The sequence below is a fragment of the Rhyacophila brunnea genome, unplaced genomic scaffold, assembly GCF_057557595.1.
Source record: "Rhyacophila brunnea isolate RB1 unplaced genomic scaffold, BYU_Rbru_1.0 scaffold_4, whole genome shotgun sequence".
Taxonomy (NCBI): Eukaryota; Metazoa; Arthropoda; class Insecta; order Trichoptera; family Rhyacophilidae; genus Rhyacophila; species Rhyacophila brunnea.
This window is the reverse complement of record NW_028233068.1, coordinates 38074158-38362515: the sequence shown is the minus strand read 5'-3', so window position 1 is coordinate 38362515 and position 288358 is coordinate 38074158. Positions and strand designations below refer to the sequence as shown.

Sequence of the window (288358 nt, the reverse complement as noted above, 5' to 3'; positions counted from 1 at the left end):
AGGCTTAAAACATCACAGGTCGTGTTTTGTATCATTGCTTCTGCCCACTGTTTTTTGATTTAATAAATAAATCGAAATCAAATATAAAATTTAAACTTTCTTTCATTGCATTGGTTTAAAAGTACAAAAACTATTCGAATTCAACCAACTTACGTCATGATTTATTTTGGGAATTTTAATTTTGTTACTGTTGACATGTTCGGTCAATAATACATATACTGTCATTCATCGCAAATATTGGTTTGTTGCTATTAACTGATACCTATACATTTTTTGAGACAATAATTCCGTTAATATATTGTATCAGACTCTATGTTATTTTACTACCTTTTGCATCTTAAACATGGTTATCAGGTAAATTCAATACACGTGATTAAACCCATTGATTTTAAGATATGTTTTTCTTAGGATAAATTATTAAACATGTTTTTTTTGGTAAGTTCCAGGATTTTTTCGTTTCATTTTGCATATGAGGTATATTTTAGTTTTGGTTTAGATTATGTATATATGGGTTTTGTTTTTAAACAGAGTCCAGTGGGACTCTTTGGAGGAGGCCTTCACCCGAAGAAGGGTTCTTAAAAACCAAACAAACTAATTACATACCTCTGTCTAATTCATAAACATTATCTAATAGTATTGCATACAAAATAAAAAATCTTAATATATGTATTATACAAAAATAATAATAATTAATTTCATATAAACTAGAAAATAAGTAGATAATATAATCATATATAGATATATATATATATATATATATATTATATTCATAGGTTATATATATATATTCATTAGATATAGTCAATCTTTTACTTTTGTTTTTAAGAAATAAAAAGGCTTTTTTATTATTTATTTATACATGGGTTTTTGTATACATAATTTAATTTATAATGTCACTGCTTGTAATATCCACTCATAAATAAAAACTTATAAAATAATTTATATTATTATATATTAATGACGATAGTATATAATAATAAAATTATTATGGAACTATACAGGATTTTTTGTAAAAAAAGTCTTATTCAACACTTTTCCAATATGAAATCTTAAAAACTAATCGTAAAATAACTATCAAAATATAATTATTATGAAATATATCATAATATAATATAATCTCTAAAACTATAGTGTATACATACGTAACTAGAAGCAGGTTTGAAAATGCGTCTATTGTTTGTGTTGCGCGTCAGTTGAAGTACTGTCTTATGGTGGAGAGGGTTAATAGTAAAATTTAGAGACTCTTTCTTGAAACTGTTTGAATACAATCCATGTTTCTATCCGGCTGAATTTCTCTTGGGTATACTTGCATACTGTAGTCAAACATTGAAATAAGACGTCTATTTAACTACCTGTGTGTCGCTGATAAAATATCTTAGAAATCGGTCAGATGTTAAATGAAATTAATCGAAAAATGATATTTTATACGGTGGACTTTGAAGATTTTTTAAATTACTTAGCTCATTCAATATAACTACACGTAGTTTTATTTTTATTACTCAGTTTTTATTTAAATACTATTGGTGACACATTATATTTCATTTCTCATTTCATTTCATAAATAAATAATTTTATTTACGATTTGATTATACGAAACTTGGTACAAAAAAGATACCACATTATCACGGAGGTTTGTTAGTTTTGGCATGAAACAATGCATAGTCGGAGAGGTACCGAGCGCGAAAAAGATATGTAAGTTATATAAGTACAGTTGACTATAGCAATCGAAGCAATAATCACATAAGCCCTACCGAATTACTGCGCATGGGAACAAATCTCATCTGCGCATATGGCATTATTATAGCAGTCGCATACATGCAACAATAATTATTAACCGCTGCAGAGCTGATCACAACAATTATACAGTATCCCTAGCTCACTTCGGTATAACTTAGGTATGACAAATAATCGTACATGTCAATGCGGAAGTAAGAATGACGATAATAATCACGTTATTTGTGCAATTTCCACTTGATAATGGTCAAAAACGTGGGCCTCTTAAAAAATTAAGGAGTCGAAATTATCAATAACCACTTAATCTTAAGATGTATATAGCCCATCTAAACATGAAAGTGTAAATATAATAATATGTATAATACCACATTCTTGAAGTTAGGGCTTAATATTATGTATGTACTCACTGTGAATAAAAGGTATTTTTTCTATAAATAACCACTAATCTTGTATATAATATGGAATGTAGCAACAGTATGTAAATGTACAGTTAAATTTAATTATCCTCAGCTGAGTCTTCGTAGTTTTAAAAAAATATTTTTACATTTAAAGAAAGTCGTTTACAACAAGAGTTTACTGTCAAGCAAAGAATATTATTTCAGAACCATTTTATTGTTAAAAGAATTAGTTTCATTTTGAACTTGCAATAAACAATAAACCAACGACTTATCAGCACAATAAAAGCTTTGCGCTCCAAATAACTCAGCAATAAAATTAAAATATTCACATTTCAAAAAACAGTGGACTTTGCTAAGATAATAATATTTTATTGCTTCCAGAAGTCGAGAAGAAACCGTTATCTGGAATTTAATAAGTATCAATTTCAATATGGATTGTCGATTTTTATATCTGGCAATACTTGCGAATTTTTCTAAATTGATCAGGGTCTTTGATTATTTCAATAATCGATTTATGGCAAATATTACTGTTAAAATTTATAAAAATCAATTAATTTTCAATAATATAAAACTAGCGACTACATGACAAAACTATGGCTTATATTTATTTTACTTTATGCCTCTTGAAGTTCATCGTATTATTTTTATTGTATTTTTATTATCATACTGATTCTAAAGGATATTTTTAAATCATCATTATCAGTCGGGGTCGATTCACTGCTGGCTGAAAGCTTCCTATAGCGCTTTCCATCCTTCTCGGTCCCGAGTTTATTGCTGCCACGTACCCACATCCGCCAAATTTAGTGAGTTTATCGATTCAGCGGATTTTATGGTCGTTTAATACCCTTTTGTTACCACTGTATAACTGCATTTGTCCAGCGGTTATCAATTCATCGAGTGACATATCCCACATTAAAAATTCATCTATTTGGCGACCTCTATTACATCGCGTATTCTAGTCTCTTTCTCAATCCATTCGTTTCTTTTGTAGTATTTCCGCGTTATGTGCAATAAGCACCTTTTCGTGTCACTGAAGGGAGATACAAGTTAATGTATTTGTCACAATGGTTAAAAATATTCTATAATAATAAGAAAAGGCCATGTTTCTACTACAAGGTAGAAATGAGATGACTTTGTGTACATTTTACGTGTAATATAGCTTCCAAAATATAAAGAATAAAACTAAAAACCTTTGTAATGATCACATAGTTTCTGATTTTTTGATAGTCACACCACAACGGGTAGTGTTGTAAAAGTCTGCATATTTTTTGTGACCATCTTCAAAGGGCAGAATAGAAAGTAGGATCAATAAACTTGAATACGTTTGATGTTTTATTGGATGATGATAGCTTTCCTACATAAAGCGGCTTTACATTGAGCTTTTACGGCATGCCAACAAAGCGTTTTTGAAATCTGAATAAATGTATTTTTTTTTTATATTCAATGCTGAATACTCGTATAGGTACACAAGATTTAATAACGTGTTGATTCTATATTATTGAAAAAAATTGGGCGAGTGGGATTGAAACTTACACATTTTACTGTCCAAATTACAATAAAACACATTAATAAAGAAGTCAGAACATTTTCTTGGAGCTAAAAAGAAGTATTATTTATTAATTAAAGTAGCGTTAACGTAGTAGAACTCCATTGTAATGGCTTTAAAACAAAGTTATTTTTGTTAACTCTACAATAACGAGTCATTTACGTTAACAGCTATTTCGGTCTATAGGTATAATAGATACCCAATGATTCGAAAAACGTCTCCAATCTCGGAAGGTTGTGTTAGAGCGAGAGAGTAGATATGATATATTATACATAATATGTCAATATCATAATATAATATGTTTTTCTTCTCGTTCACAATAGTGGTGTAGTCTTGTTTATTCATTTAAGTATTTTTTTGTAATTTACGAAAATCGAAGAAACGAAACGTTATCAACCAAATTTTAAATCATTATTAAATTATAATCTAAATTAATTAAAAATAGTATGTACATTCATTTTCTTATATTATAGGAACAGGGAAAATTTAGAATAATATATTATTTATAATGGTAAAATAAATATTTTTCCGGTAGATAAAAATCTGTTAAAACCTAAAAAACGGCTTAAAAATATTTATTACAGTCTCAGGTAATTAACTCTAACATCACTGAACGCCTGACACGGCCGCTTGTCTATTTCAGGTATTTTTTTAAAACTCGGCGGCATTATTTTCAGGAACACTTTTATTGTTCAATTAAAAAAAAAAATTCAGGCATTTTTTTTTGAGCCAAACTTTAGCGAGAGTTTTCTAATTAAAAAGCACAATACTTTCGGGAATCGTATTTGCATTTTTGATTTTTCTGTCACGGTTTCTATTTTATTTTCAAGTTATAGATTAATTCTTTTTGAAAATTTAGATCTCTTAGAAGGCATGTCGTGAAATTAGCTGACAGCCGATAAAATATTAGTCGTTGTAAGTGGTAAAATTAAGGCTATACCTCAGCTGAGGCATGGTCTAAAAAGATCGTGACTAGGCGATGCGCGGATTGCGGGTCGCGGGTGCAAATGACGCAAGCCGAACGAAATATAATTTGTCACAAAAGTTCAACATGCGTCCTTTTTATGTTATGTGTATTATTATATTCGTAATAATAATAGTATATTCATTGACATGTTTACTTTTTCAAGTACATGCGGAACATTTTTTAGTCATCTTTACACGATTTAAGAATATATTCATCCGACACCATCACAAAATAAATTGACGTGCGAACAGGTCGACTATTCCTCTCCGAATGGCAACGCGGCCAAAATTTTGTTCCACATAGTGTTAAAAATTATTTGCCGTTTCACTTATGTACGCTTTTAATGTACATGCCATGTTTTCTCCAATTGAAAAGTTGATAGAATTTTAAATGTCTGTGATAAAAACCAAAAACGGAAAAGAAATCATTTAGGTGCTTTTTAAATTTTTCGAAATATTAATCTCATACCAAAATATATTATAATAAATAAAAACAAGATTTAATGAATCTACGCAGTACACATAGATTGGGCTCTATTTAAATTTATCTTATTGTAATTAAATTTATATGTGTGCATATTATTACATATATTAATATTGTACTGTAAACGTGTATGGATTTACTGTGTGTAAATACCATTGCGACAGTAATTATTGTTTACACATAAAATGGCGACTGTTGTGCCAATCTAATTTTTTATGTGTCAAAATTCATTTGTTGTTGTTTCGTGCATGTTTTGCGTTTTACCCAGGTTACAACTATCGCGTAGAAATTCAGAAGCCACTGTTTTTTTTTACCCGTGCATGCAGTCTTGCAACTTGCACGGCAATAAGTGTATACACTTTTCATTGTACTAATTCCTTTTTATTGTGGTAGTACGTATTGTTACGGTCGCAACAATGCGTACTACCAGCAGTAAATCTACGCATGTATTAACGAGATATTAAATTTTGATCACCGTTAAGAAATTAAAATGCTAGTTTTATGGTTTATTTTCCATTAGCATTTATTTAGTATATGAGATAAATGTAAAAATCACACATAAGGAATAAATGAATACGCATGCTAAATGTACTATGTTATTAGATAAAACCTTCCACGAATAGGTCTTAAGTATGGATCAAAATTGCGTGCAAAGATGATAAGCATTGGGAAATGAAGTAATATTGTTTGGGACATTTTGATTGTCCATCAATTATGGTAAAAAAATAAAATCGTAATAATTATAATATAATAATATGAGGTTGTCAACCTTTTTTCTGTGTATGTACAATGGTTTTAAGTATCCCTTCCCCGCTAATGTATACTGTAAAAGCATGAGAAAAATTCCAATTACTGACCAAACAGTGTAAATGTAGTTAATTTTTTTTGATTAGTTTCTAATCCAATTAGTTATCAAGTTATTTTACTAACTTTACGATGATCATCTTCTATCAACCACTATGTTAAGAATTTATTTAATAATAAAATTATTAATTATAATTACGAGAATACTTTCTCAGTTTAATATTGTTTAGAGGAAATCTGTTCAATGTATTCAAATGTTCTATAATAAATATGGTAAGCTGGTGGCCTCAGTTTATTTTACCCTTATTATCCTAACCTTGTAAAAATTCTTAGTCCAGGGTTTGCTGGAAACTCACGCATAAACTAAATAATAATTCGAGAGATTTATTCAATACAAAACCGAACAAAGATACTTGCGTTTCAGAATTTGCCATGTCATAATACGGCCGTTGTCATTTTAGCAAAGTAATTAATTAGGGCGACGTGTTTGCGGATCATCATAAATTACTGAAATTCAGTGCTGAAAAGTCACGTGGGCAAAATCGTGATTAATGTTTGCGCGTTGCCTATCACGTCGCGGCCATAGGTCCCCTACTGAATATAAGATTTGATTTACAGAGAGTGACTGATCACATGTAATGATGTTTATTTATTAAAAGCAGCCCATATCACCGACCTAAATTATTCTGATTTGCGTCTAGACTCTAGAATCTAGAATCTGCTAATTATACAAATACATCAATATTCGTAAAGTATACGCATATCATTTCAGTTTTAATGCTATTTCTTCGTTTGGATTCAATAATCATCACTGAAAACAGACAATGTAAGAAATCCTGGATTCGTTTAAGTCTCATAGTTAATTTGTGGAAAAGAGCTTAAGAGTGGGGCGATTGTTTGGGTCTCGTGTCAGTCGAAGTACATCGGTGTGGTTGCGAGAGTTCAGAAAAAAATTGGTAACTTCTAAGAACACATTGACTGCTAACTAGATAATTACTTTTTATTACCACATTTAAATAGCATGCTAATTATATAGAATGGCCACCTAATCGTTACGCGCTGACCGCGTCTTTAGGGTCAAATGTATTAAGGCTGTATGGATACTACCGTGGCTTCATCCAACTCACTTTCTATTAAGTGTGCTTATATAGATATCGTTGTTTAAAAATTAGAACATATCTTTATTTAGGTACGTTCCCTGACATGGTATAAGTTGAAACTCATCTTTGCAGATAAAAAAGTTTTAGAAGTTAAGATATATTCAGAATTAAATACAAATGTCGCAAATTTATATCATATTATTTAGTCGCAACTAATGACGCAACGAACAAGAAAAATGTTCTCATCTATGACGATGATGTATTTATAATGCGTATATAATATTGTATTAGATTGAAAACGTATCGTAATATTGATGTAACTTATTCGTAGATCATGGTCTTATCTACCGTTTCAATTAGTAAAAATACCTCTCTGCATTTACATTCATAATTTTCAAATCCGTATCCTAATAATATGAAGTATGTCTTTTTTAAAACTTGTTTTTATTTATTTATATTAATAACAATAAAATTATCAAAATATAATAATTAAAATAATAATAATAAACTAGTATGAGAATAATAAAGCAGTTTTATAGAAATTACTATATTTTTTAAGTTCTCTGGAAACAGAATAGGGTAAAAGTTATAAGTCTAAAATTCGTCTAATTTACTGTCAAGCTCTAGTTGTTAGTTTAGATAATAATTAATTACTGTATCAGTCATTCACGTTTGCTGAAAAGGGTTACACAAAATAAACATTATACAATGTGAGATATTTAAACTAGTATTAGAATGAGTGATGACATATAAAGAAGGTAGGTACTTAATTTAAATAAAAAAGCTCTCTAATACAGCACTTCATGAATATTATTAAACAGGTGCTTTAAACTACTGTCTAACCGAAGATTAATTATACAAAATTTATAACACCCGTAAACATATTTTGAAACTATAGTTTTTTAATTACCTTAATTAATTTACCTTGTAGATATAGTTAGAAACCTAACTGCTTAATATTTAGCATGTCTCAAAAATAGTCTCAACACGTGGTTACTGGTTATATATTGATATTGTGTAATAATATGAAATTTAAGCCATTTTAAATTTAATACATTTTCACGTTCCTACTAATATCACACATAACTCTGGGGTCTTTATATTATTACCTCGTCGTAGAAAAGATGTGATGTTTCTTGGTGCTGTATATCTTGCGGTTAATCTATTTGAAATATACAAAAATTAATTACCAGTGCTGAATTCTGATGCGGTTGTGGAAGTCATTTGCGCTATTTAAAAGTCAATAAATACATCAAATTTAATGAAAGATATGTTTCAAAATAATAGTGTGGTATATGTGTGGAAATATTATAAATTCAAAGGTAAACGTAATGGTTCTAGCTTTTATGGATGTCTGTAACCTATAGAGAGCGCATCCTCGGGTGGCAAATAGAGGAAAGCTATTCAGATACGAAGGGTGGAGAAACGACACTTCTGCGGTAGACCAGTAGACCTGATCTAACAACTTGTGAGGATGGACAGAAGGCTAACTGTCCACTCCCATAAAAATACAACCGGTTAAAAATCGGACACATGACAAACCCATCTAGGCACTCGAACAGAAAAAGGATTCAAAATACGATATTAGGATGTGCTTAGCTTTCACTAAGTAAGAGCAGCGTAAAGCTGGCAAAAAGCTTGTAAAATATAAGGTGTACGTCAAACATAAAATTTAGTTTATTGAGTTTTCTATAATGTCTTGAGAAGATTTTTTACTAATTCATTGTTTTAATATTTTACATAAGTATTTATTAAAAAAATATATAAAAGTGTATAACTTGATATCCTATTTATTTATATAAACTAAATGTTATTAATAATTAAGGCCATATAATGATATGTAATACATAATTAAATGGAATTATTTAAAAAAATCCATCAATAAAATTCATTTTTTTTTAATTGTAATACGAGTACTTACCTACTTATTTAAATAATAAAAAAATATATATCTTTTTTATGTTTTCAGATAAGTACATATTTATTAATTAATACAGTTTAAATTGTAAATAATCAAAAAAATGTCTCAAATTGTAAGCTTTGTATTTTTCCAATAGGTGCCTGTGGTAGGTAGAGGATTTGCCTTAAAGATATCCGTAGTTTGCGCGAGTGCCACCATTAAAACTGTTTCCGGTAGCAGATGATTGAGTAAAAATCACCCTAATGGTGGTGGTTGACCTATAAAAGGGAATGGCACAAGAAGAAGTAGAATGATTGAATCCTCGAAAATAAATCAACGTCGTAGATTAGGGCTCGCTTTTGCAGATTGCATCGATATCGACTTAACATAATATGAGATTGTGGCATTATTATTTTATTCCGGATTAGAACATATAGTTAGTACCGTATAATTAATTAATTGGGCATTCGGATAGTAAACAATATGTACGTGTGTACAATATAATAAATGGCCTAGCTGGCCCAAAAGCGATGCTCATCAATGGGTATTTAACTCTAGGGGTCAGAAACTACGTTTACCTCGAACAACAAATGGTATAGTTAACTATGATTCACAGCTGTCTTGATATTGCTTTTTAGTATTGAAAAAGGCATTTTAATAAATTATACCAATACTCTTGCCCATTGTGCCACTGTACAATGATTTACCTATATAAAATATGTCGAGATTTAGACAACTGAATAGTATCTTTAAAAGTGATATCAAATCAATCAACCAATGTGCGCTATCAGTGTTAGGTAATACCAAGGAACTCAGAAATAATGGGAACTGAAATACATAACAGGTAACTCGATAGCAGGTAACCGACTCGAGTAAGGAAGAATCCGGGTTAAACACACACGTGTCAAGAATACGTTTTACGTCGAATACTGTAAACGGTTTAATGTTAATTATATATTAATTTAGTGTTGGTGTATTACACACACTATTGCACGTGCATAATGCGTGCTTCATTTTCGTAGGACACTCACACATTCAAAACACTACATCAACATGCGGCGTATTGAATATAGCCTATCGGTATTCTATTTATTATCTGTTCTGTGGGTAATACGTATGTATATGAGGATATATATTGACCCATAATTTAAAACAAATTAAAACATTTAGCGCAATGTGGCACGAAAAGGCGCATGTTGGGCATAACGAAAAAAAACCACAAAATAAACCAATAGATAAAGAGGTAGAAAATAAGTGCAGTCATACGGTAAGTGGCACCAAAATGACAACAGGGTCATGCTAAAATCCGTTTGACCTAAGTTCGATGGGAGTATGGTTTGTACACGGAGCTGGAGACTGTAATCTACGGAAGTATTGGTGACCTTCATACAGCAATGGATTAATTCCAGCAAATGATGATAATATAGAATATAATATATTTTTATTCATATAGAAACCAAATTATGTTAATATTAGTAAAACTAAAACGAAGTCTTAATTAATATTCTACTAATAATTTATAATATGATATTATCAAATTATCGAAAGCACGTTGTCAATATTAATTATCTGGATAGTGTACATATATGCTTAGTACCAATAGGGATGCAAAATCCGATATAACCTCACCAACATTGGGTGGTAGCGATGGTGTACCCGGTACCGTGATAGATAATTTATGAAGCCATTTAGCAGATAATGATTGCTCGCATATTACAAAATCATACATTCATCCACTTGACTGGCTGTGTACAAAAATGTAAAATAGTTCTTAGCGGTTTCTATTGCCAGTGTTTTATAATAATGTTGTTTAGTAGAGCGCATGTATATGCTATTTTAGATGTAAATAATTACAAAATAAAAAGAACTTTTTATATGCCACGTTTTTAAATTTTCTATCGAATCATATAAACTTGACAGTTCTATGTATTAATAAATACTTTTTTTTGTAATTGATAGAAATACTGAATAAATATAGAATACTGAAATGTCATTTTGATATTTCATATTGATTTCCATAGTAACGTACGTATATATTAATAATTTAGTTGCTAGGACCCCCTTAGCAACCAATAATATTGTTTTACTTTTTACAATTTTTTTCCGAAATAATTTTCCATACAAAACAGAATTAACTGAAAATTAATTCAATTCTGCTTAAAAATGGCTAAAAGTATTAAAAGAATGCATTGTCGTCGTGTTATGATATATTCTAAAAGTTTCTAATGTCTAGCTAGTCGGGAAGTTAGTTAAAAATCTTCAATCGTCCAATACAAATCTTGGACAAACAAGAAAAAAATTGTACTGGACACACAAGAAAAAATCTGTACCGGACAAGAATACGAGCTAATAAAAACGTGGTAAAATACGGGTCGCCGACAATAATTAGGAAAGTCTAAATATCAACACGAAAATTCTCGGAGAATCACCCTGAAAAAAATAAATGTAATATATCACTTATACATAGGTATAGGAAAATATATACAATAATCTCAGATTGAATAGAGGTCTTTAACATGCTTATATAGTTACAAATAATCTATCTACACTATAACGCTATAATCTCTCAAAAAGAGCAATCAGTGAAGAATATCACGAAATAATTCTTACATAAGTCGGCTCGCACATCGGAACTCGTCTCGCCCAAAAACGTGTCGAATACGTCGATGTGACGTCATCGTTATTTAACGAAACAACATAACACGCGTTGCCAAATGGAGCTTCGCGGATTGATCGAATGAAACTGTTTCGTCTGAAAAAAACATCTGGCTGTTGCATTCGACATGTTGCATCCTTCTTGGGCTCCGAGTCGGATGGTTGAAGTCACAAAGAAACACCTATGAATTGAGGCGTCTAATACAAAAAAGCGATAAGTCTACATTTGGTCAAAATCGAGAAAAAATACGCACGTATTCTTTGTATAATTTTACACAATGTGTATTGATCTATAAATTCCAAAACGCGACATAACCCTACGAAAAAAAATATTTTAAGTCTCGATTTATTACAAAAAGCGCCAAGTCCGTGTTTCATATTATTTAAAGCTTGGTTGATTTCGCGCGTGTTTCGGTAACGGGCAAAATTTGCCCTAATTTTAATAAATTTTGGCTAATTCATGTAATAGTCAAGTCCGTTACCTTATTCATGAATTAGGTAAATTATCTGCCGAGTACGTGAATTTGCCAGGGTATGGGATTCTTAACTGTCAACATGACAGTAGAAAAAGTAAATTGAATACGGATGATTTTATTAGTTAAAATTGGACATAATATTATTATTGTTAGGTTTTGTAATTCTAAATTCAACTGAATGTCCATTTTGAGGTTAGCTAACAAGTGTCAACAAACTATCACAAACATACAATTGACCATTGCACAATTGATACCCATGCACGAATCAAATCGCGAAAATACCTTTTAATAAAAATTTTCCGTTATTATATTATAGTTCTAGATTTTTTTTGCGCATAGTAAATGGATATGAACATCATTGTAGTTATTGATTGGTATATTTTAAAATTATAACCAATGACATTTGACACATTTGGTTAGTTTGATTAGTTGCAAAAAACACCACGGAGCGCGACCATCTATTTTGACCATAGATCATATACGTAAATTTTGACCAATGCATGAGCATTTGACACATTTAGTTTAGTTGCAAAAACCACCACCGTAGCGCTACTATCTAATTTGTCCAATGCATAAACTAGGCAGAAAAATTACTGCCGAATTCACGCATTTGGCAGATATTTTGTCTAATTCATGAATAAGGCAACGGGCTTGCATTTTTCATGATTTAGGCAAAATTTTTCCCATTTCATGTAATAGTCAATTTCGCACATTCGGCGTAACATATATATATATTTTTAGAACATGTTTATCGATGAATTGATACGTAGGTACTTGCGGTCCAATTGATATGTACATATAAAATGTATCTGGTTACTTGTTCATGTATTGTGAGATTAAACGTTAGTGCCGAGAATGTAGATATTTTCTATCCTAGTTCAAGTGGATTCCAGTCAAGTCCGGTGATACATGCAAATACTTTGATAATTACAGTGAGTAAGTGCCGAGCACGTAATGGAGCCTATACAGGCATGTCGACGATGTTGCGCTGTACGATAGCATTAATCAAGATAAACCTACACTAAAACGAGACTGATCAGTATCCCTGTGGACATATACATTTTCAATAATGTGTTTAGTTCTTTCACCGCATTCCACGGCGTTCTTAAGCGAATTGGATCCGTTTTTGATTTTGTTTTTTATAATATTTGTATTATTAATTGAATTTCATTTCGAATTTTTATGTTTTCGTAACTTAAATAAAAAAATAGATACTGAAATACTAAATACATAATTTAAAAACACTTCTGAGATCACCATAACCACTAGAAAAAATCTTTTTGAAAAAAAAATACGACACCGAGCAGGTTGGAGCTGCGTCCAGTGACGTCCCGTGGGGGTAGGCAGATTGAGCGTCGCTTGGGAGCGGCAGTTATCCGAAGGGCGGCAAATCGAGGAGAATCTTATGAGATTTTATGTATAGAAGAATTTATGTATAGAAATAGCTACGCAAACTTAGTAATACTAAGTCCGGTCACTGGTTGTAAACAAAATGTATTAATTATTACTATTAAATTTTTAAAAGGACTTTATTTTTTGTCGGAAGTCTTGTTTACTTCCGTTGTCCTTGGACGTCACGTCCTTAGTGAACAGCAATGGCACGTGTAGATTTGCAAATAATATTTGAATTGTAGGTAGGAACATACTTTAAATTTTCTCCAAATATGTTTGCTAGTTACTCGTTCTAGAAGTTGTATTTTTAAATCTACCTATCTGAAATCGTCGATTCGCAATATTGTCTATTGAAGCAGAAATGACATTTAAATTAGATTAATTAGTGATATTGTTAATAATGTATCCATACAACACATTTCTTAGATATTGGAGTCATGAAAGGATGATAAAAAGTACTGTAAGTATAAAAAAATGTGGCGGCATTTTGGCACTGCCTAGGGGCGGCATTTTGTCAAGGGGCGTCACTGGCTGCGTCCCCCAGGATTTGCACCCATGTGCACTGACCACTAAGTTATACGTGCTCTATTTAATGACGACAAAGTTATCAAATGTCTTTTACTATACTCGCTGAAGCGCTTTCTAAATCGCGTTACTTATTAGCAATTGAATTTTGCATTTTACATCAAAGTATTAAATTACCTTAATTACTAACCGGTGTCAGGATCTTTCCATTTTTTGTGTTATAACGTAATAGCACTTACTTATAATTTAATAAATAAAATGTTTAATTATTCAACGACTAATTTACAAGATTCAAGAATGTAACATTCTTTTATTGAATAAAAATTTATAAATAAAAAAAAAGTTTTATGACATTGATATAATAATACTTATTTTTGCTTCAGATCAACAAACACATTCATGATGATATATTCGCTAACTATGGTGAGGTATATTTTTTGACAATTTCATTATTTCTATATATAATAATTCACAATCTCTTTCTTTAATTATTATTCTAACTTTTAATGGAATGAAAAATAAATTATCATTAATTAAATAATCTAGATTGCTGGCTTCATGCCCAACTCGTGAACTTTTGACTTCAAATAAAAAATTCATCATGTTAAAATTATCTTTTGTTCTAAAATATAAAGTAGTCACGTAGAAAATAAACTTCGTAGGTAATTAATACAGTCAAAAACATACTTTTGAATTTAGATTCTTCAAGACATAGTTGGGCTTACATTCTTTATTTGCTTTTCAGTGTTTTTTCGATAATGTAAATTTATGGTTTTGATCAAGGCCTGAACAAAAACGAACAATAAATTCGAGTGAGAAAGCAGAGTAAGATAGAATTTCTACGGTTGAATTAAATATGTTTTGTAAACGTCGCCGGTAAACATTGATTTGAATGACTACATACATTTAAAAACTGCGAGCACGTGTTGCTGAAATTTATTGTTTTTGTGTTAAAGATAATATTAGTGGTAATCATTTTTAGTTAAAATAATAGACAATATTATGTTTAACTATGTTGTGTTTAAATTTGGTGGCCGTACTGAAAAGCAACATGATGGTATAATGAACCATAGTTAAGTTAATAATAATAAAATTGAGGTTCTACTGTGGGTTATATGCATTGAACACGGCTTCATTTTTCTGAAAAATGCCCACTGTATTTATATTATTACTCTGAGAGGTTTTGATAATTTATAAAAACTATCTTAATAAATGGTTGATATTAATATTTTTTCTTAAATATCATGGATGCAATCTGTAATGATGTGCATTTGTGTAAATAAATAAATTAATAAAGTACAGTTTTTATACCTACTTGTTTTTTTAGCGTCCTTCTTTTTATAATTTATCTTAATATAAAGCTATTGCTTATAGTGTTTCCGTGAATACTCTATCCATCTCATGCACCTAGCGGATAGAATGAAGCTTGCAATTTGAGAAAAAATGATACTTAAGTGATTTCAAAGTGTTTTAATTGATAAATATCTACGTATCTAAAAATATTAAAAAGGAAAATATTTAAAAAAAAAAAAAAAATGTTAATAGGTTAAAAGATCCCAATTTATTATTTCGTAGTATTTTATGGTCACGTTTATTATTAAAATTTAGTATATTGTACGAGGGTGGGTCAATAATTCCTTAGAAAAAAGCATTAAAACAGTTTTTATTTTTGTATTTTTTTTTTATTTCTCAACATAATCTCCTTGGAGCTCAATACACTTGGTTAGACGTTTCTCAATTTTTTTTAAACCGTCAGAAAAATAAGTTTTCGGAAGGTCCTCAAAATAAGCATTTGTCCGACCGATGACTTCTTCATTTGAAAAAAAACGTTGTCCACTTAGCCATTTTTTTAAGTTTGGGAAAAGGAAAAAGTCACTGGGGGCTAAATCTGGCGAATACGGTGGGTGGTCGACCAATTCGAACTTCAATTCTTCAATTTTAGCCATTGATCGTAAACATGTGTGAACACGGGCATTGTCCTGATGAAAGAGGATTTTTTTCCTGTTTAAATGAGGCCGTTTTTCTTCAATTTCGTTTTTTAGCTGGTCCAATAAAAATGCATAATAATCCCCTGTTATTGTTTTTCCTTTTTCCAAATAGTCAACGAAAATAATTCCACGTGCATCCCAAAATACAGTAGCCATAACCTTACCAGCTGATTTTACGGTTTTCGCCTTCTTTGGACATGGTTCGCCTTTCGCAATCCACTGCTTTGACTGTTCTTTCGTCTCGGGAGTATAGTGGTGTATCCATGTTTTATCTACAGTCACAAAGCGACGAAAAAATTCATCCGGATTGCGTTGCATGAGCGACAACAGGGCTTTAGAGGCCACCACCATATTGCGTTTATTGTCGACTGTGAGCAAACGCGGCACCCATCTTGCAGAAATATTTTTCATGACCAATTTGTCATGTAAAATAGAAATGACGCTACCTTTTGAGATCCCTGTAACCTCAATTATCTCACTCAACTTTAATCTTCGGTCACTTAACACCATATCGTGGATTTTATTGATCATTTCTGGTGTAGTCACCTCTACAGGACGTCCTGAGCGTGGTTCATCCTTTGTTGATGTACGACCACGTTTAAATTCATTTAACCAGTTATAAATAGTTGCAAGTGAAGGAGCAGATATGCCGTGAACTAAATCCAACTCATTTTTTATTTCCTTTGCTGTTAACCCTTTTATATTAAAATGTTTAATAACAGCTCTAAACTCAATTTTCTCCATTTTCCATTTTTCCATTTTCCACAAGCAAATTTTTTTTTTAAATGTACGAGAAACACACAACAACCCGACCAATCTGATTGAAACTTCGCAGCATACTGAATCGGTAGTGCCGCTGCATGAAAACAAACCGCTTACAGTACTAGTCGCGCCACCTGTCGGCTTTTCTAAGGACTTATTGACCCACCCTCGTATTAAAAAGATGTTTGATTACTTAATAAATTAATTATTGTTTTAATGTTTCTTTTTAATATTTATTTTAAAAAACTTTTATAAACGGCCGATATAGCCGAGGTTCGATATTGTTATGACCATACCGAAATTAGTACCGAGTAGTATTATTGGCAGTTTATACAAATTTTATTATAATCTGTACTAGAAAAAATAATATGTCAGTGGGATTTGAACTCACGGTATACGCGTCATACATTTGCACTCCGGCTTTAGAATGACAATGATGTAATATATTATAATTTTTTTTTTTACATATACTTATTAACTATTTATTTGTTTATTACTACATTTATAATAATTAATACTAGTGAATATCATTTGATCTAATTTAATGCGAGGTAATCAGGCAAAAGGCATATATGAGTGTAGTAAAAAGTGCAAAAAGTTATAAAACGTATAGGTACTCTAATTGACATGCAAAGGACTAATGTCTTTCCATGATATGCGGTGAATACATTTACTGTACATAAATACGTTTTGCTATTCAAATATGAATGTATATAATGTAAAATTAACTAAAATAGTATCATGTTAGTAGAATAATTAAATAATAGTTTAGATAGTTTTCAGAGGTGAATGAATTAAAGGATACTTGGAGAATGGAAATAGCTTACGCTAGCATATAACATTAAAACTAAAGCTGCTTTTGGTGTTCATTTAAATATGCAACGGAATCGTTCTCTATTATCTTCTGTCCGACAAGTTGTAAGCGCAATGCGGATTAAATTCAGTCTCCAAAAAGTAGAGTGCCACAGCTAAATAATTTATCAAACCCGATTAAACACTCAAGTAACTTGATAACATATGTCTTGCCAAATATAGTGACATTAAACATACATAATTTTGAAAAACACTTTCTGAGAGAGTATATTATAACCAACAGAAAAAATCTTTTTTGAAAAAAATGATACATTCTTAAATCTTGTGAATTATTCGTTGAATAAAAGAAACAGTTAATTATAAATTATAAGCAAGTTCAAGTAAGTTGCATCATAAAAAGTATTGGAGAAATCCGCGACGTCGGTTAATAATCGAAGTTATAGGTATCTACTTTGATTTAAGAAACAAAAATCGATTGCCAAAGTAGTTTGATTTGGAAGAGCGCTGATGAGTAGGTATTAAAATTGACCAACAGTTAAAATTTGTCACAATTAGTATGTCACTCCGTAGCATATTGGTAAATGCGACGGATGGGGCGTAAGCCCGGGAGATACAGGGTTCAATTCCCCGTCGGGGTGGCTTACTTTTTTCAAAAAAGCTTTTTTCTGTTGGTTATAATATACTCTCTCAGAAAATGTTTTTCAAAATTATGTATGTTCAATAATTAGAATGATACATACTTAAATCTTGTGAATTATTCATTTAATAAAATAAATAGTTAATAATGACATTACATTATTGAAACGATTTTGCAACCTCAGTGAGTAGTAAGTTCTAATGTGCACGGCGTTGGTGATCCTATATAACTTAATATATGTAGAAATATGTACAAAAATTTGTTTACCAACGTTCTGTTATATCCCTCAGTGAAGATGGCATAGGAATCAGGTGGTTTGGGTGATGACGCCTGATGTGGTGTGACGGTGTTATCCTTCTTTCATCTCCTTACTAAAGACTGGACTTCTGTGCAATTCCTGAATAGTATTTACAGCTGTAATGTTTAAAGGCCATCGTCTTGAAGGTAATTGTCAGGTGATTTACCTTCAAGGATTTATTTTGTATAAATGGCGAGAAGATGATCCGGAAACAATAAGCTTTTTATTCAACGGAAATGCGAGTACAAATACAGCGGACATGATATACGCGTTACGGCGTTACAAAGAATTACAAATAATTACATGATAAAAAGAACTTTTTATATACCACGTTTTTAAATTTTCTGTTGAATCATAAAAACTTGACAATTCTATGTATTAATAAATACTTATTTTTGTACTTGATAGAAATACTGAATAAATATAGAATACTGAAATGTCATATTAACATTTCATATTGATTTCCATAGTAACGCGTGTATATATTAATAATTTAGTTGCTAGGATTGGACACAAAAGAAAAAATGTGTACTGGACAAACAAGAATACGAACTAATAAAAACGTGGTAATCGTAGACGAAAGGCACGAGGTGTGAATCCTTTTTCATACATTTTTGGTGAATGATGTCATTTTAATTAGTTTATTGACGTTTTGTGTGTGATATCCACCGTGGGTCCATAGTGCTATGATCGTCTGATGCTCCACACTTATGTTTATCAAGTTAGAGTATTTCTGTAGGTATTGCATCATATTACATGGCTATTGTTTATTAACCCTTATTAACTTGCAAAGTTTGGTTGGTATATCGTACTCTGAAACTTGGGAGGTCGTATAACAGTTCGATAGGCGATGGAACCAAACGAAGAAAATATTGATAGTGAATTTACCTCTATTCCTATTGAAAATGAGGTTAAATAATATTTCAGTTTGAACCATGCTCTTTCACTAGTTAAATAAATGTGAGTGCCAAAACAATCTTGAACACTCAGGTTTCGTGTTTTTCTTTAATTCAATTGAAAGAACCGTATCTCTTTTCTGATCGGGCTAATTCACTTTTGTTTCTAAATTTATCTAACTGCATGCTATTTTTAGCAATAAATAAATGCACCCGTGCAATAAAAACATTCACTAAGTTAGATAACGCTCACGGTATATAAGTTTAGTGTAATAACTCTCGTCTATCTGAATACAAAGTACAATGCAATACAACTTTAATTAGAATGGTTTCAAAAATATTCTGTATCTACACTAATAATTATCTGGTTATTTATTTGATAGTATTCAAATTTATTTATCGCAATTATATCGTACCTATATGTTTTTGTACTGTAATATAGTGATTTTCTAAAAGTACTTCTCACTATCAAAATCCTAGTTGTCTTATAGTAATATTATAATCAGAGTTGGATGCAAAATAAATAAAAAGCATAAGTTTTTATAAGTTTTATTGTTAAAAAGGTCTGCTTGGTTGTAACTTTAGTTAAAAGACAGGCTTAAGATTTTTTTAAATGACTTACTAGGGTAGATTTTATTAAATTGTTTATTATAATTATAACATTTTGGTAGGTACTGAGTGCACTCTCGTCCCTACAAGCATTTGAACCTAAACGAGAAATTTGGAAAAATCTGGTATCAGCTTACCTGTGTTTGGACTCTTGCAAGTCGGGTTGTGACACTTCAGACTGGGAACAGAAAAACAAAAAAGCATTCGCATCTAGCCTTTCACCCGGGCTAGTCATCTTATTTTAGCTCTCTAATTATTGGTATAATAATTATTATAACACGCTGTATCATATTATGTAATACTGTCAATAAACATGCGGTTCTTAACATACTTAGATCTATTTATTTGTGACCAGACCACCCGAATTATCTTTGACCATAGACTACCTGGAATTTTTACACTAAGGGCCTGTCTAGGTCTTAAAAATGCAGTTTTATCATTAAATTTACGTTTATTTTGAATGTATATGTAGTCTCATGACAAAACTAAGCCAAACATTTGGGTAAATAAATAAATACACAGAATTCATAAAAAAAACAATTGCTAAGTCTCATTCCAAGCGTAGCATAATATGAGCCTCCACACAGTGTAAGACCTTGTCCAGATGGCGGGTGTCCCATAGTGCTCTAAGCTCGAGTACAAAAATTGTGCTCCGCCTATATGTACGTTTAATTTGGCAGTGAAAATATAGGTGACGTAATTCATTTTTGAATGGGCATAAAAAACAAATGCAAGTGCGAGAAGAAAGACCAACAACTCAATTGTAACGCACAGTTTCTTTGAGGTTTTATGTTTCGCGATAACTTATTCTAATGATAGATAGTTATATTCTCGGCAGTATATAAACTAGATGACGTAATTAATTTCGGAATAGCTAAAAAGGTTGCGTTGTCGAGATTCTTGCGAGTGCTTGCGCTTGTCGCGCGACAGACGTCACGCCGTGAGTGCATATGGACGGCTCAATGAAGTCACATGTTGCTAGTGAACGCGCGACTTGTTACGCGAGAGTCAAATTGCGCCACTTGGACAAGGCCTATAAGGCCAACAGCATACGTTTATGTCACAGAATTAGTCACATGAAAAGTCAAAATGAAACCAGTAAAGCATCAATCCATACAATAGCCTGTTTAGGTTTGTGTATAGCTAAAACTGCTCCAGGTAAAGGTTATAGAACTCTCACATAGTATTTATGACTCTCACCACGTCATATGCAAAGTGAGGACATTTTCAAATCCCAATTATGTATAGGCACATCTGAAATACTCACATCAGATAAATACACTAACCTTAATCAATTCGTATAAGAATTCTATTAGAAATCGACTTATGAATTTAATCAATGCCAAAAAGTAAGTAAGTACCTATTTGATAAAAATAAACGATGCATATTTAAATGAAAATATTTGAAATATGAATTATATTTTAAATATCAGTCAATTAAAAATGGAAAAAACCTTTATTACGTGATCAGAATTTAATAGAGCGCCTTTAAATAAAAAAAAAATATCTCACAAAAAATTTAATACGACAACCGTTAAGGTGATTTTTCCTGCAATAAAAACATTATGTTGATAGACATGAAAAGAATTGTTGGGTTTTATATTTATAATTATTTAATTACGAATAGCTCAACGTGGCATGGAAATGTGCATGTTGGGCATAACGCGTAAATATCACAAAATAAAGGAACGAACGAAATAAGGAAGCAGAAAAGAGTATGCGATGTGACAGAGGTCGTTAAGCAGATAAAATTGCAATAGGCTGGACATGTCGCTCGGCGAGCGGACATACGCTAGACAAATGCTGTCATACAGTTACCCATAGGGACGCCCTTAAACCCGCTGGATAGAAGACGAGCTCATAAAGTTCAATGGGTGCAAAGAACTAGGGACCGATAAGAGTGGAAAGAGCTAGGTGAGGCCATCATCCAGCAGTGGATTGTTCCCGGCTGATGTTGATAATAAATTATTTAATAGATTTTACATTAGCAGCTAGCTTTGATAACAACTGTCAGCTAGAAGTAATGTCATAATTTTACAATATTAAAATCCAATTTATTTAATGACTGATATATTCATACAATCGACATGAATACCTGGTTTGATTAGTGATATATATTATGTGATATTGTATTATAAAAATCACAGTGGTTTGAAAAGTTACATACATCAATAAAAATAATTAATGCGCGCTGTTCGTAGCACGTAGATGACGTTAAAATATGGGGTCTAGGACGATTTGGCAATGGGACAACTGGACGCCACGGAATTCGAAAATAAATAGATGTTAGGTACTTATAGGTACTTTAAAAAATAAATTTAAAATTATTATTTATATTTAAATGATTATATTATGATTTAATGGTTGGTGAGAATGTAAATATGCAGACGTAAACAATGATTTAATCGTGCATATGTTTAAGTTCCAACAAAAAAAAGTTTTTTATTGTATATAAAGCCTTAGGCATTGTAATTCTCAATCCGCAATAAAGAATACATTATGTTAAGAGTAAAATGAATTGAAACTACTAAGTAGTAGATAGAAACTGATTAAAATATCTCGTCAACGTTCTGTATACGTGTCTACGACAGTACGGCGTCCAATTGTACGGAGTCCAGTCGTCCCATTCCCAAAATATGTGTAAGTAAAGTAAAAGTTAAAGTATAAATGTATACAATATAATAGCGAGTATCCAACAGAACAGTATGTATTCGTAATAATAATATGTACAGCTATATAAATCTATAACCAAAGGAAACCACTTCTTATAAGCTTATGGTCTTATAGGTGCGTAATATAATATTATTATCTCTTGTGTACATCGCGGATAGGTTTTAACCTCGTTTTAAGGCGTATGAACTTTTAATTTATACGCTTCAGCCGACGTACGGCGGAAGCCTAAAAAGCTTATGAGTAATTTTGAGGATAAGAGGGTTTAGAATAAAGTATTGTTCTCTTTATGGAAATATCACATAAATTTTGATAAAACAATATATTTTCGCAATGTTGTACTGATTTTTCTTAGCTTTTGCCTTAATAATGAAGATCATGATCTTCATAAGCAGGTATAATAAAATTCTGCACTCCGTAAATACAAACGTTAATTATATGTATATTACCAATGGCAAAAAATATTATGTCAAAGCTGCAACCAGTTTGACCACCGCCATCTTTATATTGATAAAACCTGAGCATAACTTTTTGCACAAGCAACGAGTGGTCCACTGCCATACTATTTATTGATAGGTACTTGCAAGCAGAGTTTGATATTCTATAATGATTGAAAAGTATAAATAAGTTATTAGTTATTGTCGTTTAGAATCGACCGTCACATTGAAAAACGTCCTAGTGTATTATCATATTATTATACACAAAAGAAGTTTACTAAATTTGATTGTCACTTTCAATTATTAATAAATAACCACTAAATCAGATGAATTCCAAGGTCTCCAAGATACGTTAAAATAATCTGAAAGAAATCTAACTAAGAATACTCCGACAAGTGAACACGACAGATGCGTCAGTGTGAGCACTCTATAGACAATGACAGGCAATGACAGATCATCCATAGACAACGGTAGGGGTGAAAAGTAGGACCAGTCGTGTAATGTATTGGCTTCCTTCTTCAGTGGGCAATGGTTTGACAGATCAAAAATATTTCAAAATCTACTAAAATTTGTCTGGACCAGAGGTCGTGGTCGGGAAATCTCGTCTCAAGAATTTTCGAGAAATAATCAGAAAAGAGCAATCTAGAATCTCGAGAAATTATCAATAGTATTCAATAGGCTAAGCTGCTAACCGCAAGCAAAAACTGAATGGAATTTCTCAAGGAAAATTGATTTCTGGATAAAAAATAATCTTTTTTAATACAATACAAAATGATGGTCGGAGACTCAGATGACCAAAACACGTTGGACTGTTGTAGTGCCGATGATGCTAAAGGTAAAGGATAATATTATTACAATCTATAGACAAAATTTCAAATATTAAAAATAATCCTTCGAAAAAAGTATGATTTGAAATTACGTGTCACTTTTAGATTGGAAGTAACATAATTTTATAGTAAGAAATCCATTTTATTTTATAAATTAGATCGAGTATTAGATTTATACATATATATATTCTAAAATATAATGGATATACCTACATGTATACTACTATTATATTATATAAGACGTAATTCGATATTTCCGGATCGTAATCCATCATGTCTTTAAAAAAAAATACCATTATCAAGTCGTCATTTCTTATGTATATCCATCAAAATAATAGAGATAAAAATAATCCACATTTTCCACCCCTATTCTTAGTGCGAGAAAAATGTCAAATTATTCGGTTTCTATACTGTTTAGATCTAAAATCCATTCCACCGTTATTCCGGGGGCCAATCTAAAGCTTAGATATCATTATTTAAAAGCTCTTGGTATGACTAAGCTTTGTTCGGAACAAAGGCGAATTTCCCACTGCATATTTTGACACTATAGGTATAGCCGATTCTTTAGAGCTTTGTTGTGATTTATATTAGAACATTGTGCACTGTATTGTTGTATCCCTGGAAAGTGTTTATTTATGACCCAAGTCTCACATTTTTATATTTTAACAAAGACTATTTCTAAAGACATAGTGGCTGTAATCAGAATAAAGTGTCCCAACTGAAAGTATATTTGTCTGCATGTATATTCTAGATGTTTATATGAGAGATTTTAAGTTTTTTTTTTTAAATTAACCTTTTATTGAATTCACATTTTATTAATATGGCGGCATGATGTGGAATGTAGATGACAACATTATATAAATGTACACCGGTATCGGCCGAGCGTCAAAACTTTCCAATGATTTTCCATCAGTTCGGTGGATGGCATTTAAACGATTGAAGCTAGATATCAAAGTGATATTGATAATTGAACTGCAGCACAAAAGAATTGAAGATCATGACATGGCTGCTCCAGATAAGTTTTTTTTATGAATTTAATATTAAGCGTTGTAACACTACAACAGGCCTAAACGTCCAATGACAGTAGTGTAGTTTTACAGTGGTGTATTTAGCAGTAGAAGTGAGACAATCATAAACATCCAGGCTTTGAGAAAATCACTACTCTGTGGAGGCCCATATGATCCTATTAGGATCGGACATGGTCGGAACAACAATTACTATGTAAGCAAATATCTTCACACATAAAATAATGACATTAAGAAGAGCTTCCTGTGTGCTTCAATGGAATTATCTTTAAAACTTGCAAAAGTATGCAAGTAAGTTTTTGATCAAAATACAATCACGTTATTTATAATAATGTACTTATGTAAATAGCGCAATAGTATTATTTTTTTATGATTTACCGAGGCTTTGACTGCGACTCGAATTATAATTCTCGACATTATAATGTCATATTATTTGGCTTTCAATATATTTAATCTGCGTGAGGTTGTTTCATATATTCATATTATTGGGTTTGTAAAGCTTAGTCAGTGGACTTTTACGTAATATTTACATCTTGCTTTATTGTACTATGTATATTTAACAACGTTTTTATTAGGTCGTATTCTCATTTGTCCGATAGTTGTTTATCCAGTACAAATCTTGCAATCGATGTTTAACTAACTTCCCGACTAACTAGACATTTGAAACTTTTAGAATATATCAGAACACGATGACAATGCATTATAGCCATCTTTAAGTAGAATTGAATTAATTTTCAGTTAATTCTGTTTTGTATGAAAAGTTATTTCGGAAGAAATCCGTAATCCAATTATTATTAACTATTATTTGTTGCTAGGGATCTGGGACCCTAGCAACTAAATTATTAATATATACGTGCGTTACTATGGAAATCAAAATGAAATTTCAGTATTATTTCTATCAAGTACAAATTTTTTTGATCGTTTAAGCTAGTCAAGTTTATATGATTCAACAGAAAATTTACAAACGTTGTATATAAAAAGTTCTTTTTATCTTGTTTTTATTTATAATTAATTTCTTAATGTTTTTACGATACCGTAATATATGAATTAAAATTTAAAAAAAAAAGATGAGTATAGATAGTATACCTACTATCCTATCAAAACCAATAACTCAGAACTTTTAATTGATTTCTACCAATAAAACTCCAGAATAACTATTTTATAGTTAATTGGTATTTAAAAATAATTCGTATGCAATGACAATATATTCCAAGTTGCGTATATTGCAGTTAGAACCGATGCTTTTAAGTTAATTTAGACTGTTTTATTTTGAAATTAAATATTTAATTTCATTTATTTCACTATTAAGAAAGATCGTAACATTTGGATTAGAGTATTAGACCATTCGTTTTTAAAGTTTTTCGGGGGTTTTAATGTATTTTTTAATGTTGGGATAAATGCCTTTCGTTTCCTTCGAAAAAGAAAGACCTTTGCTTCATGGAAAACTTAACGTGACTGCTAATTCGAAGGCATTAAGATAAAACTCTCTTTAAAGGGCGGCTTGAATGGTCATTAATCACTTTTACAAGTAACACTTGTATACATTAGTTCACTTTGTTGGCTCAAGTTGCATCTTGGTGAAACAATTCCGAATGGCCTAGATTTATTTATAAAGTGATAAGCTTGACACTATTTTTAATTCACAAATGATAAAATAAAATAGAGGGTACAAGTTAGTTATCTCTATACACTTCTAGATCAGGTATTGACAACTTTTCCTCATTAAGAGCTATGAAAATCATCAAGGGCACACTGGTATCTGCGGACGCTGCGTTAGCGATCTAGAAATAGATTGATATACCTAACAATTATAAATTCAGGTGGTAAAATGCAATAGTTATAAAATAATACATTATATTTTTTGTTTTATGTATTGCTATTTGTACTAAGAATTAAGAACATTAAATTGAAAACTGGCATTTCATCTTATACCTTTAATATTATAACATATTTATTATAACAGCCATAGCAAGGATTAAAATATACTGACCAAAAATAAATAATTAAATTATTCATATACACAATTCCTATAATATTATAGACATTGTATAAGTATCCATTACTTCCATGAATTGTGTGAAATAATTGATAAGAAAAAAAAACATTTCGATGGCGTTTTTATGCTTCGGGGTTGCGTGTAATTCAAGTCCATTACTTTATTTGTGGAAATCGTAGATACTATTCTATTAAAATATTTAATACACCTAAATGGCCCTAAGTATACCTATAATAGAGTTTTACCACGTAAACGCTAATTAATTTAATATGCCTTCTCTACATATTTTATCATATTTATGGTGTTAACTGTCCATTCTTGCTGAAAAGACATTGCATTAAATAAAATGTAATACAATATTATACTCAACTCATTCTATGTAATGTATTCACAATATAAGCCGGTTTTTATTAAAATATAGACAAAATGCATTTTCCTCATTGATTGCACACTTATAGCAAAAAAATATGTGTAATTGAGAATAATTTCGACATAGGCATCAATTCCAAAATTAACAATATTCAAATATTATAAATATTTACAGAAGTATTTTATTTTTTTAATTATATTTTTAATGACGTTAATACGTTGACGATAATTTTTAATATTGGTACACATGTACTTTTACCCCTGAATGGGAAATGAGGCGTTAAGCGAAGGCTTTACAACCAATCCACAGGGGAAGACGAGTGTTGAAATATTTCCACTAGATTAGAGACATGAAAATGTTTTTTATGTACTATATGTTTGTATGCAGAAAAAAACTTCTTTGATGGCATAACTCATATACTAATAATATTTTGTGTATTAAAAAAGTTATTGTACTTTGGTCATTCAATTATATATTATTGGACGTAATACTTTACTTACTTCATTCTATCACGATATCATGGTTGCACTACTTCCCTCGGTCCATCGCCACGTCTCGTGCTTACCGCCATTTAAGACCTAAGGTACGTATATCGCTTTTTTAGCACCCAGATAAAAGATTAATACGATATAAATACGAAAAACCAGTCGCCATAGACCAAGACTTTGAGGCCAGTTTAGGTGTCCTCAAATATTAGCCATATTAAATGGGTAAATCGTTTGCATGACTAACTTTAATATAGAAATATAAAATATAATATAAAATTTATATTATAATTATCCACATTCGTAATTCCTTATAGCCACACCCACAATGTAACCCACTTCCATTGTTTTTTGTTTCCTGTTAGTATCGCTGCATGATGAGGGAAGATCATAATATATATAAATAATAATAATCTATACAATAATAATATACGTAATAAATAATTTTGAATTAAGTGACTTAATATAAATAAAATGTAAAAAAAACTCATAATATTTATTATTTTTAAAATTGTAATATCAAAATGTTCAGTAAGGCATATTTCTAAATTTGGCAATATTTTTAAAAGTAAAAGCGAAAGTATGTACCTACTTGAAAAAAACTGAAGACGATATCTGAGTATACGGCCTTGATCGGGCACGGTCGAGTCTTCAAGTGCTATCTCTTCGTCTATGATATAATAACTCTAACGCAATTTATTATAAAAATATCTCTTAAATATCCGATAGGGAAAAGTTATACAAGGTGAAATTTATCAGATTGTTATAATAGTAAAAGAAATATGTAGGCCCAGGATTTACGAATATTCATACCTACCCCCACGTTACTTTAAATAAGAACAAAGCAATATTTTACAAATCAAATGAAAATCTGTGTGAACTAGACGGGTTGCAAAATATTTTGAAATCTCGACAAAACCGCCCGAACCAAAACCGCCAGGACATTACCGCCCAGACATTGGCTGCCAAAGCAATTTAGAAATGAGACAATTTTAAATAGTAGATATTCCAGGTATTCCATTAGAGAACTTAGGTATAATTTATGCAACTGCATCGAATTAAACACATATTATCGGCAATTTTTTGTTTTTAGTACATACTAAGTGATGATTTTGAGTTATTACTCTATTAACAGCTGCAATGGATTAAATCTCAAATTGCATTGATTATCGTAAGTATGTAAATTTATATCGATACGCAATAATTCTAAAAACCATGGAAGCACTTGTTTTATATATTTTTGTATTTTTTGCGGGCGGTTTTGTCGAAGCGGATTTGTCCGGGCGGTATTGAAAAGCACTGATACGGGCGGATTTGGTTTGGCGGCTATGTCTAGGCGGCAATGTGTTGACACTGATACAATGAGAAAAGACAGCCCTGTGATAGTGTATTTACAATAGGTTTATCATTGTTTTACTTTTTTGAAAGTCTGGATTAATATCGATCTAACCTAACCTAACGAATCGAAAAGACAAAAAATTACCCTTTTCACTATCTGTTTTCTTAGTCACCGTAATAAATATATTATTTTGAAAACTTCCTATTATACTATTTTAAAATTAATATTATCGACTAAAGGTACCTACATTTAATTAAAATTGATTTAAGTTTTATACCATTCCTTTTGAGAGATTTTTTGTGGCCTGGATTCCGCTTTTCGCTATCTTTAGATACTATGTGCACTCATCAATATTACAATATATATATTAATAGTAAGCTTAAGCTAACGTATCTACTATGATATTTCCAAGCATTTTAAATTTTGAACACTAGTAATTATACTTGATTCTTTACTTAGAAATAAGATTTTCACGTTATTGTATTAATATGTTATATAAATGAGAGTTAACTGTATTTGGTATCAGTGGATGTCTATTTATCAATGGTGAGTGCGCATAATACAATATGTAGATGATGAAGGAAATAATCAAGATTACAAAAAAATAAATGACTCGAATAATTACAATATATATAATTATTATCTTCGTTCAATACAATATCTATGATTTTTTACCAGTAATTATAATAAAAACCATTTTTAAAACTTGATAATGAAAATACTTCAGTATTGAATATACTAATATCAAACACATAATTTATAAGTAATAGTATCCTTGTATCAACTATAACACTTAGTTTATGATACTTATGATACGAGGAGTGGCAGAAAATTTGATATTATTTTGATTCAGGGATTGGTTATTGATAATAGGTACTTCATTTACGGTCGAGTTTGAGCAAACACATTCATTATGATACACGGCTATGGAATTTATTTTTTATCTTATTGGTGGGGCTCTATATTACAACCTGTTATTTGGGCTCGGAAAAACAATTCTGGGGAAGTTACGTTTGGAATAGAATATTGTTCGTGTTCGCAAGGGTGGAAGGCAACTGACCTTCTGAGATATACGAGTTAAGAAAAGCTTATGTTACTTACCTACCTTAAAATGCCACGTATTTCAAACAAAAATTAGACTAGTTCTGTCAATAAATAACGTTATCATTTCACACGTATTACCGATGCACTATTACTATAGTAACACTATATATTTATATTGCATAGATGCAGTAATACAATAATTCAATAAAAAATGCTTGATTCAAGTGGAGCAAAAAAGGATACACAGAAAAGTTTATAAAACGTTTACATTATTTGTTTCCCCGTTATAAGTTTAGTACGAAATAAAACAAAGTTTGTCTGAGGAAATGTCTTAAGGAAAGCGAAAGATATTTTTCTCGGCAACATTGTTACGCCTTATCAAATGCTATTCAATTACTTTTATTGCTTGTAGGTCTAACGGAAAACAATAATAGCATAGCAGAGTGCTATTAAAATTCCTTAGTCACGGTCGTAAATGAAAAATAACGAACATACTTCATTAAAAAAAACTGTCGCAATAACTAATAATATTCTAAAAATTTTAAATAAATTGAATATTATATATCCATGATTATTTTTATAATACCGTACCTATTTATTTCCATCGATTACAAAACGTATATTTTTATGTCACTGAAATTGGGGTGCGTCTTGTAATTGAAGATCCCCGAAGGTAATGGGAATCAGTTGGTACGCCGGCCACCCTCGATAGCATATAATACGATATAAGTTTTATGAAATGTTATGATTAACGATCCTGAGTCAAAAAATCGGAAATTGAATCTGAAAAAGTTTCAAACTGAGGTGGTTATATCACAAACTAAAGTAAATTGCTTTTTTATTATTATTGTATAACAGTCTTCTTCATAAAAAATTTTCTATGGATACATCATTTAGAATTATTTCAGAAATATACATATTAGAAAAAATCTTGTGACGGGTCTCGTATTCGCATCAATCCGATTCCGACCAATGTGTTAGTCCCAACTAGTACCTAACTTAGCCACCTGCACCCGGTTACATGTAAATTGTACGTAAAATATTTCACCGTGGCCCAGTTCGTCGTGAGCTTTCTTGTCGGAAAGAGATGACCGTATACTATACGCTCTCCAATTTTATTCGTTTCGATATGAACATTAATTCAATTTTCATAGCTGATTTTGGCAAAATTCATGAATTCAAGAATGAAAACCTAACTACCTAACAAATAATCCAATATATCGGCTATTTTCAAAATTTGTTTGCTGCTGGCTTCCGGTAAAGTGTAAACTGACAAGAACCGTGTTTTATTTAGACATGAATTTTATGTCAGTAGGGGAGAGGGGAGCGCCTTCGGCCAATTTTCACAAGACTATTTTTCACAGCCTGGGAATATAATATTTCCACAGAAAAATTAGTTTCTCTAGTAGTTTATACATTTACCTAACTAAGAAAATAGTTTAATTGTTAAGTAAAGTTCAACATAAAAATATATGCTCTCGAAAAAAAAAGAGAAACTTGCTGAAAGTGCCCCACAGCCGAGGCACTTTCAGCCATTTCATGTTTCAGGGGGGGGGGGGGGTAGATTCAGCCACTGTAAAATTGTAAGGTAAATTGAAAATGATTTGTGGAATATAATAAAATATAAAACAGGACATAATATGTATGATATTATTTTATATTAAAATTAGAAAAATCATACATAAATGTGCTTGATTGCATTGTTCATGCTATTCCATTTGTACAGGTTGCGGCAATTTCGCGACAACGTCATTGCGATTTATAGATGCGATATCTTCTTTTAATGGATATGATCCCTTACAGCGTAAAAACTTGATCACATAATCAGGATCCATTTTCTCAATCACTTTTCCCACATAGTAAACACTCGTAGACTTCGTCAAAAAGTTGATTATCAAATAATCGTCTTTTTCGATCACTTCATCGTCCAATATTCCCCTATCACATAAGAGTATATTGTCCTCTTCAGCATTCGCTAGACATAATGAATCGTCTGACTCAACTATCATGTCAGATTCAGAATCACTAGAGGAGGATGAATATGTAGGTCTTTTATTCTTTGGAGAAGTATTTGAAATGATGTTTTTCATGATGCATTTCTTTTTCTTCTAATTCTAACCATCTGAAACAACATTAAAGTAATGTTAACACCTTTTAGGGGCAGATTCACTTATGCTGATTGTACCCCGGGTGTTATTGCTGAATATGCCCCGGGTACTGTATTAAAAAAAAGTTGTCTACAGCGAAAGAGTGAAGTTAAATTTATGATATAAAAGTATTCGTTTTTAACACTCTGTTTAATCGAATAAGTAAAACAAAATATGAAACTCAAGTACAAAACATAAATCACAATATTAGCTGCAGTGAAAATCTTACCTTTGAATATGAAAAATACACTTTATTTTATTATATTTTTTCCAATGTAGAAAAAACTCCAGCAACAACCTCAGATGACAAACGTAGTAACATATTTTTTTCCCAATTAATATTCTACAGGGATAGGAAATAGCATGCATGGCTGAATGCGAACATATGCTGAAACCGCCTCCCTCTCCCTTAGGTACTATAGACCCAAAGAGGTTGGGCGGTCTTTAATATACGGCCATATATTTCCGATACAGCATTTCACGGTGAAGTGTGATACGGCGAACTTCATACGTATAAGTTTCCGGACACGCCTGCACCCTACCTAATTACTACAAAATTAAATAACGTTCATACGACTGAAGTGTTCCTCAAATTTCATTATTATTGTTGACCGGCTTTTGTGGTTCAAATCAAAGTATCAATAATGAGTACCTACTTAGATTTTTTACTGGAATTAAGATCTCTCCAAATCGTAGACATTTAATGAATAATTAATAAGAATATAATAGTCTTCATTGAACGAATATATTTCGGAAACAGACCTAAAAGATACATTGTATTTGTTGAACTGATTTAAAATATAATAGTAAATTTTTGTCAATATTAATTCAAAATATACATAGGTTTATAATCGATGCAAAATGGTGATAGTTAATAATATTTGGGACAAATATTACAACCAAGATGTATTTGATGATTTTGAGAACCCATTCCAAAGCATCAACATATCTGAAACCTAAGTCGCGGTTAAATGACATGGCCCAGAGTGCGCGGGTGATCGGTATTTCAAATTGGAGGAGGACAATCGAAGACGGATTGGAATAGGGTGATAACTGATATAAGCTCATATAATATCTGCAGAGAATTATGGCTCTGTTTTCAAGTGGACAGCATCCTTAACAATAAGTTAATAAAATTATTTGTTTCTGTTTGTTTTTTACATAAGTAACTTTTTGGTTTAATCATAAACGCCCTAGTGCACACTACCCACAGCTAAGGCCTTTAGAAGATCATCGTGAGAAGCTCCTAGCCAGCGTTTCCAGATAATTATTTTACCAAGTAGGAAGTAGGAATTTAGGAGTATAATGTTTATTTCTATAATAACAATAAATGACACAACAAAAACTACTATTTTTTTCTCGACACTCGCTACTTCGCTGAAGATTTTACTTCCTGAAGAGTTTCTTTCTGCTTCTTAATGTATCGATAAAATTCATCACGTGAGTATATTATCATGTTGAATTGAACAAGTAATTCCGATTTTATCAACTCAACATAACACATGTTTCTTGCATCTGACCATTTTTAATTCATCTGAGAAAATACCCGTTTGCTAGAGTAATTAGAAGTTGGTATGCTTAAAATAAATGAAATTAGTGTTTAAACACGTGTGAATGCATCCATCGCGTTTTTTTATTAACCAAAATATCTTATATGTATAATATATTGAATAATATGAATTTAGTTTTCCCGCGCGGGACAATCTATTTTTACTTAAAAAGCGAGATTTCTGGCAACGCTGCTTCCAGCATAAGTATAGAGAGTGTTTTTTTACGCTACAGTATTAATTCAAAAGAACGAGACATAACTGGTAGAGAGAGAAGACATATGAGTAACTTTTAGAAAACACTATATTACATAATATACTTAGTAGGTACTGACAATTAGTGTACTGTGCACCTTGCTCATAAACGAAGCATTTACGATTTCGTAATGGGGAGTTCAACACTTATCCAGGCCTTTCTTTAAAAGTATTCAAAGAGCGACAAAACGAAACATTTCTTAAAGCACTTATTATTGTTATGTTTTCACAAAACGGCCATCCTCGGACGTAATTTGTACAAGGAATATAGCAATTCAAGACTCATTTAGAAAATTCACTTTTCTGGGAATTCCTTGGCTCTGTGAAGCTTTGTAGTGTTTAAATGACTACTGTTTTTATGGACAATTTTAAACCCTTTTTAAACTGTGCAGCATATTGCTAAGTACGATTTTGGTATTCAATCTTAATGTAATAAATAATTAACGCTCTCACAGTTCGCAGCATTGTAAATAATTTTAATCTGAATACTTATGTCGTAAAAATTTACTAGTAAATAAAAGCTCTTAGGGACAAATGCATGGTCATAATTTAGTGCTTAAGTGGCATTAAGCAATGCTTAACCGTACTTATAAAACCGTACATTGCAATGTTCGGTATATTAGTAGTATTTTTATTAAAACGTTTTAGCCTTGTGTGTCGAGTTTATCGTGAATATTTTCACACAAAAATGATAAATATTGTTTAGAAAATATACACAAACAGTTTATGCAGGAGACATGATGTTTACAAGAACGCACGAGTTAGCTCGTCCATGGACCGATGCGACATACATGCTTTTAAGTTTTAGTTAACTCGGCTCTGGCAGTGATCAGGTTTTATTGCCAAGTGCTGTCCGTGATGTGAAACAATGATACGAATTTATTCAGGCACAATCTTTTTCGAACGTGAACTTTTATTGAAAACCAAATTAGATAACACCTACGTACTCATCGATTTATTTCGATACTGTCTTAAATACATAAATTAAATTCGTTATAATACATACTAAACTGTAATTAAACAATAATGTATTTATAAACTTTATAATAATATTATTACTGCATGGTGGGTGTCAATGTATTCCTTTGATACCAAAATACTGCAGAAGTGCTTTTAGAGTATAGTCGTGCATAAATTGAACCATACCTTAGGTTTTCGAATCCCAGGCTGCCAAAATACAATACTACCTACCACTCCATTTTGATAGGTTTGTACTAACTTATAATATGTAGTTACACTGAATAATAGTTAAGTAACAGTTTTTATACATTTACTAGCAGTATCACCCGGCGCTGCCCGGGAGTGGAATGGTTTGATATTTGAAAATAAAAATTGTAAATTTAATACGTAAAGTGCAAAGGATTGAATTTAAAAAAGTAAAAAATATAATATTAGAGATTATTATTTTTATTTAAATATCTTAAAAAGTAGTACATATTTAATTTATCATTTTAAGGCTTTCCTATATAGTATAAATATCCATCCATAATATAAATATCCAATCCATCATTCCAGGGCTTTTCGATAATATACAATATTTGTGGCTTTTCCATGTGTTGCCAAAATTTATATTGATTGTTACTACTCGCCACTATTGATGCCACTACATACAATTATTAGTGTAAACTGTTTTTGTTTCTTTTCTCTCATGTAAATTTGTATTGTAATAACTGTATGAGTAATTATTGTAATAACATATATTTACAGTGTACCTATGTTTAAACGTATAGTTAAATAAGACTCAACTGAGACCTCATAGCTTAATAAAAAAAATTGTCCGTGAGTCATTCCGATTTGATGTGGCAGCACTGCGCCGCCCGCGCCAGCCTGCTGGTTAGCAATTCTAATAACACAATTATTTGCATCTAACTTTGCCATTTGACCTCCGATCGAGCTGAAATAAACGTCCATATTTTTTTAAATGTACACATTCTAGCGACATTTTCAATGGAAAATTGGGGTTGCAGCATTAATTTCCGCGTTTCAAGGCCCTGTACGCGGCCGCCTTTTCCGCAAAAAACGTAAAACTGTCCCCGGGTTGCAACGGGTTGAATCTGAAATTCAACCACGCACTCCGGCTCGTCGGCCTCCGTCTACTGTCCAAATTATGTCGAAATCCGACTACGCGTGTGGATTTCTATAAAGAAACGTAAAGGACGGTACAAACATCCAAATATATTCTTCAAATTATAGTATAGATTTAAAAACATTTAATGCCATTATGAATGACTACGTTGAATTTTTCTACAATTATGATTTTGTAGACATATCAACAATATTATTATAATATATATTAAGCATTATATAAATACGTTACAGATTAAAACTGATACGTCATGCTACATTTTCTTAGTTTAGTTTTTTTTGTTTAATTGTACTTTTAATTCAAAAGCTTATTATCTCATTTTCAATTTACTGCACCAATCGCCAGCTAGATTTACATAAGTTTATTCCTTGGACAATCAATATTTTTGTGTAAGCCAAATCTAAATATTGATTTTACCAACAAGAGTTTTGTTAGTTTTATCATAATACAATATTCTACTAATATATGAATCTGTACATGATGGCGTCACATTTTTTGTTGTTGTTGATATAATCATCTTTAGCATGTATCCTTCATTTTAGAAGTGACCTTCTACGCCGTAGCTCGTAAGGTCTACGGCATAACTATTGTGTTGATGTATTGGCTTACGTGTCGGCTTATGATAGCGTGGGTCCCAGATTTGAATCCTGGTCTGGTAAATCCACATATTATGTTTTAATATTATGTATTTGGAGTCAGAGTATTGACTTTATGGGTTGAACAAGTGGCTAATATCCATTTCTCGTAAAAATAAAAATCTTCAAAGGATCGGATATGCTAAAAAAGTAATAACTTAAACTAGCAATTTTAGTAAAAAAAAAATGTTGCTTTCAATAAGTTATTTTAAAAGAAATAAAGTTATAGCGCGATTTTCTTTGAGATAGATGAAGCAATCGATTCACCAGAATATTTAAAAGTGGGCACGAAAAAGTTTAAATCAAGCAAATAATTAAATTTAAATCTTTAAAAAATGCGTATTTCTCACAGGTCAAATTTAGTATAAAATCCCTTCAACTATCAAAAGGGCTCATAAAAAACTATTCAAATAATTAGTACTTTGTACACAAAGAAAAAAACCACCAACGTTATATAACAATAACAATTGTTTAATAGTTAAAGGATATGATTTATTTTATTTTTTACCATGGGGGACTCAAAATCAGTCAGATCATCGAGCATGCACGTGTCTAAATCCAACACTGCATAGAAAATAGTAATAATTGTATTAAACTATGAAATATTTTATTGTTATCAAATCGAGTTTTAGTACTGTGACAATATACAGGTATTTTGTATTGTTTTTTATATAAGTATTAATATATTAGAAGTTTCAATATTCTAGAAAATCTATGTTAACGTTATCATGTAGACGCTAGTGTTATTTATTTTAGGGTGTATTCCCCAAAGACACTAATAAAGCAACTCTACGAAGCGTTAGGGACAGAGGAGAACTCTATTCGTGCATGTTAATTGTAGGTATCTCAGAATTTGGCACACTTGTTTATCAGCACTTCTATTCTACTAGAATTCACAATTATTTATTGTTACTTATGTATGTCATAATTACTACGTATCGTCGGAGAACCTGTAAACTGTGTAAATTTCATTTTATGCGAACAATGAAAATTTGATAATATACTTATCGGCATTACTGTATACCCAAATAAGTCAACAAGTAAGGATTTAATACATTATACTTGAATATAATAATGATTGTTTTTACGCTCTATAGAACTTGAAATTGTAAATATTTTATTCAATTTATTTTATTCTAAAGATCAATAATTGGCATTGAAATGTGTGAATGATTTCTGGCATATGGCCACTGCATCGTCTATCAGCGTTTATCAGCATACTACACTGAGCCTTACAGGAATTAATCCAGAGGTATAAAATTGCACGACCTTGGAGGCCAATTGACAGGTGCATTCTCTAAATCAACTTATCGCCAAATTTTCATATTAATAAGTCTACGATAGACAGAATTAACCGAAAATGAATTCAATTCTACTTAAAGACGGCCAAAAGTATCAAAAAATGCATTCCCGTCGTGTTCTGATATAATCTAAAAGTTTCAAATGTCTAGCTAGTCGGGAAATTAGTTAAAAATCTTGGATAAACAAGAAAAAATCTGTACGGGACAAACAAGAATACGAGCTAATAAAAACATGGTAATAATTAGTAATCCAAAGAAAATATGTAGATGAATACATATTCAACAATTTTATTATTATTTTGTTAACATTATTTATTTAGTTAACATTATTTTGAGTAACATTAGCGTTCTCCATATTTTGTACCATATTGATTTGTAGATTGAAGACAAGAAAATCCAAAACCGTATTGACTGATACCTTTGCAATAACGTGTTGGCGCCAAATGCTTCAGATTATTTGGACAGAGCGTATAACGAACCAATCAATCATTTATCGAAATCAGTTGAGAATATGTTGAAGAATAAAGAAAACCTTTTGGTTGCAGGCAGTCTTCAGGGAAAGCAAAGCAGAGAAATAGCGTCGGCGCACTGAAGTTACCAAGTGAGAGAGCTTACTAGCGGCAGTCTTCGTTCTGCGCTGAGACAAGCAGAAGATCGTGAGGGTTGGTAAGTCTTACTCGCTCAGTAGATGACTGTATTTTGAAGTAGTCAATTCTTAATTATAAATTTCGATTCAAATCTCGTACGGGTTATATTTACATTTTTTAGGAAGAATGGTTGTTAGTCATTTGCTTATACTATTCTAAACTAAATACAATAGGAAAACAAAACATTGTGTACCTACGTTTATCGGATTTTCTGTTTTGCCAATATTTTCAATTGCATCAAATACCTACCCACCATTTTTAATCAAATTGGAGATGCGTATAGTGTGATAAACGTGTTTATCTTGTTGTGCTATCCCTTATCAGAGGTTAGCCACCATCAGCTTGATTATCACTTTGTCGTCTGCTATTTAAACCAGTTCGATAGAGCTGCACTTATATAAGAATTTTTACCACGAATCAGATGAAGCATTCGTTTAATTGTATGGTTACACAGGAAAGATTTGAGCAAGTTAGCCTATACACCTATCAGTGCATTGATCCACCTCGAATCTAAATCGCCACTGTACACGCTTGATCATTCATTGGGTGAAAAGAAAAGGTATGTTGTTTTGACTTTGCATAATGTGACAAAGTTAATGTAGTTTTTTAGTTATCCATATTTTTTATTCTATTCATTGACGACATAAACATTACTTACCTTATAAGTATAAGGAATTTTGAGTATATATCAATTCAATAGTCACATTGTGAAGCTTTTATTAAGTATCCATGATACTTCCTTGCTAAGTGCGAATATTATGCATTAAAAATACATTGGTTCTACTTAATTGATTATGATAATAAATAAATTAATTAATTAATTCCAATCTGCCACTGTCTAAAGTTATTTTCAAAACCACGGTAGGGACTGAATCTAATTTGAATTTAAATTGGACGTTTTCTATAGACTCAATTACATTTACTATTTTGGTATAGTGGGAACAAAGTATAACTTAGTTGAAATAAACAGTAAATTGATTACCGTTCCAATCGCCACTCTTAACTATTTAACACAAGTATTCGAAGTACAATAAATTGAACACTTGTGTTAAATAAAGCTCCAAATGCCAGAAGGATGAAATAACAAAATTAGAACCCCTTTCTGCGATAGAATTAATGCACTACATATATACGAATTCAGATAATATCAAATATTGTTGGGACTAATTTGGGTACTTCAGGTAATAGGCGTTAGCAAGTAGATACTATACGGATTGTCAGATAAATTAAATTTATTAGGGGTATTTTCAGGTATATGTTTATAATATGTAACTATTCCAACTCCAAAACGCATTATTTTGGTATCCATTTTATAAGAAAAAACCTATCGGAAGAACTTGGGTGCCCTGAGAATTTTTACTAAAAATTTTCTCTGTCTACTTATGGAATTTTTTTATTCCGTTTTCTTCCGAGCTTAGTTAAATCTAAGAATTTCAAGGAATTAGAATTAGAGTGAATAAGGCAAATAATCTACTTCAAAGAAATTTTACCGAAGTGATGGGACTTAGCTGCTGTCATGTGAAGTGAGAACTCAGATTTTTTTAAAAATCTTTCTCTGTCGAGTTATAATATTATATTCAGTTTTTTTGGCCAGCATAGGTCTAAGAATTGCCTTCTTACAAAAATTCGTGTGAAGTGGGCAAGCTAAACGCGGAATTATTACATTGAATCAATTTTATTCTTCATTATCAAATAGAAAATCTCACAATACACCGCATTTGCTCCTCGTCGATCTACTCAGTTAGTATTATACTGATTGTAACAAATAAATACAATTAACTCACCACCATAAATAATCACTTATAATCTTTAAGAATATAATATGGGGTACTTAACTATATTCTGAAATATAGTATGTATGTATTTTAGCTTTGGTAGTAGGTTTAGGGACTCGAACCAACAACTAATTTTGAGGTCACTACAATATAAAATACAATTGTTACCATAATTATAACTCTTTTTTCGATGACGCCTTAATACAAACCTGTTTATATAGGTACCGAAGAAAAATATAAAAACCCTTTAATTAAAAAAAATATTATTGAAGATGACAGTGATGATTATAATATCATAATAGTATTACTGGTTTATTTTTTTGTATTCAAGTACATCTTATATTCTGTTTATTATGTTATGATGGCCCCATTAATGTTAGTCGCAGATTATGCTTTGGATTATATTATATATACCAACAATTTATGAGAAATGTGTACTTTTAAAGATTTTGATATAATTAATAATTGTAAGAATAGTCGGAACTGTTTCGAGGCCCCCTTTTAAATCTTCTGACGAATCGATTACATGCAAATAAAATGTAATTATAATATTATAGTACATGACTTTGAATTTCATTATGATATACAGAAATGGATAATAATATTTGTTTTCTACCAACGTAAATTAAGTATACGGGCTTATAAATACTTGAATGCTATCTTTAAAAAAAATGTTGATTCATATTTTTGAAGAAATATTCGAGATGAAAGTAATATAATTATTATTTCACAATCTTTTTAACTAACTTTATTTCAATATCTGAAACTGACAGATGGAATCTCTCAATGACAATGTTTGAATATAAAAACGTATTCGTTTTGTATGTGATACAAGCAGAAATAATTTCAAGCTGGTACAAATGATTTCAGAAGCTTTTAGTTGGACAGATCATTCATAAAGATAGTATGCCTGTCTCCCAGCAACTTTTCCATATGCAAATAATATTTATGCTCGCTTTTTGATCAAAATAACATACACTAAAATGTTTACGACTGCGGCATTCAAAATTTCCACAAACACACACATCACAATATCGGTATATTTTTATGGACAAGTGGCAATATGTTGACTTATAAAGCCATGGGTCCTCAGATTTGATTTTCGGAATTCGGAATTTTTGTGTCTCGCAAATTTATATTTTATTTTTCAATATTATATGTTTGAACGCAGAGTATTAACCTGATTGGTTGAACAAGTGGCCAACATCAATTTCAACGAAGAAACCTCTTCGCTAGGTGGCCAGAATCCACAGTGTATTGCAGAACCAATGTAAAAAAAATAGGTACGTAAATCGGTACAACGATTTTCTAGAATATATTATTCTATTAGTGAAGAACTCCTTGGAACCCATACAGACTACAAGTAACCACAAAAAACATGGCGATCCGTGGCTGCCTGGGGTGAAGTACAGCTGGTCCGCGACAGCATGTAAAAATCTATGTTATTTCTGCGTAAGTTGTAATATAATCGTATTATTTGTGTACGTCTCAGGCGCGCATGCCATGAAGGAGGGGTTCAGGTCTACCCCTCCCCCTCCCAGGAAAGAAAAAAATATAAGCTATTTAGATTAATGGAATATTACTTCTTTTTTTTCTCCATGAGGAGTTCATGACTGAAGATCGTGATCCGCTGTCAAACAGCCTTCTCAAAGGGTTCACACCTCACCTTTTACAAGGCCTCCTGTGTCAATGTTAGTAGATATCATGAACTGGGGCAACCATCTTAGGCATCTAATATATGTTTTAATATTTTGTCGTGGTTTATCTAAAACACAAGACAGGTCGGATGACATAAACGGACTGATCGTCAGACTACGCATATTTGATACTAATTTGTGGATACAATAACTTTTAGGGGAGCACCTATAGTTATAGCTGCAAACCAGGTAGTGCTAAGTATCTTATTACAGAGAATGTACCCGGAAAAGTGCGGGGGTTCACGGTTAAAGCGACGAGAAACTATTATGTAGTAGGCGGGAGTCAGTGGCACCTGCTAGATTTTATTATATTAACACCGTCTCAAAAATCAATAGTATAAAAATAATTATAATAGATGAATAAATAATGACATATTTCCTACAAAACCTACATATTGTTCAAAGATACTTTCAATACTTATTCTTGTGATATTTTTTGAAAGATAAATTTTTAATTTACGATCGTTATAAGATATTTTGACCCGTAAGAAATATAAGAACTATAGATAATTTTAATATAGAATATCAACGGGGAACTTCAATTAATGTTCTCTCGCTTTTTAGAAAAGTTCTCAAAATCATGCGATTCGCCTACGTCCTTTACGGACAGTACACCAGTAAGCCACGAGTGCTTTAAAAGTACTGATAGAGATAATGCGATGATCAAAACGAAGAAAAGAGATATCAAATTAATTATATCACTTAGAATTTTCATGACTCGAGGCGGTTGAAAATCGTTTTGCAGTACCAAAAAAGGCGCCAAAAACTTTGTCCAGTAATTTACACAAATTATCGCTTTGTTGGTTGGTCTTGCGGTCTAACTTTTAAGAAAATGTTTAATCTAAACATTTCTAAAATGGCTCATTAGAATTATTAATGTTTTACATTGGTGGTAAGTAATGATACCTCTTTAAATGATATGTTTTTACTAAACTGACCGACTGTATTACCAGTGAGTAATTAAATATTTTCGAAAGCGAACTACAAACAACATTTTAAGCCATGGTTCATTATAATTATTAATGTTTCACATTTGTATTACCTACGTAAAGATATTTCTTTATTATCTTTTTTTCGCAAAATTTGCAGACCGTAACTACGAAGTAGTTTCCAACATGAATATCAGACAATATTTATATAATTCTGGTAAAATTAACTAAAACTCCTTAGCTCGACAACCATATTAGTTTGAACAAGTAGGTATTGAAAACAAACCATTTTGAAAACTTATTTTAAATAAAAATCTAAAATTATAATTATTGATGAGAGTTTTTACCATTATATTGGGATTTTTAGGCAGTGGGAGTTTTTCATGAAACAAGAATGAGGTGTTTGCTTTTTCAGAAAGTCGTAACATTTTTAAAATATCGGTATTTTTCATTATATTATTGTATAATACTGGCAACATATTGTTATGTTGTGTTAGACAAATTTAATATGTACCTATCGGTCTAGCATCCGTCGATTGTTTCGTTTATAAGTTACAAATATTATAACGAGTTAAGTATTCATTCCCTTGATTCTGTAAAATAAGAGATTTAGACATTTATTACTTTGATTTGTATCACTATGTATTGCTATATTTTTTGAACCTAATGGTGGTTTATCGTACTTTCATAAAATTGCTTAAGGTGCATCCAAACCTTTTATGACTTCGGGAGTCTATATTAAATAAAAACTGTCTCTGGTTTTAGGGTTTAGTATATTATTATATAATATGTATACCGTAAACGAAGTTTATAATTCGTTACTTCTTTTTTATGTGTACCAAATGAACTGGGTGAGACTTAGGCAAAATGGTATATTTAAGAAAGTATGTTACTTATTAATTAATTAGTAATTCATTTTTACTGCCTAAAATGCTATTTCATAACGAAATTACATTTTTTTGGTGGGGCTTTATTGAAAAAATTATCGATGAAACCTATAAAGTTGTTATTTCATTTCACATTAATACAATATTGCAAATTGTCAAGTATGCACTTTTGGCGTATCAGACTTGTAGTAAAGACACAACTGTGAAAGATTGTAGTGAAATGTTTTAAGTTGTTTTAAAGTATTGGAGGTAACCGGGCAGTTGAAATTTCTTTGACTGAATTTAGATAAGTAATTGACTTGATAAATACTTATAGCTTTCAATCTTGCAATTATTCATAATTAAGAACTGTTTCTCATGTAAAATAACATACAAAGATTGCCTAAGGTCGTCCTATACAGTTGGTAACTATTTCTAACACTATTTTTTTACCAAAGCAAAATCAATCAAGCAACAATCAAGGTAAATAATACCTAATAATACCTAATAATTAATCAATGGCCAGACAATAGCCTAAAATCTTTTTCGTATTTTGAAAAACGTTATATGTATATGTAGGTATAATTAAATAAATAATTGTTTTTTCGAATTGTAATTAAAATTAAATTAATGCTCTTTTAGTTTTGTTCATCTGTCACTGACTTCAAAATAATGTTTAAAAATTGGAGCTACGCAGAAGACACGTACGTATTACGAGTTTGAATGTTTATAAAATTTAAAATTAGATTAGTTATGATTATTTATATGCGCTTATCAAATCAATTTTTGATAAAAACAATTTTTAGTCAGTTTCCATTTTTTTTAATAAGTTTAAACAGAAATAATATTAAATATACTTCAGATTAGCATCAGTATTTTCCTACAAAACATCTTTTCGTCGAGTACAACTGTGTTATTCCGAGCAGAATTATTTTATCTGAATGTTTTTTTACCGAAAAAGTTTCAACAAGGTTTTCTTTATCTCCATGACGTCATCATTATGCCTTTCGTATAAAAGTTTTTTTTAAAGAGAAAACCACGTTTACACAAATAATATTAACTTATAAAACAAATCGTCTTTATTTTCAGTTTGAGAAAACAATAAATAAAACAATTAGGTATATTGTAGTTTTTGATAAACGATTTAACCAAACAAAAATACATACTACACAATTATTTATGTATAAATATATGAAAAGCACAATAAATATTATCAATACAATGCTTATCTATGACAAAATTGAGTTTTTCCACTTTCCCGCATCGTTCTTGTCTGCTACATATTTTAACTCGTATCCGAAAATATGTACGTATGAAGTCAGCCGTATCACTGTTCACCGCGATCTATCGTATCGAGATCAATTTCATGTTTCAATAAAATTTAGATTAGGAGGGCGGTTTACACGAGGATTCAATCCAGACATTAACGTTTTATGACAGGAGTGATTGACCTGGTTCCGGTTTCATGCATTTACTCAACTAGTATTATCACGGTTCGGTTTAAATCACTCTCACGGTTACACTGTACTTATTTGGGATGAAGATGGTACTGAGTTGATGATAGACGCGACGTTCGATCCAATCATGGCTGATGTAGAAGCAATGAAGGTCAAAAGATAACTGATGGATGGGTTCCCTTGTACGCGCTGCGATTGACGTTTAAAACCAGTGCATATAATGGCGTTTCGATGGTCTACATATGGCAGGTTTTTACGAAAATACGGTTGAGTAGTGATTGCTTAAGGTTGTACCTCAGTTGACGCACGGTCTAAAAAGATCGTGGCTAGGCGATGCGCGGATTGCGGGTCGCGGGTGCAAATGACGCATGCCAAACGAAATATAATTTGTCATATAAATCCAACATACGTTCATTTAGTAACAATAATAATATATTCATTGACATGTTTTCTTTTTAAAGTAAATGGGTAACGTTTTTAGTCATCTTTACACTTTAAGAATTAATATGCCCGTCGCCATCACGAAACAAAGTGACGTGTTTCCAACTCGACGTTCTCTCTCAGAATGCGAGCGAGTCAAAAATTTCGTCGCGCGTATAGTTGAAAATTATTTGGCGTTTCACCGATGTATCACCTTAATAAAAGCGTGCCTGGCGCACAAAAGGATCATGATGGGAGGTAGGTTAAGAATTGATATAGAATTAGAGCCCCCATAATAATTGGCCTAAATAAGTGTGTTGATTAAAAATGTATTTATTTAATTCAATGTAAATATTTAAGGTAAATTGTGTCGTCAAGTTCATGCTTCTGTAAAATTATTACTTTTTTGCCATTGTGTTTGGCAAAGAAAATATACTCATAATTTAATAAATATTGACAATGGTCTGGCTTTATACAGTTTTTTTTAAAACTAATCAAACATGTTGTTTTAATGTGTTTTGGTTGATAATTAGTGCTAACAGCTAGAAAATATTTCCCATAATATGTATAACCTATAATTGACGAAGATCTGTATGTACTCTGGTTATGAGTTATGTTGGTATTTAATTGTTTTACTATTTACGAATTAAATATTTTATTTAAACTTTACTTTATCGTGTAATTTATATAAGTAGGTACTATAATAGGGTTTCAGCTTTTAATATAAATAAATAACGTTATAAGAACAGACCCTACATATTCTTACAATGATGACAATAATTTACCGTAAAAATATTATATTTTTCTATATAAGTTGGATTTGCGCCATTATCACGTAATAACATTTATTATACAGGGACATTGCACAAAAGAGAGATGATACCAACATGTTGGCTGGCAAAAAGGAAATAATTTCGCTCGAGGCTTTTATTCGGAAGCTGCAGTGGAGATGATGCTCGCGTAGTTTTTTAAGCTCTTTCTCTTTCAGAGCTTTGGCGGTAGGCAGTAGATACTTGCTTGTTCATGGCCGCGGAAGCTTTTTAAATACGTCGACCTCTTGTGGCAGGGACCCTTCATGCAGATTGCAGGGTCGGCAATGAATAATGCTTTAGAGTAAAGTTTACGGTGTACTTATGGGAACAATGGCATACTGTTGTTATTAATGTTGTAACTAAAAGTAATACACAATAGACAGAGAGACAAGATACTATTATATCATATAAAATAAAATATATAGTAGGTACTTATCGTGATTTGCTCGTTTTGTTTGCTGTTTTAACGAAAACATGAAAGATTTAACCCTTGAAAATCAATAGTTAATTAAACACTGCAATTAACTTTGTTGCTTGCGTTATTCTGGTAAACCTAGAATTATGATAACAATCAAAGACCTTTAATTGCACTAACCGACTCTCACGCCGATAATTTAAGTTAATCACTCCAAACCAAAACCCGCCCCGCACCACACTCGGTCTTAATCGAACGTATCATGGGACACTACAGTGGCGATGTGAGGCATCTATTTAATGTATGACTGGGAATGTCCTGGGAGCAGATGCCTATGATTGAGGTTGCTACGTTCTAAGTGAACTCTGACTGAGTTTAAAGATTTTTGATTTTTTTATTGAAAACTCTAATGCAAAGTGCCGGGGAGAAAAGAGCACATGGAAATTACAAAAGTAAAAATAATTTAAGGTATATGTAACAAATGAAAACGAAGCTAATCATACGGACAGCAAAACTTATGTGAACGCCGATAGTCTACCCCGATCGCCACCAATCGTGAAATGTTATTTTGGATTATTTCCTGGAGTCGTGGCCAAAATAGAATTATTTCTTTTTTTGCGTAGGACTCAGTCGGCGATCGGTGATAGTTGGGTAACGATTACTGATAATTATAATAGTATTCGAGCCAACTACCTATGTATTACCGATTATCAAATACTAGGTAATATACATATTATATAATTATTATGGTAATAGAAAAAAAATGTTGTTTCAAAAAGAAAGGAAGTTTCAGTGGAAAACAAAACAAAAAAAATAAAAATCACGGAACAAGTTTTAAAATAAGTCATAGTCATTGAAGGACTGACAAGACATCAGTCTACGTAAAAACCTCCGGTTTTGTCTGGTGTATGACCAACACTCCGGGAAAGGTATACATGCTACATGACTGCATGATGTAGTCCGTGGTTCGAGCCTTACCACACTCGCAAAGTGGGGACTTTTTCAATTTCCGCCTACACATAATATACTACACAATAACAAATAATAATCACCCCCTAGTTTTTTGTCTTCTCCTCTAGGTCCTATGTCCTCAATTTTTCCCTGCTTTCCACTGAATATAATCAGTTCGTCGATGCTGCGGGCTTTTGGTTGTCGTATAATATATTATTATTGTATGACTGCATTTGTCCAGCTGAAGATCGTGACCCAAACACTTTCGGCATCTGCAGAGGGTTATTATTATCATCCCCGAGTTTTGAACCCACCAGATACCATAAGTTTATCCAAGTTGTCATCTTTTCTGCGTATTATATTAGCCAAAATAGAGAGTACAATTTTAATAAAACATTTTTTAGTTTTTTTCGTTTCTTACAATTTATTTTTATATACTATTTGGTAAATATTATTTTTAAGACTTATTTTGTATTTTATATTAAATTCCATCTGTTAGATTATTTCATCTGCCTAGATAATGGAACAACGAATTTCAACCCTTTTAATAAAAAGTAGTGGAATCACTTTTAAATTATATAATTAAGTAAGTTTAAAAAGGCTTAGTTAGAAATGATATGATACCACTGTAGAATAGTGAATAGGTATGTGAAACAAAAATAGTCTGATTTGACTGTTTAGTACGTGCTTTAATTGTAAGAAAAATCTGAACGAATATATAAATATAAAATTATAGAGATTTTTTCAAAATTGTGAACCAAATGTAAGATAATTTGAATACGTGTATTAATTAAGGCTCTAAGTACCAAAAAGTAGTATTGCCTGTAGATACAAAATATCGAGTCATTGCAGTAAAATTTCATGAAGCAGACCTTTTGAAAAATGTGGTTTTACAGTGTGAAGCAATCACGGCAGCTTCTATAATTTTAGGTATTAGGAAGTTGCAAGTGTCAACACAACATCGTCAGCCATTTTATATTGAATGAAGTTGACCACTGTAGTGCTATTTACACCATTATAAATAAAACAGGCCAATGGACTTACAACGTCAACAGGTTTAAATATTTTGCTGTATTTTTTTGACTTGCTTGAGGCACTTAGACCATAGCTGAAGTTATTGGCGTTAGTATGTAGAACACTTTTCTATAAAAATGTCAGTTTTTTTGTTTTTGGTTTTTAGAGCCTTAATTAATACACGTATTCATTTAATAACAGTATTTATGTTTTTTCTAAGTTCATGTCTGCTCGTCAGTTTGAGCGTATGGAAACAACGTGGTACCCTCGAGAATCCTTATGATTCGCTAGAATTTTTGCAGCTTTCCATGAGATGACAGTTATTCATATATACGGATATACTGTGTGGGTGATTGATCCAAATTAAAACCTTCTTGAGAAATCCATACCACGTCGTCGCGTATTCGCCTTTGATTTGACAAGATAAATTGAATACGTGTATTAAATAAGGCTCTAAGTACCAAAAAGTAGCATTGCCTGTAGTTACAAAATACCGAGTCATTGCAGTAAAATTTCATGAAGCAGACCTTTTGAAAAATGTAGTTTTACAGTGTGAAGCAATAACGGCAGCTTCTATAATTTTAGGTATTAAGAACTCGCAAGTGTCAACACACCATCGTCAGCTATTTTATATTGAACGCCGTTGACCACTGCAGTGCTACTTACACCATTATAAATAAAACACGCCAACGGACTTACAACGTCGACAGGTTTAATTATTTTGCTGTATTTTTTTGACTTGCTTGAGGCACTTAGACTATAGTTGAAGTTATTGGCGTTGGTATGTAGAACATTTTTTTATAAAAATGTCAATTTTTATTATTTTGGTACTTAGCGCCTTAATTAATGCACGTATTCAATTGTTCTAAATTGACAGTAACTGCATTGTTATTTTCGTTTTCTTAAAAATAAGGACACCATAAACCACACCAAACTGTTAATTTTTGTGGATTTAAATATGTTTCAATAATAGCATGTGAGTAAGATAAGCTTCATCGCTGAAGATGATTTGTTCATGAAATAATATGACTGTTGCTCTAAAGCCCAATCAGCAAAATTTCGATGCACGATTATTTACTGTATTTTATTCGCTTTCAAATGTAAATCATTATTATGAATATTCCATGTAGTGAGTGCCATAAGAAAGTCCGAGATCTTGAGAACAACATGCAATTGATTGTTATGGATTTTCATTCATACTTTGATTTACAACATCGATATTTTCTGCAGTATCTTTACGTTTTTGACGATTTTCGATTCTTAACTTAAAATTAATTGGAATAGATTTTTTAAATTAAATTATGAATAATATGCTCTTTACGTTGATTATTTTGACCATAAATTTCATGTAATACCCAAAACGTAACTCGAAGATATTTATTATTATTGTAATAAATTTTAACAATAAAATATGTATACGCTGTGCAACTGTATATTTTTACATGATAATTTATCAAACAATACTGAACAGAAATGTCATTTTTTGTGGGAATTGGAAAAAAATGGCTGCAATGACGTTTTAAAAATCTACAGTACCTAATAATTTGATAAATCCCTTTACATCGGTAGATGATCAATCCATACCAGCTTATAACCCGTTTACACGTGCATGGATGTATTGTGCATAGTAAGAAAATGTATGGGGAAACATGTATTATCCTGCAGTGATTTATTGCTCGCAAGTAAGATTATTTTCGATCTGCGCCTGCGCAGTAGAGCGAACCGGTTTTGAGCACCGATTTTCAATTCGACCTGTCAGAAAATGACAACCTCGCGTCTCGCTTACCCTTGAAGAATGAGATTGGAGAGACAGTTAGCACTTTTACGTGTAAACAGTAATTGTCATGACAGTTTAAAATAAACACAATTGCCGACAGTAATTCCGCGCTATAATGTTATTTAGTTGGTAGATGACAACAAGTACCCCACGGAAAGCATACAGAACGTAAGTCTTGATTAAATAATCAGTGATAAGGATGATCAGTGATAAGGATTTCTCTAAACTCACACAAATGAAACGGATTTAATCGACAATAATTATATTATCTATCACTAGATAAGAGTTATTTATCACAGATACTCGACATTGACCGACCCAATTTTTTTCCAATCTAATCGTTAGTTTTAACCACTCCTCCTGTCGTCTAGAGAAGCTTACTTGTTTTTAACCGGCATATAGGCGGATAGATTACATCATGGCGAAGTGGGAGTTTAAAGTTTTGCGAAACTTTTTATACTCTAGAGTCGCTAGTCACGCTTGAGGTTTAGTGGAAGAACTATCGCTTGGAAGCTAATACCGGCAGCCACTGTAATCGAGGAGATAGGTTTGTTTACGATTGATTTTTTCGGTCTAAATTCTTCATTAAACTATGTTATTCAATATTTCAATCTCTAACAAAGAAGATAATTTAGGTAATTACTAAACTTAGGTAAAATAGAAGAGATCGTCTTTTTCTGTGGGAAACATGCTTAAAAAACAGACAAAAAAATATTTGCATGGTCATAACAATATGGAAAGAAATAACAACCACTAATTTTGTTAATTACGTTTTTACATACAAACTTTAAAAATACCTCAGAGAAATGTATAAAACCCAAAAAAAAAAACTTTTTGACAATAATATGCGGGATTCAATTCCGGGCCCCTGGGATTCGCGCCTATGTGCTCTGCCAACTAATATCGTCACAATTAGATAGGACACACATAGTTTAGCTGTAAGGGCACAAAGGCGCAAATCCCAGAGACCGCGGATTTCAATTCCTATTTTGTTTCGTATTTTTCTTTTTTAAGATTGTTTTGAGTGGTTATATATTTCTCACATATGTTTTCAAATCGTGTATACCCATTTTCTAAATTAAATTATTAAAAAAACGTTTCCATTTTAAGTATTTAAATGCTCCGCGTAGGACAGATATGATAAAATAAATATACCTACTTATTTAATCTTATAATGTGATTGTCAGTAATTAGTTAATTTATTCCCTAGGTGCTTATGTATTTGGATTTTTATAAATTATTCCTGATTTCAAAACGCCTCAAAGCTCGAGAAATTTTCTTCCGAGTATGATTAATAGATTGCACAGATGGTTGTAGAGGCTTCATTATGATATAATAAATTGTTAATTTTATATAACAGAAAATTTGCGGCGAGCGCAAAGTCAATATTGCTTATCCTTCTTAAATTTATTAATTAAACATTTAAATTCACGAATCATTGTGAAAAACGAAAGCGTGAAAGCAAACTAAGATATAACTTATTTTATAATACAAAATCCAGACTTGATTTTTTCTAGCTGAAATTCATTATTTTTTCGGGTGGATTAAAATATTATTTTAATACTCTGCCATCTTTAAAAATATAAAATTAACTAAATAATCTAATATTGGGCGTGTATTTAGATATAACATGCTTATATACAGTCACCTCAATACTACAACCAGATAACTTGATTTCCACTGTTTTTGACAAGCAATTGATTATGATTAGGTATAAACTCCATTCTCTACAAAATGATAACACTGGGTAGGTTAGTCAGAAGTTTACGTAAACTGTATTAATTTTGTGTTTGAAAATATTAGTAATTTTAAAACCATAAATAAAAAAAAATAGAGCAATTGAATATTATTTAATTGTTTCCAATCAGAAAAAGCACAATTTTCCATTTCTATTTTTAATAATAATTATAGCCTAGTGAAGTTTGAATTTCATTTTCCCAACACTGACAACAGCGTTACCTAGTTGTAGTATATTGAGGTGACGATATATAAAAGTGTAAATGAATACAATGGTGGAATAACGCCGTATTAATTTAAAAAATATATATATCGTCACCTTACTATTAAGACCTCCTAAATCCGATATTATGGACAAATTCAGTTTTTTCGACTAAATTTAAACAAACAAACATTTTAAATCACAAGAAAACCTCAGTTCTCTTACTAGTATGAATGCTGTCCATCTATCGAGATATTTTAAAAACTCGTCTTAAAGTTTCGTTTCGTTAAAGTCTCGTGGTTTCCAACATGGAATTAAAACCTCGTATATCATAACCAGTGATGGCAGACTCATCGAAAACAGACTTACGTGGTTTTAATAGTAAGGTGACGATATATAGTTTATTTAGTAGGTACTTCCAAATATAAGTTTAACATTAATTTTATTATAATGGCAGTATAGTAGAAATAGTACATAGTTAGATACGAATATTGGTGACAAAAAAATATCAAAACTATTCTTCCGATACAGATACCAGCGGATTTATTATATGCACAAGGCGACTATCGACCGCTAAAGTGATAGTATTTATTACATATTTGTATTGGGGTATTATAATTGTTACAATAAGTAAGCCGTCTCAACTAAACAGTCAAAACTGTCTATCTTGCTCTAAATTTTATCACATCCAAGAGAGGTACTGTTAAAATATAGCACTTATTACAACAATTACAAACATAAGTTTGATAATATTATTTATCACTTTATCACTTTAGTGGTCGATAAGTATAGAATAGACCCAATGGCATCTTTACTTTTTCTTTCAATATGGCGTCCCTATGATTATAATGTGACTTAATCAATTTTTTTAAAGAGTTGATTTAAGAAAGTAATGGATAATATAAAGAACACGTAAATTTAAAAATATTTTTTTTATGAAAGTATAATTAAATTGGTGCGATGGTATTTTATCACATCCACAGCTATCAAATCACAACTTCATTTAAAATTCCATGAAAGTTTTTTTCGCGTGTGATTTTCTTAGAATCATAAAATACCCCAACTCATGACATCTACTTTTAATTAAATGAAGCTGGAAAAAGTTTTTGAATAACATTAGACGTGCGCGTTATATGCTACTTACTCTAAGAAGTTTTCCAATAATTTCTCCGACAAAAAAATGTTCAATAACCATCCCCTCTGACTCACTAGATTTAAATAAAATTGTTATTAAATTTGATATGCTTTTTATTCCACGGTATGCCACTACTATTAATGATTTATATGCTTATCTTAAAAAAACATTTTTTCACAAATATATGTATACTTATATAAATTCAGACGTCTTCAATAAAAACAACACAACAACTGCGACTGCAAAATAGAAAACAAAACGAAATTCTCCTAATAGTCGATGAACCTGAAAGAGGTGAACAATTTTTTACATCTAGACTCGTTAGTAGAACATGACAATTCGATACCGCTGATTAAAACCCCAGGACGACTGGGCGATGGACAATTTGGTACCGCACATGAACACGTGAACCAGCAACTAGACAAATATAATATGTACTTATAATAAAGCGAGGTTTATGATTGTTGCTATTACTCATATTGATGGTATTTTTCGATATTCTAATATTACACTGGAATCCATAATAGTTAAAACAGCAAGAATATACCTACTGCAAATTGTGTAATAATTTTTTGATCGGCTAAATATGTACTATATTTCAATATATCGATCACAAAGATTGCAGTATATTCTAATTTACGTAACAATTTTGATTGTTGTTACTGAATAATTATTGTCTATGTAATGAGTGCACTGTTCTTGATAATTTAATCGTTATATTGAAGGTGTAAAATATAAGATATATATTTTCTGACTCAAATGTTATAAAATAGGCGATAGAATATTCTTTGCGTTGAAAACCAAATAGTCACGGACCGGCAAAAAGATCTTTAGATGGACTATTATCTGTACGGGTATAATAAACAATCAAGAAAATAATTCGAAGTCATTTTATTAGTACAGATCATAGGCAGAAGAAAAATAAAACACTTAGCTATTATACAAAATAAACATTATTTTTATATTATTTACACGAAGACTATTAAATTTAGGTTAAGAAAATATTGAATCATTCAACAATAAGTTTACAGGCATTGCATTAATAATTTAAACAAAACACGATAAGCTTCGGTTGTTAGAAGCCTAATTCTTGGTTTGTATATCTAGTTATAGAAGTGTTTATATTTTAAGACAAGCACCTTTGGAGTAAATACGTTTCGAAGGGGTGAAGTAAATTTTGTTTGGAGTGTAGATGGAGGAAGTTTTAAGGGGTTTTAGTATTATAACACATGAAGCCGATTACGCGACGTTTTTAATTTGGTTGAATTGGTAGCCGTAGTAAAATTAATATTCTGTCATTAGGCGCATTTAAATATGGCGCTATAAACGTTGATAATTTTCCACCTTGGCAGAAATGTTGATATTTTAGCTTATAAGTACGTATAATATACACGATTTTTGTAATCGTTGGCTTCATTTATTGACCTATTGTTCCCATCGGACCGTGAAAAATGGTAGGTACCCACAAACGCCGAATGGCATTATAAAGGATCTTTTAATAAGGACGCTATCTACTATCTCTATTTACTATCAACTTTACTGGCAACTTCGTATTATTAATTTTTGCATAATCTTTGTACTTCTCTCTTCCATGGGCAAACTTAATTCTAAATCATGTTAAGCTCAGTTAGAACATACTTAAGTGCGTGGCAACCTCAGTTTTGGGAAACTACTCCTGAGACATTCAAAGTCATAAAAAACAGGGGTGATGTTTCACATAGAAATATAAGGTATGGTTAAACAATATTTTGTATTTGAAAATGTGAATATTTATAGTAATTAATGACTTTTATTACTAGCGCACATTTAAACAATATATGGAACTGTTTGAGTGAATGAAAAATTGCGTTGAAATGCTTGCAGATTTTAAAAGCACTTGGTTATATTATTATAGCATTTGCAACAAACTAATCTGTGATGCATATATTTAGATATATATATATATATATATATAAGGGTTTCTTCACCGTGTTTGGGTAAATTCGTTTTGAAGAGGGAAACTAAATTAAGTTCGGATGATGATTTTGGTTATATCTGATTTTAACGCTTTTGACCTTTTTAAAGATTTTCTTTGATAGCATGCCTACCTATCAAAGTAAAAATTCGACAGATTCGAGTAAATATAGTGACATCAAAAACCAATACCTTAGTAAATATATTTTTCCAATTTCCGATATTTTCCTGCTTATAGATTACTGAATCAAAATCTTGGAATTGCTTACGAACAAGATAACATCTGTATCTCTTTAATTCAAAGGATAAATAATATTTACTGAAATACTGCTTTAATAATTAAATGTTAAATATTAACTCTTATAAATTATATATCGGTGTGAATTATTTTTTAATACAAACTTATAACCCTATTTAGATTAAAAAATGTTCTATTTATCCTTATATTATCTCTTAGCGGAGTTTCAATGAGTTTTCAGGATATCTGTACCATGCCATAATCATGGATGAAACAATGACTGCGGCAAAACAATTCGAAGTAGCCTTGACCTAGCACTTGAATTAAGAGTAACTCACCACAAATTCTACTACTATATAGATACATACATTAAAGAAACAGAGTTTTTGGACACATATGGTTGCTACATGCAATAATAATCATTTATACAATCAATGCGAATATATTGTGCATGCTACGGCTAGACAACTAATGTTTTGGAGACACACATACATTCATTTGAAGTGTATGATGATGCAGACGTAGATTACATATTCACCAAATTGAAAACGCTCACTATGCAACGAAAAGCACAACGGGCGGCATTGAATACACTCAGTCGGTCAAAAAGTTTAAAACTATGTATTTTTTTTTGTTGTGCAGTTGCACAGATAAAATTTGTTTATCGTAAAAAAAGTTTTTTATTATATTTCAGAAGAAGGATGTAATATCTAATACAAATTTAATACAAACTGAGAATGCAAGGTTTTCTGTATATTAGTGATTTTTTTAAATTCATATTATATACATACTCAAATTTGTTATTTATATATGGTAACTTCTTTTCCCCTTACAATTGTGATGTTTGTGACGCAATATACATGGTGGACTACGACACTTAAGAGAAAATAACAGGTAGCCCTTGTCCTGCAAAAGTCTACGTAGACCTGGTACATAGTCAAATTTTGAAGGTTTCGTAATATATTCGTGTTTAGTTTAATGCGTCAAGAGAATATTTTTATTAAGTGCTTATATAGACAAATAAAACATAGTATGTCGAGAAAAAACAGTATTATTATCCTTTTAAGCAAAATTCGTCACTAATTTTATAAAAAAGTTATAAAAACCCCACATATCGTTAAATTTATAACAGATGATACTTTATTTTACAAAATTGCTTTACCATGTTCAAATGGTACAGACAAAAATTTAAAATAAAACACAACGAGAAAAAATATTAAAAACTTATTAGACATAGGTACTTCGTTTAAAAAAAAACGGTTTTCTTTTTAATCACATTTTTCAATATACCTAACGAGTAATACCTTTTAAATATAAGTATAATATACCCAATAAAACATGTTTATATAAAACAAGTTTTGGTATCGATGGATATTATTATTAAATTTACTATAGGACTTTAAAATGTACATTTATTTTGAAAAGTATTTAGTAGCTATCCACAAAATGGTATAATATATATTTTATTTCCATTGAAATCAAACTACAAGTAGCGTGATAAGTGATAACACTTAAACATAGAGGTACTATTAAAAGAAATAATCGGAACATAATATTTTTAACATCTAAAACAATATGTTATCTACTGAGTATATCTACTACCGTATCTAAGTTTTGTATAGTAAGTAATAAGTTTATATTCCTGTATATTATAGTTACAAAAACTCTAGGTTAAAATCGTAGCTGAAAATAGTTTTATGGTTTATATTCAATAATAGCCCACCAGAAGAACCATTTATAAATTTAATAATATAATTATAAAACTCTTAACGAATTAAACGCATTAAAGCAAAAACTGTGCAAATTAACAAATTAATTAAGTAACTGGTGAACTAAGTAAAAAACAATTAAAAAATACACTTTACATTAACCTTATTCTATTAAGATGGAACTTAAACATATGAAATTGTAGCAAAAAAGGGTCACTTGGTCTACTAATTTTGACACATACGTCAAACAAGAACTTGTTTAAAAGATGTTGATAGGGAAAGTATAGAAGGTACAATCTCATATTATATACCATATCTCTGGTTTACAGCAAGGATATTGAAAAAAACGTTCTTATTTGAATATGACGACTCCTGTATTCTAATGCGTAAGGCATTGGCTTCACTGCAAGGGGTTCCAGATTCGATTCCCGATAATATCACAATACAAACCTTCACCTGCCTTATATTAATAACACATATTATCTAGCTTGTTTGTTTATATGATTTGTTCACTATTATAATTGGTTCCGTCGTCGTATATTGTAGTATTGATTTACAACAATCAATAAAATCTAAATATTATATACAATTGTTTACTAAAGTTAATGATGAAATTTGCTGCGCGAAATTTCGCATTGAAGATTAATATACAACAAGCCTCGCACGTAATATCCTATAAGATTTATTTGCCAGGGGGCGTAGTAAGATAAAAAACATATTGTATTTGTGCTGCAAGGCTAAAAGAAATATTTTATAGGCATGTAAAATGAATCATGACTATTTAGATAAAAATGCGGAAAATCGCAAATAAGAGTAAGTACATGAGTAAATAGCCGTGATAAAATAGGGAGCCATTTTCTTTACTTACTAATAACGCTGGAAACAAAAAGAATATATATGTTTTTATTTTTACCAATCCAAGCATACTAAAACCATTATGGAGTCCCTATCAAATTTAATATTCTAATAAAATCTAAATATCGATTGATTTCATCTACGTAAAGTCCAAACTATTTAAACAGAACAGAGTTTGGGGAAGTCGATGAAGAATGAATAGCGGAACTAAAGAAATTAGGAAGATCCGATTGACATTATTTATTTCATTCATAACAATAATTCGGTCTATTGTGGTATTCTCTTTTGTACCTACTATCTGTGTTCTCCCAGTACATTTTATTAAAGTTTGAATTAATCCTTAAAAATCAAGTAAACAATCTTTCCACGTCTAAAGCAGTGAAAGACGTCGCTGGAATATCATACCTACGTATTTATCTATTTTAACTTTTAAACGTGAATAGATAGCGTCTAAATGTCGCGACTGACATTACTGTTATCTTCTCGTCAGGATTAGACAGGTAAAATTTATCAAACGTAAGAAAACAAAAGGACAATAGTTTAGGCCATCCATTGTTTGTCGTTGTCGGATTTATATACACCAAATCCTTAATATATGGCTTTAGTCTAAGATAACGTATTTATTAAACACCACCATCACGATTTACTCAAAAAGAACATATTATTTGAATCAATTTGCTTATATTCTTTTTGAAACAAAATGAGAAATACTATTATCAAGTAATATTAACTAATAAGCACATAATATAAGCAAAAACTTTTTATCAATTTAATATCTCTTATAGGTATTATAAAATCATTATAAAGTTTCAAAAAGTAATTTTTGTTAGTGATACAATTAAATATGTCGATTACGTAACATTTTTAAACGCATTTAAATCTTTATTTTACGACTACCTACTAATTTTTGAAAAAAGTTTTTTGAGGTACATAAATCCTCATATTTTGTACCGTGTCAGGAAACATGTACGTATATAGTTCACCGTGGACTGTTGTATCAGAAACAGACGGCCGAATAACATTGAGATTAAACTCATGATTAAATAATATGTTTTAAAATACCACTGTAATACAAGGAAAAGACAGAAGAAGATAGGTAAGTAAATTAAATAATTACAAGATAAAAAGAACTTTTTAAAATTTTCTGTTGAATCATATAAACTTGACAATTCTATGTATTAATAATTTAGGACATATAAGGCAATTCTCGACAAATCATTTTTTTGCAATTTTGCAACAAACAATAATATAGAATACTGAAATGTCATTTTGATTTGCATAGTAACGCACGTATATATTAATAATTTAGTTGCTAGGACCACCCCCTTAGGAACCAATAATAGTAGATTGGATTACGGATTTCTTCCGAAATAATTTTTATACAAAACAGAATTAACTGAAAATGAATTCAATTCTACTTAAAGATGGCTAAAAGTATTAAAAGAATGCACTGGCATCGTGTTCTGATATATTCTAAAAGTTTCAAATGTCTAGCTAGTCGGAAAGTCAGTTAAAAATCGATTGCAAGATTTGTACTGGATAAACAACCACCGGACAAACAAGAATACGAGATAAGAAAAATGTGGTAAAATACAATCATATGGCTTATATGTATATCAAATTCTGAATGAATCAAAAGTATGTTAGCAAATATGTGTTCGAGAAAAATGTTCCATGAACAACGCGTCATTTTTTATCTCAATGCTATAGGGTCAGCTGTTTCCCTTACGACAGCTCACGGTGATTTGCATACATACAACTTGCATGTTACCGTATTGTACCGCTGTAGAAAATTTTCCTATTCAGATCGATTAATTATTTAACGAATAATTGAGTGGGTTTAAAAACAAAAACGGCAGTATCTATTTTCGTAAAATATTGGCAAGTCATTAAAAATGTCTTATATCTATGTTTTAATGTTGTACAAATGCTGTAGGTACTTAAAGTATCAGTAACACCACACGCTTCTTATATAATATATGATATCATGAACTCCAAGTAAAAAATAAATCATTTATAATGAGATAACCGTAATATTAAAAGAACGGCCAGTAAATTGGTGTATTTGAAAATTTTGAAGCATTAACGTTAATGGTTCTTAAGAAACAATTGAGTTGTTACGCCTAACTTGTGATTAACCCAGATTTGCTTTAAGCCGTATTTGTTGACTATAGAATGAACATACTTTACTTCGGTAGAGTGTATGTATTAATAGGCAACCTGTCTTCTTATAATATATCCCGTTTGGAAAACAAAATTGGTATAACAATCACGTATAAACTTTCCGTACTGTCATGTGGTATTGTGCTGTAAAGGTTCATAATTTTCTTATTCAACAAAGCCCCCTGAAGTTTCTTAGAGAAAGCTTTATCCTACATGCTATAAGGCATGATAATGTTATAATAAACACATGGCTTTTGACTGGAAATGTATTCGGGGAGGTGCTTAGCGCTTGAATGTAGTTTCCCTCTCGATAAACAATGGGATGTTTTCTCAAACAGCGATGCAAATAAATGGCATCGAGGCGTTTTATTATTAAATTTAAGGATACTTCTCTGTCACGAGGGTAATAATATATCCATGGAAAATCACCCCTCCATTACCATAAAAACGAATGTTTAGTAACAATTTAGTAGTAAAGCGATGCTCTAAAAAATATTACATAATTTTATACTGCAGTATGTGTCATGAAAGATTCATCATGCGTACAATTTTATTGATCGCCGATAAAAACAACGTTCAGTTTTAAGAACAAAATTTTTGTTTACTTTATGGTTGCTGCATTATTCAGAAATATCACGACAGTCGGACGCAAGGCCCGTCACGAGACTACGATAGTTAAAAATCAAAATTCACTAGTATAACTCCTTTAAGGCTTTACCTCAGTTGAGGCATGGTCTAAAAAGATCGTAGCTAGGCGATGCGCAGATTGTGCAAATGATGCGTGCCGAACGAAATATAATTTGTCATATAAATCCAACATGCGTCCATTTAATGTTCTGTTTATTGTTCTATTAGTAACAATAATAATATATTCATTGACATGTTTTCTTTTTCAAGTAAATGAATAACGTTTTTTAGTCATCTTTACACGATATAAGAATTAATACCCCCGTCGCCATCACGAAACAAATTGACGTGTTCACAGCTCAACGTTCGCTCTCTGATTGCCAGCGAGTGTAAAATTTCGTCGCGCCTATACTTGAAAATTATTTGCCGTTTCACTGAAGTACCGTATTAATATTGGTATATATTGAATATCATATAGGTACTTAGAACGAAGCAGTGGTTGATTAATAACTCGAATATCGTCGAAATAATAAAATATGTTATATTAGTATGTATCAATATTGCAGTGCCTACATCATATTTTTAGGAAAAGCTTATAAATTAATCAGCTCGAGCAATATAAGTGTCCACGCAATTCTCGTCCAGCTACACTGCAGAACGCATGTGAGTATTCAATATTATGCTTTGTATTTAGTTATTTTTTTCCAATTTGTCGGAAAAATTAATGAAAATATTTTTTTTTAGTGAAACATAAATATTGTTGTTTTTTATTTGTATCAATGAAAAAGTTAAAGCCCTGCCGTAAAGTAATTAATATTATTATTCTGTTTTCCTTATACAATTTGATATATTTTCACCGATGTCAAAATATGCAAAACTTAATTGAAAAGTATTTATTTACTTGCCAAAACTCTATTGAAATTCCTAGTAAACAAGCACTTCTTCCAGATATTTTAATCAAAAAGGTTTTATAGAAAAAACCTTCCTAAGCACTTAACTGCATCATTAAAGAATTTACTATTGACTGTTTTTTTTGTTTGATTTGGTTGTACTCAATAAAGAAATTTGGATAATAGAAAAGTTTTCTTTGGTGTAACGGACTAACTTTAGAGAACAAAAAACGTGATTGAATTTTAAATTAAATGGATTCCAGTACTAACTCCATTGTTTTCTTTTTACCCTGACCCAAAAAGTTAAATTAGGGCCGTGTTGAATATAAATATGTTATTTTTACATTTTTGATGATTGATGTTTGATTTCACATTACATGATATATTATAATGGTAAAAGTCTACAAGTCTTAATGATGGTGAGGAGATGAAGAATCAAAATTGTTTAGCCACGTCATGTAAAATAACAAATACATACTGTTTCAGCGAGGCTATTCTAACATATCACTTAACATCTAAAAAGAGCTACATGTGATAAATATATCACATTTATCACTTTACGTATTCAAGCGGTTAATTATAACAATAACTTAACCGTCTGAACTGTCAAAAAGTGCTATCTTTTAACAGCCCCTTGGCTGTATTAACGTTTAGAGCGGTTGAGTACATCAATTTTACATATTGAGAATTGGAATGAAAGATATATTTTGAAAAATAATTACGTCACGACCGGCGTCTTAATTCATAGTTCCCCGCGAGCTGTCAAATAACAAGTGGTTAATAGTAACATATTTGTTTTATTACATGCTACAATCGCAATGACATGATTAATCAAATTGTGGGTTATGTTGATATGTTTGATGTTTCAGTACAAAATTTTGGTGTTCGGGTGAATACGCCAGCACGAACATACCTGAATTTGACCGACATGTCTACCAGCCTAAATTTCCGCCGTATTAAGAATTTACCAATTATTGTAGATTCCGTGGTAGATGCCCGTAGCCGTCGATAACCACCCTGTGTATGGAATGCCTTCCGTGTTAATTTGGACCAATGATAATAACGAAAAAGTGCTTACTGTTAAGAATAGCTGCGCAGGAGAGGGAATATTGGTGTTTCGACCGAAGCACAAAGCACAAAAAAATAAAGCCGTAATAGACAAAGATTTAAATAATGTTAATGCCATTTTTTAAAAGATATCACATACAGACTAAGATACCTAGATGACATTATTAATATAAAATAGTACCTACAATAACTTTATTGTAGTAGGTAACGAAATATTATTTAGAATCGCTTTATCTTAATTTCACATAAAGTTACCTTTCTGTATCGTATTAGATTATAGATTCTATAAGATTTTTTTTTATCGGAAGTAAATCACATTTGGTACAAAACCATCAATTAAAATTATGGGATGAGTATAATAATTCAAAATATTATTATTTCAACAATTGAAAGGTACCATTGAGTATAATAAATCCTACGCAAAATACCGGTTTGCATAATTTGTCTAATAGCAAAATACGATAATAAAAATTTATAGATATTTTCGTTTATTTCATCACAAATAATAGTATTGTCCAAAAATGTTATATTTTTGTATATGCAGCTACCCACAAATACTAATGCCGATTTTTGTCGTTATGTTGAATGTTGAAGAATAAATTGAAAAGAGTTTTACCAAAAGTGAAACAAACACGTTTGATGTACCGATGCAAGTTGTTACTACCATGTTTACTTGCCTAGGTAGCCAGTTGACTCAAATATTGACCGATTAAAAGACGCAGAAATCAGAGCGCTGGGGCGGAGCTCGGAGCAAAAGCACGGAGCACTGGAGCAATGGGATTTTAACCGGAGCACCGAAAATTTGTAGTGCTTCACTGGTCCGGATGTTTTTTTTTATTATTAAATTTTCGTCCTAAAATCTAATGAAAATAGTATATTTTGATACTTTGCAACACTGGAATTATTTGAAATATAGTAACACTGTCGAGTGATAAATAACCTCACTTTTTCAGAAGAGGCAAATAATTAGAGACGATTTGCTGTCAGTAAATTTTGTTTAATAGAATTAATAATGAAAATGACGATTATTTTAAAACTACTATTTTTTTTATTTTTTCACATTTGTATATATATGTATACATACAAGAAATTTTTTACTCGGAGCGGAGCAGACCCTGGAGCGGAGCTGGAGCAAGTATTAAGACCCGGACTGGAGCTGGAGCGGAGCAACTCAAAAAATGGTTCGCTCCAATGCTCTGGTAGAAACGACCTCAACTTCATTCAATTAAACATACAAGTTAATCAACTTTGTTGAAATGTGATTCCCACTTATCAATTAACATTAAACATACCGTTGAACAACAAAAATTGCAGAGTTATAGAGATGATGCAATATTAATTTACATTCACTTTAGAATGATATAGGTATACACTGATTTAGTTTCATGTAATTACATAGATATATTAGGGTATTAATATGCATGTGGGTATTATTAATTAATTTGATAATTATTCAAGTTGAATGTGTCCATCTTTTTTTCTTGGAAACCGACACGAGAACAGCTTGTTTGTAAATTTAAATAAAATATAAAATATTGAATTTCGGACAATAACAATATAGGTAATAGATTAATATTCATGAAATCATGCGAAATCACCAATCAATAAATGGAAATGCAATATTTCTTGTAGGTAAGTAATTTTAATAACGATAAATTCATATTCTATCAGTACGTTATCCTAAAAAGAACATTAAATTTTAAATCTAATTCCCCAATTTTGAGTATTCAAAATCTCATAGTCTGTGGATTAAAAATTCTACCCGGGATTGCGATACATAATTTAGATATTGTATCTACGTTACTTTATAGATTCTGAAAACATTGTACGTTTAACATACTCAGTAGACTAGCCACTGTTACTCTTGATTATTGCATTTTTATAATATTCAAGTAGTTTTTTTGTATAATTTATTCTTTCATATCTAATTATTATTCTGCTATATATTACGTCTAGATATTACTTAAATTATATCCACGAGATTTAAATAAATTGAAATTTAAAATGAAACAAGTAGTCGATTACCCGATACTTAACTTCAATGACATGATATTGAGTAGGTACTTGATACTTAGGTCAACATCCTTAATGTACGACTATATGTGATAGGGGTAAGTATTTGACATTTGTGGAAATTGTTTCACTCAATAAATCATCAACCAAATATAATAACTTTCATAAATTCGGAGCAAACATTAGCATTCGTCGTGTATAATAAATGGTCTGGGATGTTTTGGGGATCAAAACATATCTACGAGTATGTACGTATTTAAATGATTGCTGCTTATCACGCAACATCGGAAATGATAATATAACAACGTCTAATGATAACATTGCGTATCTAATGTAAATTAAAGCAGAACGTTTGTTATAAACGTCATACCAAGAAAGCCAAAGTGTTGCATTTATTGTTGTTCTATCTATCACACCAAAGTAAAATAAATGAGGTTATTACTGATATTAGTTTCAAACCCAGTTAATTCGTTCTGAATTATGTATAATATTTTTTCTAAAAATAAACTATTATTATACTTTTATAAGAAATATTGAACATGTAAATATACGAAATACTAAGAAGCAAATAAATTCGTCAAATGGAATATTTTGCATATTTGCGTGGAATATTTCGACATCGAAATCATTTAATCAAAGTGAAACGAATCACATTTTTTGTATGTATAGTGGGTGTACTAAACTGGGTCATATCCATGAACTCAGGGATGCTCGAAGCAGTGAAGGACTTTATTAATAGGTTTAAATATAATCGAAAAGTTAGCAGTTTAACGTGTATTAATCAGTTATCTCTAACGAATTACTGGAATACCAATTAAAGTTATTAATATGTTGATATCTTATGAACTTAAATAACTAGATCGTAGTGTTACCACGCGAGAAATAAATAACATCAAATACGATTTAAGTTAATACGATATTTATATTGCATTCATCACCTTAATCCTACAACTAGATAACTCTGATTTGGTCATTGTTGGGAAAATAAAATTTAAAATTTACTTGATTAACATAAATCTAGGCTATAATTATTATTTAAAATTAAAATGGAAAATTGTGCTCGCCTAAACTAAAAATTGGGAACAATTAAATAATGTTCAATTTTATGAAAAAATATTGTAGATATATTATTTTATTTATTTAATACATTTATGGTTTTAAAGTTATTTAATATTTTCAAACAAAAAAATAATACAGTTACCATTAATTTCTGACTTACTGAGTTTTATTATTTTGTAGAGAAGGAAAATGTAGAATCATGTTAAATACCTAACTCAAAAACAGTGAAAATCAATAGTTATCTAGTTGTAGTATATCGAGGTGACGAATTGTTTTAAAATCCATCAACTGTTATTATTTTACAATTATTAAATTAAAGTTTTTCTATAAATAAATAAATATTTATAGTATTATAGCTATTTGCATTTCTAATTGTTAAATAATATATTTTCTATAGCCCAATGATCCTATTTACAGTTTTGGTACACTGACATTTTATTGAGTATTAATAAATAAAAGTTTACAGACGTCACGGACTTTGCAACTAGTATAATCAAATTGTCATTAAGAAACACTTTATTATAGATTCTTCATTAAATAATGTATGGTATGGTATAAGTGAAAGTGATATTTTGACAATCTTTTTATATGTTGAAAGATGATTTTATTTATGATAGTTATTTTATAAAGACATTCGTATTTAGTGAGACTCTCCATATCTCTTAAATTTACAAAAATGAAATAAGATAGTTTTACACTAAGGTATTATCATCGATCCGTATATAATAAATTTTATCGATTTTTATTATATATTAATATTTTCTATCAAAAATTCCCAAACTGTTAAAAAATTGAAACGGATCAGCGGAGGAGTATGGTAATCAAATGTCTTGTCCTTGGTCAGTCACGTTGTTATATGCGATGGATCTAAATATCTCAATAAGGGTTTATAAATAAAGGTTTATAAATAAACTCCAGTAGGCAGTCGTCCTCTGGGCCGTTTTAGGAAAACATGAGATGACAATATAAAAAGGAGTAGGGAGGCTGAGTACCAACTAAATAGAGAGAAAAAGATCGGGATAGAAATTTATGGGTGATGGTTATGCTGTCATGACATAATATGACCAGAATAGTCTGTAGCGCCAGCTTAAGTACGTAATTAATGCTACCACTTCTTTGTGCATGTTAAAGATTAATAAAAACTGAAAGTCGTGGGTTCGTAGTGGAATTCGAGATCTCAAGAATATTTATTTTCTCGAAAATTCGTGATCGGTTATTTACTTCAGAGATTCCCTCCAAAATCGGAAGCTTTTTATTTATTTTATTGCTTTTTTGAAATTTTTTTTTTTTTACCAGGGATAGCTGCTTTAAATAGTAAGTATTTATCGATTTATAGGTAATTCTCATTGATAATTTCTAGAGAAATGAAAATTCTCAAAATTTCTTTATTAATTAATTTCTCGAGACTGGCCTTTTCTGATTATTCTACGAGACGAGATTTCTCGATCACAACTTCTGTATGGTAGAAAGGTGTTAGATTGCTCGTAAAATGTTAAAAATACCTTAAAAAAGATAGGTACCTACCTAATGAAGTATAAATTGCTATGCTAACTAATAAAATGCATCGTATTTAATATTGTATTTCCTCAGTATTTGTCGTTTTATGGATTTTACAGTGGTAATAATTCCATTCATTTCTCTATGGGCATATATCATTCATAAAAAATTACTTGCCCGAGATATAAAAATATATGGTCACCGTACACACAGCTTACAAAAATACCTAAATGGAGCTAGTAATTGGAAGTGGTCCGGAAATGTCTTTCAGAAAATAGAAGTGACGGAAGCCTTGTATACCTAGCTATTCATTTCTAGAAATCGTTGCGTTCCCCGTTGAGTTATCTACGCAGACCATTATATTATGACTTTGATAAATTTTATCGCGTTTATTTCATTTTGATATTTTTAGGCTTGCGCCATGCCATTTCTACGCTGACCGTTTCAATACAAATATAGAAATTTACATAATTTGGAAAACCTCAGAAACATAAATTTAAAAAATATATTGGTAGCTACGGAGCAGAATAGAAATTGCTTATATTGGATTCCACTCAATATTTTTTTCGGAAATATTTTTCTAATATTATAAATATAAGTATATTTCTGAAATTATGTATTTCCAATATTCTTAGATATTGTGACTTATTTGCTGAATTAAACAAAGAACAAATAAATATTTAGAACATCAGTTCCGACAATGCAGCAATATAAATGTTATATAAATTCCATTTTCACTTCCTAGCATAGCATATTATTATGAGTTTCAGGAAAGTAAAGAGTATTTGAACTCTTTTTACGGAGAATATTAATTATTGTTGGGTAGTCTTGAGGTCCTTCGACTCGATCAAACTTAATATAAAATGAAAAAACATAACTTCAGACATCGTTTATATATTTCATGTTTGTGCAAAATAATCGTTCCGGTGATTAAGTAATCCACACTAATCCATTAACTCATTCGCTGCTGACTATATAATGATTTTTTAATTAGCATCTTTAAAATGCACGTTAATTACACAGGTCGACCGCCTGGTCATTACGCGCATGTGCGTCTTCAGCGTCCAAAGTATTAATAGTTCTTTTGATAATAGATAAATTTAATATAGACGAAAGAAGTTGAAAATATAAATTGCATTAGAGGGCGACAAACTGCTGAATTTTGATTATATTTAAAATTGTAAATTGTGAACGAAATTGCAAAGTGTTTTCATGATGATTTTTTTTAAGCCAACGTCCCTATTAATTAATTTATTAATGCCAACGATTCTTCCAAATAAATTGTAAGAGAATAAAAAATAAACCTTAACGCTTCAGCACTTTTTAATTGAAGTGAAAAATCCGATTAGAAATCACACCATTTTTAACTTAAGAACACACAATTCCACAGAATAAAACAAATTTGTGAGGTATTAGCAATCACCAAAAAGTAAAAGCGCTCTGCATTAAGTGCTTAATGGTTTCTTCTCTGTAATTAGAATTGTAGAAACAAATACAGGCGTGGACGAAAATCAATTACTTAATTACTCAACCCCCGTTTATTGAGGTGAAAATTTTAATTGGTGGCCAATAATCTCTTGGTACTTATGCCATTATATTGAGTTATAAAATAATATGTTTTTTGGCGTGAATTTCTTATGGAAGGTAAAATTCTCAATTCAAATAAAATTAAACTGCAACTAACCGTGCGGGCTATTTCATCCGCTAACAGATTTATAAACATAATAATAATAACTTTTATTAGATACACACCGCGGTGAGTATAAAAAATCACTATAAAAGTAACTGTGTATTCTCAATGTGATTTCACCCCATATAATGTTAGATACCACTGACGTATTATTTAGACAGTGCATCCCAAATTTTTCATACAAGGGCGCCCCGTCACCTGAAAAAAAATGCTTTCAAAAGCTTTATTTGGGATTAATTATTATTATTCATACATACACCTGTATTTATCATAAACAATGTAAAATATGAAAAAATACTATTCGTGAAGCTTACAAAGAGAATTTAATGAGAAGAATGTGGTTGCATATTTTTACATAACAAATCAATATTGGGTTCAACGTTAGAAACGGTAATTTTAGAGAATCTTCCAACGTCTCCGTTGAAATGCATAACCTGTGCTTATGTATACAATGAATAACGACGAAAATGCTGCAAACGGCATTATGGTTATCGATGCTGCTTTTGCAAAAGACGGATATTCTTGCCGTCGTTTTATACAAGATTCTGATTTTTCTTCTATTAAATTCCACTTTATTCATATTATCTAATCTAATATCGATCAGTTATTCGTGAGTTGTGAACGTAATATGATCATTTTAAGGATTTAGCAAACGACGTCTCATCCAATTGTAGTTTTGATCCTTATTCAAGCTTAGGAAATATTTTTTGAAACGTAATGTTTCGCCAATGTGTCAAGAATAACACTTTTAATTGAAATCGAAAGTAATATTTCATTTCATTTCAAATTATTGACCACGAGAAAGCTTTTGTCGGAAAGCTTAAATTAAAAAAACTTAAATCAAAATATTGCTTTAATTGCCGTGAACTAAAATATTTCATAAATTTATAAATAAATATTGGCAGTTCTATTGAAACATTTTGTGCCCCCCTCCCTTACAAAAGACCTACGGTCCCCCCTAGGAGCCTATTACTCATTAGTTTAGAAAGCACTGCTTTAGAATGATTCGATTGATCGAGTGATACATGTGGACTTTTTTCTTTTGCTCATTTCAGAATATTCCAGTAAACAAAAATGTTTTAAATATTCATGGTTTACTATTCAATCAAATAAAGCTACTTATACACTAAAATTATTTATCTCGTCAACCACAACTAAATAGAGTGTGCAACATTTAATAAGAATTGTAGCGGTGGCTATTTGTCTTTATATATGTGAGTATTGAGAGCATTTTAATTATCAGAATCGTCATGATTTTCCCGAAACCTATCGCAGTTTGGTATTTTTTATTTAAAAAGTTTTTTTTATTACAACGTTTTTCTTAGCCCGTATTCTTATTTGTCCGGTGGTTGTTTGTCCGGTACAAATCTTGCAATCGATTTTTAACTAACTTCCCGACTAGCTAGACATTTGAAACTTTTAGAATATATCAGAACACGATGTCAATGCATTTTTTTAATATTTTTAGCCATCTTTAAGTAGAATTGATTTTATTTTCAGTTAATTCTGTTTTGTATGAAAAGTTATTTCGGAAGAAATCCGTAAAAAGTAAAACTATTATCGGTTGCTAAGTGGGTCCTATCAACTAAATTATTAATACGAGTATTAATATATACGCGCGTTACTATGGAAATCAATATGACATTTCAGTATTATTTCTATCAAGTACAATTTTTTTTTGATCGTTTAATTTATTCAAGTCAAGTTTATATGATTCAACAGAAAATTTAAAAACGTTTTATATAAAAAGTTCTTTTTACCTTATAATTATTTTTCGTACCTCCATCGATTTTATCAAAAAAAAAAATTACCTACTATGCTTGTTTAAATTTGCTTTTACCATACCCATGGTATCACTGTATAATGATTTACTACCTTTCGAGACTAGCATCGGCGAGTAAATGCTCTTCTGGTTTTATCCATTCTTCAAAGATTCGGAGGATAATTTAGTTGTAGGTGGACATATATCTAATTTTGTTATTTTGTAAATAAAAGTTGATGATCGCACTGTGAGTGTAAAACCAAGGCATCTGCAAATTTTTCAATTTCGAAATTAAATGCAAAACAACTGCAAAAGTCGTGAACTTGATAATGTAAAGCTGAAGTAACTGAAAGGACATGCAATATAATGTAGATATAAACCAAATATTATGGTTTTTTTAGAAACTCTATTTCTCCTAACAAAACGAAGACTTCAAACCCTAATATTTCCAAAATATGTCTTTTGCAGATACATTGGTTTTACACTCACTGTGCGATATATTCGACATAAGTAGATTTCCCGAACACTTCAGATATATTACTAATAACTGGTAAGGGTTTGAGACGAAGAATGTAGATACGTGATAATCGTTTTAAATATTATGTCCGAATGTGGAGAGTCGAAAAATAAACTTCCTAGAAACTATTATAGGCAACCGACTGATGTACGACAAAAGTGTCTAGGTATATAGGTATCATATTGGCTTAGCTTAGATAGTTGGCTTTTTGTAAAACCTTTTCTTGTTTTTTTTTTTTAATCCTATATTGAACCCTGAGCCTTTCTTAGAATCTTACACCCTTTCATCTATACCACATAATGTAAAACATAGTATAACAAAAGGACGGTACGGAAATTGGTTTGTGAGGCTGCGAAGCTATTCGACAGTATCACATAAGATGGTTTTCAGTCAATACGTATCTTAATAACATATTATAATTAATTAACAATATATATATATTGGTCAAAATAATGAGTCCAATGAGTAACATGTCGTATGCGATTAAATCATGTTGCATATAAGTTATTTTACGGCTCAGTTAATATACAAAACATGTTTTTTCACAACATTTTGTTAGTATAATCTCATAACTTCGTGTGCTGTCAAACATATACATAGAGTCGGCCATTTAGTAAGGTACACGTCGGTTATCCTGGATACAGCGGCAAACACATTTTGAAAATAACCGATATACTGGATAGATTTGTTAGGATAACATAACCTAACCTAACCTAAAGTAACCCAAACTAATATAGAAACTAGTATAGAAGCCTGAGTAGTTTTGATTTTTTCCATGCGATCACTCCACAACGAAATTTGACTATCGACTAGGAGCGTGCCAGCTATCAAGGCAACGATTTATTTATGCAGGAAAAATCAGTCAGTTGCTTAGAATTATGTCGAAAGGAGAGGCGTATGACATGCTGCCTGCATGGCAGGAGCGATGGTATTCTTCCAAGGGCAGACAAACGCATTTTTAAAAAAAATATAAAGTGGCGTATGGAGATAACTAGATTGACTCCAGACCATTAGACTTATCGGAGATTAACCAGACAAAGGAAAAACCACCGGCCTGTCCTCTGTCAGCTGACAGAATAGAATCGCTGACTTGATTATGTGGCAAATTTCAGGATGCCGATCACATCCTCTTGTAGTGTCTCCTCATATCGGTTGAAAGGCAACAGCTTTGCATGTCAGTCCGACCTTCAGTTAGACCGGTCGGCCATTGCGACTTGATTATCTTATTTAATATTATAATGGTAATTTCTCAGCCTTTAAAAAGTTTTCGGAATTTTACGGCGAGCGAGGTCTTTTCTCATCGAGAATTAACCGTAATACTTTATATCGAAGTAGGAATCACGCACACTTTATTGCACGCCAAACAAGGTCTCCTGAGATACTTTCAGTTACGATTCCCGGTAAACTGACAATGCGTGAATGTAATTTAAAGCCTAGGTTTTTCTGTGATTGTAATACTGCTCTATTATATTACTGTTTTATTCCTATTAGCATATTGTAGTATTGAAAATAAAACAAATAGGAAAAGAAATAGTCTGCGTATCAGCGACTGTCACAGGTAGTTGCACACGTCCGACGTAGCAAAACGCAATATGTGTATATGAATTATACACAGTATGAAAAATGCAGTACGAACGCGCTAACTCTAACTGGCTATACAAGTCTCATAAAGAAAATACACGTGTCGCAATTTCCACGAGGCAGTGCATGAAGCTTGAATGATGATATCTACCTTTAGAACCATAACTTTCAGTTCCCTCATTATCACGCAATAACCTTTGGGTAGGTATACCTTTATGAATACAAATTACCTGGCGGCCTACCACACAGAGTTTAATGCGGTTGCGTACAAACAAGACTCAGAATGTTGTAATTCGTTTGTTTTCAGGGTAAAACACCCGACGCATATTTTATTGAATACCAAAGTGGTTTAAATAGATAAGAATGATTTTTAGAAGTGTATTGGTAAGAAAATGATAGACAAAAGTAAATCACTGGCACCCTATATATATAATAAATACATTTAATATATCATTAATGCTAGTGATGTTCTTGATCATGGCCTCCACATCCTGAAGCAGGCCCCCAGGCTAGGATCTTTGGCGGGCCCCCCTATCTATCGCTAAGGATAAAGGCAGTGTGAAGCTCTATGGTAGCGTTTTCCAAATAGTATACGTGGTAAAATTAATGTGTAGGTACCTACCTATGTTTTAATACATTCATTTAAATTATGTAGTTGTTGAGTATTGATACGCAATTAAAAATTGTATCGTACAACCACATAATTTAAAATAATAATATTATTGAAAGAAAATAGCGACTTTTTTTTACTAGTGAAGCAAATTTGTTATCTGTGTTTATCATATTTATCTGTCGTCTCGCCTCGCCGGGACCCTCCTGAGCCCGGGCCCCCAGACTAGGGTCCTGTCAGCCCCCCTCTTGTGGGGGCCATGTTCTTGATATTATTTTAGTTTCTCTATTACCTACTACAAAATATATTTTTACTATTACGACTAATATTGTCACATAAATTTACTCTAGTAGCTTTGTTTAATAATATTGTATTTAATGCATAATCATATATTATATTCTTCTTAACTTTACGAAGACTACTCCACTCTGCCCTGTCCTTTGTTCTCTCGCAAGGCTTTATGAAGGACACCAAGCTACCGACGACGTGGTTTTCCTGGACGTTTTTCGTCTATAATTAATACGTGACGTTCTTTGTAAATACTTAACGATCCGTAGTACGTGTTGCGTAACTGCCCATCGGATGCATTGGTTTTTGATAATCTGATAATGTTAGGCATCAGAGACTAGTTATAGTTTGAGGCATGTAGAGGTTCAAGATGATTTTAGGCTTACTTATGCAATAAACCGCCATTGAGTGATCCAAATTATAACTGTTAGTCGTCTCGCACATTTAAACTCGTCTCGTTTGCAACATATCGAATACGTCGATGTGACGTAATAGTTATTCATAAAATACACGTTATCTTATGGACCTTCGCACACTGCTGGAATAAAACATTTAAGTTTGAAAAAAAAATAGCGCTACTTGAAGTAAATCTCATGCATCTCGGGCTGCTACTCGAAGCCGACAGTGTTGCGGTTACGTATACACACACGCTACGAATTGGTTATTTCTGTTTAGACGTAGAAGCTCGCCAATCGCCGCATCCGCATTACGCGCGACTGTCGCTAGGCCTCTACGTTTGCGGTCTTCATATGCAACATCGGTGCGTTTTTCCTAGACAGTTTAATGTATGGCTGTGCGGCAGATGAGGCGAGTTAAGATGTGCGAGTTGGATTATGTTGATAAGATTTGTTTACATATTGATTGACAATTAATTGATGATTGTAAAACGTACAATAATAATTAAATACAGTAATAACGCTTTTACATGTGACTATTCTTATTATGCTTCCCCTTGAATAAATAAAATACACCATCACAGCCAGTATATTATACAATACAAAGTTAAAAATAAAATAAAACTAAGTAATACGCTTAACTGTCCAACAAAATAATAGCTGGCCTCTGACATATCAAGTAATGAGAGTGCGCAGATTGTGACCTATATTCTAACGAGATCAACAAATTCACTTCCAAATCGCTCACTTTGACTATTCATTTGGATTCAGATATATATATTTACGAATACCTATACATACTATTGTTGATAATCTCTCCTTGACAAAACAGACAGAAAATCGAATCTAAGATGAGAAATGTTTTTATTTTTTTATTTTGTTAACTGTCAATTCATGGTGGAACTACATTGTATGGTTGTTTAATTATTAATAAAACGCAATTTTTTTGTAGTACTTATTCCACTTTTAATCAATAAATTAGGACCGGTTTCGTCCACTTCAGAGGGACATTTTCAACTGAATGAGAAATGTTTATCTTTACATTATCAACCAAGAGTTAAAATACTAATAAAATATAATGGTATCCTTTTAAAAGTTTTCATATGTGGAGCGAATTTTTAATATCACATTTTTCCGGAATAAAAAACGAATACAACGTTAACAATTGTATTTTATTTTCGACATTGCAGATGTTTTTATTTCAAACACCTATTATAATTATGTAGTTATCATCTATCCTTTTCGTGCAGTAAAAATAATTTTAACGACCCTCGTTTACAGTTTTTCTTCACTTTTAATACGACTTATGTAAAATGTCTTTCATAAAATTGGCAAATATAGTATTCTATAACGTTGCGTTTGGACAGACTATTATGATATTTTAATGGTCAATAAAATATTGAAGCTATTTTATATAGTCGTTTAGTGAATATTTATGAACAGGCAAAAGGGGAGTGGTTATTTATTAACTGTTAAATTTAATATTTTAAACACCATTTCATAGTTCATACTCTATCATAATGTAAATATTTTTCTATTGTAGCTATTTATTAATGACAAATATGTACCTCATGTATAACCTCAAATTTGATACTATTCAGAGTAATAAGTAATAGTAATAATTTATAGTATTTTAACAGCTTACCCTTTTGCAGCAGTTGACAAAAATTTGAGACAGAAAAGCCAAATTTAAGTATCACGGCGATTAATAACAAACGAGCTTCTATAAATATACGAATTAATTATCGCGTTAGTTTAAAAAAACTCCAAAGTTTTTTTCAATTTTAAGTTTACATGTTTAATCACAATTTAATAGTTCTATTGTACCATTATTATAGCAGATATCAATACTGCCCTGCTAAGTAAATAGACAGTATTTTTGGTTATTGGGAGAAACCAAGTTTTAAGCTACCCTTTTTCTTATATTATGCAAAATTCTTGAATTGATCTGAAATAATCTCTAAATAATATACTGTAATCTATTTAGAGAGTACCCATGTCAAAATATTTCAATAATTTTACCAAAGAATAATATAAGAAAAAAGGTAGTTTAAAACTTGGGTTCTCATTTCACTAAAACCAAAAACACTGTATTTTTACTTGGGCAGGGCATGACCATATGACCAAAGCATTACTTTTTTTGGTCTTTCTGCATTTTTGTTAAACTTCTAAAAAAATTCACATAAGCGTATTAAGTAGGATCCTTATGCCAACATAGAACCACCTTACAATTGTAAGTTTATCTTTGACTTTAAAAAAATCTTTTTAATGTTTTCAGATACATATTTATTAATTAATACAGTGTTGAAATTGTAAATTATCAAAAAAAAATCTCAAATTGCAAGCTTCGTATTTTTCCGCTAGGTTCTCTGTTGACATATAATATGATCCCCCTTAAATGCGCTATACAGGCGGAGCACAATTTTTATACTCGAGCTTAAAGCGCGATGGAACACGCGCCGTCTGGACAAGGTCTTACACCATGGGGAGGCTCATATTATGCTAAGCTTGGAATGAGACTTAGTAATTGATTTTTTTATGAATTCTGTGAATTTATTTATTTACCTAAATGTTTGGCTTACTTTTGTCATGTGATAACATATTATATACATATAAAATAAACGTAAATTTGTTGATAAAACTGCATTGCTAAGACCTAGACAAGCCTTTAGTATAAAAATTCCAGGCAGTCTATGGTCAAAGATAATTCGGGTAGTCCGGTCACAAATAAATAGATCTAAGTATGTTAAGAACCGCATGTTCATTGGCAATCCCCCTTAATAAAACAATTTTTTTATGTAGTGATCGTCTATAAACATTTGTCAACTCTTAAAAATTTCGCAACGATAAAACTTACAATATTATCGTAATGTGATTCGTTCGTTGTACTTAATACAGAACTTGATTCTTCACAAATATTCTGTGAAGTTTTTTAAATTAACTTCTGTCTTGACTCCGAGATTATAGTACTATGCATGGCTTACGATTATGGAGTGATGCTGTGTATGTAGACTTAATATTTTTACCAAAAACCCACGTATGGCTCGCGTGTCTTAATATCTCCAGCCCTGCTCTACCGTAATGTGGATTTAATAAAATATAATGTCACCTTTAGCGTAATTTTAATAAAATTGCTTTTATTTTAAAACAAAAGGATTTAACATTATAATATAAGTGGATACGTTATTATAAATGGTACAATTTAATATTACAGTCAAAATAATAGTTAAAAATGTTTTTTAACATTGCGAAATATACCAAGTTTGATTTTTAAATGTAGATAATATGTTGTTACAATGCTTAATTTAATTTTCACATAATTGTTAATTGAGAGATATTATTAAAACACTGCATTTCCAACATGAACTGGTTAACATCATACAAGAAAAAATACATAACAGCTATAATCGTATTTTTTCAAATTCAAATTTGTTTATTAATTTTACATACGGTCAACATTACAAATTATAAATTTAAGATGTTCAAAACATGATATTTAAAAACAAATAAATAATATTAAAGCAATGTAAAAAATAAATAAATAGAACAATATGCATATTATGCAATATCACATAAGCAGTGTAAAAAGTAAGTAGGTAGGTACAAACATTATAAAAATTATAAAGGATGGAATCAGACCGAATGTGCTAAGTGGACCCTATTTTAAGAATTTATTAAATAACGCCCACCTATAAATACTCATCGTCACGTGGGTGGAAGATATCATCATCCGAAACGATTTGGTTGAACAGAGTTATTGCCCTCCCAATTGGCATCACCAATGGCAGGTTAGTTCTGCACCTTGGAAGAATAAACAACTGATGTTCCCGATTTCTAAAATAGTTATTAGTGACATATAAGTCAATACTACTAATAATGGCAGAGTTCTCATTTACACCATGTATAAGTCAAAAAAATACGTGGGTCATATATTGATATCTTCTAGCTTTTAAACTACTACATTATGTAAGCATACCTAAGAGAAAGCCAATTGAATATTGTAATAATATATTAGATGGGTTATCGCACAGGATTTTTTTTCATAAGGGTGCCTCCAAACCTTATCAGCGCCATAGATCTCCGCCTATCTAATACCACTACTGTTTGAGAGTAGATTTTATGGAAATAATAATAACAAATTTTTTTGGTATATTTTTCTGTGTAAAATAGCCGAAAATAAATAATTAAATAGATAAGTGGGTATTTAATGAATTTGCAGACAATTTCAAATTAAAAATGAAAAAGGATGGCATTCTAAGTCTGCTTAGGGACATTACTGATATCCTGTGTCAGACGTTAGCATCAAATTTTGGAATTACAGTTATAAATATAATATGATAATTTTTGGTGCAGGATAAATGAGGTTTTCCATGATTCTGTCTATATTGCGGTTAATCTATCTGATTGCACGACGCTCAGAATGAGTGAGAAAATAAATATTATATAATATGGTACATTGGTCAAAAATGTTATATTCTCTCGGAATGTATATTGAGCAATGACATTAATATAGACGAAGCATCTGGAAAAAAAATGACACTCACTTTTTTGTCGGGTCTGCCGAATGGCATAATCTGTTCTAACGTCATTACAATAAAGGTGATATTGCTATAAATTCTCGATGCTTTTTGTTGGGTCTGCCGAATGGTTTGGTTCGAACAGGTTCGCTCAAACGAACATTGATACTAGAAACACTGTTCTAACGCCATTACAATAAAGGTGATATTGCTATAAATTTCCGATGCGTGATATCGCATAATGGATATTGCACGTGCGAATGTCGCTATGAGTAAATTTACTTGCTACCTACTGTACTGAGTGCGTCGTCCATTAATAATGTCATTGATATTGAGTCATTAAATTAAATAGACCTAAATACTCAGTTGAATGGCGAAACACCGATAACACACAATTTATAAAATGTACATAATATTATGAAAAAATATATTTTTCAATATTTACAGCGATCGAAGAAATTGTGTCAGGAAGAATAATTGTGTTCAAACATCTTGGGCGAAGAATCTTTTTTTTATATTTAGGACTAGGTTAATAGTATTAATAAAATCTTCACTTGTTAATAAAACCAATTAGAATAGATAAGAAAAAGCTTTTTACTTAAAGTAAAGAAAACAAAAGTTTTTGTAAGCATTGAATGATTCAGCATTTCACGAAAAGTTATATCCATTCGTGTTTAGTAGGTACTAACATCACAAAAAACTGAAAGTGTTATAGTCAATTCACAATTTATTTCTGAATAAATCATTAATAAGCCGCTTTCTGTATACAGGTCAATAAATGGCTGTATTGTTTGCTTATAGATTTGCTACTTGTGTTTGAAAGTTCCATCAATTACCTATTTCCTTTGCTTTCACCATAAGTAGGTACCTTGCGGACGGAAGCGGAACTGTTTTCCATTGATCCGTTGATTAGTTTTATTATTTGATCGAAGAAAGTCTTCCCAGAAAACTAATTATATGGGCTTTGTACTACTTTTTGACGGCATTAATTGAAATGTGAAGCTTTTATTTATAAGCATGACAGGTGAGGTAAAATAAATGAACAAAAATAAGTGTTTACTCTGGTTATGGTTTTTTTCGTTCAGTAAATACTTATACGAGTATCTACAAATAAAATTACATTCGATAGTAAATATTTTTTCTCTCTAAGCATTTAGAGACATTATGGCTTTTACGTATGTCATTGATTGATTGACGCTTTGATTTGAGTGTTATTTATTTGTTGACGACAGCCGAATAGTGAAACCAACTACTTTACAAATAATATCTTTTAATTACTTACTACATTTATTTTCATGTACGTATAATATACGGTGGCCGCGCGGCTTAAGCGTTGGACTATAAAGCCGTAGGTCCCAGGTTCGAATCCCGGGTCTGGCAAGTACACATATTGTTTTTCGATTTGTGTGTGTCAGGGTTGTAATAGGTTGAGCAAGTGGCTGACATCCATTTCTCGTAAAAAACAAAAATGTGTCAATACAAACCTTCACTTTGTGGAGGCCCATATGATCCTATCAGGATCGGTCAAAAATAAATAATAATATCTATACAAGTTAAAAGGTATATTTTCACATGTATTACTTAACTCTATAAAAATATTAACTTCACAGGAATGTGAGTGTACTAAAAATATAATCGACTTTAAGTTCTATCTTCTTCTTATAAAAAACTCTATTCCCGATGTATTGTTATTCGTTTTTATTACATTAAAATCGCTAAAAATAAATTGTATTATGTCAAATGTTGTACTCGTGAAATATTTGCACTACAATTTCTAACAGCTTGCAAATATATTGATGACTTAGGTACGTACTATTATAATCCAGAGCAAAAAATGCTATTACATTGGTTTTTAAAACTCATTGCCGACAAAAATCGACTTACGTAAGTAGTTTTTGCCGAAACGTGCGAAATTGTGATTTCTAATTTAAAACTACTTTTTTCTATGTTTTCTTGCTAAGCCTGAAAGTAGGTATTTTTATAACCCATAGTATAGTTAGTTATTGAGGAGAAAATTGTGTGAAACTAAAATAGTGTATAAAAGTATTTTTAATTTCAGGTTATTATTAAAGGTACCGAAAATATAGCGCAATATTTAATATTGTTCGATATTAACAAAAATATTCTTAATCGTTTGGTAATGATATTAAAAGTTTTTGTAATATTTATTATTATTTCATCAAAAAAATTGTTGAAATATATTACACAACTTGCGGAGTTAAATTCTAATGATTGTTAGTCGGCTTTGGTTGAGCACAATGTGATAGATTTTCACAATGTTATTTAGTGTTACTATCTATTTTACGTACATTATAACATATTTATCAGTTCTAAGTGTGTGTTATTATTACTTTCGCTTATTACAATCGTTTATCTCAATTTAATAGGGAGTCTACGCCACTATTATAACTATATTATATAGTATAGCAAAAATAAATTCAATATGTTTACGTTGGTCAATAGACTATTACGTTTATCATAAAATCTCAGAAAAACTACGTTCATGTAGAAAAAATATTTTCCTATTACAGTACTTCTTGAAAAGTATGACCTTCTGAAAGTTGGCAGATCGCTAGAAAAAACTATTTTACCAATTGAGCAAAAAGAGCAAATCTAATTGAGACACTGAGCATCCCTTGAGATAAGAACCCCTCAGTGTCCAATACCTAAATCCTTTATGTGGTTTTCTAGTTAAGCTTTAAAGCTCAAATAAATACCCCGCTTCTATTATTCCAGCCTACCTTTGTGGTAACTTAAATACGTACTAAGTAATTAAATGGGCTTTACGCTGGTGTATGAAATATTCTACATACCTACAGATTTTTTTGTATAAAACCATATTATTCCGTTGGAGCAACAAAATCCCATTTTGTTTATTGACTTACAATATGTACAGTCACGGATATAATAATCATCATCGTAAACACTATGTTTTCAATGATGTTAAACTTTTTTGATTCACATGATTGTGTGATGAGTGAATCTGTTATTCACTACATAGTTTTCAGACCAGACACTTGCCCGTCGTTTAGTTTTGAGTGATAATTTCTTATTACAGTACGGTACCACTAAAACCCAGCTTTAAAAAGATAAGTTGTAAATAGAAAATAAAATGAATTCTTCGAGATTTTGACTATATGTGTAATGTCAGAGATTATGCTAAAATCTGTGAAAATGATTATGCATTAGCGGATTGAATTAATATCATCTGATATTATTTATTTTTATTTGTTATTTTCATAATCGTTAAAAAATAAAGTTGTTCTAAATGAATAACACCACTTCAATTCCATGCGAAAGGTTTATATCATATTTTTGTGATTCTATTTTCTAAAGATTCTTTTAAAGCACTTTTTCTATTTTGCTGTCGCTTATGTATATAAAATATATTAAACATACTATATGTAAAGTAACATGAAATATAAGGTAAAATTACAAAAACAAAGTCACACGAAAATGTACATAATAAACTCTGGCTCTACAAAATAAATAAAGCCTGGAATACTTCCTTTAATTTTTTCTCAATTATAAAGTAGACTCTCTATCAACCACCTATGAATCGAATAAGTATATAATATAATATATAATATTATTATTTGGAAATCTAAAAATAAGAAACTAGTCCAGTGGTTCGGCGATTAGAAAGGAGCTCCTCACTCCCGATGTTTACCAGTCATATCACCAGGCAGCTTCAGTCAGAAGCAGTTACTTTACTGTAATTCATAAAGGATACTTTGAGTGAAAACATTAGTAAAGACGTATTTTAGTATAGAGCTAGAGTTTTGTGTTTTCAGTTCAATATGACTATCGCAGTATATTTGGAGGAAATATAAAGATAGCCATGGAAGTGGGGTAAAAGATAATATGATGATACCAATAATATGTATAAATAACCATAATTATTATGATGATAGGTACATGAATACTAGTTTCTTGTCAACTATTTGTTCAACTTATTGGGCACATGTCATGATTATAAAACTAGTCATATTGATTGGCAAAACGATATCCTACAAATTTTGTATATAAAACATTATTACAAAAATAACAATAATGCTGAGTCCATGGCAAACGTTTGAATTTTTATGATATTTCATAAGTCATCCACAAATGATTTTTTTTTGGCAATATTTGTTATCTATATACATAAAAAAGTCGGGTTAGTTACACCATTTATAACTCAAGAACGGCTGGACCGATATTTACGATCTTTGATTTGTTAAATTTGTCTCAGCCCCGAATAGCAGAATAACTATTAAAACATCGGAAAAATTCACGGAAAAGAAAATTATGAAAAAAAAACAATTTTTCATACATTTTGTATCGAACGGCTTTTGACTGATATCAATGGATTTAAACGATTGATCTCGCGCATACGAAAACAAAAGAAAATCACAAAAAATTTAAATCCGTATACAACGCCATCTCTGATACATGACAGAAACAATAAACAAGAAACAAACAAACAAAAGAAAGTATGAACATGACGTTTTTGACAGTTGATTCAGTTCAGCCTCAGATAATACCGAAAGACTTTGTTATAGACAAATAGCGATCTTGATCGTGATTTTCAAACGATAAGTTGCCTTATAAAATGTTCACTTTCTGAGGTTATGAAATTTTGCGTATCGATAACTGCTTCATTATGTAATTTTGAATTGCGTGATTAATTTTCCAGTGTAACGTCCAACCAGTCCAACGGAAAAAGAAATTATGAAGAACATTCATTTTCTTATAGATTTCGTATGGAACGGCTTTTTTGATGATGTCTTTTGATGATATAGAACTGATTGACTGATTTCGATGAATTTTTTTTTGTTCGTAGTAAGAAAATCACAAAAAAAAATCCGTATACACCGCCATCTCTGATACATGAGTATTGCAATTCAGTAAAGTACATCAAATACATCTGCAAATATGTCACCAAAGGCAGCGATATTGTGGTTTTTGGCGTTCAAACTCCCAATACCAACGATGAAATCACGCACTATCAAGTTTGTCGATATGTGAGCTTCAATGAAGCGATTTGGCGTATTTTCTCATTCCCCATTCATGAACGTCATCCCACTGGTGTGCATTTGGCGGTGCATCTGGAGAATGGTCAACAAGTTTATTTTAATGCATCAAATGTTGCTCAACGTGTTGTAACACCTCCAGCGACAACATTGATCAGTTTCTTTTCAATTTGTCAAAACGATTTGTTTGCACGAACGTTGTTCTACTCTGAGACGCCACGTTATTATACTTGGAACGCTTCATCGAAGAAATTTCAACGTCGTAAGCAAGGCGATGCGGTTCCTGGTCATCCGGATGTGTATTCTAATGATGCTTTTGGTCGCATTTACACAGTTCATCCGAAGTATGACGAATGCTTCTACTTGCGGTTGTTGATGGCAAATGTTCGTGGGCCGACATAATTTGAATCACTTCGAACTGTCAATGGTGTAGTGTGTCCAACATTTTGTGCTGCATGTCAACAGCTCAATTTGCTTGAAAACAATATTCATTGGGACATGAAAATTGCTGTAGCAATTGTTTCTGCATCTCCAAGTCAGATACGCACATTATTTGCTATCATTATTTCGACATGCCTCCCATCAAATCCACCTGAACTGTGGAACAAGTACAAGGATGACATGTCAGAAGACATTTTACATCGAATTCGTGTCGGTTCAGAGAATCCCGATCTCGAAGTGAATGAGGAGATACATAACCAGGCTTTGCTTTTGATCGAAAACATGTGTTATCTCATGTGCAGCAGTGTGTTAGTCAAGTTAGGAATGCCAACGCCACACCGTGGAATGAATGACGCTTTTAATCGAGAATTTGAACGTGAACGTGAATATGATCGAGATGCATTGAACCTATTATAGGTTCGATCGAATGTACCAATGTTGAATTCCCAACGTAAGGAAGTGTACGATACGTTAATGAAGACAATTGATGATGGAAATGGTGGTTTATTTTTCCTCGATGCGCCTGGTGGAACTGGGAAGACAGAGTCATTGATTTTGGCCACTGTTCGTGCGAGATCCGAAATTTCTGTAGCAGTTGCTTCTTCTGGGATAGCAGCCACGTTGTTAGGAGGATGCCGAACGGCTCATTCAGCGTTGAAATTCCCGTTAAACCTTGAAACGACTGAAACACCGACAAGCAGTAATGCGAAACACTCAGCAATGGCCAAAGTTTTGGTAGCAAGTAAAAACATCACCTGGGATGAATGCACAATGGCGCACAAATGCGCATTGGCAGCACTCAATCGAACTATGAAAGATCTGCGCAATTACTAAAGATGTTTTGGTGGCGCAATGATTCTACTATCTGGCAATTTCCGCCAAACACTACCAGTCATTCCAAGATCGACCGCTGCCGATGAAATGAACGCTTGCCTCAAATCATAGACTCTGTGGCGCTATGTGAAGAAATTTTCAGCTGACGACAAACATGCGAGTTGCATTGTTAAACGATCCATCTGCCGAAAAGCAATTGCTGACTATCGGTAAAGCGTCAATTACATTGAGCTTCTTTACGAGCTGTTTGTTGGCGAATTTATAATCTGCCTGTAAAGTCGCCCAGTGTAATCATCGAAATGTTAGCTTGTTCGATGATTACACTGGGCGACTTTACAGGCAGATTATAAATTCGCCAATAAACAGCTCGTAAAGAAGCTCAATGTAATTGAAGCATAACTGACGTGTTCCTGTCGACGAATCGAACGGATTGATTTCGTTTCTGCAAATTTTTTGAAAAATTGATTGAGTGAACGAACAATTTTTGCGGCAAAGCACAAAGATGTAGATCACTTAAACTTCACAATTCAAAATCAAATCGTTGGTGCAATGCATTCCTTTAAATCTATCAACTGTGTAATAAACGAAGACGAATACAAATGAATTTTTAAACTTATTGGATTTGCCTGGCTTGCCACCGCACAATTTACAACTGAAAATTGACTTGGTAGTTATCATGCTTCGAAATCTGAACCAACCAAAACTATGTAATCTATTTCATTTTGATTTGATTTTTGCACATTTATTGAACTTAATTCATTTTGAGTATTTTAATTCAGCTAATAAGTTAACACAAGATTAGTGATTCTGAGGTGGTACAAAGTTCGCCGGGTCAGCTAGTTACTAATAAAACCGAATAACTGTGAAATATGACATACCCATGACTAGAACATTTCTTAAAAAATACTTTGTTGAATTCTACAATAAAATTATAAAAAATGTATTTTTAGGCGATTCGAAATAATGACTTGCATGAAATGAAAATTACTTTTGGTATTTTCGTACGTTTCCAAAAATGTATCGGCTATCACGTCACTTATATGAATGTATGCAAATTTTTTATAGAAGTGAGAATCGAATTAATATGTTTAAGAAAACTTTTTTTATGACAGAATGATACGGTACTTCTACTATAAATATAACTAAATGTATTAAATGAATTCAATTTAAAATCTATATAATATTGCTTCCGTTAATTCTACGAGTATAATAAAATTCGAACAAATTATCAATTTAATTATATGAACAAAATATAATTACTAATGGCATTATAATAGGTATATGCCTCTGGGAAAATGCCAAAAATGCCAACATTGTCATTCTTCACAAAAAAGGTGACAGAGAAGACCTAGCAAATTATCGTCCAATACGTCTACTCTACAAGACGTTCACTATTCTCTCAAACCGTCTGCAAAATGTACTAGACGAGAACCAACCGAAAGAACAAGCCAGATTTAGAAGAGGATACAGTACTATGGATCATATCCAAGTCGTCAGAGAAATCATAGAGTGGTGCCAGAAATACAAACTGCCACTATGCATGGGTTTTATAGACTATGAGAAGGCGTTCGATTCGATAAAGAAATGTTCAATACTTGACGCACTCAGAAAACAAGAAATCCCTGGGCGCTATATAAATATTTTCAATAATATATACAGTAGCGCAACAGCATCTGTCAATTTCCATAAACCATCGCGCAGATTTCCTATCAGCAAAGGAGTCCGACAAGGTCACACAATCTCACCTAAACTATTTACAGCTATCCTTGAAGACTTATTCAGGCAACTTGACTGGAATGACAAAGGAATCCACATAAATGGAGAATACCTGAGTCATCTGCGCTTTGCCGATGACATAGTAATTTTTTCGCAAGACTCAGAAGACCTCCAAAGCAGAATGCAGGAACTCGTTGAAGTAAGCAACAAAGTAGGTTTGAAAATAAATGTAACAAAGACGAAAGTCATGTTCAACTGCTTTGCGGGCCAAAAAGAGATCCTCATCAATGGCACTCAGCTTGAATAGGTGAAAAGCTACACCTATCTGGGACAACAAGTGTCTATAGATGGATGTATATTTGATGGAATTGTTCGCAGAGTAAGGCTAGGCTCGAGTGCTTTTGGCCGCCTGAATAATGTCTTCAAAAGTGACCTTCCACTGTGCGTAAAGCGCAAAGTGTTCAACCAGTGTGTGCTTCCCGTGATCACATATACGTGTGAAACATGGACCCTAAGTAAAAGAGAGATCCAGAAACTTAGAGTAGCACAACGTGGTATGGAGAGGTGGATACTGGGCATAACGTGAAAGGACAAAAAGAGGAATGAGTGGATAAGGAAGCAGACAAGGGTTTGCAATGTAATAGAGTTTATTAAAAGCCTTAAATGGATATGGGTTAGACACATAGCTCGAAGAAGTGACAATCGTTGGACAAATCTAGTCATCCAGTGGTATCCAAGAAGTACAAAACGTCCGCAAGGTAGACCTAGAGGCCGCTGGATCGATGAAATGATAAAGTTAGTGATAGTACGTGGCAACGCAATGCACATGACCGAGAGAAGTGGAAGCAGCTTGAAGAGGCCTTCATCCAGCAGTGGATAGATTCACTCTGATGATGATGATCAATAGGTATATAAGTATTTATGTACTTACCTAACTCCTCCACCTGGTAAAGATCTAGCACTTGAAGGTAGACCAAGCACATGCCATGTTTGCTTGTGTAAAAGCTATAAATCGTTTTGTAGAAACGCTGCAGGGTGAGGCAGGATTGGCCACGACGCCGGAATCCACGTGATTTCACCACAAAGTCGCGCACTCTCGGGCTGTATCCAAGACACATGGTCACGCAAAACGCCTCTTTTTGGTCACACCCGTGAAATAATTATATTACTAATTACTAATTGTACTATTTTCAACTAATAAAATAACCCAACTATTGTTATTCAAATATTTGTGTTACTATTATATACAAGAAATAATCATAATCAAATTAAAAAGTTAAGAAGTTGTAATTGAACACAAACAATTCATAAGGTACTGTCATAGTTTGATAAAAGTGACTGTTTTGAAGTGAATCATTTAAATAAACTACAATATAAATGTATTAATGATTACATCGAATAGTTTTGAACCGATGACTATCTTTTTCCTGGCGTTATGCTTTACGGTTTAAGTTCGCGATAAACTTACTAATTGCTTCGAAATTTCTTAAAAATATGCAGCTGAGGTGTTATATAAAATTTTGTTAATATTGGCGACCATCTTTTATAATTTTGAATGAAGGAATTAATAATAAATACCTAATAGCCTTGACTCGTAAAGAATATGAGAATTCCCTTATGTTTAAGGTTTAAAGTTTTTTTTTAATAAACTGTTCTGTATTCAAATGTAACATACACAATATGAATTATGAAAAAAGCATTCTTTATTAAATACTTACATATTTTTTTAGCAATATACAAAAATAAATTATATTCAATAAATAATGCAATAATCTCACATCTCGTGTATTATTTATTTGAATAAAATAATAGTTTAATTTATGCAAGCTTGGATCTATATTGCAAATAATATGATCTTATTTATTTAGGATTACGTTTCCAAGGCGGTTTGCGTTAGGAAAACAGTATTAATTTTGAAACATTAAATTATTTCACAAATATACATTGTATTAATTATTAATTGCACAAAACACAATGCTGTTTGTGGCAGATGTGTTTTATTTACACACAAAACTGAGTTTCTCATATCTATACATTATTGAGTAAACTATTATTGTATATTTAATATATGTTCACGTCAAGCTATTTGCGGGATGGATATGTTTTGTGTAAAACTGTCAGAAATCAAATTATAATTGATTCGAATTTCGTCATCTTCAGGCAATATGCGCATTTATCAATGTAAAATAGACACCAACAACAAATATAATTAATTATTGTTTATATATTAGTTTAATACAATAAAAGATGGTAATAACCTTATTAGCTATCAGGTATAAAAATATTTGGTACTCAGGTAATAGCTGATAAACTGGATTATTTGTTAGGTTAACCTAACCAAACATAACCTAACCTAACCTAACCCTACCTAACCTAACCTAAACTAACCCAAACTAACAAATAATTCAGTATATCGGGTATTTTCAAAATGTGTTTTCCGCTGTATTCCTGATAACCGAACAGTACCAAATATTTTGAATATTGAAAGAATTAGTAAAATGAGTGAGTGAAAATGAGTAAGTAAGTAAAATGCGAGCGTGCACAGTGCCTGAATATGCCGAAAGGCAAAACCAGGTTCGCAAAAATGACTCAATTGAAATAGTACAAAACTCAAATCAGTTAGAATTTAAATTTAAATTCCACCAAGTATAGTATACGTTTTATAACTTTGGACTATTTTGCACCTTAACTACACTGATTCGCCTCTTTAACTAATTACCTCGCATAAAATTAGATCAAATAATCATATTCACCTGTATTAATAAATGTAGTAATAAGGAAATAAATAAATTATATGTGTAAAAAAATATTTTTAGAATATATTACATAATTTTCATCCAAGAGCCGGGAGTGCAAAGTTATGAAGAAGCAACTTTTCCCTCGCACGAATGTATTAATTGTCTAAAATCAGTTTAAGAACCAGGAAAAATCATTATTTTTGTTGGAAGTTTACTTTAAAATGATAAAAAAAATAATAATTTAATGCCAAAAATATCCATAAAATACGATGTATTAATAAAAATCGTGCATACAATACGTTGGAGCATTTTATAACAATTTGATTTAAATTTAAGGTAATATTTGAATTCAAAAAAATATATTTTGTATTGATTATTTAAAACACAGTAAAATTTAGATTTTCAAAAAATATTATTAAATTCTATGCTTCATAATAACACCCTTGAGTGGCAACAGAAAATACAGTTCATCACTGCTCTTTTTAGTAAAAGCAAAATAAAATATTAACTGGTGCTATTATAAAGTTCTGAATTGTCATTTTTATAGATATACAGTTATTTCATGTCGGTTTTCTTGTTATAAGTAGTATTTCTTTTTAAACATTCGATTGCTATTTTTCTGTGTTTGAATATCGGAAAGAAATTGTATGTCATTTCCAAGTTCCATTGAAATATAAATAAGAGATTATTTTATCCGTACGTCCATCAAACAAACTCGCTTGTCAGTGTTATATTGTAAAGTTTCCAACAAACTGAAAAACTCACATTGGATAATGAAATATTAACTTTATTTCTTCGAGTTTACTTTGGATACTTGAACACACTTATTATTTATTACTCGGTTATCAGGAATACAGCGGAAAACACATTTTGAAAATAGCCGATAAACTGGATTATTTGTTAGGTTAACCAAACCAAACCTAACCTAACCTAACTTAACCTACCCTAACCTAACCTAGACTAACCCAAACTAACAAATAATCCAAAATATCGGGTATTTTCAAAATGTGTTTTCCACTGTATTCCTGATAACCGAACAGTACCTACTCTATTCTGAAGTTTTACGTGAATGATGTCAGCAAAAAATATAGACTGCAGATAAATTGATAGTATAATATAGTATTATAGCGCCTGTACACGTGCATGGATTTACTGGCAGCAATAGTGCGTATTTTAAACTATCATGACAATAACTTTTTACACAAAAAATTGCTGACTGTTTCTCCAATCCCATTCTTCAAGAGTAAGCGAAACTTAATGTTGTCATATTATGGTACTATTTGATAGGTAATGAAAATCGGTTAACCTCAAAATGAGTATAGTTAATTTTTTGCCGGCAGATTCGCCACTAACGTTCTACTGCGCAGGTGCAGATCGAAAAAATCCTCACTGTCGCATGAAAATTCAGAACCTTCCAAACTTTTTTGATTCATGCATGCAAGCTTGCAACTGTAGGATAATACATGTTTACCCATATATTTTCTTGTTATGGCCACGATAATACTTACTGTCAACTCAGTAAATCCATGCACGTGTAAACGAGGTATTATGGAAAAAGATGTCCGATTAAATGAGGGTTCACAATTAAGAGAGTCAAAAGCTTGAAAAGCTGCTACATATACTCGTATACCTTCTTTTCTTAGTGCCATTATCTATCTGTTATATAGTTCTAGTCTTTAAACTTTATTTATAATTATTTATATTGGTGATAGGAATATTTTTTAATTAAAACATAAGTTAAAATAAGTTTATCTTTTCAGCAATTATTATTTACATCATTAGGTTCAAATTTTTTACAAATAATGAATCGCTAGATTTTTGTGAAATTAAATCTTCTCGTTAAATTAATTGGTTTCATTATTTTGTACGGTATAACAAAAAGAAATATGTTTTTTGTTGTTGCTGGTGTAAATAATTAATGATATCTGCCTACTTAATTAAAAAACATTGAAATATTTTATACATCGTCGGTACTTACGTCACCCGAAAGAAGATTATTTTAAAATTTGGTACCATTCTATTGCATTTATGAACAGGGAATTAAGTTTAAAAATACTACTATCATCAGTTGAGGTTGACCAACTTCTATATATGAATGCCTCTCTTATCTCCTTCTTTAGGTCAATAATTATTTGTTGCTATGCATCTTCATCGAACTTTATGAGTTCTTTGATCCAGCTTAGTCTTAGAACGTCCCTGTGGACTCTTGGGTACCACTTTATAAACTACCTGTAATAATAATTAACGGTTATTCAGTTGTTTTTCAACATGTCCGGCTCGTTGCTATTTCTTCAGCTTAGCAACCTCTACCATGTCGTGTACTTTGCGTCTCCTTATCCACCGTTTTATTTTAATGATATTTCTATTCTTTATATTTTTTGATTTCCCTTACATTAAGGGTTTATATTTCACATATATACCTACGTGAACATTGAATTTTATATTTATCATATTAATAAATTTACTCTTATAGGGCGAGTATTGTAAATATATATTATATATAAGAAATTTTGTAACTAACTTATCGAATCAGTTATCCAAATACTTTTATAATTTATAAACTTTTTGACTTTGGGGTATCTTGATACCTATATTTATTTTATCTTTTTTTTTCATAACAATAGACTAAAATCTGAAACACATAATATCTTTTATTTATACATATATGACGTTTAATGCCATTTTTATTGTATTTGTATACCTACCTATCATTTTTAAAGAGTTGCATTATGACCATAGTAGTGTATATTATGTGACTCATTATTTTTTACTGTAAACACAATCATTATAATATAATATACGTTGATTCAATATATAGTTGTCAAATAAGTTAAAGGTTTTTTTTATTATGTTATTATAATGAACTTCCGAGATGAATTATACACATAATTATTTAATTACTTTATTTCTCTTTTTACAAAAAAATAAAAGATTGTTTATTGGTGCAAATGTAATCGTTATCAAAAATCATTACGCATATTAATATGTGCCAATGTAACCGAGTTTGGAAACATAATATTATATACCATAAATTTAATATCGTCCGGTCCTGAATTTCAATTAAAATTTTAGAGAATTTTGTCGTTCACTTTAGGAATCAGTTTTAGCTTTCCGGTAGCTTAGGGTATTTGTTTAATATCTACTATTTACACAACTAAAAAAAGTTTTTTTATTTACATAAGAAATCTCATTCGTGTTATTAGCAAATTCACAAAAAATAATTTGATGTGCGCTGATATGAGGAACATTGTATTGAAATTTAAAAAATTCACAAACCTTACTTCATGAAAAATATTCATATAATATCCAGTGTGACTTAACGACGTTACTACGATGGTAAAATTAATACATTAAAAATGTGAAACTATCAACTTTTTGAGCACGTAAGCGCATATTCAATTAATAGAAGATTAAAATTCTAATAAAAAAGTAAAAGCTGAACAATATAAAATATAAATCGTTATTGTTTTCTGTTGTTTTTTTGTTGTTGATCAATTGCGGACAACATAAATAATTTGTTGGTATAATATTATAATAGTCTGTTTTTTTGTTACCATAACTCACTATACATAGTTAAGAGAGGTTATAAAAATATTGAGACCTCAGTTTCTCTTTCTTCTTCTTTCCGTCCCCAACATTGGGGCATAGGGCAAGCACAAGTTGGCGCCACTTCCCTCGGTCCATCGCCAACTCCTGTGCCTCCCGCCATGTCAGACCTGCAGCACGTAGGTCACTTTTGTAGCATCGCTGCAGGGTGAGGGAGGGCCGGCCACGGCGACGGAACCCTTGAGGCTGTGCCACAAGGGTACGAAGTGCCGCACTCTTTGGCGGCATCCGGAATACATGTCCCAGCCACGTAATTCGTCTCTTTGTGATAACTTCAATCACCGAAGGCTGTTGTGTCTGCTCACGAACTCGGGTGTTTGTAACGCGGTCGTACCAATGTACCCCTAAGATTCTGCGGAGACATCGATTCTCAAAGCTCAAAAGCCGAGACTCTTGAAGCTTAGTAAGATGCCATGTCTCACAGCCATACAGGAGCACAGGTAGCACGCACGCATTAAACAAACGACATTTGGACCTCACAGAATACAGCCTTGACCTCCATGCGACTCCAAGTTGGTTGAACGCAGAGCCCGCCACACCCATGTGGATTCCAAGCTCACTAGAAATACCAGTTTCTCTTTAATACAATATAATATTATCAAACGTATAATTTAATGTTTATAAGACTTTACGTGAAAAAACTAAGTTATTATTTAAGATCTTCACAAAATTACTTTCAATAGATTTAGCTTTAGATTCAGAAAAAAGTACTGGATTATTTGTTAGTTTGGGTTAGTTTAGGTAGGGTTAGGTTGGGTTAGGCTAGGTTAGGTTTGGTTAGGTTAACCTAACAAATAATCCAGTTTTTGGCTATTTTCCAAATGTGTTTTCCGCTGTATTCCTGATAACCGAACAGTACCAAAGTTTTATATCAAAACTCATACAGTAAGTTTTTTTTAATTATATGTTATTGCGGAAAACTTTATTAAATTATAATTTTTAATAGTGTTCTGGTATTAGAATAAAACAAAGAAAAGTCATATACTTCTTACACATTAATGAATATATTTTTTTATATAACAAATAGGAAGGGCCAAGAAGTCAATGAGTACAAGTGATATATTATATTTAAAAAAATGTGTATTATATTGTATTATGTATTAAATTTAAAAAAAATCACACCTACTACATAATAAATATGCAGATATTATTTATACGTAAAACATGATTCAATTATGTAACTGTTTTTATGATTTTTTTTCCGTAAGATTGTAGTTAGGTATTCATATATAACTCGTGAGTATAAAACGCTGTTATTATTTTCATAGAACAGTAAGTGAATAATTTTAATGTTTTGGCTTGATTTATCTGTCGTAAAACAATATAAATATTATATAATTATTATTAGATATCCCCATTTTGTATCAGACCTCATTTACATAACTTTAATGCTATTATATAACTAATTACAGAACACGTAGATAATGTAAAAATTTCAATTGTATATTCAATTTGTTCACCGGTGCACTTGTATTCATGCAATACTTAGTAAAAAAACTATTTACTACACTAAAAATCACCCATTTATCTTTAATAAAAAAAATACTAAAATAAAATATATCTCTTCCATTACTATAGAGGTAGAATATTTTCGTAATATTAGTATTTCGAATATTGTAGTGTAATAACAATAACGCTAAAACTAAAATTATATGGCCCGAGAGCCTGAATCAAAATATATACATTATTTCAAACTACGAAATGCCAATCACCAAGATTAATGCAATTTTTAATCATTTCAGATATATGAATATAAGCTTATTTTGTCGTAATTAGATATGACGCAGGCGGTACATTAGTACAAATCCAATGGATAATTCCCGCCCGGTGGGATATTTTTCTTCAAAAGTTTTTAACATATATTTACATCTGAGTTATTTTCAAATTATTTATGGAAAATAGATGTCCTTGTGATTTCAAAATATTGAAAATCTTTGATTGCATAATAAATATTATTATGTTAAGAATCATGAATAATATGAAAATATTATTATGTTAAGAATCGCCGGTCATCTAATTTTGAATAGGACATGCTCCTGGGATTAAAGGGTGATTAACGTTCGCTATGCTACAGTGTACGTAGAGTTGAGTTTTTCCCGAGGAAATCTCAATCTCGAGATTCGAGATTTACCGAAAAGAATTTTCGAGAATTCTTGAGATATCGAGAAAATTTAAAAAAAATCTAAAAACAGTGTAAAACAGACAAATTCCAAAAAAATGATTTTTTTATTAAGTAAGAAGACAAAAAAATATAAGTATGAAAACAAAAATAATTCAAAACATTACTTATTAAAATAGAAGAACACAGACTGTCAATGGCTGCGTCTGACAATCGCGTACGCTTTTGAGACATAAAATTCCCTGATGTTGAAAAATTGCGCTCATTTTGAGTCGAATTGTGTTAAATGCCTCGATCAGTGTTTGGACGTTTTGTGTCTTCTGTCCACTTTTTTCATACATTGTGTGACACACTTGAACTCAAATTTTGTTAATTTATTTCAATAAAAAAAAATCTATTAATATTTGATAATAAAGAAATCTTGAATCTCGAGAACAGATTCTCTAGATCCGGGATTTCCCGAAATTTTAATTTTTAAGATTCGGGATGGAAAATCTCAAAAATTTCTCGAGAACTCCCGAACCCCAACTCTTAGTGTACGTATATCTAATGGATATAAAGACATATCGGATGATAGAGGTAAAGCAAGTTAATTTAAGTAAGCTTATTATAACAAAGATTTTGGGAAGTCAATATGTAAGTAGTTTGATAGTCAGTAAGATGTTACTCGATGTATACTTACGATATTTAGTAATATTGTCATTATGTAGTAAATACAGAGATAATATTTCTTCCATAATTCATCACATGTTGCCCCAAAGCTAAAGGCTAAACTCGTCTATTTGGAAGCTCTGCAGCTGCTGTCAAAGCTTTCCGTTTCCCATCCGTATAGTGTGTAGACTTTAGACTGGATGAAGTAAACACTATGAGCTTGAGTGCACATCACTCTTATCAAGTGCAATTCACTTCAATTGTATACACCTCTACATTATATCCACTGGCACTGTTTGTGGCGTTGATACCCTAACCTACAATATTTAAAAAGATTGTTTGTTGAGAATATGTCATTTGTTTAAATTATATATTTAAATATTGGATAATATAAAAATAATTATAACAAAACTAAATATTCGTATAAATATTAAACATAGTGTTTATTTTGTTATGAACCTTTTCCAAAATTGTACTTTATTTTTTTTATAAATATTACATTGAAAGGCTATATATCAATAATAAGAATTAACACAAATGAAACATTGAACGTTTCAGAAGGGCAATTCACGAACAAAGCAGTAAAAAACACCGCTTAACTGAAGCATGTAAAATTTTTAGTTTTATAGGAGATATTGAGTGTGTAGAGATTCGAACGACATCAATACGTGCGAGTGAGAAAGCATTCAGCATGCTTATACCTCATGTCCATGCGTTAGAGTAAGATAGAAAGTAAACATGCCAAAACGGATCGTTTGTAAATGTCATAGAAATTAAATAACATTTTTATCCATTTTGGTAATGACTTCATATTTAATCAGTACTTACTGTTAACGTTGCATAATTAAATCATTCATTGTTGAAGTACGTAGCCAATTAATCTTTAAACAGGCTAGTTACGTTCCGTTTCCGTTGTATTTTGCAAACAAAAATGTGTGTTTCTGTATTACAAAATCACAATAAATATTTAAGTGAGCATTTAAACTCAAAATAATACTTTCAGCGGTAATAGAAAAAATAGAATAACAGCCTGCTCACTGCGTACAAATTTTTGACGTTTAATAATATGTCAAAGTCAAACGGATAGTTACTAGCGCCTCTACCGGCAAAGCGTGTATACTAAATTGCATACTGTACCCGACACCACCAGTTGACATTTAATATACTTCGTTGTAGTAGGTTTGCGCTTAGGTTGTGCAACCGGCAATACTGCTTCATTCAAGAATTGGCCTTCTGGATGTCGTTTTTTTTTCTTTAAGGGAGGACATGCTCAACGTACGTCAAAATGGAGCTTTTATTCCATTTTCAAAGCATGATCCTGGACATTCCTTAAACGTTGTAGATAATCTATTTATATAATTTTGAAGCCTTATTATCCTTTATATTCTAGGATCATGCTTTGAAAATAGAATAAAAGCTCCATTTTGTGACACAAATGTGACATTATACGGATTCTCTAAAAAAATTTATTAGTGTATTAAATTTAAAAGCAATGCAGTTTTTTATCGTTTTTTTCGAGCTAGGATAAATTTATTGAAATACTTACGTTTTAGAGTGCAAGCATCAATTTATTTGGCCATGTCTTTTCACGATTTTATTAACAAACTTACGTTATACGAACCGAAAAAATACGATACAAACCGATATGTTATGTTTAACGAGTGCACCGTGTCCTGTATGTTTTTAATGTCATTAATAGTGTCTCAGCAAAATTGAAAGAAATCAAAATATAAAATTGATATTTAGATGAGTAGTTAAATATGTGTACTATATAGTTACTAAGCCTAAAAACATATACGACTACAACAGCATTTATTTCCTCGATGTATCCATCCTAAGCTTTATATTATTATATTTGGTTGACATGGATTTAAAAAAAACTCTACAATCTGATATCTAACCAAAAATTTGAAAAATAATCTTAGAACATAATATAATATTTATCTTTGAAAAGAATGACACAGAGGTAACAGGATACTATTAAAACGTATGTATTAGTTCCCTATAAAAGTATCATAGCTGATATAGTATTTAATATAGATAATTTTAATACTTTCATTCTAGTTTATCTGTGTTAAGTGCAATGATCATATGAATACAAACGTATCTATATCATAGTATATTCTTGGGTTTTCACCGTGTCTCCTTCTTCATTCTTTACTCGACGTTTCGGGCTCGTTGCAGAGGCCATTATCAAGAGATATCTCTTGATAATGGCCTCTGCAACGAGCCCGAAACGTCGAGTAAAGAATGAAGAAGGAGACACGGTGAAAACCCAAGAATATACTACGATAAAAAACAACCGTGAAAGCCTCAAACATTGTATCTATATCAAATGATCACTTTATACTTTGTAAAGAATAGTAATCGTATAAAAAATTTCTATAAAATATGAATAGGTATATTTATAGCTATAAAATGTACGTGTTATAAAAATAACTATAAATGTAAATGCTATCCTATGTAAATGCAACTTAGATATTATTATGCTTACTCATATTATGGCAAATACATAATGCCACGCGATGCGATAGATGTCGCTAAGTAGATAAAATGTAAACGGACTGGACATGTAGCTCGGTGAGTAGACAACTGTTGAAAAAATACATTCATACGGTAATATACAAGGGGTACTAAACAACCACAGGGATGCATTAAAATCCGCTGTATAGATAGATGATCTCATAAAGTTCGGCGGATTTGGAGGTGGGGAAAAACTTAGGAATGAGAAGAGTGGAGAGAGCGATCGGAGGGCTTCATCTAGCAGTGAATCAAACCGGCTGATGGTGATCAAAAAGTATTTAAAAAATTCGCAGACGACAAGAGAAAACTAATTATTCAATTCAAAAAATGGTTTCTGTTAGTAAACTTATAAAAATATAAGTATCACTAACGATCGCTTGTGAGTTTGTTCGCGCTGAATTGATAATTAAGTTAATTATTTATCTACTATTCTTGTTTTTCAAATTAAATCACATGTAGAAAATTTTATTATTAGCCTTAATTAAGCCCGTGTGCTCGACAACGGTTGTATGTAGGCGCGCAACTCTTTACCTGTACTTGCACCTCAACTAACTAGACCACCGCCGCTATTTGAATATTTTACATACATCTTGATGAGTGCATTATTTTTGAAAGTTTTATCAGCTTCAGAAACTTACATATTATCTTATATCAAAAATAATTAAATTGTTACTATTAATGTAGTCTCCGAAAAGTATAAGTTTCATTAATATTGGTTTAGTAGTTTTTGAATTATATATTATAAAAAAGAAACTTAATTTTGCACTTAACTATCATGCAAAATAGTCAAAACGTTGATCTAAAGGGAAATATATCGAAATCACAAATAAACACGTCGATTTAATTATTAGTAAAGAATATAATAGTATAGGCGAAATGAATATCTCTACCAGCTAAATATTCATAGCGTTTTCTTTGGGATATCCATTTACTGTGTCTATTAAACTAATGCGATTATTTTAGCGAAATAAATTTGATATCACAATCTTAGTCATGTGTCAAGCTACATCGTAAATATAATTTCCAGAGCTGCGTGGGATACCGAAATAATAGTCCCCATTTATCTTAAACATTATCATTATTTCGACAACAATTTATAGGAGGGTCATTGCCATATCTTAATTATTTGACAGCATAACTTAAATCTGCGCGGATTTGTACTCCAACGTTGTTTTCACTCGACTTACATCTAGTACTGGATTATGCAATGAATTAAGAAACCTTACTTCTAGGGTTTCGAGACAGACTACCAGTGGCGAAGGGTGACTTTTGTGAAAGAGATATAGTGTGGAGATCTGGAAAAAAAACCACATTTATCAGGTATATTTACGAGAAATAAGAAGATAATCCGATATTACCACTGATGATTAGGTACAACGACACACTAAATCGATGAAATTTCAAAAGCTCACTGACTATATAAAATTGAGTGATGATTTTAATTATATATTTTCCTAAACATTTTTACATGTAACATACGCTCAAAATATGTAATCTTTGTATCTGTTACACTACAATTATTTACAATTTCACCCGTAAAACTAGACATTTTAAAATACTTATATATTTAAAATGGTGACATTTAACTTTTGTACAATATTAGATAATTATTATTTTAATTCAGAAAAGACAAAAATACGTTAAATTTAGACCACAACTCAAAATAACGTTCATCAATATCTCAACTGAATAAATTATGTTAGTCAATGACTGAACTAACTGACAAATAAAAATTAAACCATCTAGTATTTTTGACAAAGCTGCAGTCATAGACAATTATATTATACACAAAGATTTTAGGCTTGGTTTTTAAAGTTTAAAAGACAATCTGAGAGTATCAATATTTCACGGCCATATATCAATACTTACTAACAGAATTTATACACCTTGTAATCAGCGGCGGGTCCTCTAATACCATGCAAGTGCTACGCACTGCCTGCATTTTTGAAGACATTGCTCAATTTTTCATTGTTATTCATACTTGTATTACTCACTTCGCGAAGTAGAACATGAGCGCAAAGCGATTGCGTCCAAATAGATTTTTAGTTTGCACAGGATTACAATGAAGTCATTGTATACTACTTAAACGGTGGTTGAATGTTCCTGTAATGGCGTTTTGCAAAGAATTTTTTACACATTTTTAGATCGGCGCACGAAACGAAGGACTCTAGAAACAAAAACGCCAGTTTCTGTTTTATAGCAATGTTGGCGAGTTAATTTTTAACAATTTTACATTAACATATTTAATGAATTGCCAACATTTCACAAAAATACAAACTGCTGCGTTTATTTCTAAGCCACTCAAATACATTCAAAATAATTAAAAAACACATCAGTGGTTATTTATTTGGCTGAAACATTATTCGCTGGGAGCGTAAAGCCATAAACTGTGACATTTATATTTCTTTATTGATATTAAATCATTCTAGCTGTTCAAATACTTTTTTGAGAAATACTTTAAATAAACAAAGACATATTTAATTTACCTTCTGAGAAGTCGGTAAGAGAACACGGCAGCCTTCGGTGATTGAGGTAATCATGAAGAGACGCTTTACGACCTAACGTGGCTAAGATACATGTTCCGGATGCCGCCAAAGAGTGTGACACTTCGTACCCTAATGGCACAGCCTCAAGAGTTCCGTTGCCATGGCCGGCCCTCCCTCACCCTGCAGCGGTGCCACAAAAGTGACATACGTGCTGCAGGTCTGACATGGCGGGAGGCGTAAGAGTTGGTGATGGACCGAGGGAAGTGGCGCAAACTTGTGCTTGCTCTATGCCCCAATGCTGGGTCGTGACAGGGTGAAAGAAGAAGATCTTCTCTTTATAGAAGGTAAACCATTGCGCACTACCGGAAAATGCTATTCTGAAGACCACCGGCCGCCACTGGTTATACTAATAGTCGTATATTTTTTAAAACATTCTTTGTAAAATTATGTTAACATTAATATGTTATATAATATTATGAAGTCTACACAGACCATAAACGATGAATAAGTAAAGTAGGTATATATTTATTGCATTGTAATTAAATTAAAATTTTAACTGATCAAATTAATGGATACTGCTAACTTCAATTATTAAATTCGACAATAATATTCTCCTGAGAATAGATTCTGCAATGACCTAGAAACGCCGAGAAAAGAATGGGCATTTAGAGCACACGGAAACATCATAAATACCAATAAAGGGTATTTAACAGTTTGATAATTAAGTTTCCTTCTGAAATTTGTATCCATTAAATTTATATTCATTTAGGGTAGTATACGTTTAAAATAGCTAAGGGTAAAAAATACTTTTGTGTTTACCTTTCCTGCTATAATATATTATTAGGTTTGTTTTTACTACGTAGCTTAAACAGGTAAAGACAAGTACAGAAAAAGTACAGAAAATGAGTATACATCAATCTAGTGTATACGTAGCAAATAATTTTTTGGTGACTTGAAAGCGGGATGGCCATGTTTATTTTAATTATATTTTATATTATAAATTTATTATGTTTTATTATATTTTATTATATTACAATTTGTCTAATGACAGATAGTAACCACAGCATGTGATGTTTCCAGAAAAAAAACTTATTTAAATTTTACCTAAAGTCGCTGGTCTATAAATAGTTGAACCTTTGTCCATATCTTAATTTTGTTTGGGTAAAGTTAACCTCGTACAACTATAAAAGAACATAGAATTACAAAAAAAGAAAAAGGCAAATCGTAAAGCAGCCTAAGGGGACACGAAGAGGTATATGTAATGTATATTGTGTTTTACCCAGATAGATTTATCACTGTCTTTTTCAATACCCCATGCTACAAGATTAGAACTGTCACTTAGCATAGAATCAATGCAAACATCCGTTTCCTTTTAATCATGACAGATGTCGAATCGTCTCGAAGGGGAAATCCCTAATTGCGGGCATTATACGAAAATTTATGTGCTCTAAATGACCCTTTTAAAAGTATCAGACATCTTTTCAGTATAACTGTTTTGATCCATTTAATTACATATTGCGCCATTTTCAATGATGTCGTTTAAACTATTGATCAGTTATATACTTATAATAATTTATCGGTTAACATGAATCGTTAATTTTAATTACAAATTGATTATCAACTTGGTGTTGCTTGGGCATAACCTGAAAACTAGATTTTTGGTTATTTTATGTTAAGAGTAAAAATTGGGTCACTATAGTGTTAATTATCTTCCATTTGGTAATAACCCGATATCTATATTTCATTTGAAATGATCAAAAACGCTATGGTAATAATATGATGATATGTGAACAAACATAGAAGTTAGTTTGGTCAAAACATGACCAAAGACCTTATCATAGTTTGATCACTGATAAATGACCTTATTTTCCTAATTAGTGAAATAATTGACAATCTAATTATTGTCATATTCTTCTTCAATAATTTTTTTTTAATTTTTTTAATGTTAGACAAAAAGATGAATCAAAATTTAAGTGGACAATTTAAAGCTTAAAATTAAAATGGCTCTCTTGAAAATTCAACAATTTACAATTAACAAGTTAAGCCCAAAAATCACAGAACTATTTGATTTAAACGTGTATGTATTACTTTTATTAGTCACAGTGGACTGTTGGCATAATGTCTGCCTCTAAAGAACGCGTAAAAAAGTTTGAATCATTTTTTTTCCTAATTTGTACGTTTTTGATATAATTATTTCAAAATGACGTAATTTCAAGTAAATATGTAGATATTCATAAATTATAAAAATGCATAATATTTTTCTGAATAATAGCAGGAATCGATTTTACGAGATTTACTTATTAAAGAATGTTTTTGTAAGTTGAAAACAACACACTCACTTCAAAAAACAATCTACACAAATAGGTTTGAACACTATCCAAAAACTTTATATTACGAAGAACTAAAATATTAGTTTTAAATTGCTTGTCGAAGGTAACATCGTTCAATTTCCGGTAAATCGACTTTTCCGATATATCATCTCGACTTAAGGTCAGATACAAGAAGATGCTAGAATGAAGATTGTGTATTATGTAACCTAATACATAATATACTAAGCTGAGATTAATGATAGTATCGCTTCGTTATATTATGTGTATGATACGATTGTACATCGACACCTGTGATCATTTAATTCCCAAAATGCCCACGTAGTGTCACATTGGGTGATTGTATTTGGTTTTGAACATGTTTCCACTAATACATGGAATGATTTGATTTTAAGCTGATAGAGTCAGCTAGCTATTTAGGTGTATGTGTTAATTCTGGCATAAAACTTCGTAATCTAAATTTAGAGCAACGTATTAACAACAAAGTTTGTGTGAAAATTGGAAAGATCGCAACTAAATCGTTAGAACTGTTAGAAGTAGCATATTATGGTAAAAAAAATACTATGAAAAAGATGTCCAGTGTGTTTGAGAGCCATCTAAGATGTATTTTTCAGATTTAAAACAAACGCATCGGATACTTTTTTTTTTAAATACGACAACAATAAAGAAGAATGCAAATAATATGTAAGTAGTACCCTTATTGTTAATAGGCGGGGGGCAATGACATTAATAATGGACAACGCACTCAGTACAGTAGCTAGCAAGTAAATTCGCGCATAGCGACATTTGCACATGTATAGGTAGACGTCACGTGACAAAATTTCGCAATTTCCATTATGCGATATCACGCATCGGGAATTTATGGCAACATCACCTTTATTGTAATGGCGTTAGAACAGTGTTTCTAGTGGCAATGTTCATTTGAACGAGCGATATTGATATTAAAATATGAATTATGCCATTCGGCAGACCCGACAAAAGCATCGGGAATTTATAGCAATATCACCTTTATTGTAATGGCGTTAGAACAGATTATGCCATTCGGCAGACCCGAGAAAAAAGTGAGTGTCATTTTTCTTTCCAGATGCTTCGTCCATATTAATGTCATTGGCGGGGGGGGGGGGGCATATAAATTCATATGTTTACGCAAGAAATGTTTATGAGGAGGCTCATTTACAGTGAGTAAAACAATAGTTTTTTTAGCATTATACCATCCATAGCACTTACGATAATCACTGGTAATCAATATGCATGTCTATAGATTATATAGATAATACCAGTTTTAACAATCGCTATTACCAAAGTATAATACCATTACTAATTAGGTTGGCAAGTCTCCAAGTCAAACATAATTAATATAATAATTTGTAAAACCAGACCATTATTTAACTTATAAATTGCTTTTCTCTTTAATGAAATAATTTAGAGGAATTTAAGCTCTAGTAGAAAACCTTGCTATCAATTAGTCTAGCAAGACTAGAACACATTGTGGGAGTATTAAGTCTAATATTGCTCGAGAAAAGTAGAATGCCTAAGTACACCAACCACATATTAAATCTCAAGATAATGTAACGTTCAAGTTTTTTACGCGTATATACGTATATTCCCATCTCGTTTATTTTGTCAAGCCTCTACGGAAGCCAATCATAATTATTTCAATGCTACAGTACAACGGATTCATTATTAGTGAGTTGTTCTAACGTAAAACTGAATAAGTGCTATGATAATAATTATTCACTTGTTAAAACCATACGGAATATCATCAGATCTATGCGGTCTAGGACGATTTGGCACCGGGACAACTGGACGCCACGCAATTCGAAAATAAATAGACTTAGGTAGATAGATACTTTTAAAAAAAATATTTAATATTATTATTTATATTTAAATTATTATATTATGATTTAATAATTGGTGAGAATTTAAATATGCACACGTCAATAACAATTTAATCGTGCATATGTTTAAGTTACAACTAAAAAAGAGTTCTTTATTTTTAAATAAAGCCTTAGGCATGATAATTCCCAATCCACAATAAAAAAAACATTATGTTAAGCGTAAAATAAATTAAAACTACTAAGTAGTAGATATAAACTGATTAAAATTCCTCGTCTACGTTCTGTGTACGTGTCTACGATAGTGCGGCGTCCAATTGTCCTGGTGTCCAGTTGTCCCATTCCCGATCTATGTATATGTATTTGTATATTTATGTGAAGCAACAAAAATTATTGTGTCGATACTTATTCATTTACCATAAATTCTATACTACATTTTTCTCCTATAGAGAGCAGTACCGGAAAACTAGATTGCTTATTAGTTCCTAAAATGCAATTATTTTCCTCTCGACTAACGTTATACTGTCAAAGTTGACTTTAAATTAAAATTTATTTATACTTTGTACTTGCCCATAAAGTATTGTAATATATTTTAAAAATATATATTGTCGGTTATTTTAAAATAATAATAGCAACCTTATCATTGGAAGTAATACTTTTGAAACGATGGAGTATTTTTTGTATCTCGAGTAACTCGAAAAATACAAGCGACAAATTTAATTTGCCAACAGGCACCAAATTCTTTTGAAAAACAAGACGGACTCGAAGAAAACCAAAGCAACGATCTGTAAAACTCCCTGTTGATCGTTAAGGATATAAATAAATTAAAATTCGTTATTATAATATTATTATAATAGAGTTTTCGGTGCCTTTAGATATTTTCTGCCTTTGTAAATTATTCAAATTAAAATCATATGAGGTAGAATCCAAATGATCGAACTTGATTTAATAATATATTTTGTAGCATGTATTTAGTTTCTAAACTTAACACTGAAAACGATGAATATCTCAAACTATCCATGAAGCAGTTTGAAAGTGTAGACAAACTAATGCACCGTGTATTTTGGTCAGTAAACTTCCACTTGAACTTCAGGTAATGGAAAATCCTTGTAAGGGTGCTTTTAAGCTTCACTAAACGATTCCTTTCATGAGTAGATGTAGAGATTTTAGATATATATTATTTTATCAGGGGTGGATGGCTATTTACTATATAAAATTACTACATAGAGTTAATTAACTTTCTCCGTGTACTAAAATATAATAAAAATTATACGCAGATAGGCACGTACTTGTATAAATTTATTGTGATATTATATTTTGATTATATCTCATCATCATTTCATATACTTTCTGAACGTACCTATTAAGTCATTTTAACACTTTAGTTTTCAATCCTACTCAATAATATTTTTTTTTAATGTCGATGGAAAACTGTTCTTTAGTAGAAAAGAATGGTTTGGCATCAAAATTTGGAAAACAAAATTAATAATTACAAGATAAAAAGAACTTTTTATATACAACGTTTTTAAATTTTCTGCTGAAACTTGACTTGATTAGCTTAAATGATCAAAAAAAATTGTACTTGATAGAAATACTGAATAATGAAATTTCATTTCATATTGATTTCCATAGTAACGCACGTATATATTATTTATAATAATTTAGTTGCTAGGACCCCTTATCAACCAATAACGGTATCGAAAAAACTTTTCATATAAAACAGAATTAACTAAAAATGAAATAAATTCTACTTAAAGATGGCTAAATGCATTGGCATCGTATTCTGATATATTCTAAAAGTTTCAAATGTCTAGCTAGCCGGGAAGTTAGTTAAAAATCGATTGCAAGATTTTTACCGGACAAATAAGCATAAGAGATAAGAAAAACGTTGTAAAAATTGGTTTTGAAGCTAAGGTATTCATTTAATGATAATCATTGGTCATTATTTTTTTTAGATTATAATATTTTTGAGCATGTTTACTATTAACCAATGATTTTCAAACTTTTTTTATTAGCTGTAGGTACCTTTGACATATTTCGGTTACAACGAATTACTGTTTATAAATTATTTCGTAATGAGTTTGTGTTAATAATATAACAATTAGTAACCTATACCAAGATTCTTTTACTAAGTATCCATACTTTTTTTTTCAACATTACACACCTACACGTACCTTTGTTTATGCGGCTATTGTTATGTGATCAAACAGCCTGCTTTTTCACATTTGCAAAAAAAAACTAATAAGACATAAAAAAACAATCGAAAGGCTTCGGAATTTTCATACAAAAATTAGTCGTATGTAAAATCGTCTCCATTTCTTGGACTGACTAGAGTGAGACTAGACGATATAAGTGATTTTAAAATATTTATTGTTGAAATTAATATATTTCAGTAGCAGAGCATATTTAGGCTTTCTCATAAAAACGCATTTAAAATCATATAGTAATTTAAAAATATATCAACGAAACCAACCAAAATACTATTTAATTTTAGTCTAATGTGTATAAGAAAGATTTCGTATTAACTTCAAATACGCGTCGTTCAATTTTAATGATTTTGATAAAAGCTACAGCGACACATCGATGGTGGATAAGTAGAGTTTGGCAGTACACTTAGTATGGGTGATAATGAAATTTGCTTAATCATAATCTACATCGATGCAGCCGCAATAAGTTCGCTGCCTGACTGTATGATAAGACAGTAGAATTTGGCAAGATGCTAGTTTGACGTCTACATAACGAAGGCTGCCTGACTTTATTCATTATTTTAACGGACAATTTAGAAGTAAAAATAATATTATAAGAAATTTAATCAAGCAATTTGTTTGTCTTCCAAATGCAATCTCTAGTAATTTAAAATATTTTAGTAACAACATAATGATATGTGTGAAGACTGCTTAGTGTTCCTAGTAAGCTGACTAATATATTATATATATTAGTTTACTTACAATTGCTAACACTAGCAACACAACTTAATATGGACCAATCAAATCAAGCATACATAATATAATAGAGTTGGTAGCTGAATTTTTCCGTATAATTGTTATGTTAACAATTGTCTACGACAATCGGCGTGAGTCGTCGAATATGTGAGTCTTCTGGTATAATTAGACCATAATACACGAGCTTTCTAACCCCTATTTTACCTTTTGCTTCGGTACCTTTAGCATGGATGAGTTAATAATTATATTTAATCCTAATAGCTATAGTAAACAGAAATAAAATAGTACCAGACTAACGAATAAAGTTATCATTAAGCTATTATTATAAAGCACAACATTGTAGAGTTGTTTAAGTTTCATCTTTCTCTGAAGAGTTGTTACGTTATAAAATTATCACTATCTGTCATCGTTAATTTTCTCCGGGAATCCCAGAAAATTCTTCCCTGACCTTAGTAAAGTTATTACAGCCGGGATTTTCCCTAATTAATCACTACCGTATTCATTTTAATTTGTAAAGGTGCTTGCATAACAACGTGTTCTTTGTTACAACAGGGTATTATAATACAGCTAAGGAATAAATATAAGTTATGTTGTATGTCGTATTTGTAAATATTTTTTTCTAATCGTGCCTTTTGATAATTTAAATTTAATATTTACCTATTATTAATATGAGCTAAATTGCAAAGGTTTCTACACTAATCTACTATTGTTTCCATTGTTAACTCTGATAAAATAATGAACAGCATATCGCAAATAATACATTAATTATTCAATACCCTATTGATGGATTAATTGAGATGGATAAGCGGTTACCTACGGGCTTTCATGTATAAGTAAACCTTACATTACGTCAGTTATATTATGTTTCACTAAGGTAGGGTATACTGCAAAAATATTCTAGGCATCTTCATTGATTTTCTCAATAAGAATTTAAACCAACATTACCTTTACTATCTGATAAATTTGCTTTTATCCGGTCTACAAATATGTGGTAATTCTCTTCAAGTAATATTTTTCCGGATTGTACAACACAGATCAATCGCTTTATGGTAGGTAGTTTATTAACAAGACTTTTAGTGGTTGGCCCATTTTCCCACTAATATAAAAACCCTATATTTTCAAAACACAACCGTGAGTAAACAAATTATTTCTTTTCCTTGTCAACATTCTTATAATATATTGTAGTTACCACGACAGTGTTTTATAGTTTCCCTAACTTTATGTCATTAATTCAGCTGTGAATTTTTGTGATGTAAATAAGCAAATGGGTGGACACAACGAATTAGCTGATATTTTTCATACAACTATGTAGGTGTGTGATATAAAAACATGTTAAATCACCATTTTCACTCCGTGATAACAAATGGGTCTCAAAAGATTAGAGATTACATATCAAGAATTTTATAAAATGACAGTTAACAATGCGAAAAACCCATTGGGTCTATTCTCTCGATTAATTAAACATTAAAAACTAATCAAAGTATATTTTTCTGAAAAGTACTAGAAAATGAAATACGCATGTATTTTTCCACATGTGGGATACGAATTAACACCCACGGCCTTAGAAACGTACAATAATTAATCATTACTACATCACGGTGATTGATGTCTCTTATACTAGAAACACACTATTACTACGTTACGTGAGCGGACGTGAGCTCACGGTAAGCTCTCGCCATGGATAAAAAGTGTGTAATGTTGTTTTACTTAAAATTTAAAATATTTTCAGATCGGTGCTTCCATCCCGCAGCACATTTTGATCAAGAAACAAAGTGTCAGTAAACAAATATGCAAGAATCAGAACTACACTATGGTCACCTCATGCGTATTTGATTTTTTTTTAAATTTACTTATACATTTTTGAGTCACGTCATCTCATTTAGTTAGTCGTTTTAAAAGGAGCTGCAAACTACATTAATTAACACAATGCTTTTATGGTTTGTAAGTTTCAATTATTGAATGTTCTGATGGTTATAGCACATGGACCCACGTGACATGACAGCGTAGCATAACGCAATGTTTTTCTCTGGCAATCATATTTGGCAGCAACCAAAAAGTGAGAGACCGACGACGGTCGACCAATAGGGTGACCATATACGTAAAAACAACCTGCATCTCATCTAAAGACGGATGTGGAATATAATATCGTGGTCACTTTTTTTTATATATTAGTAAATTCTTCAATAGCTCGCTTTCTAACTTTATATTTCTGTAATGTATCTTTCTGCATCGATGTCCATCGTATCTCATGGGATGTCTCCTACTTTAGTAATTATCATCACGTCAGGTGAGCTCATGTGCTAGAACTATAAGAAAATTCCATCAATATCAATAAAAACCTACAACCTATAAAAGGATTATGTCAATTATCTGTCATTTTTAGCTTCCCACACGTGAGGTTGATGGTGTGGCATAATACTCGTGAGATAACTTCGGTGTGGTGTAATAAACGTATCAAAACTGTAGAGTTAACACGGTTTACTTACAAGGACAAGTGTAAGTTGTGTTAATAATAGTATTATCATTAACTATTGTTTTTATTAAGTAATAAAAAGAATGTTACATTCTCAAATATTGTGAATTATTCGTCAAATAAACAAAAATAGTTAAATAAAACTATTAGCAAGTTCAAGTAAGTTACAACAAAAAAATCTTGTAGTGATCCATGAGGTCGGTTAATAATCAAAGTAATTTATTTATGTTTATTGATTTAAAATACAAAAGCCGATCGTCAATAGTAACTCAATTTGGAAAACGCTTCAGAGAGTATTGTAAGAGCCATTAGTTAAAATTTGTTGCAATTAGATAGTATACCTAATAACATTGTGGTCAATGTGAATGGGCGCAAAAACCGCGAGACGCAGGTTCGATTCTTGCTGGCTGTCATATTTTTTTCAAAATTTTTTTTTTCTATTGGTTATATATTTTCTCAAAAGTGTTTTCAAAATTATGTAAGTATGTTCAATAGTATTATCATTAAAAAAATACACAACTGTCACTTTTTACTTGTGAAATTTTGATATACCTAAGTATGTTTTAATATAATAAGTATATTAAAATAGATGTCAAAATTTAAAATTTTACATTAGATATTAGAATATAATATACATTATTCATTATTCTATAAGTGGTGAGAAATAAAAAATACTAGTCATTTAATTTGCTTAAATAAGAGTAATCAACAAATAAATCAGTTATATAGTAACCTGTTGATATTATTGGCAAAAAAACAACAAATTGTTTATTTATTAGTGTATATTAATTAATGATGCTTCAAAGAAAATATCTACAAAATAAAAAATTATACGTGATTGGGATTTTTTCCACGAAATAATAATATCTTCTCATAGATTAGAGTAAGTCCCACAGGCGGCGACTCCCTGAGGCGTTGTATACCATTCCTAATCTTTCTGCATTCCAGTTATGGTAGAAGCCTTTTATATTTTTGAGATAAATACTACAAAAATAATACGAGCAAAACTCATGGCGATTTTCTGATAAATAAAATATAAATAAAACTTACTGAAGAAGGGGTCTCGGTCATTTTTTTATTTTTAAAAAAAATCGAGAAAATATATATTTTCTGAGAAATCAAGTTTCTACCTTCAAGTACCTACCAATTATAAACACCAATCAAATATTAATGAATTATTTGCGTGCATTTGCAATAATTTAAAATATCATCATAGATTGTTGTAGATTCCACGGATTAATCGACCACGATATTTGTGGGAAATATTAATGAACATAGAGAGCGTATTGCCATTTAAATAATAAATAAATATTATGCTAATAATACTTTATCCACGGTTCATGCATTCATTTAATTAACCCCTGGCAAATCAAAAATTTTATTATAATACGTTTATATGAACTAAGTAACTGTTAATAATTATTGAATTTATATTGTACATTTTTTTCATAGTTTTATTAATTATTATACTAAATATTAATAATTTACGGAAATTTATAATTAAAAGTTAGCAATAGTATTGTAAGCAGTCGCTACGTTACAATTTTTTGATAAACTGTCATTTATGATGCCGTGATATAGTTTATATTTTAAATTATATTATACTATTAGTATTTTTATAAACGTTGTCATGTATAATTTAAATGTGTATGAATTGAATATAATATGAGCTGTATGATAAACAATAGATATTCGGTTTAGTATTCAAGAAAAAGTATATATTATGTATTTACAATATATTGAAAATACATCAATTGAAGTGATAATTAAATGGAAAAATAGGACAAACTTATATATATGTTACAATAAAGTATATATTCTGATGAAAGAATTGTATATCTATTCGCAAAAATAGCATCGACCTTTGAATTTAATAAGAACAAAGGATCAACATCTCATGTAAAGTTTTTCCGCCTTATTAACTTCAATTCTTTCTGCTCCGAAAGAAGTAATTACTAGAAGTATAAAAAAAGTTTCGTGCTCTTCCATATGCGCGGAACTAAGTTAAATTCTCTAATAGCTTGCTAGAAAAACGGTAAAATTATTTAAAAAAAAACCGTTTTTTATTTGTAATTCCGATGAAACCATTGCATTTAAATCTAGTTACCAGTGTATGAATCCTAAAGTCTCCATATTTTATGTTTGTGGATTGGCATCATACTCGTATAAGCTCGATAAATAAAAAGTAGGTATATTAAGTGAAATACATTTTTATTTCCTACACTTATTAATGATTTTAATTCAATAAAAGTACAATAAACATTCGAATCGAATATGTTTTTTATTGTGAGTTTACCTTTGATTTTTTTTATTCTACCGAATATTTTTAGATACTTAGGTGAATATTGACTATTTGCATACTTTAAAATGTAAACAATTACTAGATTCTCATAGTAGCACTATAATCTCTCTTAAAATAGGATACCGTTTATATTTCCCTAAATTGACATAGTTTCAGTACTTTCGATTAGATACCTATTCTAATGCAGTACATCTGTTTGGAGAGGTCCAGCCATAGACGTATTAAATAAAATAAGGGGCAAGGAATCGGCTTTCTCATACAACTGAATGCAGCAGGCCAACAATAGCCGACAACGTATGATAATAACAAAAAAAAATGATATAACAAAAATGCAGGGCATCACGGAGGATTTACTTTGGTCACTATAACGTACCCATATAATAATAATAATAATAATGTTAACGTAAAAGTTTTGCTGCAACTTGATTACCAGCCCGCCTCACCATACTTTTTCACCATACCAGCCTGCTTCACCATACTTTCATATAACCTGCCACTCCTAGGGTCTAGCACTTCTAATTTAATGATTGAAAAATTAGTAGAAATGCAATTGGAGTTATAAGAAACCTGGGTATAGGTACCAAGTAATCACCATCGTCAGCTTAAGTCGTTCCACTGCTGGATGAAGGCCTTTCCTATCAATTTGTACTTTGCTACCACATTCATAAAATTCTACAAATAATGAATTCGTCTATCCAACAAGTTTTTAGGCATCCCTGTAGTCGCTTAGTGCCATGGGTACTACTACGAGACGGAATTTGTACGGCAGCTATTTACTCACGGAGCAACATTTGTCTTTCGGATACGATTAACTTGAGGCTACACTCCCAGGCCTCCCGGTTGAGACATATGTCAGAGGCTTCCTACGAAACAGTCGTACGTCATCTTTTATGTACATGCATCATGAATGATGTATGCTGTTATGAATAAAATCTACGTCCCATCCAGCCAATGTCTTTCGTAACTGCTCTGAAGATAGAAGCGAGCCATACTAGTACTTCGTGAATGCTGTAAAATCAGGAACGATAGAGAGCATTCTCAATGAATGCGTTCTTCGTGACTCGAATGACCTAATCAATAAGAACGATACATGAAATGTAATTGAGGCGTAGATTTATGTTGACTCATCAGGTGGTTTCCACTCAACCTGCAAGTAGACTTGTTAACAAACTGGTCAAAGATAGCTTGAAAGGATGTGATCGGCCAACAATGGCGTCCAGTAGGACGTACTCAGCCTCAGACTTGTTTTAAGATTGTAAAATATAATCTGGTATTTTATTTTAGGCTCGTTGATTAATGTTACCACAATTCTGTTAATATCCAAATCTAAAAGTAAACACGAATTTTATGTATATTATATAAGAATATATATCATACCTTGTAGGTTTAAAAATATGTTAAAATCATTTCTTTTATACAATAAATAGTACTTTATTAAAATACTTGTTTTACTTCATTCATATTGATCATTATTCTTTGAAATCCTTTGTTTTAAGTACAATGGTGGTGCCTATCAAAAGCTGTTTTAGGTTGGTATTCCTCCTCATTATGTCCTCATTGTCAGGGGAATGGCTCAAAAGCGGTGTTGAATTGACTTTCATTCTTTATTGAATTATTCCATTTTGTAATTTCAATATATATTATTCTACAGGACTTCAAACCATTCTTTTTTATTATTGTCTACTGATATTATTTTGAAGCATTTTCATGTTATGCCCAGCACGCAACCTCTCCAGTGGTCCAAGTAATATATTGATGCTCAATTATTAAAGTTTATTTATAGTTTTAAAAAAAACGTTAAAACAGTAATATATTACGAAAAATGTATTTTTTTATCGGGCTTGGTAAAAAAAATCGTGTAGGTAGTTATTGAAATTTATTTGACCATTTTTTTTCTATTTTACATATGATACGCATTTTTGCGAAAATCTGTCTCTTTTTATGATACGCTTATTCATTATCAATTTCGTATAAGGGTTTATCATTTTCACGGTGACGCGACTCGTGGGAGACTTTTCTTTTCACTTGGCCTTTTTCCACCTAAGATCACATTTTTTCCCGGAAGGCATGTCGGGCCATAAATTATGTTGATAAATTACTCTCGCGGACCTTTTTACTTAATAAATTTACATTAATGCATGCTGCTTACTGCTCCGCGTACGAATCTCTCGAAAGAGTACAAAGAAAACGCGACTTTTTTCACCGGCAAAGATACAATATGTCATTACCTTCGTTTTATTTGGAAATATCATTTATGTAATTTAAATATCGTAAATACTTGACACTTCGCTAGCCAGTTTTAAAATAGTCTTACTATATTCATCAGTTTTTAGCTTTCTACATTTCTACTTTATAATTTACAAACTAATACTTCACTAGAATTTGAGATATTTATCATCACCCTAGTTCTAACATACCACGTGCGAGGCATTAGTATATGTGCAGTATTTGGAATATATGGCAGAGAAGACTTCCAGGTAGTAAACATAGGAAAAACCAAAACAATACACATCTGTTTTGTGATTTTGTTCCTTAAGTTAGAGACGGAATGGCGATATGCCTTAGTTATTCTTTCATTCCTAAAAAGCGCAAAAATTCTTTTAAAAAGATAATAGGTATTTGAATTTAATAAATATTAAGTACCAACTTTAACCGGAAGGAATAATATAAGTGTTGACACCATGGCCCCTAAATCTTGAAGCGGCCCCAGGTCAGGATCTTTGGTGGGCCCCTACCCTTCTCTAGGGTTAAAAACAGTGAGACACTCACAGAATAGTTTTCTAAATGTTGTTTCAGGTAAAATTAAGGGTGTTAGAATATTTTTTACCGATTTTTTTGTATTGTTGAATAAATCCAGTTCAATTAATATGGAGGTGTCGAATATCGGCAAACAATTGTTATCAAAAGTTGCATCATACAACAAAATATTTTAAAATGTTAATACCTTCCAAGTAAAATAGCGCCACAGGCAATTTTTTTCCATTACAGCCAATTTGTGATGTGTGTTTATCTCACTTATCAGGTTGACCCGTCACGCCGGGCCCCCATGCTAGAGCCCTGTCAGTCTCCCCCTTGTGGGGGGCATGGTTGACACAATGCATTATTGATGTATTAATATTATAGATATAATTTCGAAGTGAATCATAAAAACAAAATAGCCACCTATATTAACATTTAAATATAGTAGATACAAAAAAAAATGTTGATTATTGGTTTTATTTCTTAGATATTTCAATACAAACGTTTGGAATTTGGTAAGGATGGGTTATAAAGTAACATATGAAGATTAGATATTTAATATCCATACAGACATCTCCATATTATTAGTCATATTTTTTGTTTTATTTAAAAGTTGTTTATTAACAAAATTACTGTCTAAATGAATAGCGAAATCTTCATGTATCCTCGTAAAAACTTAAAGATAGCGCGCATGAACAATTTATATATTCTGGCACATAACTTTATCAAGTTACAATAATATTAATTGTGAATTGAAAAATAAATTGTTAAACATTCATGATTTTCCTTTTTCAGTACAAAGCCATATTGTTTAAATTAAAGGTACGCCTTTAGAGAGTGTACGCTATCTAAAAGCTGTATTTTTTATGTTTTTCTATATAACCACACACTTTTACAGTGACCTACCTACATCTAGAATTTTTGCACACACAAGCAATTTAAAATTAAAAGGGGCATTGTCGAGCATGCTTAATTTACTCTTAATTATGTCCGCTTAGTGGAAGCTTTTTACATTCTATCCAACCTCGCTGACTTACACTATGACATTTTCGAATAATACTAAATATGTATATTGAATTGAGAATATGATTATATTGTTTAGCTTGTAAAACTTACGAATAGTTTCTAATAAATTAAAAAAACTTTTCCAAGACAATCGAATAAATTGAAAAATAACTAAATAATAACTAATTAGCAAACTAATATGCCTTCCGAATATGATGTTTTTTCAAGAACTTGAAATTATAAAAAAATAACACAAAAAATAACTTTTAATCATTATTTTTAATTCAAAAGACCAAAACATGGCTTATATATTTTTAAATGATTTCGGGCATATAGCTACTGCTGATGTTGTTGTTTTGTCACCATAAACCAGTGACTTTGCGTAGACCTACAGGAAATCACCCAGAGCTAACAAATTGTACTGCCCCTTGGAGGCCAATAATTATTGACAAGTCGATATCTTGAAATCAATTTATCGCCAAATTTTTACCATCCTGTTAAAACCACATCACATCTAGACCAACGTCTATAGTTGATCATGATTCGGTAACAATCTCCATTGACCCATTACGCGAGCTCCGTTCTCAGTTTTGAAGAAATAATGTCCGATGCTACCTGCGTGTATACCGCAACAAATAGTGCATTTTTGTAGATATAATGGAGTCTGTAAGGTTTCTTCTGGATTGGTCTCACTCTATATGTGACAATTTTTCTCATTAACAAACCCGTTAGGTCAAAAATAAGCCTCATCATTGAATGCAATTTTGCGGCAAAACAACGTGTATAAATTGTACGAATCAACGACTGATTCTAAAAGAAAATTTTAATACTTTGGTGGCGTTGTTCAAGAGTTACTCTATTTATGATAACGTCTTGCGCTCAGACACTACAAGGCCACCGTGTCCTTACTCCTTATGTGTAGTAAGTGCTGTGCACATGGACGGCCGATCTCTCCATAATTTCAGATAAGTTCTTTTCTAAAAGTCCATGCGGTACCTATCCTTAAAACATCATTTTGATTTTAATGAAATATAATTACCCTTAAAAGAATACGTCAAGGTAAATACTCCACCTACCAGAGGCACCTACCGCATAAATAAGATTCTTGCAATTATTTGAGACATTTTTTGAGAAGTGTTTCTGGCAAGTGTAGTATTCGCCTAAAATGGTTGTTATACCAATAATTTATCAAGAAATAAAACATTGATATGAAATAATCGTACTATTGGTATTGTGTTAATAGTATTTGACTTTACACAGTCAATACTTGTGTAGTAAATATGAATACATTAATGTTTACATCTTCAATCAATCTTAAATGTTGACGTAAATAGTGCCAATTGACAGAAATGTGATCTACTATTTAGGTATTCATTTATAGATGAGATGATATTTACACATTGAAACTTAGCAAATGAGATCTTTGTTATTGTCTATTAAAATGGGTATATTCATAATAATATACGATATACTCGCTATATATATAAATATATTATAAATCTCGAATTGACACATATTGGGATATTATACATAAGCTGTAAAAAAGTTTAACCATGGAAAATCTGTGAGACGACTTTCACTAAACTAAGTATATGCCAAAGATTTATTTTTTTGTATTAGAACTATTGTATTATTCTAACAGTCAATAAAGTATCGGTGGAAATATAATATCATATTAATTAAAATAAAACACAATATGTAGTTATAATTCTACTTTTAGCTTATTAATAATCATAAAGGGACATTGTCAACAAGTACAGAATATACAATAGTGCAGATTCTTTAATGTTAGTATTAATATATATCTTATACTAGGTAGTTCACAATTTCCCTTTGACGCAGACGGAACCGGTCCTGATTATCATTCAACAAAGTAGAATAAAATAATTGTACTACATATTGTGTTTAATTTAATTAATGCATCTCAAATAGTTTGGAATATAACGATTGATTTCATAATAATATTTATTGTACGTTTGCGCATTAAAATATGGTTAGTAGCCATACATTTTTATTTATAACTACCATCTGGTAACTTAGCTTTTAATGTTTTGTTGTTTTTTATTTTTTTATATAGGTAACTGGTATTTTTGACATATATTGTTGTCTTGACGTTTCGTTATTATTTACGCATTTTTTTATGATTATTTATCCAAATATTGACGATTGTGTATTTTTCTGTCTACATTTATTATGTACATTACTCGTATAATAATTATTGATAGTTTTAATTATATTTACATTATGATATCAATGCTTTGATTGAATTTTGACAGTTGCGGGTGATAAAAGTATGAAATTTCCTACAAATTAATCTACAAATTCAAATGACATGCGGCTAATTTGATTTTTATATCCTTTTTAAATTCCACATTCACATATATTTTTTTTGCGACCATGTCTGATCCTAATAGGATCACGTGGGCCTCTACAGAGTAGAGGTTTGTATTAACAAATTTTGTTTTTTTACGAGAAATGGATGTCAGCCACTTGCTCAACCTATTAGGTCCATACCCTGACTCACACACAAATTGAAAAACAATATGTGTACTTGCCAGACCCAGGATTCGAACCTGTGACCCAGGGCGTTGTAGTCTAACGCTTGAGCTACGCGGCCACCGTGGGTGTTGGTATTTAGATTTATTATAGTTAGTATTTAGCACATATTTAGGCTCCGTATATACTGATAGAGATAGTAACGTCTTTGGTCCATCAACCATCAATTTGAACAATTGTTGTTTATCGATAAGCAGTCTAATTTATATTGTTGTTCAGCTTAATTATCATTTTATTTATATTAAATTTTTTTTTTTTATAAAACTACAACATCACAAAAAAACTTATAAATTATCCTGTGTATTGTAACTGTCGCCTATTTCTAACTTGCTGAGTATCGTTTATAATAGATAAATCAAATCCCACCCCTTTATAGAATTCTAAAAAAAAATACTAGCTTACTATAAAACAAACAGAAGACGCAAATATTTAGCTCAGAATGTTGAAACGACGTACTTTGAAGTCAGTTCTGTACAAATACAATTTATATTTTCATCATTATTCTACAGACGTTTCGCAAAACTTTGCAAGTTTATAAGTTTATTTTGTACCCCAATTTATAAATGATGAACCAAAAATAAATTTTGTCACATCTTTCTATAAGGTAACACTAAATTGACTCAATTTTATAATAATATGTATATTGATCTTTAAAAAATCCAAATCGTAATTTGCGCTCTGTACACAATGTGAACATCTTAACAACCCTAAGATAATTGGTCATTAGAATTTTTCTCAATTTTTTACATAATTAGAAGATTAATAACTCAAAATTCAGCAATCGTAGTAAATTAATAAATATAACAGAAATACTAATATCAGTGATTTAGTTTTGTCATTATATTAATTGAATCATTTGCGTATATTTTTATATCCCACTTCTTCGAATAATGGGTGAAAAATAATTAAGCATTAACGATTTTCGTGCCATATCTCTATATATCAAATATCATCATACCTTCATGACCGTACACTAATAACACTGACGAGTTACCCCAAAACAATGCAATGCTGTATTAAAATCGATGTCTTGCGAAAAATATCAAGTTTAGTACCCCATGATCCTACACTTCCACCATTTCGACCCATCTATCCATACAGTCTACTTACATTACAACTAAAAGATAATGTATGGTGAAGATAAATTAATTAGTAAATTACAATTATTATTGACCATCAATCGTCATAATAATAGGTTTTCCAAATCGGGGTGGGACTTGACCTGGTTAAGTAATTGCATTAATTAAGTTTTGTCCTTAGAGATTTTAATCTTCTAGTGCTGGATGTCGAGTATAAATAGATGTATCCTCGGGGATCCCGTGTAACAAACGATATTGGAATTTTCGGTGATTATATTACACACCTGACGTTTCCATATACTTTTACTATAATCATTTTGAATAATTTACTTAATTTCATTTTATGTTTGCAGATATGTCTATAATAAGTTTTCCTAGTCAAGCTTGACTTACTGAATGTTTTTTTTTATTATTCAAATAAACATAACACAAGTACGGAGCACAACCGATATTAATCGAGAGATTGTTTATTATGCCAGTTTGTACATTTATTGTGGAACTCACTGTGACAATTATTACCCTTGATCGACAGCTTGTAACTCAATATTGATCCAATGAAAATGTACAAAATTGTTTAAAAATGCCGTTTTGTGTTGTGAAAATATACAACAACAATTTTATGAAAGTTAAAATTCGATGGGATTAGTTATAAGTAGGGAATCCAATCCCGAGCCAAAATTCTGATCCCGGGATTTCGGGATTACAATTTGACAATCCCGGGATCCCGGGACTGGTCCCGGGATTGGGATTTTTTTCCATTGTTAATATAAAATTTTTATGTTTACAAATAACATTGATAAAATTGGTCAAAAATAAATCTAGTATAATTTATACTATTTAAGACATTTATTGTTAATATTGTAAACGTTAAATCTTGGAAATACACAAGTTTAATGGAGTAAATAATATTGTAATATAAATAATAATGTGAATTTAATATGAGATTGCTATTTCTGATAGTAAAGACATAATGAATAGATCAGCGAGATTTAAAATAGTAAAGCAAATAATCATGGCGTACTTATGGCCTTTCCGCTTCATAAATCTAATTAGTCAGCCAAATATGAAACTGCCGTAAAACGTATGATATCATGGTGGAATTACTTTGTTAAAAGTGCGAAGCATTGTTTTTTTACCAATCTTTCTCATTTTTAATAATCTATGTGAAAAAATAAAATGAATCGGCAACCTACACATCAAACTTCATTCAAACTCAGTTTATTTCTAATGTAGTTATTTTGTATTAAAAGTATTTTTTCTGTTATATTTTCCATAATAATTGATAAAAAAATCAATCCCGAAATCCCGGGATTATGTTTATCAATCCCGGGATTCATAGGTATCGAAAATAGCTCGGGATCCCGGGATTGGATTCCCTAGTTATAAGTTACGACACAAACAATGAATATACTCTAAATTAAATTGGATATCATATACAATTATTAAAGATCTGAATTTTTGCGTACCGAGTCGATCTGTAAACTAAGCAGTGATTGACTAATATTATGAACTAGACGTATCTATTTTCGAGTGATGTAGGTAGTGGGATAGTATGGGGTCAGAACAAAAAACTGAATCGGTGTTATTATTTCTTGTCCTAACTAAAGCTCGCTCCAACTGTAAATATTAACTACTCATTATTTTTATTAATTAATAACATAGTATTTGTTTTTTTTAGAACCCTAAATATATGTTTAAAATTTTCCTGGTTTTAATACATATACATTAATGTATGCAAAAATAAGTAAATACTAAACGATAGTAATGAGAACAAGATAACGAAAGAGCAATAAAACGTCAAAATTACATTGCTGAGTCATTTGCTTAGGTCAGTGGTCGGCAAACTTAGTAGTCAACAGAGCCAAATATCAACATTACAAGATTGAGATTTCTTTTGAGAGCCAAATTTCTTAAACTTAAACTATATATGTAGGTAGTTACATACACTATTTATAAACTTAATAAACTTTAATTAAAGTATTAAGTCTTAATTAAACTATAAGTACACTGAATAAAACAAATTAAATTGTACGTAAGTTATCCATAAAATTAAATCATGACAATGACTGAAAAACACTTAATGTGAACAATGGCTTTGCATCTCTTTGGAAAGTTTCAGTGTCAGGTGTGTATATTGTTGTTTTTAATTTTAGGCATGATTCCAGATTCTCATCAATAAGACGACTTCTCAATTTACTCTTGATAAGGTTCATGCTTGAAAAAGATTGTTGGCGTGAATATGTAGAACCGAAAAGGGAAAGAACAGCACATGCTAGTTTTTTCAACTGATCATATTATGAAACAGAGCCGCATTCAAGGGGCCAAAGAGCCACATGCGGCTCGCAAGCCACGGTTTTCCGACCACTGAAAAAAAATGTATGAGTATCTATATCACCATTTAAAAGAATCCAGACTTGTTATTTGTGAGTTTTTAAAAATAATTCATAATATTACGTGTTATTGTGGAGTAACTTTCAGATAATCCTCTTTGTTGAAATGTATGGGAGATAATAGTTTGAAAACAAAGCTTTATAAAACCTATATTATTTTTAAATTATTGATGTCAATAGCGGTTTCAAAGGTTGGCTAAAAGCTTAAAGCAAAAACAGTTATCAACATATTATATAACTCAAACATTGTAGAATAGACTGCGTTAATTCCAGTTCAATAAATAATTGATGTCATAAATGAGAATATTGTATTGTTTAGTCTAATATTGAAATTAATCAAGCAAAAATCCAAACTTATTTATAAGTAAACAACTTTGTGTATTGATACAAAATATTGGGCGTTATATGGTTACTGTGAAAGAATTCCATAAAAATATCTTTCATAAACAGAAAATATTTAAATGGAAGATTTTGGTTATATCTTTGCTTCCTGTCTACCGCAAGAAAAGTTTTTTTATGGTAGGTAGCTAATACACTTTAGTGGCGTACTTTTCCATATATTCAATATTTTTTTAAATCCATATCGGCTCCATTGAAGATGAAATATGGATATAACTTCTCAATATTAAAAGAAAACACGCTTTGAAGAATAGATCAAAATATCTGACGATTATTTAGAGAAGGCCACTTTTGTCGCAACGTCGGTAGACTTAACTTTTTTACCTTGCTCGATCCTAAGTATATCATATGAGCTTTCACAGAGTGGAGGTTGTATTAAAAGTTTTTTTTTGTTTTAACGAGAAATTGACGTTATCCACTTGCTGAATACATTGGGCACAAACACACATTGAAAAACAACATATAAATTTTCCATATCCGGGATTTAAACCCGGGACTCACAAAATTATAAGCATGGTAGCTTCACTGCTTGGCCAACGTCTTTTCTTCAACAACATTTTAATTTATAATTTTACAAAATTTTTTGTTGTTTGTAGACGCAGAATATGTTTTGGATTTGGTTTTCAATTAGGCTTGGAATATCACTCTTATTGCAGTATAGCGTTCGCGATGACAATAAATCGAGCGTCTTAGCGTCGAATCCCGGGTCTAGCAAAATTCACATGTTGTTTGCCTCCAGCGCATGGACTGTTATCCAATAATCGTCATTAAAAAATGCAGTGTAAGTAAAGATGCAATTTCTACCAAATTTATTGGGCTTATGACGATTCGGCGCTGGAATAACTGGGCGCTACGCAATCGAATGAAATTCTAAAATAAATTGACGTTCGTGAATTATAGATTCTTTTAAAAAATAAATATAATTCTTATATATTATTTAACACTTAGTGAGAATTTAAATATGAACACGTAAATAATGATTTAATTGTGCATATGTTTAAATTTCAACGAGAAGATAGTTATTTTATTTGTATATGACACGTTGGGCATAATAATATTCAATCCGCAATAAAAAATATTAAGTATGATAACAGCAAAATGAATTAAAGCTACTAAGTAGTAGATACAACTTCCTCGTCTATTTTCTGTATCAAATCGTAACGAACGTCTTTTTATTTCATTAACCACTGCGTTAACACAACTGGTGCATTGCCATCAGGTGCCATAAGATATAATTTGCATGTTATTTAAATGTAGTAATTAAATATTAATTAAAAGGTCCGCAGTGAATGGGTTTAATGAACGTTATTTCTTTCGACAGCGCGACGCCCACTTGTCCTAGTGTCCAGTTGTACCAGTGCCAATTTATCAGTAGGTACATATTTGTATCTGCCTAATGAAATTTGTATTAGTGGATACTGGTAAACTAAGAATTTTATGGACATACCAGGTTTTGAGGGACCCTTTATTTTGTACATGTTTTATTCAGTTATTATAGTAATTTATTATCGCTTATATAATTGGTCCTCAATAATATGTATTATCGAACAACTCTATAAGTAAGTAGGCACGCCACAGAAAATAATTAATGAGAAATTAAAAACGTTTTCATTATGCAAATATTTATAGCGCTGGCAATTTATATCCTTGTCAGTGCCTTCAGACATGTCTCAAAAAGCGGCCGGAGAAAATGTCTTATTTTTATGGCGTGGTATGACGCCTCCGCGATGTTCAAACGAAATTACGATACTTACATAAGCACCCTTGCAAATAAAAGTAACTAAGCTCATCTTCCACCGGCAGCCTGCTACATAATGAAGGCCTCTTTAAACGTTTTACATTAAATTAATGCGACCTGTTGCCATTTTGTTATCTTTTATGGTGAGATTAAATTGTATTATTCACCGGAGAATTCTTGACCAATGAAAATATGGTTTTCACCAGGAAATTGATAATTAAACATAATGTTTAAAAAAGAAAATTGTCAGCATATTAGTTATGTACCTTTTGTCATCTTATCAGTTTCTTGAACGAGGAATGGTGACTATTCTGTTTTTAAGGATTAACGTGTTACCTGAAGGTGAAATAGGTTAAATTTGTAATTACTTTTATCATTTACTTTAATATTTACAACAACGGCATTTTGTTATTTTTAATAACATTATTTTAATATCTTGCATTTATGTGTTTTATATGACGCAAATGGTTGACTAGGGCCTCAATGAAATGCACTAATGCCAATAGGTACATTTCTATAAAGTGTTGAGACGCTACTCTACAGATGGCCAACAAATCCTATCTCTAGCCTCCACGCGGCGTCCCCTGGGCAATGCAGATATGGTGTGTCTTGTGACAGTATAACTCATCTGTAGCTAATAGAGAAGGGTGAAAGGCGAAACTCTGGCGCCTTAAAACGAGAGACCCCTTGGCTACGGAAAGGAAAACCCAGACAGAAAACCACACACCAACCCGTTTGGACAGCGTGGTGTGTTATGTCCAAATAACCCCATGGAACAAGAGCAAAAACAAAAATATCGGCCCTTATTCTCCGGAGGCTAACCTAACACTGATAACGGCAGTAATCAGCAAGGGAAGGCAGAGGGTGCTAAGAATCCCCGGAAAGATGGTAACGGCTGCCTACCGATGACCATTGCCACCTATAACGCGAAAACATTATCCAGCAACGCCAAACTTCTAGAGCTCGAAGAAGAACTCGAAAAAATCCATTGGGATGTTGTCGGGCTCAGCGAGATAAGACGACAAGGAGACGATATCGTCAATCTCCTCAGCGGACATGTACTCTGTTATAATTGGACTAAGACCGGACGCACAAGCGGTGTCGGAGTTTTAATCCACAGACTCTGGAAAGATCGCATAGTTGAATTTGATTTCTCCTCAGATAGAGTAGCAAGTTTAACACTTCAGCTCAGCAAAATATACCATATTCTGCTTTTGCAAGTTTATGCGCCCACTCAAAACTTACCTGATGAAGAAGTGGAGGAGGTATATGAAGAAATCAGTACGTTGAAAAATAAACGGAAATGTCACTTCACTATCATCATGGGAGACTTTAATGCACGAATCGGATCTCAAAACCAGGATGATGTAGCGGTCGGGCACTTCAGACATAGCACCAGGGATGGCCGAGGAGATATGTTAGTGGAATTTGCGGAAAACCACAATCTCTACATCATGAACTCATTCTTCAAAAAGAAGCCTTCCCGAAAATGGACATGGCGAAACCCAGCAAAACGAATCTGCGAAATCGACTACATCCTCACCGACAAGAAGGATATTTTTCTAGACTGCACTGTCATTAACAGATTTAATACTGGCAGCGACCACCGAATGGTAAGGTGTAAAGTACGATTTAACATCAAACGTGAGAGATCCAAACTGATGCAGAAGCCCAGAGTCCGCAGAGGCTTGAGAAGCAGAGTCGAATTCCAACAAGAGCTGGAGAACAGGCTAGCGGCTTTCCAGGCTGAAAATGACCCCATCTCCCTACAAAACACCGAAGCAATAGCAAAAATCATTATAGAATCTTCGGAAGAGACAGTGACTGCTGTGGTTGAACGAGTAAACAAACTTTCAAAGGAAACGTTGGTTCTTATGAAGCTGCGTAGGAGTACAAAAAGCGAGCAACAAGTAGCAAATGATCTCGAGTACTCCATGCTGTGAAAAACTCTACGTAAAAACATACGAGAAGATCTTCGTAAGTTCAATATAAATCTTGTAGAATCAATTGTTGCGTCAGGAAGGAGCTTACATAAGAACAAGCAGCATCTGTCGCAAGCGCAAGATGGAAGTATCGTGCGTAACTGAGATCATCTACTGGACACTGTTGTAGATTTTTACAGCGCTCTATACAAAGATGACACTGACATCAATTTAGATCTTCCGGTGAACGGAGAATATGGAGATCCTCTTCCCGAGGTTACTACCACAGAGGTGGAATATGCTATAATGTGCATGAAGAGTGGGAAAGCCCCGGGATAAGATGGGCTGACTATCGATGTTCTCAAACGGGCCGGGAGGACGGTGAGCGAAGTGCTCGCACGTCTGTTCACGTCTTGTCTGCACGAAGAGAACATCCCAGAGTCATGGAAAAATGCCTCCATTATTATTCTCCATAAGAAAAGAGATACTGAAGATCTGAAAAACTATCGACCAATTAGTCTACTGCCAATTCTGTATAAGGTTTTCACGAAAATACTCTCAAACCGTCTCGAAACAGTTCTAGACGAGAACCAACCAAGAGAGCAAGCCGGATTCAGAAGAGGCTACAGTACTATGGATCATATACAGGTCGTCAGGGAAATCATAGAGCGCTACCAGGAATACAAACTGCCATTATATCTTGGTTTTATAGACTATGAAACGGCGTTTGATTCCATCAAAGAATTCTCAATTATAGACGCCCTTAGCAACCAAGGAATTTCCAGACGCTACATAAATATATTGAACAGTATATACAGTGATGCCACAGCATGCGTGAAACTCCACAAACGGTTGTGTAAATTCCCCATTAACAAAGGTGTCCGGCAAGGTGATACTATTTCACCTAAACTATTCACCGCTACTCTTGAGGACTTATTTAGGAAACTTGATTGGGAGGAAAAAGGTGTTCCAATTAACGGAGAGCACCTCAGTCACCTGCGATTTGCAGATGATATTGTTATACTCTCACAAGACCCGAGAGACCTCCAAGGTAGAATGCAAGAACTCGCGGATGTCAGTCAAACGGTCGGTCTAAAGATAAATGTCTCAAAGACAAAAGTAATGAGGAACTGTTTTTCAGACCCTGCGATTATCTGTATTTCTGGCACCCAACTCGAGCAAGTCAGCAGCTACATCTATCTCGGACAGCAGGTGTCCATAGACGGAAGCATGCACGATGAAATTGCTCGAAGAATAAAGCTGGGATGGAGTGCTTTCGGACGTCTGAATAGTATCTTCAAGAGTGACCTACCATTATGTCTAAAGCGTAGGGTGTTCAACCAATGTGTGCTGCCCGTGCTCACGTATGGCTGCGAGACGTGGACCCTCAATACGATAGATGTCCAAAGGCTAAGAGTCACACAGCGAGGCATGGAGAGGTGCATGTTGGGCATCACGTGAAGAGAAACGAATGGGTGAGGAAGCAGACAAGAGTACGGGATGTAATAGACGTTGCCAAACAGCTGAAATGGAGATGGGCGGGGCACATTGCTCGCCGAAAGGACGGCCGCTGGACAAATGCCGTCATCCAATGGTACCCAAGGTGTACGAAACGGCCACAGGGTCGCCCTAAAAGCCGCTGGATTGACGAACTGGTAAAGTTCGGCGGAAATACGTGGCAGCGAACGACACAGGACCGAGAGAGTTGGAGAAAGCTTGGGGAAGCCTTCATCCAGCAGTGGATTGACCCCGGCTGATGATGATGATATGACGCATTGGACAATCTATGTAATGACATAATACTATTTTTACTAAATAAATAATTAAATATATTTTTAATAAAATTAAAAAAAAGGTTGAACGAATGGATTTATTTAGGGAAAATTTTAATTTGGTTGATCGTTTTTTATCGTAGAGGGGCTCAAAATCAGTCATTGCGTTGGGCCTCTACGTCACTAAACGCGCCACTGCTCCTGACTTTTCCGATGAACGAGTAAAATAATGACCAATTAAAGTCGAAATATCAAAAAAGCGACCAGCAGAATTTTTAGAGTTTTTTGAAGAATAGTTTTTTTTAACTTGAGAAGGCTACGAGTGATATAAGTCTTTTTGGAATGACATTTTTAAAAGTACGAGATTTCATTGGCAACGTGCAGTATCAGCGATCTCACTAGCGGTGACACTGAGTCAAATCTTGTAAATACATATATGATATAAAAAGTGACTGCAGTATATTATGGTATTACATAATATACAATGTTAAATATTAATATACTTGGACTCTAAAGAAAATAATCACCATCCGTGACACAATTTAAATATGGATAAATTAGCCCCTCTGATAAAATGGTGGTTCACCACTGATTTAGAATTTCTCAAGAAAATCTCTCAGTCAACATAAAACGCAACCAAATGTTCAGTAAGTAAGCGATCTTTTAGATCAGTCAAAATTTTAATGCTTCGCTTAGTGGGATGCTTTCACGTCACGTAGCGACATATTAGTTCGAACGTATATTACTCACAAATATTCAAAAGTCACAACGTGATCGTATCGTGAGTGTCATTTTAATGGCTCAGTGACGTTGATGAACATAAATTTATAAAGTGTTATACTTGTAAAAAGAGTATAGACGTAATAAGTTGAGCAAGTGGCTAACAAAATCTGTTAATACAAACTTCCCCCAACAAAGGGCCATTTGATTTTATTAGGATTTTCGAAAAATATACATAAGTCAACGACAAAATAGGATGTCTCACTTTTAAGTGATGTCTGAAATATGGTTGTTTTTGGTATACTGCCCTTCTAAGGAAGAAGGTGGTAACTGACTCTCACACACTTTCGAGATAAATGACATAATGTGTTTTTTCTCAAACTTTAGTACTGTGAATTAATAAAAAACGGTGCTAATTGTTATTAGTAGGATATTAAAATGCAAACAAAGTAATAATAAACAAGCAGTAACTGCAATGAATAGGTGTAATTACTGCCTTTTTGATAAAAAAATGTATTATTTTAGAAGATGTCTATTTTTTCACTAAGGATTTTAACGGTATTTTAGTGATAATTAATACTGATTTTACAGTAAAGAGAATATTTATAGCTTTCGAAATTACCTAACGAATGGCATTCATAACTCAATTTCACAAATTTTGCAAATTACTGCCTTCTTCCTTGGAAGGGCAGTATATTATGCACACTTTAAAATATAGCTATCAATACATTGACAATAATTTTTCAATCAAATTTAATGTCCGCTCTCTGTGTGACACATTTCTTTGTAAATATGTGAATAAGATTATTATCGTGCTAGCAAACATGCAAAAATCGATGGACTAAATCTATTTGGGAATATAAATAACTGCTTGGGGAGACTTACTTTTCATGCTATTGGCGTATATTGAGGATGTAGGTTATGAATGCGGGTTGAAAAGGATTTGTGGAAATCCGTCGACGGGCGGAAAGAGGTTAAAAAAAATATACAAGAAGGGTAGTCGGTACTTATTTATGATGGGGACTGGGATGTGCCTATACCTTATTTTTCTTCCGCACAAAGACCGTATTGGGTAGGCAAACTATTTGAAATGCCTCACGGAGCACTTTCGAGTGGTTACGAAGGTACTTGTTGTATCCCAGTAACCATATTACACCAGACGACGCGGGTTAAGTGTCTTCACAATGATTGAAAAACATCCCTACGTTTAGTGATTCTTCTTAAATACAATTTTAAATTTTACAAAAAATAACCTTGGAAGCCTAAACATTGAAGTATTCACCGTTAATAAGTTGCTTGAATAGATTTTCCAGAGTAGCAGTGAATCATTTTGTGTCACCTTGTCGGACAGCCTTGCTAAAGGAAAATATGCAAGACGGATTATGAAGCTTTACGATGGCTAGTACATAAATGATGTTATTTATATAGTGGTTAGAGATTCCTTGGTTTAACAACACGTCTATAATCGAATATTTTTTGATGGAATTGAATGAGTTTTCATAAGCAATGAAAACCAGATAGGTACAGTTGTAGTCTGTATTCTGTATTGCATATTAGAGATTGTTGTGGATCCTTAAAATAATGGAGACAATTTTGCAAAACATGAAACAGATTTATTAAAAGTTTTTTTAAGGCAATTTTTAAGACGACATTAATTACTTAATATGGAAAAAATACTTTTATATGATCAAGACATTTTTCTTGGTAGTGTTAAAAAAATAATATAAGCTACCAATTTTATATGAGGATTTTTAGCAATGTTTTTTTTTATATGAGACATGTTACTAAATTATGGATCCAAGTATATAATTCATAATAATTAACCAGAATTTACATATTTTTTTGTATATCCTTGGATATGCTTTTCATCTAGCTTAATGCTGGCATTTACGTTAGCATCCATATCGCTTCTCCAATGACTGGTGAATTATGCCAATAATATAATATTGTCCATTCGTAGATCTAGTTCTACAAGTTTAGTATACAATACAAGCGTAAATTTTAAACTTTAATATTATCGTTGATGAATATTACTTTATAATTTGGTTGCAAATATATTTTTTCATGCGAATAAAAATAACACAATTTCCGGAATGCTGATATTGTATTTTAAGCAATTATGAGATTTGATAAAAAAAAATAATACATCATTATTTTTTTTAAGTTGTACTGATATAAGTACCTACTAACAAACGAATTTGTGAGTTTTAAATATATTGTTGGGGACACTTACCAATTTGACCACAATACACCCTCCACTACCCGCCGTGTCTGTACCGCCGTGGATTATGCACGGCCACCTTCCACAGCGCTGTATTGCGACATAATGAATATTTAATTGCTCACATTTCGTCCTGAACGGAGCCTCACGGGACCAATTATTTGCAACCAGACCACAATTAATCCTTAGTGGGTGTGTACAGTGGGATAATTACTTACATATTACACGTATAGTAAAAGATATTGGGATTAAATTAGACGCCGAACAATGATTACAAAATACCATGAATATTGCACGGTGTATTAATTGCTTACCTAATTTCAAATATATATTATGATACGTGAAGAAACTACTATCTTGTATTTACACCATAAGTTTAGGGTATTTACGGCTTCGGTGTTCTTGATACAAGATTATCGTAGTCGAAATCGAAATCGTCCCAATTAGGAACAATATTACTTTTTGGATACGACTAAAAATCATATCTATTGTTTTCGGGTCGGGCTTAATTGAATGAGATCGTCCCTTGTAATATGATCGTCACGGAACACCTTGAAGTGGTTTTGTGTGTACTTTGTATCGTGATACAGAGGCTATATATATAGTGTACGTGCCAGCCTTAGAGTAACCGTCTAACATATTATTCTAATCTAGGACGATTCTTGATTAAAGATATGAGAAATTTAGTAGCGTCAATTTGTAGGTAGCTATCCTTAATAGAGTTGTAGGTAAGTAATACTCGTGAAACCATATATTTATGTTCAACTTCAATCTTCTTCTGTTAAGATAGCAGACGCTAATCAATTATCAACATATACATTAATTCAAAGCTCGCTTGAATTAGTGAAAGAAAGCAGTAAGGGAGAGAATAAAAAGATAATATGATGGGCCACCATATTATCATATATAAAATACAATATTACGTGAGACTTTACTAGAAGATACCTATTAGAGTCCCAAACTACCCGTATGACAGGTGGCTGCTGCATATTAATAACGACTATAGTTAGTATATACCTAGTACCTACATAAAATGAAACAAAATCGTTATATTGTGTTACGTTACTTATTTTATTCGGACATCTGGATAAAATATTCAAGAGTTATAAGAACGGTTATGAAATATAAACCATGAATTCAAAATATGTTCAAAAACTAAAAGAAACATAATATCAGTGACGTCCCTAGACAAAATGGCGCCCCATTTTTCATACAGTATTTTTTATCATTCTTTAATGACTCCAATATCTAAGAAATATGTTCAACCAGTGGCGCACCCAGGATTTAATATTGGGGGGGCCCAAGGAGGAGAATGTAAATTAGTCCATAGGATCTTTTTCTTCTTCACAGCCTAATTTCTCGTTTATCGGTCTTTTGTCTATTGCACTCGGTGTACCTACACCATGGTCCCCACATCCTGAAACGGGCCCTCAGGCTACGATATTTGGTGAACCCATACCTACCGCTAAGATAAAGGCAGTGTGAAACACTACATTAACGTTCTTCAAATTGTGTTTCAGTTCAAATTAAGGGTACTTATACAGTGAATTATTGGCGATTTTTAATACATCTACTTTAGTAATGGAGCTGTCGAATATCGACACATGATATTCAAAAAATATATTGCACAATTATATAAGTAATTGAAAATGTTCATGACCATGAAGTATACTTTTTTTACTATTAAAGCTAATTTATGATGTGTGTTTATCTCACTTATCAGGTCAACCCGACACGCCAGACCCCCCACAGGCCCCGGCCCCCCCAGGCTAGAGCTCTGTCAGCCCTCCCCAGCCATGACCTACACCACTCCGGAATTCGGGTGGACACCGAGAATTTTTTGACAGTTGCATTAGGGATTGTGTTAATACCTGACATTAGTGTTTCGAAATTTTTGTGTTAGAAATTAAAATCAAAGAAATTTTTCTAAAAAGGGTGCTGGAGAATTATTACAAATCATTTTTTTGCCGTGTCTTTATTTGTCTAATCCCAAAGGTATAGTTTATTGGCTTTCAAATTCAATGTTTAAAATCATTCTGATAATTTTCATTTTTGGGGGGTGCCAGGGCCCCTTGCCCCCCCCCCCCCCCTGGGTGCGCCACTGTGTTCTACTGTAATGATATGTTTAGTGTGAGATCGCAAAGGTTTAGGCATTATTTAATCGATAATCGATGACGGCGTGACGCTTCGATACAGACTAAAATCGTGGACCGGAGTGGATAGGTAATACAAAATGTAAAGACCTTGAAGTTAAAATGGGCAGACCGAAAAGACGTCATTGCTTAACAGTCCGGTGAGACTCAAGGGATAGAAAAAATAGCTGATGGATGAGATACTCAAATTTAACAGAAGTACGTGTTAACGAAAGACTGAGAACTGCGAAGAATGGAGACAACAAGGAGAAGAATTTATCTAGAAGTGGATTGAGTGGAATGGCTAAAATAATGAAAATAGTGTATTTATTACTTATATCACTTATAAATATAGTGGATGATTTTACAAACTTAAAAGGAAACAATCTACTCAGAAAGCTATGTCCATTATGTTTATTAAGTCGGTTCCTTTGATACGAGGGTGGGTCAATAAGTCCTTAGAAAAGCCGACAGGTGGCGCGACTAGTACTGTAAGCGGTTTGTTTTCATGCAGCGGCACTACCGATTCAGTATGCTGCGAAGTTTCAATCAGATTGGTCGGGTTGTTGTGTGTTTCTCGTACATTTAAAAAAAAAAATGCTTGTTTACAAAAAATGGAGAAAATTGAGTTTAGAGCTGTTATTAAACATTTTAATATAAAAGGGTTAACAGCAAAGGAAATAAAAAATGAGTTGGATTTAGTTCACGGCACATCTGCTCCTTCACTTGCAACTATTTATAACTGGTTAAATGAATTTAAACGTGGTCGTACATCAACAAAGGATGAACCACGCTCAGGACGTCCTGTAGAGGTGACTACACCAGAAATGATCAATAAAATCCACGATATGGTGTTAAGTGACCGAAGATTAAAGTTGAGTGAGATAATTGAGGTTACAGGGATCTCAAAAGGTAGCGTCATTTCTATTTTACATGACAAATTGGGCATGAAAAATATTTCTGCAAGATGGGTGCCGCGTTTGCTCACAGTCGACAATAAACGCAATATGGTGGTGGCCTCTAAAGCCCTGTTGTCGCTCATGCAACGCAATCCGGATGAATTTTTTCGTCGCTTTGTGACTGTAGATGAAACATGGATACACCACTATACTCCCGAGACGAAAAAACAGTCAAAGCAGTGGATTGCAAAAGGCGAACCATGTCCAAAGAAGGCGAAAACCGTAAAATCAGCTGGTAAGGTTATGGCTACTGTATTTTGGGATGCACGTGGAATTATTTTCGTTGACTATTTGGAAAAAGGAAAAACAATAACAGAGGATTATTATGCATCTTTATTGGACCAGCTAAAAAACAAAATTGAAGAAAAACGGCCTCATTTAAACAGGAAAAAATCCTCTTTCATCAGGACAATGCCCGTGTTCACACATGTTTACGATCAATGGCTAAAATTGAAGAATCGAAGTTCGAATTGGTCGACCACCCACCGTATTCGCCAGATTTAGCCCCCAGTGACTTTTTCCTTTTCCCAAACTTAAAAAAATGGCTAAGTGGACAACGTTTTTTTTCAAATGAAGAAGTCATCGATCGGACAAATGCTTATTTTGAGGACCTTCCGAAAACTTATTTTTCTGACGGTTTAAAAAAAAATTGAGAAACGTCTAACCAAGTGTATTGAGCTCCAAGGAGATTATGTTGAGAAATAATTAAAAAAAAAAAAAAAAAACTGTTTTAATGCTTTTTTCTAAGGAATTATTGACCCACCCTCGTATTATATGTTTTGTTTTGTTTTATTTAAAATATTGGCTTTTCACTAAAAACTTAAAGTATTAAAATTCCAAAAACAAAAACACCCACGATGGCCGCGTGGCTTAAGACGATACATCAGTGAAACGGCAAATAATTTTCAACTATAGGCGCGACGAAATTTTAGACTCGCTGGCATTCTGAGAGCGAACGTGGAGGTGTGAATACGTCAATTTGTTTCGTGATGGCGACGGGGGTATTAATTCTTAAATCGTGTAAAGATTACTAAAAATGTTACCCATTTACTTGAAAAAGAAGACATGTCAATAAATATATTATTATTGTTACTAATAGAACATACGTTAAAGTGCCCACCACCACCCGTCATATATGCACAACCGTGGATATGCACGGCCGCTTTCTATGACGCTTTAAACGTGTCTGAAAGAAGTGATTTTAAGTGCTCATTCCGTCCCGAGACGGAGCCGCACGGGACTGATGCTGCAACCATGCACCGTAGTGCTGAAAGAAGAAAGTTAAGAAAGAAAATGTTTGTTTTTGGACTGGCTCTGCTGTCCGCTGACGTTAAGCGCTTTGTGTACCCGCATACTGAGTGTCACGAATTGAAATGGATGAGTCTACAGAAGAGTCGGGACTATCCCGCTCCCCATACGACGCTGCAAATTTCTCAAATGCCGCAAAGTTGGCCTCGGTTGCTACCAGATCTCCATGACCAATTGGGCCCGTGTGAGGACGGACCCTGGCAAACAGCTCCGCTCGTTCGAATTCCATAAGCGGGCAATCCCAGAGGATGTGTTCAACATCTTGGTGGTCATGCCCGCAGGTACAACCCGGCCCATCTATTATCAAGCCAAACTCGTGGAGTCTGGCGGCGAAGTTGCCATGGCCGGTGAGGAACTGGCTAATCCAGTGCGAAGGTTGGAGTCTTCTAGTTTGGTGCCTGCAGAATACGTCTGGAAAAAAACGGTAAGTGTGCCGCCCCTTGGGGGAGGCGGTCCACCTCGCCTGCCATGCCGCAAATGCGGTCTTGTACACAATGTCACTTACAGTCTTCCTGTAAGGAACGTCCTCGGATCTCTGCGGTGGTGTCAGATGGACACCGGCGAGTATTGTGCTGATCCCCCTCAAGAGGAAGGTGATCGATCCTCTGACTTGGACGTGCAGATCGAGGGGTAGCACCCCCGCGAGTACGGCAAGCGCGTCAGTAGAAGTTGTGCGGTAGGCTTTGGTAAGCGAGATCAGCGCAAGTCGCTGCCCGCTTAATAGTGCGCGTCTCACGAGAGTTAAGGAGTTTACTCGAGAATGCCAAATGCTGGAGGCGTAACCGGCAATTCCCATGAAAATTGCGCCGTATGCAACCTTAAGGGCTCTAGGCTTAAGTCCCCAATTGCTGCCCGCCATTCGGGCCATTCTCTGATAGGCCGAATTGGCCTTAGAGACGGCCGTCTTGGCGTGGTGAACGAAAGACAGCTTGTCATCAAGAATTACTCCCAGATACGTAACCCTTTCGGAGAAACGCACTGAGGTCTGGCCAAAACGAGCCGTGGGCGGCCGTCGAGTTATGTTGACCCGAGAACTACCCCTGAGGAGGACAGCTTCCGTTTTGCTCGGGGCAAAGGTCAGCTTGTTCAGCAACCCCCAATTAAGGATTCTGCCCAAGGCGTCCGTGGCTGCACGCTCAAGTGCCGGTCGGCTGGTCGCCCCAACAAGCAGGAGCAAGTCGTCGGCGTACGCAACGAGCGTGCAGCCCGGAGGCAGTGGCAGGGACAGAACGTCGTCAAACAGAATGTTCCACAGAAGGGGTCCCAGGACGGAGCCCTGAGGACACCCCATGGTGGTCCTCCTGTGAATCAGGCTGGGGCCGGAGTCGTAGGTTATCTCCCTATTGCTGAAGTAGCTTTGAACTAAGGCAAAGAGGTCCCCGGGGATCTGTTTCAGCCTAAGCTTTGCCAGAACCAAGGGCCACCACGCAGTATCAAACGCGCCCGCTATGTCGAGAAAAATCCCGGCAACGAGGTCCTTGCCAGAGCTCTCCACAGAATCGATCACAAAGCGAATCGCATCCTCGGTGGACTTTCCGGGTCTAAACCCAAATTGTCTTTGCGAGATTGGACAGTTTTCCGACAGGTGGGACTCAATCCTGCTGTTTATCAATCTTTCCAATATCTTCCCGAAGACGGGAAGGAGCGTAATCGGTCTATACGCTTTCGGGTCACAAGGAGGGCGACTGCCGGCTTTGGGGATCACCGTGAGATGACCCTTTTTCCAGCAGTCGGGGAATATGCCACTACTCATGCATTCTTTGTAGAGTTGCGTGATCTCGTGTGAGGCAAGAGACCACGCCCTTCTCGCTAGCGCGTTATCTATGCAGTCAAGCCCCGGGGCTTTGCCAATCGGGAGGCTGGCAAACAGGATCCCTAGCTCGGACATGGTAGTGGCTGCGGATCGCGGAGTGTTTAAGGGGAGCAGCGCATAGACGCGAAGCTGCTGAAATCGGTCGTTGTCAATGTCGAGCGACTCGTTGTCCTGCGGGATAAGAGCATCCAACAGGACTGTGGCGGACTCTTCAGAGCTATTGGTGAACGATCCGTCGGGGCGCCGTACCGCCGACATGACTTTTCCGGGCCGTAAGCCCAGCTTCATCACGCGGAAGGGGGGGCCCCACGGATCATTGCCACCCATTTCAGTGACGAACTCTCTCCAGTGCACCTTCTTAGCCTTACTGATTGCCTTTTTGAACTTGAGTCTAGTGGTCCTGTAGGTGACCGCAAGCGGATGGTCCGCGTGCAGCGGCCCCTCCAGCGATCTTCGCGCTGCTTGTAAGGCCCTTCTGGCCCTCCTCATCGTGTCTCTCAGTCTTGTCAGTCTCGGCTTCCACCAGGGTGCGAGGTTCGGCGGTCTCGGGGTCGTCCTTCCGATAGTGCCCTCCGCTTTTTCAATAATGAGATTCGTGAGGTCCTCAGCCGCAGCGTGCATGTCCTTTGGCGGAGGGCGCGAGGCCATCCTGTCCAGACCATCAGCAAACTCGCGGTCAAAACGTACCCAGTCGGTTCCCTTGGTCCTGAAACGCCTCGGCAGTGACTCGCTCACAAGTGGAGCGAGAGACGCGTGGCCCCTCTCGGTCCTGTAGGCGAACGTGATCAGACGGTGGTCGCTTGCTGACGCTTCCAAATGGACAGTCCAGTTCACAACGCGTCCGGCAGAACCATTGGATATCAAAGTGACATCAATGTGAGATTCCCCATTGTTGGTAGAGAATGTGGCTGGACCATTAGAGTTATTCAGCACCGTCAGGTCGTGAGTTGCCACGAGTTCCTCGAGGGGCGCCGGATTGTCCCGGCCAGACCGCGGCCCCCGGGGGGCCCACAGCCATGATTGAACGTTGACGTCCGCTCCCACTATAATCTGTTTGCCGCGGCATGCAACCAGAATTTTATCGAGCTGCTCGACGCATTTCAGGATGTTTACGCTGAATTTAAAGTAAGAAGAGACCACCACAATGGAGTTCCCCGATCGGTCGGAGACCTCCGCTACGGCAAAGAGTTCGCTCGACAAGTGGGCAAGGTGTAGCACCACTAGGGTAGGATTCGCAACGAAGATGCAGGCCATGGACCCCAGGCCGTGGTGCATTACCCGACCCCCACTGAAACCCAGGTTGGGGCCGTAGGAGTTAGGCTCCTGCACCAGGACCAAATCGATGTCCATTTCCCGAACCGTCTTGATCAGCTCCGCCGTTATAGCCTTCCCTTTGCCCGCATTTAACTGACCGAACCGAATCATTGAATCGAATAATCCGTTCGGTTCCGCTCCTGTGCCATTGCGTACTTGCGCGCTGGGCAATCAGGGTCGATCGCTGCATGTTGGTGCGGCTTCTTGTGCCTGGCGCAGGCCGGGCACTTTCCGGGGGCCTTAATATTAGGGCATTCAGCCCTATCGTGTCCTTCCTCGGTGCAATGGCCGCATGTGGCGCTTCTCGCCGAACAATTCTTTGCCATCTAATAAACAGAACATTAAATGGACGCATGTTGGATTTATATGACAAATTATATTTTATTCGTCATGCGTCATTTGCACCCGCGACCCGCAATCCGCCTAGCCACGATCTTTTTAGACCATGCCTCAACTGAGGTATAGCCTTAAGCGCCGGTCTATAGTGTCGAGGGTCCCAGGTTCGAATCCTGGGTCTGGCAAGTACACATATTGTTTTTCAATTTGTGTATGAGTCAGAGTATGGACCTAATAGATTGAGCAAGTGTCTGACATCTATTTCTCGTAAAAATAAAAAATCTGTCGATACAAACCTCCACTCCGTGGAGGCCCTATTAGGATCCTATTAGAATCGGATATGGTCGAAAGAATGTAGATACATATATTATAAAGGTTGCAGAGTTTTCAATAAAATAAAAAAAAAACAGTCAAATAGGTACCATATAGTTTTACTGTGTCAAGTCAACGCCAACGCTTGAAATGGACCGGAGTGCTCGGGAGCGCAGCGCAAGTTCGTGAAAACCTTCAAGACTACCGCAAAGTTGCGCTCCGATTCGGGAATTTTTATGAAAATTTTTACATTTACATTTTTTAAATAAAATTTATTAAGAAACTGGGCATGTCGAACATATTTATTTTTACAAACAATAATAAGATTTTGTGTTGTTTTATCACAAAGTTTTTGGACGATCTTAATATATTATTTATATTCTAGATAATGAACATTTTGTACCATTCCATAATGGTTTAACGTTCCAGGATTCGCCTTCCGACATATTCAATGTATGTGGTGGATATTGTATGATAATATTACTAATTGAATACCTTGAAAGAAGAACCACTTAAATCACCTTAAGTGGTTTTTCGGTTCTCGTTGTATTTAGCAAGGTTTATAACCTGGCTATTAGCTCTCAAAAAATTATTTCTGTATTTGGTCAATAGAGCTCGTTATATTGATTTAAGTTGGGACACCTCACAAGTTGTTCTTCCATCTAAGATTTTGCGGCCATTTAAGTGGTATCATAACCTCACTTTTATCTGTCAGATACATTTGTTGTAATTGTTATTTTACCATAAATTTTCGTTTTTTAACCATAAACAGACATCATATAATATCAAGAAGTAGTAGAAGATAGCAAGACATGTAATTATGATTAAGTATTCACATAATGATCATTCAGAGTGAATCGTACACAAAATGAAACAATCTTGGATGCATCTGATAGTGACAATGTCGTGTCAAAAAATCTTGGAGTGTAACGTAAAAAGTGTAAAGAAAATTGGAAGAAGGAAGTAGCTAAGTAAAAAAGGAATTCTGGTGTAACATTACAGCAAGTACTGGGAAAAAAGTTAATGGAAAATCTTTTGTTTGTGTCCAAAAGTGCTGTCCAAAACAGTGCTCGGATGAAATTGGATGTGTAGTTCAAAAAGAGTTTTTTGATAATATTTGGAGCATTGGTAATAAAAATGTCCAAGATACTGCTCTTTTGGCACTTATTGATACAATAGAACTAATAAAGAAATGTAATGCTACAAAATCCGGGAAAAATAGACAACATTCCTCTGTATACAACTTTCTGTGTTCTCAAAAACGAATAAATACTTTTTAATGTGTAACTTATGTTTTTTTAAGTCCGATTAAATATAATTATTCTTTAAAACACTTTTTAGTTAAATTTATTACCATTTCCTATACATAATTTATCATTTTGTTCCACTATCTATTTAAAAAAACACATTTCTATAATTTGTACCCTGCTGTGTGGAATAACAACTTAAGACCTTGGGTCATTTACAAGGCTATATTTTCTTTACTAAGATAATGAAAGAAAAAAAAAATATTACGTAAGTAGCTGAATAATGTCAAAATATTATATCAAAAGCATACATATGTAAACATATCCTATAATAGAAAGAAAATGTTTCGAAATGTTTAACACTGAATATCTCAGAACAAGCTTTTGAGGGTTAAGTGGTTCTTCTTACAAGGTCCTCAATTGATATAATTAAATGATCGTAAATAATGAATTGTTTATTAATTCAAAAAAACGGCGTACTGTTGGGGTAGAAAAACAATACACTGCTCTTATACAACAGATAACGAAAGGAAAAATATTATCATTTTGACATAATATTCGGTATAAAATAGTTTTTTCGCCTGCGGCGCTAAATGCGTTTCCTACCCAATTTTTTAGTGGTAGTGTGTATAAGATGTCTAAAGACTTATTGCATTTGTACGTCTAAATCTAATGTATGATCATTGGTATATAAGTTATATAACAAAATAATCCGCACATTTAAATATTTTTGGAAACTTATCGAGCACTCCGGTTTATGTTATATACTGTTTATGTTAAAAAAATATTTTTTTCTTATTTTTTTTTCATGTAAGTAGGTACATAATATTACAAATTTAATTAAAGAGTCTGTTGTATTTTTTCATGTTTGAAGCTTGTCTCTGGTATGACATTTCCTATGAATTGATTAATGGACAATATGACTCTTTGATTTATGGTTTTTTGACTCTACGTAGTCTAAAATAACTTCAAAAATGAAAACGTTTTTGCATGACAAGAGTGGGTGTAGTTTTTTTCGAGTACAGCCTTTTGTGGTTTTAAATAGAAAAAAAACCTTCATGTCTCTCTTGAATTGTCAACGTTGAAAAATATTTCGGTAGCACGAGAATGAAACTTGTCCAAGTGACTGTAATTTATCCCATTTTTCTGTTCCTTCGTGTGGGTAATTTACACGGCCAATTTAAACAACTGTGTAAATCTCGAGTGAAACTTTTAAATAATTGAATACGTTTTACACTCGTTTACCGGACCTTTGTAGTACAAAGCGGCTTTTCTAAATTAATTTATCATTATACGCCCTTTAAAATAATATGTTTTAAATTTACTCTTACAACAATACAATAGAACAGTTATTCCCAATCTTTTTGCGTCACGGTACACTGAAGAACAATTACGTAGGCACTTGAATTACTTTATGGTACTGTTCGGTTATCAGGAATACAGCGGAAAACACATTTTGAAAATACCCGATATACTGGATTATTTGTTAGTTTGGGTTAGTTTAGGTTAGGTTGGGTTAGGTTAGGTTAGGTTAGGTTAACCTAACAAATAATCCAGTTTATCGGCTATTTTCAAAATGTGTTTTCCGCTGTATTCCTGATAACCGAACAGTACCGAATATTTTTTTTGTATAATATAAATGTCGCAATATAATATATTAATTGCATTATATAAAAACTTTTGTAGGGTTTCCACGTTATGCTCAACATATTTTTCGGATTTTTCTTACATGACGGGTCAACATTTCACATGCATACATGATTACTGTTAGCATACATTAGTTGAACACTTTACGCTTTACACATAATATGAGTGAACTTTTCTTTCGTTTCTATTTAGGAGCTCGAATGCGGCCCATGCCAGTTTGAATCTGCAAATAATCTCATTATCCATATCATATTATTATAATCTAATATAATATATTTATTATCCGAGGTAGACGTAGTCATATTATTTGTCAATGTGTGTTTGCAGTCAAAGTAATGACCTAATAAGTTGAACGAGTGGTTAATATTAATTTCTCGTAAAAATGAAAATTGGTTAATACAAACGTTCATTCCGTGGAGGATATGATTTTCTTACGACCGGACATGATAAAAAAATATGTAGTTATTGATTTTTATGCCGTTCGTGAGGATTGCTTCTTTAATTCTAAGAGTTGTATGAGCTATGGGATGTCTTCATTTAGTAGTAGATAAAACTCGTCATATGATAATGATATAATTACCATGGAAACATAATATGAAAATTACATATTTAATTATTAATGGTTTTTTAGTATTATTAAAACCATGTCCCCTTGCTTTTTCGTACAAGGTGGTTGTTGGTAATTTTGAACAATCACAAACACCCAGGCTTTAAGTAAAAGACATAAATATTATGTCCTCTCCGGGAATCAACCTTACGCACTGCGCCACGAGAGCCGCCTCAATTATTAATAATGTTATGGTGAATACATTTATTATCAGTTTATTTAAGAAGTAAAGAAACATACAATTTAAATTGAGTACAAATTTGTTATTGGATCGTTCTTCAAAATAATTACAAAGTTAAATAATCCTAGCACGTACACCTTGACCATGAAATTTTATATTTGGTCATTTGTCTATCGTCAACACCAGAGGTAGAGATGAACGCTAATAAATAACTTTAAGGCATTCAACAAATTGCTAGACGTTTGAATTGTACTATACGACACAAATATTGCGCCATGCTTGTTATACTGGTTGAGAAGGTCTGCAGTAGGCAACTATTTTAAATATTTTTGCATAGTTTTTATTGTTTGACAAAGTAGCCTCAAGCAGACAGAAAAATAATTTTAAATTCAAATTTAATTGGGCATAAAATATTACTTTGATGAATAATTTCAAGCTAGACATAGTTATTGTTCTTCCTGTAACCTTGGGTAGCGACTTTCAACTGGTTGGGTTTTTAAAATACCTTTTAATGTTGGATACTCCACTAACGGATCTACTAAGTTTTTTTTGTGAACTTGGGGAAGTAATGGATTCAAAGATCCCATTGGAGTATTTTATACCTACCCAGAATTATAATGGATGAAAAGTAAATTAATAACCAAACCAAAATAATAAATAACCAATAATCAACTAAGTATTTACAAAATGTAACATTCTATATATGATGACCAAAGGTCCTCAGAGTCATCATGCATAATAGGCTTCCTTGCCAGTCTGCAAAGTCAGCACCATAATAATATGTTGGTTTTTCTATCCAAACAATGGACCCAATAAATTGATCGAATGACTACCAACCATTTTTTTAGACTAAATCTAATAAATAAAGTGTAAATATTTGCAAACGGTAATTGTTAACCTTACGTTAAATTTATTGGGTCAATACAGGACTGCAACAAGAGCCACAACCGATTCCGGAGCTGACATCATTTTTCGTGTGTTGTATACTATCGTCCAGGTATAGTGATCATAAAAGAAGTTGCATCTCTCATACTGTGCTTAAAAAACTTCCCGTAATACCCGCTCCATAATATAATATCTCCCCACGATTGGGAATGTTCTCCGGAAATGGTGATTTTTTAAATATTTTTATATTTATTATTTATTTCAATTAATGACAATTAATTGGCAACAGATATTTATAACTGAAATGTTTTTTTAATAAATTGACTAACTGCCCGGCACTGGTTCTTATGGGGTAGTGTGGGGTTTGCTATGGTACTGAAAAATAAAATTAGTGTAATGGAATTGTTTTATCTCGGCTTTAATGTAATGTAATATAACTGATTTATATATACGTTGAAAAAACGAACTTACCCACAGCATGCCAGTACATAATTCGGATGCAACTACATATTATGTTACATTATTTTGTTATAAAAAAAACTATTGATTAAAAACAATGTACCCACTTATTTAAAAATTGGAATTTGGCATGATATAAAATTTTACATTTCATAATATATAAGCATCTCAAAGTATCTCTCATTATTTAAATATATTAGGTATATAATATTTGTATTTTCACATTCACTCTTGCGGCGGCAGGGTGTCAACATCGGCGTCGAGATATGACACGTTAAACACAGTCACAGAATACAAAATCATATTGTCAGCGCTACAAACAAAGGTGCCGGTAAAACCTTACTCCATGGCAGCGCGTTTTCATCAGCGACATCTTCCGACTCAAGGTCAAACAGAACGGTAATGATTACGCTGTACTTGATAAGTACTGTTGTACGGCGTTTCGAAATGATATAATGAGCGGCATCAAAATTAATATAATCATCTAGTGATAGTCAAAAAACATCTTACGACAGTAATAAATCCCGGTTCAGGCAGGGTTAATAATATATATGTATTAAGTAAAAAACTTACACAAAGACGTAAGATACAAAATATCGCACCTGGTTCTTAGCGCCGTAAAAGTTACATTGTTATACTTAATAGGATTAAATCTTTTATTCTGATTTGATTTTCATAGGCACGCAACCCTTTCGATATATCTTACCATATGAGAACAGAGAAAACATAGAGGCAGATAAAGAATAAACGAGTAAGAGAGAGGGTTAAAAAATCTTTTACCGGGAAACATTTACGCATAATATGCCTTCCCTATACCCGTTTACAATAACAGAATTAAATTAACATCGTAGAATCGTATAACCATTTCTACGTATGTACTTATGGTTTATCCAGTCACACTATAGGTAATATATAAGATAATATAATATGTATAAACCTGTGTTATATTTAAAATTTATTATTGTATGTTCTGGTTGTTGAACGTGTACGTGATCGTTTCTAGAAATAACTATAACGCAATACTTTGGATTCCGTGAATATAGGTGTTATGTAGTTTGGAATTTGTAAACAATTGAAGTATAAATGTAAATCTTGGAAAACGAAAATCCAGATATACAAAACACTGCTCAGACAATCCTCAAATGTATTGGGATATAAGTCAAAATTCTGAAAACTGTCTGGTGATAGGTATCTGGTAAACATTCTGACATCAAGATTAACTAAGATGTTCTAATCCAGAAAGTTTTTGTTGCGAAACCATATTTTGGTCTGAGGAGTTTTATCAGACCCAAGAAACTTTATGTTGTAGCGATCTCTGTGAACAATGACCGAAAAATGAGTCCAGAATGAAACAAATATGAGACTAAACACCCCGGGTTTTAGCAAAGTAAAAAAAGTATACAACTATTCGGTCAATCGCATTGCAATTACATTTAAATTGATCTTAAACAACCAATAAATTATTATTGTTTATCTTCACAATGGATTGGCATAAGATGGCATGAAATACTGTTCCATTGATTATTGATTTGTAGCTACAATTATGTTGTCAACAATTTGCGTCTGTTTTTGAAACTTTTTTCCATTCAATTTCATTGTATTATAAACACAATAATCTTCATTATTTTACCACGTTATTCTTAGCTCGTATTCTTGTTTGTCCGATGGTTGTTTATCCAGTACGAATCTTGCAATCAATTCTTAACTATTTTCCCGACTAGATAATTCTGTTTTGTATGAAAAGTTATTTCGGAAGAAATCCGTAATCTAATCCACTATTATTGGTTGCTAAGGGGGTGGTCTATTAATATATACGACAACTAAATTATTAATATATATGTGCGTTACTATGGAAATCAAAATGTCACTTCAGTATTCTATATTTGTTTGTTTGTTGCAAAATAGCAAAATAATGATTTGTTGACAATCGCCATATTTGTCTTAAATTATTAATACATAGAATTGTCAAGTTTATATGATTCAACAGAAATTTTAAAAACGTGTTATATAAAAGTTCTTTTAATCTTGTAATTATTTATATCTATATTTATATACGACTACAACGTTTTAAAACGTTAATCTGAAAATAAAATGTAATAGTCTTCATATCGACGATTTCAAATTCAAATATTATACAGCATCACGATAATGTAGCTTTTTTACACAAGCAATGGTTCGCTTCCTTTATGTTTATTATTTTTTGTAGTAAAAATATGTATTCGCGACAAGATAAATATGATAAAATTTTCTTTGTGCGCATTTGAAAGAAAAATCCAAACATGAAAAAATAGTCTTAATAGTTTTAATTCTCTCGTTGAAAAAATGTATACAAATGTAAAAATTATGGGCGCGAATCCCATGGGGTGGAGGTTCAAATCCTGCTGGGTATCGTGTTTTTTTCAACAAAAAAAATCTGGTGGTTATATATTTCTCATATTGTATGTTGTTTCATTTTAATTTGTAGATTAATTTTACAATTAATAATATTAGCTGTAAATAACCATGTTTTTACAATGCGCAGTTTTGTTTCACCACTCCCGTAAAAAAACAATCGTCTTCTTTGCAGTGGGTATTTGAATTTCTCAGCGTCGCAATTTGAGTATAAGAACATATGCCAGGTATATAAATCTTACAGCATACATTTCGATTAAATTTAAACGGCTCAGAAAATTTATCTCGCTTTCTTTTGTTCGCAGGTAATGGGCGGTGAGCGCTGCATTCACAATGGATTACCCCTCTTCGCGTCTCAGCCCCCCACACTTTCACCATGAAAGTAATCAAGATTCACCTACCCGCGGCGCTGATGCCTTGATAAGGCGTCCCAGGAACCTTCTCCAGCCCTACGGAGACGGCTCATCGGACGATGTCAACCAGATTCATTTCAACGCATGGAATTCGTTTGGGTCATCATATTTCAACTTCACAACCTTCGCTTACTTTACATCATCAGTTAAGCCTCCGAAGAGTATCGACTATGACAGCAATTCATCACTGCCTCAAGATGTGACTATAAGCGATGACAACGTTTCATCAAGCAATGCCTACGATGTGATTACTGGTGATGGAGAGGATGTTATAAATGTGTTAGCGTTTCATGACTTGTGTCTGGTGGGTTTGATTTGTGTGTTGATCGTTGTGACTGTTATTGGCAATACTCTGGTAATATTGGCAGTGCTGACAACGAGGAGATTGAGGACTGTTACTAATTGTTTTGTGACCAGTCTGGCGGTTGCTGATTGGCTGGTTGGTATCTTTGTGATGCCGCCAGCTGTTGCACTACATCTTATGGGTAAGTAAAATAAAAAAATACAATATAATGGTTTAATCATATCTACCTAAATAATTTTAAAAGAAATAATAATGTAGATTTTTGCAAATGAAATGGTAATTACATCTAAGTATACTACTTAAAAAGTGACGTGGGGGCTAAGGATTTAATTTTTTTAGCCTTTGAAAATAATAGCTGGAAGAATTTAAATTTTACATAATATTTCTAACACAAGTCATACAAAGGACGTCATGTAAAGAAGGGCTACGTATACTGTTTGTTTCCGAGATTCCATTACGTTATTTTTTTTACTAGGTATATGGCGTAGAATGGGCACCTATGAATATCATAATATAACACTTTTTACTGATACTACCTTAACCTCACAAAAAGGTAGTATCAGTAAATATACGTTAAAATTTAAACTGAGAATAATTAATTCCTAATAATGCATCATTGTACTCCTCACCGATGCATTATCATGTTGATAATACTACTCTACCATAGTAAAAATCTTTAATTTTAATATTTAATCACCAACAAATTATTTCAGAAAGTGTTTTAATTTTTTTTAATACGCTCCAATAGGTTCGAGTATTTGCTAAGATTAAACATATTCAAGGAAATATATTATATTGTTGGAACAATTGTTAAATTGAGTTCTGCTCAATGACATCCTACTAATCCCGAATGCAAATGGTTAGAGAAAATGACTATGTCCTGTCAATGTAAATTAAACTGGCATTTAGAGGGGGTTTCATTGAATCCCAAGCTATGTATTTTCACGCCTTCCAGTTATATTGAAATGGTTAAGTTTCCAGTAGTGTTAGTAAACTTGTAAGTGTAGTACGAGTATATACCACAGTACAAAATAACATAAATCAATTTTTGTCAAAAGTGAGCTGAAAAAAATAATTCATTGCATTTTTAGGATCATGTTAATCTTTAATCTAATAACTAAATTACAATTATTTCACATTGAGTATAAATTTAAAAAAAAATGTTATACCTATTTCAATTTATTAAATGAAGAAATAAATTATTTAAAATGGCTTTTTAGTAGTTTATTTAAAAATGGTCTTATGACGTGTTCTTATATTGTCGATATTTACATAAAGCGGAATGCATATATTATATATATTTTTTTTTCAATACTTAATATATTCAAAATTTAAAACGCTAAATTCGTGGTGTTGAAAATATATAATTTTGAAACACTTTCAGGACTTTTTCTAGTATTCTCTAATAGTTTTGATAATTCTGGTAATTTCAGTTGTATAATTGACAACTTCTATGAGCGTTAAATATTATATAATATGAGTAGATGTAGATAGGTATATAAGGTGGCTTAGTCGCAAAAAATTGTAGAAAAAGCAAGATTTACAGTGGTACTGTAAACACCATGTGGGATACAAAAAAAAACTTAAGCACCCTCTACAAAACATCTCAGTCCATAAACCTCTCCTGCAAATGGAACACATTTGTAGTACTTTAAAGATCTTTTAAAAGAAGTAACATTTGTATCTGCAGTGCTTTTAATGCATACAAAACCCAGGATTCTTCATATGGGGAGAAAAACCATTTCCCCACAGCACGGTGACGTTGTTTCTCATTCTTTTACGCGGGAAAAAATCATTTCACACACTTCGGCGCGCATTCGCCGAGGAATGTTTTATTCAAAATAATTTACATGTGGGCCGTAAACTTTATACAGGTTACTTATTTCGCGCGCAAAAGCTTTGTATGCATATGAATTATTGAAATAATTTCTGTCAAGGATGCGAAATCTGTTTGACATTTTATTAATTATATTAGAAGATCAAAATCTTATATTATCAATAGTATACTTTCATGAAACGTTTAAATATGTGTTAATATTATTATGATCTTTGGTGTTTTTTTCCTCGTAAAATAAAATCTAATAATCCATAATAAGTAAGAATGTGTTTAAATTCTAATGGATTCAAGCTCTGTACTATTCCATTTAAGTCGTTTTTTTGCGACTCGGGTTTCGCCTGTCGGCATCTTCAGGTGCCGTGTACACTGACATGTATGCGAATGTATGGATGAGGATTCAGGTATGTATAGGTGTGTATAATATATGTTACGCCGAATGTGCGAAATTGACTATTGCATGAAATGGGCTAAATTTTGGCTAATTCATGTAATAGTCAAGCCAGTTGCCTTATTCATGAATTAGGTAAATTTTCTGCCGAGTACGTGAATTCGCCAGGGTATGGAATTCTTAAACTGTCAACATGACAGTAGAAAAAGTAAATTTAATACGGATGGTTTTATTAGTTATAATTGGACATAATATAATATTATTATTATTAGGTTAGGATATGTTAGGTTAGGTTAGGTTAGGTTTTGTAATTCTGAATTATTCAACTGAATGTTCATTTTGAAGTTAGTGTCAACAAACTATCACAAACATACAATCGACCATTGCACGATTGATAGGTACCCAAGCACGAATCAAATCGCGAAAATACCTTTTAATAAAATTATTCCGTTATCATATTATAGTTCTAGATTTTTTTATAGTAAATGGATATGAACGTCATTTTAGTTATTGATTGGTATATTTTAATATTATAATCAATGACATTTGACACATTTGGTTAGTTTGATTAGTTGCAAAAAACACCACCGTGGCGCGACCATCTATTTTGACCATAGATAATAAACGAACATTTTGACCAATGCATGAGCATTTGACACATTTAGTTTAGTTGCAAAAAATACCACCGTAGCGCTACTATCTAATTTGTCTAATGCATGAACTAGGCAGAAAAATTAATGCCGAATTCACGCACTCGCCAGATATTTTGTCTAATTCCTGAATAAGGCAACGGGCTTGCATTTTTCATGAATTAGGCAAAATTTAGCCCATTTCATGTAATAGTCAATTTCGCACATTCGGCGTAACATACATACATATTATATATTATATTAGGTGAGTTTATATATATTATATTAGGCGAGTTTATATGTATAGTTTTAAAAAAAATAATGTTATAAAAAAGTAAGTACCATCTAAGAGTATTATTAAAGACTAATATCTCATTAGTTAACTCCATTAAATATTTTTCTTAGAATTAACGATTTACACCTCTTGAGTGTAGTATTTTTATTGTTTATAAAGAATAATGATCTATTATTAGGTTTTGACGATTTATTATAATATGCTATGGAGTGTATTGATATTAATAAGATAGGGTTATTACTAATTAGGTTTTTTACTGACACTTCAACTATTCATAACTTGTTTATTGTATTTTTTGTGACCTTTCACTTGATAGGTAGGTAATTGGAGTTTTTATCTACTTTATTGTATTGATTTATTATATAAGCTAGAGTATTCGTTTGGTGAGTGTACACGGCGCCTGAAGATGCCGAAAGGCGAAACCCGGGTCGCACGAAACGACTTAAATGGAATATTATTATCGAATTTAGTCTTTGAGGATCTTGAATAATGAACAATAACGGCATAGAGTCTCCCGCTCCCCATGGTCCAAGACATCTCAAGTACTAAGTGTAGAAAACCTTCAACCGACTGTGAAAATAAATATTCTATGGAATCATTGATGTGCATGTGTAGTGAAATGCACAGTATCTAAAATCTGTTTTAAATTACATACCTCTAATCCTATAAGCCTACAGACTAAAGAAAATTTCGTTGCCTTTACCAAGCCTTTGAGTGATACCTAACACGATGAAGTTATAATAAAATATTTACCTATTGAAAAATACTATTCATCTGACTTGCAGATAGCAGAGCTTTTTCCACAGTAGGTACATATACATGTTGTATGAATGTGATGGAAGTGCATTTTAATTAATATAAATATTAATATGCAGTAATGTGACAAGTAATAAAATCTGCGTTTTGTTTGGAACATATAATAAACGTATTAATATAACAGTTAAAGTAATGGGTAACTTATACGTAAATTGCATTGAGATATTAAATAAAAAGAGGGACAAGGAATTGACTTTCTCATACAACTTAATGAAGCAGGCCAACAATAGCCGATAACTTACGAGAAATAGCGACGGGATAAAAAAAAAAATCAAGGCATCACGGAGCATTTACTTTGGTCATTATAATGTACTCATAGAATATAATGTTAACGTGGAAATTTTGCCGCAAATTGATTACCAGCCTGCCTCACCATACTTGCCTGCTTCAACATACTTTCATATAACCTACCGCCCCCTAGGTAAATTGTATGTACCTACTACCTACCTAATACATTCCGTCCTAACATAGTTCACCATGAGCTATTTAACCAGGAATAGAAGGCAGTATAGTTTTGTGATAAAAACTAAGCGTTGCATGTGGTAATTTTCCAATTTTATTGCATTCAATAAGAATATTGATTGCTATCAAATATCTGATAATAACGCTATCACATAAGGTATAACACGACTTGATGCTTACAAGAATCTATCAGATATATAATTATTTTATTTACATTATACGATATTTTGATCGAGTGGGAACGTATACGCTTGGTAAGTCGAGGGTCTCGGGTTCATATCTTGAGTCTGGTAAAATTCACATATTTATTTTCAATGACTTGGGCTTGAATCCAGAGCATGGATCGGTTGGTTGAGCAAGTGGCTAGCATCCATGTCTCATAAAAAAAATGTTACGAAACCTCTCCCCGTGAGGCGGCCAATTTCCACATCGGATTGTAGAGCCAATTAATATAATATAATATAATACTATATACAAATTTTATTCTGTCTTTTCTTTGTATTCGGGTGGTTTTTATTACGTATTTTTAGTGTTTTATTTATACATGAATTTTATCTCAATACTATACGGTCATCTATTTCGAATATAACGTCTCAGGGTGAAGTATATAACAAGCAAATGATATCGGTGAGTTAAATGATTGTGTTATTGTCATACGGATTCATTATAATATTATTATTTCATGTTTCTGAGTCTACGTGTATACGTTTCTTGATCTGAAATTTACTATAATTTGTATAATTTTCATAACATGTTTATTTGTGATATTATGTTTACTATCTTTTTATATTTTTGCGTCACGTTTGAAAAACTCATGTCGTGCAAGCAACTATTGTGTGGCATCACATGACACTAACCCTGTATAAGTATTATTATCTCGCCACCCTTAAATTATCTTAAGAGCTAATAATGTTCTACTATGATATGCATAATACTATTTGTTGTCATAAAATTCTATCATAGTGAACTAGTTTAAGTGTTATTGTAATTTATGTATCATTAAATTACGTTTTACGATAATTATTATCTAGATATTTAACATCATTTACAGTGCATATGCAAACTGAAACGTTAAAACCCGTACATAGTACACATAATTACAAGAAAAAAAGAACTTTTTTATATAAAACGTTTTTAAATTTACTGTTGAATTATTGTGCTCAATATGCTCAAACTTGTACTTGAAAGTCATTTCAAGATTTGATTTCCATAGTAACGCATGTATATATTAATAATTTAGTTGCTAGGACCACCCTCTTAGCAACCAATAATATTCTTTTACATTTTACGGATTTTTCTGAAAAAACTTTCCATTTAAAACAGAATTAACTGAAAATGAATTCAATTCTCCTTAAAGATGGCTAAAAGTATTAAAATAATGCATTGGCATCGTGTTCTGATATATTCTAAAAGTTTCAAATGTCTAGCTAGTCGGGAAGTTAGTAAAAAATTAATTGCAAGATTTGCACTGGACAAACAACCACCGGACAAATAAGAATACGAGCTAATAAAAACATTGCAAATTATTCCGATACTTTCACTTAAGTTTTTAGCTCTGTGCAATAAACACCTTCACACGAGCACAACATTTTGTACTTACTACATTTTGAATGGAGTAAGTCGGTTTGGTAAAACCACTTTTGAATTAAACCGGGATAAGTGCATCTACGTTCACTTCCATTTTGTCAACCACAAATGTACGGTCTTGTAATGATATGTAGGTAACTACTCAAAGGGATATATGTTGAGTACATCACGAAATAGTGTAGATAATAATGTAATAGTATTTTTATTACATTGATGCAGACATAAAGTAAGAGAGCAATATTTCATATATTATTGGTTAGAAAGCATGATAAGAATTTCAGAGGTTTAAAATAAATTATAGAGCTTTTTTTTCCATTTATATCAATTCACTTTTTATATAAAACATGTACCTAGGTATATAACTACTATTCTTTTATATCTAGTTTTACGGGAAATAATATTTTATTACGTGACGTTCAATTAAAATGAAATGCGTTTGAGGTATCTTTGGGAGCTAAGTCTGAACAATCTTTAGATTTTGTAGGAAAGATGAACATAATATATGACATTATGACGCCAATATCTTTTCTTATCATATAAATTAAAATTACATGCTCATACTTATAAAATATACCAATTCTACGAAAGGGTATTATTGTAAACTAGAATAATTACAAGATTAAAAGAACTTTTTATATACAAGGTTTTTAAATTTTCTGTTGAATCATATAAACCTGATTGACTATTTTAAACGATCAAAAAAATTTGTACTTGATAGAAATACTAAATAATGAAATGTCATTTCATATTGATTTCCATAGTAATGCACGTATATATTATTTAATAATTTAGTTGCTAGGACCTCCTAGCAACCAATAATTGTATCGAAATAACTGTTCATACAAAATAGAATTAACTGAAAATTAATTCAATTCTACTTAAAGATGGCTAAAAGTATTTTAAAAAAATGCATTGCCATCGTGTTCTGATATATTCTAAAAGTTTCAAATGTCTAGCTAGTCGGGAAGTTAGTTAAAAATCGATTGCAAGATTTGTACTGGACAAACAACTACCGGACAAATAAGAATACGACCTAATAAAAACGTTGTAATAAAATAAAAAAATACGAGTGATACCTGTCAACATTATTGTCGATACGTTCAATGTGTTCATTGCAAAGACAAAGACGGAGTGTTGTGTGTATGTGTATGTACTGTACTGTGTTGCACTGCGTTACAGACAGATAAATCGAGACAATTAATGATATAATGACATTAATGTCGTCGTTATAAAATGCAGCTGTTTTACTTTGATACATCGAAAATTAATGGCTACAGTACATTTCTAAATTATTATTTTATCAACACGTCCATCGAGTCTTTAATGTTAATGGTATTGCACTAGCTAAATTGCCCGGCTTCATTCGAGGTCGCCTCATTGATGGATTTATATTAAATTTATGTTCATTAATAGTCACACTCACCAATAGTAACATACAATCGAATTAGAATAAATGAATTAGAATTTAAATCCAGATTTCATAAAGGACCCTCAGTCAATGGAATTGATTTATCTTCGTGTTTACGTCTTTGTTTATTCCTCACTAAATACAGTTTGGTACATATACGTATTTCTCTCCTACGGTGTAAATAAGATAGGTAAACATTTTTTTCTTATTACGGAGTGATTCAGGTCTAACAATCTCACTAGCCAAAATATACGTCTGTATTTTTTCGACAGGTATAACTGATTACTTAACCCGAAAGGTATTGAAGAAAATCTCGGCGATTAATTACTTCCCAATCTTGATTGGAGGTGAACAATCAAACTCACAAGACAAAAGAAGATTCAAGAGAGATCAAAGGCTCTACGTCAGTGTTATTTTATGATAGATTTGTGGGCGCGTAGCAACATATTATACAGGGCGCACGGAACTTGTTCTACGACTTTATAATTAATATTTGAACAATATCGTCAAGGTAGGTCGAAAATTCACTGGTCAGATAGACCAATGAATGATTGCTGTATACTCAGTAGTTGAAATAGACTGGAGCGGAGCAGAATGCAGAAATGAAGAAAATTTATATATTACATTCTGATTTGTGAATTACTAAGAAAATATTAAATTCATTTATATTTGTATTCTTAAAGTTTAATACGATTCGCATATATATATATATATATAATTATCTAGCACAAAAATCGAACATGTTTTAATATTTTTGTAAAATTATCGAGCGCTCCGGTTGATACATTTTGCATTTCGAACATTGCGTATTTATACTTGAGGTTCCTACTGAACGCTAAAGGGGAAACTAATAGATATGGACAAGTGTAGAGAGTTCTTGCACGAATCTAGGAGCTATTGACAGTTGTTTTCTTTTTTCAATTTTCTATGCAAGACAATACCCGAACACGATTCCTATATGCCGAACTATTTTTGATATCTAAAATCCGGTATGTAGGATTTGTGTTCTGGTATTGTATGGTTTCAAGCTATCGAGATTATTTTCTAGATAACTTGTGCTGAACTCTTTGAAATTGGAAAATGAAACACAATTTAATGCAATGCCGTTCCACTAATATTTGACAACTATCACTATTAAAGTGATGATAATGATCTCATAAAATAGTTTTCCGCTAATAATATTAAAGAATTATTTTTACATTATTTATATTATGTTCTAAAGTTGAGAAAAACACATACACTTTATAAGATGTCCGTGGTTACACGTACATTTAATTGGCAGCCCTTGTAGACCAATGCATAATACACTAGTCACTAGTGTATCATCCTGTGAAGAGTAGCATTAATATAGCTCTCCGAGAGAGGGTCAAGCCACTATGGTTGTACAACCAATGAAAAAAAAACAAAAAATAATATGACATTATTTCATGAAAGTTTTTTTTTATTATATTCCTAAACACGCGAATGCCTACGATTACCGAGGTTCAAATCGCGGGTCCGACAAATTTTCATGTTGTTTATTTTAATGTGTGTTTGTGCCAAAGTATGGACCTAAAAGATTCAGCAAATGGCTAAAATACCCATGTCTCGTAAAAACAAAAAAATCTGTTAATACAACACCACCATCCCTTCAAATGTTATAATACGTATAGTACATTTATCCCACGAAGATGCATACTCACCTTGATTGAGTTCTCCCCATCTCGTTTACATTTTTCTACTGCGCATCTAACCCTTTAGAGTTGCGATACACCTTCGTGAGAAAGATGCCACTTTAACACACACATAACAGATAAATAAGATAGAAATTTAAAAGCCGTCACTATAGACCAAGGTTTTGATGCAAGGTACTTTATAGCAGTCAGGCCATAAAACTCAAGTAAAACAAAGTTGCTGTACTGTTCTCAAATATTTAATCCGCGTTACATTTACGCGACAAACTTTAATAGATTTCTTTACCACGTCATGTTCAATTGTATTCCATATTTTTCAACACTCGAGGTCCATAGCTTATTTATTACACCACACCCAGTAGGGTAAGCCAGTTCCCACTAATTATGTGTTCTCTGATAACACATTTAGTACACACCTGTATAATAATATGTATGCAATAAATATTATGAAACGTATGTAATATATATGTGCAAGTTTAGTTATCTATTTTACTAAGAATAGTGAAGCATTGTAATGGAATTATTGAGAGACTACTTTTCTAGAAAATAATATTATTGGTCTATAGGTACAGCTGTTCTTCGAAGAGGGTTCATGAGGGCATTTTGACTGAAGACATCAAGCTATATATCTTTACTTTATGTTATACCCTCTGTAGATTTTCCCAAATAATTGTATCCGTTCTCAAAGAGCAAATAGTGTTATATGTAGATTTTAGTTATCGTCATTATACTATTCTTAATACAATATGTATATTTATTTTAATAATTTGACTTACATAAGTATTTGAAAAAATATTACATTTGTCTGCTGAAAAATAAATCTGTAACATCCGATGTGAATTATTATATGTTATTATATATAGCTTGAAAAAAAATATGACTACTCATATTAGAACGATCCGAGAAAAAAATCTTTGATAGAGTGGGGTTTGAAGTTTGAACACACATTGATTGCTTACCGCGCGAGTACTCTAACATTTCCCAGTTGTGAATAATATCTACCTAACTGAGGAGATTTTAGATTATGTCTGTAACTTAGTGATTAGAGCTCTTGCCCGACAAGTACTGTAATACTATATAAATCAATGACATTATTAATGGACGACGCACTCAATACAGTAGCTAGCAAGTAAATTCGCGCATTCGCATGTATAGGTAGACGTCACGCAATTTCCATTATGCGATATCACGCATCGGGAATTTATAGCAATATGACCTTTATTGTCATGGCGTTAGAGCAGTGTTTCTAATGTCAACGTTCATTTGAGCGAACCCGTTCGAACCGAATCATTCGGCAGACCCAACAAAAAGCATCAGGAATTTATAGCAATATCACCTTTATTGTAATGGCGTTAGAACAGATTATGCCATTCGGCAGACCCGGCAATAAAGTGAGTGTCATTTTCTTTTCCAGTTCTTGAAACTTCTGAGAAATATATAACCAATAGAAAAAATCTGGTTTGAAAAAATACGACATCGGAATTCGCGCCCACGTGCATTGATCACTATGACATAGGAATCTTATCTAATTGCGACGAATTTTAACTAATGGTTCTAACAGGAGGATTGACCGTAATTTATTATATTACAATAGGAGTTCCGCACATCCTAGTGCACACCAACCAAGTTTTTACCCAAGAAGTTGTTCTTGGGACACTTTCAGCACAACATTGAAGGACACCTAAGTCGGCTCTCACATCTAAACTCGCCACGTGTGCCGCACAGCCATAAATCAAACCTTCCAAAAACGGCGATCCAGTGTCGCTTGTGAAGACCGCGCACATCTACCTAGCAACAGTCGCGCGAAGCCTTCGAAACCTAAAGATATTTGAATGCGGCGATCGGCGATCCGGTATAGGAATGACCAATTTGTGGGTGTTTGTCTGCGACCTTGCGTCTTCGACTCGGAGCCCGAGAAGCATGCAACTTGTCGATTGCAACAGCAGATATTTTTTTCAAACGAAATAGTCGCATTCGACCAATCTGCGGAGATCCATTTGGCAACGTGTGTTTTGTGAATAACGATGACATCACATCAACGCATTCGACACGTTGTAGGCGAGACGAGTTTTGATGTGTGAGCAGGTTTACGTTTGTTACATGGTAGATGCTTGCATAACGGGTGTGGATAAATGCAAGTATTAAAAATTCTTATTATGCAATTAAAATATTGCTAAATTTTCATAAAGCATGTAAATTCAGTACCTATTTTATAAAACATAATAAGTTGCCCACTTATATTTTTTAGATTCTTTAACATTAATCATCCAGTACCTAATTAATATGTGTTTAATTGAGTACAATGATACAATAGATTCGGCGAATAGCTAAAAACAATTCTTTGTAAATAATAAAACCCTCCCATCGTGGAATCATACATGGTCGGCTTAGGAGCGAACGTAGTAATTTACTTTAAATGACTATCAAGAAAACTAAAATTTTCAGTTTATTTATAAATCTTTGTATTTGTGGGGAGTCATGATGTGTTGGATGAAGTGGTCATCAGAAGGAGAGATGAGAAGTCGTGATTTGGTGGTTGCATCGATGGATGGAGGAGCGAGTTTTATTAGCAGCGTAAACAGTCGGTACAAGAGTGTGTTACAGTAGTTATGTTACAATACTTATGATACGGTTCCTAGGTCCGATCTCGGTAAAATGATATGTTTTAAGGAGCGATTCAGAGACTGAGATACTAACAGACCGGAAATTTATATTCGAGTGACATGTCCCATGAATTATGATACGCTATTTATTGACGTACTCACAAACTGATATCGTGAAAATAATATTTAGGAAATAAAATAAAAATAACAATAAATAAAGAATTAACAATAACAAAAAAAAAAGAAATAACAATAAATAAAAGCTACATGGAGTTTGCGTCATCGGATATAGCTGACTATGTGAAGAAATAGATATCGCGGAAATAAATTGCAGTAAGCTATTTACTGAGTTAACAATAATTGGACACTCCGGGAAATGGATATTATTAGAGAATTTATAATTTCGGTAATATATTTAATATCGCCGATCAATATGCTGACACGGATTGAGTTGTTTATCACCATAATATATTAATTATTGTATATAACCATGTGGAATAAAATGGAATAACTATGCCTGTCGGCTGTCGTTGTGCAGTGCGTAAGGCGCTTGCCTTCCACCCGAGAGTTCCTGGGTTCGATTCTCGGTCAGAACACACAATATTTATCTGTTTTTCTCAATGCCTGGGTGTTTGTGATTGTTCAAAATTACTAACAACCACCTTGTACAAAAAAGCAAGGACATGGTTTTTAATAATTCTAAAAAAAAAAAACTAAACCTGTGGTATAAAATAATACCAAGTTGACTGTCTTATCATAAAAAAAATAAAAAAGAAAATTCGAAACGTGTAAAATAAGTAAACATTACTAATACGAAAAATCGTATAGCATATTTTGTGATTTGCGAAAACAGGTTTGAAATTTAGACACACGTTGTCATAAATAACGCGAAAAGTTACTCTCCCTCCAAATTGACAGGGCTCTTCAGTAATTTGTTTTTCAGAGATTTCACTCCGTTTTGAATACAAAGTACCTGCCAATACTGAGTGCTAGTTGGAAATTTGAGAATGAAAATATCGGAAAATTAAGTTATCACGCTCCGATTCACAGGTGTATTCAACCAGCCGCTTGATTGCGGCCATATTTAATTACACGTATGAATTTACTTACTAACTAGGTGGTGCGCTGTGAATCTTAAACGAGTCACTGTTTTAATAATTAGCATTTTAAGCTAGAATAAAATTTTATCCTCGTTTTACTAATTACTGAAAATGAAAAAATCTGTTGGCAATATTTAAAATAAGAACACGTTTTATAGAGGGGTAAATATTTTATTAAAGTTTCAAACATGGCGTACTCTCAAGCAAATACGTATAGGTACCTATATCAATTAGTTAATTATTCAATTTATTATTCTGGAGTAGGGCCGTTATATCGAAAGAAAAAGTATTGATACCGGTATTGGTATTAAAATAAAAGTATCGAAGTGTAGCAATCATCACGCTCATCATTACATGGGTGACACATTTTAATATGTATGTTTTGTTGACAAAACAAAACAATAAAGCGAAAACAAAAGTCAGAATTTCCTCTATCATAACTAGATCAGTAGTTTGTTAATTGCGACAATGTCTCTTGTAATATATGGACTGCATTTGTATAAATAGGAAAGACGGTACATAAATCCTCACTATCGTTACCGTTATCGAGTCCAGTCTCTCAGTTCATTAATATAATCAATTTCTCGATCACATAGATCTCACCAGTACATCCGTACCCGTGATTATAACCTCGCGCGGGGTTCTTAATTATTGTATTTGTTAATTCTTGTAACGATAAATAAACTTGACCCTCTGAACATCCAATCAACAACGATATTATCTTCACATACCGCATCGCCTCCCAAAGAAGTATCGATTTTTTCTAAAAAACCGCAGAATATCGGTATCAGCTTCCAAAGAAAAATACAAGGGTATTATGAACAATAAAAGACCTGCGTGGCTAAATTAGTGAAGTTAATAGTAATGTAGAGAAGGTTCTAGCTAATAACATGAGGAATTAATAATGTAAAATTAATCCTTCTTCGTCATTGACTTGGATTGTCGTTGGATGCTTTATCGGTACTAATTATTGATCGGATAATGTTCGGTTCGGTTCTTCTTCTTTCTTCCTCATTTCTCTTTCCTTAGTGTTAAATATTTAACGTATTCAAAAAGCTTAGAATTTATTATCTTAAAACCTATATTGTCCAACTCCTAACTTATAAATGTCTTGCTGAAATTTCTTTGTTAAAAAATGGTTACTTCTTATTTTATGATTCATTTACACTCTGCAGTGTACTTAAATAACCCATTTAAGAATAATTTTCAAGTATCATAATTAGCTCAGTTGATTTCTGAGAATTTTTGTTTTTCCCTTCTTTTCTCATTCAACTATTCTGAGGATTGTGTACGTCTGAAGCACTTTAATTTTACCATTTTTCCATTAAACTACACGCGTCATGAGTTTGCTTGACTAAAGTGACATAATTCAAGCGTTTAGGAAAGTTTGTTTCTGACACTTTTGATTTAGAGTTGACTTTATTTATTTGCTCAGCAACACGTGAAAAATTTAATTTAATACTCGCGCACACTGTCCCCTTACTTATTCGTAGATAGATAATGGCGTAGCAGCCTCGTCGCAAGGATATGCAAAGCATTGGAAAACAAACGGTCATTAAACCTAAAATTTAAATTCAATTTTTTTGTTTTTAATAAATAAAATTGTTTAAGTATTTTTCTTCGTAGTTGTTATCTTCACTACTAAAGGCCACAGCCTACGATGACTACGATCATGATGATGGTTACGTGTAAGTTGTACGTATGCAGTTCATCGTGGGATACTTATTCGTGCGCCGCAGTACGTGAAATATGAGTTTGTATAACATTTAATCAAATGACGAGTTCTTCGTTGAACAATATTCACCGTGGAATACATTTGTACGTATCTTACAAAATGCGTTGATAGTTTGCAAATAGTAATGTTCCAATTAGATTAACCCTAACCTAACCTATTAAAAGCATCTCCACATGTTGTAGCATACGTACAAATATACTCCACGGGGAAATGTTCAACGAAGTACTCGTCATTTGATTAAATGTTACAAGAACTCATGTTTCACGTACTGCGGCGCACAAATAAGTGTCCTGCGGTGAACTGTTTACGTACAAATTTCCGGATACGCATGATGATAGTATGTCAATCCTTTAAACATCATATTTTTAAGCTTCAAATAATTTTTTTCCCCAAAATAAACCTTAATAGAATACGCATGTTGGTACAACTCCAAGTAGGCTATGAACTACAATTCAATATCAAATCTGACAGTGGTTTCCACAATCCCCTATTATCACTATTCAATTTGATCACACGTACTATAGGTGTTTTTTTTCACAACAAAGAAATACTCGATTTTCCATTCTTCAAGAAAATGATAGGTTTTGATTTTCTTCTGGGCACTTATTGCATACATCGTCAAACTATTATTCTACAGTGCAAAGAGTCTACTATGCAACAATAAATGAACTACGCCTCAGTTTAAAGCACGGGGATTCGTATTTCTTCATCTTACTTTTGCGGTAGGCAGTGAGAGGTTCCAAGAGCGCCTCTTTTTTGTCAAAATTCATATAAATAATAGGAATCCCGTGAGTCTAACATTTTTAATCCAGTTTTCAAGATTGAAAATTGTAGTATTTATATTTCTAGCATACAGGGAGAAATTATGGCACCTCATATAATATTATTAAAAATATGGCCCAGTATTTTCAGTTACACCACTTTCGATTGTATTTTCATATAAGTTCTATTCATATATCTTGCGGAATTATTTTTTCAGATTGAAACAGGCGGTCGTGGTTGTCTGTTTTATCACCTACAGTATACAAATACATAATACAGTGTCGAAATAAATAATTCGGAAATCATAATTTTCAGATGAGACTGAAGTATTATGGATAAAATAAGATGGCTATACGTATTCCAATTGCGTATCAGACATCACAGGAAACCTAACAACTCTCATTTTTAATGGGATGTTTTAAGTGATTATGTATCACGTGACAAAATTTTTAATTAATAATATTGTAGGTAGATAAAAAAATAATATCTACATACTACGTGTGCTTTATTAATAATTATCACCAGTCTTTGTTTAAATATTTTTTAATACAAATTTATATTCATTTTAAAATAATTAATGAAACTGATCCTCGAAAATATGGACTATATATTATGGTATGTGTACAGTTTTAACTACGTAAGTGATATCAAAAAAAATTTTGTCACGTTAACGTTAGGCAGAAAAAAAACATTACGTACCTCTACCCTTAATATATTATTTATAAATCCACATTTAAAAGTGTATTAATAAGGAAATTGACGTTAATGTCATCATGTAGTTGTAGGTAATAAGTAAGCTATTATTAAACCTTATTTTATTTTATAAACAGTAACGTTATATACATATTGCCATATAAAACAGTTGAATTAAACGTTGGTGTAGAAAAAAAGTTGTAATAGATATTGGTTGAAAATGAGCACCTACGGTAAAGCAAAGATTAAATTAACAACTCTTAATATCAAGCTGTGAATAATATAATCTAATAGTACATACAAAAAAAATATATAAAAACAAATAATAATTAATATTATATAAACTAGAAAATAAGTAGATAATACAACCATAGATAGATATATATTCATAGGTTATATAATTATTCATTAGATATAGTCATTTACTTTTGTTTGTAATAAATAAAAAGGCTTTTTATTTATTTATTTATTGTCAAGCCGTGAAATCACTTTGTCGCATGGATTTTACTAATAGTGAAATATTTACCTATAGATATATCAATGAATAGCGGTAGAAATATAAAAGTTACTTAATGTAAATGTATTGTTATTATATGAATAATATGGGCGCCAAATGGTATCTTCTAAATGTGTACACAATGAAGTAGATATTATAGAAAACCCTGTAATTTAGTTATGTTGATAAAAAAAATATTACAAGCATAATATATTATATTCTAATTAAAATCAATGAAAAAAGAAAAGACATGGCATTTTTAATAATTATTGAAAATTATGCGCTTTTTTCGCAAATACTGTAAATGTATACACGCATTAAAAATACATAGATATTTATCTGAATTTACTCTGTCGTTGGATATTAACTGACTTTATTAAAGATTTCAAAAGAATAAGCAACCACTAGCACTGCGATAGATATTTTCTGCTTCGTGCCCCGGCCTTGGGTTTTATGTAACTCTTAGCACCAGAATGGTTGTACGTCCCTGATTTATAACATACGAGTACCATTATAGTGTAGAACGTGTAGATATACCTTTTTATTAATTAAGTTTTTAAATTGAATAACCGCAATTTTAACAATTTTATGAATTCCTTAGTTGCGATAGGTCGCAGCAACTTGTAGGAGTGAGCATTCGTTGTTTTAGGTAGGTACAAGCATAGTCACTAGACCCAAAGTGAAGAGTCAGTGGCACTGGCTAGATTTTTTTAATCTCCCCATCGCTGTAAAAACTCAATAATAAATTTATTATTATATCTTGGATATTTTTTTAATTTACCCCCCCCCCTATTATACCACTATTGTGTGTGCGCGCCTGCGACTAAACCATGCCATCGCGGAAACCAAAACATTAAACAAATACTACATTCTAATTCACCAAAATGGTATTGACAAAATTAAGCTATACGTACGACTAGTAATAAAAGTAATTGAATGTTTAATTGTATGTTTTAACTTGATTGAACTTGTAATCATTAAGTAATGTCAAGAAGTCTATTTGCTACAACCCTACCTCAAAATTTACTTGTAATCATCGAAGTATGTATATTCAGTTGCGGTTACATGGTTCATCTAGATTTATATTGTTTCTCGGTTAAGTGGCCATGTTGGTGCCGTCTAGTACAATACCTTCAAATAACTATACAAGAGTAATGACTTACAAGTCAAACAATACACATTCAATGACATTTACATTGAAGCTAATAGCTTCACCAAACCACATCCACCCGCACCACACCCAAACTTAATCGGGCATATTATCATGGGACCCTACGTTTCGTGAAAACCATATTTTTTATTTTTGAATTTCTCAGAAGTAGTAAACTAAGTCACCATGCACTCAAAAATATGCTTTGATTCCATTTACATGACTTTGGGAGAGGCAAAATTGTAATAAGTAACAAAACTTTCCTTAAGAAATCTTCACGTTAGCAGTATGACGCCTCTAAATGCAACAAAATTAGCATTTGTGGTCGGACGGCCCGGCCCGGTGGGTTCAACAACCGGCTTAAAACGAATTTAGCAGCTCTTCCAATTATTTCATATATATTTTAGAAGATACCCAGAGCATGTGGTTTGCATCCTTTACTTTTTCGCCACATGAAATTGTTGAAAACCAACAAGACCACACTCGTAGGTCCTGCCTGATGTGCATTAGCAAAGCGTATTATTATTAATAAGAATATAATCAAACGATTATTCAACGTATACCTTGGAAACTGTTTATATTTCTAGTATTTTTTCATCAGCCGGGGTCAATCCACTTCTACATTAAAGCCTCCCGTAGCACTTCTTGAGCTCTTCTTCTTCACTACATGCATCTGTTGAACTTTCTGAGTTCATAAATTTAAAAGATATTACAGTAACACTGCTGTATAATTGCATTTATTCAGTTATGTGACTAATGTGGGGCTGGGTGAAATAAAATTATCATTTCATCTAACTCATATTTTCTGGATTTCTTTCACATTGAGAGTCCATGTTTCACATCCATTTGACGTAAGTACTGGTAGCACATTTTGATTGAACACTGCGATGAAATCACAATGAGAAGTAACTTTGAAACGTAATATTATGGTGCTCAAATACGTTTCGTCATACGGTACTTACTTAATAATTCTAAGATTTGAGAAAGTATTTTTTTTTAAATTTATTTAGGTCAACCAACAGGACCAATTACAGAGGATAAAAATATGAATATAATATAGAAAAGAAATAATATGTGATGGTCCCAATAACAGGCGGACACAAAAAGCATAATAAATCAAATTAAATTATATCAAATATTATGAACAGCTGTAATGAATATAATTGGAGAGTTATTGAAATCGTTAAAGAAAAATAGAGAGAGAAAAAAACCTAAAAAAGTATATACTTACATAGATAAGCCGAAAAGAAAAATACAATTAAAATAAGCAGTCGTCCAGATACAATAATTAGTCGTAGATTTTGGGGCAACTTAATTTGAAAGAGACAAAATAACAAAAGTAATATTCTATATATTGAACATACATCATTTGACCAAACATACCCTCGGGTGTTTTTTTCTAGTGTGTATATGCATGAAATATGTTCAAATTATGTATGTTCATAATATTATGCATTATAATATCCAGCCCTCGTAAATTTAAATAATTATGGAAGTCGATCGCCATGTAAATTAAAGTTTTAAAAAGTATCTAATTCGTAAACTAAAGGTGTTTAGCAGTATTACCATTGGATTCTTGAGACTTTCTTTGAAAAAAGTACCCAACATAAATAATTTCAAATAATACGTTTGATCAATCGCTCTTAAATAGGTTGTAATAGGAAAGGTAGACTTCATTGTAGACATCTATCCTGTCAATCCAAATACGCGTCAGATAAATTAAACAAAAAAAGCCCTTGAAGTGTAGCTACAATGAGATTTATCCATTACTTTTAGAAAATAACCTACAGTGATCGACATTTAATCACTTGCCCTTCTTAAATTGTTCCACACGAATGATGGAAATTCGCTCCATTTACCCCAAGGCTATTGGTAAACTTATCAACGCAGATTAGAGTAAGCAATCATTAAATTTGGTAATAATATTGGTAGTTAGTTAGAGTAAATATGAAGTATATTCTGAAATTTATAGCTAATAATGTTTATTTTTCATTAGGTTCACAATTGAGTATGGATCTTTACGAAACATAATAAATTAATAGACTATTACTTTTATTCAGCGAATAATTAAATAATCTTTAGAATTATCTTCAAATGTGTTGATCTTGCCCATTTTTTGAATAAAAAAATGCCTAATTCTTGTCAAATTTGGGATCACAGAGATTATCAATATATTTTTTTTCGTAAATACTTCACTATAATAATTTCAACATAAATTATACTGATGGTTCTATAAATGCGTTTAAAAATTAATAAATGTAAAAAATCTTAACACCACTGCACATTTATATACTGAAATATGACTATATTCTAAAACATTAGAGCGAGAGGTTTAAAAGAATACTATTTTATGTAATAAAAATACTTTACGCAGTCATCAAATGTTTAAAATAAATATAAAGGATAATATGGCTTCAAAATTATATAAATAGATTATCTACAACGTTTAAGGAATATCCAGGATCATCCTTTGAAAATACAATAAAAGCTCCATTGTCCGCCCTTAACTAAAATCTACCTGCTGATTTCTTTAAATGTATCTAACAACTTATTTTATCGGCACCCGATCAGCATTGATATACTCTTCGCAATATGTATGTGAATAAAAAATAATATTTTGCATGATTGATCCTTTTAGATGATTGTAATAAATTTAAAAAACCCTAACGAATGGTTATTAATCACCATCTTTAATTTAAAACAAAGCCAGTTTTATCCCAAAGAATATATTCAATTGGTAAAAAACATATTGTATAGTAATACGTGACTTTTGTTTTTAAGACTTTTGTATTATAATTTGAATAAAAAGATTCGCCATCCCTAGTCTAAAACAAAAGCATACACTGATATGTATACCTAATATCAAATTGATTATTTTTTATTAGAACTTTAATGATTTGCTAGCAGAAACCATAACTTATAATTTACTTGAAATAACATAGTTTGATTTGATTCTAAAGGTTTTAGAGAGACCACTTTTTTATGTATAATATTCTTAATAGATGTATTCATAATTTATTATTATATATATACCCACTCCCAAATTTTCCAATTGAAAGTTTAAAAAATGGTAGTAAGTATGTGTTAATGACATATGATATACACGAATTTTCCATAAAATATATAAAAACAATAGATTGTTTGATGTGATGATCCAGTAGGTACATGAATAAGCTGGTGGCTCTTAAAGTGAGTTCACACTTGGCAAGGGGATGCCTCATTACTCACGACTCACTCTTCAGATGACCGGTGTGATACAGTTGAAGTGTAGACATATTAGAGAGACGAGCCATCGAGGTAACCCGAGCCATTAGGCTTAGTAGTTTTTGTCGAGGCAGCAATTAAATCACGGCTAATATTTTTTTAGGCATCTTGTTTATAAAATGTATTGTATTATTGAGAAAAAAACTAATAGTTTTGAATAACTATGTACATAATATAACCGAAATTATTAAATTTGAGCTAAAGAGAAAACGTTATTGTTCTTATTGTTTGTCTTGGAATTCTAGTCGGCGCCAAGAATCCCTGTCATTTGCCTGTCTTCTTCTATCTTCCCACGTCACGTCAGTATTCCATAACTCCGTCATACACACCCTGTAGATAGTATTCAACGGTGTTCCAATACACTAAAATTAAGTTGGTTTAAAAATAAAGACTCTCTCTTGATGCATCCGTAGCCGTGTCCGGAAATTTGTACGTACGTAGTTCACCGTATCACACTTAACCGTGAAATGTTGTTGTATCGGACATAATAATATATGGTCGTATATTAAGACCGTCCAACCTCTTTGGGTCGTATAGTACTGAGATAAAATTCATGTGAAAGCCAGCGACAAACAATTTTTGAAAATAGCCGATATACTGGATTATTAGTTAGGTTAGTATCACTCCCCTCCATTTTGGTAAGAAAATTTCTCAACTGTCACTTTGTGTTTTGTTTTCTTTTTTATCGTCTGTATTTGGGATGAAGGTGGATAATTATGACACCGGAATTGTTATCAGAAACGGCGAGGTTTATTTACGTTTATTATACTATATGGTTACATTTTTTTATAATTTTATTCTACGGAGGGCGAAATGTACGCGTTCGCGATTTTGCTGCTTGTCGCGATCTGCGCGCCATCTTGAAAAATCATTCCCAACGGTTTTTTTTCTTGGGCGACGTTGCATATCTCCAACGGTCAAAGACAATGTTGCCGGCCGACTTTTAACATTATTTATTTTCGTAATCAGCGCTTTATTATTTGTTGGCTTTGATACCGATTCGGGCGTCTCCAGATACACAAAGACATCCCCAAATGGGGACCATACGGGGGTGTCACATTAGGTTGGGTTTAAATTGGAACATTATTGTCTGCAATGCTCTACGAACAACGCGTATTTTTTTCATATCGGTGCTACAGAGATGAACGTATAGTATACGGTGTGTAGTATGAAGCCAGTGCGTCACGCAATGGACTACGAGGGACACCTCCATTTTTTTACAGCTACTAAATTTATCCAGACTAAAAACGTTCTGTAATCTGTACCTCTGCCTCAAGTCTGTATTCACCTTTATAAGTAGATATTTCTTGCAGTGTATAGTTAAGCGTGTTTGAGATGATTGTTGTAAATATCTTGGGAACAATTCTCCGAGACTTTGTATTTGTTAGTAAAGTGTAAAATGTAACTAACAAATCCCAAGGGATTCTAGACATCGTCCCTAACACTTTTCGCCCTACTAACGAGGTACGTGTAGGTACCAGCGTATTATTATGTTAGCATAATATTGTATATAAAAAAAGAACTTTTCGTAACACGAAAAGTGTGATAAAGGTGCGATTGAAAAGCAATGTCGTAAAAGGTGGTGAATGATAAATATTGGAGTGCCATAAAAGGTGAAAAATACATTTAATAGTTCATAGAATATGTACGTAAATACGGGTAACGTGCGGTGAATTTTAAGATCGGAAATGTTTTTATTATAATTATTTATTATAATTATAATAAATAATGATTTTATTTATCTGTTAATCTAGTATACCTATATTTTGGAAAATAATATTATTTACATACTACATATTGTAAACTAGTCATATTATAACTAATACCTAGATAGGTATTTTGATTATTTTTCTTTAAACTATTTTGATTTTCTATAAAATAAAAGTAAAATAATGTAGGTACCTATACAGTTGGCCACGTTATAAGCATGGAAGATTAAAAATCCTTTTACTCAAGCTTGCAGCTGACTAGTATGTATGAGTCATACGTACATTTTTTATGGAGAGATACGTTGTATTGCTACATGAGGCATTTAATAATGAACACCGATAAGCTAGTCGTAACTAGTTTGTTTTAACGTTACTTTTTTAATCGTATTTTATTTTAAAACTAGAACATAATGCATATTTGAGTCGCCTAGAGTCATAACTCACATTTTGCAATTTTGTCATTTTTGTATTAAATATACCAATAGATTTTAAAGAGCATTAATTTATATAAAAAGAAAAAATAGTCGGGTATCAAAAGTCACTTTAAAACATGTGAAAATCGTTGACTCTTGGTGTCATAACTCACATATTTCAATGAATAATGTGAGTTCTGTCACCAAGACCTTTCTAACCAATCAGGGAGCTGTATTTATCTAAGTATGCTGTGTGTCTGTAGCCTTCAAAGTATGTATTATAATATATTTTTTCGAAAAAACAGTGCTCTGGAGGTTTTTGCGATTATCTCAAAACTCGATTTTTGGAATATGTGAGTTATGACTCTATGCGACTCATTTATATCAACTGATTAACCCTTATTTGCTATACATCCATGAAAAATAAAATCGGTTATGCCAACATATATTTTATATCACTTTAAATAATTGGTTTCTGTAAATCGTTAGGTTTTCAAGCGTTTTTTTCATGTAATTTTGGGGCGTATTTCGGATTTTGTTATTAGACGCTTCACATAATATACAACGTCTACAGGAAGCTGCGTATTGAGATGTGAAATAACTTGGGAGTGCTTCTGATCACCTGAATAATGCCTTCAAAGTCACCTCTCATTGAGCTTAAAGCACAAAGTATTCCAACAATGTTTATTTCCCGTAATAGCATATATTATGTGCAAAATAATTTAAGGTCCATAAACGTACCACGATATGATAAGAAAAGAGGCATGGTTGTGAGATAACATGTATCGACAAAAACAAGTAATTTAATAAGGGAACAAACATCAGTTAAATTTATGGACAAGACACGTAGCTTGGAGAAGAAACATCACTGAAAATATATTATTATTCAGTGGTACTCACTGAGTACAAAACGCTCGATAGTTAGACCTAAATGACGCTGTATCAACGACATAGCAGTTTTTCAGAATTTCATCGCAATAGAATACACAGGGTCGAAAGAAAAGAAATCATTTAACAGAGGCCTTCATCTAGCACCAGATTGATCTAGTCTGATGATGATAATAATATATAAGTTAAGTTTTTTTTTACAAAAATTAAAAAATCTGAGATCAAAAGAATATTGTTTTTTTTTAGTTTTTCTCTACATTGAAAATTAACTTTCTCCCTTTATGGAGTTTGACATTTTTAGAGCGTCGACATAACATTATATGGATATTTCGCTACCCTAACTAGGTATACTGTATGCTATAAATTTTTATAGTATGTTTCGAAAGCCTTACAAAAAAATACTCATTTCGGAAATGTGAACATTTTTGGGAACTATCCGAAGGGTACCAACGTTTCTTCCTACTGTGTCGTTGGCATCAGGTGATCGATACCCATAGAAAAATCTATCCCACCCCTTAATGTAGCCATTGAAATAATTTTCCAGCTCCAGTCATCCGATATATTCTTTCCGAGTGTAGTTTTTCCCCAAATAAATAGAGACTTAAAATTTGATATCTGAAGAGTTTGCTACGACTTTTTGCAATCGATACGAAACTTTATCCGAAAAGTTAATATATAAACAGCAGTAAGCAACATAATATTAAGTTACGTACGCGTAAAAGTGGCCGAGCAGCTAACGCGTCGGTTTATAATTTTGTGGGTCTCAGGTCAGATCCTGAGTCTGCAAATTACACATATTGTTTTTCACTTTGTGTTTCGAGTCAGGGTATGGACCTAATAGGTTGAGCAAGTGGCTAACATCGATTTTTCGTAACAACAAAAATCTGTTAATATAAACCTCTACTCTGTTTGATCCATATGATTCTATTAGGATCGGACATGGTCAAAACAACAAGAAGAAAAGTAGGTTATAAATATACTTAATAGATCATCATCAGTCTATTTTAATATACTATTGAAAGAAGGCCGCTTCATCCTCTCTCTACACATTCCTGTTCATTGTTCTTCGTTTTCACATCCTTACGCATACATTTAATATTTCGTCAATCCAGCTTACCTTAGGTAGATCTTTTGGCTGTATTTTATCCCACTGGATTATCACATTCGTTCTGTGACCATCCTGTTTACGAGCTATGGTGTCCGGCCCCGTTTAAGAATTTTAGCACACTGAATTAGGTACCACACTCTCGTCGTCTATATTATCAATTCGATTGTTTTCTGTATTTACGTGTGATGCCCAACATTAACCTTATAATGCCACGTTGTGCAACTTGTAATTTTTGGATATCTCTGTTACTAAGATTCCAAATTTGTATGCGTGAGTACTGGTTTTTTTTTTTTTTTTAGAATTATTAATAACCATGTCCTTGCTTTTTCGTACAAGGTGGTTGTTAGTAATTTTGAACAATCACAAACACCCAGGCTTTGAGAAAAACACATAAATGTTTTTGTCATGACCGGGAATCGAGCCCAGGAACTCTCGGGTGGAAGGCGAGCGCCTTACCCACTGCACCACGAGAGCCGCCTGCGTGAGTACTGGTTAACAACATGCGCTTGCGGCACAATACGGAAAATTTAACAAAAATCATCATAAAATACGCAGAAAATACCGGTGTAAGAGTAGTAGACATTAAATCCTAGTATAATCTTTCAAAGGAAATATTAAATCTTATAAAACTGAAAATATTAATCAAAGGCGAGAAACAGGTTGCATGTATATACGTAAGTGTTATAGATAAATCTTATATAGTATGGATTTAATAGCTTGAACAAATGGGTAACATCCGTATCCCGTAAAAAGAATGTAAAGATACAACCCCCACTCGGTGGAGACTTAAATAAGATCGAAAATGATGATGGTATTATTACATTATATCACCATGTAAATCATCATAATATGCCAGGCAAAATATTATATATAAGCATATTTCAATATTCTAACGTTATAATCTATTAATTTTTCTGTGGCTACCAAATAAACAAAACTAAAAACGTTATAGACTTGCCATCATATTGACATGCTTTCCCTTATTTATATTTCAAACTTAATTAAATTACGCTATATTTTTATTATGATGTATGTATTTTATTTATATAAATTTAAAATCGGGTTGTAGATTTTAGAATAAGTTAAAGATTAGCAATATAAAAACTCAAAGAAAAATATATTTGAATACTAGTAAGTGCTTATCTAAATCGACGAAAATATGAAAAAAAATGTTTCGAGCATCAGGGATGTTGAAAAAACCAAACCATCAAAAATCCAATAATATTACCTTCAATTTAAGAGTATGTATGTTCCATAAATCTTCATATATCCAACCGAAAATGATTGAAGGGTTGACCCTTGTTCCCTCCGTGTTCGGGTAAAAAACCTTAAATGCCTTTCATACATCAGTAATGCTCATATTGACACCGAGCAGTTGCACGTCATATTTTATCGAAGTTACAGGTGTAATCAACTGAATAAGATATATTGAAAATTGACGTTTTGCAGATTATTGTGGCTTACGGGTACAATACTGTAGCTTGTAAAAGTGAGAGTCGGAATCAGCCATCTCACAATGTTGTAAGCATTAGTTAGGGTAGGTAAAACGCCATTTTTTTACCTACTTGCCAGTGGCGTGCGGTCCATAGATACTGTAGGCGGGGAGCATTCCCGGAATCGATAAAATACTATGTTATAAAATTTTGTATTTGTACAGTACAATTCTATTTTTATCTACTTTTACTTAATTATACGTCCTTTAATCGGTCTATTGTAGTAAACACAATGCTTACGGGCCCTTTTAATTAATTTTGTAATTAACATATTAATTTTCATTTGAAAATTAATTAGCAAAAACACAATTTTGTGCGGCCCGTAAGCTATGGATTAAATATCACAAAGCTATTACTCCACATTACCACTACTTCATTACTACATTCATTTAACTGAAGATGACACACATTTGTAAAAAATATTGGTAGTTAATTGAAGAAAGTAATTTTTCTTTTACATCACGATAACAATATGTCAAAAATATATAAAAAATTGAAATCGCCATTTCTAGTTCTTTAAGGTTATTGTTTAAACAATGGACTCATTGGATCAAAATATATAATTGTATTGATAGAAAAAAAAACTTGTTTGCTTTATTTGAGTTGGTAACTAACCAAAAATATATTCCCTGCGTTGGCATCATTGAATATAATAATATATTATAACTAGTTATTTATAAAAAATTGCAGCCTGCTATCGACGTTATGCGTTAATATAATTACCGACTTTAATGTGTATTCTTATGTGATAATTGTTAATCTGCTCAAAACAATTTTACAGAGAAAATGTGTATATTTTTTACAAATATTTCTGCAACAACAAAATTCCTTATTCACTTCAATATGTCCATATCACCTATTATATATTTAGAAGAAAATAACTTTGTAAAATATCCATTAAAAATAAAAGCGATAAAACATGTAATCTTATAATTAAATTCTCTATCTATTAAAGGGTGTTATTTTAAATAAATTACATATTTAATCATTACAATTTTATCGGTTTTTTTACAAGTCGGTATAATTTAAATAATTGAATAGTAATACTATAAGGTATTAAATATCGTATATATTAAAAATTTAAAGTAGGTACCTTTTTACCATTACCACACATTCGCTTCTCTTCGGATGTTGATATATTCCATTTACGTGAGAATGAGGATTAATAGCTGGGCGTTGTTTTATAATTATTAAAATAGGGTCCACTTAGATCATTCGGTGTACTTCCATTTATCTACGTTATAATTTTTGTACATTTTTACTCTGTATACTGTTTTAATACCATTCATTTGTTTTTTTAAATGTCATCTTGTGAACGTCTGAAATTTATAATTTGTAAAGTTCATTATAATATGTAAAAAAATGAATTTTAACTTGAAATAATTAAATACGAAATTTTAATCATTTACTTCGATTGAAAGAAAATAGCAACACAATATGACCAATTGATAATGACAAACGTATCTTAGTATTTTATAAAATGCTAAAAATAGAAATGTTAAATAAACATCAAATTATATTCTGTTGTTGTGTTTCTTCAACTAGCATGTATTTTCACGAAGAAATAATTAAATAACACGATTTAATGCCAGCTTGAATTGGTAAGAAAGTTGAAATAATCATATATTAAAATAATAAATAATATCAAGAAGTGTCTGTATTTTCAATTTCCAATGTAATATTAATTCTAAGCGAAGAAAAAACAAATTTTCCAGTTTCGTAAAACAATGTTTAGCTGTTAAAGTTTGTTCATTTTGTTCACATATATTTTTAAGCAGCGTGAGAGAATTTTCAAAGTTTGTACAACGGCATTGGATTTTTATTATCTAAGTTTGAAGAATTGTTTTCGCTATATAAGGCAAACAATTGAAAATTTGATATTAATGTAATTTTCATTTTTGGGGTGTCATAATGAAAGTGATAACTATAATTTACTTTTCTCAAAGTCTACCTACAATGACCAATAAAAATAAATGGCGTAAGTCACCCCTCCAGTAAACATTTGAAAGTTTAACACTTATCTTAAAGTGTAAGTATTTTTTTAGCTTAGTATGCTTATTTTTGAAATGGAATTTTGTATCTACTAATAATCTCATAATTAACTATTTCACTGTCATCCAATTTTTACTAGATGGACACTTAACTTGTAGGCCAGCTATTTTTGGAATAAAATAAATCCCTTAAAAAAATATGAAATAGGAACAAAATGACAAATATTTGTAAAAAATTACCAAATTAACATTCTTCTCGAGTTAATCGTGAATATTTTCACATTAAAATGATAAATATTGTTTAGAAAATACACACAAATAGTTTATTCAGAAGTTATGACGTTTACAAGAAGAAGTTTGCGCGAGTTAACTCGTCCTTGGCCTGACGTGAAATACATGCTATGACAAGATAACTCGGCTCTGGCAGTGATCAGGATTTAATCTAGTGTTGCTTAAGAATTAATAGTTTTAATGGATATTACAAGTATAAATTATTAGCAAGTTCGAGTAAGTTACATCAAAAAAAATATTGGAGAAATCCACGACGTCGGTTAGTAATTGAAGTAATAGGTATCTACTTTGATTTAATAAACAAAAATCGATTGCCAAAGTAGCTTGATTTAGAAGAGCGCTGATGAACGGGTATTAATAGTGGCCAATAGTTAAAATTTGTCGCAATTAGTATATCACCGCGTGGCATAGAGGTAATGCGCGGATGGGGCGTAAACTCGGGAGATGCAGGGTTCGATTCCCTGCCGGGGTGGCTTACTTTTTTCAAAAAAAGATTTTTTCTATTGGTTATAATATATTTTTCAGAAAGTGTTTTTCTAGTGACAAACTATTTATATGATAATCAATTTAATAATCTACTTTTATATATTATGTTCATTAGTTTACGCAACGATAGTTATGTTAAAGGAAATTGAAAGATTGAGTATCAAATGGAAATTGGTTCACTGCACAAAACGGCTGTCAGCATCCCTTCTCAAAGTAGTACAATACGTACACAATGATTGCTACGTCATGTTCATACTGGGTAGTGAAACAAGCTGAAGAAATATTACAAAAATATAACACAAATTATGAGTACGTATATACTTAATGTTATAATATTATTATATTAAATTGTTATTCCACATTTCAAAGCTCCTGGAACGTATTATGATCGGTCGTGTAGAATAATAGCGGTCAAGAAAATGTCTTTTCTGGATAGATAAAGGGCACGTTACCCTAAAAAAAGTTTTTTCCTCTTGTAAGAATGCCAAAATCTTCAAGGGGAAGAGAATACTTACCCTCTTTTTAAGCTCTGTAATGTCATAAAAGAAATAAAATTACATTTGCTATTTTGTCGCGCGAAAATAATAATTATTGAGAGGAGAGGAGAATTTATGTTTCAGCATTCATAAGCGACATTTTGCTTTAATTTTAATTATTTCACTTAATTGCACTGCTCAGACTTGCGGCTTATTGTAGGCTCCAGGTGGAAACGATTAATGAATGTAAATGAGAATGATTTATCTTTTAAACCACATACAGTGAAACTAGATTAATTATTTTTAAAGCTAGATAAAAATAAGTTATCTAAAACTAACTGAAATGAGATTAAGAAAGGAATAGAAAATACATTATATCTGCGAATTGAATCAATATGTACGAGTACTTTCTCAGAATACGTCAAATAACGATTAAGATAAATTTTAAAATGTAATATTTATCGATACGACTGATCTTTTATCTCTTATGCTCCAAAATCTAGAAACAGTGGACGGATTTGTATATCTGGGATCAATTATAAGTGTAAAAGGTGGATGTGAAGCAGAAATAAGAAGGCGCACACAGATTGCAAAAAAAATAAGATGAAACATCTTATCACTAAATGGAATATATCACTAATTGTTGTGAAAATTTGCTTGTGCAAACAATAATGTTCTCCATATTGTTTCATGAACTTTGAAGGCAAAAGAGCGGAAGGCAATTAATTAATGATGCATTCAAAATGTGGTATTGGCATGGAATGCTTAATATTTATTGGATATATATCATTGGATACAGTCAATCATCCAAAAACTGCAGATGGAGTAACGACTCTCAACAATGTCTGAGACACATTCTGCAGTTTTTTAGAAATATTATTCGTCGCGGACTGGATAACTTGAGTAGAATGTTAGTTTCGAGTAGCCTCCAAGAAAGGATAAGCTTACTAGGGGCAGCCTTTATTCTGCACTGACAGTGGCATAAAACCAAGAGAAATTTCAGGGTGGTCAGGTCAGGTCCTTTCTTTGGTCATTGCATTAGTGTCTACTAAATAACATATGATGTGGTATTTGAATTGTATTCTAAATTCAAAAATACCACACTTACTACGAGGTACAATTGATGAGAATTTCAAATGGATTGCATCACCAACAAAAGAGATTTTTTTTACATTTTTAGAGTAACTACCAAATCATACCCAAATTTTAATAAAATATTTTCTCAGTACATTGTCACTTATGTATCTACAGATATTTCGAGTGCAAACAAAGTACATTTTGTACATAAGACATAAAATATATAACATAAAGACATCAAGTAAAATTAATATAATTGTATAATATAATATATAATATAAGTTTTAGGACAGCCACCAAGATAAACTATAATAAACTCAAGATAAAAATATGTGATTAAAAATACTATATTATAATAGTATCCAAGTGAATACATAACTATGTTTACTACTGCTCCATTTAATTTAATTTTAAACAAAATGGATCTTTAAATTACCTTTATATGAAACGACGGTCTTTACCTGAAAAAAATATATTTCTGAATTTGTAAATTTTACCACATAGTACCAAAGATATACATGGCTTATTTAACTATTAATACATATAAATATAGTCTTTTCTTCTTGTATATACTTACAGGAAAAGGGAAAGTAAAACTTAATACAATCTCTATTTACCAACCTAGGACTCCATTTTAAAACGCTGTCTCAGTTTATTGATTTTAAGATAATTCTTGAGTAAAAAAAAAAATGAGAATTCCCTAAAGTCACGCTCCCCTTAAAGACACAATCCATGTCAGAATTAAATTGCCTCTGTTCTTATTTTCCGTGACGAGGCAAATGCGTTCGACACTTTCTGGCACGTGTTTGATGACTGTCCTGACACCTCACACCTGTTATCGTTAGCTTTCTAAAAAACAATTAGATTCTTACGGTATATACGTTTTCCGGTGGAATATAACAGCTATAATATTTTATGCGTCACAGTATTATAAGGAAATTTATTTTTGTTCACTGGTATGAAAAAATATGGGATAAATATAATAGCTACACGTAGCTATTATATAATAATATGTACCAGTGGAGAATATACTTGCTGCTAAAATATTAATAATCGTTTACCTTGAATTGTAATAAACGACTTAAATAAACAAAAACTTAATAAAATATATGATAAAATGGATTTTAAATAAACAGTGCGAATTGGTGTATTACATATTCCATCCGTATAATATTATATTGAAATGGTAACGTGAGAAACTAGCGACATATTTAAATATTACAGGGTTATCCGTTTGTAATCATGATGACTAGCGCCAAATTTTGGAGACTTTGGAGACACTTGTCCAACTTATTCCCTGACTCTAAACACACATTGAAAAACAACACGTGAATTTTCCAGACCCAGGATGCAAACCGGGGAGCTACGACATTATAAGTTGACATTTTACCGCTCGGTCACTATGGACGGAAGTTTATATGTAGGTACGTAATAATATTTTTAAAGACTTTTTAAAATCAAAATTATCGTTAAGTACTATTTAAGACATTGTCAGTAAATTGTATTAAATTACGCATTAATTAAGGATATTTTAAATCCGATTGTCCCACTTTATTTCCAGTAAGTGTTATAATGTTTGTATTTTTTACATGTATCCAAATAATCGAACATCGTAAGTAACTAAAACCACACAATACATACATGGTAAGTAGGTACTTAATCCAGATAAACTAATTAAACGGTTTCGTTGATTTGCATTTAGGCAATATCATCAACTGGCGCAAAAAATATATTGCTAAGTTATTTTAGATAATTTATTTTACCGTGTATACCTATTAATAATACAAATACTATTTTGCATGTCACGTACAAAGTATCATGAATTATGTAATGGTTTATCAAATAGATAAATGTTCAGAATATATTTGTACAATTTTTGACGTGAAAAATTAACAGTAGGTATTCCGAGAAAACAGTATAATATCTAGGTAGGGTTGAAAATAAATTAAACATTTTTGTTCATGGAATTCAGCCGAAAAGTTGCCTAACGCGATCAACAGTATATTTCATCGCAACCATTGAAATACCTCGTATTTGACAGATATATTTTTACACATAATTTTAAAATTTGATTTTTATAACAAAAAATAACAAATAATTGTTTTTTTTTTTAATAATTGATTCATTCGTTCATAAAAATATGTTGAAAGTACAAATAAATAATCAAATAAACGATTGTGGAATGCTAAATTAATTGTATTTAAATTATACATTCGGAAGTCACAGCTGTGATAGTAAAAAATGCATGAATGCACACGACCAACGTTCAACTCAGTGGATAGCTAGACAGATAAAAATACAAAATGCAACATCCCAAATATATTAAATTCATTTGACTTTGCAATAATCAAATTGAATAAATTTATGAATTAACGACTTCGACCGATCTTTAATACCTAGGTATATATTTGTTGCAATGACATGTAAATTTTTCACTTTTTTTTGAAAATATTGAATTTTGATGTTATTTTCGCTTATAGGCGGTTTAAAATATTATTTATCTTCTTAATATTTCGATATTCCTGCACAAATTTGCTATTTAAATAAATAAATATTATTATGATGTTCCTAGATAGATTATAATACATATTCAAATAGCTTAATTTCCGTTTTTTACCCATATTACAATCTTCACAGAATTACTCATTATTTCGTTGTAATGACTCAAAAATTTTGAACATATTATAATTAATAAGACGAGATATTATAGCTTGCCGGTAACACTGAGTTGAATCCCGTTTAACTTAGGCTTCCCAGCGATTAGCAATGCGCAAACTATATAAATTAATTTTTACGGCGTATTGACAACCTATCTTATTAAAAATCTATACAACATAATATAAAGATACGCTAATTTTAATATTAAATATCATAATTTTCCCCTGATTAGAACTTTTTATAGTTATATTTATCGCTGTTCTGTTTTGTCACAGTTCTGTTTATTAATGGAACCAGATCTCTATTACTCAGATGTTTGATTATCCGATTTATACTAAAATTATCAGTTGCATACAATTATAATAAAATTGCGTGACTTTTAAAAAATAACAAAAGCACGAGATTATTAACAAAAATTGCTATGGCAAAAGGTTATTTTGCAAGTAAAGTAGTTATTTTTTCAACTATTCGAATTATCAATATCTGGCATGTAATTTCATTTATAGTTAGTACGGAAAATAATGAGGTTAAATATACAATATTATCTTTATACAACTTTAATGTATTATGCACACTGGCTGTATATTGCTGGACAATATTATGCTGTCTCTACAGTATACTTGTTCTGAGGAAACCATCGTTGGAATTGTTTTTGTACACATAGGAGATATTGCACGGTCGTTAGCGAATTGGTATTTTCCATAATGGGTGCCAGTTAGTTCCCATGCGCCATGCAGACTAACGTTACTTTAATATTGCTGAAATACGAATTTTCATTGTAAACCTTCAAATATAATATATTATACATGGACTACATTACGACTAACAAAAGATATTCCCTTGTCACTTTCTGATATTCTAAAATTTGTTTCGTTTGAAATTCGGGTAGATAGAAAGATAGACTTGAAAAAAACGACCTCTAAATAGTCATTTAATCGTATAGGTATGCATTTTGCAGGTTAATTTAATTAATTAATCATTTTATCAAAGAAGATTAATAAATTATGTAAGTTGTATTGCCATTATCGCTAGAATATAAAATATATGGTGCTTAATAGATTTAAAATTGTTTTTATATTTTTTGTGAGGTATAATTGTTGGCCGTTCGCTAAAACATCAAACAAACAACATGTCAGTTTGATCTAGATGAGGAATTCGAATCGACCACCTACGAAGTTAGAGGCAAGTGTTCTGTACACAGTTTCACCGTGTGAATTGATAATATAATACTCAGGGACGCTCCAAGCGGGTGTGTTTGTGGTGCCAAATATCCGGGCGGCAGGATTCACGGGGCGGCAAAAATCTGAAAAAAACGCATTTTAAAATATGATTTCAGTAAAAATATATTTTATTCAATTACATATACTGAATCTTACAATGAGATATAATATTATGAACTATATATACGTCACCTACTGCAAGATTGCGCTCTTACCACAGGGTGGCGTATCGAATAATTAAAACGAAATAAACATTATCTAAGAAGGCGTTTAAAATCTCCGTCAATCTGGAACTAATTCATCACACCGATGTGCAAAATCACCTAAAAGCATTCTTTCAAGCCTTAATAAGATGGGTCAGTGTCACAGCATAATAAATAACGGGTATCATTTATTTGTTTGTATGACATGGGTGCCAGTAAAATAACAGAACCATAAAGGTACTGCACTTGAAGGAAAGAAATTTGTGTCACAAGTTTGTTTCAAGGATGGTAAAACAGTGCGCAATTCTCTTTTTTATCTCATTAACTATTTAAAAAAATATGCTCAATTTGCTTATTTTAAATCACTAGTAGAGAATCCAATCCCGAGCCAAATTTTTGATCCCGGGATTGACATTTTTTCGATAGTTAATATAGAATTTTTATATATACAGAAAGCATTGATAAAATCAGTCAAAAATAAATCTAGTAAGTATAATTAAATTTATACTATTTAATACATTTATTGATAATATTGTCTACGTTCAATCTTGGAAATACATAGGTTTAATGGAGTAAATAATATTGTAATATAAATAATAATGTAAGAGTGAAATTTATTTATGAAAAGATAACAAATACAAATACAAGTTCAATTAAAATAAAAAATAATATGTATTGTGTTGACAATAAATACAATAAAAAAAATTAAGTAATTAAAACATTATTCTGAATAATATGCCCGAAGTAATACCAAAGCATGAAGTGTTAGTTTTTTAGTTTTTTCTGATGTTGTTACGATTGCGTAAGGCAGCAAAAATGGTTTTATTATCCGGTGATTCCCCGTGTGACCAGTGGGTCTCCAGAATAGTATTTTCTGGTAGAAACGTCTCTAACTAAATTCATATCACGGATATTAATCGGATATTAACCAGAATCGTACATATTATGTGGAATTTTTAATTTATGTTAAACTATTTACAAATATAAACGATTTTCATTTATAAAAATTCATAAAATCAATATTGTGTTTGGTGTTTACATTTATTATATGAGATTGCTCTTTCTGATAGTAAAGACTTAATTAATGGGTTAGCGAGACTAAAAATAGGAAAATAAATCATGGTTTACAGCCTTTTCGCTTTATAAATCTAATTAGTCAGCCAAATATCAAACTGTCATAAAACGTATGAGATCATGGTGGAATCACTTTGTTAAAAGTGCGAAGCATTGTTTTTTTCCAATCTTTCTCATGTTTATTAATTTATGTGAAAAAATAAATCAAACTTCATTCAAACTCAGTTTATTTCTAATGTAGATGTTATTAAAAGTATTTTTCTGTTATATTTTTGTTTTTATTTTATTTTCCATAAAAATTGATAAAAAAAGTCAATCCCGAAAGTTTCGGGATTATGTTTACCAATCCCGGGATTCATATGTATCGAAAATAGTGCGGAATCCCGGGATTCCGGGATTCGGGAATCCCTAATCACTAGGTAATTACCCAGTCACCCAGGCGGCAGCCACCTTTGGTGCTCCTCTGGTAATACTAATAACAAATAGGTTACTGGAGAGGTGAATTATTCATATAACTAATTCCATTAATCAAAAAGGACGTAGGTAGATGATAATGAAGAATTTACAGGCGAGTAATTTTAAATAAGAATTTTATTGGTTAAATCATAATTTTTTTACTAACCATCTTATCAAAAAAAGTTATAACTTTATCACATGATAATTCCTACTAACGCACTTTTGCGATACTAATGATATCCTAAATAAGCTAACTCCATAAATGACTATGTTTTGTCAAAAACGTTTTACGCCCGTTTGACTTAGATATCTCGATATAGGTATGGGATAGTTGTACGAAGATGCCAAACAACTCAATTATCCGATTTTATGTTGGCAGCCTTTAGGCGGGAAAATCACAAAGTTTTTCGTATTTGTAGTACAACAGTAAATCTTAACAATAGCGCTCTTTGTTTTATTCTATAATAGTAATCGAATAGCAGTAAGAGAGCCAAGGGACCAGAATTATGTCCCATTTCATTTATATGGTAACTAGTGCCCTTCAGAATTTAATCAAAGGAATAATTATTAAGTGTACACAGAGGAAATTTGAATAAGGTAAATCTTTGATCCGTTCTTATTAGGAAACGTACAGCCAAAGAACACGAAAAATGCAAATCAAAACTTGTGATGCCTTCCGTGACATTCTACAAGCTGGGTAATGAATACGTTCTGTATTTTATTATATTCAATTACTGTTGGAAAAATAATTGTAGCTGCCTATATTTCAATAAAATGACTGGGTTGTATTACACATTTATGTTATTATTTTAAATAAAACGCAATTTTATCGTACTATTTCCACTTTTATTAAAATATAACTGGATCAGCTTCGTCCACAATTTTGGACATTTTCAACTATTTAGTAAAGAATTTACAACAAACAGACCTTTATACTAATCAATTTAAAATGAGACAAAAACATTCACAAATAAAACAAATACATATATCAGACAATATTACGAGTATTACAATCATTTTGATGTAATTAAAATGAATAAATGGAATATTAATATTTCATAATGAATCGTTACTAGGAATCTGAAACCAAAAACCTTAATTTGTTAACTTAAAACAAAAAAATAATAAATAATTAAAAAAAATGAAATGACCATCTCACTATTATAAATATACCATCATAAATCATAAACTAAACTCATCACAGTATAAAAAGTATTGAATGCTATGTCAAATGTTAGCATGTGACACCCTCACACAGAGGACCACTTATACACTTATACAACGTTTGGTAAATAAGTTTTCGAAATATCATTGTACAGTATTTTTTAAAAAAGGATATGGGAGTCATGGTGTGGTAAATGATGAAGTCGAGATTTAGTGGTTGCTCCGATGGATGGAGGAGCGAGTTTTATTTGCAGCGTAAACAGTCGGTACATGAGTATGTTACAGTAGTTCTGCTACAATACTTATGATACCGTTCTGAAGTCCGAGTCTCGATAGAATGAGATGTTGTGCGGAGCGATACAGGGATTGAAATACTAACAGACCGGGAACTTATATTCGAGTGACATGTCCAATGAATTATGATCCGCTATTTATTGACGTACTCACAATCAAAATAATATCTTGAAAATAATATAATTGGGTCAGCTACTCTATATTGAGACTACGTCATTGGATATGGCTGACTATGTGGAAAAATGGATATTGCGAAATTTATAATTGCAGTAAGCTATTTCCTGAGTTTTCCATAATTGGACACCACGGAAAATTGATATTAAAGAATTTGTAATTGCCGTCAGTTATTTGCATATACGCGGTAATCAGATAGATATAAAGGGAAGATTTCAAATAATCGAAGGCCTTGAAGGCCAAGAAGAACGTCTTGGTTTAAGAATTTCGAAGACTAGTTTGAGTTTAGCACTCTACCTGTGTTTATAGCAGCAACAGTCAGAGAACAGATAATCAAAATCCTCCAGTCAGCTCTTTCACTTGGTCGCTCCATCGCGCAGACGCTCTTCCTCTGCTTCGCCTTCCCTGGAGGCTACCCAAAACTACCAGTCTCTCCAGGTTGTCCGGTCCGCGCCTGACAATATGTCCAAAAAACTGCAGAATTCTTCTCAGACATATCTCAGCCGTTCCTTTATCTTCAGTCTCTGGATGATTGACTGGTTCGTACTGTGCTCCGTCCAAGAAATGCGAAGCATTCGGCGCCAACACCACATCTCAAAGGCATCAATTGCCTTCCGTTCTCTTGCCTTTAAGGTCCACGATTCGACTCCGTATAAAAATATCGAGAACACTAATGTTTGCACAAGCATCATTTTTGTGGCAATCGAAATTCCCCGATCCTTTCATATAGTGGTAAGGCGTGTCATCGCATTTTTTGCAATCTGTGTGCGTCTTCTTATTTCCGCTTCGCATCCGCCCTTTCCACTGATGGTCGATCCAATTATAATTCCAAATATAAATTACAATTATCCAATTAGTTTTTATATGTGTATAATATTAATAATATAATATAATATAATATTATGTTTGTTCTTTGTGAGTACTTTTTGTTATCTTTATAAGTTTAGAACTTTAGTTGGTTAACGTTCCTATCATATATATATACCTATAGTATGATTTAAAAGTAATTTAAGTAAAGAATAATTTCCGGGTAATGATCGGAGTGTAATTTGAACTTTCACAATCTGAATCTTAACAGTGTACACACATTTAAAAGATTGCCTATAAGTCACTCACTCACTGTGTTGAAACATAAATATGATTGTAAAAACAAGAAAATCAAGAAGATTAAAATACACGATGCATGTAAAAACATATACGAGAATTATACTGGTCCGTTAAGTAAAAAGACAGTGTTTATGGTTTTAGTGAAATTGTTGTAGGAGAACCTAAGTTTTAAAATAATTTTTCTCTTATATTGTGTAAAATTATTGGACTATTTTGACATAATCTCTAAATAGACCAAGTCTAAGTTCTCCTACAATAATTTCACTGAAACCTTTTTACTTAGCAGGACAGTTTAGTTAATCCACTTTGGTTGTAAAAAAATATTTTGCATATTATAATCCATGTCATAATAATATGTTTTTATATTTAGATAAAAAAATATGTATTGTATACAGGTGTGTTGCTTTTAAATAGTAGATACCTAGTGCTACTATAACAATAATTCAAATTCAGTTTATCTATAGAAAGAGGCGTGGATACTCAAAAGTTCCGGACCACCCCCAATATTTCTGTAAAAATACTTTAAAATGCACGCCGCAACAAAATTATATGTACTATTGAATAGTAAATACTATGACAAAAAACTGTATAGGCTATCTACTGAAGCATGCGAGGGCACGCCTAGGATCCGGACCGCCCCAAATATTTGATTTTTTTCGACCATGTCCGATCCTAATAAGATCATAATATGAGCCTCCACAGAGGTTTGTATTAACAGATTTTTGTTTTTACGAGAAATGGATGTCAGCCACTTGCTCAACTTATTAGGTCCATACTCTGACTCTCATACATAAATTGAAAATAAACAATATGTGTACTTGCCAGACCTGGGATTCGAACCTTATGCTTATGCCGCGCGGCCATCGTGCGCGAAATTTAAATACTTTCATAAAAATAATTTGACTCACTGAAACCTTTGTCTGTTTACTTCAGAACATGTTGTTCTTTGTATAATATTATGTTACGATAATAAGTGGGTAAATAAATAAACTAGTTGATTTCGTTTCTGTGTAACAACATCGAGTTGTCCACAATGTTTATGTGAATGTTATATATATCAAAGAATAATGATATAAATAATTATGGTAACATAAAAAAAATATATTATTGAATTTCGGATGACTGGATAAAGTGATATTTAAAAGACCATCATCATTCCCTTCTCTGCCGTGTCGACAGATTTAGTTGGCAATAAAGAGAAAAAAAACCATTCAAATTGCCAAGATGATCCCATAGAATCGAATTTACTTCGAGGAAAACTTTCTTAATAGCTTCGATTTTCTGAGATATTATCTTGCAGATTTCACAAAAGTGAGTCATTCATTTCGTTTACTTAAATTATACTGAGAAATTATATATGAAAACAATATATACTTACCTATACTTTTTCGTTGTAAGTACCTAATAGTGTCGTTACAACTGAAATCCCTATCGATAACTATCTTTAGCGTTAGATAAATTTATTATATACGTACATTATTATTAAACTATTATTGCCCTGCTAAGTAAAAAGACAATGTTTTTTGTTTTGTTGAAATGAGAACCCAAGTTTTAAACTACCTTTTTACCATGTTTTTATTAGCTCGTATTCTTGTTTGTCCAGTACAATTTTTTTCTTGTTTGTCCAAGATTTGTATTGGACGATTGAATATTTTTAACTAACTTCCCGACTATTTGAAACTTTTAAAATATATCAGAACACGGCGACAATGCATTCTTTTAATACTTTTAGCCATCTTTAAGCAGAATTGAATTCATTTTCAGTTAATTCTGTTTTGTATGGAGAGTTATTTCGGAAAAAATTCGTAATAAGTAAAACACTATTATGGTTGCTAAGGGGGTCCTAGGAACTAAATTATTAATCTATACGTGCGTTACTATGGAAATCAGTATGAAATGTCAAAATGACATTTCAGTATTCTATATTTATTCAGTATTTCAAGTACAAAAAAAGTATTTATTTACATAGATTTGTCAAGTTTATATGATTCAACTGAAAATTTTAAAACATGGTATATATAAAGTTCTTTTAATCTTGTAATTATTTCTTATATTATGTAAAATTATTGTATTGTTTTAGCATACTCTCTAAATATGGTGTAGATCATGTCAAAACTATCCAATAATTTTGCATAATATAATACAATACGTAGTTAAAAACTTGGGGGTCTCATTTCACTAAAACCAAAAGCACTGTCTTTTTACTTAGCAGGGCAGCATAGTAAACTGCGATAAACTTGATATTATTTAAAATTTCACAGTTGGTTGTTATCTTACTTATTTTTCTATGGTCGTTGTCATTGGGGTTGGTTCCCACAGTAATTGTTGTCGTTGTTGGTGTGTGGGAGCAATGTTGTTCCTAGGGTGCTTCTGTTTACATTGAGCTGGTGACATGTTTCGTTGTAGGTAAATGTAGATTTGTTCACGAAGAATATGATGAAAGCTATCGTTTTCTATTTTTTTGTCACTATTGAGAATTTTAGTGCATTATATCTCCCACCAAGACGGCAGTACCAACCCTCTTTATGAAAACACTGACATGGATAGAAATTTTCAACTAATTATATTGTGCATTATTTGATTTCATCGAGAATTAAGGCTATACCTCAGCTGAGGCATGGTCTAAAAAGATCTTGACTAGGCGATGCGCGGATTGCGGGTCGCGGGTGCAAATGACGCAAGCCAAACTAAATATAGTTTGTCATAAAAGTTCAACATGCGTCCTTTTTATGTTATGTTTATTGTTATATTCGTCATAATAATAGTATATTCATTGACATGTTTTCTTTTTTAAGTACATGCGGAACGTTTTTTGGTCATCTTTATACGATTTAAGAATATATTCATCCGACTCCATCACAAAAGAAATTGACGTGCAAACAGGTCGCTATCCCTCTCCGAATGGCAACGCGGCCAAAATTTCGTTCCACATAATGTTGAAAATTATTTGCCGTTTCACGTATGTACGCTCTTAACGATTCACACTTCATAAAATATAATATGGCAGAAGAGTTGTACAGCATATAATTAATTAAATTAATAGTTGAATTTGAATGGATTGCAATAATTATTTAGAATATAATTTAATATTAATTTTATTAATTATTAATACAACGTAACATCATTGCCAAACACTATACATATTTAAAATATACATCTAAATGAATGTTTGGTTATTTAATTTATTTTCACCATGTTATTTCTGGTTATCTTTTATTTTATCATCGTAATGCACTTACCGATATATTGAAAGATTTTCTCAATAATGCGTAAAAGGTAAATCAAATTCTCAAGTTTTAACGAAGCGTAATCAGATTATCTTCTATTTGAAACATAATTATAAACCCAAAGTAATATATTAAGTACGCAGACGCTGAAAAAATTCTTTTGCAGAGAAAAATCTCGGAAAATTTCTTTTGTGTGGAGGATGGAGGTACGCACTAGGCAGTCATTAGAGATACATTATGAAGTGTTTTTGTCTTTTTTATATTTTGATGAGCTAATGACGTAATTTTTATAATGACGATATTGTGGAAGGTTTATAAAATAGTTTTATAGGATATCTAAAAAATATTTTCGGAAATACTTCAAAAGAATTTTCGTTTTCTTCTTCTACTGTTTCTTTAACCTACATACGACTGCCTATATGCTGGGTATACTATGTATCTCTCATGTATCTTCATTGTGACCGGATCTAAGCCTTTCACATCTAATTTCAAATTTCACTGCTTTATTTATAAAGCATATTTATTATTATATATGTTACACCAAATGTGTGAAATTGCGTATTACACGAAATCGGCAATATTTTGCCTAATTCATGAATAAGACAACGGGCTTGCGTTATTCATGAATTAGGCAATTTATCTGCCGAGTGCGTGAATTTGGCAGGGTATGGAATTCTTTAACAGTTAACTTGACAGTAGAAAAAATAAATTTAATACGGATGGTTTTTTTTGGACATAATACTCGTATATTATTATTATTAGATTATGTTAGCTTAGGTTAGGTTAGGTTTTTTAATTCTGAACTCAACTGAATGTCCATTTTGAGGTTAGCCAACAAGTGTCAACAAACTATCAAATCGTACAATCACAAACAAACAATCGACCATTTCCTGCGACCCAAGCACGAATCAAATCGCAAAAATACCTTTTAATAAAATTCTTCCGTTATCATATATTATAGTTCTAGATTTTTTTTGGGCATAATAAATGGATATGAACGTCATTGTAGTTATTGATTGGTATATTTTTATATAATCAATAACGTTTGACACATTTGGTTAGTTTGATTAGTTGCAAAAAACACCACCGGAGCGCTACCATCTATTTTGACCAATGCATGAGCATTTGACACATTTGGTTTAGTTGCAAAAAACACCACCGTAGCTCTACTATCTAATTTGCCAATGCATGAACTAGGCAGAAAAATTACTGCCGAATTCACGCACTCGGCAGATATTTTGCCTAATTCAAGATTAAAGCAACGGGCTTGCATTTTTCATGAAATAGGCAACATTTTTCCGATTTTATGTAATACGCAATTTCACACATTCGGCGTAACATATACACTGTTTTACTAAGTCTCAGCGGTACTAGATTATCCGGGATGGAAAAATATGTCTGTTTGTGGAACGAGGAATTGATGATAATAGTTACCAATTCAACCATATAAAAATCGTTCTGGAATTTAAAGATTTAATTTGATTCACTGTAAAATGATCAAGTTATTTGGTATGTAGTGTAACCTTCCGACTGTTAGTTACTTTCTACTAGACTGGCGGAGAGCTATAGAAATTTAATAAATTATCATTATGAACAACATGCAATTTTTCTACGATCAATTTCCCGATGAACGTATCCATTTTTACACAAATTTTACTATTAAATATAAAAAAACACATAGAATATCTGTTATACTTATTAGACTTAATAACATAAAGGAAGCTCTGAGAATGGTGGAATATTCCTTCTAGCTCCCAAACAAAAAAAATGGTTTTATTGGCTCTATATTCTAATTTTCTATATCACACGTGAGAAATTGTATCCCGGTGACTAGCGAAATATTCCAATAAGTCAGAAGTCGTAATAATTTTTGATTGTGGGTCGTCTGTTATTACCACGTTCCTAGAAAACCGCGGGAAAAGTCAACAAGAATATTTTAATCAAAATAATTCCAACACAAATTATGTATTTTTGTGTTTTTTTTTAATTATTAATAACCATGAAACCATGTCCTTGCTTTTTCGTACAAGGTGGTTGTTAGTAATTTTGAACAATCACAAACACCTTTGCTTTGAGAAAAACACATAAATACTGTGCCCTCAATGGAAATCGAATCCAGAACTCTCGGGTGGAAGGCGAGCACCTTACGCTGCACTCATAGCACTACGAGAGCCGCCTGTATTGTTGTGTTGCTAACAGTAGGTATATACTGCAGTGATTTTTATTTCGCCAAAATGAGTATCCAGATAACACAATTCTTACCTACTGCATACCTACGCACGGTCGTTGTTCTGTCTCCTGCAGGCTTATTTCTGAGATTACTTAACGTTTACGACAAACATAGCACGAACTGGCACGAACGCACAATATTTTCATAGTGGAAATGAATGGGCATACTTAATGTGTATTTAGCCAGTGTGCGTGTAGATGCTACGAGTGTGATAAAGCGTAAGTGACTGAAAGATGCTGTGATTTGGCGCGAAAAGTTATATCAAATAAAGTGATGTATAACAATACAATTTAAGAAAAATAAGTAGGAAAATAATTACAAGATAAAAAGAACTTTTTATATACAACGTTTTTAAATTTTCTGTTGAATCATATAAACTTGACTTGCTAGCTTAAGAGGGAGAGGCATGCCAGCAGAGAACCTAGCGGAAAAATTCGAAGCTTGCAATTTGAAATTTTTATTTTGATAATTTACAATTTCAACTGTATTAATTAATTAATATGTATCTGAAAACATTAAAAAGATTTTTTTTTTAATTCAAAGATAAACTGTAAACTATAAATTGTAAAAAATGTAATACAATTTGAATTCGTTGCAGGGTCACATCTTATTATTGTATTATATTTTATGGTCATATTTATTATTAAAATTTAGTTTATTAAGTTTTAAATTTTTCGTCGTTTAGATTTTTGACTAATTCATCGTTTTAATATTTTTTATAGTTTTTGTAAAAAACTTCGATTTTTATAAAAATATAAATATGCATAACTTGAAATCCTTTTTATTTATATCAAATCGAGCTTCAATATTGGGACCATACCAACAATAACCCACGGTTACCCACGTTGGCCGCGTGGCTTAAGCGTTGGACTATCACGCCGTGGGTCCCAGGATCGAACCCTGGGTCTGGCAAGTACACATTGTTTTTCAATTTGTGTCTGTCAGGGTATGGACCTAATAGGTTGAGCAAAATCCATTTCTCGTAAAAAAAAATCTGTAAATACAAACCTCTACTCTGTGGAGGCCCATATTATGATCCTAGTAGGATCGGACATGGTCAAAAATTATCATTTACTGTAGGTAAATATAATATCGAGTTTGTTACTCCAAAAGGCTGAAAGATATATTCTAGAGCTTGTGATTTTCGATATTTCACGAGATTCGAGAATTCTTGAATTCAGGAATATTTATTTTTTCAAAAAATCGAGGTTAGTTTATTGATATCTCGAGAATTCTCCAGAATAGCGAAAAATCAACATTATAATCAAATTACCTCTTCTTGCAAATTTATTATTTATTTTTAGCTCATTCGGCGAAAAATATTTTAAGGCAGAATTAATTTTTTTAATTCTCTTTCAGCCAAAAAAAAATTGTCACCGACAAATTCAAGAAATTCAAAGGTCAGGATAAATTGTGTGCTTTTTAGCTTTTCTGGCCTTTTATTTGTTATAGATATATAGTACCTAGATATAAATAATAACAAACTTTAATATAAAATTATCAGTTATATGCCTAACATACATTGCGCCTGAAGATGCCAAAAAGATAACCCCGATCAATAAAACCGATTCCTGTAGAATAGTAGAAATCTCTTCAATTATAATTCAATTCAGTTCCAGCTTCAGCCATCAAGTATTAATTTGCTAAATACATATGTATATTTTTTGTATCAATTTATTTTATACATAACATAAATTATAATTTATATTGAAAGTCATCCATAAATAATATCCAAAGTCTGTCTGACAGGTAGTCATAAATTTTGGCAAAAAATCTAAAACATTTTGACGTCCCAATGACTCCTTTTCATAAACTCCAACATAGAAATATTATTTCTGATGTTCCCATCGGAATAGTGTGGAGAATTTGCATAATAAAATTGACTGCCTTGGAAATATTCTTCCAATATGCCAAGTTTTATTATTGCGTTATCTGGTTGCTACCTAACTAACTAGATGGATAGAAACACAATGGAATATGTTTTTATGTGCAATGAATTCATAAATACAGCATAAAACTCATTAAATATTTCACTGTCGAAGATGGATTTATTTTGTATCCATGAATAAATTTCACGAAAATTCTTTTTAAATAAATACCTACGTATCGAAGGTGTTAACATTCCCATTACATTAATGTCATATTTGGTTACCCAGCCCATTATACTGAAAATATTTATGCATTATATTGCAAATATTAATATGTGCTTCGACATTTTCATGTCAGCTATTCGTAGAATCATCAATATTACATCTAATAATTAAAATGTTATTATTTTCAAAATCGACAGCACTATCCAGTAAATATTTATAATTGATATATTATATTATAAATGCATACTGCAAACAGAGCGTCGTATTCCATTACAAACAAAATAGATCTAAAAGTATTTTGTGCGACAAAGAGAGACACACTCAATCGTGAGAAGGAGATATGAACGTAATATCGGACTTATTTATGTTGCCAAAATAGCCATTTACCTTTCACCTACTATATTATTGTTAACCTCGTATGGTAACCTAAGGTGACATCACCGGAACGGACAGAATTTATTAGCATCGTAAAGGGATGTTCAATATAATATTGAGTTTTATTATATAATAAATATACGCTAGATTTAATTATATCACATTCTTAATTTAATTTTAAATTACATAGGTGGTAACCATTTATTAAGGAAATTTTAAAACATCTCTCATCATAGCGTAATGATTAGGAAATATCTACAAATGTGGTACTAGGATCGGTATTATAGTGACCAGAGATTTTGCCTGATACACAAAATATATTTAAATTCATTAAATTGTATAATATTCTAACATACATATCCAAATTTATATTACTTAGGTAACGAATAATAGGTTATATACCATATACTGGCAAATATAAATTTTTATGTTCCTACCAATATCAATAGTAACTCTACCGTCTTCATGATACCCCATCGTAGGACGGATGTGATGTTTCATGATGCTGTGTATCGTGCGATTAACTTATTTGATAGCACCATAAAGATTGATTTATTTTTTATTAACTATATTATGTTTGTGGACATGTTAAATATGTTAAATTTATAATTTTATTTATAATTTTACTTTAATATGTACATAAGCACATGCTTTCTTGTTAAACTGGTTGTCATTTTTTTGTATTTATTATATATTGTGGCGCATTGGCCAATCGCTGTAATGCCATAATACTCTTTTCTAAATAAATAAAAATAAAAAAATCTCTCTGAAATGGAACAGATTACGGCTTTTGGTCTTAAGAAATACCAAGTAATTTTAATACTTACCTGTATTAAAGTCTACTTGATGAAAATCTGTTTTAACTGTTAACGTAACGTTAACTGTTAACGTTTTAACTGTATTATCATAATCGTACGTGATATCTGTGGTGGGATCCTGGTTTTGTCCAATAACTCCCTCCAGTGTGTTGTCTCAAACAGAGAATTTTTATTATATTTGATAGTTTATTACTATTCCATTTGAGAAGTTTTTTGAACCCGGGTTTCGACGTTTGGCATTTTCATGCAGCATGCGCAACTGGCCCCACATCCTGAAGCGGGCCCCCTGACCAGGATGCATGGCGGCCCCCCTACCTATCGCTAATTTTAAAGGCAAAGTGATGCTCTGCAGTAGCTTTTCCCAAATGATGTTCGATGGAGAATTAATGGTATTCTTTTAGCGATTTTTTGTATTTTTTATACACCCACTTAAATTACGCAGTTGTCGAGTATTATTATACCTACAATAATCAAAAATTGCATCACACAGCAACATATTCTTAAGGGGGAGAGGCATGCCAGCAGAGAACCTAGCGGAAAAATACGAAGCTTGCAAATTCAGTTTTTTTTTTGACAATTTACAATTTCAACTGTATTAATTAATAAATATGTATTTCTAAACTTTAAAAATATTTTTTGTTTTTTTTTTAATTTAAAGATAAACTTACAATTGTAAAAAAATGTAATAAAATGTGAATTCGTTGCAGGGTCACATCTTACTATTACATTATATTTTATGGTCATATTTATTATTAAAATTTAGTTTACTAAGTTTTAGATTTTTTGTCGTTTAGACTTTTGACTAATTCATCGTTTTAATATTTTTTATATTTATTTAAAAAAAACATCGATTTTTACAAAAATATAAATGTGTATAACTTGAAATCCTTTTTATTTCTATAGTCTTTTAGTCCCAATATTTGAGCTCGATTCGATATAAATAAAAAGGATTTCAAGTTATACACATTTATATTTTTATAAAAATCGATTTTATATCGATCGAAAATTTTCAGATAAGTACATATTTATTAATTAATACAGTTGAAATTGTTAATTATCAAAAAAAAATCTCAAATTGCAAGCTTCGTATTTTTCCGCTAGGTTCTATGCTGGCGTGCCTCTCCCCCTTAAACGATTATACTCTTGAAGGGAAATAGCTCCGCAAGCGATTTTTTTTACTATTAGTTCAAATTTGAGATGTGTGTTTATCTCACTTAACTGGTCAACCCGCCACGCCGGACCCTCCCTGATCTCGGGCCTCCAGGCTTGAGCCCTGTCGGCTCCCCTTGTGGGAGCCATGATGCTCACTCACTAATGGTAAATGCATGCTGACAACAAATACAGTTAATAATTCTTGTTTATAATATAACAAATCGATAATATAACCAAAGGTGAAAACCTTTTTACTAAGTAAAGGAGTAAGTATAAAAACTAATTTTTAAAATTTGAAGTCTTTGTAGAAAACCGTAATTGCATTACATATTATACATTCACTAGTAATATATTCAGTGTATTCAAATGGTTTCACTGATAAACAACCATGTTAAGTGTCGGAAATGTAATACAATTAGCTAATGAAAAATGTCACTAAATACCTAGGTACCTACTTACGTATTAAATTAAATAAAAAACAAAAGGGTTATAATCCATAATCGGTAAATGTAGTGTATCAACTGTGGGAAAAAATATCAGGCTTTACGAAGGTATACGTTCTTCTTACTTGTTAAGTTTTTTTTCAAATAACATTTTTTTTAAATCAAATATAATTTAAATTCACATTCTACCAAGTAACCTCGATCTATAGTATTAACAGAGAATTTTTGTTTCGTAAATGTTCAGGAGCTGTTAATTTCCCAAAATTATTATCCTGTTTTCCGAGACATAATTTGTACAGTCTTTATAAGTCTGGCGTCAGTCGTACGCGGGTTCTTTTGTATTATCGAGAGATCTAGTAATTACATATATCTAACCAATTTACCCTACATTCTGCCGACCAAATTTCTGGAGGTGTTAAGGGTCACGTAGCGTCATACACTTGGTCGCACCATCGAGTAGGATACCTGTCACTCCCTCTCGATATTTCCGCTAACGTTGGGCCTAGCCAACTTACAGTTTTCTCTCGAAGTATCTATCAGAACATACCTATTATTTTAATGAGTCTGTTATTCACTTAAATTTCTTCCAGAATGGAGATTTTCGTTGTCTTTAACGTGTATGGAATGCTTGGCATGCGTCTGTTATACCACATCTGAAATGCATCAATTTTAGACCCATTGATTAAATCAATAAATTTTATAGTTCAGGTCTAAACATAATAAAATATACATAATTTCAAAATACCTCAGATATATATAGTGGGGACGCATATGTGATGCGGATTCATATCCGGCTAGGTATCATATTTTCTTCAAAGACTTTTCTAATAGGTATACCAATATATCTGAGATGTTTTCAAATTATCTATGTTCAATAAAAGAATATTACATTCTTAAATCTCGTAAATTATTAGTTGATGATCGTCAGTTAGTAATTAATATTGATTAAGCCATAAAAGCCGATTGCCAAAAAATAACACAATCTATCGGGCACTTCAAGATGTAAAGCTACTATTTTGTCGTAATTAGATAAGGCGCATATGTATCAATTGGTAAAGAACATTGGCGCGAATCCAAGGGATTCTTGTCCCGCTAGGCGTCGTAACCTTTTCCAAAGATTTTTCTAGTTCAATAAAAGAATTTCATATTCTCAAATCTTGTGAATTATTCGTATGTCGTCTGAATGATTTTAGTCTTATTTTTTTTCTATAACAGAATAAATAATAAATATAAAATATACGTTTATATATAGATATTATATTTAATGAAGTTTATTTAACATAAACTCATTTTAATCCAAAACGACGCTATATAGTCTGTTTTCCATGTGCCGTTTATATAATTATTATGGCTACCTACGTCGTTATATCATTAGATTTTCTGCCGTATAACGCATTTTACTTCATGACAAAATTTCCCAGCACCCACGTGGTTTGAGGTCAAATTAATTATGCTAGATTAAAAATTCAATAGAGCCTGACAACGAGGCCTCGCACACCTCGCAAAATACGGTAGGTACATAAAATCCTTCAAGCTTATTTTTTGGTAAAAATGCCATTTTTAAATTGTTTTTCTATTTTCGCGGCCTTTTCCTAGTGTAATATAAGTTTATATCATATTTGTTTATTAAATTATGGTAAAATACTATTTTCGCTCATAAGCGGAAACTCAATATAGTAGAATAATATAATAATCTTCTCGTTTAAGTGATAGTTTTATAACAGTATCATCAATAACATGAGCTCATTGGAATTTCATTCCAGCAAAAGAAATGGCATATCAAAAAAATACTACCTTATTCTTAGGTCAATAATAATTATTATAAAATAATCATTATTCGTAGAATGTTTTATCACATTTGAATGGTCAAAGACATAGCTTATAATCAAAATCTTTAGAATTATCTTCAAATGTGTTAATCGTGCCCATTTTTTGAATAATAAAATGCCTAATTCTTGACAAATTTGGGATCACAGAGATTATAAATATATTTTTTATTGTAAATATTTCACACTATATAATGTTAACAACAATTTTTCTAATGGTTTTATAAATGCGTTTTAAAATTAATAAATCTAAAAAATCGTAACACCACTGCACATGGATGTACTGAAATATGACTATATTCTAAAACATTAGATCGAGAGGTTTGAAAGAATACTATTTTATGTAATAAAAATACTTTATGCAGTCATCAAATGTTTAAAATAAATATAAAGGATAATAAGCCTTCAAAATTATATAAATAGATTACCTACAACGTTTAAGGAATGTTCAGGCTAATGCTCTGAAAATACCATAACATCTCTTTTTTGACCTACGTGGCGCAAGTGTTAACACAATCACTGCTAACCTTTTAATTACCACATTTAAATAACACGTTGATTATATCTAATGGCCAATGACTCCAAACGCGCCAGTCGCGGTGTTAGCACTAAATCTACTGCAATTTATTGTAAAGACATCCTTAGTCTTCGCTATATGCATCGCTATCAAAAATGATTATTTCACAATTGAGGAATAAGATTCGTGTGGAGTTTGCAATATTTTTTTGTGGTTTTATGCTGTTAATTATCTTTCAAAATAATCAATAGGTTTGTTTTTAACAGTTAGATGCTTTGATTTCAAATGACCAGTTAATTTTGCATCCTTTAATGAATCATTCGTCAAAACTTCACCACAAATTACACATTGGGGTCTTTAAATTTTATCGATTGTAACATTAGACTATGATTGTAACACAAGAAAGCCCGTATTGAATATTATAATCATTTGAATCATATTTTCGCAATTTACATTTATTAGATATGTACATTTTATAATTGTTGTCTTATTAGAAACTCTTTTAAACACACGGCTTGATTCTTTAATTGTTTAACAATCTTCATTTGAGCTCTCTGGAGTAGAATTGGGATTCTTAGAAGACGAAATGAAATCAAAAATTGTTTACTGTTTACTCGTTGTTTTGTGAGGTGTGTAATTGAATAACATGAGTTAAGCTTCATAACAATTGTTGCGATATTGTAAGAATTTCCATTTCCGTAAAATCAAAAAAGAATGTTGATTGTAATTTCCAACCAATTTCCTTGTATAATAAGTATAATTTAATAAATATTTATTTTAACCATCTTTTTCTACATTGTACTAGGTTCTGTACAGCTGCATTTTCAATGCCCTTCCACTCATCGATCTGCATGTTCAAGCCTTTGTTATTTAAAAAGCTATAATTACATAAAAAATTATCACAATACCGAAAATTTATTCGATACACATTAAAGAGATTTCAATACACATTATTATATTTTAGAAAATAATATGTATGTATTATGATGCCGCTAAAGAGTGCGGCACTTCGCACCCTTGTGGCACAGCCTCAAGGGTTCCGTCGCCGGCCCTCCCTCACCCTGCAGCGGTGCTACAAGAGCGACCTACTTGTTGCAGGTCTGACATGGCAGGAGGTGCAAGAGTTGGCGATGGACCGAGGGAAGTGGCGCCAACTTGTGCTTGCCCTATGCCCCAATGTTGGGACGTGACAGGGTGGAAAAAGAAAGATTAACATAATAAATATAAAATACACAAATACGAGGAACATATAATTAATATTCAAAAAACAATAAATAAACATCGACAAAATTTATTAAACAATATTTTTTAATTATAAAAATAACCACAAAATACGTCATATGAAAAAATCTGGTGTTTAACGAACGTATTTCGAATTATTTTTTTAGTTACTTACAAGTTTATCTTTCAATTTAATGAATATTTATTAGATTACATTCTTCATATTCTATCACTTGTTAGAGCTAGTAGTCTTATGATTATCTGAATGGTTCTGTTCAAATGTGGAACATTCTTACTAATTGCAATTCTCAGGTCTATCTATAGATTCATGCAGGCCACCCCAGGTTGGGAAACCCTTATATAGATACAATTAATTAAAAGCTTCGTGTTCATGTTAATAGAAGATAGTATTATCCGCAAACAAATATATTTCAATGGCATGAAAATCAGTAAAAAATTGAGACCAAAAATCAATTGCGTAAAAAATGTATAATACCGAATTTACCACTTTGCCAAAACCCATAAAAGCACTGGAATAAATAATATACTTACCTAACAGCGTTAAAAATCGCACCACTCTTTATTTATGTTTCATAAAAAATGTGTATTCAAAATATTTCTATTTGCTTTTAGTAGGCAATGGAGAGTGAATAAAAATTCCATCCTTATTTACCCTCCAAGTGAAAGGCCCGGTATATATTTAAACCCTGAATAATCCATCAATGTGCCTATAATTCAATACGCTTTTAAAATGTCTAATAAATCATATACACGAGCACAGTTTTCTTCCTTAAAAACTTTACGCAGAATTTATTCGTACAAAAAACTAACACTGATTATGGAATTTTAATGTGTTGAGTGATGGCAAGGTTTTTCGTGATCAATTCTTTATATTAAAATGTTTTTAATGGAGAAACCTAATTTTCCACACATGCTTTCGAACTATTGAATAAAAAACCTTTCAGGATTCTTTTCTTTTGAAATAATATTGGGGGATTCAATTAATAGTTTATTAACTGTGTACAATATAGTGTTGCTTACATTTAGACGGTGATATATGGATACTTATTTTTGCGCCAAAATTTATGGGTCTTGGGTTCAAAACCCGACAAATTCAAGTGTTGTTTTTTCATCATAAACTTGAGATTCCGTTATCTTTAATATTTTAAAATTTTCAATGACGCAATCAAAATTGTTTATAAATTTGAAATTGATGTTCTGAATTAGTGCTGTAATTAATGTATACTCGTAATACGTATGTAGATCCATTCTACAGTAGCATCTCAATGAGTACCTACCACCATGTTTACAGAAAAAACGATTCGCAGCGGCTGTATTTCTGTCGTTTGCCAGTACACTTGCGTATCGCTCATGGTGCCGCTTTATAGATCGTGTAATAATTAAAATAATATATTATTATAATATTACGGTGTTCGTGTCTACAAATTAAAATAAACTTGTTATTATATTGACTCTGACTGTTGATGTAGTGTATATTATACTGAAGTCTAAAAAATATAAAATATTTAAAATTCAATTAAAATCAGTCTGTTTTTCTGGGACTTATGTGCGAATCGTGACCCGGATGATTTGGCTGTCGAGCAGCAGCTTTCTTCGTGGCTTTGCTTTACCCCTCTCGGAATTTAACAGAACGATGAGTCTATGTCAGTAGAAACACGTGGCACTCTTGATTTTATCTATCTACGTTATCGTCCTCTCCGATCTTCAGCCTGATGATCCGATAAGGTTTTCTATGTTGTCATCTTCCATGCGTACCATGTAGCCAAAACACTGGGAAACTTGATGCTATCTCAATTGTCTAGCTCACTAAAAATGGACTCGTTTGTTTAAAAATAATAATTTATATAAAATGTATTATGATAATATCTTTTTATCTTTTTTCTGATTCATAAATTCAAACTCTTCCGTGATTCCGTTCCAATAAGTTCACAAAATGTTATTATCTCATTTCGTACGCAGTGTGAAAAATCACTTTGAAACAATATGTCTGTCTTTTGTCAGCCAATTTCAATAAAACTTTGGTGTTTTATTCGTGTGTTTTGCATACACATCGAAAGACACTGTTATATGGTGATTCTTCGTGAACTTTGACAAAGTTTTGTGTTTCTTTGAACAAGTTTCCGTGTGGGAAGAAAATCGGAGCGTAAGCACTACGAGTATGCCATACATATATTATACATATTTATACATTTCTAGAATACGCCTACATAATATATCATATTATACGATAAAAAATACATATGTACATTTTCATGTATATTTATACATACAACTGACAGTATTCAAATGAATTTACCGTGGAATAGGTATCTGTAAATGCACCCACGCAGTAAAAAAAAAAAAGTAACACGTAGATATTTAGAATGTAATAAATACAGTATCGCACGATTGACGTCATTCAACCCAAAAAATTCGTGGGTATCTAATATTCCAAATAAAACATTTTCGTGGCATAGATACTTTGAATATGAGAATAGTGGATATCTTTGAGTGGAGAGTTCTGAGAATATTCTTTGGACATTTAAATATTATTATATGTTAGATTGAAGTACAATGAAGAATAAATGTACCTACACACTTTATGGAGGCTAAAACCGGGGACGATCTATCATCAGTTGGCTTTACCCATTCTTCGAAGACCTTATTGGCTAAATTCGCTTCTATCACCGACAGTCGGTCCCTTACCGGTGAGACAGTGAAAGGTTGTTTGATTAAACTTATTAAATTTGTGTGTGAGTCAGTGTATGGACCTAATAGGTTGAGCAAGTGGCTGACATCCATTTCTCGTAAAAAACAAAATCTGTTAATACAAACCTCTACTCTGTGGAGGCCCATATGATCCTATTAGGATCGGACATGGTAAAAAAAATACCTGGAATGACTCCACAATCAATTTTGAGTTTAAAATATTAATTAACACTGATAAATTCTACACGTTGATTAGATGACAGCGACTGGTGATCAAATCAAATCAAAATTATTTATTTTACATATAATGAACATAACAAATTATAAATTCAAAGCGTTCACGACATGACATAAAATAAGTGTTAATATTTTTTTAAAAATAAAAATACAGAGAAGTGTGAGTTAATAATACAATAAGTAATAAAATAAGAAATAAAATAAGAAAAGAAATAAAATAAAATAACAAAATAAAAGTAGATGGAAGCACAAAGAGTGAATTTTGATAGACCCTATCTTAAAAACTTGTAACACAACGTCCACCTAAATTCACCCTCACGTAAGTGGAATATATCAATATCCGAAGCGATTTCATTAAACATGGTTATTGCCCTCCCAATTGGCATTACCAGTGACGTCCCTAAACAAAATGCCGCCCCTAAGCAGCGCCAAAATGCCGCCCCACTTTTTATACAGTATTTTTTATCATTCTTTCATGACTCCAATATCTAATAAATGTGTTGTATGGATACAATACTAACAAAATATATATCACTAAAACATATATCACTAAAACATATATCACTAAAATATATATCACTAAAACATACAAAATTAAATTTAGATGTAAAAAGGGAATACATATACCCAAATCATCACACCCATACAATCAGTCTGAGGTTCTATGTGGTTAATATTTCTGATACATTTGGTTTGTACCATTTAGCAATACAGTAAACAAAATAATTTTAGCTATGTCTATATATACCAAATGGTTATCCTCGATTTGCCGCCCTTCGAGTAATTGCCGCCCCCAAGCGACGCTCATTATGCCTACCCCCACGGGACGTCACTGGGCATTACTGATGGCAGGTTAGTTCTGCACCTTAAGAGAACAAACAATTCACGTGCCCTCGATTTCTAAGGTAATTATCAGAGACACACAAGCCAGCACCACCTAGAAGGGCGGGTGATTAATATATATATATGTACAGTAAAAACGAAACAATAATGCGGTCGGTCGATAGTGTGCGTGCGTATGGGGAGCCGTGTTAAATGCCTGACAGCAGATGACCGCGTATTCGCAGTATACGTACACATACAATCGACGAACTGCATCATTGTTTCATTTTTACTGTACAATCTGCGTGATTTTACATCTCAAAAAATTGTATTGCTATGATTACGAAAATATTCACCAGAGGGCGCAATTATATTTATTATTAACATATTTCTATCAATCTGTTATTTTTTCCAGGTTCCTGGAGGCTTGGGACGGTCCTCTGTGACATCTGGATCTCCATGGACGTTCTTCTCTGCACAGCGTCTATACTCTCCCTCTGCGCCATCAGCGTAGACCGATACCTGGCGGTGACGCAACCGCTCAAGTACTCCCGAAGACGAAGATCCAAGAGACTAGCGCTCATCATGATCTTGGCCGTTTGGGCGGTAGCCTTGGCGATCACTTGTCCACCCATGTTAGGATGGTGTGTATATTTTATAATTTATTTTATTCAGACTAGTCTCCTCTGCCCAAGGATCATAATATTCAGACCGTGACACAAAACTGTAAACTTCAATCGTAGTGCTAGTTGTTGTTCATACTTCGAATGCAATATGGTAAACTGTTTATAGAAAATGATGATTTTTGCATATTGAAATAAATAATAATGATTTAAACACAGCATTCAATCGAAAATCTTCATTTATTACGAACAGGTTAATTCGAAGATAATTAATAACTAGCACTACCATAGTAATTTGCAATTCAGTGCCACGGACTGTATACAGTCGGTCTTGCTCCTTCCATATAAGTGATTTACAGCATGTTAGCATATTAGCTTTTTAAGCTTCTTGGAACGACGCTGTTCCCAGCCATTGTTACTAAAATTCACTCGGCTAGATAGGAAACTAAAATTATATGAGGCCATATAAAGCTATCAGTGGGGAAGGTTGGAGGTAGGCTATTAATATCCGACATAAATAGTGAACACTAAACTTTGTCAGTCAAATGTATTTGTTTTCATTGAACAAAGACTACAATGTGTAAGACTACCTAATCCAAGCCATATTAGATAATAGTAAAAAAAATATTCGTTTATCTATAAAATATTTAAAAATAATTAAGGGATTAATAAATTTTAAAAAACTAACCAACACCATCCGTAATATGCATTCTTAATTAAATGAAAAAAAAAAGTATTACTGAAAAAGTGTGCACTATTTTTGTCCGATCACCCATATCATACTTAAACTATTATGGTTTGGTTTAGGCAGGGTTTAATGAATTTATAATACTTACCAGCGCCATCTACAAATTATATTCTTAGTTCAATGAAAACAAATAATTATGATTGACAAAAAGCTTAGTGTGCACTATTTATGTTGAATCTTAACAACCTACCTCCACTTTTCGCCACTGAAAGCTATGTAGATATTTGTTAAATCGATGTTCATAAAAAATGTCGTTTTTACAAAGAACTACTGCAAACAAAATATTTAAAATCGTATTTTGTTTATAGTGAGCTTATCAACCTAAATTCATCATTTTTACAACGTTTTTATTAGGTCGTATTCTTATTTGTCCGGTGGTTGTTTATCCGGTACAAATCTTTCAATCGATTTTTAACTAACTTTCGGACTAGCTAGACATTTCAAACTGTTATAATATATCATAACACGATGCCAATGCATTTTTTAATACTTTTAGCCATCTTTAAGTAGAATTGAATTCATTTTCAGTTAATTCTGTTTTGTATGAAAAGTTATTTCGGAAGAATTCCGTAATCCAATCCACTATTTTATAGATTTGTGATAAAATAAATAACCTATTAATACAACAAAGAAAATAAGGCAGGCTCCAAATGATGCATTGATTCATATTATGAATATTCAAAGTTTATGTGATCAAGTCAAGTTTATGTGATTCAACAGAAAATTTAAAAACGTTGTATATAAAAAGCTCTTTTTGTCTTGTAATTATTATTGGTTAATAGTGACTCATTGTATTACTTCCGTCTATAGCAGTGGCGAAGGGTGGAGGTAGGCTGTTAAGATCCGCCATAAATATTGCTCACTAAACTTTGTCAGTCATACATACTTGTTTTCATTGAAATAAGACTACATTTTACAGATGGTGTTGGTTAGTTTTTAATATTCAATTAAACCCTGCAAATACCAAGCCATAATAGATAATAGTCAAAAAATACTCGTATATCTATAAAATATCTAAAATTATGTAATTAAATCATACATAAATTTGGATATTTTATAGATAGAATAATAATTTTTATCTATTATAGTTTGGTTTAGGCATAGCTTGATGAATTAAAAAAATGAACCAACAATATGTGTAATACGTATTCTTAATCTAACGAAAACAAATAAGTAAGAATGAAAAAATGTGCACAATTTTGTCATATCGCCTAAAATATACCAATACTATTATGGCTTGGTTTTCGCAGGGTTTAATTGATTTTTAAAACCCAACCAATACCATCTGTAAATTGTAGTCTTATTTCAATAAAAACATAAACATTTGACTGAAAAAGGTTAATGTGCACTATTTATGACGGATCTTAACAGCCTACCTCCACCCTTCGCCACTGGTCTATAGTATGAGAATATATTATTATTAATCCAATATGGTAACGGAAACGACGACAAATCGGAAAAATCGTGGTACTCGTATTTGGTCAAATTTGGAGAAAGTAGAACTTTCTCCAAATGGACTGACGAAATCAAGAGTGCTATTGATTTTCCACTATCGCAGACTGCGTGCCACTATATGCCGTGAGGGGTGGAGAAGGCACCTGCTCGACGACGATATCATCCAGGTCTTCATTATAATTAATCATCACGCCCCGACGAAGAAAAGATAATATATCAATCAAAACAAGTAATTTATAAGTATAGAAATATAACCATAGCCCCCACATCCTGAAGCGGGCCCCAAGGCTAGAATCTTTTTCGCCCCCCCCCCCTACCTATCGCAAAGGTTAAAGGCAATGTGACGCTCTATAATAGCGCTTTCTAAATGTCGTTCACGGTAAAATTAAGGGTGTTTAGTGTATTTTTAATACTTACTTACATCCACATGAATTATGGAGTTATCAAGTAATGACACAATTAAAAATTACATCACACAATCACATATTCCAAAATATAACCATTATGAAAGGAAAATAGTGCCGCAGGCGACTTTTTTTACTATTAGAGCAAATTTGTGGTGTGTGTGTGATTATCTCGCTTATTTGGTCGACTCCCCACGCCGGGCCCCCACGCTAGAGCCCTGTCAGCCCCCCCTCCCTTGTGGGGGCCATGAATATAACATCCCTACTCATTACCTTGTATTCAGTATGATGGAATAAGTATAGCTATGTACAGAAAGAAGGTGACAAATAATTGTAATTGAATTATTATTTTATCCACTTTCATATTAAAATACGACGCGGAAAACATTTAGTTGCGAATTTTTTAATAATGTCTGATAAGAAAAAAAATTATTACCTGTCTGTTTATTGATTTATTTATCACAATGGTTGTCAGACCCAAACAATGTCTGTGATATGGAGATTTAGGGGATCTATCCTTAGCCTTTATAGTGAGTCCTCAATATGGTGACCATACGTCGTTTTTTTTTTATCTAGGATAGTCGTATATTAAATAACCGTCATCGTCTATTTTTTTTTTACCAAAAACTCACTTTTGTTCTATATTATTTGTCATGTATAGTTTTGGTCTCCATGCTGATTTCTTTCAGATTTCTTGAGACACATACGCTTTGGTCACATAATAATGTTAGAGTGTTAAATGTTAAATAATACGAGTACATTGTGATAAGTGCATAAACAGTAAATAGTTATTACAATTTAAAATGGTTTGTGCCTTTTTAGATCCATTTAAGTTAAATGTGTTTTCAACAATGAATAGCAGGAATAAATTATTTTCATTCTAAAGCTTATTCCAGACCAAGGTACATACATACATATATTAGTTAAAAAAATAAATTTGTATAAAAACTGTTTAAAACTTTTGTTTAAGATTTTTTTAAATATGTTGGTGCAAATGAATGTTTATTTTTGTATTCCACTGCGGATTTCAAACATGTGTAAAAAGTGCGACTGTTAATAAAATGAGTTCTTATTCATCACAAAAGAATAACATTGTTTTACTGCACGTGTTTCACTCACATTATGAGCTTTATCAAGTTATACATTAATTTTATAATTTATCATGCATTACCACGAAGTAAACGTTGAATCTCTTGAAAAGAAGTGTGGCGATGAGAACTTTTTTTAAATTTCATCGGAAGTAGCGGCCTGTAGTCTCGTACAATATTGTTTTGATAAAAGCGTACAAACTTGTACGATGTCGACTGTCCAAGTTACATTTAGTGTTTAGCAATGTTTTTATGTACGGTCATTCGAATGTTTCAATCAAATGATTCTGCACGGACATTTAAATAGATAGTGTCAGGGCGGCAATTATATACACGTCATTTCAACATCATCAGCTTGAATCTATCCACTGCTGGATGAAGGCCTCTTCAAGCTGCTTCCACTTCTCAACTTTATCATTTCATCGATCCAGCGGCATCTAGGTCTACCTTGCGGACGTTGTGTACCTCTTTATTTCACAAGACTCAGAAGACCTCCAAACCAGAATGCAGGAACTCGCTGAAGTAAGCAACAGAGTAGGTTTGAAAATAAATGTAACAAAGACGAAAGTCATGTTCAACTGCTTTGCGGACCAAAAAGAAATCCTCATCAATGGCACTCAGCTCGAACAGGTGAAAAACTACATCTATCTGGGACAACAAGTGTCTATAGATGGATGTATAATTGATGAAATTGTTCGTAGAGTAAAGCTAGACTGGAGAATGCTTTTGGCCGCCTGAATAATGTCTTCAAAAGTGACCTTCCACTGTGCCTAAAGCGCAAAGTGTTCAACCAGTGTGTGCTTCCAGTAATCACATATACGTGTGAAACATGGACCCTAAGTAAAAGAGAGATCCAAAAACTTAGAGTAGCACAACGCGGTATGGAGAGGTGCATGCTGGGCATAACGCGAAAGGACAAAAAGAGGAATGAGTGGATAAGGAAGCAGACAAGAGTTTCCGATGTGATAGAGCTCATTAAAAGCCTCAAATGGAACACATTTCTAGAAGAAGAGACAATCGTTGGACGAATTTAGTCATCCAGTGGTATCCAAGAAGTACAAAACGTCTTTTACAAACATCAAAACACAAAAAGGCAGATCTTATGGCTTCAGCCTTCTGCTTATCATTATTAAGGCGATATTTCAGTGAAAGGCAAATAATTTTTAACTATAGGCGCGACGAAATTTTGGACTCGCTGGCAGTCTGACAGCGAACGTCGACGTGTGAATACGTCAATTTGTTTCGTGATGGCGATGGGGGTATTAATTCTTAAATCGTGTAAAGATGACTAAAAACGTTAACCATTTATTTTAAAAAGAAAACATGTCAATGAATATATTATTATTGTTACTAATAGAACAATAAACAGAACATTAAATGGACGCATGTTGGATTTATATGACAAATTATATTTCGGTCGGCATGCGTCATTTGCACCAGCGACCCGCAATCCACGCATCGCCTAGCCACGATCTTTTTAGATCATGCCTCAACTACTGAGGTATAACCTTAAGCAGGCATGTCCGTTTTATTTTTATAATACATAAATATTCAGTTGATTTGAACTTTCCAGAATTTATTCCTCTCTCTCCCGCTCTTTTTTCGGAGTCCACTATTATTTATTTGAAAATATGGTCACCGTCGTCCTAAAGCCGAATATTCTCATCCTCACAAAAGGAATGACGCATGGTGACAACGGCTTCCCTTGAACGTGACACATACGTAATACAGTTTTTTGATCAAATTTGCATTCTTTTATTAATCTAACATACCTAAAGTCATCCTTTAGTGGGCTTCCACTAAAAGAATGCATACTACGTATTTTATGAAAATGATAAAACTGAACGAAATTAACCATTAAGCCGCGTTCACACGGTCCAAATATGATCCAAGTACACTTAGACCGAGTGCCATCCAAGCGACAACTTCATACTAATTATTCCTATCCAAGCTACTCGGACCGCGTCCTACTAATCCAAGTTAGCTTGGAATTAGTATGCAGATGTCTCATACGAGTGCGCTTGGATGGCACTCGGTCCAAGTGTACTTGGATCGTACTTAGACCGTATCAACGCTGCTTTAGCCTGGTTTGTTATTCATATTTACGTTCGCATAATTAATTTTGTTGTGTATGTTACTTTTTAAACACAGCGAATGCATTTTATGGGAATATGGTTGTGTATTAACAAAATAATTATAACAACCCTTCAAATATATATAACCATCTCGTACGGCCCCATACCTACTAGCGAGTGAGCCTGACAACTATCCGCGCACTATGATCAGTGACGTTCCTAGATAAAATGCCGCCTCTAGGCAGCGCCAAACCGCCGCTCAATTTTTTAGACAGTATTTTTATCATCCTTTCATGAGTCCAATATCTAAGAAATGTGTTGTATAGATTCATTACTAACAAAATATCAGACTGCAATTATTCGCAAATCTGCACGTGTCGTCTCTGGTCACCAAAGACGTCGAAGGGCAACGGAAGTAAAAAGTAGATATCGCGAACCCGATAAAACCAATGAGCTGATTTTTTAATGGAAAGATATTTTCGTTATTATGTACCTACTAAGTTTTGGTAGCTATTTCTATATATAGCTATATTCCAAATGATTCTCCTCGATTTGCCACCCTTCGAGTAACTGCCGCCCCCAAGCGACGCTCAATCTGCCTACCCCCACGGGACGTCACTGACTATGATTATTATAGTATATGCAATATCATTTAGATTATATTATTATCTTTTTCATATAATTCTTAAGCTAAATCGAAAGATCTGTTTATGTATTCCTCAATATTATTATAAAGATTTAAAAGGAGAAAAAAATATATTCATACCTCAGAGTAATAATATAAAGAGAGTGGGTATTTATAAAGCCGTGTTTCTTACATATTATAACACACAGCAGAACCTCAATTTTATTATTATTAACATAATTATGAGACGTTCTACCACCATGTTGCTTCTCAGTATAGTTACTAAATTTAAGCACAACATAGTTAATCATATTTTCTACTAAATTAACTAAATATAATTAATTACCACTATCCTTATATTATTTAACACAAAAACAATAAAGCTCGCAATTTTTAAATGACTGTAATCATCAAAAGAAATATTTACCGGCGACGTGTACAAAAAATATTTAATCTATTATGATTCATACCGCTTATATTTAAAACTTTTGTTCCAAAAAATATTTATTGATTTTGACATACCGTTTCCATAACACACTTTTGATAGTAACGTCGATGTTTGAAATAATACTTAAGTATTTTTGTAGTCATTTTTGTAGATACCTATGCGTTTGTTTTATGAAGAAAGGATTACGTCTACCGCAGTCTCAATCAAAGCATTAATAATTATTCCAGGTACGAGATAGAACGCGAGGAGTGTCGCTACAATCAGAATCCAGGTTATGTGGTCTTCTCGGCAATGGGGTCCTTCTTCATTCCAATGGTGGTGATGATGTATGTCTACATCAGGATATCCTGCGTGGTTGCCAGGCGGCACCAGCAACTGTCATCTGCATCAGCGATCAAAGGACCTAAGGTTGGTATTTCTTTAGGTACATATTTTTATCTTTATTTATCTCTATGATATATTATGTCCACCACGCTGTCTTAGAGCAGCACTTCAAAACATATTATTTAAAAATGCATTCCCTAAAACAATTATTTAAAAAAAATTAAATACTCGTACCTACCAACAATAAAAGTCTATGATAGAAATGATGTTTACTGTCTTGGTGTAAAGATGTTATATTTGTGATTGTAATTGAGGTACTAGATCTGACACATAAGGTGTAACTTAGAACTTCGTAGGTATATGAAAGTATGGCAAGGGTGGTTGTTCCTGTACAATTTAATTCATCAATACGTCCTCCCAACAATATATATTCGACTTGGATAGATCTCAAACAATTAATAATTCATTACAGTTTGACTTATCAATGGTTGTGTAAGTACACAGTCATGTTCTAACGAATAATGCATTATGTTTACAATAATCTGACATAAGCCTAAGGCTAGAATATCTAGACTTATTCGAAAAAAGGTTTATACTGTCAGTGATTATATAATATAACCTCTTGGAAGGTTTAAAAAGTATTTAAGTACATTATTTAGTACATAATATATACTATTAAAAATTTATGTATACGTACTGATTATTACACTTTACATTAAAACGATCAGTACCTATTTCGCCCAATCGGAGATTCTCACCTGCTGCCCATGCCTATAACGTCTATATTGTGTTTATTTTAATAAATACAACGCACCATGAGTACTTTAGTGTATTAACTCCAAAGTATAGTTTTGAGTTACAAATAATCATTTATATCGGTAATATTGCGGTAAGTTTAAGAACTTCGTATGAGCTTAATTCTTGAGTAAGTATATCAAATCAAAATAATATACTAATGCGCCAAAATATACATCACATTGATGCATTACCATAGCACCAAAAATATACATCACATTAATGCATTACCATGGTAAATCTTATAATATAATATTGTAAAGCAGTCAACTTTTTAAAATATTTTCAAAATACTTCAGTGAAGTAACTCAATTAGGTACAATGCATTTCACATTTTTTTGAGTTACTACGTTGAAGCAAAAAAATCTGAATAAAACTGCATTATTAACTACAAAATGATAATTTTTGACTTAATACACTACTCATGGTGCGAAAATATCTTCCCATCAAATCTATTGAAGTGATTATTAATCAGGAAAATATATGTGAATTCATATTTGTAATTTGTATACTTTAAGAAGGCAGCCACGTCGGCAGATTAGCGTAGAGTGGCTATCTTTGTGTACACTCGTAGATGGTCACAAAAATGCATGTTGCTTTTTACATGCACGTGTATTTGATTCAGTGCAAGGGGTTGGAAAATAAGCTAACCTACGCTCCGTTTAGATTTATATATTTTGCTTAGGATTGAACATGGTAATTTACCTTTTTTTTAAAGAAAACTGTTAGCATTTAAATAAATTATTTTTGAAAATTTAAAATATACAGAAAATAAAATATTCACGCCCTTAACAGGATGAGCATTACCATTTTCATTTCCACTACACTGACATTAAATGATTCAAAAACTTCTCTCTTTGGGTAAAACGGTTTTCTTTCTTCACATGCATATACATATTATTATTATAACTACTCGCTGGAGAGAAGAAAATATACATTACGTATACACAATATAATATTATATTTTTAGGAAGCCTTATGTTGAGAATTTTATCATCAAGAAATACAGGGGATTTTCTAACAATTTGGAAAATTCGAGATCATTAATTTTAACTCTTATATTATTCGACATACAATTAGGTACCTATTCATTGGTTCGTTGCTTCCATGAGACCTGCATCACCATAGACCTTTTTATATTATATTATATATATTAACTAAATAAATGCTAATTGATAATAAATTTTAGTATTTGAATAATGATAGTTTATAAGGCTATACACGCAAACGACCAGGGATTAAAATCCCGTAGTAGACAAAGCAGTAATACAGTAAATGCAACAATTTTCTTTCGGAAAATCTTAAAATGATGTTCAGCCTACAAGTCCGAGTATTATGATGAAATGTTATAAATATATTCACTAAATTGTTATAATTACATAGAAAGAAAAAACTCCTGGCTTCAAGCTACGAGTCAGGTTGTATTTTTCGGCCTCTGTGAATGAATTCTCCTCTAACTCCTTTTTCCATTTTCGGTAATTGTGTTGCTTTTGTGCGGCAATTAGCTTAAAATAAAATTTGTTGCGAAACATGTTAAAATTCTTTGAAACGCCTAACTATTATCCCAATCTGGGTCACAGCTCAACAAACCCTGATTTAGATGGTGAAAGTGTGAAAAACTTAGGTGATTTTGACAAGGCCACCATTTCGTCAGTAAAGTTGTAAAATGTTTAAATGATATTAATGCAAAACTCCTTACCTTTCTAATTCTAATTAATGAAATAAATAGACGTTCGTTACGATTTAATACAGAAAGTAGAAGAGGAAGTTTAATAAGTTTCTATCTACCTACATAGTAGTTTTAATTGATTTTGCTGTTAACATAATGTTTTTATTGCGGATTAACAATTATCATGCCTGAGGCTTTATATAAAAATAAAAGAAGTCTCTTCTCGTTGGAACTTAAACATATGCACAATTAAATCATTATTTACGTATACATACTTTAAAAGTACCTATAATACACGAACGTCTACTTAATTTCGAATTTCATTCGATTGCGTAGAGCCCAGTTGTTCAGGCGCCGAATCACGTTTCACGCCAAAAAAATAACTAGAATAAGCGACGCTTGAAATCTAAATAATTACAAGATAAAAAGAACTTTTAATATACAACGTTTTTAAATTTTCTGATGAATCATATTATAAACTTGACTAGCTTAAACGACCGAAAAAAATTGTATTTGATAGAAATAATACTGAAATGTCATTTTGACACTCATATTGATTTCCATAGTAACGCACGTATATATTAATAATTTAGTTGTTAGGACCCTAGCAACCAATAATAGTGGATTGGATTACGGATTTCTTCCGAATTAACTTTTCATACAAAACAGAATTAACTGAAAATGAATTTAATTCTACTTAAAAATGGCTAAAATTATTTGCATTGGCACCGTGTTCTGATATATTCTAAAAGTTTTGAATGTCTAGCTAGTCGGGAAGTTAGTTAAAAATTGATTACAAAATTTGTACCGGACAAATAAGAATACGACCTAATAAAAACGTTGTAAAATATGAAAAAGTCGCCGATTTTTGTCGTACATAATATAAGATTATAAGCACCTGTCATGGATTTTAATTTTATTTTTTACATTTAAGTCGTCAGATTCATTAAATTACATTTCATTAGTCGATAAAAATATGCTATTTTTACATGAGTGATATGAAACTTATCCCGAAATCCCGAACTTGAGTATTTTCAATCCCGGCATCAAGAGATCGAGAGCGAAACCCTAGTCGTGGACTTAAATTTAATGTATTGAGGGTGCGCTTAGCTTAGTAAGCTTAGAAAAGATTACGTCGGTTTGTTATTATTAGTGAGGCTCCGTTGGTTTATCTCAGCTGTGTATCTTTAAGTCGAATTTCATCAGAAAGTTTAAGTAGGGTGATTTAGAAGTGAATTGCAAAATTTAGGGGATGACCTACGGGAATGGGAATATAATATGCAGACCTAATATTCAAGCCACGCTATAACAAAACAATACCCAGTGCCAACAATATTGAACTACTGGACTGGGGGAGTTACATGAACTTTTTTTATATTAAAATATTTAACACCGACGTACGAACGTTTTTTAGTAGGTGGAATAGTTAATACCTACAACACAAACATCCCTCCAAAACAATCTGACCCGCACGACACTCAGTCTTAATCGAGGGTATCATGGGGCATTACGTTGGGATGTAACGCATCCAAAAAGCAGTATGTAGAGCGTGTGGTCGAGATTTCTCGAGTAATGAGAAAAATTGATTCTCCTTTCTCAAGATTTTTTTTCATCTCATCAATGAGAGAAAATCTCGAGAATTTTAGAAATTCTTGCCAAGAATATATTTTTAAAAAAAATGGTAGGTGTTCGAGTGTTGTAGCCAATAAAACGTAAAAGAAAAGACTCTCACTGGACGGAATTTGATAAATTCGCAAATCACGTTTTTTTCTGAAGATCTAAAAGAAAACATATGACTATGGAATTAACATAATTTGTAAGTGAATTTAAAAAAATAGGGAAAAAAATTAACAATTTTTTTTCAATATCATCATATTCTCGAGAATAAATTCTCGAATCTCGAGAATCGAGAAAAGTCGGAAAATAATGTCAACATTAGTTGAATGTCATCAATTCATCGATTAGCAGGTTTTTAGGAAATACAATATTCTCTATCGGTATCGATAGGTAACTTATAAAACATTTTGAATTGTATTTTTATTATATTCAGTAAAAAATAATATGATATATTTTGAATAATAAGTAGGTATTTCATTATAAGCATATTACTTACATGACAATGTGGTATAACATCAAACGGAAGCCCACGTAACGCTATTATCAAAAGAACAAAACGTGATAGGGCATAATACTGCTATTTATACCTCGCTTCTTTACTTCGAGTGTTCGCCGAAATAATAAAACGTTTAAATTTTCACATTTCTTCGTCAATTCGGGACACAAAAGACATCAAACTTGAGCATTAAAAACCTCCGACCGCCAAAATATTCCGCCGTTTACAAAGGGTCATAAAATCTTACATTTTCTCGGCGAAGGGGTTTAATCACAATGAGAAATTCAAATGCCGCAGACTTATTAATATTAAAACAATATTATTCTTTGCACAAAGCACACGGTCGTCATTTTCTTTTGTTTAAATGGTAATAAACATTATTATTCGAAAAACGTTTTAGTACCTACCCAAAAATATCTACCTACCTACCTGTTACTTCTTACTCATATTTTATACTTTTTATCCGGTGATTTTCATTTTTACCACGTTTTTATTAGCTCCTATTCTTGTTTGTCCAGTACAAATGTTTTCTTGTTTGTCCAAGATTTGTATTGGACGATTGAAGATTTTTAAGTAACTTCCCGACTAGTTAGATATTTGAAACTTTTAGAATATATCAGAACACGACGACAATGCATTCTTTTAATACTTTTAGCCATTTTTAAGCAGAATTGAATTCATTTTCAGTTAATTCTGTTTTGTATGGAAAGTTATTTCGGAAAAAATCGTAAAAAGTAAAACACTATTTTTGATTGCTAAGGGGGTCCTAGCAACAAAATTATTAATATATACGTGCCGGTGCGTTACTATGGAAATCAATATGAAATGTCAAAATAACATTTCAGTATTCTATATTTATTCAGTATTTCTATCAAGCACAAAAAAAAGTATTTATTAATACAAAGAATTTTCAAGTTTATATTATGTTTCAGCAGAAAATTCAAAAACGTGTTATATAAAAAGTTCTTTTTATCTTGTAATTATTTTAACTACGTTTAAAATTTTTATTTTCATCTTTCATTTGAGATGTTCTATTTTGATACATCGATGACGTCTTCTAAAATTATTTCTGTACTAGCAAGCACCCACCTCACAATTATCTTTCAATTTATACTTTGTTATATTTTATTACAAAGAGTAGACGGTAATACAATCAGAGAGAAAGACGATAACGTTATTTAAGATTTCGTTATTAAATGTCAAGTGACGCTTGATTTAGTTACACTCTCCTACATGTTATAATATCGTAGCAAAAATATAAAATAGGATCCTAATAAATAACTCAACTGGGAGTCTATGCGACAGATTTTGTTTTTACAAGAAATGGGTGTTAGGCACTTATTTGCTCAGCCTTTTAGGTCCATATTCTTAATCATACATAAATTGAAAAACAATATGTGTACTCGTCAGACCTTGGATCCACGACTTTATAGACTAGGGATGGTAAATAGGATTTGATCGGCGTGCCAAAATAAGCCGATTTTTTTAAAATTCGTGGCGCGTGCCATTCCTTTTTAGGTGTATACATGATATAATCTAAATCATATTTTTATTGAATAAAAATTTTTTTAGGTATATTGATACCTAACTATACTTTTTATTGAATAATATATAAAAAAATTATACACAAAAAATGAAAGAAAATAAGTAAATATAAAAACATTTAATAAAACACCAATTTTGGTTTCATGTTATTTGCGAGACTTTTTTTTATATCGGCTGATATGTCGTTGATTGCAAATTAATAATATATGCTGCTGAATCTTCATTTGTCAACCTATTTCTAGTCTTTGAATGTACATGATTTGAGTCGTATATTATCAGTAGATCTGTGCGTTATTAATCATTCCGAGAAAATGACGAAAAACGTTTTGTTGGGTTTTTTAGTGTTATAATAGCATGAAATATGTTTCTACATTTAGAAATTAGAAATTAAATTCAAATTCAACAGTTCTACTTTTGTTTCCAAAGTATTGAACAGTTCTAATTCTGAAACCAAGCCCCTTTTTTCATCACGATTTTATACCATACAGATATGATTTTTATTCGAATATTATATTGCTAGTCGTACATTATGGTCAGAAGAATAATTTGCCATTCTTAGTTAAATTTCGATATATTTGCAACAGTTCTACTTTTGATACTATACGACTCATTTAATAATTATAGAACAAATACTTTCACATGAGTAGGTGGTAGAAAAAATGGTCAACAACGAGATTGCTAGTTTTTTTTAAGAAATATGAAAGTATCAGGCATGCTTTTCCATGTGTTGCCACAATATACCTACATATAATATACATCAACATGATTTCGCTTTGATTTCCACTATAAACGTTTTGAATATTAAAAAATAAAGAAAATAAATTTTTTGACGTGCCGTTGAAATCTTTTAGCGTACCATGTTGGGCACGCGTGCCACGTATTTTCCATCGGTGTTATAGACCATAGATTGGTAACAAAGCATATTAACTTTATGAAAAATATAGAAAAACTCTCTTGTGTACCTTTAGAACTAAGAAATGGACTTCTTTTCACGTCAAAGAAAAATTACATAACAAATATTATGAGCATTTGTGTACTAATCAATTCAAGAAAATCCGTTTCATTTAGGTAGGTAGGTATGATCAAATGTTTCTTCATTTTTTCAGGTTTATTTACCTGCCCGAATAATTTATTATATTTCATGACGAGTATAATAATTATTATTGTCTCGTAGTCTAAATTTAGCCCTGGGAGTGTAAGAACATTAACTTTGATAACATTTTTGAATTGTATGCTACCAGGAATCACGTAGGTGCTTACCTACTTTAAAAAAATATTCGCAAGTTTGATATTGCAAGAGACCCATTGATTTTCTGAAAAGATAATAATAATTAAGTGGGTATATTTTTAATATAATATAATATTAGGAACATTAATTATAGGATTGTCGACAGCCTGCTGTTATGGTAGTAACAATTTTTCACGAATTCTCTCTGTTGTTCATTTATTATCTTTCATTGGCCGATTTTATTATCATGTCTTCTAATAGCTATTAATATTTTCTCTATGGGGAACCTTTGCGAATCATTGTCGAGTCATGCTACTATCGTTACGAGATAATATGCCGTTGTCAGTGTTAGTAGTTAATATTCATTATTTTTGCTCTCATCTGTGTATTGATATTTTCTTTTTTATTATTTCAGCGATTTTCCCGCTGGACCTGTCTACGAGCCGAGTCGGAAATGTCGGAATCCCTCAACCAGGCAACCCACACCCAGCCACAAAATCACAGCGCGCAACAGCCAACACCTGCAAGCAATCAGGATGCCACCCAAACCCAGACAAATCACAACACTCAAGCCAAAACAAAAGAACCCGCGCAACAGTCGTACGAACTCCTGCCGACGCGACAGTGCTACTACAGTTGTGAAAACATGAAGAAAAAACATCACTCGCACCACTGCAGGCAGGCCAACACAATAAACCGAAGCGTCACGAACTTTCAAATACAAACAGAAGGCGAGGAAGTTTTAAAACGAAGTGCGACCGTCACCTACAAAACCAGTAAAGTGTCGAGAATATCAATGAGATCGAAACCGAACTCCGTCAACGAACACAGCCTCGAACATCAAAACAACAGAGTGTCTTCCCTCAGAAGAGAAACAAAAACAGCCCAAACTTTAAGTATCGTTGTCGGAGGCTTTGTACTATGCTGGCTGCCGTTTTTTATATACTATATTTTGACTCCGTTCCTGCCAAAACATTACGTGAATCCCGTTCTAATGTCTTTTTTGACGTGGCTGGGTTGGTTTAATTCTGCGATTAATCCATTTATATACGCGTTCTATTCACCTGACTTCAGGGTCGCTTTTTGGAGATTGACTGTCAAACGGTGTTCGAAAGATAGTCGGAGAGCCGATTTTGCTTTACAGCACAAGTGATTTTCGTATTTAATTATATATAATATAATATATGTTACTCGAGTGTGATGATTGTCAAGCAATATTCTTATAGTAGATTGAAACTCTACTGGGAAAGTTAGTCGTATGGTCTCTAGTCATTCTACAACTCGGATTAGAAAAAAATATGAGATTGAATTTAGAACGTTCATAAATTCGCGCCTTATCGCGTGAGTCAAGTAAGTGTTTTATTCCAAACTAAACATCAAAATAATATATTATTTTTATTTATTATTTTTAATATATCGTCTTCATAACATGTAGGCAGTTTTAACGTATTATTAAAACTGACTCTATTCTCTCTATTCCAAAGAAAATGAAATAGCCAAAACGTTACCTTCCAGAAAAAATACAAGATGAGAGCATTAATAAAAAAACCTCTATACAAGTTAATATCGATCGTCCAGCTTTGAGAATTTAAATAATGTAATTAAAGTTAATAAAATACAGGCTAAATCACAAAAAATGATAATGAACAAGATTGATTGCATTCAAATACTAAATATATATATTTTTTATTACACTAACTTACTATTTGTTTATAAGCAGTGTATACCATATTAATTAAGGTGAGCATACCTTTTTGCATTATAATGCGATTGACAAGACAAATTTTTTTTTTTTGTCTATTTTTGACCGGTCTTATGTCCGATCCTATTAGGATCATATGGCCCTCCCCAGAGTAAAGGTTTTGTTTTTACGAGAAATTACTTGCTTAACTTATTAGGTCCATCCTCTGACTTGCTCTGACTCCAAACACAAATTATTGAAAAACAATATTATATTGTGTAATATGTCTATATTACTTACCGACTCAACCAATTTTCACATTCAACGGCATAAATTTACTACTGATCAACAGGCAATCAACAATCAATATTTTGACAGCAGTCATCGTCTGATGATACTGAAATATTATGTTAATTGGGTGTAAATGTAGGTATATTAATTAATAACAGTGGAGAATACTGGATTCAAAATATTATGTTACCTGTCTTTTACGTTGCCATCTAGTGACAGGATTACAAAACATGGAACTAAATACAATTCACTGAAAATTATTTACCATTAAAAGTATTTTATTTAAAGAGGAGTGTGATACTACTACGGATATCTATAGCCTTGCCATTAATTATATTTTGGCTATGGACGTCTTAGTGGCGATCTGCAGAATTATGGGTCCCTCTACACTTTTAGGTATAAATTTATGTCCCAGAATTCGTAACTGCATACAACGCTATAAAATTGCAGCCAAGGCATGATGGTTCTGCAGTAGTGATAGAATACAAAGGATAATTTAAATATATTTTTTTAATACTCAATAATAATATGTATCTCAAAATCGAAAAGACCTTCAGTATGGTTAATTTTTTTTTTTCAATTTTAACACATTTTTTTTTAAAGATTTTTTAATTAAATCAAAATAACCGATCAATTAAATAAAAACTATGAATTATTCAATAATCTCATTGTGATCTTCAAGAACTTACCAAACTAAATATTCATAATAATAATAATATGAACATGCATAATGTAACAGTATACCAATATCTTTGAAATTAAAAAATATTTATTTTCATAATATTATGTAAAATAATAAACAAAACAAATTTACTTCAAAGGTAAATTTATAGTTATTTAAAAAACAAAACTGTTGTAGGGTAAGGGTGCAAATAAAACTATACATTTTAGGACAACAAAAATAAGTTTATTTCAACTCTTGGTTATCTAGCTGCTACAAGAAAAAATATGAAACGTCTAACTCTCAACTATTACAACACATAATAAAAAAACTCAATGTGCGCACTCGTGTGCACCCTGCAGCCCAAGAGTGCGCAGGAGGGTGTACACCAGTGCACACACAGTATATGATGGGATAATCAGTGGCAAAGATCACAAATAAAATCCCCAGATCCCAAATAACCAGTGCATCTCTCGTGCCACCATTCTTGGCATATTTTGCACTGAATCCAGTTTTCCACCATTGGCTCCTTAAATATTTCTCCGCAAGCTGGGCATATCCAGATCTTCTTATTTGGAGCAAGCTGTGGTTTTTTTTACCATTTTATTTAAATGCGCAGGCTTCTTCTTCGGCTTAGTATTTCTAATTGCTTCATCTTCTAATTTATGTTTGTATGGAGAACTGCTTAGAATCTCCGATTTCGATGTAACTCTCGGAACAGATGACTTTGGTAAAGGAGAAAGGTTTACGAGAGTAACGTAAGAAGTTGACGGTATGGCCGGTTGGGCTGATGACTCAGTCAAAGCTGTAGACACCATTCTTCTCGCCTGCTCCAAAAGTTCAGTTTCTATTGGAAGAAGTGATCTCTTCATCACTGCAGTCTCTTGAAGTGAGTCCAGTAATACAGTGGCAGTAAAAATGGGTGGAGTAGTGTGTTGAATAGGCTGTACCAAATTGTTTTCTGGTACTAGAGGCCTCTCTGTCATACAGCTAGCCAGAAATTGATCATCCGAGAAAAGGTTATTGTTAAATGGACAGATTCCTGTCACCCTGAACCCTTCGGCAGCATTAGTCATCATAGCTGCTCTGGTATATGCAGGTGTAAATATTGTTGCAATTTGATGAGCTGTGATCACTCTCCCTGGATGATTTCTCAACCAATTTTCACATTCAACGGCATAAATTTTTTTTAGTGGGGCGAAAAAGCATCTGTCCAGCGGTTGGAGTTTGTGGCTGCTGTGTGGGGGGATCGATAGGAGTAATATGTTGTTTTCACGACAAAAGCTAACAGCGGTCAAAGCGCAATGGGTAGAATGGTTGTCTAGAATCAGTAGGACTGGATGTTCTTTAGTTGGCTTCTCATGGTCCTTGAAATGCGAAAGCCAGGTATATAAACAGTTGGGTAGTTATAAAGCTGCTATCCGAAATCATACCAATTGACGTGGTGGTGCTCCTACTAGAAGATCGGGATTCATTCGTTTGCGCTTGAATATGAAAGCGGGTGGAACAAAACGTCCACCAGCACTCATTGCACATACAAAGTCACATTCTGTCCTCTTTCAGGGCTCGAAATTTTGTTTACGCACCGCTTGCCTTTAGTCAACAAGAAAAGAATTTAAACTAGAAAATCCTGACTCATCCATATTGTAGATGTTATGCGGAGGAAACTTGTATTTGTCAAGTAATTCTGCCACGTTTCTGTAGAATCGAGGTTTATTGAAACCCATGGCTCTGGCTAAGCTGGTTGATGTGGGTTGCCTTAGTGATAAGGTAGGATGCCTTTTCAGATATCCCCTAAGCCAGTCTTTTCTAGCCAGTTTAGTGTCCTTACGAAATTGGTGAAAAATATTTATTTTTTCTGGAAATTCATAGGCTAAAGATCTCAAGTTCTTAGCTGTTATTCCAAAAAACATTCCGTCTAGAAGTTGGACGTCATCGAATAGCTCCTTTTCCATGTCAACGCTAAAAGTGCATTTGAACCCACCCAGGGATTGTGGTATGTTTTTTTGGTGAAGTCTCTTTCTTAGGGTTGACTCTGCCATCCCCAATAACTTCGCGACGTATCTCTGACTCTTTCCTTCTTGTAGGAGTCTTCTGGCTTCCTCCATGATATTAGGATCAACATTCTTCCTCTCTTCTCGGACATTCTGAAATCAAAATAGTAAACAATAATAACAGTAGCAATTAACGTATCGTGCAAGAGTGCGGGCCTACTCTTGCACATTTCATCCTAGCGCACTCATGCACAGCAGGCGAATATATCGTCAAAAACATACTACTACCGCCATCTAGGGAACACTATCAAACTTTTGTCGTGTGACAGCTAATTAAGTAAATTTGAAATAGAAATTATAATACAAGAACACTCTATTGCATTGGACCTCCATGTGAGAGAGTTTCCAGAACAGTATATAACTGATGAACAGATATTATAATGAATAACTAATGAACAGATATTTTAACCAATAAGCAAAAAAACGATTTTGTTACCTGGAATCGTAATAATCGCCTAGATACACACAGCTCGCGACGGCGACTGTCAACACTTGACTCTAGTATCTAGCGACTGAATTTATCAGCTAACGTCAAATGTGGCAAGTTTAAATCGAATGCGTACTCTTGCACACTACGCGCTCTTGTACCACCCTACCCTAATTAACACCAAATACCGGTGCAACCCTCAAATCCTGGTTTGCTTATCAATGGTTCAGCCACAAATATAGATACGCTGCAACATGGAACGTTGTATACAGTGAAACCTCGATTCTACAATTTTCAAGGGACCCTAACAAAAGAACGATAAATGCGGGATAAGTATATAAATTTTTTTTTTCGACGTATTGAATTATTTTAAGTTTCTCAGCTAGAGTTCTAGTTTTCTTCATGGGGGCCATTTTAGTTGCGACTTATAAAAATTCGGCCTGTGCAAAGTGGAAACAAACAACGCGACTAAACGGTCAGACGAGATTAAGCGTCGATCGATCTGTGCAAACAAAGCATAATAAAAAGTATCATAAACAATTCTATGAAAGCGAAATGAAAAATATTCTAAAAAAAACGGTCAATCGGGATAATATTTGTGACGGGGCCATAATGTTTCCAAACAAAGGATCATAAAAAATATCATAAACAAATTCTATATAAGCGAAATGAAAAATATTCAACAAGAATGGTCAATCGGGATAATATTTGTGACGGGACCATAATATTTAGACGATAGATTGAGGAAAACGATAAATCAGGGAACGGTTAATACGAGATTATTTAACATTGTTCTATTAGGTGTTTGGCGGGACTTTCAAAAATGAACGATCCATGCAGGAAAACGATTTATGCGAGACCGGTAGATCGGAGTTCCACTGTATTATATCAATAGCCATGTTCCATATATATTCAAATTTTAATCGCATACTGTTAAATATCATCAGTATTTCTGCAAATCAACGCAGTCTGCATTATGGTGACATTCACATAAGTAAGTCCTGTGTTATATAATTTGTATATAGACTTACACTATGTCAAACCTCAATAACTCAAATAAAATTAACTATTTTCTCTATATTTCAACATCGCTATTTACCCACCTAACATTAATATGTAGATATTATAATATTATTATCCCCATGTGTTAATACAAAATATTTCTAGTCATTATTCTAAAAGATAAGAGAAAAGAAACGAATATTTATAATTTAAAATATATTGTAAGTATAGAATAGAAGTATAATATTATATGTTATTAACATTGTGAATATGAACATAACTTGTTGTAGGTAATAAAATGCAACAGTATTGGGGAAAACACGCTCGTTCTAAAGTAGATGCTCATGCAGTTTTTATCAATAATAGCAATTCAATTAACTGTCATTCAAAATGCTTTTAAATTTTTAAAGCGTAAAGTTAAGATAGGTTTAAGTATAAGGTTGTATTTATAATTTTGTACTCTATTATTATTAAAAATGCTCTGTGGTTGATCCTGAAGAAATTATCGGAATATTGTGTATACTCATATTATAATAATGTAAAAAGAAACATTCCTATATAAATACATACTTCAGCAATACAATGTTATTATTAATATTTAAAAATAGCAGTTTCTGATCCGTACGAAAAACATGATTTATTTTACGAACTGGATCGTTGCCAGTACCTACGATAGAAAGGTTAAATAATTTTATTGTCTTGTCTGGTATATCAAATTATATTCAAATTATTCAGAGGCATCTAGTGACAGAATACAAAAGATGCATGATAATTTACATTTTAAAAAGAATAATATTTTTTTAATTCAAAGATAAACTTTTATAACATGTGCGTTTGTTGAACACTTACATAACGTAAAAACGATACATATTTATTTATTTTATCTGACGTGCTGTTTCGCAGTACATATTATAGTCCACTCAGACTGAGATGAGGCATTAAGATACATCTGCACATTTTATAAAAGTAAAATATATATAAAGTAGAGCCTCGGTTATCTGGACCTCAATTATTCGGATTTCCGATTATCCAGATAACTTTTTGATCATCAGTTTCGTATAATTATAAGAAAAAGAATGAGAATTTTAAATATTTGCTTATCCGGATTTATCGTTATCCGGACTACCTTCATCCCCAATTACTTAGTCTGGATAATCGAGGTTCTACTGTAGAAAAAATAGTTTAAAAAAATTATCTATAAAACACAAAGTGATTAATTTGTAAAGCATGTTTGATATTTATTTGTGTAAAGTTATGTCTAAATACTGAAAAATATCAAGGTGCAGCAATGTAGAGTTTGGAAAATGCCAATTAAAAAACTGTTATGGAAAATTATAGGGAGGACTAGTTCGACAATATATGGGGAAGGAATATTTGGAAACACCTACAGTATGATTACATATTGGAATTGCCATGTATTAGTTGAGGCACGGTCTAAAAAGATCGTTGCTAGGCGATGCGCGGATTGCGGGTCGCGGGTGCAAATGACGCCTGTTAAACGAAATATTATTTGTCATATAAATCCAACATACGTCCATTTTATGTTCTGTTTATTGTTCTATTAGTAACAATAATAATATATTCATTGACATGTTTTCTTTTTAAAGTAAATGGGTAACGTTTTTAGTCATCTTTACACGATTTTAGAATTAATTGACCCGTCGCCATCACGCAGCAAAGTGACGTGTTTCTGGCTCGACATTCTCTCACTGAATGCGAGCGAGTCCAAAATTTCGTCGCGCCTACAGTTGAAAATTATTTGGCGTTTCACTGATGCGTCACCTTAAAGATATATCATTTTTATAACAGCTATAATAATATGTAATAAACTGTTCATTGAAAGTTTGTACACTACTCTAGGGTAGTTGGTAAGATTGTTTTAGTTTAAATGAAAACTGATGGTGAAGATTATTATCTGATGTTATCATTCCTATTTAAAACTTTCGTCTGAAACTAATATCACAACTTATTTTTATGTATTATGTAAGGCAGCATGTAAATTTTGGATATGTATAATAATATGTAACAGTTTATTATTGTTTTAGTTAATTTAATTATTTCATTATATCAAATGATTAAGTTTTATATTATTGATAGGTATTTGGTTTTATCGGTTCTTCTCAAGGAGTTCATTTAAAAAGAGACTGCCAGGTAAAGTGAATGAGCATAGTGCTTATAGAGCATCCGCTTTGACCAGTTGTTGAATTAGGTGCTCAAAACCAAGTTAATAATAATTGGACTAAAGAATGATGATTTGAGTAAGTCTTGCCAGAATGAAACTGATATAAGCACAGCAAAGAAACCAAAGAAACATTAATACTCAGAGAAAAATTTTATGGAACCTAAACTTAGTTTCCTGGAATGAAAAATCAGATTCAATGCGGTCAATAGTTCCATGTGTTTTGCATATTATGTATTTAGATATAGGAAACTGTTATTGTGATGGACAACTAGAGATGCTGATTAATTGAACTATTGTGTTGTTTGTCATTGTTGGCAAGCGGATAAAATGTTTTGTTTTTATTAATTAAGAGGTTAATTTATCTAATGTAACTCATACATGATTGCAGGGCTCGAAATGGACAAGGACCGCACCGGAGCGCCGTTCCGTTTCGTGAAATCGGTAAAATTATCGCTCTGTCTCGTGGAAAAAATATGTTGATCGTCTGAACTAGATAAGCCTTTTAATACACTTATTTTTATAAAATACACATAAATTTAGATAACTTTCTAAATATCTTCAGAAAATTGTCGAGCGCTCCGGTTCGTAATCTTTTCCATTTCGAGCGCTGCATGATTGCATACAAACGTAATTAACGTGAATCATAAGTCTAATACATATTAATTTTATTTGATTTTATATCATCTTGCCATAATGTATTCGCTTTGCTCCTGTCCGTTTATTAAATTGCTAAAAAAATGTTTTATGGAGCGGTTGTTGTTATCAAAATGCCAATTTAAAAACATCCATTTTGAAAATATGTTCTTTTATAAACTTTAAAGTTAAATTGAGAATTTTATTATATATTATCTTAAATGCTCCTACCCGAATTAAACAAATCAAACCAACCATGGTGCACAAATTAAAATTAACAATATTCTGGTTTCCACTAAATTGTATAAGTAGTACCGTAAATGTTTGGAAGATTAATAATCAATTATTTATAATTTAAAGAAACTATTTACTGAATACTACAAAATATCAACCAACAATTTGTATTATTGTATTAATTATTATAAGTTTTGTACATAAGTCATAATAATATAAAGTATTTCTTATAGACTATAATTTAATTATATATTCTGTAAAATATTTGTTATGTGGGATCGGAAAATCGCCTCATATTTTTGTAACAATAGAATATCTACAAGAACACGATGTCAAAAATAGTTTCATTCCCTGTTCTTGTTGGCTGCCTGCCTTCACTGATAAATTAAATGAATATAATTTATTTAAAAACATTGTTCATTTTATATTCTTTAATATTTTTCCACCACTGCCATCTGTTATCTAAACAAAATAACTTGTCTATTAATAGTATTATAAAAATTTTGTCGGAAAGGTGGAACGCTACCTACTGATTACCGGTTATGTGTAAATTCATCATCTCTATAACACCAAGATGAAAAAATTACGCATTGTTCGTGGAGCATTGCAAGAAATAATGTTCCTTCAAGAATGAAAACCTAACCTAAACAAATAAATAATCCAGTATATCGGCTATTTTCAAAATTTGTGTGCCGCTGGCTTCCTGTAAACCGACAAGTAATGTTTTAGGCAAGCTTAAAACATCATAACAAAGTTAATTTATATCTGATATAACAAACTGAATAGGATATCCCTATCAAATATTTTTTTTAGCGTTTATTTCAGTACATTTTTAGGATACTCAATTTTGTTTACCTACCTCTCTATACATTTTACCATTGAATGATATTTTATTCTTAAAAAACCTCAAACATGTCTCTGATTCACTGAGAGAAGTAATACTAATCACAATATGTAGTGAATTATGAAAATGTGTTGGTTAGTGAAATAGCAACTGGCTGTTAGCTCAACCTGATTTAAATAATAATATGTATAAAAAATAGTGACAGTTTTCCATGAAACAAATGAGGTGATCGTTTCATCAGAATAACATATTATGGAATTTTATAAAGATGTATATTTTTTAATCTTAATAATGTAAATAATCCCAACAACATAACTAATTATTGCTGTATTTCCAACACTCATTGACAGTTTATCGCATTTATCTCCAAACAATTTTGTTTTTTTAATATTATATGGATCTAAAAACATTTGCAATCGGACATAATTTGTGTTTATAATTATTAAAATATACCAAAAAGTTATGTGAAGTGTACCATAATACAACAGTAAGAATTATTTATGAGTGATAGTTATAAAAATATTTGGATATACAATCCAGCATTCCATGAAGAGATTGTAAGTGATAGGGAAGATGCATTTATTTAGGCATTCATTATTATGTGTTACCTGTAAAATGATACTGTGTTCTGTACTCTTAATTTTATTATTGACAAAGAATCCTCATGTTCAATGTAACTAAAATGTAAATAAATTATTGAAAATTGATAATAAGAAGTATTCTGATGTTTTACTCATGACTGTATTGACCCGAGCCCATTGATGTATGTATAATCTTATAGAAAACTTCAATATTTCCTTTACCAACGACAGGAAAGCAAAGCAAACTATATATTATGTAGCTGTCTCTTCTACAGATGTCCCCAAGGCTGTATTTACCATATGGCTAAAGAGGATATAATCCAGGGCCCCCTTTTAGGTAATCAAGCAGGACTGTATTGACTCCATATGGAGTGAGTTCTTAATAAGTTGGCAAAAGCTCTCAGAATATTTTCTCTCTTCTTGGCAACATCTGTTAACTGTTTTAATAGCCTTGTTCATTGAATTTTTATTTTGCAGTCCAGCACTTCCTCCGCTGCTTCTTCATAGGTTCAAAAAAACAAATGTCAAGCAACGTTCCCTCTAATTTTTCTATTGTGTGTGCGGATCATCAATGCATCTAAGCAGTGGCGTAACTAGGGTTGGTGTCACCCGTCAGTGACGGGCCGTAAATGCCTCGATAGCCTCCGAATTTCATAAATTGGTCGAAATGAAACAACATCACTCTCCATAACTTTATTAATCCATACTTTAATTATTCTTCAAATCAACCTTTCTTAACAGATGACCTGCTTCTCCAAGCTTCTCCAAGCATTACTGAAGCTCTGTCTGATGTAAATTCATTTTATTGTCACTATAAAAGTTTTTTACGGCTGAAAAAATACTGTTGCTATCACAAGTACACAATTTTATTATTCCCGCAAAAATAGTCTTGTAATTCATCCCATATCGATATTTTTGTGTGAGGACTGTGCGGGGGATGAAAACATGTGTGTGGACACATTTTCTTACAGGGAACATTGATGTCAAGTGGTTGGGTGATGTCTAATGAATTTGTTGGAAGAAAAACGAATCTAATATTATTTTGCTCACATAATTCTATAATTATTGATCCAAGTGAAAAGTTATGAAGTGGCAACTCTAATAATTGGAGAACCAAACCGAAAACCGGCTACAATGGATTAGGACTAATAATTTTATTATAGTCGTAATATTATCCGTATTAATAAGGTACCTATGTGAGTTTCACTGGGAAACCACCATTCTATCTTTGGCTATAAAATGTGCTCATGATAAAAATAAGATTACTCCTGGATTAAGGAGTATCGATTATATTGAAATTCTATTAATTGTTTTGGATATCCATCTACCAACGTTTGGTTATAATGCAGATTTTGTTTACAAGTAATTTTTAAATATGATTTTCCCACTGATTATCTTTTTAAACACATTAAAACTAATAAATTAAGCAGAATAGGTAAATAATGGTATCGCTACGATATCTGTACCTCAGAGGTTAATTTATTGTCCAATGTCATTTTTAATAACTTTACGGTAAACTCAAGACATTAATTGTCAAAATATATTTTTATATACCTACCGTTTTCTTTTTAAGTAGTATTTTTTGCATTTGGGTAGGTATGTTGAGAATTATTATTGTTTATATTTTTCGTGATTTCGGCAGTCGGGATTTCGGCATTCGGAATTTAGGCTTTCAGACTTTCGGTCTTCGGGATTTTGGCTTTCGAGATTTCGTCCGATACCCACTTCTAGATAATCATTAAAATACTATATTATGTTTTATATCTAACAGTATTATACGGGGAATGGAACAAAGTCTTCTTCAAATCACAGTGTGGCCATAATCCAACAAGAATATCATCCAATCTAATATAAAAGTATGCTACAATCCAAAAGTACAACCCTGCAATTAGTGTTACCCCCTGCTTAGTTTCAAAATTTGGTACAAGTCGGTTATGGGTACGCCAGCTAGGAATTCTAAAATCCAATAATTTATTTTGATTATATTTTGGGTAAGCATAACAATTAGGTATATTAGTGGCAATATTATATGAGATTACTTATTGAATTGATCAGATAGGTTAATCGCTTTATACGCAGCATCATGAAAAGTCACATTTGTCTTGCAATGGGATACCATGAAAAGTGCAGAGTTGCGAGTGATATTGATGGGAACGAGAAAATTAATACTTACTAATATTACTACTAGTATATATATAATATGACAGATTGTAAATGGAGAAGTAAATAGAAATGCTTTAACTTTAAAGAAATAATCACTTTTTGAGTGGATAAGGTTTGCATTGATACCAAGCCCAGAATAAATGTGTTAGAAATTTCTTTTGATTATCATTATGATTACCTACCTGATCTGTGCCGGAAGGTTTTATAAGGCGGTAAGTGAGAGGCCGTGAATTTTTTAGCAAAAATAAACCTTTTTTTTTTTTTTTTTGAAATATATTGAAAGTTTATCATTAACACTTACCAATCATAATAAACTATATATCTCATTATTCCAGTATTCTTCCGAACTAAAATTATTCAGAACAACCGCCTGAGACTGGCATTCTGTCTTCAAAGACAGGTGAATAAGTTCGCGTTTTTTGTATGGCCGGCATTGTACGCCCGGCTATATCCGCGAACTAGTTCGCTTTGGCAGAGAAATACAAAAATTGAAGAAATTTATTATGGACTCGAATCGTCTCCATTATTATCTATGAGAACTCCAAATAATAGATACTGGTATATCCGAGAATACTTAAAACAATTAATGATACATACAATGTAAGTAATACTCCTGACGTTTTCGAATGATCTTGAAAATCTCATAATAAAACCAAGCATTTTGACAACTCTAGTACCGGTGTCAAGAATATAGTGATTGAAGATCATACACGGCATATTTTACAGACATTCATAAGTTGCTCCTAATGATGAAATAATTATAACACTTCCAAACCTCAGTATAGTCCTAAATAAAATAGTGCCTGCTCACAGTTCACATGTTTTAATATTTAAGCAATGACAAAGATTATCGATACACAAAATATTGAAGTGACAAGATGCTAGCGACCAATACGTTGCGCACAACGCTCAACGCTGCGCCGAACGCTGCCACTCAGGATGTACACTTACACCCATATCACGTCGAATAAAATTTACAAAAACCTCATATTTCATGTACATACAATGAAAAAAAATGCAGCTTTATATTTATTTAAGTTTGTATTTACCAGGAATTTATTTTTGCCATTTTATAATATAGTTTATCTTTTATTTTGGTTAAGAATTTCGAAAATCTATTTAAAGAGAAAATCAGACAGTTTAAAGGCTCTGGCACACAGAGCATACACACGATTGCTTCATCCCCGCTACACACAGGGCGATCAATCGCAGCGATACGGTTGTACAAAATCGACCACGCGACCTGTGCAATGGCAGAAAATAATACACATGTGCCCACTAGGAAACTACCACGATATTGGATCGCTCACAAAAGTATCACGATTGTGTGACTTTCTCATATCTCTGACCGCCACAACGATCGTTCTGTGTGCCAGAGCCTTTAATGTTATTTCGAATTTACTAGGTTTACAACCAGTGGCGGCCGGTGATTTTTTGGAATGTAATTTTTGAGTGTGCGCTGGAAACTTACCTTATTGAAAAATGAAATCAATTCGGCGTTGTTTTTGATTTGACAAAACGTTATTGACATTTGGGAAATTCCCTGTATATTTTATATTTTTAATAAAACATGTTGCGAGTTACTTAAGGGGGGACATGCTCGTCGAAGGTCAAAATTGAGTTTTTATTGTATTTTCAAACCATGATCCTGGACACTCCTTAAACGTTGTAGATAATCTATTTATATAATTTTGAAGCCTTATTATCCTTTATAGTTATTTTAAACATTTGATGACTGCATAAAGTATTTTTGTTACATAAAATAGTATTCTTTTAAACCTCTCGCTCTAATGTTTTAGAATATAGTCATATTTCGGTACATAACTGTGCAGTGGTGTTAAGATTTTTTACGTTTATTAATTTTTAAACGCATTTATGAAACCATTTGTATAATTTATTACGAGATAATTTTTGTAAAATATTCACGATAAAAAATTATATTGATAATCTCTGTGATCCCAAATTTGACAAGAATTAGGCATTTTATTATTCAAAAAATCGGCAAGATTAACACATTTGAAGATGATTCTAAAGATAAATATTATAAGCTATGTCTTTGACCATTCAAGTGTGATAAACATCTTATGAATAATGATTGCTTTATAATAATTATTGACCTAAGAATAAGGTAGTGTTTTTTTGAAATACGCCATTTCTTTTGTCATTCCCCAGTGGTTAAGCTACAACATACGGCCGTAGCCATAAATTGACAAACTATAATTGAAGTAGGGAGTAAAATGATATTGACGCGCGTGTTTATCTATAATCGGTAATCTCTTATTTTTTTTTTTTTTTTTGACCATGTCCGAACCTGATAGGATCATATGGGCCTCCACGGAGTGGAGGTTTGTATTGACAGATTTTTGTTTTTTTACGAGAAATGGATGTCAGCCACTTGTTCAACCTATTAGGTCCATACCCCCTGACACACACAAATTGAAAAACAATATGTGTACTTGCCAGACCCAGGATTCGAACCTGGGACCCACGGCTTTATAGTCCAACGCTTATGCCGCGCGGCCACCGTGGGCTTATATTGTCCGGCAACTTGATCTTGGCTACGTGGCAAAACTGTGAACTACAATCGAACTTCCGGTTTCAAATTAGGAACGCCCCTAAATTATTCATTACATTTTTGACATTTGCATTGGACGCATCTATCTATTACGTAATTTGAAGCTTATTATATTCAAAAGATGTCCAAAACTATACGAAGTGATGTTCGAAATATTATTAGTAAACTTTTGATGTACTGTGAAGAAGAAAAAGAGTCGCATTTAAAAGGCGAGCCTATACAATACTTAAACAAACCCATATCACGGGTGGCGGCCATGTCTGGTATGTCAAAATTCAGTGTTGTAATACTAGAAATATTTCCCCAAATACTGGAAATTATGTTTGTTTATTATATAGTTGTGTGTATCGTAATACGAGTATGTTTTATTCATATTTTTAGACGTATAATAATAAAGTATAAATGGTCATTTAAGTACACTGGCAGTGTAATAATAAATTGGCAAGAAGAATATTTTCAAGAATCAACATTATTGTAATTAAATCAATTATTACCGAGATGTAAAATTTACAAAAATGCTTAAAATTATAAAGATACTTACAGGAAGTGTATCATTAATTTACAGGAATATCCCCAAGGACAGTTTCGAGAATTAAGAAAGAAATGGCTACAGCGAGTGCCTCCTCTTCAAAAATCGTAACGCCTGGAAAAAAACACCGTGGAAAAAATAAGATTGCATTGAACAGTATGGACTTATGTACCATACGTCAAAAAGTGCAGGAGTTTTATACTATCCGCAAACAAGTTCCGACGCTACGAACCTTACTAGTTTCTTTAAGAGAGTGCATGGACTTTCAAGGAAGCAAAGAATTTTTACGGCGATGGTTACATAAGCTAGGGTTTAAATTTAAAAAAAGCCTTTTTAAAAGAAATGTTATCATAGAGAGACACGACATAGTTGCGTGGAGAGGTAGATATCTCAACACTATGCGAAATAATCGACTTGGTGAAAATCGTCCTGTGTTCTATGTAGATGAAACATACGTGCACGCATCCTATGTTATGAATAAATGTTGGCATAGTGATGATATTAGAGGAGTTTTGAAACCGGAATCCGCTGGTCCTCGATTATGCATAATACATGCTGGGAGTGAAAATGGGTTTATTAATAATGGATTGGTAGTATTTAAATCTAAATCAAAATCTGGAGACTACCATGACGATATGAATACAACTAATTTTAAACAATGGGTGGAAACACGCCTTGTTCCAAACATTCCCACAAATTCTATAATAGTTATCGATAATGCCCCTTACCATAGCGTTAAAATAAATAAACCGCCAACTATGGCCAATAAAAAAAGCGTTATGAAAGAATGGCTGAAAGAAAATAATATTATATTCGAAGAAAATATGGTTAAAACTAAATTAAAAGAAATAATTGATAGAAATAAACCACCACCAAAGTATTTATTCGACGAGCTGATCAAAGAAAAAGGCTCAAGAGTAGTTCGTCTACCACCATACCACTGTGATCTTAACCCAATAGAATTTATGTGGTCACTTGTGAAAAGAAAAATTGCAAGTTATAATGTTGATTGCCGAGCAGCTGACATACATAGGCTAACAGAAGATGCTTTTGGAACGATAACACCGGTCGATTGGAAAAAACAATGTGAACACACAATACATTTGGAAGAGGATTATATGATAAAAGATAGATGTTGTGAGATTATGAGTGACCAAAGTTTAGTTTTTAGTGTCAATTTTGATAGCAGTAGTGAAAGTGAATAAATTAGTATCGAGTGATGATGAAGCCAATATGTCTGGTGTAGAATACCTCACATGATGATTGGTTTGATCAATTTTTAATGTCGTGTCCTTGGAAATGTACTTTTAAAAGTTGTGTTGACGACCTTACATATGATGTTATCAATTATTTTAATCTTATTTGTATTTACGGTTAGTTAATTAGTTGTACTCTTGTATTTTTAAACCGATAAGTAGGTACATATTGTTTTAAAGTTTATAATGTTAGGTGGATATAATTTAATTTATAGAAAATTATTTTCACAGTAGGTATGTGTTTCTTCAACAATTTTACTAAAAATACGATATAAAAGACGTCATTTGTAAATTATAAAAAAATGTGATTAGGTCATCAATATAATATTGAATATGTTATATCTTTCACTTCTACTTATTTAGTCATAATTTGTGTTATCCTAATTATTTAATTCATAAATACCTGCAGCAATATTATCAGTTAATGTGGATTCAATGATAGATTTCCTTACAAATTCAATAATTACGCTGTATTAATTAACCTAATATAATAGTAATGAGGTAAATTATTTTTCTATTGATACTTATCAAACAATAATTAGATTTATAAATTAATTACTTACTGAGAATAGAATTGTTATAAATTAAAAACCTAATTTCGCGGGATTTGTTTTCTCAAAAAATTACAACACTGAGAAATATTCTATAAGTGACACGAGCGACTTCCTGTTGTCGCCTAAATAATGTTGTCGTACAGTAGTAGATAAATACCTCTTACTTTTAACGTAAGCCATCTTATTCTATATAAGTACATTATCTTTAGCAATTTGTAAACTATATGAATAATGATTATTATGAAACTGCACTTTGTGAAATAGTATTAAGATTTATCAGCTTATCCCTAGAATCCATGAATTAATAATTTTCTATGAGCCGTATGTATGAGATTCCCCGATTCTTTATAAGCTATTTAACCGATTTTCCACCATATAGCGTATAGCACTGTTTGTGACGTAAGCAATCTAACATCACACGTCATTCAAAATGGCTGCTTCATCTGTCACTTTAATAATGGATTCCGTACAGCAAACACGTATATTAACAGCTATGCAGCAGACATTTGTAGAGGAAAGAAATAGACGATCGCAACTGCCAAAAAGATACATACGGGACATGGAGGATCCATACTCCAGATACGGGGCAATCGAATTTAGGCAAAAGTTCCGTTTCACAAAGGACGTTGTGAGAAACGCGATATACCCGATGGTGAAAAGTGACTTGCATAAAGTCACACTAACGGGCTTACCCATTGCGCCAGAGGTTCAACTTCTTCTCACCTTGAGATATTACACCACTAGAAGGATTCAGGTAAGCCACATTGGGAAATAATATTACATACCTTGGTACCTAGCTATATAATTTATTTATGAAAGAGTTAAGTTTGAGGGAAGTATCATAAACATGATAATAGAGTTAAAATGATATAATACGATTTTATGTAAAGGGTTGATTGGGATCATTGGTTACATGTAAGTTGTACGTATGCAGTTCATCGTGGGACACTTATTGGTGCGCCGCAGTACGTGAAACATGAGTTCGTATAACATTTTGTCAAATGACGAGTTCTTTGTTGAACATTTCACCGTGGAATACATTTGTACGTATCTTACAAAATTCGGCGATAGTTTTCAAATAGTATTGTTCCAATTAGATTAACCCTAACCTAACCTAACCTAGTAAAGACATCTCCACATGTTGTACCATACGTACAAATATACTCATCAGTGAAATGTTCAACGAAGAACTCATTTGATTAAATGTTACACAAACTCATGTTTCACGTATTGCGGCGCACGAATAAGTGTCCTGCGGTGAACTGTTTACGTACAAATTTCCGGATACGGGGATCATTAATTATTAGATCTTTTGTTTTTGATAAAAACACATAGGTATTGACGCTTTCAATTTTGGTACCTACGTTTTCAGTAAACGATGCCTGTTTTTATCTACCGTCATCACTAATTCAAAATAAAAATTTTCTTTTCAGTCTGTATATGGGGACATCGGGAGGGTTCACCAGTCCACAATTTTCAGGACAATACAGCGAGTGTCGGCTTCTCTGGCTCAGCAGTACAAAAAATTTATAAAATTTGATGTATCTGATAAAATTGCCAGAGATTTCAGTTGATGGGGAATTTTCCTGGGGTTGCTGGCTGCATTGATTGCACGCACATCAAAATTAAGAACCCTGGTGGTGAACAAGGAGAAGTGTTTCGGAACCGAAAAAGATTTTTCTCCCTTAACGTTCAGGTAGTCTTACTATTTACTAAATACTGTAAAAATGATATCTACTTAATTCAAACTAACCGCAGAATACTCCAGACATGATACTGTATTGCAATGTGGTATATCCAGGGGCGGCTCTTCCTTAAGGTACCTAGGGGACAGACCCCGGTCCCCTCATCATTCTATAGTCAATATTCAATGTCAATGTCAAGTCAATGAATATTCATGTTATACGTTCCTACCATAATACATTGATTTTGTATAAATTAAGTATATATTTTTTTGTACCGTTTGCCCATCCTTGATTCTTGTTTCTTGGCCCAACCCTAATGCTCTATGTGTGTTTTGGCTCTACCTACATAGTTCAATACAACGATACTTCTGGGGTCCAAATTAGGTGGCCCCTTTAAAATCAAAGCAATGTTTATATTATGAGATGCTATAAGCGATTGCCAGTTATGATTCTGAAAATTCATAAGGAAGCTGAATAATACGTACATCTGTAGGCTGCTTTGCACGTGCGATGCACGTTTTACCCACATGTACGCTGGACCGGGGACACCGTAGCAAATACCTGGACGGCAATTTCTGAATGAAGCTGTGCAAAACACGTCACCGAACCGCTTCAACTGAAGCACGTAAAATTTTTAGTTTTACAGGAGATATTGTGTGTACAGAGCTTCGAGTGAAACGGATACACGGCATATAAGTGCGAGTGAGAAAGCATTCAACATGCTTATACCTCATGTCCATGCGTTAGAGTAAGATAGAAAGTAAACATGTTGTGACGGACCTCTTGTCAATTTCATGGAAATTAAATAACATTTTTATCCATTTTGGTAAAGACTTCATATTTAATCAGTACTTACCGTTAATTTTGCATTATTAAACCATTCATTGTTGAAGTACGCAGCCAATTGGACATAGTTATGCAGAAAGTAGCCAGTCCACAAAAAATAAAAAAATGAGATTTGATATAGTTCAGATGCGAGAAGGTTTTCTCTACATTCTGCTGAAAATAACCAAGCCGAAAAAAAATATTCTTGAAATAAAATACTATTTACAATTTGACATTTTACATTTTTACATACATTTTTAATAATCATGTTGTTACTAAAGTGCTATTATCTCAGCTCGACATTATTGTGGACTGGCTACATTCTGCATAACTACGTTCAATTAATCTTTAAACAAGCTAGTTACGTCTCAAATATAACAATATTACAACACGGAAATTCCGTTGTATTTTGCAAACTAACATGTGTGTTTGTGTAGTACAAAATCACAATAAATATTTAAATGAGGATTTAAACACAAAATAACACTTTAAACAGTAATAGTTATGTAAAAGACAAAACACAATAGATGTACATACAGCTTTCTACAATATTACGTTGACATTAGATCTGACGTTTACCGTCAGCGCCTCTAGCGGCAACGCATGTACCTAGCTCAACTCACCCGCAGTAGACAGCGGCGGTTGACTTTTAGTATGCTACAGTGTAGTAGGTTTGCGTAATGTTTGCGCAACTGGTCACTTGTGCTTCATAATGCTTTATTCAGGAATTGCTGTCCTGGTCTTGCATAAGTGTGAGTGGGTAAAAGTGGGCGTATTATTATTATAATATATTATGAAGTTATCTTTTCGGTCGGCTGTAAATTCATATCCCTTAACCCACCGGTTTAGTTTATTTTATTAGTTAGTTTTCCAGTAAGATCAAGTATGATCAAATATGTTATCTATCTCCTTAAGTTTTAAAATATATTTGTTAATACATACTATAATAATTTATAATATCTTGAATAATAATAGCAAAGGGTATGTGCTATTTCAGTTGATTAAATCAATATTAACTTGTATTGCCCACTTAAATATTAATTGTAAAGTACTAGTTGTGGATAGTTTAATTTCACGTTGGTAAAATAATTTTAGGTATTATGATGAATGAGGTGGTTTATTTATTGAAATATAAGTTCAGTACATTAACATTTGAAGACAAACTAGAAGTGAAACGATTAGGACCTCACCAACCAGTCACCAACAGATTTAGTTATAGTGTATGAACTAATCAAAACAAAAAAAAGCATTTAACTCAGAACGGTTTACCAAAAAAACATGGTTGACGGCGAGTGTATCCTTGAAAAGACTATTTTGTTTTCCTTGTAGCAATAAGATTCTTTCGAACGCAGGAGGCATATGAAGATGAAGTAATAGCTATAAAAGATGTTTTCTACGGTTTGATAAATATTGATTAGGTACCTAGATTAGGTACTTATTAGATATTTCACGCCATCTGCCCCACTTACTAAAAGATGCTAGAGCTGCCACTGGGTATATCGTTTAAAAATTACATAGGTACTGTCCGACAAGAAGATCTAGGCAATAACCGGAAGTCGCTAGTGCGGTTAAACGTAGGAAGAGCTTGTTAGTTCACAGTTTTAACACGTAGCCAAGAAGATCTTGTTGAACAGTAATGTGACATAGACAAGACCTTAATACAAAATTCATTACAAATAATGATTTTAAAATGCAATATGTGATTGGCTATTCAAAGCATACTGTCTCGATTACCCGATCAAAATTATTAAACTGACATGTTTTTTTTAGATTGTCGGCGGTCCTAGGCTAGAGATTTTTGACATTGTTGTTTGCTGGCCAGGTAGCTACCACGACAGCTACATAGTTGGTAATAGTAGGGTGAAGCAACGGTTTGAAAAAGAGCTTTTATCTGGTGCCCTTCTTGGTGACGCAGGTTACCCATGCTTACCATATTTGTTCACTCTGCTTGCAAACCCTGTTTCGCGTGCTGAAATAAGGTACAACAGAGCACAAGTCACAATGACAAATTCTGTTGAACGGCTTTTCGGGGTTTGGAAGATATAGTTTGCGTGTTTGGCCAGAGGCATCTGTACGAAAAAGTCAACAACAATTAACATCATAACAGAATTTTTAACGGATGAAGATATTGTGCCGGAGGAGCCCAGGTTGCCACATGGAGGAAGGGAATTGCTGCTCGTAGAGCATTAATCACTCGCCACTTTAGATAAGTTTTAGTTTTAAGTATTTTTTTATAAAATTAATCCAATGCAATTAAATACTTACCGCCAACTTGTGTATCGTTCCTTATAAGTTTTTGTTTTAAATATTTTTTATAAAATTGTTCTTGTAATTGAATATTTACTGTCGTATCTTAGTTTTTGTTTTAAATATTTTTTATAAAATTTTCATTGTAATTGAATATTTACCGCCAACTATATTAAGTGTTTTTCATAAACGTATGCCAATGTAAATGAATACTTCTTACCGCCAATTGTGTATCTTTTAAATGTTTTATGCCAATGTAAATACTTCTTACCACCAAAAATGTTTTTTATAAAATTGTGCTTGTAATTAAATATTTACAGTGGTCTATAAAATTCTTTTAGTTTTTTTTTTATATAAGTATATAATATAATATAAACATTGTGTTATAATTGCTAAATAACAATTTTATTGTCCCATGGTAGACAAATGATAAAAGAAACTGCATTATGTTATTTATTGAATTCTCATATCGTCGTTAAGATATGAAAACCTCGTATCGAAAAATGTTCAGGATGAAAAAACACTTACTCAAAATTTTCTTTATGAACAAGATCAAAGTTGTTTTGGAAGATGATTAATTAGTCAAGTGGGGCATTTTGTACAGTTTGGGTTTGGTTTGTGGCTTATAGATTTAGCAGTATTTAACTTAGAAAATGAGTTACGAGTTTTTGTTACTCCAATGTAAGATTTTTATTGAGTTACGAGGTTTCAATGTTTATAATAAATATAGTTATATTTTATTATCTTTGAAAAGAAAACACATTTTGGACATTTGATTTATTTAATAATCTTTAAAAAGGAGATGGAAAAAAATAATGAAACAATAAAATAATAATTCAAATTAAAAACTTATATTAACCATGCCGGGAGTTTTAGTATGGCTGTGCATATTATACCAAATATAATACCAAATATAATATTGAACCAAATATTTCACAAAACGTCTGATCTGTCAACTGTGCCCATATTTTTATTGTAATCTTGAATACTTTCCGGTTTTATTATTGGTTCGTTTCGGTATGTAGTTTTGCCTGTATCGGTGAGTAGAGCAGGATGAACAGTGGTCAGCATGGACACCTCTCTTTTATCTTTCCAGATTTGTGCCGAAATAGTATCCGTGTGATATGCTTTCATTTCCCCCTTCTTTAATTTTTCGGTGTGCTTTGGAAATCCCTTTCGGTTTCTTCTTACGGTACCACAAGCATTTGTTTTCCGGTCATGTAGTTTTTGGAATAAAGTTGGACTAGTGTACCAATTGTCTACATACAACGTATGTCCCTGATCCAAATATGGTTCCATGAGTCATAACCACACTTCCTGAAATACCTATATGTGGATGTCTTACATATTCCATTGTTTTCCCGGTATACACGATAAAATTAAGAACATATCACGAAACAGTCACATATTAAAAAAATTTTATGCCAAAATGGCTGGCTTTCAATGGAATGTACTGACGAAATGACAAATTGCCTTTCAACAGAAAACTTTCATCAATACACACATTCATGTAAGGATACGTACTCTGCACGAATATTTTTTTGAAATGTTCTACAAGGAATCTAATTTTAAATATCCTGTCCCCACTTGTTTGCTGCGTATTGTCACAGAAGTGAAGCATGCGAAGAATAAGTTGAAATCTGTTATGGGACATTGTGTCTGAATATATGGATGAGTGTAATAAAATGTCTGTAGACCAGTGATCCTGTATTTTATTCCTGGATTTACAGGCCATTAAAAGATATAATGCAAGAAAGACGTGTAATTTTCCTACTGTTACATCTATCCATTGTTTGTCTCCAGGTCAATTCATTAGAATGACTCTTTACGAATAGGTACTACTTATTAGTTTCATCGGTAATGAAACTCATGAGCGTGTTCGTCATAAACACTTTAAAAAAAATCCGATTCTCTAATTCCAACATTTTCTGTATCCGCTCCTGACCTTGAGCTATCAAACGAGTTAATTTTGGGAACAAAATCATCCGTTTCCCATTCGAAAACTGGTGCAGGTTCATCAACTGTTGCAGGTTCATCAACTGTTCGAGGTTCATCAACAGTGGTAATGAAGACATCTTGTTCCTCGTCATCAAAATCAGCATCAAAATGACTGTCATCAGACTCAACAGTGAAGCCATCCCTGTCCATCAAATCGTCGATCAGTTGAGCATTTTCAGATGTACCTTGTTCTCCTTCCATTTTGGTCGTAGAAGATCAAAAAGTTTATAAATATATAAGTTTATAATATCCCAGAAACTTTACTTATTATATAAACAATAGTCAACAATAGTGAGAACACTATAAGAATACAATAAGTAATAAATTAAGAAATAATAATTTATCAAAAGTCTATAAGTAATGATTATAAAACTGTCATAAAAGAAATAAACTATAAAGTCACAATATTCCAGTATTCCACCCGTAAAATAAAGTTAGGTTAGCAATGCAAATATCACGAGACAACTGACTGATATTGTAAACACGTGTGTGTCAACCCTGCTGAGCGACACATATCGGTAACGAGATGAAGCTATTTTAAAACAGAAAAATGTTTGCGCAAATACGAAAATATTACACCATGATTCCAAGAGATGTCGCTGTGTATACAATATGTTTGAATTATTAAAATAATTGTCATTGGATAGTAAAAATAGGTGTCAAAGTGGACCGCATACGGTCATTTGCTATTGCCGGCACTGCACCCACGGAATTGTAGACCGTATATATACGGTTGTGGCATCTAACCAGTTAAGTAAGATTGTTCGATATACGAGTTTGTAATTTTCGTCAATATCTCAGTAACTATAAATAAATATCACATACGAGTATGACACCTTAATAGCTCATCAAATTGGCTATAAAATAAATACAAAAAAACCCAATAACGTAAAATTTGAAGTTACGAGGTTTCATATCTTAATGACGATATGCTGAAATTAAGGGGGGACATGCTCAGCGTAGGTCAAAAAGGAGCTTTTGTTCTATTTTCAAAGCATGATCCTGGACATACCTTAAACGTTGTAGATAATCTATTTATATAATTTTGAAGCTTTATTATCCTTTATATTTATTTTAAACATTTTATGACTGCATAAAGTATTTTTATTACATAAAATAGTATTCTTTTAAACTTCTCGCTCTAATGTTTTAGAATATAGTCATATTTCAGTACATAACTGTGCAGTGGTGTTAAGATTTTTTAAATTTATTAATTTTTAAACGCATTTATAAAACCATTAGTATAATTTATGACGAGATAATTTTAGTAAAATATTTACGATAAAAAATTATATTGATAATCTCTGTGATCCCAAATTTGAATTTATAATTATAAATCGGCAGTGCAGTTGTCACCTTGCATTTATTGCATCGAGCTCTGCTAACCGACACTGCAGTTCTGCATCGCCAATCTGCATCTGAAATAATATAATATACGTATTATTTATTAGCGATGGATGGACCAGTTTTTAGATCTAGGTATGTTTTGAATTCTTTGTAAATGTTCAAGTACAAAATAATAATGAAACCAGTGGTAGTAATTAGGGATGGCCTAAAGCATGACACCGACCTCACGAGACCGGCTTAATAAAACATTCCACGTATCTCTTTGATTAGCTGACACCGTTTTTATTCCAGATAAAGTCCTATCCTAGTGTATCGAATCTGATAAACACTAGGCGTAGAAGGAATTAAACAGGTAAACTAATTGAGTAAAAGGGAAGAATGAAATTTAATTAAGTTACTAATAACTATATAAATTAAAGTATTATTATGTATATAAATATGTACTTAGCTAATAGTAATAATTATGTCAATTATTATTATGTATGGAAAGTATGCACGGATTGCGTCAAACGGAAATGAACGAAAGCATAGGTTATCGGTTAATCATTATAATTAACTAACCGTAATGAATAGTTTGTGCGCGACATTGCACGCTATGCAATCTACATGTTTATTTTAATATGGATTGAAATTTGAATAAAATTTCATTACCCGTTGCGCATGCTCCATGTCCTCATGCCGCAGCGTCCGTTTGCGGTCCTCGTACGCATGCCGCAGCTTCCGTTCGCGGTCCTCGTCCGCATGCCGCTGCGTCCGTTCGTGGTTCTCGTTGGAAAGGTGCAGCATCTGCTCATGCTGCACGCTCAAGAAGTCCCTCTGATATGAAATAATATTATGTCATTATTTGTGAACAATTCATACATAATGTACTCTCATAATGTTGATTATTCAAAGAGAGGCATCCGGCGCGCCGCTTTTAAAGCAGAAAACTTTTTTATAATATATATTAATAATTAATATGTGATGACTTGGCCAATAATTATTTTTAAAATATAATTACTATGCTACGTACATGCTTCTATTATTTCATTTTTCAATGCTAACGATTTAAAGTCAAAGCAGACAAGACATTTTTGAAGACAGTATGCCTGAAGTCAAGTTTGAAAGGATTGAGTAAGCCTATAAATTAATATGGATTGAAATTTTAATTAAGATTCATTACCACTAGTGCGTTCTGCTCGTCTAAATGCTGCAGGGCTCATGTGTGCTGTTCCCGGACGAATTGTTCTGTCAGGGTCGAAATGTTATTCTGAAACAATAACATATTTCTGATTACATTTTGTGCATTCAACTGCCCACCATTATGTACTCATTTACATTAATTATTTTATCGCTCAATAAAAACTGTTTATAAACTAAAATATACAAAATTAAACTAAAGTAAATATATAAATAGATCATACTGTCAAATCATGGCCTGCCCGCCTTGCCTGGGTGCGAATAACCGACTGCCGAATTTGAGCACTTCCCCGCTGCGCTCGCAATCGAGGATACAATCGGCGAGCAGATGGTGATGCCAATGGGGCAGCAGTTGGAGGTGTTTGAATATGAATTGATGTTGTATCTCCCTCGGTGTGCTGTATTGTATTGCATTGTATGGAGGAATATGCTTGCGGAGATGCTGGTCTAGAGGGAATGGGACGACTGGACTCCGGACAATTGGACGCCGCACTGTCGTAGACACGTATACAGAACATAGACGAGGTATTTTAATCAGTTTCTATCTACTACTTAGTAGTTTTAATTCATTTTACACTTAACATAATGTATTCTTTATTGCGGATTGAGAATTACCATGCCTAAGGCTTTATATAAAATAAAAAACTCTTTTTTCGTTGGAACTTAAACATATGCACGATTAAATCATTATTTACGTCTGCATATTTACATTCTCACCAACTATTAAATCATAATATTATAATCATTTAAATATAAATAATAATACTAAATATATTTTTTAACATACCTATAAGTACCTAATGTCTATTTATTTTCGAATTCCGTGGCATCCAGTTGTCCCGGTGCCAAATTATCCTAGACCCGGTCTAGATGTGTCAGAGGTGTCAAGTGGTTGTAAAATTATTTCCATTTGGGAGCCATGTGGAAGCTCGCTCAATGTGTGAAGTGAATGTATTTGGAGTGGTGATTCTCTATGTGTATCTGTTTGATGTGTGTGAACTTGTGATGGTGTACGGCTGTCGAGTGGTGTAGAATGTAGTGTTTGCAAATGCGCCCCATCAGAATCTGCGTTATTAGACCACTCTACTCGCAAATGATCCGCTACTGATGAAAACGCAGCGGGGTTGTTGGCTGATCTGGAAGCCAAGGGTGGACCACCACCAATTCTCATTATGCTGGCTCGTTCTGCCGTATCAGCCTTCCTCTGGAGGGCTCTCATGCTATTCCAGCATGATTTGAGCATCGTGGCAGTTCGCTAGAATAAATATGTGTTCATTGATTTATTATATGGTTCTAAAAATAGACAATCTAATGAATAAAGCAGTTTATAACCAATCGTTATTCATGGAGATTCAATTATAATGAAATATTAATTTTCCAGAAATGCGGTAGGTAGCAAAATTATTTTGATCATCACTGATTTCAAAAAATCTTACCGACATTGTATTATATTTCTTACCCATTATAAATTTAGAAAATAATGAATTCTATTGTTTTTAGTTTAACAGCCATTTTACATACGAGATTGCTAAATATGATACTAAACATAATTTGAGCGTGAATAGTAAGCTGCAGCGTCTATAATAACAAGCCATAATTCAAATCTGTAATTGCTCTCTACTCAGAGCAATATGATGTCATTTTACCCGGTCGGCGCACGATATTCTGGAATTTACGCATGGCGATAACGATTAGCACTGTTTAAGTTGTTTGATAATGGCTTCAGTTAATCCTTTCTATGCCGCAATTAGTTAATTGATAGTAATTAACATAAGAATCGGTGTAATTAAGGCGTCCAAAGACGCTCTGGGCACTTAACCGGTTAATACTAAGCTTTGGATTCATTTTAAGTAAACTAAATATATTGCCGGGCACAAACGATTTCAGTGAAGATGACGTATACGGTGCATAGTGCCTGTATTATCGCCGATAGGCAAAATGGGCACATCGGTTTATGGTTTGCATTACAATAAGTGAGCGATAATATTAAAAACCTATGAAGAAAAAATATGATTTACGATGTTTCATAGCAATGCAAGCAGTGCAGTGCACTTGTATGATGTTAGACAAGCTGCCGCTGTTTACAACATAGAATGACGATATTAGAGTTAGAGTAGGAAAGTTACAACAATAGGTAATGTTGCTGAAGTGAATGCAAAGCGTGTTGGTATTTCTTTCAGTTGGAATCTCTGGAATTGGCAAATAATCTCGGATCGGGTATGTGTACAGCCAACTGACACCATGCAGCGTTTTGTAAGTCATAAAATCATTCCACCATTAAGAGTAGACAGGCAAGATTGTATTTAAAAAAAAATGTGCTAGTATAGTGCCATCTCTGTATAGCAGTGGCGAAGGGTGGACGTAGGCTGTGGAGATCCGACATAAAAAGTGCACACTAAATTTTATCAGTCATACTGATTTGTTTTCATTGGACTAAGAATACAGATTACAGATAGTTAGTATTGGTAAGTTTTTAAAATTCAATTAAACCCTACCTAAAGCAAACTATAATAGATATTAAGCCCAGTAGCACGTTGAAAACCGTCTCGACTGGGATAATAATCATAAATCAAAACTGAGCGCAAGTTGCAACTTTTTTATGTGCGTATAGGCAAGCAAAAATGAATGACGAAGTGCGAAATTTAAAGATTATACCTGCGCGCCGCATGTTATGTTGGGTGAAAATAGTTGCATGTGCCTATAGCTGTTTTTTTCAAACTAAAATGACGCATTACACCAATGTGCGGAGCTCCATTTGACAAAGTCACATCGACACGTTGTAGATGAGGCGAATTTAGATTTGCGAGCCGGCTTAGATAAAAAATTTTCTTCTATTTAACATCTAAAATTATGGCATTAAATCATACATACGTAACGTTAGATATTTTATAGGTAAGTATATAGAAAAATATTTTTTATCTATTACGGTTTGGTTAGTAGGGTTTAATCAAATTTTAAAAACCATCTGCAATTTTCATTTTTGGTTCAATGAGAACAAATGAATATGACTGACAATGTTTAGTGTGACAGCCTACCTCCATCCTTCGCTACTGCTGTATTATTACGACAAACTTTGTTTATTATTATTTGGTTTTACAGTTCATTTTTGCATATGCCTCATTCCTCCATTATTTATATAGCAGCTGAAGCTTAGCCAGGCTTCATGAACTGATTAAGTGATAAGATAAAAGTATTCTAAAAATCTAAATGATTCAATAAATTTTTTGAAGAACATCAATCACATCCGACGACCTATGGTAACCTCAAATAATTCAAATTCAACATGCTCCACGCTGTCATTGCGCCCGAGCTAACCTCCCGAACAAAATTTTCGTCTTAGTCAAGTTAATATTGAAATACGGATCAACTATTTTTGACAACGATTACGAGAAAAAATATTATTGTATTAATAATACCTACTTTCATTTTTCGTCCGACTTTGGCCTTTAGCCTTGACTTCAAGAATGAATAGTAATACTAGAATGTTCCAAGAAAATTAATTCCGAATTATTGCATTGACATTTTTGACAGTTCTCAAAAGTTAGTGAAAACTGAAATGAAAGGAAAATATAATTTAACTCTTAGCAAAGACGAGTCGGGATAAAAGTAATTATGTGAACATATCGAAGAAATTATTGATAAATAATACACATGCGTTTTCCATGGCAGATATAAATAGAAAATGAATATACCCACATTATAATATAACTAGGTATTGATTCTGACAAAAAAAATCTTGTATTTACACCGGCTGTGCTAATTTGAAAAGCGCCGCTAGCTTCACACCAACGATGCTCATGATACAGGGCTACCAACGACCAACAAACTTTGTGAAATATTACAAAATGAAGAAATGCTTCATTTTAATCTTTTGTGATTTACATTAATATGAAACACAATATTTTTATTATTAGTTAATTCGTAATAAGCGTAAGTGATTCTGTTATGGATAATAGATAATATTTTAATAATATTTTTTTTCCATACGTAAGATAACACAGATTACTATTAAACGATAGTATTATTTTGAAAAATGTTTATGCTACTCAACTACAGATAGCAGTATATAATATTATTTATAATATTATTAAAATTAATAAATTATTATAAATATTTTATTTAAAAAATAGCAAATTTACGGAATACTATTATTTTATATAATTATGTATTTATATTATCTACATAATATGTATTTAAAACATTGGTGTATACTGCTGTAACTTCGCGTTCACAATGAATTAATGTAATATTAGCACAGTTATTTATTGAGGATTTACCAGTTTATATCCCGCGGTGGGTCTAGGGCGATTTGGCGCCGGACAACTGGACGCCACGCAATTCGAAAATAAATATACGTTAGGTACTTATAGGTACTTTAAAAAAAATGTTTAATATTAATATTTATATTTAAATTATTATATTATGGTTTAATAGTTGATGAGAATTTCAATATGCACACGTCGTATATATAAAGCCTTAGACTTTTAAATAATAAAAAAACATTATGTTAAGAGTAAAATGAATTAAAACTACTAAGTAGTAGATAGAAACTGAGTAAAAATCCTAGTCTACGTTCTGTTTACGTGTCTACGACAGTGCGGCGTCCAATTGTCCTGGCGTCCAGTTGTCTCATTCCCTCCCGCGGTTGGGTCGTGGGCGCGCCCAAGTTAGGTGCAATAAAAAAATGTTAAAGTCATCATTAGGGATAGTTCACTTGCTTCGAAAGGAAAAATCGAGAGTGACATATTTCTAATAAAGCCATATTCTATTCAATACCACTAATAAAAATTATTATAAGTAGGTACTTCTTATTAATTTTAATTGTTACTGAGAAAACTAAAAGCCCGTCATTGCATTAGGTATGTGTAATTTAATTATAAAATTTTAAAAGCAAAAAACAAATACGTTGATTAGGTACGTGCCTATGAAGTTTTGTGATATTATCGAAATGTCGAAAATGATGAGTAACCCCTTCTTCAACCGGTTTTAAAAGGAAACCAACATACCTACCTACGTAGGAGCCTAGCTTGCGCAAATAGATAGATACCTACTCTAATCGGGTTGACACGGTCCAAGTACGATACAAGTACACTTGGACCAAGTGCCATCCAAGTGACAGCTTCATACTAATTATTCCCATCCAAGCTAACTTGGATGAGTAGAACGCGGTCCAAGTAGCTTGGATAGGAATAATTAGTATGAAGATGTCTCATATGAGTGCACTTCGATGGCACTCGGTCCAAGTGTACTTGGATCATGGCCCCCACAAGGGGGGGGGCTGACAGGGCCCAAGCCTGGGGGCCGGGCTCAGGAGGGGCCCGGCGAGGCGAGTCGACCAGATAAGTGAGATAAACACATATCACAAATTTGCTTCACTAATAAAAAAAAGTCGCCTGCTTCCTTGTTGCTATTTTCCTTCAATAATATTATTAATTGAAATTGTGTGGTTGTACGATACAATTTTTAATTGTGTAAGTATCAGTAGGTACTCGACAACTCCATAATTCAAATGGATGTATTAAAAATTGATTACAATATACAAAAAAACACTGAATATACACATTAATTTTACCGCGTACACCATTTGGAAAACGCTACTGTTTGGAAAGCATTATACTGTCTTTATCCTTAGCGGTAGGTAGGGGGCCCCACCAAAGATCCTAGCCTGGGGGGCCGCTTCAGGATGTGGGGGCCATGACTTGGATTGTACTTGGACCGTGTCAACGCGCTTTTACTAAGATCGGCCCTGTTGCCCTACGTTATTTTTAAATATTTAAATAATAATAATCGTAATTACTTATACTAAATTCAATTATATAAACTGATACATTAGGTATGCATATTGAAATATATGAAATACACAAGGGCGGTAGGTTACTGAACGGAATCAAAATACATTATTTCCTAGTTAGGGTAGTTAAATATTTATTTTTTTACACAGTTTATTATTAGTCTTATTTTATTTTATTGGTAAATTGAAATAGGTAATGATATTGATGATGTGTACATACTTATATAAAAAATTGTAGGCACGTCGTATATCAAATTATGCTTTAAAATTGAGACAGTATTCCAAATCCACCCAAGGGTAGCATTTGGCCTTATAGAAATCACTGACTTATGTAACCCCTTTCGTAAAGAGGGTCCCGGTGTACGAGGGTATTTTTTTAGTAAGTATCTTTTTACATTTCCACAATAGGTATAGCATGAAATGTTAAATTCATTTGGAGAGTAAAATATTTTTTTAAATACTTGTATTTTTAGCATTTTTAAGTATTTTTAGTGCCCCCAGATTGTATTATCCCAGGGCCATTAAACGGGTAAATCTGGCCCTTCGCATCCTGATAATATAAAATTGTGGCCTTAATTCATATTTTCATACTTAGGTTACCTACCTTCGTTGGTAAAGACATAGGTATTATTAATAAGAAAAATGAAAATTTTAATAAATGGAGAGCCACATTAATTTTTAATTAATTGTGACCCTCCGACCGTAGTTAAATAATTAAGTAGATATAAAGAGGTCGTTTATAAATAAGTGCGGTGAAAAATAGCGATGTACGCTACACAGAGAAAGGTAATTATTTTTCCTCGTTTGTCTATTCCCCGAGAGATGGTACTAGCAGTCCGCTCGCTGTTTGCTCGTTATACAAATAATTAGACGAATAAATCTCCGCAAATCACGGTTACATTTTGTCGCTAGAATTGAAACGACGTCAGAGATCAGTAAACTTTTTTGAATATTATAATTAGGTTGCTATGTATACAATATATAGAATCTAAAATAAAAGACAATGCTTATGAACAAAAATAGAAAAATCATTTAAGAATAGTAAATTAATTGGACCAGGTATTTTTTCTTACATAAGTAGGTAGGTAAGTACCTACCATGGATATTTTTCTCATTTTATAATGGCCGTTTGCGGGAACAAATTAATTTCAATATTAGAACCAGTGCGCGGGGAAATTATTAATTAGCTTGTAGTACATTTTCGGCGATATAGGTACCTACGGGAAAACAGAGAAGGTATCTTTGCACGCTATTCACAGTTCGGAGAGCTGTTATTCCTGTGATACTTCAGCACAACTCTGATCTTTACACCATGGTATACGCCTAAAATGATGTGTTAGTGTGTATAGTTTCAACGTCGATTCATCGATGCTAACGTATGGTTGTGAACATGGGCCCCACATCGTGAAACGGGCCCCCAAGCTACGATCTTTGGCGGGGCCCCCTACCTATCGTTATGGATAAAGACAGTGTGACTCTTTACAGTAGCGTTTTTCAAATGGTGTAGGTACGCGGTAATACGCGGTATTGTATATTTTAATACATCCATTTGAATTATGGAGATATCGAGTATTGATACACAATTAAAAATTGTATCGTACAACCACATAATCTTTAATTATAATATTATTGCAGGAAAATAGCGCCGACTTTTTTACTAGTGAAGCAAAGTTGTGATGTGTGTTTAGCTCACTTATTGGTCGACTTGCCTCGCCGGGCCCCTCCTGGGCCCGGGCCCTCAGGCTAGAGCCCTATCAGCCCCCCGTAGGGGCCATGGTTATGAAACATGGACCAGTAGAGACAATGAAAAAAAAGATATGCACAAAGTGAAATGGAAAGGTATCTATCTACCTACTTAGGTATTACTGGATATATTACGTAAAACCACCAGTATATCCTTGGAAAGGAGTGGAAGAAGAACGTCGTGAGTGGTGGAGGGAAAACATGTGGTATCTAAACTACAAATTAGATGTAGCCGGTAAGGAAGAAGAGGAGATTTAATAATATGCAACAATGGATAATGAATCGCTATTGGCACTGCAAGGTCCAAATCAGCACTCTAAATGGAAAAGTTTACGAACCGGAGCGCTCGACAGTATTCTGAAGATTTACATCGTTGTCACATTTTATGTGTATTTTATAAAAATAAATGTGTTAGATTTTCTATTATAATGTGGCCTATCTAGTTCAGATGGTCAAAATATTTTTTCCACGAGACGGAGCGATAACTTTACCAATGTCACGAACCGGAACGGCGCTCCGGTGCGCTCCGGTCCATTTCGAGCCCTGGTCCAAATTAAATATAATTTTATTTATTTTCTTTCGCTCGATGTCCAACGTTATAGAACACGGGTAGCTATCATTGTATTGTAAGGTATATATTAAAAACAGAGACTCACGTTTCACTTGTGATAGTGATAGATAATGCTTTAAAACGAAGACAATTGCCACATGGAAGTGAACAAAGGTGCTTCATTAACCGTCCAACTACTGACTATTGGTATTTAATAAGACCAGAAGTAAGATAAATAAACAAATAATCAGCGCTCGGAATGGAGCGGAACGCCCCGGAGCGCCGTTCCTGTTCGTGGGATTTCCAAGGATGGCGTTCCTGTTCGTTAAAACCTCGAAAATGGCGTACCGGTTCGTAAAATATCCGACGGACAGCGAGTCGTCTAGTAAAATCCTCAAGCGTCATACTTAATATTATTAAGTTCCGGGTTAGATTTAAAATTTACGAAAATGAATTGATAGGTACAAAGGTACAAAAACATAAATATTTTTTTTATTAAAAAATAATTTTACTGGTTTAGAACCACTGAATTTTCTATGACCCGTACATAATGTACTTAAGTTTTTTTGAAATAGTGATAGAGTAAATGTAAGACAACGTATTTGAGAACTAACCTTTTTCAAGACAATACTGTTTTCAACGAATTTGGCATTGAATGCACTAATAGACAGACCCTTCTGCGTCAATGGTGATAAAACAATAAAATTGTATACAAAGAAACGCACTGGGTAAGATTTATTGCATTGTCGCGCGTTATGGGACAATAATGTATTTTGAAAAAAAAATGTTTTTATGATTGTAAAGAAAGGTTGGAAGCTATTTTACATTGGAATGTAGATTTACTGTAGTATTAATTTATAAAACGAGACATTTATTTTTTTGCAAGTTCATACATATTATTTTAATACAGTTAAGGTTAAGGTACATGCCTAAATATAGTGAGTTAATAACGTAATAGTTATAATGCACACTGGAACTTTTAAATTTTTAAATGAAACACATTAAATACATGTATTATCTTTACTCTACAAATGACTTAATTAATTTGTTAAATATTGCACAAAAATAACATAGTAAAAATAGTGTGAATAAAACTACGTGCCCTACCTAAGTATCTACCGAGATAGGTATACTATATCTGTCCTACCGAAGGTTGAAATTCTTGAGCACGTTTATGGTAGCCAATTGTTTTTTGTAACGAAACTTTAAATTTTGTATCGAGAAAACCATAATTGACCAGGCGGCTCTCGTGGTGCAGCGGATAAGGCGCTGGCCTTCCACCCGAGAGTTCTGGGTTCGATTCCCGGTCATGACAAAAAACATTTATGTGTTTTTCTCAAAGCCTGGGTGTTTGTGATTGTTCAAAATTACTAACAAACCACCTTGTACGAAAAAGCAAGGACATGGTTATTAATAATTCAAAAAAAAAAAAAAAAAAACCATAATTGACCGAATTGTCCATTTATCATATTATTATGTTAGCGAAATTTACATGGGTTTGACGCGTTCATAATTTTTGTATTTCATAATGCAATCGGGGTCGTTCATTGGTCGTTTATCAATATTTATCCCAATGCTTACGGGCCCTTTTGATTAATTTTGTAATTAACGTGTTAATTTGCATTTGAAAATTAATTAGCAAAAACACAATTTTGTGCGGCCCGTAAACATTGGGTTAAGTTGTATGCAGCCAATGATAAGCATTTTCATCAGAGGAAGCGACAAAATTAGACTCCTTATTTTTCCAAATTTAATCATTTTAAGTTGTGTTTTTTTGGTTTCCCATTACCTTACCCCCATGCTTTGCTGCTCTACACTAATTTATTTTTTATATTTCTTACATTATTGATGAATTTATGAAGTTCAGCGGAAATACTTTGCAGTGAAAAACTAAGTAGGTACCGAGAGAGATGGAATAAAATAAGGGAGGCCTTCATCCAGCACTGGATCGATCGAGGTTGATGGGTTGGGTTCTAAATAATTATTATTGCATACATGAAAAAACCTAACTATTGCAGCTGCTTTGCTAAATTTTTAAATTTCCGAAAAACTTGTGCTCTGACATCGTTTAAAAACTTTTTGTAGGTACTTAATAGCTTAAATTGTTGTTTAATAATTTCTAAGGGGTAAAATATTTCATATTAAATAGTAAATACAGTCATGCTTTTCCTTGTGACCAGACCATACGTATTTGCTGTTTTACCTACCTACTCAACGTTACGGAATCGCCAGATAATAATTATTTATCCTAATCTATTATAATATTTTACATTGAGTGAGAAAAAAAAATATCATTTCCTCATATATTTTTATTGTTTTAATTTTATATGGATATTTTTCGGGTTGAATGAACTGTGTTTTTGATGGTTAAACTAACAAAATAATACATTTAATAACTTAAATCAAATAATTCCATAATTAATATAGATAAATATTCGTGAACATCGTATGCATGTTAAATTTTTTTGTATTGTTTAAGGTACAATACGAAATAAAAATATTTAAATAAATCAATCAGAATCCAACGGGATAAATATATGAAAAATTTCCGTGTATATAACAATTTCTATAACATTGGAAACCTATTAGAATAAATTATCCTACATGTCCACATGATGTAAATATTTTTTTTTTCTAATAATATGTACCTACACTTCTGAGGTTGTTTAAAATGATTCATATTTAATAAAGAATGCTTCATTTATAAAACTTGCGTATTAGATATTTTTTTAATTAATTTATTAAAAACCATGCCCTTGCTTTTTCGTATACGATGGATTTTAATTTGATTAAAAAATAGTTTACCTTAATCAAAATATTTCGAATTTACGAAAAATCAGAGCTTTGAAAAAAGCGGCATGTATTTTGTTTAAGCCGAAGTATCTTCACTCATATTTCTATCCACTCTTAGTTGCATATTGTTATTCAAACTGCTAAAGAAACCAATGGAAAATTGTGATTAGTTTGTCTATTATTTCATGTATTTTAATAATGTTTCCCACTCCAATTAGATTCATATACGTTTAGTTATTTATATTTGTATAATTATTAATGTATTTTTTAGAAAACGATTTCGTAAACTAAAATGACTCTATATTTCTATGTTACCACTAATTATAAATAGCCGATAGCGTATTGGGCGAAGATGATGATGAAAAAAGTACATCATGTAAAACTAAAAGATATTTTTATGTTACAGATATTATTATATCTAATATCACACATTTTTGGAAAATTTTCGAGCGTTCCTGTTCGTGAAATTTTCCATTTCGAGCACTGCAAATAATATATAATATATATTATCTTAAAAGATAAGCACTTCACGAATTGTGTGCATTGTACCTATAATGGTATTTCTTTTGTCTCACGTGTAAACGTGGGGCGACTTCGTTGGGCAGGCAATCTCTCAAATAATATAGAAACCTAACCAGTGACGTTCCCTAGGAGCAGGCAAGCCATGCGTTGCTTAGGGGCGGAAAATTAAGGAATACATACTACCTATCATTACAACTTTTGAAATCATTGGCGGTTTTCCATTGAGCGAGACGATTCGTTAGAAATTAGCGACATCTTAGTTTAAGTTTAAAGAAATCACAAGGAAACCTCTAAAACTGTCAGTGCTTCAGACCTCCATGCAGTGACGTCCCGTGTGGGTAGGCAGATTGAGCGTCGCTTGTAGGCGGCAGTTACTCGAAGGGCGGCAAATCGAGGAGAATCATTTGATATACATAGAAATAGCTACCTAAACTTAGTAATAACGAAAATATCTTTCCATTAGAAGAAAAGCGACACTGATCGCCCTTAATTCCTCAAGACATAACAAATTAATGAACCTATCGTAAAAATTAAATATAAGAAACTACTGTATTAACAACATCAAAAAATCCCCACTTTTGGGGGAAAATATTTGTACATCTAATTTTGTTTAAGTTTTCAGGAAGGTATATATTTTGTCAGTAATGTACCCATACACCACATTTCTTAGATATTGGAAACATGAAAGGATGATAAAAATAATGTATAAAAAATGGGGCGGAATTTTGGCGCTGCCTAGGGCCGGCATTTTGTCTAGGGACGTCACTGCCTCCATGGGACTAAAACTATCGCTGTTTGAGTTTAGGTTTCGTAGAAATGCTCTAATCCTCAGTCATCATCATCAGCCTGAATCTATCCACTCTAGGCCTACCTTGCGGACGTTTTGTACTTCTTGGATACCACTGGATGACTAGATTAGTCCAACGATTGTCTCTTCTTCGAGCTATGTGTCCAGCCCATCTCCATTTAAGGCTTTTAATAAACTCTATTACATCGCAAACCCTTGTCTGCTTCATTATCCACTCATTCCTCTTTTTGTCCTTTCACGTTATGCCCAGCATGCACCTCTCCATACCACGTTGTGCTACTCTAAGTTTCTGGATTTCTCTTTTACTTAGGGTCCATGTTTCACACGCATATGTGATCATGGGAAGCACACACTGTTTGAACATTTTGCGCTTCAGGCACAGTGTAAGGTCACTTTTGAAGACATTATTCAGGCGGCCAAAAGCACTCCAGCCTAGTTTTGCTCTGCGAACAATTTCATCAATTATACATCCATCTATAGACACTTGTTGTTCCAAATAGATAGATGTAGCTTTTCACCTGTTTGAGCTGAGTGCCATTGACGATGATCTCTTTTGGCCCGCAAAGCAGTTGAACATGACTTTCGTCTTTGTTACATTTATTTTCAAACCTACTTTGTTGCTTACTTCAGTAATCCTCAGTAAATGATAATAATAATATGTACATCATTTTTTTTTTAAGTTTTTGTTGAATTTGTTAGTTTAAGATACCTAGTAAAATGAGTAGAATCTAACAATTTTTCATACAATAATTAGAGACTAAAAATGAGACTAAAAGGAGATGGTATTCTAAGTCTGTCTAAGGGCAGCACTGAACCCAACTCAATAAACCATGCGGTTGCTCTTCAATTGACCAGAACGTATCAGGAGACTTATACTGAGGTGATTGGATTGGGTTGAAAGAACCACAGGATCTTGCGCCAGATAGGTGGGAGTAGGTGTTTTCTGGAGTCACACTGTGGAGTAGTGCCGATGTCAAGACTTCATTGAAGTACAATTTATAGCAACTTGTAGTAGGTAATATTACTAATAATATACGAATAACTTAAATTGAAGAAACCCCCCATGTGTGCGTCCCTGATTTAAACATATTAGGTATAAATGTACCAAACGTAAAACATAAAAGTTCGAAACAGTTCAAAACAGTCACACAAATACACCGAACTTTTTAAACAATGCGTATTTCGCACTAATTGTTTAAAGTAGGTATAAATCTAATATTAGACATAGCATAAAAAATCCTGCAACTAGGTAATATAAAAAGACACTTAACATAAGCACACAGTTTCTTTTATTTTGTTAACTATCAATTCATGGTGGAACTGCATTGTATTGTTGTTTTAATTTAATAAAACGCAATTTCTTTGTAGTACTTATTCCACTATTAATCAATAAATTAGGACCGGTTTCGACCGCCTCAGAGGGACATTTTCAACTGAGTTGATTAAAATTGAATGAATTTATTAATTAAAAGTGGAATGGGTACTACAAAAAAATTGCGTTTTATTAAATTAAAACAACAATATAAGCACACAGCACAAAAAAACTAATAATAGGTATTAATATATAATATCATCTTCAATAATAATTGCATAGGGAATATAATTATACCTATATAGGTATAGTTATTTTTCTTAAGTACCTACGTTGGGGATTTATCGTTTTTTATATTTATTTTTATTATGAGAGGCGTCAAAAACAGTCAGTGTCCCGGGCTTCTAAGTCCCTAAGCCCGCCACTGCCAATACGTAGGTATATATTATAACGATGTCTTACAAGTTTACTGTCGAACATGAACTTCTTGTCAACGTGTTAAAACTGTGAACTAATAAGCCCCTCCTGATTTTAACCGCACTTCGACTGCAACGACTCCCGGTTATCGACGAGTTGTCCACGTGTTAAAAATGTGAACCAACAAGCCCCTCCTATTTAGTTAATCGCACTTCGATTCCAGCGACTTCCGGTTATTGCGTAGATCTTCTTGTCCGACAGTACAATAGAACACCGTCTCGATTAAGAGGATTTATAAACTATTTTGAATGACGTTGTTTTTTTATTATTTCAGTGCCTTCCTAAAAATACATTTATTTATTTTCAACTCTGAAAAAAATTAGCATTTTCCACAGTGATTAAAAATGGTCACGTGTTCCTTAATCCTTTGGGGTGAGCCTAGTCTTAAATGACCACCGTCTCTCATTATTTCTGCACGAGAAGGTAAATTTAATGGTAGACAATAATAAAATAACAAAATTTCATTAATCAAAACAATTCCATGCAGTTTGCACAATATCAGTAGCGATTAAATTGAATGACGGTCAAGGTACAAAAATAATCGCACATCTTTTACAAAATGACAGTGCAATTTTGCACAAATTTCGCTTAGATCTTATGCAAAATCACAACTCCCAAAAGGACACGTGAAAATTTAATAATATAAACCGCTTATTAAAATTAATGTTTTTATATAACGCAGAGATATTTGTTTGGACATATGAAAACTGAGAGACACCCCCAATGGAATAATTAAGACTTTTATTGCACACTTAGTTGTGTTAATTTACATTTTGAACGAACTCGTAATATTACTCCCATCTGACTGGTTAGCTATATAATATATGCAGATATAAAAATGTTTTCCATATTTTTATAGTAGGTACCTACTTAATCTGTCACATTATTATTTAACAGTATGGCGTAGGTATCGTACCTACATCACGCACAATGTGAAAATTTGAAACGAAAAAAATTGTCCTAGATAGAATTAACATTGTTAATTTTGAATGTGTTTTCCGAATGTGAATAGCTGTAATATAATATATACGTTGAAGATTTTCTTGAATAATGGATGGTGTCGAAGTTTCTCAATTTCCAATGATTCTACTAGACTTGAGTCTCCCGTTTACCTTCCATACCATAATTATTGGCCAAATAAAAAAAAATGGTGATACCTAGGTACCTATAAATCATTTTTTATTATTTTTACAACGTTTTCCTTAGGTCGTATTCTTATTTTTCCGGTGGTTGTTTGTCCGGTACAAATCTTGCAATCGATTGTTAACTAACTTCCCGACTAGATTTGAAGCTTTTAGAATATATCAGAACACGATGCCAATGCATTTTTTAATACTTTTAGCCATCTTTAAGTAGAATTGAATTCATTTTTAGTTAATTCTGTTTTGTATGAAAAGTTATTTCGCTACCATTATTGGTTGCTAGAGGGTCCTAGCAACTAAATTATTAAATAATATATACGTGCGTTACTATGGAAATCAATATGAAATGACATTTCATTATTCAGTATTTCTATCAAGTACAAATATTTTTGATCGTTTAAGCAAGTCAAGTTTATATGATTCAACAGAAAATTTAAAAACGTTCTTATAAGTATAAAAAGTTCTTTTTATCTTGTTATTATTAAAGTTAAAGATCACAGAGAACATATTATATTATGTACAAAATAATAATAATAAATGAATAAAACAAAATAACAATGAGAAAGGTGTAAAATTAAATTATATAGTTTCTTAAGCACCTAGATAGACATGCTAATCAATACTTTTTATTATACAAAATTATTTTTATCGAAGGTTAGGCACCCTAGTATATAAAATATCACCTCCGGACCGCTGGATACCTCAAGAATATCCGAAATAGTGTCTGCATAATCTCTTTAGATGGAGGTATATGCTTATTTGCTGCTTACCTACTTCATTGAACGGTACTCACCTGTTTCATCATTCAAGCGACGACCAATCTCAGCCACCGTCTTTAAAGCAATTTTTAAATTATTATAAAAATAATTTATATTATATACCTACCTACTCTAGTATTGTTTGATTCAACGAAGAAGAATATTTTTATGCTTAGAAGCTTAGTGCTAAAAAGTTAAAAATATATTTGCTATAATGGTTAACGTGCCAAGAGAAAACAACATAATATATTTTTAAGCTTTTCTTTACATTTTTCATACAGAATCCAGGTCAGGAGCTTTATTTAGCTTTCTTTTCACATTTTTTTTACAATATCAGATTTTCATCTTGTTTTGTTGCTATTGTCATTCATTTCATTGTTTTCCTTCAAAATATGTCGCTCATAAGATCTACTTATTAAATACAAATTAGGTCGGTCGAGTTAAAATTATGCGACGCCTTCCCTGTCGTGGTTTAACTCGTTTGACGCAGACGACACGTCTGCCGTATCCCCGTTAAACGGCCATTAGATGCAATTAGCATGTTATTTAAATGTAGTAATTAAAAATTAGTTAAAAGGTACGCAGTGATTGTGTTAACTGAGATTCTGGACAAACCCATCTATATATAATTCTCATGCAAGCCGGCAGAATTTCTCCGCATGCTATAGACTCACCACCTCTGGTTTAGGCGGTTTAGGATGTAAGATTACAATATGAAGAGTTGGGTAAACTTTAAATAATTTCGCGGGCATTTTGGCAATACAGCTTATCTACACAATTACAACTTTTACGGTAGAGCCAAAAACTAATTAGGTAGGTACTTAATCATGTATTATTTTATATGAATCTGAAAGATTTTTTATCTAAAAGTACCTATACCGTGTAATATCTATTAAATCCAAGATCATGACATCTATTAAGAGCATTAATAAGTGAAACGGCAAATAATTTTCAACAGTAGGTGGAACGAAATTTCCCAGTCGTCGCCAATCGGAGACTGATAGTAGAGGTGTGAGCACGTCAATTTGTTTTGTGATGTCGTCGGAGGAATATATACTTAAATCGTGTAAAGATGACTAAAACGTTTCACATGTACTTGAAAAAGAAAACATGTCAATGAATATACTATTATTATTACGAATATAACAATAAATATAACATTAAAAGGACGCATATTGAATTTTTATGATAAATTATATTGCGTTCGGCTCGCGTCATTTGCACAATCCGCGCATCGCCTAGTCACGATCTTTTTAGACCATGCCTCAGCTGAAGTTATAGCCCATAAAGGAGAATCGAAAAAAAATATTAAGATAGGAAGTTTTGTCGATGGATAAGATGTATGTCTTCTGATAATTTTTTCTCCCTTTCCCTTATAATTATATATTTGCGATGACCATAATAATATGCTAAGTGTGAAGAATTGATATAACGTATTGATTATTTTCCTGTCCATAAATAATCTATGTATTATTTTTCTTGTAGATCTAAAGTACCTATAAATACCAAATTAATGTTAAAGATTTTCTTTTCAACAATATAGTGTATAAGTACGTTTGTCATTACTCGCATATAAAGAATACACTCTTACTACATACGAAATTACAATATTAAAGTGGACACATTAACAGAATTGGTCAACGTTACACACACGTGAATCTGCAATATTGACCTTTATTTACCTCCATTCAGCGCTTGAAATGGAAAAGCTTACGAACCGGAGCGGTCGACAATTTTTTGTAGATATTTATATAGTTATAAAATTTTATGTGTATTTACCAAAATGAGTGTGTTAGATTTTATATTATATGGCCTACCAACCTCAGACGGTCAACATATTTTGTTCACGAGACGGAGCGATAATTTTACAAATTTCACGAACCGGAACGGCGCTGCGGTGCGCTCCGGTCCATTTCGAGCCCTGCCTCCATTCATACCTATATTATAAGAGTTAGGTACCTACCTATACATATTATTTTGTGGGTACTTATGTGACATTTTTGAACTGAAAATGTTAAAAGAATATAATACCTTTACCACAATGCTGGATTTACAACATGGACGCAACCTAATTGTCAATGTAAAGTTAATTATTATTATTCACATTTTTATGTATGTATTTTTCAGTTTACGAAAGCATTAAATTCGTACGAGCATACTCGTTTATTCTTCAGCTGGTAGCTACTCTCCAACAAGAAGATTTAGGCAAAAGCCGGAAGGCGCTGTTGTCGACTAAATGAGAGGAGCGTGTTAGTTCACAGTTTTAACACGTAGCCAAGAAGATGTTGTTCGAGTATAAATATTATTTGTTGAGGTATGTAGGTATATTTATTATAACGTTAGGTTTTTTAGTACCTATGCGTAGCTACAATCTAGTGGGTATCACAATAATCCTATCATACACAACATGACGGTATCTCAGTCAAACATAGATAGAGATAAGTTAGTAACATCATTAAAACAATCAGAATCGGACATTTAGGTACACGTGCACATACCGAAACACGTGCGAGCTGCACGCGACCCAAAAAAATCGCTTAAAATTGGGGAAAAAACACTTAAAAATAATCCAGAGAGAGCACTTAAATCTCCGCAAGTCAAATAGCACCGCACGAATTATCTATGATAGATATTTATGGGTAAACCTCAGCAGTCATAAAAGATCGCGTTTGTCAGGCGGAGTTAATTGGGTGATAGATGCTCCAAGATTATGCTATTATTTAAATTTAAAACGTTGGGCGTATTTCACTCTGTAATTGGATAGCCTTAGAAATAACATTATTGTTTATATTATAATATAACATTACACATTTTAATTTACTGCAGAGTAATCAAAATCTATAGGTAGCGTAATTGAAATCAAATACATATATGTACCTAAGACGTATGACATTAATAATTGTTCATACAAGGAACGCCAGCGCATCTATTCATATACCTACAAGGACAAGACTGTTATCAGCGGCTATCGAGAGTAATTTTTCATATTTTTGGATAGAAGTATTATAATTTTTACAATAGGTAAGTTAGTTGTAATTGTTACAATAAGTGCTATGTTTTTACAGCGCCTCTCTTGGCTGTGCTAAATTTTAGAGCGAGATATACAGTTTTGACTGTTTAGAGATTAACTTATTGTAACAATTATAATTATAATACCTCAATACGAACATATGATAAACTCAGTGACGTCCCGTGGGGGTAGGCAGATTGAGCGTCGCTTGGGGGCGGCAGTTACTTGAAGGGCGGCAAATCGAGGAGAATCACTTGGTATAATATATAGAAATAGGCACCTAAACTTAGCAATAACGATAATATCTTTCCACTAATAAAATCAGCTCAGTGGTTGGCAACAAAATGTATTAATTAACATAAAAGGTTTAACAGTTGTCAGGTGTATTTTTTAAGGACCTCAGACTCTGGTGATTTGTGTCAGTGTCTAACTTCGTTATATTATATTTATGCGCTTTTTATATCTAAATTTAATTTTGTATGTTTTAGTGGTATTATTTTGTTAGTAATGTACCCTACATATTACAACACATTTTTTAGATATTGGAGTCATGAAAGTGTGGTAAAAAAATACTGCATAAAAATGGGGCGGAATTTTGGCGCTACCTAGAGCGGCATTTTGTTTAGGGACGTCACTGTTCCTATTACCTACTTACTGAATAAAAAATATTTTTTATATTGCTAAGCGGCATGTCTAAAATACAGAACTATGCGACGTGGAAAATACAGATGAACAGTAACGGACTTAATAATAAATAAGCAAGCGGACACGATAACAATTAAAACTATGCCTTGCTTATGAGATCTACAGGTTGCACAAAGTATAGGTTTACCATCATAAATCGTCCGGTGTTCGAATTTAGAACTAAGCTCATTATAGTATAAAAAAGTATTGAATGATAATATGTGAAATGATAGCATATTGTGGCGCCCTCACTTAGCGGACAATTTATACTGGTGTATATATAGTTGCCCATTGATTATAGGAGCTGTGGACCATATGCTCCACGAAGAAAGCGTTATTTGGTCTCAATACTATACTGTCATATTATTATAATATTATCTGGACAAAAGCTGGAATTGCATAATATATTGCATAGTAGTTTACTGGACATGGTAGATAATATTATTCCCTCTAATGAAAAACATATCACACCAGTCATTGATGCTGATACATCAAATGATCAACAGATGTGTTCACGCATAATTAAAAAAAATATTGGCTAAGTGTTTTACATTTTTATCTTCATGTTACAGGCATTTAAAATGAATAGTTTCAGGAAATAGAGGTAGTTATATTCTATTATAGGTCAATGTTAAATACCTAATTCTCTATCTTAAATTAGGTAGATACCTACACACGGCTATATTGTATAATGAGAATAGGCCACACTGAAATATTTGTTGATGATGCGGAAGTAAATATAGACCTTACTTATTATTTTTTAACCATGCAGTAAGTAGGAATTAAATGAATCTACAGTGATTTCATGCGGACTCCAAAATTGATTCGCAGTTGTATTTGTAGGTAACATTGTAACAGGATTTGCAGCAAAATGGTATCAATACACGTGCGAATCGCCCAGTGTGCCGATGAAGAATGATTTCGGTACACATACATTTTAGAAAAATCCCATAAAAAAGTTGGATTGAGTGGGTTGCCTTTAATTGGCGAAATTCGAAACACCTCAGATTGGTCAGGTAGATACCTAGTTATTAAAATTGATTCGCATGAATCATATGAATCGATAGTTGAATTAAAGGATAAGAGCACTCGCCTGGATAATGAAATATGTGAGTTCATACATGTATTATATGATTTTTCTAATAGGTATGTTTTTAATATAATTTGTACCTTAACTAATATTTTACACTACAGTCAAAATAAACACCAATTTATTTATATACCTACGTGAGCAAAGAAAGTCGATGAGAATAATAAGCTTTCCTGGTTCATTGAATTAATTAAACTCCCTTTGTAGTTCACACTTAGACGCCTTAGGTAGTCGAAGGAGGTAGATACTTTATTGTAAAAGCTTCCGCAGAGATCGCGTCCATCTGTCATCGCCTGAACTTATTTTAACCCGTTAAACGCAAACATTTACAGAAAGCTCGCGAAAGCTTTTAACGCAATTATCGTTATCGTTAGGTTAACGCTTCAGTAATTGCCGCCGATAATTTTCGAGAGATTTTTTTGTGTGAGTAATTTAGATAAAAATAGGTTGTGAAATTATTCATATTAAGTGTTGCGCTCTTAAAATTAACAGGAAAAATGTGCTGCCAGTGAAAAAAATCGACAGTAATAAAAATTACATCATAGGCAGATTTTGATTTATTAAACTTTTGGGTACATATTTTTTTATTAATTGTTTTTAATTTGCAAATCTTGTATTTCCGTCACTAGATGTCACTAATACAATGGACCTTAACTTAAACATTGTTAACAATAATAAATAGTACATTCAAATTAGCATATTATTGCCTGTATCAGTAGTGTAGTTTTTTCTAAGAGCAAGGTTTTTTAAATTATATCACACACACTAATAAAATTTTAAACCACGTGAATGGAAAATTATGTCGTTGCTATTTTCAACATGGGATTCTTCAGATATTGTACGTCCAGTTTAGTATGTTTTGAGAAAATCAATGTTTAAAATTTGAGATGCATGAGAAATGGACATATTATTATTGTGTATTTGAATGATATAGTAGGTATCTTCAAAAATATCCTATTTGGACGTACAATATTTTTAAAGCATAAAGATATGATGCAGATGAACATTTTGTGTATGTTGACTCAATTTCGACAAATACTGGACATACAAGATCTGTGCACTAAAACACCATCGATATATTCATACCAAGTAAACAGAGTCAGTCCAATTCCGAAGTAATAATGAAAAAAATGTATTCCTGTTTTACCACTAGACATTGCGATAAGTCGCAAGTTATGTGTTCATTGTAGGTAGCAACCCCGCACCATCTAATTTAGCATTATACCTATCACGGGCTTACCTTCTTAATCTAGAAAAGGTAATATTATATTTATTTCAATGAATACCTCTTTATAAATAAGTATAAACCAATTAGTTGCTTGGTTTTTCAGTAATGTGAACACCTGTAAACTGAATAAGTCCAAATTAATAAGTAATAATAAACAAATTTTGTGTCCGTTATTATGTCAAACTCAAGTTTGAAAAGCTGAATTTCCTCTGAAAGACATGATCATTTGGATTTAGGTGCAAACTCTATAGTAACTTAGACTCAGAGACAGTTAGTCAAATTAAGTAGGTGGGTGTTATCTAGCTAAGTACTTACAGTGACGTCCCGTGGGGGTAGGCAGATTGAGCGTTGCCTAGGGGCGGTAGTTACTCGAAGGGCGGCAAATTGAGGAGAATCATGAGGTATACTTATCTAGAAATAGCTACCTAAACTTAGTAATAACGGAAATATCTTTCCATTAAAAAAACAGCTCACTGCTTGGAAACAAGATGTAGATATTAATTAACATAAAAGGTTTAACAGGACTGTATTTTTGTCGGGCTCGCGATGTCTAGTTTACTTCCATTTTCTTTGGAGGTTACGTCATTGACGATCAGCAATGACACGTGCAGATTTTCGAATTATAGGTAGGTACATACTTACCTTAAAATTCATCAAAATATTTTTTTCCAGTCACTCGCGAGTTTTGGAAGTTGTCAGGTGTATTTTTAAATGTATCTGAAACCGTGGACTCGCAATATTGTCTATTGAAGCAGAGATGCCATTTAAATTAGATTTAGTGGTAAGTATATATTTTGTTAGCAATGTATGTATACAACACATTTCTTAGATATTTTAGTCATGAAAGGATGATGGCGCTGCCTAAGGGCGGCATTTTGTCAAGGGGCGTCACTGAGTACTTACATTCCACATAAGTACAGTTCAAATTACGATACTTTTGGACATTTTTTATTCCTAAAATTTTAATGTGTTTAAATTGTATATTTCGCTAGCGATTGTTAAGTTTATGAAGTGTTAGTTGTAGAGAGTAATACTTATAACTTATAAGATATATATTTACACTTTCTTACCCACTAAAAGTTAAACGTTTTAAAGCTACGTCGTGATCAGTAGGTACCTACTAGTCAGCGAGCAAGATTTTACGTTGTGTTGTGATGACAAATTTATTACAGGTCTTGAAGAGATGTAACAATAATATTCAATTTTACGAGAATTAGTTTTAAAAGCACACCGATTTATTTTATAGACTTGCAGCGGGAAGTTCAATAAATCATACTTATTTGATAGTTAATAAAACAGCCGGCGTATTTACTATAACTCGGTTTAATGGTAATTGTTTTCAGTTAAACTAAAAGATTTGGACACTTAAAGGTGAGAAAATTATAAGGCTTGTCGATTTTTATAACCCTCTGATTCCTTTAGCCTTTGGTATTTATTAAGTTTACTTTGCCACCTTGGTATAGGTAATTGCAATAATCTTGGGTGACTTAAATATTTAAATATATAATATACTTACAACAAAGCAAGGTAGGTAATAAATACAATGTATAATGTTGTTAAGAATAAATGATATTCTCTTAAAAACACTATGATTAAAAGCGTTTCAACTTGTTTCCTCAAACAGTTCGTTACCTACACGTACTAGTGTTTATCCAAAGTGAAGGCTTTCAAACAATTCATTGGGCGTTTCCGAAAATTAAAACTTGTTATTATAGCTGACATTAAAAATAATATACATTTATTAAATTACTAGACAATATTCTGGCTGAAATGCAAGTTAAAAAAACGCAGGTTTTCATTTGAGACAACTACCTACATAAATAGAGAGTGCGGAATTGTGAGCATGCAGTTGGCCATAATATCTCAGTTCACCGTATGATGTTGTATTGAAAGTATATGGCCGTATAGTATTAAGATCAAATTCAAAACACCGGAAAAACAGAAGAAAGGAGGAAGGTAAATAAATTAGAATCATATCGTAGGTATAATTTATATAGTGTTCATAAGTATGAAGTCTTACCTATAGTAAATAACTGATAATAATAACAGCGTTATTATCAGATATCAAATGAATGTTAGGTATAGGTATAATGTTTGAGACTTTGACGGTTGTTTGTTATCGTAATAGATTTTTGGGTTTTCGCCGCATGTTCTTCGTCGACTCGATGTTTCGGGCTCGTTGTAGAGGCCATTCTCAAGAGATAATGTGGTGATGAAGTTTACTGTAGGTATATGAATGCGAATGCCTTGAAAATTGCCTCTACAACGAGCCCGAAACGTCAAGGAAAAACGGACGAAGAAGACACGGTGAAAACCCAACAATCTATTACGATATAAAATTAATGTTCATATTGAATCTAATAAAATTACCGTCTGCAATGCTCCACGAACAACGCGTAATTTTTTGATCGCAATGCTATACAATATAGTATATGGCCATCTATTTTCGATAAAGCAGTGAACGGTGCTACGGCGAAATGTAATACGTAAACTTTACATGTAACATTCGTTAGGTACCCCTAGGCGTCATAGCAGAATATGATAGACAGATTAAACCAACGAATTTTTGACCCGTCTTCCTCTACAGTGTACAGCGGGGTTAGGTCCTAGGACAATTCGACACTGTGGACTGGGCGCTGGGACAACAGGGCGCTGATTCAACTGGATGCCATCCAAACGAGTGAAATATGCAAAGGAATAGATGTGCCTACGTTACGATTTGATACCGAAATGGACAAGGAAGCTTAATATTGATTGTAATTCATTTTACGTTGGACATATTTTTATTAGTGATTGAGAATTATTATATCTGGCGATGTTTGTAAGAATACAGGACCTTAAATATATGCAGAATTAAATCATTATTTTCGTGTAGATAGAGCAAAAATATTAAAATAAATATTGGATTATTGCATATTATCCAATTTTTCGCAAAGGAGTCTCCAAACATGTCAGTGCGTCGAGCCTCCACATACCTACCTAAATTACCATTCCATAACTGTGAGGAGGGTATCACAATATAGACAGATTAATAGAATGACGTGTGCAAACATACTTGATAGTCTTGATACCAAGGTAATTGGAATATTAAATTATATTATGATCGTGTGATTTTATTTTTGATTAATTACTAGATCCCAAAAAATAATAACGAATATAAATATCCATGTAAATATTATGTTCAATGCTTGATTTAAATTAAATTAATACAACATTCTGTTATTGATATTACGCATGACCCAAATTAAGCCCCTAATATAAAATAATATATACACTATACGTTAAGAGAGTTATAAAAATATTATATGATTAATTGTTTATTAAATCTGCCTATTCAAATAATTAATTACTTAAATAAATCACATTAAAAAGCATATTTATCAAATCAATATTTAATTAATTTCATAAAGAAAACCACTTTTTAGATATTATTATTTTTTAATTGATTAAGTCATCAATGTCATCATCGAGGAACTTTAAATAAGTAGCTAAATATTTTAATGATTACCCAATCCATAGATATTATAAGATTACTGTTGTTGAACATGAAATTTAAAGCTTTTCTAGGAGTGAAAATATAATTTAATAAGAATAAATTTTCATATCGTCACCTCACTACTACAACTAGATAACTTGATTTTCACTGTTTTTGAGATAGCTGTTGAAGATGATTCTACATTTCCTTTTCTATAAAATGATAAGTCAGAAGTTAATGGAAACTGTATTAATTTTGTGTTTGAAAATATTAGATAAGTTAAAAACCATATACATTAAATAAATAAAATAATGTATCTACAATATTGTTCATACAATTGAACATTATTTAATTGTTCCCAATTGGACAAGTGCAATTTTTTTTATTTTAAATAATATTTATAGCTTAGATTTATGTTAATCAAGTAAAGTTGAAATTTTATTTTCCTAATAATGACCAAATCAGAGTTATCTAGTTATAGTATTGAGGTGACGAATGACGTTATATAAGTATCAAAATTCCATGAAAATTCAGTTAATTTTCCACTTTACTAACATAAGACGTGCATACAGAAACGTGGTTTGGAAGGGTCTATTTTGAAAAAAATATCCACAATATTTTTTCTATTGATTTTTAAGGCGGCGGGAGGGGTAGGGTTAATAAAGTCAACCATGTGCTACTGACTTCCAAATTTACTCCGCCAACTAATTATAGCTTCCCGTTGTTTCATCCGCAAAAAACCGCACTTTTCCAAATACATTCCTCATATCTAGACACTTCACACTTTGATACTAGCGATAAACAACTGGCATACAGGTATAACTAAGGGTGTTCACCTACGATTTATTGCGAATTGTTGCATCCATAAGTGGTAATCCAAGTCGCATGGCTTTACAGTCATAATTATTACGATTTTTAGCGTCCGTTTGTGTCATCCACGTTGATTTGTCTTTTAGACATGTCGCATCAAAATATTATGGCAAACATTGGATACCCCAAAATACTTGCACCGATTTATGAGTGCCACAGTCCTTCCAGTGGCCACAGGCTTTTCATAACATAGTATACTGAGCATAGTCAGTCCGTTGATATGGATATACGACAGCAAATCATTTGGCGCATTATCCTCAGTCATGCGGTCCTGACGAATAATGAGAAAAGGTAATATTTATTTTCTTTTATCTATAAATAATTTGCGCACCTGACTAACATAGAAATGTGCGTATTTCACTGTTCGCAAAATTTTTATTTATTTCAATATCTAGTTTAGTAGAAATTTACAGACGAAGCGTGGGGTATCAGTAGATAAAGCCATTGCAGATGATGACTTTAAGGATAAGAATAAAGGTTGAATAAAGAGTATCAAAAAAACCTTCATATATTCTCAACAAAAATTAAAAGTTGGATCTAGACTCTAGACTGATTTTAGAAAAAGAAATATTATATAAGTGCTGTAAATCGATAATTGTAATTAAATCTTTAAGTATTGGCTGGCAGGACTAAAATATTATTTACGTAGGTACATAATACAGAAACCAGAAATATTTATTATTTATATTTATCGAGACAACAAGAGTAAACAACCATAATATCCTTAGAGCTTCGACTATGACGTACTTTACAATATTGGTTGTTTTTTATTCGTTTCAAAAAATAATTACGAAACTACTTCATTAAGTAATTAACAATTTTTTTATTCGTAATAATTTATAATAACGATTCAAGAGGTAATTACAGTTACCTATTATATCGGAGCGTTTAAAGCAATATCCTTGAATTATTTATGTATGGTGAATGAATAATTTTCTGGCAATCAGTTTAATAGAGGCAGCATTTGTTTTTAACGTCCGTTTTCTAGTAATTTCACACGTGTTAACATAGCTTATTCAAATAATAAGAAACCACTTTGGAGGAGAAGGCGATAAATAATATCTACCAGAACTTGAAATATTTTGATTTATTCACATACACACACCCACGTCTATATTAACTCTTTCTGGACGCTGCGAATATCTCAGAATTTATTTGGTATCTTGTGACTTCATAGTGATAGATTTATGAAACGAGATCCTGGGAAAGCATCTATTTATTTTGATGATACAGTGTCAGGCAAGTCCAAAAAATTATACCGTGTCTAGCGGAGAACGGTGTTTATTGAAGATGATTTTCAGGGGTGTGCCAAATGGTGGAGTTTGTGGTGGACAGCGCCCGGACGAAAGGATTTAGGAGGGGGCGAATTATCGAAAAAACATTTGTTAATTCATTTTAATAACCCATAACTCCTTCATCACAAATCATCATATTAGGCCTTTTAAGATATGATGTCATATAGGTATTAGGTAAACAGCACCAATGGCACCTATATACTGAAGTGGGCCCCTTACCTATCACTTAAGTCAAAGGCAGTGTGACGCTCAACAATTGCGTTTTTCCAAAGTTGTTCGTGGTAAATTTAAAGGTATAACTACAGTGTATTTTGGCGATTTTTTGTGTTTATAAATAAGTACCTACCTTCACCTAGAATTCCCGAGTATTGACACAATAATAAAAATGCATAGCACAAACAAAACTTGTGCAACTACCATTAATGCAAATTTATTTTGTGTGTTTATATCTTTTATCTGGTCGACCCGTCTAGAGTCCCCAGGCTAGAGCCCAATCAGCCCCACCTTGTGGGGGCCAGCACCACTATGTAAGGAGATATCAATAACCTCAGATTTTGAAAACCTTCTTAAAATATAAAGCCTACATATATGAGAGTGAAGCAAGGTTAGTGTTTAAATTATATCGAAGTAATTATGCATTAAAGATTCATTTCATAGCTAGATTCACTAGTTATAATTAGGTACCTAGTACATGGCTGACGTTAGTTAAATCAGTTTGGTAAACACGTAGTTTGTTATAAAAACAAATAGGTATCTACTGCACACCAGTGTTAATTGTATTATTATATACCTACCTACCAACCGACCTAATCAATTTGCACGCATGCTTTATTTTATTAAAAGGTTTTTCAACCAATAGGTATGCATCTGTTACCTTGGCACGATGTTATTGCTCTACATAATATAATTTATTGTTCTACATAATATCTTCCTTATATTCGTACCTCTAGCTAAAGGGGGGGCATGCTCAGCGTACGTCAAAATGGAGCTTTTATTCTATTTTCAAAGCATTATCCTGGACATTCCTTATACGTTGTAGATAATCTATTTGGATAATTTTAAAGCCTTATTATCTTTTATACTTATTTTAAACATTTGATGATTGCATAAAGTATTTTTATTACATAAAATAGTATTCTTTTAAACCTCTCGCTCTAATGTTTTAGAATATAGTCATATTTCAGTACGTCCATGTGAAGTGGTGTTAAGATTTTTTATATTTATTAATTTTTAAAAGCATTTATAAAACCATTAGTAAAATTTGTGTTGACAATATTATAGTGAAATATTTACAATAAAAAAATATATCGATAATCTCTGTGATCCCAAATTTGACAAGAATTAGGCATTTTATTATTCAAAAAATGGGCAAGTTTTACACATTTAAAGATAAATTTAAAGATAATGATTATAAGCTATGTTTTTGACTATTCAAATATGATAAACATTTTAAGAATAATGTTTGCTTTATAATAATTATTGACCTAAGAATAAGGTAGTATTTTTTTGAAATACGCGTACACATTTTTTTTAAATTATTTTATATATGCTTAAAAATTATGTAAATAGATTATCTACAACGTTTAAGTAATGTCCAGGATCATGCTTTTAAAATAGCATAAAAGCATGTGGACCATTATTGTAAAAGGTCTGTTTTAGTAATCTAATTATTTACTCTCTCTATTCTATCTGTAGTATCATGTAGTTAGGTAGGTAGGTACCTACATTATATTTTTTAATGTGGGTTGTAGGTAAATATTGGAATTATTAGACAGATTGTGTCATATCATTAGTATATTATTATAACTTAAAAACATTAGTTAGGTTAAGTTAACATACGTCCTGCTTAAAATAAGGTAAACATAGTTTTTTGTTTTAAATTTAAATTATATCAAAATTATTTACGTCTGAAAGGGTTAAAGTTTACATAAACATTCTATAAATGCGTTTCCTCGCATGACCCTCTCGCCCCCAGGCACCTACGCTACATTTTGAGTAATTTATCAATAAAAAGCTATGATTACCGGCCATATCGCAATGGGATCATCGTTATTAGCCGACTAACGGGCTACAGCGGGTTACCTGTCCACAAACAACATGACGAAACCTAGTATCTGGATACAAACTAAGAGATAATAGTCCCGAGAATATTAATGACGCCATTTACATATGATGAGAGATTTTTAATAGCCCATTTGGGTTTTGGAGGAACAATCAATGTCCTGGGCAATGTACGAGACACAATTCGGATAAAATTTAATCCATCAAATAATATTCATTTTCATACATTTCTTTTTATAAGTACATATTATTACGTACCAAAATAGTGGTGTCCTTACAGGAGATGTTTGTTGAAATCATCGCCCCCACAAGGGGGGGGGGCTGACAGGGCTCTAGCCTGGGGGCCCAGGCTCATGAAGGGCCCGGCGTGACGAGTTGGTCAGAAGATAAACACAGATCACAAATTTGCTCTAATAGTAAAACAGTCGCCTGCGGCGCTATTTGACATCAATGATATTAATAATTAAAAATTTTGGTTGCACGATGCAATTTTTAACTGTGTGCTGATACTCAACAACTCCATAATTGAAATGGATGTATGTAGGTACATATTAAAAATACAAAAAATCGCTAAAAATCCACCTAATTTTATCGCGTACACCATTTGAAAAACGCTACTGCAGTGCGTCACACTGCCTTTACCCTTAGCGGTAGGTAGGAGGGCCGCCAAACACCCTAGCCTGGGGGCCATGGTTGAAACACATGCCAGATTCTGTGCCAGTTATTGAAATTAAGACTGTATGAAAACAGTACTTAATCAGAGGAACCTGGATAGAGGAAGAACACATTCTTCTGACATTTTATAGTGGCGGTTTCAAAATCAATCAGTGCCTTGGCCCCTTGAGTCCTTAAACCTGTCATTGTGGATTTGTTATACTTTTTAAATAAATGAAAAGGTGATTTTCATATGGTAATATCTAATAATTTGATAATATTGATATCACTGTCCGGTTCCCAGAAACCCTCAATCAGTCATTTATTTTCATAGTCTGCTGCTGGAAGCATTGTAGGTACTCCGGATAAACGAAATTAAAACAAAGTAGGTACATGCTAGCTCTCCACTGTGCAGCAAATGTTAATAACAAACTTATTATTGGCGGCGATGCTTTTGAAACTGTGGATTCATTTGTTTATCTAAGGTACTTGTCAATAACACTAGTGACGAAATAAATCGCCAGTAAATTTTGGTATCTAAAGGCACTCTCAAGGAAAACCAAAACAATCTTATATAAAACTCTCCTGCGCCCATTATTAACGTAGGTAGAGATCAGAATCCTGGGCAATCAGCAAACAGGGTGAGAGAAATATGAATATCTCTGAGAGGAGAGTTTTGAAAATAATGTATGGAGTTGTTCAATAAAGTGGCATTTGGAGGTCATTTTGCACTGGATTGGCAACGTGCATAGAATACCGGAGAAGATACCAGCAAGGCGGGCTATGTGCCATAACGTCTGAGACCAAGAGAAGACATAGGATGGCCGAAACTGAGATGGCTAGATTACGCCACAGGAGATTATTTTAAGCATACTCGACCAAAGCAACTGGAGAGTGTCTGTCCTGGATCTTTCACGGTGGAGGAAGTTTTTGAAGAAAGCCAAGACCCGCCAAGGGTTATAGTAACAGCGATGATAATGATTTATTTTGGTTTTGATAATATTTTTTTATTTTAAATATAAATTTTAATTTTAAATAGGTGCCTACTACATGTGTGACTCTGGAGAAGATTAAAATATCAATATTTCAATATTTTTACAAATTGTCACTGTTCGCTTGTCGCAATATCGACTCGTAAATAAAATGGATAACTCTGTTCATAAAATACAACACAACTATTCATACGTATGTCATAAAAGGTTTTTTATTTTTCATTAAGTAACTACTTAAATTATTTAGTTTGAAAACACGGATTTTATATTGGAAAGTGCCTTTGTTAATATCCTGTTAGACTCTTTACTAGACTACGGTAATTTTAGGCTAACTATGTGGATAAGTATACACGATATTATTTTAATAAGAGCGATGCACCGATACGTCGATACATTATAGAAATTAATTATATATTACTAGTTCGCTCAGAGCTACGGATATGTGGTTTTATTTTTACCTCCAATAAAACACATCAAATATCTTGGAGCGATTTGAAAAAAAAACACATTGAAAAAATATCTATTGTAGCATTATAAGAATATTATGTAAGTAGTGTTGCCTCTTTAGTTTTTATTAAGTCGGTAGGTATATTATTCTCACCTAAGTTAAGCAGTGGCGGTTTTCCATAAAGCAAATTAGATATAGGTACCTAATTGTAATCGGAAAGTAGCGAAATTTAAGGCTATACTTCAGTTGAGGCATGGTCTAAAAAGATCGTGGCTAGGCGATACGCGGATTTTTCAAATGACGCGTGCCGAACGAAATATAATTTGTCATAAAAATCCAACATGCGTCCATTTCATGTTGTGTTTATTGTTATATTACTAATAATAATAGTGTATTCATTGATATGTTTTCTTTTTTAAGTACATACGTAAAGTTTTTTAGTCATCTTTACACGATTTAAGAATATTTTCATCCGACGCCATGACAAAACAAATCAACGTGCGGACACCTCGACGGTCGGTCTCCGATTGGCGACTAGTGAGAAATTTCGTCGCACCTACTGTTGAAAATTATTTGCCGTTTCACTGAAGTACGCTCTTAATCTTTAAAAGATGCATATTTTTTACTTTACTCACATGGTGAAAAATCAATCAATAAAAAAATATGTTAGGAATAGGTATATATTTATAATATCAAATTGAGGTTGATCGCACAGAAAAAAGTTTTGCAAGGGGGCCACCAAATTTGTCAGCGTCGTTCAATTTTTTCACAAAAACCGAACAGTGGGAGTTCCAACACCTCTGGTATAGGTAAATCATTCTACAGTGGCACCATAGGTGATTCCAGTGGTGAGGGGTGGAGGTAGGCTGTTAAGATTCGACATAACTAAATAGTTTGAAGTAAATTTTATCAGTCAAACGTATTTTTTTTCATTGAACTAAGACTAAAATGTGTAGATAGTGCTTATTAGTTTTTAAAATTCAATTAAGTCGTGGATATATTGGTACAATTTGCTACATTATCTGTTTCAATACTACGAGGGTGGGTCAATAAGTCCTTAGAAAAGCCAACATGTGGCGCGACTAGTACTGTAAGCGGTTTGTTTTCATGCAGCGGCACTACCGATTCAGTATGCTGCGAAGTTTCAATCAGATTGGTCGGGTTGTTGTTTTTTATTTTCGTACATTTAAAAAAAAAATTTGCTTGTTTACAAAAATGGAGAAAATTGAGTTTAGAGCTGTTATTAAACATTTTAATATAAAAGGGTTAACAGCAAAGGAAATAAAAAATGAGTTGGATTTAGTTCACGGCATATCTGCTCCTTCACTTGCAACTATTTATAACTGGTTAAATGAATTTAAACGTGGTCGTACATCAACAAAGGATGAACCACGCTCAGGACGTCCTGTAGAGGTGACTACACCAGAAATGATCAATAAAATCCACGATATGGTGTTAAGTGACCGAAGATTAAAGTTGAGTGAGATAATTGAGGTTACAGGGATCTCAAAAGGTAGCGTCATTTCTATTTTACATGACAAATTGGGCATGAAAAAAGTTTCTGCAAGATTGGTGCCGCGTTTGCTCACAGTCGACAATAAACGCAATAGGGTGGTGGCCTCTAAAGCCCTGTTGTCGCTCATGCAACGCAATCCGGATGAATTTTTTCGTCGCTTTGTGACTGTAGATGAAACATGGATACACCACTATACTCCCGAGACGAAAGAACAGTCAAAGCAGTGGATTGCGAAAGGCGAACCATGTCCAAAAAAGGCGAAAACCGTAAAATCAGCTGGTAAGGTTATGGCTACTGTATTTTGGGATGCACGTGGAATTATTTTCGTTGACTATTTGGAAAAAGGAAAAACAATAACAGGGGATTATTATGCATCTTTATTGGACCAGCTAAAAAACGAAATTGAAGAAAAACGGCCTCATTTAAACAGGAAAAAAATCCTCTTTCATCAGGACAATGCCCGTGTTCACACATGTTTACGATCAATGGCTAAAATTGAAGAATTGAAGTTCGAATTGGTCGACCACCCACCGTATTCGCCAGATTTAGCCCCCAGTGACTTTTTCCTTTTCCCAAACTTAAAAAAATGGCTAAGTGGACAACGTTTTTTTTCAAATGAAGAAGTCATCGATCGGACAAATGCTTATTTTGAGGACCTTCCGAAAACTTATTTTTCTGACGGTTTAAAAAAAATTGAGAAACGTCTAACCAAGTGTATTGAGCTCCAAGGAGATTATGTTGAGAAATAAAAAAAAAATACAAAAATAAAAACTGTTTTAATGCTTTTTTCTAAGGAATTATTGACCCACCCTCGTATCAAGCAATAGCAATACAATATTGCAAGTCGCTTTTGCTGTACCTGTGATGACAATGTAGAATGATTTTACCTATACTACGCACACACATATACAGCGACATGTGACAGTTTGTTCAGATTTTTATTTTCACCTTTCTTTTGATTTTTTCTTATTTTTCGGTATCTTTTATATATTTACCTATAAGTACTTTTAAATAAAGCAGATCATCTTCTCCGTTTGGCATCTTTACAGAAAGACTTGACGTCAATATAGAACCTAGTTAGTAGATCCCCACTTTTTTTTAGACCATGCCCGATCCTAATGAAATCATAATATTATCATAATGGACCTCCACAGACTGGAGGTTTGTATTAACTGATTTTTGTTTTCACGAGAAATTAATGTAAGCCACTTACTCAACCTATTAGGTCCATACTTGACTAACACAAATTGAAAAACAATATGTATAATTGCTGCACCCATTATTTGAACCTGGGATCCACGTCTCTTTATAGGAGCTTTATCAAAGCAATGATGAGATAATTTTGAGGCTTTGCAGAAAAGATACACTCTACTTTTAACTTTGCTTCTCCTGCTCTTTATTTTTTGTACCAAAATAACTTTGAAACTATCTTTATATGGTATATATACCTACATAATAATGAAACTATCTGAGTTTCTTCATAAGTGCCTATTCTCCTACATTACTACTTTTATGCTCATGATTTCATATTTGATTATCTACGTATGTATACAATACATAATATGTATAATAACACTACTTACCTATTAAAACCGCATAATTTTATTAGTTTCGGTTGCGTAATATGCATGCATAATGTAAAATGCATTTTATTCAATTTAATGTCTTAATTCCAAACGTGGTATATTTAAAAAACAACAAAATTTCAATTATTCTTATCAAAAATATAAAAGTATAATTTGCATCACAATAAAATTATTGTTACGGCTATCAAATATTTGATTAAATTGTATCTACTTATAATTTTTCCGATCTTAGATACAAAATCTTAGAATATATATAATTACAGGTACCTGGCAATAGGTAAAAATACGTCTCTATACGCCCAGTGGCGTAACAAATGGTGTGCGAGCGGGGCATTTACCCCGGGCGCAACTCGGGTAGGGGCGCAGAAATAGAGTTTTGTTGAACGTGTAAGAATAAAAAATATGGGGAAACGAAGCTTCTTATGGTTATAATAAAAAGGACAAAACATGTTATTGTAAAAATTGCTGGGAGCGCAAATCTTTTTGGCGTTTAATACAATGTGTTTCTGTGATATTAAATGTTGCGTTGGCTAATTATATGTAATATTTTAAGTTCACTGTTTTTCTTTCACAATTAAGTATACAACGAGTTATACTAACAAAAAAATGGAGATTCGAGGGGGAGGACAACCTACAAGCTTTATATTTCGTAAGGGGCGCATTTTTCGTTATTATTCCGTAGTATGCTAAAAGATTACTTAAATAATATCGGCTGTGCTACCCGCTTGGTCTAGAGCAGTGTTTCCCAAAGTGTGGTACGCGTACCCCCTGGGGTACGGGAAGAGTTTGGTGGGGGTATGCGCTGCACCGGGCTATGGCTACGCCTGGTGCAACAAGCATTAATACAATATCTATGCTAGAAGGTTTATCGCATGCGGAAGAAGAGCAATTGTTGGAATTATTAGCTTCAGACGGATTCTTGCAAATTAAATATAAGGAGTGCAACATGTGTATCCAGTTTTAACAGAGACATTCCTGAAATACATCTTGCCTTTTCCAACTTCATAACTATGTGAAGTTGCTTTTTCAGCATTTGTAGACATTACGTAAAAATTAAACACACCCTTTTGGGTGTGGAACCGCACCTCAGATTAAAATTAATAACCAATGAATGTTATTTTTTATAATATAACTTTTATTTGTATTTTATTATGAATGAATTTTATTTTTCGTTTATTATTATTTTGTTTATGTACTACAAAAGGAGTATATAAATATATTTTGATTGTTATTAAAGTACTTATATGCATTTTTCTTTGACGAGGAGTACTCAGTGTTATGAAAATTATAGAAGGGGTACACAGATGTCGAAAGTTTGGGGAACACTGGTCTCGAGAGCTACAATATTTATGCCGAATTCCACCGAAAAAAATGTTCTTTTGATTTACACCACCACCGTAGTGGGTGTAGTCGTTCTTTTCGCCGAATGTTTATCGTAGATTTTTGGTTTTTCAATATTTATTTTTTTCCAGATGCCTTTATGGATACCTCGCATTTACTATCGAGGACTTTGGCACGCAAACTGCTCTACTTGATGCTAGTCAAATGAAAATTGTGCCGGCTGAGAGAATATGCCTTATTGAAAACTGTTCTTCTACCCGCATCGGGTATTGCTAATTTGAATTCGGCCAGGGCCTATGAAACCGCCTTGCAAAACCCTGGAAAAGGTTTTTCAATATTGCGGTTCCAACATATTAATCGAAAATGGACAAAAAAGTATTATTGCATTTAAATTATACACAACCTACTCAATACAACACAGCCTAATATCTCGTTTATCGGTCTTTTGTCTATTGCACTCGGTGTACCTACACCATGGCCCCCACATCCTGAAACGGGCCCTCAGGCTAGGGCAGTGGTCGGCAAACTGCGGCTCTCAAGAGTCAATTAAGAAATCGATTTATTGATGAGAACCTGGAATCGTGCTTAAAATTAAATCAACAACATACGAACCTGACTTACCCAAACTTTACAAGGAGATGCAAGGCCATTATTCACATTGAGTTTGTCAGTCATTGTCATGATTCAATTTTATGGATACCTGACTTACAATTTAATTTTTATTAATAAATAAGATCATTATTGCGTATGATATTCAGTTTTATTCAGTGTACTTACCTATAATTTAATTAGGACTTAAAACTTTAACTAAAGTTTATTAAGTAAATTAGCAGTGTACCTACTTACTACCTACGTATATAATTTAAGTTTAAGAAATTTGGCTCTCAAAAGAAATCTCAATCGTTGTATTGTTGATATTTGGCTCTATTGACTAATGAGTTTGCCGACCACTGGGCTAGGGTATTTGATGGGCCCCCTATCCACTGCTTAGATTAAAGGCAGTGTGAAATACTACATTAACGTTTTTCAAATTGTGTTTTAGTTCAAATTGAGGGTGCTTATACAGTGAACTATTGGCGATTTTCAATACATCTACTTTAATAATGGAGCTGTCGAGTATCGACACATAATAATCAGAAAATATATTGGACAATTAGGTATATAAATTAAAATGTTTATAGTCATGAAGTATAATGCAGGCAACTTTTTTTACTATTAAAGCTAATTTATGATGTGTGTTTATCTCACTTATCTGGTCAACCCAACACGCCAGGCCCCCCACAGCCCGGGCCTCCAGGTTAGAGCCCTGTCAACCCTCCCCAGCCATGACCTATACCACTCCGGAATTCGGGTGGACACCGATAATTTCATTAGGGAACGGGTTTCTAAAAAAACCTGACATTAGTGTTTCGAAATTTTTGTGTTAGAAATTATACTAAAAAGGGTGCTGGAGAATCACAAATCATTTTTTGCCGTGTTGTTTGTCAGCCCAAGGTATAGTTTATTGGCTTTCGATTTCAATGTGTAAAATCATTCTGACGATTTTCATATTTTGAGGGGGGTCAACCCCCTGCCCCCCTGGGTGCGCCACTGCTACTGTGTGTTCCTACTGTATACCTAAGTGGCGATTTTACTTATTTGATTATCGCAGTGATATTGTGTTCCCAAATGCGATCATCGCATTGTATTTGAAAGCTCTGGAAATGAAAATGGTAATTTCTTTTGTCACAAAAATGTAGGTAGGTATAATTTTTTCTTAAATAATATCTTCCAAACAAAGTAAATACGTATTCTAAAATAATGTTGTTGGTATCAGTTTAAAAATCATAAAATTGTTCATGAAAGTTGCTAAAATATTAGTATTTCTAGCAATTTTTGATAAAACATGTAGGTAGCTACTAAACAAGGCCTTATAAATATCGAGATTGACATATTTATGATAACTGTTGCTTAATTTTTTTTTCTCCATTATAATATGTGTAATTTCGAATCTAATAGCTATCTGTACTGTCCGACAAGAAGATCTAGGCAATAACCGGAAGTGTAAACTGCAAGTAGGTAGTGAGTATTTACGACTTCGGCTGTATCTATAAGGTGTGTTTACAATTAATATACCTACATCGATTTGGGTAACGCTCAGTGAGAATACTTTCGAAGCGTTCACTGATAGATTTGGAGGCTCTCTTGAAAATTTTCCTATGGATTACGATAGAAATGAGAAGATACCTTGTTCAAATACAGCCATAATAATTATGTTTACACTTAGCTGCCTCTCACATCTAAACTCGCCTCAATCATAAATCAAACCTTCTAGGAAACTGCGCACATCTACCTAGCGACAGAAACCTATACCTATATATTTGGATGCGGTGACCGGCGAGTCGGTATAGGAATGAGCAATTTGTAGGTGTGCGTATGCATTCTGGGGTCTTCGACTCGCAGCTCAAAACGCATGCGATTTGTTGATAGCAGCACTAGATGTTTTTTTTTTCAAACTACGAATCGCATTCGACCAATCTGCGAAGTTCGAGTTTGGCAACATGTGTTTTTTTGAATAAAGAGAATAAACATCGACGTATTCGACCGAGTATTTACGGGTATTACCGAGTATTACCGAATTTTTGTACCGTTAATTTGATTTTTTTATAGGTACCTTCTCAGATTTTATTTTTACCCTTTATGTAAATGTTCTCATATTTTATGACAAAGCAACCACCTCATTTGCTTCATGGAAAACAGTCACTGATATCAATTGTTTTCAAGCGATTATTATAATGTAAAAGAAAGTGTAGGTATACATTAATCCCACTATTAATAGCATCACGACTGTACCTACGATATTTTTACTCTCTCAATCGTCTCTTAGAATTAATACTTCCGTACCAACTTCCAACTCGTGAACTTCCTTTAAAATTACACTTATTAAAATCAATCAGTTAACAGTGCAGCTAAGTGCACACTGCACATTATCACTCACGGTGAAAATGCTCCATATTTTTATAATAAGTAACTACTCAAGCAGGTAATTGATTCCTTCGACGAAATCGAGAATTAAATTTCACTCTTATAAGAATATGTACTTATATTTAATCGTTTTTCATTACGCTACATATCTTAAGGAATATGTAATTTAATATTTTCCAAAAATATGTAGCCTCAAATGTTCACGGGTCTTTTGCGCAGTTAAAATTTTAAAAACGTTATTTTTAAATCGATTTCAATCGAATCAAAATATTGGGTAGGTCAGTTTAAATAAAATTGTTAAAATACATAAAATACTGTCCGACAAGAAGATCTAGGCGATAATCGGAAGTCGCTGTTGTTGAAGTGCGATTAACTAAATAGGAGGGGCTTGTTAGGTCACAGTTTTAACATGTGGACCACTCGTCGATTACCGGGAGACGTTACAGTCGAAGTGCGGCTAAAAACAGGAGGGCTTATTGTTATTAGTTCACAGTTTTAACAGGTAGACAAGAAGATCTTGTTCGACAGTAGTTTCTATTTTAGAATTTTGAATCAAAATTTCAATATCACTCACATGGATTTTTTATTTTATATTATATGTATCTACCTAATTAACAATGAGTAAATTCATTCTGTAAGCAGTGTAAGCAAACGTTTCTGAGAACAGTTTGATAATTTAGTTTTAATAAAGTTTAAAAATAAAATTCAAGTTATTTTCAAAAGAAAAGTATTTTTAACGTTTCGTAAACATGTTAATGATGTAGACATATCCCGTCTTATACGTTCAGGTTCTGGTATCTAATATTATTATAGGTATATTCTAAAGATGTTAAATAAAATCTTCTTCTTTAGAGATAGTGCCTAAACATAATATTATGAGAGTGAAGAAAAAAACAACCCTTGTCTGTTGATTTTCATATAAATTGAGTAGTAAGGAATTGGAGTTGGAAGGTTGTACCTATATAAATATGGCGTTTACGCCAAACTGCAACATTCTTCAGTGATTTTAATAAGGAGCCGCCGCATAAAGCTCATTTTTTATAGGCAAGATTTTTAGGTACCTAGTCTAATATTTCCAATCATTTTGATATTTTGTCACACGAGTCAAAAATCTTCAAAAAGGATATTTTATTAAATATGTAGTTCATGGCCCCCCACAAGGGGGGCTGACAGGGCTCTGGTCTGGGAGCCCGGGCTTAGAGGGGGCCCGGCGTGGCAAGCCGACCAGTTAAATGAGAAAAACACACAATACAAATTTGCTCTAATAGTAAAAAAAGTCGCCTGCGGTGGTATTTTCTAAATGATTATTAACATTTAAAAATATGTGTCTGTGCGATGTAATTTGATGTGATATGATGATTAATATAACTAAATGATAATTCACACGTAGAATTTTGTTTTATAAATATTTTGTGTGTTTCCTAGCTAATATATGACGAACGGTTCCATGTTACTTGGGTACCAAAAAATGAGGTCGCGATCAGTGCTTCATAAAATCAACTGGATTTATTTAAAAATCGATAAAAATACACGGAATACCCTTAACACTGGGGTTCCGTGGAAACCGTTTGGGAAACACTGCTGTAAAAAATCACACTGCCCTTAACCTTAGCGATAGGTAGGGGGGGCAATAGATCCTAGCCTGGGGCCCGCTTTAGTATGTGGGGGCCATGATGTAGTTCATAATATCTTACTCCGTTGTTTATGTATGAGTCATCTCTGATCAATTATAAACATTGATGAAACAATGATAAACATTTTATAAAACGAAATCGATCAATCCATGATCATATAAATTTGTGTAAAATCTTTTATAACTCAGTCAGTTTAGAAGGCGTTTCATTACGACAGGTGCTAATTTGGTTTATTGGTGTTTCATGATCAAATATTAACCCAAGTTGAAATCCTTGATAGTGTATTTTTCCGTTGTTTAAAGACCTAGGAAATAAATTCACGATTCTTCGGTGAATAAAAAAAACTAAGAGACTCACTAATGGGGAATACGCATGCGTAAGAGATAGAGTATTACAGCGCCGCGGA

The 288358-nt window shown here is 32.3% G+C and overlaps 3 protein-coding genes across 6 annotated transcripts; 2 read left to right on the top strand and 1 right to left on the bottom strand.

The window, feature by feature from the left end:
- Positions 1 to 126232: 126232 nt before the first annotated feature.
- Positions 126233 to 127270, top strand: LOC147067337 (protein CFDP2-like). The gene has a single exon (XM_085953578.1). It carries the CDS (start codon positions 126233 to 126235, stop codon positions 127268 to 127270), a length of 1038 nt encoding a protein of 345 aa, XP_085809704.1.
- Positions 127271 to 147886: 20616 nt separating this feature from the next.
- LOC147067336 (putative G protein-coupled receptor No18) lies at positions 147887 to 221413 on the top strand. The gene is made up of 4 exons (XM_085953577.1): positions 147887 to 148451; positions 205536 to 205764; positions 212814 to 212994; positions 220913 to 221413. Exons 1-4 carry the CDS (start codon positions 147887 to 147889, stop codon positions 221411 to 221413), a joined length of 1476 nt encoding a protein of 491 aa, XP_085809703.1.
- Positions 221414 to 223121: 1708 nt separating this feature from the next.
- LOC147067335 (uncharacterized) lies at positions 223122 to 250961 on the bottom strand. 4 transcript variants are annotated; one of them, XM_085954356.1, is made up of 6 exons: positions 250629 to 250958; positions 247433 to 248463; positions 247192 to 247278; positions 246681 to 246845; positions 246039 to 246100; positions 223122 to 225040 (listed from the first exon to the last, which is right to left on the bottom strand). In XM_085954356.1, exons 4-6 carry the CDS (start codon positions 246813 to 246815, stop codon positions 224917 to 224919), a joined length of 321 nt encoding a protein of 106 aa, XP_085810482.1. In that variant the 5' UTR covers positions 246816 to 246845; positions 247192 to 247278; positions 247433 to 248463; positions 250629 to 250958; the 3' UTR covers positions 223122 to 224916. The 4 variants fall into 4 exon arrangements, 3 of the variants coding, with proteins under 3 accessions (XP_085810482.1, XP_085810483.1, XP_085810484.1); XM_085954357.1 differs by lacking the exons at positions 247433 to 248463; positions 250629 to 250958 and having other exon boundaries at positions 247192 to 247408; XR_015071504.1 differs by lacking the exons at positions 223122 to 225040; positions 246039 to 246100; positions 246681 to 246845 and having other exon boundaries at positions 250629 to 250759; positions 250905 to 250961.
- Positions 250962 to 288358: the final 37397 nt, after the last annotated feature.

What these genes read in the sequence shown, in the direction of transcription:
- LOC147067337 (XM_085953578.1), top strand. Translation starts at nt 126,233, where the DNA reads ATGACCATTGCCACCTATAACGCGAAAACATTATCCAGCAACGCCAAA.
- LOC147067336 (XM_085953577.1), top strand. Translation starts at nt 147,887, where the DNA reads ATGGATTACCCCTCTTCGCGTCTCAGCCCCCCACACTTTCACCATGAA. An exon ending in TGTCCACCCATGTTAGGATG is followed by an intron (nt 205,765 to 212,813) that starts GTGTGTATATTT and finishes TAATTATTCCAG; the next exon opens with GTACGAGATAGAACGCGAGG. An exon ending in CAGCGATCAAAGGACCTAAG is followed by an intron (nt 212,995 to 220,912) that starts GTTGGTATTTCT and finishes GAAAACATGAAG; the next exon opens with AAAAAACATCACTCGCACCA.
- LOC147067335 (XM_085954356.1), bottom strand. Translation starts at nt 246,815, where the DNA reads ATGCTGCACCTTTCCAACGAGAACCACGAACGGACGCAGCGGCATGCG. An exon ending in ACATGGAGCATGCGCAACGG is followed by an intron (nt 246,101 to 246,680) that starts GTAATGAAATTT and finishes ATATTATTTCAG; the next exon opens with ATGCAGATTGGCGATGCAGA. An exon ending in CTCGATGCAATAAATGCAAG is followed by an intron (nt 225,041 to 246,038) that starts GTGACAACTGCA and finishes TTTTGATTTCAG; the next exon opens with AATGTCCGAGAAGAGAGGAA.